Source organism: Dryobates pubescens, chromosome 28 (assembly GCF_014839835.1).
Source record: "Dryobates pubescens isolate bDryPub1 chromosome 28, bDryPub1.pri, whole genome shotgun sequence".
Lineage (NCBI taxonomy): Eukaryota > Metazoa > Chordata > Aves > Piciformes > Picidae > Dryobates > Dryobates pubescens.
Window position 1 is genome coordinate 7,537,649 of NC_071639.1, and position 255,624 is coordinate 7,793,272.

Below are 255,624 nucleotides of genomic sequence, written 5' to 3' on the forward strand. Positions count from 1 at the left end.
TCAAGAGCCAAGCCATTCACCCTAGAAGGTGAATATCATTGGCACACACACAGTCACAGATTAAAAAGAATAGAATAGAATAAACCAGGTTGGAAGAGACCTTCAAGATCATCGCATCCAACCTATCACCCAACACCATCTAATCAACTAAACCATGGCACCAAGCACCCCATCCAGTCTCCTCCTAAACACCTCCAGGGATGGTGACTCCACCACCTCCCTGGGCAGCACATTCCAATGGCCAATCACTCTCCCTCTGAAGAATTTCTTACTAACATCCAGCCTAAACCTCCCCTGGAGCAGCTTGAGACTGTGTCCTCTTGTTCTGGTGCTGGCTGCCTGGGAGAAGAGACCAACCCCCATCTGTCTCCAGCCTCCCTTCAGGTAGTTGTAGACAGCAATAAGGTCTCCCCTGAGCCTTCTCTTCTCCAGCCTAAGCAACTCCATCTCCCTCAGCCTCTCCTCATATGGCTTGTGCTCCAAACCCCTCCTCATTCTTGTTGCCCTGCTGGACCCGTTTCAGCAAGTCTGGGGGGCCCAGAACTGGACACAGGACTCAAGCTGTGGCCTAACCAGTACTGAGTACAGGGAGGGAAAGCAAACAAGCAAATAACTCTGCCATCTCTAGTGTGAGTGGCAGTAATTTCTCCCCACCTGATTTGCTCATTATCTTTTCTGACACCCACACAACATGGGAAGCTGAGCACGATGAGTGCTGCCTCTTGCTGAGTTAGGCAGCAGGTGAGTCCTTTGGAACATGTTGACTCACTGCTCATCTTCCATTTGATCTCTTTTGACACTTTGGTGAGGTTTATTTTATGGAAATCATCCAAAATAATACCTACTGGGTGAAAGTCTGAGTCTGTAAACATTGAAAGTCAGGTAGAGAAGTTGCACTTTCCCAACAGAGGGCTTGTAGGAAGATAAGTGATGCTGGCTCAGATGGGATCATCTACAGCTTTTTGTTTGTTTGGTCTTTCTCCCTCCCAAATCTTCCTTAAGTAGCCTTTGAAAAGGCTGTGGCAGATTGATACCACACTGGTAACCATTGCAGAGTGTAAACAGATGTAATGAGCTCCTTCATCTCCAAGCTGTTCCCAAGAGCTGAGCTACATAACAATTAAGATCACAAATTGAACACTCTAATTTGAACACTGTTGATGAGGTGTTTAGTAACATGGTTTAGTGGTGAGCTGGCAGTGCTGGGTTAATGGTTGGACTTGATGATTTCAAAGTTCTTTTCCAACCAAAATGGTTTTATGATTCTAAGAAGGCTAGTATGACAGGACTCAGGTGTGTAGCTCCAGAAGCAGCTCTACTCCTTATTAACTAAATTATTATTATTTAGATAATAATTAACCTCAATAAACTGCACATTTCCAAGTTGGTAAAACTCAGACAAGAGTGATGTGCCATTACTGACACAGGAAGGCAAATATTGCATTAGGAAATGAAGCAGGGTGAACATCATGAAGCAGGGTGAACATCATGCACCTAACCTGAAAGTCATAACTCACTCCTGACTTCTAATGAAGCTTTATAGTTGTGCTACAAGAGGGTTTCCCCAACAAGGGAGCAAGAATCTGAGCTGTTTATCATTTAATAATACATACCACCACTGCCAGAGATAGCTTCTTCAAAATCTAGCATTGTAATATGTGTTTTGACAGATGTAATCTTGGGGTAAACAACACTGAGCGTAATGTGATCAGCAGTTATAACTTCCACTTGATGTGAATGCAATAACTCTAACTCAAATCTAGAGCAGAAAATGAGTAACTGAAATTTCAGCCGGTCAGCCCTGGAGATGAAGTTAAACACAGAGCTCCCATCTGCATTGTGGAAACATTGAGTCCAACCTATCACCCAACACTATCTAATCAAATAGACCATGGCACCAAGTGCCTCATCCAGTCTCTTCCTAAACACCTCCAGTGGTGGTGACTCCACTACCTCCCTGGGCAGCACATTCCAATGGCCAATCATTCTCTCTATGAAGAACTTCTTCCTAACATCCAGCCTAAACCTCCCCTGGCACAGCTTGAGACTGTGTCCTCTTGTTCTGGTGCTGGTTGCCTGGGAGAAGAGAGCAATAAGGTGTCCCCTGAGCCTCTTCTCCAAACTAAGCAACCCCAGCTCCCTCAGCCTCTCTTCACAGGGCTGTGCTCCAGACCCCTCCCCATCTTTGTTGCCCTTCTCTGGACACTTTCCAGCAAGTCAACATCTTACCTAAACTGAAGGGCCCAGAACTGGACACAGGACTCAAGGTGTGGCCTAAACAGTGCTGAGTACAGGGGGAGAAAAGCAAACAACTCTGCCATCTCTAGTGTGAGTGACAGTAATTTCTCCCCACCTGATGAAGTTAAGCACAGAGCTCCCATCTGCATTGTGGAAACTCTCTGTGCCTCTTCAGACCGGCTCAGCTGCGTCCCAAGAAATACCACTTCCAATACAGTCAAACTAAGCACCTCACATCCATTTAACTGGAAGTTAAAATGCTGCTTTTGTTAGCAGAATAGCAAAGAATTTCCCCCAAGCCTCTGGGGTTTTTGTTTTAGTTTTATGGCTTTTTAATACTGCATTGTTTAGCAGAGGAAGAGCTGAGTAACACATCTGTTGTTATAGCCAAACAGCACTTATGGAAATCAGGGACAACAGGCAGCTGGTAGGTTGTTGACAGTGTGGTCTAATGAAGGAGAATTTTCCTCATCCTTTAGTTTATTTCAACTCACCCCCCCCCTTGCCTTAAATACACCAGCTAGAATCATAGAACCAATAAGGTTGGAAAAGACCTCAAAGATCATCAAGTCCAACTAAGGTGGCTTCTTCATCATGTCTGAGGAAAGAATTGTAATTTTATAGGCAATACCTTCAAATTTACCTGCAGGCTGAATTTTTTTGTTCCTTAGTTTAATGGCCATCTCCCCTGTTAGTTTCAGGCTACATTTTTTTGTTAGTTAGTTTAATGGCCACCTCTCCTATTAGTTTCAGGCTACATTTTCTTGTTACTTAGCCTGAAACTAACAGGGGAGATGGCCATTAAACTAATCTCCCCACTTTGAGTCTCAAGTCTCTCAGGCACTCAGGAAAACTCACAGCTATGGGCAGTTACTGTTGTTTTACTCACTTGTATGAAGCCTTTTTTGTTGGGTTTAGGTTTGTTTTGTTTTTTCCCCAAACCAGTCTTTCACATCTCAGACACTCCTGACAGTCCCTCAAGAGTTGTTTCTTACCCTTCCCACAATTACTCCAATTTGCCAGAGCCAATTCTTTGGAAGTCAAAGATCAGACTCTTGATGCAGCCACAACAAGAGCACGCAGTCTCAAGCTGCACCAGGGGAAGGTTCAGACTGGATGTTAGGAAGAAACCCTTCACAGAGAGAGTGATTGCCCATTGGAATGTGCTGCCCAGGGAGGTGGTGGAGTCACCATCATTGGAGGTGTTTAGGAGACTTGATAGGGTGCTAGGTGCCATGGTTTAGTTGATTAGGTGGTGTTGGATGACAGGTTGGGCGCAATGATCTTGAAGGTCTCCTCCAACCTGGTCTATTCTAGAGAAACTAGCCCTGGCTGAACTCTGCTTAATCACACAATGCAGCACACATCAGAGGATGCTAAAAGTATTTCAGAGATTGTCTTATTACTATTTTACCAAGGTGAATTCTTCTCACAGAGAAGCACCTCTTCCTGTCCCCCCCTCCAGTCTTTCTCAGAATCTGAAGCTGAACAGTAAATTTTTGCTCTTTGGAAGAAATAGTTGCTATTGTGGAGTGAAATTAAATAAACCTCAGAACTGAAGGGTGGAAAAGAAGGTAAAAGACAACCATGAAGAATGCATGCAATCTTTCTAGGAGTCTTATGTGCTTTGTTATGCATGGAATATAGGATTGCAGGTAGCAGCTCAACCTTCAACTTCAGAGGTCAGCAACAGACAGCTGATCAATTGCCCTGAATATGCACTGCAGAAAAGTGACACTAATGGTTATGATAAACTGTTATCTAAGGAGGCTCTCAAAAGCTCTAACTCAGGACCAAAGCCCTTACATAACCCTGCAATGTTCCCTAGACACACAGGGTAAAGTAATCTTTATTTAATAAAGTCAAGCAGACAGCTCCACTAGCACCTCGTTCCTGGGCATCAATCATTGAGCTGTTCAGCAAGGTACAAGCATTGTTAATTAAAAGAAAAAGAGCACAAGCATTTAGCAGGAATTACTTTGAACTTTCAGGTAACAGATGTGATGTTCTAGCTACTGCCACCATTCCCAGAGCACACATCACAGCCCTCTTGCTCACAGCAGCATTCTTGTAGCTACAACATTGTCCTTGTATATTGCATTCAGCCCTTTCCCACACGAGGCCTCATCATGCTGTATTTTAGGGACCCCTGTTCCTCATGATTTGGGATCTGCTGGGGTAGAGTATATGGAAACCACAGACAGAGAGGATAGCTGCATCCCAGCCCTGACACCAGCGCCCAGCTGAGGCGTGGGTCCCAGCCCTGACACAAACAAAAGGTTTCCAAGTCAGATGCAGCTACCTTCCAACACTTCTTCCCTTCCATCTCTGCTTCCATAGCATGCATTTTAATTCTCACTTCTCTCTTCCTGTTGTTATCTCTGTCCCTTCACAACCAGTTCTGTGCTCTTTAAAGCATCCATGCCGAGCATGCATTTGTGCAGTGGGCTACTGCATACCCCTGCATGGCTGAAGAGAAAGAGGGGAGATGCATGTGTGCATACCCTCTTGTATAAAGGATAATTTCCTTGCCTTACCCCATAGAAACCAAGATAAAAGTCAGATGCTAGACCCTGCATCACATATATAAATACTGAGACAGTTTTAGGCTGTGCCTTTAAGGAAAGGACAGCTACAGAACACCACAAATACAAGAGGCCATATTCTCAAGAGCTGCTGTCCACATCTGAGACTTTCTTACATATTTAACATTTAAAATCACTTAGGAAAAGCATTTTTGTTGACTCATCTCTAAATATCAATTGGCAGAAAGGCTTTAGCTACTTATTTCACTAAGAAACGACTCTGCACCTAAGTATTTCAGTTTTCCATTGCATTGCTGTTGAAACCAGTCTTGTCTGTAGAGCACTAAGGCACCCATTCATGAACTTCTCAAAGAATAAATCCTCTGTTTGACTAATTGCAAATGAAAAGTGGAAACCCTGACATGCTATTGCAGTCAGAGTTTTCACTGCAGGCCACAGTGTTCTAAATAACCTAAACATCAGGAAAAAAACACCCTAGAAGTCCACAGAGCAATGCAATCCCCATGGAGAAATGAAACTTCAGATTCAGCACAAGCATTTTTCCCCTTACAACCCAGCACCTCTTGCTGGAATTTGTAATCCCCCACTGTAACCCCACAGCAACTGTTGTGACAGAATGAATAGTGCTTTCAAGCCATGTAATTTGGGCATCACAACAAAAATATCCACCAACAATAAAAAGAAATCAGATGAAAGGCCACCCTTTGAGCCCACAGTGAAGTACTTTCCCATCATAACAGCTGTGTGGTGATTAGGACTAAACACAGACAAACCCAGATTAAACCCTCACTTACCTGCCTTCAATCCACAGGTAACTTGAAAACATTTCAAGGCTGAACAGCTGATGGACAGAGGCTTACAGAATGCTTTCCTTACCTCAGAACACTGTCCTCAAACTACATTTTATCCAACCAGAGCTCAGGTTGCAGCCAGAAGAGAATCAAATCAAGGACATAAGGGCAATGGGCAGCAGCTGTGCCCCAGATTAATGGAAGACAAGCTAGGCAAGGTTCAGAGGCACAAGCTTATCCCATGGTGATTGTTGATTCCTCAAAGGCACATCATGTCTGTCCAAAACCAGCTTTTCTCTTCTGAGAGGTGTGCTGGGAACTTGGAAGTTGAAATCCTAGTTCTTGGTGGTGTTCACTACTGATCTTGGATGGCTTGCAAGTGTCTGGGTGTGAATGAAGACAGTCCATAAGCCAGTGAGTGTGACTGGTAGCAGTTAAGTTATTCCTTTTCCATCAAATCTCACACAGGCTGCTCTTACATTGCTTTACTACAAGATTTCAGGCCCTAGAGGATTGCTTTGTATGAATTAAAGAAGTGACTTTCTTTGGCTTAAGAGACCCTTAGAGCCCCAGACAACATCCACTTGTCTGATGCCAGCTGAATACACAACATGTTAGGGATGAAGAGTGAGGAATCTCTGCTGCTGGAGACACCTCTGCTAATTAATTTCCCTTCTCCTTATCTGCAGCAGAAGCAAAAAAGAAGTGGAATTGATCTCTAAAGTAGTGTACCCAAAGAACAACCTTTCAGGAGAAACTACTTTAATTAAATCAAGATGAGCAGCAGCATTTCCTCAGGACAAACTGCACAGCCAAGGCAAGGACCTGAGAGTTCACAGTAATTAAGAGCAGAGATGAGCAGCTCTGGTGGGAAGAGACTGAGCAAGGCTTGAGCCATGCTGTCACCCACCAAGTGATGTCAGAGACCAGCAGTTTAGTTTGGACAGAGAAGGCTGATCTGTACTTGAGAGGAAGGTTTGGGAGTCATTAGCATTCACCTGGCAGAGGTATATGAAGAAGTTTACCCATGGATAAGATGCAAAAGAGAGAAAGCAATCAAGGAATTAGATGCTTTGAGACTTACAGAAGAGTTGGAGGGGACAGAGTTAAGGGCATTGAGAAGATAAATTGTAATACAGAGAAGAGACAAACCAAAATGACAGATTTCTGGATCTCAGGGGAGCATGCAATTACCAAAGACACTTCCTGGATGATGTCTAGGTGATTGTCAGTTAAATGGGGAGAGAAGTTGCAGGGTCAGAGATGTGTTCACAAAGATCTTCCCAAGGGCTGGGTAGGAGCCATCCTGAAGCTTCTGCAACGTCTGTTAGCTGGGCAGAAGGCAAGGGGATTGGTGACTGCCCAGCCAGTGTTTGCACAGTGCTCTTCCAGAAAAGGTCAACATTTGCAGCTGTTTTCAAACAGCTTTCAGTAGGAGTTGTTCCATGTGTACAGATGCCCAAAGGCATCATCAGGGGATGGAGATGGGAGCCCATTTTAAGTAAAACATCAGGTGACAGCCCAAGAGAGGAATGCATTTCAAGAACAATCTGTCTGTGCATATTTGCAGCAGCTCTCTTTTCTGCTTAAAAGCAAGATCTCCCAGGCTGCTCCTCTTTTTAAATACCATGCACAGAACACCACATACTCATTGGAGAGACAGGAATCAGGGTGGAAAAGTCAGTTAAGAGCAATTCAGCACTTCTGGCGTTAGTGTGGAATACACAACAGCAAGGTTAAATTTGGACCATTTGGAAAAGGACAAATCCATGTCCAGGAATAACAAGACTGAGTGATTTTGTAAGTCTTAAAGTTCTCCTAAACAAAATACTTTCAAATGACCATCAGAAAGTACCTCATTTGGTTAAAGAATCTGTGGCAAATTCCAGGCACTCCTCCTGGAACACCTTTCCCAACTGCCATCAGCCTGTGCAAAGGACAGTCAGAAGACAGCCAGTGCCAGCTCTGTGAAATACAGCAAAACAAACGAGGGTGAGTTATTTCTGCTCTGCTCAGACTACCTCTTAGGCTGTCAGAGAGATGGCATCTCCCCAGAATACAAACAAACCTCCAACATAACAACATTCCCTTCTACATGTCTGTATGTTTTTAAAACTCAGTTTGGGGTGGGTAGTGGGGGTAAAAAAGCAACAAACAACACAACCCAAAGCAAGGCAAGAATACCTTGTCTGACCACAAGAATAAAGTCCCTTTCCCTCCTGTTGTTCTTGCCTGAGGACTTTTTTCTGCTCTCTTGAATATCTGGGAAGGCTTGCTGGTTGTTTTTGGCAGTGTTTTGTTTTAGATCTGCACACATCCAACACAAGCACTGCAAGGTGCAGCTCCTAAGGAGGAGCTGACTATAAACACAGCTCCTTTCTGTTTCCACTGTGATTTCAGAGGGAGGTTATAGGTAGTATGGAAATGGGATGGACACACACACATACCCCCAGGCAAAGCACTGCTGGGTGGGCAGGCAAGCAACACATGAAAGCTATTAAAAGTTGTTTGGAACAGGAGGGAAGTCCTGGTTTTCTAGTATTAGTAGGAGTCAACAGAAGTGACACTGCAGTGTGGAGGTGATCTGTTGTTTATAAGACCAAGGGAAATCACAGATGGCTGCCTGCAGCATGGGGCAGATGCAGCTCTGGCAGGGGATTTTGCAGTGTTTGGATAGCAGGTGGGGTGCTGCTCCCTTCTCCCACCCTTCTCTAGCCTTTTCACAGCAAGAGACCCTCTGTCTCTCTCTGCCTATAGGCAGCACTTTTTTCTCTTGCCCATGGCCACATCTTTACCATTCACGACTGCAGCCTTCTCCCTCACCAGTAAAGAGGGTTGTAGGAGTCTGGTCTGGTCCTCACCACCTTCTTGCTTGGAACACTTACTGTGTGAGCAAGGTACAGGATGAAATGTCACATGACTCAAAGTCTCTTGGGCTGCCAGAGCGGTTTTTGGTCACTTTTGTGTCTGCGTTTGCTTTAAGTCTTAGATGCTGACGTGGAAAAGGTTCCTTGGTGCCATGTGTGGGGGGAAAAAAAGCATGGCAAACTGACAAGGAAAAAGCACAGGTGAAAATGGGAATTCTGGGGTATTTTTTAATGAACATGCATCCTCTCCCTGATATTTCATGACTCACACAGAGCAAAATCCATCAGTATTCTCTTGTCATACTAAAATACCTGTGCTGTAGCTGGCAGTGATGTTTTCCCTTCCACAGCAGTGGAGACAAGCTGTTGCTAGTGCAGCTGCTGCAATTATTTTCTTTAGCTCAGCAGCTTACAACAATAATTCCAATTAAAGTAACCCTGTGGAAGGTGCCAGACTGCTGGTGGTGCCCTATGGCTAGCCACAAAATTTGAGCTGGATTAGTTGTAGCAGCACAAGATTTCTCATGCTGTTTGAGCATACATCCTTCCCTCCCACACCCAGAGGAAATAAAGAAGAGCTCAGCTGTGTGTCTCTCTCTCTCTCCATCCTCTCTCATGAATTGATGTCTGAGGTAGAAATGAAGATCTAGGTTTGGGAGTTGAGTATTCACTTTCCTTCTTCCAGCCTGTGATGACAAATGCCAGTTCAGCCACAGCTGGTGTTTGCACCAGACATGGCTTGATGAAGTCCTTTGCACCAGACATGGCTCAATGAAGTCCTTTGTACAAGGAGAAACAAAAGGTGTGAGCTATCTCTGTTATACCTTGGATAAACCCTGCCTGGTTTGAATTTCTTTAATGGAATCAGGCCTTTCCTTGATGCAACAACCAGCTGCAGACAGGCAGAAAGGCTGGAGAGGAAAAGAAGAGCTGCAGGAGAGAAGGCTCAGGATGAGCAAGCCAGTCTTTATGTATGTGAATGGACTGTCAGTAAACAACTTATCATAGAATCATAGAATCAATAAGGTGTCGTCACCATCCCTGGATGTGTTCAAGAGGGGTTTGGACACGGCACTTGGTGCCATGGTCTAGTACTGATGAGGTGTTGGGTGACAGGTTGGACTTGATGATCTCTGAGGTCTTTTCCAACCTTACTGATTCTATGATTCTATGAAATTCTGCTGAATGGAGGCTGAAGTGTGGAAGATCTGAGCTGCACCAGCTTTACATGAATGAAGTTGTCTGTTTGGTGGGTACTCTCTCTTAAATTATAGAGTGGGCTCACAGTGGCAGTATGGGGACCTAATGACTTGTGAAATCTGCTCTGGTGCTTGCATACGTGTGACCTCTTTAGCATCTGCAACTCTGTTTAATGCCAAGAACTGCATCAGCTAACTCAAGCCAAGGCTCACACAGAGGCTCATAATGAGACCTCTCAGATTATTGTCATGATTAGTCCATTCCCTTCCGCCCTCTCACTGAGGAATTCCATTTAGGCAAGCAGTCATTTTGAGACCATGCAAACTCTGATTGGTGGTTTGCTGTAGGCCTGGCAAAAAGCCAGGCTCCAGTGATGCTGGCTACTCCAGACAGCAGGCAGTTAAACACACATAACCTCACAGAACGCTGCTCCCTAGGCTCGCAGGTGTTTGGCACGAGTGACAATCCAGGCCTCCCAACCCTGACAGCCACTGCTCTGCATGCAGGGTTTCTAGCTCTGCACTCAAATCACTCAGCACACAGAATGGAACCATAGAATGCACGGGGTTCCAAGGAGCCTCTGGAAGTCATACAGAATTAACCAGGTTGGAAAAGACCTCAGAGATCACCAAGTCCAACCTATTGCCTAATACCTAACACCTCCTGACAACTAAACCACAGCTCCAAGTGCCACATCCAATCCCTTTTTGAACATCAAATCATCTAGGCCAACCCCCTTGCAGTAAGCAGGGACAGCCCCAACTAGATCATGTTGCTCAGAGCCCCAGCAAGCCTGACGTTGAATGGCTCCAGGGATGGGACCTCCACTACCTCCCTGGGCAACCTGTTCCATCACTCTCATAGTCAAGAACTTCTTCCTAATGTCCAATCTAAACCTACCCTTCTCTAGTTTGAAACCATTGCCCCTTGTCCTGTGGCTGCTTGCCTTTGTAAATAGTCCCTCCACAGCTTTCTTGTAGTCCCCCTCAGGTACTAGAAGGCAGCTATAAGGTCTCCCTGCAGCCTTTTCTCCTTCAGGCTGAATAACCCCAACTCTTTCAGCCCATCTTCATAGAGGTGCTCCAGCCCTCTGACCATTTTTGTGGCTCTTCTCTGGACCCTCTCCATCAGGTTCATGTTGTTCTTGCATTGAGGGCCCCAGAGACAGACACAGCACTCAGGTGAGGTCTCATCTCCCTCTGCTTTGGCAAGCCTTGAATGCCTAAAGTCCATGGTAAACACAATACTTTGCCCTTGACACCATGTGTATAATTCACATGGGGAGGAGGGGAAGATTTGGCAATTGTGTTAAAACTGGAAGAGTCCACTGCTATCAAGACTTGGGGAATGAAATGCAAGAGCTAGTATAAATAATGTATTTGGCAGAAAGGAATTAATAATGCATTATGATGATCAGGGTAGCAGTAGGCAACTGCCTGAGGGCACTGTATATAATAAGGAGTCACCAAAATGTCAGCTGCAGCTCAAGGTTATGAATTAGAATCCTAGTAGAATGAAATTTATAGATGCTACCCAGTCAGCTTCAGCCAGTCTCAATTTACAAATGTTTGTGTGGTTTATAGGGTTGACACTATCTGTGTTTTTAAGGAGCTTCTGCAGCATTAGGTTGTCCATAAAGGGGCGAATCCTGCCCTCCTGAATGCCAGAGGAAAGCCCTGCATTGTGCTGACTGGAAAATGGAACTTCCAGGAGAAGAAAAAAGATGCCCCAAACTACTAGCAAGTGTAAGCTTTTACAGCAGAAAGGACTCCAAAGTGCTGGCTTTTCACTTTCAGCCTCCAGATTTACTCTTTTCCCTCTGCTGGATTGCTGCACTGTAGCAGTGGCAGCAAGGGCTGCTCCTCACTGAGGGGAATGCCAGAGAGAGGCAGCACAGGGGTTCCTCCCTGCACCCAGCAGAACCACCTCATAGGACCCATGGTGTTTGCCAGGGCTGTGGAGGCAGCTCCATGCCATCCACCCAGTGATGTGGCCTGAAGAAATGTGGTGGGCATTTCACTGACCCTGAAATACCAACTGCAATGCAACTCACAGTGTCTGAGGGTTACAACTGGCTTTTTGTGGCCATTATATGAGGTTTTGTCTCCTGTTGGTGTCTCACAGCCAGTCTGCCACTAATCACCAATTAGTGATCCCATCCCTATGGAATTAATACCCTCCACATAGGAGGAATTTTCATGAACAAGCCCCACAGGGCATGACCCTGCATTTCAGACTGGAGGAGGAGGGCATGACCAATGCCCTTACCCCAAAGCCACCACCACTGCTGCATTGTTAGTGGCTGGTACCCACTTCACCATTGCTGTGGGAACCAGCCTAGGGCTGCACAAACACAGGCACTCCTTTGCCAATGCTTTTGGTCTTAAAATTGTGGGGCAGGCCTCACAAAACAGCTTGTATAACTCTCAAAAGCATTGCTTCCTTGTTTGTGTGCCACAGCACATCCCTCTTGGGCATTCAGCTTTGCATTTGTAATGTTTTGGAGAACCAGTTCTAAATAAACAAAACCAAAGGGAGACTTGGAAGTTTAAGCTGATTGAGTGTCCTTGTGTTGAAACATGTTTGATATAAGCACACCAAGATTCATTAATGTCTGTTTATGCTCTATTTTTAGAGCAATTCCATGCAATTACCATTCATGTGACTCAAGCACCCAGGCTGAGTTCTAGACAAGCAATAAAAAGAGACTTAAGTAATAACAGAGAGACTCTGGAGTAGATTTGGAGGAAAATACAAATCAAGTGTTAGAATGATAAAGCCATGAACACAAACTCAGTTTCTGGAGCTCTTGATAGCTTAGGAAGCGCTCACACTGGAGAATCAGCCCTAGATCAGCACACACAGCAGCACTGCTGGCTTTGTGAAGTCTGGGGCTCCACACAGCTGCGGCGCAGGGAGCGGCTGGAAATGAGCTCACCAGCCTCCATTCCCTTTTCTACTCTCAGCAATGAAGCACATGAGAAACACTGATGCTGTTTCCTGTGGAGACATCAAGCACAGAGGGATGCACAGGTGCGTATGCTGGAAAACACTCTCAGAGGTGAATGCATGTTCCAAAAACCCCTGGTCTCACACACAGCATCTTCCCTTCCTTCCCTTTAAATGAGCCAAGGTCTGTCTTTCTTTCACCAATTCTGCTCTTCCTGACACTCTTTTTTCCCCCTGATGTCTAATTTTTGTCTCCAGTCATTGTGTTCCTGTGATTCAGGACTTTGCTGGAAGGTGCTGCAGGGCAAAGCAGAGCAGCTGGGAGGGAGGACTGGGCAAAGCAGCTGCAGAGGCTCAGTAACCTCTGCTGAACAAATGCTGCACCACCACACACATGCCTTGCCCCACATTAATTCCAGATTGATTTATCACTTCTGGAAGGCAGTAGGGGAGGCCTTTTGTGTCCACATGAGGGCAATGACTATCAGGATACCTGAGCTAGTCACAGGGGAATGGTAGATAAAGACAGAGGGTGTCCAGAAGACCCCTTATCATAGAATCATAGAATCAATAACGTTGGAAAACACCTCAGAGACCATCAAGTCCAAGCTATCACCCAACACCTCATGACTAGCTAAACCATGGCTTCAAGTGCCACGTTCAATCCCTTTTTGAACACCTCCAGGGACAGTGACTCCACCACCTCCCTGGGCAGCACATTCCAATGGTAAATAACTCTCTATGTGACAAACTTCCTCCTCACCTCCACCCTAAATCTCCCCCTGCAGAGCTTGAGACTGTGTCCTCTTGTTCTGTTGGTAGTTGCCTGGGAAAAGAGACCAACCTCCACCTGTCTACAACCTCCCTTCAGGTAGTTGTAGAGAGCCTTCTGGAGCAGCACCTGGGGGCCAGACAAGACAGCTGAGAGTGCCTAATGGTACTTATGCTTGCACACCTTGAAAGGAGTTGTAGGTTAACCACCACACAGGGGAAACAAGTCCTCAGCACAGCAAAAACTTATGCCCTGGAGTCAGGATCCACACTTCAGAAAAATCATTATAGGATCATACAATCAATAAGACTGGAAAAGATCTCGAAGATCATCAAGTCCAACATATCACCCAACACCTCATCAGTACTAAACCATGGCACCAAGTGCCATGCCCATCCCCTTTTTGAACACCTCCAGGGATGCTGACTCCACCACCTCCCAGGCAGCACATTCCAATGGCTAACGACTCTATCTGGGATGAACTTTCTCCTCACCTCCAGCCTAAACTTCCCCTGGTGCAGCTTGAGACTGTGTCCTCTTGTTCTGGTGCTGGTGGCCTGGAAGAAGCGACCAATCCCCACCTGGCTACAACCTCCCTTCAGGTAGTTGTAGAGAGCAAGAAGGTCTCCCCTGAGCCTCCTCTTCTCCAGGCTAAGCAACCCCAGCTCCCTCAGCCTCTCCTCTCAGGGCTCTGCTCGAGACCTCTCCCCAGCCTCATTGCCCTTCTCTGGACACGTTCAAGAGTCTCGATATCTTTCTTAATTTGAGGGGCCCAGAACTGGACACAGGACTCAAGGAGTGGCCTAACCAGCGCTAAGGCAACAGAAAGGCAACAAGCAAGGAAACCACCAGCCCTGCTTTCATAAAGCATTTATTTTTTTTCTTTTTATTTGAAAACATTATACAGGCATTACATTGCCACAGCCAGTCCATATAGGTGCATGCAACTATCAAAATGGAGAAAGGTTTGTTCAGCTTTTCAATGCAGGACTTGGGAGGGGGGGTGGGGGTGGTTGGGATTTCGTTTGCTCGGTTTTTGGTTCGGGTTGGTATTTCCGTCTGCGGTGTCGAGATTAGTGTGCTTTACCATGGCATTTCACAATAAAATCCTACCCATGGGGTAAAATTTGTATTTGTAGCTAGCTGAGGAACAACCCTAAATGTTTGGCTTTGTTTTTCTTAAAAAAAAAAAAACAACAACAAAACAACAAACAAAAAGAAAAGGAAAAGAAAGGAAAGAAAACGATACTACACGCTTGTCAAAATGTTAATAGCACGAGTTAGCAATCTCTACACTATACATTGAAACTTCTTCTTCATGACACAGTGGTGCAAAACTCTCCCTTGCTTGGTCTATTGTTGGGTGCTCTGAAAGTTTACAGTTGGAACAAAAGAAAGACAAGGTTCTGTCTCCCAGTGAAGGTATTTTTATCCAGTAGCAGAAAAAATTACACCAGTCTTGCTGAGAGCCAGCAGGAAAACAAGAGCCGCGGTTTGTTCAGGCAAGGAGCTACACAGAGCTAGAGACGTCCTACACAACACGAAGAGTAGCTGCCAGTTAGATAGCTGAACATTTGCTGGTGCGTAGTGAGGTCTGCAGAAAACAAGCAGGTAGAAGCAATGTTTTCTTTTACTAGACCTCAGCTTTTGAGTCAACACAGTTGCTTGTAAAGCTATACTACTGCTCTCCTCTGAGGTCCACCCAGCGCTAGCACACTGGTGCTAATCCAACGCGAGACACGGACAGTGAAGCAGCCCCACTTTGCACATCGAACTCCTCCTGTGTGAGCAGCACAGGGGATGGTGGCTGGGCACAGGGTGCACATTCATAACTTATTTCAGAACAACAGAGCCTTTTAAAACAGCCTGTCAAGATTGCTTCAGATAGCACCTCTCAGCACTCCTGGATCACAAACCCTTGCAAGTAGAAACTCCCAGCCCAGTGACCTGGGCTCCTGCCCAGCTGTTTCTGAGAAAACTCTAACAAACATCTACAAGTTAGTGTCAGAAAAAATGAGCAGGGGGGGAAGAGGCAAAGGACTACAAACATTTGGCTTAAAAAATAAATACTAACAAGGAAATGAACCAAAACAGTTATGCAAAAGGAAGGGATTGTAAACATGAAACAAACACACGCACGCAATCCTCAAGGTTCTCAGACCAACACGGGGACTAATGTTCAGAGAAAGGTATTTAATTGGTATAAAAGGTAGCAAAAAAGACTGAGATGACAGGTGCCTGCCAGTGTGCCCCCAGGTACCTGAGGGAGCTGTGGTGGTTCTGATCAGAGCCTCTGCACCTGGGCAGCGTGGGAAACTCACCTCAAGCTGAAGCCCAGGGCTTGACCCGAGGATGTTTGGTGGTCCCTGTGCATGACAGCTTCACCTGACTATGTGCTGCCCCCCTGGACTTCCAGCCACAGACCTTACCCTGAAGTATCAGGTAATCTTTCTTTCAGGTTTTAATTGTATTTTTGTTGTTAATCCTGTAGGATTTAGACTTCCCTTGAAATCTCCAGAATGTGGACTCTCTTCCTCTGTGGGAATTACTTTTAAAAAGAAATCCTTTTCAGTTTAAGAGCAAAAGCTTGGAAAAGCAAGTGCTGAAAAAGACTAAACAAACAGAAGGCAGTGGGGGGGGGAAAACAAATCTTACATTTGTTAAGACTGTAAACCCAAGCCATCCTAAGCAGAGCTTTCGGGCTGGTTTTGGGCATGGTTTGGCTGTACTGCAGACCCTTCTCTCAGCTGCAGCAGGATTGTGGCAGACAGCCTAAGCACAGTGGGACAGAAATTGCCTCTCCTCCTCCTCCACAGCAAGAATAAGATACAACATACTTCTGCTGCTCAATAGCATTTTGGCATTTGCCACTTCATGTGTATTATGCATACATACTAACTCCAGCCTGCTTCAGGGAAGTCCTTTCTATATTCAAGCAGAACAGGACTCTGAAAGATGAATGTCACCTCAGCAGAAATTCATCCTGCTTGGTTGAACTCTGTGGCCTTTCTAATCTCAAGAGTACAGATTGATTTTCTTCCCCCCCCTCTTTTAAATAGAAGTAGGAAAGTTGATTCTTTTTTTTTCAAACATGAAGCCCTACATTTTTGCTGGAGACAGGTTTCTTCAGCAGAGTAACAAATCAAATTCATCTTCTATGCCCACAAGCAAAATATTCCTCAGGCCCTGCTGTAAACTCCATTTTCAAACCCAATGAATGTGTATGCACTTCTACAGCACTTCTGTGTTATTTCTTCAACTTCTTCCTTCTGAAGATCCTGAAGCATTTAAAAGTAACTTGGTCCCATAGCACCCCTGTGAGGTAGGTAAAATAACATTATTCCCACATATACAGATTGGGAAACTCAGCCACACAGAGGGGAAGTCATGCCCTAGGATCATGCAGAGATGTGGCAGATCTGTGAATCAAACCAGGCTCTCCTGAATCCCTCTCCTATCTCCTAAGCATAAGATCATTTCTTCTTCCTTAATTTGAAATTAAAGGCAGATGATGGGTGCTGAAATAATGATGTCCTTTTATTTGCCCTCAGAAGACCAAACATACAGGGAGAGATGATTTTTCATGGTGGTGACTAAGACTTTCCCTCCATCCTTACAAGGCTCCTGAAGCAGAAGTACAGCTATGGAGCACACACTTACTATTTCCCCATGTCCCCATGAATGTAGGAAAACTCTTGAGTTTCTTCTGCTAGTTTTGCAGTCAATGAAAACCAATAATTGGCTGCACCCTGGGGGGATGAGTGCCTTTGTGCTGCTGCAGCAACACCAGCAGATGGTCCGGTCTTTCTGCTCATGGATTCCTCACTTCATCTTCCTGATGGTTTTTCTTTACCATTTGAGGGTTTTGGGTGAAAAAGCCTGACACATTTCTAAATAGCTATTGTTAGAATAATGAACCACAGGAGACTAAGCAAACTGGAACAGCAGAAGGCGCCCTCCATGCACTGCGAGTGTCTAAAATAAGCGCCCTGATCCACACGATGTGTCACCTTACCAAGGAGAGGTACAATAGATAGGAAACTAGAAAATGAGGTGGGTTTCTTTTTTTTCTTTCTTTTTTTCCTCCCTCTTTTTTTTTTTTTTTTTTTTTTTTTTTTACAGATTAAAATTGAAAAAGTAAGAAACCTGTGTTAAGTCACAACTACAGAGGAGCTAACTCCCTGTCACCTGACGCAGAACCTCGGCCGCTAGGAAATCTGTCATGGATCATAGAGAGGTCAATGCTGGAGTACTTCACTCTTGCAAATATAGAAAGGCTAAAATGCTCACCTTATACCTATTCCTAGAATAGAGATGGATATTGTAAGTTGGCCCTTCTCTGGATTCATGGAACAGATTACCTAGGAAGGGCAACTAGACACAGCACAGGTGATTTCGTGGTCTTTCCCTCACCGAATCCAAGGCGCTAGCAAAAATGTGTCAGGGTGCTGCTGCCAAGAGTAACCCATCTCTTTTGTACAAACAAATCTTAGGGAGGCATAAACAGCGACTGTACAAGTGTATCTGCTGCATAAAGGTGTCTTCTCCACAACTGCTGTGGCCTAGGCACACTGTCACTCAGTGGATGCAAAAACACCCTTCTATGAATTTCCTTGTGTAACTTCAGCTTCTACACTGAGTTTCCTTGTGTAACTTCAGCTTCTACATTGAATTTCCTTGTGCAACTTCAGCTTCTACATTGAATCTCTTTCACAGGTAGTGTGACATTGATTCATGTGCAGCAGTGTGTGTTGCAAACACGCTGCCCATATCATAAACGAGGGACTGGCATCTCCTTGCAATGAACACCCTGGAACAATTCATTTGTATTTCTATCAGCTTTCCTTGTTTGCTACCTTGCAGCTCACCAGTGTAACTGCACCTGGTAAATACCTTTCTCTATGTACAATACAGAGATAATGGATAGACGAGCTCCACCGAATCATCAGCAGTTGATCGACAGCCCTGGGCTTAAGCAACTCTAACATGAGGCTCCTCTTCTGTCTCCTGCCCCAGGCTGGTATATGTTACTGAAGGCTCCAGCTGGCCAGTGGCTGGCAGGTCTACAACAGGTCCTGAAGGGTTTCGAAACTGCTTGTACACTCGAGGATCCTGGGCTACGTAGGTGGATGTGGAGGAGTAGAGCACCAGCCCAACGAGGATAGTGAAGAATGACAGCAAGTAAAGTCCTGAAAACTGAGCAGAAAGAAGAGTAGTTAGACACAGCACCAGTGATCCTGAGCTCATGAAGACCCACAGACAGGGGCAGGCACCGATGCTTGTTTTGATGTGCCTTGCACACAACAAATGATCTGTCACTGAGATCTCCAATTTTTATGGGAATGTTGCTTTGAAAGTTGATTTACTCCCATTAATTCCCCTATCTTCCATAGCCAACAGCTAACTGGTGCCTTCCAGTGGCCCAGGCATAGTAAGTGTTGATCAGGTGGCACTTGGGAAAGCTGGGTTCTCGTCAGAGATCCCAAGCTGCTTCTGAGTGACAGTTTCTCCAGCTCCAGTGCAGGGTAGTACCATCTACAGTTGTCTGACAGGTAGCAAACCAATCTGGAGTTAATTACTGCTAAACCACATGGCTGTGAAGCAAAACATGCTGTTGGTAATATAAAAATACCACCAAAGAAAGTTATCAGTACACATTTAAAACATATACACTAGAAAGCACATCTATTTTAATAAAGGCACTTCAAAAGCCCACCTGCAGCTTCTCTTGCTTGTAAACAGAAAACAGCTGCTAGAAGATTTAATATGCACTTGGACAGGATGAACTTCAGCTGGGGAATATGCTCTGGGTTGTCCTCAAGAGGTTTGAAAGTACATATGGAGGGCAGTTAACTGAAAGCTCAGGCACATACATTTTGGCACATGGCTCTGCTAGATCAAAGGTCAGCCTGAATTCTCTGGCACGTCCAGGTTCGATGTGCCTGGACTAAGCATCCAACAGAAAGAGCCTCTTTGGCAATATGTCAGCTCTTGCAGATAAAGAAAAACCCTTTAAGCCCATATGTCTCATCTCCCAGTCCTAGCCTACAAGTTATTTCTTCTTGCATGCAGGCTGGGGAAGTACACAGCACTACTCAGTGTGACACTAAAAAGCTCCTGCATTTTGCCCCTGGCAGGGGTCTGTACTGAAAGACCAATAACTTGCTGCAACCTGTTGCCATTAGTAGTTTGAAAACTAAAACCATAACCCTATGTTACACAAAGGTGTCTGCAACTCTCTTTTTAAATCCAGACTGATTGCCATGCTTTGATGGATGCCAAATCTGTTTCATGTGGAGCAGAACAGGATAAAGCAGAATAGAATAGAATAGAATAGAATAGAATAGAATAGAATAGAATAGAATAGAAGTAGAATAGAATAGAGTAGAATAGAATAGGAGTAGAGTAGAATAGAATAGAATAGAGTAGAGTAGAATAGAGTAGAATAGAATAGAAAGAATAAAATAGAATAGAATAGGAGTAGAGTAGAATAGAATAGAATAGAATAGAATAGAATAGAATAGAATAGAATAGAATAGAATAGAATAGAATAGAATAGAATTAACCAGGTTGGAAAAGACCTTTGAGATCATCCAGCCCAAGCTATCATCCAACACCATCTAATCAACTAAACCATGGCACCAAGCACCCCATCCAGTCTCCTCCTAAACACCTCCAGTGATGGTGACTCCACCACCTCTCTGGGCAGCACATCCCAATGGCCAGTCTCTCTTTCTGTGAAGAATTTCTTCCTAACATCCAGCCTAAACCTTCCCTGGTGCAGCTTGAGACTGTGTCCTCTTGTTCTGGTGCTGGTTGTCTGGGAGAAGAGACCAACCCCCACCTGGCTACAACCTCCCTTCAGGTAGTTGTAGACAGCATCTAAGAAGCAGCTTTTTGGCCATTCTGCTTTTGATAGCTAAAGAGATAATCCTCATGGTGAAAGCAAATGTTACTGAAGCTATCTTTGTAGCAATGTTAATCTGCTGTCACTTAAAAGACCCTCCAGAACCTGAGGATGTATTTGGCTTTTTTACAAACCCCAGAGTGTCTCTGAAAGCTTTGAGCATCTAACCCTCGGGGCTGTGTGGTTTTGTTTCCCACAGCCAGTGTGGATGGTGAAGAGGGAAAGCACCATAACAGGGAAAGCTGAAAGTGTGTCAGAAGGATTACGGGGTAGAAATAATTCTGCTTTTCATCAGCTGTTAATTGCCTTTCCCCAGGAATGTCACCAGGTCTTCACATGCCACCTGGCAAAATGATTTGGTGCAGTCATGCAGCTGTCCCATCACCCACAAAGACAGGGAGCTGTCTGCTGAAGGGTTCTCCGATGTGACCCAGATCTGAAAGGACTGTTAAGGCTTAGATCTCCCCCATGTGGCAATCAAACCCAACTCAATCGTTTCAAAGCATTTTCCAATTGATATTTTTCCTTATTTTCAGGTCAGTTTTGCTCTCAGCACTTTCCCCCCCTTTCTCTTTGCATGAGAATTTGGGTACCACTTGGCAGCAGTGGATCTGACTAAGCCGAAGCAGAACTCGGGAGCCAAGTGCAGCTAGTTTTCCAAGCCAGAAACTAGTTCCCTAGTTTCCCACTGTCCCTCCTTCCCACCTTATGCCTGAATTTCTCACCCTGGACAGCCAGCTGGCTTGCTCCACTGTATAACTGGAGTGCCAGGCAGATTTGTGGTTGTCTTGTGTCCTGCTGTGAGGAATCTGTGGGGCTTCCAGCAGCTAAATGTGCCCTTTTTCTTGCTATAGGAGCTGCTCAGCCAAACCAAATTTACTTTAATTTTAGTTCATGGCTCCAGCTCTACCATATCCTTCTTCTCCTGGTCACACCTCTCATTTCTCTCTCAGAGGCTTCCTGCCAGTGGGCTCATTCACTCAATAATATTCTCTCCATGACATTGTGGTCCCCAGTGGCAGCTCTCCAGCTTGGGAGAAAGAGTTTGGATGAAGCTGGGGGAAATCTAAACAAAGGCCTGTGACTCATTTGTCTTTGGTATCTATGCACAGCTAGTGCAGAGAGACCTGGATTCTGACAGTTCTATAGCAATTCTATCTTCACCTTCCTTAGAAACAAGTTAAGGTTCAGGCTGAATTGTTTTCTGCAGCACTGAAGCAGAAGGGTTATTAGTAAGGTTAATACAGGAATATATACTATAGGTACAGGAGAAATGTCTTTCTGTTGTCAATACCCTGGCAGGTTGACCCAAACCCCCTTGAAATCAAAGGGTATTTTCCCTGCATTCAAATGGCAGTGAATCCAGCACTGCAATGGGAGGATGAAGACTTAGTTCATCATACACAAAATGAGTTGGTTTCTGTACTGTGTTCCTCAGCCTCTAGCTGAAATCTTTGTATTTAATTAGAGACAGGATTTCCAGGCACACCTTATTGATACACCCACACAGAGGGTTTGGATTTGTTTTTTTTCTTATTCTTGACCTGCAAACCTCATCTGCTGATATTCACCATTAACAGTCAGGAAAAGAGACACATTCAAAAGCAGCAGAAAGAGCTGTGCCTAAGAAATGAGGTGAGAGAAGATAATTTTTCATTGCTACCCTCTACACACCTGCAGTACCAAAGTGCAGGCTCTCAAGAAGTGTCTAATTCTTCTCTTTGGCTAAAAAGCTACTTGAGAATGATGCTGTGCTTAAATTTTCTGACTTACCACTCATTTCCACATATCTCCTCCAAGAAAAGATACTTCAACAATATCTACATTTGTATGCCTCTCCAAACCCCACTTCCCTCCATGACAAACAAGACAACTCTAAGCTGTTCACAGAAGTTGTTTGGCCCAGATTAGGTGTTTCACACCCTAGAGTAAGCAACCAAAAACCTACTCCTGCTTCTAGATCATTACATAACTTTACTATAGGTTTTGTATCTACACATACAGGTACACACATATATAAGCTTGCTTATCATGCACTTCACTGAGGGACCAGATGACTCTATGATGAAATCGATCAACTGACATTTTGGAGTCCTGGGACTGATTTTCAGCCTTTGAATTTCGTCTGTGAATCACAAATGACTTTAGATGACCCTCAGTTTCTCACCCATTTCAAAGAGGCAGGAACACTTGGCTACTGGATAAAGATGAGTTTACAGGGAGGAGGGGAAGGGAAAGGGAAATGGCTGGAGAGCGACCAGGCAGAAAGGGACCTGGGGGAACTGGTCGATAGTAGGCTGAACAGGAGCCTGCAGTGTGCCCAGACGGCCAAGAAGGCCAATGGCATCCTGGCCTGCATCAAGAATAGTGTGGCCAGCAGGAGCAGGGAGGTCATTGTGCCCCTGTACACTGCACTGGTTAGGCCACACCTTGAGTGCTGTGTCCAGTTCTGGGCCCCTCAGAAAGATGTTGACTTGCTGGAATGTGTCAAGAGAAGGGCAACAAAGCTGGGGAGGGGTTTGGAGCACAGCCCTGTGAGGAGAGGCTGAGGGAGCTGGGGTTGCTTAGCCTGGAGAAGAGGAGGCTCAGGGCAGACCTTATTGCTGTCTACAACTACCTGAAGGGAGGTTGTAGCCAGGTGGGGTTGGTCTCTTCTCCCAGGCAACCAGTGACAGAACAAGAGGACACAGTCTCAAACTGCACCAGGGGAGGTTTAGGATGGATGTTAGGAAGAAATTCTTCACTGAGAGTGATTGGCCATTGGAATGGGTTGCTCAGGGAGGTGGTGGAGTCACCATCACTGGAGGTGTTTAGGAAGAGACTGGATGGGGTGCTTGGTGCCATGGTTTAGTTGATTAGATGGTGTTGGGTGATAGGTTGGACTTGATGATCTCAAAAGTCTTTTCCATTGTGGTTTATTTTATTCTATTCTAACCACCTGAGGAGAAGGCAGAGATCAGCTTTCTAGAGAAAAACTCATGTTTCATCACTGACATGAAAAATACCACTTACTGAGTAGCCAACTCCAAAAGTCAAATCAGCCCTATAGAGCTCTCCGTGGCTCTTCTGCACAAACACCTGGGTGTCTATAAATGATTTCCAAACCCAAACTACACAATATGGAACATATAATAACATTAATTGACATAAATAAACAATGGGGAAAAATATTAAAATCTTCTCTGGACATTATTTAGTACCTGGTGAGAACAGCTAGCACTGAACTCATTTTCACTGTATCAAAAGGGCATGTTAGGTGCCTGTCAATCTGAAGATAAACATACAAAGGTGAACTCAGACTGTAACAAGATAACATGTGTAACAGGATTTGCTCAGTCTATCAAAACCTGCACTGATCCTGAGTGAGTGGATTTCTGGTGTTTATCTGAGAGCCATTCCTTAGGGAGCCAGTACTTGAATGCATGAGTCCAGCCAGGCTTAGCAAGAGAGCTAATGGCATCTGATGGCTTAGCTGCATAAGCAGGGGTCTTGCTCCTTGCTCCACTATGTGCTGCTGCAGAACCTCACCAGAAAACCCTTGCCTGGAGAGAGCTGTTCCTCAGTACATACATCATGACTTTAGAAGGGGAAGCAGGAAGGGCAGGCATAGAAGAATCACTGTTATCACAGCTAGGAAACCCTGCACTGCCTGCCTGACTGCTGCAGAGGGAATTCACAGACCACTCATTCTATCACAGATGTCCACATCCACATTACCAGTGACACTAGGGCAAAACAATAGCCAAAGTGACAAAATGAGACCTGCAGAAAAGCATACACAAACAAACTCCATGATTTGCTAATTTTGGTGGTGGTTTTTTTCCCCCCAACTCAGATATCATCATAATGATTGTGACCATTATTGCAATGGTTATGAAAATGCAAATTCTCTTTCACTTGGTCCATTGAACTGGAAACAGTCTGCAGCAGCAGGCTATTGGAGCTGTGGTGCTCCAGTTCCATTTGTGTTTCACAACAGCTGAATCTCTTGGTAGGTAATATGAAGTGCAGCTCCCAGCCTATGGCAACCTGACTGTGCTTTTCAAATCTTTAAAAGGAATTCCTTATTGTCATGAAAATGTAGAATTGCCATGTTTGGACTACTCAGTGATGAAGAATGAAATGGACTAACTACCTTTCCCCATTCCCCTCCACAACTGACAACACTGAATGAAGAAATCAGATCTATTAATTGAAATTTACACCTTAGAGGGAAATAATCTCCTCTGAATTGTACTGATGAAGAGGGACAAAAGCACAGGCACCAGGTGGAATTCATTCAGGTCTGTATTTCTGTTGACACCCTCCATGCTCTCCAGGCAGCCAGCCCCCACCAGCATCTTATTGCAGCCAGTGGGTCTGTGCAGTCTGCTGAGCCTGTCTGTTTTCCAGACTAATTCAGTTTGTGGCACACACTGCACAGCCCATCAGAGCTAAGGCCAACAGGGTCCCTGCACCAACGTCTGTCTTTCCCCCCTGGGTAATTTCACACACCAGTACCTGAGTAGGCTAAGCAAGGGGAGCTAAACCCAAATTCCTCTCATTATCTTTTATACAGCAGACAGACATTTCCACTCAGTTTGATGAATTGATTGAGAGACTGAGAGTTTTTTTCACACTGCTTTCTATTCTCACTTCCACTACAGCAAATGAAGTTTGCTGCCACCAAGCTGAGGAGTTGTGCTGTGGGATGCACATGCTCCCCAGGCAGCAGCAGTGCTGGGAAGGGAGAGGGCTCTGAGAGCTACGAATTCACACAGTGCTTTCATTTGCATAGCTCAGCATTACAGACACATTGCTTTATTAATAGGAACAGGAGCCAGCATCCTAGTCGTAGCTCACAGTGCTCTTTGGAGACTCCCTTGGCTCAGCTCCATGAGGATCTGGCCAAATTTGTCTTAGGCTGGGGCTGTGACTCATTCAAACTATTGCTGACTATTTCTGTCCCAGCCTGCAAGGAAGATGCCCTTTTGGGATTCAGGGTCTGTCCTGCTCTTTATCGGGTGAATGATCTGCTGGTTCAGCCTCAGTGACTGCTGACTACCTTCAGGGGTGACAGATAAAGACCCAGCCTTTGTGGAATCACTGATCCCAGCTGGCAGAACAGTTCCTAGAGTACACAGACATCTTTCCAAACAAACTGCAAAACTAAGCTCTAGGCAGATGATGACACATCTTGGTCATCAACAGAAACTGGGGCAGCCACCACCAGCAAAGCACAGTATTTTGTGCAAGCCAAAGGGCACCAAACACCAGAAGGGCTGCTGTGAGTTGTCCAGACTACATTCAGTTAAATCTTGTCCACATGAACCTTTACATGTCCTAACAGATCTCCCAGATCTTTCATCTAGAGATCCCTAACTGGTCCCAAACCACCAAGACATAGTTCAGCATTGCTTCTCAGCTGTCCAGCTGCAAGAAGCTTGAATGCCTGAGCCCAAGTGCTGGTTCTCTTGCTGAGAAGGTACCAAAGGGTTCTGGACAGCTTCAGTAATGCTGATAATTTCTAGGCAATGACTCCAACAGGATTCCATTGTCTTCACACTTTAAAGACCTCCAGCTATTTCCAAGGTAAACTCTGAAGTTGTATTTCTAGGTGATGACTTAAGGTTTTGTCTTGCCCTCTGAACTCCGCTGGGATGCAAAGTGAGATTGGTAGCGCTCCCTCTCCCACATCTTTTTTCCTTTCCTGTCCCTTGGCAGTCACACAAGTTTTTCACTGAATGAAAGAGGCTTGAGCTGCAGGGTGTGCCTCAACACATCATTGATGTTCATGCCAGCCACAACACAAAGCAAGAAGCATCTGGCTTGCTTCAACGACAGTGAAGACCGGACCCCAGCCTCACTGCCATCTGGTGAAATCAAAGATGCCAAAGGAAATTCTGCCCCTGTCATTTCATGCATGAGAGACAGGCCCCATGCCCCTGCCTGCTTGCACCCTCAGTGTGCTCTAACTCACATGAAATGCTGCCTGTTACTATGGCTCATATTGAATCACAGATGTGGCACAGAAACTGGGATGTGAAGTAACCCTGTGGCATGCTTTCTGTGTTTCTCAGCTGATTCTCAGAGATCCTGATCTAGTGCTTTCATGCTGGACTATGAGAAAAATATAGTGGTCCATGGCTTCTGCCATACAGCAGCATCCTCTTCCTCGGTGCCTGCATGGTATTTACTGATGGGCTCAGTTTAATTGGTAAGCCAGCAGTGAGTGGGAAAGTCCCAGGCTCTGAGATGCTGAGGATGTCTACAGAGAAGGAAAATGAGAAGGGAGCTAGCAGAAAACTGTCACCCACAAATTCTGTCAACATTTGGGAAACTTCTTGGGTTTCCTGGAATTCATAGGTGGAATAAAACAAACTTACAGAGAAATCTGAGAGCATTTGAGGAAATGTCCCTGAGGTTGAGGTGGGCAGCTGTAAGGCAAATACTGGTTTTGCACAAAGCTGTGTGATTTCATGCCTCTCAAGTGGTATCATCAGGAAAAAAATCCTAACAGGCTATCCTTTCTGAATACATGCCTGTTAAAGCAAAATATTGGTGTGAAATGGCTTATCTTCCTTTCCTGGGTGCCAGGAGAGATGGGAATGCTGCCTTCTCTTCTGTTTCCCTTTGTTGCCTCTGCCATCAGATGTGCAGAAAAAAAGAGCTTGTGCTCAGTACCCCTGCAGTAGCAGCAGTCTGTCTAATTAAAAAGTGCAAGGTAGAATGAATCCTGCAATCTGTTTCAATCTTATCTACACAGGAAAGAGACTTTTATGTGAAGTTAAACCACATTACAATGCTCTAAGTTCCTGTGAGTATCCTCACTGTGGGATTAAAGGGGCTTCATTTGTGGTTACCTTCTATCAATCACTTGGCAAGACAGTGGCAAAGCAATTATCCTTTAAAATGTTCTAAGTATAAACAGGAGGGGCACAACAGAAATGTTTATGCAAACAAACCAGATTTTCCCTCCCCACTTTTAGCTGTCAGTATTCCTTGCTGGCTTGCTCTATCAGCTGCCAGTTGCCACATGTCTTTCTGGTTTTGTGTGATACATTTAATAGAACAGCACCTGCCTGCTGCACTTGATTCTCTGCTACTGTGCATGAGGCTAATTGAGCTCAGAGTGTTCAAAACCAAGGTTACAATAATTGATTCATCTTGGATCCTTTGTTGATATTTTTCTGCTGAATCTAATAATATATTCCAGCAGGAATGCTCTCCCAGAATGGTATTCTCTTGTCTCAGCCATACAAGCAGGGAGCACTCCTACCCTGAGAGGCAAGGAATAGGCAGCTGCAGTTACTGTAAGGACTATGTGAGCTGTTTGAAGGCAGTGTCATATAGCTGTTTGACACCAGGGTTCTCCAGGCACATTTCAGTGCAGGCAACATGAGGCCAAACTTCAGGAGCCCCAAGAGCTCTCAACTGAGTCACCTCACAAGATGGGGACATGAGGGAATGATAATGGAGAAGAGGTCCCAAGTGATCACATATTCCATCTGGCAAATACACACTGTCCTCTTGCAAGCAGCATTATTTTGTCACTCCCCCTAATCTGAAGTCTGTTCAGGAACCTCCTTGCTACAGCAGCCAAAAGGTCCCCCTGATTTCTCCTCTAAGTTTATGCATTCTCAGTTTCTACCCAAATGTTTTTATGTCTTTAGCTCAAATAATTCTCCTTCCATCCCTCTGAATTTATAGATTAGTTTATATATGTACCAGTCCCTCCCAGTCCATCAGAAATCAAAGCTATGCTACACAACCAACATTTATATAGGATCATAGGATCATAGTATCAGTCAGGGTTGGAAGGGACCACAAGGATCATCTAGTTCCAACCCCCCTGCCATGGGCAGGGACACCCCACACTAGACCAGGCTGGCCAGAGCCTCGTCCAGCCTGGTCTTAAACACCTCCAGGGACGGCGCCCCAACCACCTCCCTGGATAGCCCATTCCAGGGCCTCACCACTCTCATGGTGAAGAACTGCATGTTCAGTACCTTATTAGCAGACACACACTTACACTCTCAAGGCTTTGGAGCAGAGAAGAGAAGAGAAAAAGCTTTGTTTGGTCTTTGTGAGCTGACAAAAAAGCTCTGTAGCTACAGCTAGCAAAGTGCTGTGCTGAGATACTAGGTTGTCCTGTCCTATGACATTAGCAGTTCTCCATTAATAGTAGAAATACCTGGACTAACCCATCTGGAAAGAGCTTTGTCACAACCCTGCTCAAATTCCTCCCATCTGTTGCCTCAGACATTACCTCACACTTTGTGCTGCAGAGCCTTTCTCAATGTCAGCCAGTTCTTGTTACCTGATTATTTCAATCCTTCTTCCTGCTGAGGGTGCCAAAGCTATTACTACAGTCACTACACAAGATCAGTCTTCGGGCTAACTCTTGCAGACCTCCGTCAGCGAGCTCCTTCTAGCAAGCTGTTTTTCTCTCTCAGCTCTTTGCCTCGTCCTTCATCCTCATTAACCACTTTCTTACCTAGCTTCCAATCTTTACAGTGCTTATCCTGTTTCTTAGTTTAACTGATAATATTCTACACTGTACTATGCAAAAGCCTTACAGATTAGGTCTACCATTTGACTTGTGTCTACCAAAAGATCTGTTAAATTGTCACAGACATCAGATTTAGATTGGCAGATTTACCTTTGCTGAACCAGGCTGCATTTTATCCATGTTTCAATTTATCTTCATGTCCCTAATTAGTCTTCCCTGCTGTCTACTTCTGATTTTAGTTTATTGTCTTCCTATTTAACTCTTGTCCTTAATATGACCAATTTCACTTTGGTGCCAAACAAAAGTTTCTTTCATGTTGGCCTCTGTTGTCTTTGCATAGTGAAACTATTTCTTCTCTTCCTATACAAGAATACCTCCTGGCTGTTTGTTTCATTTACTTCATTGCTAAGCTTGATTTCTCTTTTACAGCAATTAGACTTTACTCCTTTTCCACCTGCACAGTGTCAGTTTCCTTTTGTGATTATTCTTTATTCTATTTCCTTATTGATTTCTAACAACCTTTGTTTAAAGGATGCTTTGTTCTGTTGAATCTGGAACTCTTCTCTACAAGTTCCCCTCTTGTACTTATGGTCTCTTCTCCCAGGCAACCAGCACCAAAACAAGAGGACACAGTCTCAAGCTGTGCCAGGGGAGGTTTAGGCTGGATGTTAGGAAGAAGTTCTTCACAGAAGGAGAGACTGGCCATTGGAGGTGGTGGAGTCACCATCACTGGATGAGGCACTCAGTGCTATGGTTTAGTTGATTAGATAGTGTTGGATGATAGGTTGGACTTGATCTCAAAGGTCTCTTCCAACCTGGTTAATTCTATTCTATTCTATTCTATTCTATTCTATTCTATTCTATTCTATTCTATTCTATTCTATTCTATTCTATTCTATTCTATTCCATTCCATTCCATTCCATTCCATTTCCATTCCATTTCCATTTTATTCTTATGTGTGTATTTAAAAAGAGTGTAAATGTGTCAAAGAGAAAAGCTCTTTTTGAAACTGCAAACCAATCTTCCTACTTTTTAACTCTTAAGCTGTTCAAGAAGATGTGACACTGAGATGGAAAAAGATATGATTCCAAAGTTGCACACATAAAAGGGGTGGAGGAATGGAAGAAGAAAAGCAATACGACCATCTAATCATTGACACACAAAACACCCCCCCCAAACCCCTCAAAAGTGTACTAGAAGAGCCAGGTGTGGAGTAGCAAGGCACAGAACAGTGCTGCTGTCAGTAAACCCTGTTCACCAGGCATTCACTAAGAGTATTAAGAGATCTAAATGACACAATTAACAATCTAAGCCCATGCACAGGTAGGCAAATCAACTCCTGGCTCTTCACTTGCTGTAAGTATGAGGTAGATCCTGGCTAGGCAAGGAAACTTTTGTTCTGTAATTAAAGAAAAGAAAATTCTTTGACTGAGTTGTGAAATAGGAAGTGAGGCTCCCTCAAAACCACAAATCCTGCATTTGCCTCTCTAGTGAAACACCTAAAGCTGTTGTTTCCAAACCAAGGTACCCTTGCTGGGAACTGGCAACTGCTGGCTGCTGCTGCTGCAAGGATTACCTCCATGGCAGACGCTTGGAAGCTTTAAAAGCTCCTTCTTGGTGCTCTTGGAGGCCTAACGCAGAAGTGGCTTCCAGAATCCATGAGCTGTGTAACTCATGTTTTCTTGTGTCTCACATCTCCCAGTCCTAGAAGAGCTGGCTGAAAATGCTGGAAAATGTGGGCTGCTGCATTAAATGTAAAATAAGACTGGATGAGGCACTTGGTGCCATGGTTTAGTTGATTAGATGGTGTTGGGTGATAGGTTGGACTGGATGATCTCAAAGGTCTTTTCCAGCCTGGTTAATTCTGTATTCTGGTGTCTCAAAGGTCTTTTCCAGCCTGGTTAATTCTGTATTCTGGTGTCTCAAAGGTCTTTTCCAACCTGGTTAATTCTGTATTCTGGTGTCTCAAAGGTCTTTTCCAACCTGGTTAATTCTGTATTCTGGTGTCTCAAAGGTCTTTTCCAACCTGGTTAATTCTGTATTCTGGTGTCTCAAAGGTCTTTTCCAACCTGGTTAATTCTGTATTCTGGTGTCTCTTAGATAAGCAGGCAACAGAGCAGCCAGGGCCTGAGAAATCCCAGCCTGTGTTTCCTTAGGATCTGTTCACCTAACATTTCTGTTTTGATAATTAGGTATTTCCAGCCAAAATGTCTTTTTCTAGAACACTGCTAAGCACTCCTGTTTGGGAGGACTTCTCTAAGCTAAGGCACACACACACAAAACAATAAAGAAAAAAATATCCCAAGGTAAAAGCTCTGAAAACAACCCACAACATGTGACATTTCTGATGGGCTAGTGTCTGCAAAAGTATCATTGAAATGGGAGCTTTCATCACAACTTCTGCAGTATGAATGCCAGATCTTTTACACTCCTTTTGATGGCTCCAAGGCAGTGAGTATCCATGTTGCACTATTCATGCTCTGCAGCTAATGAATCTTTTGCAAGATAACGCTGTGAAAGAGAGAGAGATCCTTTTAACAATGCAGGATTTCACAAAGCTGCCATATCTGTGCTGTGTTGTTAAAAAAATCTACTGTCAGGCTGTGCAGCATCTTGGTGGGAGGCATTTCATTTTCCAGCTTCCACTCTTTTTTTTGTCAGAGCTTTCTTATTGTAGAGCATCCTGCACCCTCAGACAAAGGGTGAGCAGATGTGGCCCTTTCTGTCAAAAGAATACACACCCAGGTGTAGATCAAAGACACACCTAACTCCTTTCCATCTCAAGGCAGCTCCTCAAATATAGATGCTGTGGCCGTTTGACGCTGTGCCTTTAAGGAAGGGGCATACTGGCTAAATGTTTGTAAAATATTTTGGTTTTCTAAACGAATTTCATTGGTAGGATTGTGGGAGGAGAGATTGGACCCAGGGGAGTTGGGAACTTTCTCTCAGTCTTCCTTCCTTCACTGTCCCTCTCGGCTGGATCTGCTTCTGGGCTTCTTGCCAAAAGATAAGATACTAACTCCCTGTGCAAGGCCTTTATTCCTTTCCTGCCCTGTTAACTGTCCTCGTCTCTTCTTCTACCTCTTTTGGGGGAGAAGGGAGGTAGGGGGTTGAAGGGGGCACAGGGGGAAGCCCCCTCTGTGGGGGGTCTGGTTTCTGGTTGAGTTCATTTGCTGTATATTCCTGTATATATTGTAAAATACCTGTGTTTGTTGTGTTACATAGAATCTGTTTTCTTGTACAATATACTCTCATTTCTCCGACTGGGTTTAGCCGTGGTCTCTTTCTCAGTGGGGGAGGGAAAGCGGAGCCTTTCCTTTCAAACCACCACACTTTTTTTATTGGCTCACCAACGTGGGGCCGGGCAATTAAGTAATTAAGTTGGTTTATTGCTTGTCTCAGCCGGAGAAACGAAATGAAGGTGCTCTGGGTTTTAGAACGTTTATTCTTCTCGGTCTGTGGCATGTTGGTCTACCGGTACTGCATCGGGTTGATGTTAGACCAGATAGGTAAATATTTAATGCGTAAAATCTATTTGTGGTTTATGCATAGGATCCAGCTGTTGTATAAACACTGTTTGGGTTTTTTTCGGCTCACTAATTACGGCAACAGAACGTCTTCCACTTTGCCGATCGAGATAAGGGAGTTTAACACTTCAGGAGGTCAAAGAGTAACTTTAAGTGCTGGCTGGGATCTTAAGGTGATTTATTTGACGGGTGTAATCCTGCTGTTGCTGATAATTATTGTGTGTCTGCTGTGGGCTCTATATATAGAGAAAAAGGTTTCTCGACCATGCTTTGTGATTAAGCAAAAATCTAGGAAGCGTAGGCGTTCCTCTAAATCTGCCCCAGAGTCCTCGAGTGACGAGGAAGGGGCTGCGTCAGTTAGAAAAATAGCAAAACCTATTGGCAAAGCTGCCTTAAATGCTCCACTCTATGACTTTGGCAAGCAGCCAGGGGCGGCTCCCATTCCCAAGATGGCGACCGGTAGTGAGGCAAGGTCATTTCCGTCCGCCATGACAGGACCGGAAGGGGCCCCCACGGCGGCTGATTTAGATCAGGACCTGTCAGCTTCTATCAGGATGGCTGTAAATTCAAACACAGCTCCAGTTAAACAAGTAGCAGTCTTAAAGACCAGAGGTGGAAAGGCCAAAGCTGATCCAGGAGCTAGTGGAGCTAATGGAGGAGAAGAGCAGGAGACTGATCCTGGTGAGGGAACCTCTGCTAGGAAAGTGCCTGCTGAAGATGAGGAGAAGATTTGTCTTAGAGATATAGCTGAGTTATTGAGATCATCACAGGATGGAGATGCAACTAAGACAGCAGCTGGCAGTGGCGCTTTTCAGCTTAAAGAGGTCCTTAGGAGAGTGACAGCAGGATTATGGGGACAAAAGGTTCAGGAAAATGTGATAGATGGAGAGCAAGATGACATCACCGAATGCTCGTCACCGAGGGAGGAGATTCGCAATGTCCGCAAAGATTACCTCAGAGCAGATAAGGAACCCATCCTATCTTGGCTTGCTAGGTGTTATGATACAGGTGCTCCAGCTCTAATAGTTGGAGACAAGTCAGCAGCCCAGCTAGGAACTCTCTCAAAGGATAATGGAATAGATAGACATCTAGCCAGGATTCTCGGTAAGGTTAATCTGTGGATACGCCTTTTAATGGCGGTTTCCCTGAGATACCCTTCCCGAGATGATCTTCCATGGAATCCTAAGCCCTGGACTACCATAGATGAGGGAATTAAGCGTCTGAGAGAGTTTGCCATTAGAGAGATACTCTATGGTGACCATGATACTCTGAATCCTGATGACATTCCTGTGGCAGCTGGTCTTGCTAAAAAGCTCATCAAACTTGCTCCTTCCAATTATGCAAACATTCTGGCAAGTAGAATTGTGGCAAGAAATTATGGTGGAGATCCTCCCACGGTTGGCCAATTCACTGATCAACTAAGACAATTGGATGATAGCATGACACGTGTTTCTTTGGTTTCAGCCATTAAAGCTCTGTCTAGTGAGATAAAGGATTGCATGAGAGAGCTGAAGGATGAAATCAAAGATTCCATATGCCAATTGGCACAAAGAGATGATTCCAATTCTTCCTCCAGGTGGGTGCAGGTTTCAGCTGTGAGGAATAGACATCCTCCAAGGAGGTCATTCCAAAACAGGCCAAACCAAAACAGACCACCAAGGCAATCACGTAGGACTATTTGGATAACTCTGCGTGATCAGTTTGGTGAGAACATGAACAGGTGGGATGGCCAACCAACTTCTAATCTTTTCAGGAGACTGAGGGAACTGCAAAGTGGCAGAACCCAGGGTAGCAATACCAGGAGGGTAGCTGTTACTTCCACAGTTCCCCAGGACAACAATGACAGCTCCAACAGTGACTCCAGTTCTAACACTGCACAGTGTGCTCGTTGCACCTGTGGAAATGTTCCCCATAATTAGGGGTGCCCTGCCTCCCGCCAGGGGGAGGAGAGGGATAATGGAGATAACAGAATCTATTGGGATGTGTACATCCAGTGGCCTGGCACTTCACACTTTCAGAAGTACAGGGCCTTGGTTGACACAGGAGCTCAGTGCACCATATTGCCATCAAATTATCAGGGATCGGAGTCCATAACTATTCTGGGAGTCACTGGTGGATCTCAAGAGTTAAGTAAGGTAGAGGTTAATATAAGTCTAACTGGTAAGCAGTGGAAGAAGCATACAGTTGTGACCGGACCTGATGCACCCTGTATTTTGGGAATTGATTTTCTGAGAGAAGGGCGTTTCAAGGACCCTAAAGGTTACAAATGGGCTTTTGGAGTAGCTTCTGTAGAAATTGATGGACAAAAGCTGAAGCTGTCTGCTAGACCTGAACTTTCTGATGAATCTGCAGTTGTGGGACAACACAAGATTCAGGACATTAAGTTGCCGGTTGCTTCTCAGACTGTGCATCACAGACAATACAGAACCAACCGTGACTCTTTGTTGCCCATTCAGAATCTGATTCGTCAGTTGGAGAGTCAGAAAGTCATCAGCAAAACTCATTCACCTTTCAACAGTCCAGTGTGGCCTGTGCGAAAGCCGAATGGAGACTGGCGTCTGACAGTGGACTACCGAGCCCTGAATGAAGTAACTCCGCCTATGAGTGCAGCAGTACCAGACATGATGGAACTCCAGTATGAGCTGGAATCCAAAGAGGCCAAATGGTATGCTACCATAGACATTGCTAATGCATTCTTCTCTATTCCCATAGCAGAGGAATGCAGGCCTCAGTTTGCTTTCACCTGGAGAGGAATCCAGTACACTTTCAACAGACTGCCAATGGGCTGGATCCACAGCTCCAGCATCTGTCATGCAGTAATCCACGATGCTCTGGAGGAAGGTGGTGCTCCAGAACACATCCAGTTCATCGATGATATCATCGTCTGGGGTAAAACTGCTGAGGAAGTCTTCGAGAAAGGCAACAAAATCATGGACATTCTTCTGAATGCAGGTTTTGCCATCAAGAGAGACAAGGTAAAAGGTCCTACCACAGAGATCCAGTTTCTGGGAGTGCAGTGGCAGGATGGACGCCGACACATTCCAGTGGATGTGGTAAACAGAGTCTCTACCATGGCAAATCCCACGAACAAGCAAGAAACTCTACGTTTCTTGGGGATAGTGGGATTTTGGAGACTACACATTCCTGGATACAGTCAGATTGTGAAACCTCTGTATGATGTGACTCGAAAGAGGAACAGTTTCCACTGGGGACCTGAACAGCAAGCAGCCTTTGACCAGATAAAGCAAGAAGTGGTACAAGCAGTGGGTCTGGGACCTGTGCGAGATGGTCCAGACATTAAGAACATTTTGTACACGGCTGCAGGTGACAATGGTCCAACCTGGTGCTTGTGGCAAAAAGCTCCAGGTGAGACACGTGGACGACCTCTTGGTTTCTGGAGTCGAGGTTACAGAGGTTCAGAGGCTAATTACACTCCAACAGAGAAAGAGATTCTAGCTGCCTATGAAGGAGTGAAAGCAGCTTCTGAAGTAATTGGAACTGAGTCACAACTTCTCTTAGCTCCCAGATTGCCAGTTTTGAATTGGATGTTCAAAGGCAGGGGTTCCACACCACATCATGCTACAGATTCCACCTGGTCCAAGTGGATGGCTCTGATAACACAGAGAGCTCGAATGGGAAATCTTGAAAGACCTGGTCTGGTGGAGGTGATCTCAAGTTGGCCTGAAGGTACCAACTGTGCTAAACCTCCAGAGGAGAGAGTAACTCGTGCTGAGGAAGCTCCTCCTTACAATGACCTTTCAGAGGATGAGAAGAAATATGCTTTGTTCACAGATGGTTCCTGTCGTCTCGTCGGGAGCAAGCGAAGGTGGAAGTCTGCCGTGTGGAGTCCAACACGCCGAGTTGCAGAGGCGAAGGATGGAGAAGGAGAATCCAGTCAGTTTGCAGAGGTAAAAGCTGTCCAGCTAGCTCTCGACGTGGCTGAACGTGAGAGATGGCCAAAGCTTTATCTCTACACCGACTCATGGATGGTAGCCAATGCTCTATGGGGTTGGCTAAAGAACTGGAAGAAGAATGGCTGGCAGAGGAAAGGAAAACCCATCTGGGCAGCCGACCTGTGGCAAGACATTGCTGATCGAATCGAGAGAATTCCAGTGAAAGTGAGACACATTGATGCTCACATTCCCAAGAGCAAAGCTACTGAGGAACAGCAGCACAACCATCAGGCAGATCTAGCTGCAAGAGTTTCTCAAGTAGACAAGGACTCTGAACTTGATCTCGACTGGAAACACCGAGGTGAGATATTCTTAGCTCGGTGGGCTCACGATTCGTCAGGACATCAAGGCAGAGATGCAACATACCAGTGGGCTCGTGACAGATCCATAGACATTTCCATGGATGCTATCACACAAGTCATCCATGACTGTGACATTTGTGCTGCTATTAAGCAGGCAAAGAGAATTAAGCCCTTGTGGTATGGTGACAGATGGTCCAAATACAGGTATGGTGAAGCCTGGCAGATTGACTACATCACTCTACCACGTTCTCGTTCTGGTAAGCAATACGTGCTTACTATGGTAGAGGCAAGCACTGGATGGCTGGAAACTTACGCAGTCCCACATGCAACTGCACGCAACACCATTCTCGGTCTGGAGAGACAGATCCTGTGGAGACACGGAACTCCAGAGAGGATTGAGTCAGACAACGGAACTCACTTCAAGAACAACCTTGTAAAGAGCTGGGCAAAAGAGCACGGTATTGAGTGGATTTTCCACATTCCTTACTATGCACCAGCTGCAGGGAAGATTGAACGCTACAACGGTTTGTTGAAGACCACTCTCAAAGCCATGGGAGGTGGATCTTTGAAAAACTGGGAGAAACATTTAGCACAAGCAACCTGGCTGGTGAATAGTAGAGGTTCAGTGAACCGAGCTGGACCGGCACATTCTGATCTGCTACAGAAAGTAGAAGGTGATAGAGTTCCTGTTGTTAGGGAAAAGAATCTGTTAGGTAAAACTGTTTGGGTATTTTCGCCCTCAGGAGAGGCTAAACCTGTCCGAGGGGTGGTTTCAGCAGAAGGTCCGGGTCACACTTATTGGGTAATGCAGGAGAATGGTCAAATTCAGTGTATTCCACAAAGAAATTTAACTTTAGCTGAAAGAGCTTAATTTCAGACTGTTGTACAGCTACAACGCGCCCAAAGGAAGAATCCCTGAGGAATCTACCGTGCACGAACCCTGAGAGCCCTGAGAGCCCTGAGTCAACTGAGAGTCCCTGTGTTCCTGTTTGCCTTTTCTTCACTTCGTCTGCGGAGAGACAAGCTGGTTTCCATTTTCTTATTTCCTGACTTTTTAGGACTTCTGAATCATCTACATCTAAGTATAGCCGGAACGGACTATGAACTTTACTCACAAACTGTAAATATTGTTTCCGATTGGATGGACAGTGCCAATGACCAATGAAATTGTTTAGAAGGGGTGGATTGTGGCCGTTTGACGCTGTGCCTTTAAGGAAGGGGCATACTGGCTAAATGTTTGTAAAATATTTTGGTTTTCTAAACGAATTTCATTGGTAGGATTGTGGGAGGAGAGATTGGACCCAGGGGAGTTGGGAACTTTCTCTCAGTCTTCCTTCCTTCACTGTCCCTCTCGGCTGGATCTGCTTCTGGGCTTCTTGCCAAAAGATAAGATACTAACTCCCTGTGCAAGGCCTTTATTCCTTTCCTGCCCTGTTAACTGTCCTCGTCTCTTCTTCTACCTCTTTTGGGGGAGAAGGGAGGTAGGGGGTTGAAGGGGGCACAGGGGGAAGCCCCCTCTGTGGGGGGTCTGGTTTCTGGTTGAGTTCATTTGCTGTATATTCCTGTATATATTGTAAAATACCTGTGTTTGTTGTGTTACATAGAATCTGTTTTCTTGTACAATATACTCTCATTTCTCCGACTGGGTTTAGCCGTGGTCTCTTTCTCAGTGGGGGAGGGAAAGCGGAGCCTTTCCTTTCAAACCACCACAGATGCCTAACTATTTTCTAATTGATTATTATTTGGAGGAGGAAATTCAAACAAATAAGATGGAGAGAGATGTGAAAAAGAAGCTTCTAAAATGCAGACAGTGCAGCTTTTCCTACCACTGTGTCCAGTCCTGGGGCCCTCACTTTAGGAAAGATGTTGACTTGTTGGAACATGTCCAGAGAAGGGCAACAAAGCTGGGGAGGGGTCTGGAGCACAGCCCTAGAAGGAGAGGCTGAGGGAGCTGGGGTTGCTTAGCCTGGAGGAGGCTCAGGGGAGACCTTATTGCTCTCGACAGCTCCCTGAAGGGAGGTTGTAGCCAGGTGGGGGTTGGTCTCTTCTCCCAGCACCAGAACAAGAAGCCATAGTCTCAAGCTGCACCAGGGGAGGTTTAGGCTGGATGTTAGGAAGAAGTTTTTCAAAGAAAGAGAGATTGGCCATTGGAATGTGCTGCCCAGGGAGGTGGTGGAGTCACCATCACTGGAGGTGTTTAGGAAGAGACCTGATGGGGTGCTTGGTGCCATGGTTTAGTTGATAGTAGATAGTGTTGGATGATAGGTTGGACTCAATGATCTCAAAGGTCTCTTCCAACCTGGTTTATCCTATCCTATCCTATCCTATCCTATCCTATCCTATCCTATCCTATCCTATCCTATCCTATCCTATCCATGGGAGCAGAGTTGCTGGGAGGGAGTCCCACTGTAAGAAATTTAGTACTCTGGAAAAGGAAACATGCACCTAGGTTTCTGCACATTACCAAAGGCATAAACCCCCCCACCCTGGTAATATGATTTATCCTCATTATTATCAGAGGCTTAGAAGCCTTCACCAGGGTAAAGCCCCTGTGAGATTAAAATCCATTCAAAGTTTATGGGTCAAGCAGCTTGCATACTCAGTTTCATAAGGAAAATATCCTAATGCATATGACTGAGGAAGTAATAATGTAAAAAATAGTTGCTTAGCCTGCACTGCCTGCTCTACTAGAAATAATGATGCACCACTGACAACATCACTGTCAGAGCTGAAAATCTGTAGGTGTCAGTCCCCTAACAAGTGCAAGCAAATTATCTTACCGACTTCAGCTTATATTTGCACATAAGTTGAAAATAAAACCAAACCAAACCAACCCCAACCAAAACCAAACCACCCCATAGTGAGAAAATAATTTGAAGTGTTTTCTCAGCTTGGTCAGATGACTGGGAAAGGTCTCTCAGGTGTTTCTGGAAGGCTTGCCAGATGAAAATCAAGCTGATAAACAATCAATCTTCCTCCGTACCAATTCTGTGTCCTGTTCCCAAACCACAGACACCACATCCATTCTTCACTAGCAAAACCCAGGACTCTCTGAAACACTTAGAGTCACAGTAAGGCCTTCTCTTTAGCTACATAGTCATAAACTGTGAATTTTGACCAGGCTGGGTGAGGCTCTGGCCAGCCTGGTCTAGTGTGGGGTGTCTCTGACCATGGCAGGGGGGTTGGAACTAGATGATCCTTGTGGTCCCTTCCAACCCTGACTGATACTATGATACTATGAATTGTTAAAAGATTACTGCTCCTTGAGTGGCAGACTTCACTAATTTAGGAAAATAAACTGAAGCCTACTGAAGCCAGTAAAAAGCTCACACTGGCTTCAGTGATTTGAATCAGGATGGTGAAGTACATGATTTTAATGGAGGTTCCTATTCTTCTCCTTTGTTTCCTGTAAGGACCAAATTCATTTGCCTTTAGAATAGAATAGAATAGAATAGAATAGAATAGAATAGAATAGAATAGAATAGAATAGAATAGAATAGAATAGAATAGAATAGAATAGAATAGACCAGGTTGGAAGAGACCTTCAAGATCATTGAGTCCAACCTATTAGCCAACCCACCTAATCCCTTTCTTAGGATCTGTGCTGGCAAAAATGAAAGTGGAACCTATTGCCCCCATCTTGTAGCTTCTTTTCTGTGTTATGTTAAAACCTAATCTCCTTCATGGCATCTTTCATAGAATAGAATAGAATAGAATAGAATAGAATAGAATAGAATAGACCAGACCAGGTTGGAAGAGACCTTCAAGATCATTGCATCCAACCCATCATCCAACACCACCTAATCAACTAAACCATGCAGCCAAGCACCCTATCAAGTCTCCTCCTAAACACTTCCACTGATGGTGACTCCACCACCTCCCTGGGCAGCACATTCCAATGGCCAATCACTCTCTGTGTGTAGAACGTCTTCCTAACATCCAGTCTGAACCTCCCCTGATGCAGCTTCAGACTGTCTCCTCTTGTTCTGGTGCTGGTTGCCTGGGAGAAGAGACCAACCTCCACCCACTACAACCTCCCTTCAGGGAGTTGCAGAGAGCAATAAGGTCTCCCCTGAGCCTCCTCTTCTCCAGGCTAAGCAACCCCAGCTCCCTCAGCCTCCCTTCTTAGGGGTGTGTTTCAAACCCCTCACCAACTTTGTTGCCCTTCTCTGGACACATTCCAGCAAGTCAACCTCCTTCCTAAACTGAGAGGCCCAGAAGTGGACACAGGACTCAAGGTGTGGCCTAACCAGTGCAGTGTACAGGGGCAGAATGACCTCCCTGCTCCTGCTGGCCACACTGTTCCTGATACAGGCAGCTCATGTTCAGCCTACCTTGATGTAATGAGAAAGCTGTCACCTGCTCCCTTCCAATGGAGGGACTCTGCTGTTAGAAATAGTATGGAAAAGTCATTTTTAGAAGTATCAGCAAGTGAGGTTTTTGCTAGCAACATTTCAGATTTCTGATGCTGAAAGGTTTTGATTATCCTGTTCAAGAGGGCATTGGACGTGGCACTTGGTGCCATGGTTTAGTAGTCATGAGGTCTTGAGTGACAGCTTGCACTTGCTGATCTCTGAGGTCTTTTCCAACCTTATTCATTCTATGATTCTATGATCTGTGTAGCCAAATCCTTTGTCACAGGTCCTCTCCATGACTCTAGATCACAATATACGACTTCCTTGATTCATTGTGAAATAGATGCATCTTCTTCATTTGCAAATTGCCACTATATCCTGAAAATCTGAATTTTAATAGCTCCATCTTGGATAAAATAATGAATGAATTTGCCAAGGCAGAATATAATTGATTGTGCTTGGCTTGCTAGTTAATGATATAATAGAGTGTGACACTCGACCTGCTGGTGCAGAACACAATCAGTATGCATGCTCTAGCTAGTGGAAAACATAACATAAACTGCTTAGATTATTTAGTGAGAACCCAATTTACTTCAAACAGCTAAACCCCAACACACAGCTTGCAAATGAGAAGTATGAACTTAAATAATTGCCAGAAACATAAAGCTAAGGCTGAGACCAAAATGTTAAAAAAAGAACAGCTCCCAAGCAAAGCATTTTATGGTGCAACAGTTAACCCTTAACCTACAACAGAGCTTTTATTACAGGAAGGATCTGGATGTGCTGGAAGGTGTCCAGAGAAGGGGCATGAGGATGATTAGATGGCTGGAGCTTCTCTGCTGTGGAGACAGACTGAGAGAGTTGGGGCTATTCAGGGTGGGGAAGACCTTATTGTGGCCTTCCAGTATCTGAAGGGGGCCTACAAGAAAGCTGGGGAGAGACTTTTTAGGATGTCAGGGAGTGATAGGACTGGGGGGATTGAACAAAACTAGAAATGGGTAGATTCAGATTGGATGTTTGGAAGAAGTTCTTCCCCATGAGGGTGGTGAGAGACTGGCACAGGTTGCCCAGGGTGGTGTAGAAGCCTCATCCCTGGAGGTGTTGAAGACCAGGCTGGATGTGGCTCTGAGCAATCTGGTCTAGTGTGACGTGTCCCTGCCATGGAACTGGATGATCCTTGAGGTCCCTTCCACCCTAACAATTCTAAGATTCTATTTGGGGAATGTAGATAATCTTAAGAATGATGAACTACAATCTAGTCTTCTACCTCAAATGGAAAGTCACAAACCATTACCTTTTAAAACAGTAACACCTTGAAGAATTAACTTGAATTGCAAGTATAGCACCAGAGTTGTGTCCAGTTAACATGCTGCATTTCTAGCTGGGAACTGTTCAATGCTCTACAAAGATCACTGCACATGGAGTAAGAATACAAGTGCAGCTGTTTACAATCTCCCTGTCCTGCATGCTGTGATGTTGCAAGTTTGTGTCACCAGATAATAAAGTAAAAGAGAATGATATGCTAAAGAATCAAAACAATTAAAATGCAATCTCCCCCTCAGTTTGGTTTCAGAGGCTCAAAAGCTCAGTTAAATTCATTTCCTGTATTTTCCATGAATTTTCATAGATTTACTGCAATAGGTGCAATAAACCTGTCAGGTGGTACATGTGGCAGCATAAAGAAAAAATCCTAACTGTTTCTTGAGAGCCTCATAAAACCATACTCTGCAAGAGGCACTAAAACTCTCAGTTGATCCTAATTCAGCATCAAACTCTCTGCTTCCTAGTGTAGTGGGTCTGTGCTCAGTGGTCAGTGCAGCAATAAGCAGACGGTCCTGCACATCTGAAGGACATGCAAAGCTGTGTTAGGGGCACACCAGCTTTTTGGAAGCTAGAAAACAAGCAAGTGTGAACAGTCTCAGGAGGGGAATTAATTCAGATCATTTAATGTTAACATATTAGACTTCATCTTTGAGTTCATATCACATATTTCACAGGTCTACTTCTTCATATAAAATGATACCTGATAGCAAATCAGAAAGAAAAAGGGGAAGTGTTTTGACTAAGGATAAAAACATGGTAACTAAAGAAGTAACCAGATAACTAAGAGGGCTTTTAAATGCAGGTGATCTCAGAATAGAGCCTCTCTTTTCAAATTTCCTATGCCTCATAAGTTTGAAGGGTATGAAAGGAGACACTGACAGCTCAGAAGCTGATACTACATTTCAGGTAAAGGCTCCTCCACCAGTTCTGACAAAAGTCTTCTCCTTATCAGCACTTCAGCTGGGAAGAACAAAGGAGAGGCATTTATAAGTTATATGGATTATGGGATGACTACGAACCACAAAGGAAAGGCAGCAATGAAAACTTTGAAGTAGATTTTTGGAAGAGTCCTTTCCTTCATGCTGCCAGCCCAGGTCTGGTCAGAGCTGTTGGAAGTTACCTCTGGCAAGTAAACATTAAATTAGTGCTAAAAATGTTGAACAAGTACTTAAAACTTGTAACAACAAGACTAAGTGAGCTGTCTTTAAAAACTGGAAATCATACAACAAAATTGGTTTTGGTGTGGGAAGCCTGAAGCATAAAACCGTCTGCAGCTTACTGTGTAGCCCTAACAAAGCTTGGAGGCATCTTTTGTTTCATGGTTCTGTGTTGAAATGTCTTCAGGCATACTGCAATTACCCAGATACATCTCTCATTTCTACATACCTTGTAGTGGAAGAGGAATAATCCACAGAAGAGGCTGTACAGGTCAGCTGTGAGTAGGGAGAGGTTGACGGCAGTAGCACTGGTTTTCTTTATGACCACTGGCATAAAGCTGTAGAGGCCAAACATACAGGCACTAAACCCAACGTACAGCAAGCCTGTGGAAGAGAAACAAGAAGCAAAGTGACCTTTCATAGCCTGCACAAATGACTGATGATGGTAATAAGGTGGCTGTGGTTTTAGACAAGAATGAATAATGCTTTTTCAAAGGAACATGGATCCAAATCATTAAGAAACACATAAATATATGGAGAGGCACTGAGAACATAACTCTAAACTATAATAAAACCAATGAAAACCATATCAGCAGCAGACACTAGGTCCTTTCTCTCTGGTATCCATGATAGCAGAGCTGTTTTAAATTGGTGGCTTATACCACTAGTGAATACCTCATAATTTGGACACGTTAAATCTAGTCTCTTCAGGAGCTGAATGTCTCCAAGGCCCATCTGAGCTCACCTGAGTTGTACAGAGCACGCAATATTGTCTCAGAAGTGACCCAAAAAAATGAGTCAAAAGTATTTGCAGAGGAGTTAATGAGGCAATGGTTTTATTCACAAGGACAGCACTCAAGTGGCAGAGGTCCTAGTCCTGTATTGCCATCAAAGCTGACAAATCACTTCACAGTTCTGCACCTCTGTTCCTTGTCTGCATTCCTTAATAAACCTTTCCAGAGCTGAGACTCCTTGCTACATGTTTACAGAGTGTCTCACACAAATTAGATTGTTAGACACTAATACAATAAAAATACATTACAGTAAAAATATAATTTCATTTAAGAAAAACCTAAATAAGTTACTGGGAAAGAATTCATTGCTCCAGTTATTACTTGATAAGTCCCAAGGCAAATTAATCAATATGAAGTTAAAACCCCAGCAAACACTTTGCTCATCTGCTTTCAAGCAAAATGATACTTCTTAAGCTGCATTATGCTGCAGAATTCCCATCTGATTCATGCATGAGCCTAAACTCAGACTCATGACAGCTCTTCAGAGCATGTTGCTCTTGCCTAGAAGTTACAGCAAATCTGATTGCCCAAGTCCTGAAAGGGATCAGAAGTGGGGTTGGGAAGAAAAAGCCCATATGATTTGTATCTGCTTGCAGATCCACTTAGCTAAAAGCTCTGTAGAAAAGCTGTCTAAAAGGACAAAATCAGCTGTGATAGTTTTGAGTCTCTTGGTCTGTGAGCTGAAGTGGACGTTCACCAGAAACAAATAGAGCAGTCACAAAACATTGTTATTATTATGGTATGATAATGGGTTTGTATTCAGAATATGGATAACCATGGGAAGCACTGCTTTTACTAACAGGTAGCAAAGTTTTAAGCTGTGCTGTATATGTTTTAAGCTGTATATGGGTAACACCAGGATCAGTCTTAGGCAGTGCTTGAAAGAGCTGCTCTATGCAAACTCTGTACTCTGCTGTAGCAGGCAAATGATTGCATAGTTTTGATCAATGAGAAACTGCTTGCACACCTGAGCATTCAGTCAGCTTCCTTTCCAGGCTTAAACCAAGAACAGGTCAGTTGTAAAAGTCATTCTGGGCCTGAAGTCAGCATTCTCAAAGCACAACATGCAAATCACTACCTGGTCCACCAAGCCCCTGCTAGTCAGTCTGAATTTCAGGTACAGATCCAGGTGATCTGCTGGGCTATGCTCTCAACTAACAGTACAATTTTATGCTATTGCCTTGGTGTTTATGTTCCTTGACAGCCAACAGCATGCACTTCACTGCCTTCTCTTCCAAAGGGCATTTCAGTTCCAGTGGAAAACTGCTTAAATGTTTGTATTCCTATCAGAGGTGAATATAAAGAAGCATTTCATTTACATCTTAGAAATACTTGTAATTCCCACCAGCTGGATGGCATTTGGTGGTGACAGTAAGCAAACTGGAAATAACATTGTATGATTTTCAAATACTGCTTCTTAGAGGGACAGTTTTCAGGCTAAAACTATGTTTTGAGTCAAAGGCTTGCAGCCTCAGCTTCCTTGGGTACCCCTGCAGAGCAAATGGCATCCTTGGGAATCACCACCATGGCTGCAGTCCCAGCTGCTGGGACCTGTGTCTAACCAGGCACTGAGTCACTGGCACCAACTGCCTGTAGCAGGCACTGGAAGGAAGCAACCTGGTAAGTTAGGAGGTGATTTTGCAGTGATCTGCTGATCAGCTGGTCTGTGTTAAACCCTGAGAAGCTCATCATTTGTAACTGTCTGCTTTCAGATGTGCTGCCATTGTCCTGAACTGAAGGCTTAAGGTGCACAAAGTAACAAAGTACACTTCCTTGGAAATTCAAGCTGGCTTTTCTCTTAAATCAAACTGATGCTAGTTTCTTTGTCATTATTTCGTCTATCACTCTACAAAATGTGTCGTGGTCTCATATGAAACCACTCATTCAGAACACTATAATCATTCTCCTTTCAGTCAAGTTGTCAGCAAGTATTAATACTCAAACCTTCAAGGATTCAAGCAGAACAACGTGGACTTAGTACTAAGTGTGAAGAGGATGAGATGGATCAGAGCAGTTTCCAGAATTAAAACCAGGAGGGCCAGAGCCTGTTTTAAACATGCCAGACATAACAGATTGCCTTTAGATCTTTATCTTAAAGGAAAAATATATTCTATTTTACATCAGCTCAATAGGTAGCTCAACTATTCTTAATAGCACAATTGTGGCAGGTGGCAATAGGCCACTGCATTTTATTAGGTTGCCTGCTGTGGCTTTATCACCACCATTCAGAAGGCTGCTGATTGAACTCTGCCGGACTGCAGGTTTGAGTCTGTTGAAGTGGAGAACTTCAGGACAAGGCTGTGAACACCCTGACTCAGATTTGTCACTCACTGCTTGACAACTTTCTATCACTGCCAATGCAAGGGAAAGCACACCCAGTTCAGTGGAAACCAGGGAAAAAGACAGAACTGCACATAAGTGTCACCACTTGATCTGTGCACAGCTACTCTGCATTGAAGTTATTGCTCCAACAAGACAAGTACACAGCTATGATGCTCTTGCTAAGATGATCTCCTGCTTATGAACTGTAAGGACTCTTCAGAATCAGTGACTAACTTTCAGTAACATTTTAATGGCACCACAGACCAAGCAGGACTTCTATTTTAGTATCACTTTCTCACTGGTATTGAGTTACAAGAGAACTCCCCTGGAAGTATGTATGACATTTACACAGCTAGAACATTAATTCACTACGACCACTGCTAGTTCCACCAGTACCAGATTCATTATGTCCCTGAGCTCCTTATCATGAAGTATAAACAAACACTGATGCAATTATGCTAATTATCTCAGATTAAAGAAGGCCAACACACTTAAAGCAGGCAGTTGAGTGTGCTTCTCCATGGATACTTTAAATTGATTTGTCATTTAACTTTATGGCTCAACCACCAAACCTCCCAGACTCCTAGGTGCAGTGTTTTGTGAAAGCTGCACTGGTTTTACTAATGCTTGTGCTTAGGAGAGGGGATTGTGAACTCAGTTTAAGGAAAACCACAGTGTGTTCCACAACTTCTATCCCCTGTCCTCAAGGTTTCCCCTTTTCAGCTGCCTTTTCACACTCTTGAGCTGTCATTTTGATGTTCATGCTGAAAGTAGTTAACAAGCTAGCCTCAGTGATTTCCCAAAGCTTGAATCCCCTGCCATGTATATCAGCTCTATACTATTTGCATTCTTTAATTTCTTCTGTTGTCAGAAATGGTAAAAAAAAGGGATTAAAGGGACTCTCCTAAAGGGATTCTCCTAAAAGCTGATTTGTTTTTAATGCAAATAATTTGTTGGACTTAATTAGAAGGGAGTCTTAGTCCATAAACTCAGCTTCCACACTGAAATGGGAAAATGCAATCCACTGCATAGCAGAACTCTGTTATTGTGCACAATGCTACCTAAAATTGTCTAAAAGACACACCTGCTACATACTACCAACACCACTTAGGAAGCAATTCACTATTTGCACAGAGAAATGCTCCCATTGGAAATGAGTTTTATGAGGCTATAATATGCACTGCAAGTACTTTTTAACTTCTTTTTTTGTTAGGTTCCATTTTGTTTCTTTGGCATTCACTGAAAAGGTTTGGCTCTTAGTGACTTCCTCATTTATTTGTCCCAGTGTTGCACTGAACCTTAGAACTGGAACCCCACTACTGTTTTACTTCATGGCTGTCTGAATAATTATCTCATGGCATTCATGCAGTTCAGCTAATGGTTCAAGGAAGGCATAATATGGCAGTGGGAGGACAGATCATTGAAGAAAGGTGATGAAGCATGTGCTTCATCCTTTGGCAGCAGCTGGTGGAAGAGTCACAAACATTGGCTCCTGTGAAACTTTGTGCCTGCCTCTCCAAATACTGGTAGTCTCCATGCCTCCTTCAGCAAGCATCTTCAATGAGGTAAAGTGTTTTCTTACCTATTTGCCAGTCCCAGGGAACTTTCAGCAGCTCTTTGTGTTCCATGATTGCACTATAAGGGAAGAAAAGGCAAAATTTGATGGAAGAGAACAGAAGTGAAATTATTTCCACTCATTCAGCTCAAATGCTGGACAGAACAACACAAATAATCTTATAACATAAAATCTCTGTAGGAACCAAATGTAATCAGACTTTGTTAATCCACTCTGGTATTATCCCTGTGCCTGTGTATTTGAAAGATCTTCAGGGTAGTAATCAGATGATACAGCATCCAATTTCCACCTGCTTATTTTCAGCTCTCTCTATACCTGCCCAAAGTACCCATCCCCCTATATATGTTCAATCCTCTTGTACTCTGCTGAATTAATACTCTGAAAGCTTTGAACTTGAATGATTAATAATGTATCTGAGTTATTCACCCTTCAGAGTGGCTCTGCAGTGTGAGATAAATAGATATCTCAGGCTGGCTTTGGGCTGAGTACTGTGATTTGTTACACACGAGACAGATCAAATAGTCACAGCAATGAGAGTCAGAAAACAAAGCAAGGGATAGGCCAAGCCACAAAAAGTCTACTTTCAACATCTTCAACATCAAAATGCCAGATGCAGAAAATTCTGAGGTAGCAACAAGTCAGCTCTTCCCAATCCAGTCAAATGGGCTCTTGGAAATCAGGTATCTCATGAGCTAGGTCTTCACCCAGATAACTGTTTTGTTTGAGCTGTGATTTGCATGTAACTCCTATTGTGCAGAGCTCTGCATGCTAGTCTGGACACTATTTTAAAGAAGTATAAACCATGGAATTACACAGATTGAAAAAAGAAAGTACCTACTATGAAAGGTGGGATGTGGATAACCGAGTCTAATAGTGAACCCGCGGGAACTCAGTGCCTTCCAGATTAATCTGGTCTACAGAGCTGCATCCTGGAAATTCTAATTTGCTTGCTGCTGATGTGTGGCAAATCTAATACTGTGTATGGAATAATAAGATTATTTTGTCTGCAAAATAACTAAATTATAAGTCTCTTTGCATGCATGAGGCATCTGACTCTTTTATCAGCAAGTCCTGAAGAATATCATGAAAACCAACTGCAATGTCTCTTGTTCTGGCATACAGATTTTGATGTAACTTAAATGTAGGAACATTGCTTTCATACTGCTGCCTATCCAGGACAAAGGAAGTTTAACCCAGCATGCTATAGCCTGTGATTAATTATCAGCTGTGAAATAAAGAGGGGTAAGAACAACTTTGGCAGAAGCTGTCAGTTAGTCACGCCACATTCACTGAAGAATTGGAACTGTGGTGATCTTTGAAAGGTTGTGGTGATTGGAGGAGGTCCCTGATGACTGAAAAAAAGAGAAATGCAACACCCAGCTTCAAAAAGATCAAAAACTACAGCCTGGCCAGCCTTACACCAACCTTCACAAAGCTTATGGAGCAGATCTTCCCAGAAACTGTTTGCAAAAATGAAGAATTGCATAGCTGGCAGCACAGACTTCTCAAGAGCAAACCACACCCCACCAAACTGACTGCCTTCTATGATGAGACGACTGGCTCAGTAAATGAAGAATAGGGAACAGATGAGAGGATGAGGAGAGCATACCTTGACTTTAGCAAAGCTTCCAACTTGACTTCCTGAAAAAGCCTTAGAGAGTCAATGGGTGTGAACTGAATGAGTGGACTAGCCAAGAGACACCTCATTAAGTTTAAGCAAAGCAAATATGAACTCCTGCACCTAGAGTGGAATAACCCTATATAAGAGTACAGGCAGCTGACTGGATAGGAAGCTGCTTTTTAGAACCAAACCTTGGAATCCTGTCTCTGAGACATTCTTTTAGAATCACAGAATCAACCAGGTTGGAAAAGACCTCAGAGATCATCAAGTCCAACCTACTACCTAATACCTAACATCTCCTGACAACTAAACCATGGCTCCAAGTGCCACATCCAATCCTTTTTCAAACACCTCTTGTCTAGTCTCAGACATCATCTCTCAACAGCCAAGTAGAAAGCTTCACCTAAGAATACCTTTCATCTCCTCAGTAGGAAAGCACAGGTACATGGAAGACAGATTAGTTCCATGATTATTACACTGAGGGTTTGTGGTGGTTTGAAAGGACAGGCTCTGCTTTCCCTCCCCCACTGAGAAAGAGACCACGGCTAAACCCAGTTGGAGAAATGAGATTATATTTTACAAGGAAACAGATTCTATGTAACACAACAAATACAGGTATTTTACAATATATACAGGAATATACAGCAAATGAACTCAACCAGAAACCAGACCCCCCACAGAGGGGGCTTCCCCCTGTGCCCTCTTCACCCCCTACCTCCCTTCTCCCCCAAAGAGGTAGAAGAAGAGATGAGGATGGTTAGCAGGACAAGGGAAGAAGCGGACAGGCCTGTTACAGGGAGGGAATTAGTTCTTATCTCTTGGCAAGAAGCCCAGAAGCAGATCCAGCCGAAAGGGACAGCGAAGGAAGGAAGACTGAGAGAAAGTTCCCAGCTCCCCCGGGTCCAATCTGACCTCCCACAATCCTACCAATGAAATTCGTTTAGAATACCAAAATATTTTACAAACATTTAGCCAGTGTGCCCCTTCCTTAAAGGCACAGCGTCAAACAGCCACAGGGTTAAATCCAAACCCTGTAGAATTATCTCTTAAGATACTCAGTGACATAGAACCAAGGTATGTGGAAGAGTGAGAGTTCAGTCTCACACCCAAGACCCAGCAATGAATAGAATAGAATAGAATAGAATAGAATAGAATAGAATAGAATAGAATAGAATAGAATAGAATAGACCAAACCAAACCAGTTTGGAAGAGACCTTCAAGATCATCATGTCCAACCCATCATCCAACACCACCTAATCAACTAAACCATGTAACCAAGCACCCTATTAAGTCTCCTTCTAAACACCTCCAGTGATGGTGACTCCACTACCTCCCCAGGCAGCACATTCCAACGGGCAATCACTCCCTCTGTGAAGAATTTCTTCCTAACATCCGGTCTGAACCTTCCCTGGCACAGCTTAAGATTGTGTCCTCATAGTGGATATGAAAAAACACTGAAGTTTGCACAAGCACTGGCTCACAGTTACCTCAAATGTTTCCCAGACTACTTCAATTTCTAGGACCTAATGGTGGTTCTGAGGTAGCCAGCAGCATTCCAAAGTTTATAATCATAACATACAGTGCTGGCTTCTCTTTCAAACAACTGTACTTAGGTAAATTAAACCTCTGTGAGCACATAACTGTGTGATGTTTGCTCTTCATTACAGGCAAAGCTAAGAAAATGCTGAATTGCTTCATGGAACCAAGTAGCAGAAACATTATTGGCCTCTCCCCAATGGAAAACTTTTGCCACCTTGTTAAAAAGGTACACATATGAGCTAAGTGCTGGATCTCCACACATCACAAAAGCACTAGCAGCAAAAAAAACCCCAAAACCTGCAGAAGCTGGTGAGAACTTTTGGATCAGAGGTTGACTACCAGCACCTTAGGGCTCTCAGCAAAGAAATAGTTTCATATTGTTTCCTTCCAGTTGTCTCCTCTGTATACAAAGATGCCTTGTTCCAGCAACAGCTTCTTCTCTCCAGCAAAACAAATCACAGACCCTGAATTGTGACTAACTGCTTGGGTCAAGAAGGGCTAATGGCACTATAATTAAATTCAGAAATACAAGACATGAACATGACAGTTGTTACACACAGAGCAAGGCAGGGGCACCACTTTGATGCCCTCCTGAACACTGTAGGCAACAAAAACACTTTAGACAAAGATATTAGGCACATTTATGTGCTCTTGATTTCTATATGGTTCTAAAAGGAACTGTTTGTGTGGCAGCCAGTTAATAGAAATAATTTTAAATCATGCATTCAGATCCCTCATAAATATAAGAAGCTTTCTGCCTAAAGAACTAATTAAGTGAGAATTAATGGGTTATTGTTTTGATCAGTCTCTGTTCTCAGAGGCTATGTAGCTCAGATGTGCAGGGAAGCAACCTGGTTTTGACTAATAATCAAAAGCTGTTCTGTGTGACAAGCACCAGTGAAGGATCTGCATAACATGTGGTCATCTTGCATCCTGATATTTATTGAACTCTCACCAGTCCCAGTACTACAGCACTGGGAGATACCTTCCAACTCTTAGGCTTGTAGGTGAGACGCTCATTAGGTCTATGTGGCTGAAGACAGGATGCAGTAGGTCCTGAAGTCCATGTGCCAATCGCCTGAGTACTACGTATTTTGAAGAGAAAAGGCCAGCTTTTTACAGGCTTTTGCATTATTTCCACCACATCATCACATTGCTACACAGAATGAGCCAATCAGTAAAATGCTTTCTGGCTGGGTGAGATTTCTACACCTTTAGAAATCTAGAGTGACTTTTGAAAAGTATGAAGCAGAACCAGAGGGAGGTGTAGATTTTGTTAGTCTTAGATCAGACAAAAATATGAGGGATGCACCAACAAGATGGTAGGATGTGTCTTGTACTCCTCCCTCCCCAAGTGACTGCTCTAGACCTACCACACCAATCCTTGAGTACTGAGGTACAAATCTGTGCTATTATTCAAATTCACCAACATGGAACTGAAAACCTGTGCAAATTCCAGCATTAGAGGACACCTCTACACATGGCTACCTTCAAAGAGTGGGTTAGAATACCTCCACAGAGGCCACAGCTGCACTTATTTGAATGACCTTGGGGCTCAAACCTGCTCACTTACAGCTGGATTCCGCTGAAGAAGGAGCCAAAGAGTCCAATCATGCCCAGGAATTCCACTCGGCTCAGGTTTCGGACGATGTACTCCTCGCAGACATTTGAGATGCCGTATAGCGTTGCTCCTCCCAGTACTAAGAGATCCCCTATCAGCTTATTTTCACCTGGGAATAAACAGAGGGGAGAAAAAAAAATCAGAATGTTTCAAAGCAACCTTTTTTTGTCTAGAACCACTGCAAGTTTTTCCCCTACAGATTTCAGTCCTGAGTCATTAACCTGTTTGGGTTTACGAGCTGAGCACAAATGTTTTCATTCAATACTCCAGCAAAATCTAGCAGAGGAGAGCTTTAACCTCACTGCAGACAAGAGAATTTGAAAGGATCTATTAAAAATTGCTTAAAAAAAAAGAGAAATTAGAAACTAAATGGCTCTTCAATGACTAATCCTTCTTATTTGATTATCACTTTCTCTGTAGATAGAATGTGACTCAGCTACATCGAGCAGTTTGCATCTCGCCTCGAAATCCAGCCAGTCTAAAACATGTCCAGTATTTAGATGTGAAACCAACTGAAAAATTCCTTGTACCTGTGAAATGAGTGAAGAAATCATTACAGCCCCGATCCCAACCTCATTCTCACATGAAGCTGTTTGACAAGAGAGAGAGAAGGGAGGGCAGGGTGTAGACAGGGTGATGAGAACGACAGGTTTTAAAAGAGTTTCCATTAACATAGCAGTTCCTGATGCATGCAACGAACACCAAGATGCATTTTCAGTACCTCCAGGTATATAGAATCACTAAGCCACTGTATTATCAAAGCCTGTCTGAGATCTTTTTTATGTCTTGGAGGTTTTTATTGCTGGGGGTGGGGGGAGTGGGGAGGGCTGCAGGGAGATTTGATCGAGTTCCAGCTCGCAAACTGAGGTCCTGGCTTTGCAAAATGATGTGTCATGTGATTGCCTCTGCACATATGGCTTGTGAAATGATTTCTACAAGAGCTACAGCTTCACAAAGTTGTCAGACACTGCTGCAGAACCATATTCTGAAAGGCTGCACATAATGGCATTTCCCTTGAAAAGGTTCAGGAGAAATGCTGAGGTACTAATTCACGGCTTGTTTCTGCCTACTTTTTGTTTGATGGAAACTTTGTTTTCTTCTGAAATAGTTCAGGACTTCTTTTTTTGAGTTCCTGTCTTCCTTCAAAGTTTTGCTATTGACTTGTAAAGTGCACACTGCAGTCAATCAAAATGGAAGGCAAGCATACAGGCTGGTTCAAAAGGATCTTTCCAACAATTTTCTTTATTGAGTCCTTTTGAGCCTTCAGTTTTCATTCCAAAGTGAAACTTCCAGTGAGAAGATATTCATGAAAACAAGAAAAGCTACAAGAGGACAGATCTGAATCTCTCAATGGATTTCTGTTTTGCATGTACCTCACCTGGCAGCATGTTTATAGTTGACCATTTATCTTTTTAAGCTTTGGCACTTGTTTTCCTTTTAGCCTCCTCTTCATACCCCTTATGCATTTGATGTTCCACAGTGGCTCCAATCATCCCTCACTGAGCTCACTCATTTGGTATTTATTGCAGCTACTCACTGACTCTTTGGGGAAGTACTGCTGAAAAAGCTTTTCACCTTAGTGCCTGGTTGTGCTGAACTGCTGAGACAAAAATATCATCCATTTGCACCTGTGAAACAAAGAGAGCTCAGAGGCTCAGTGGTTTTATACATGGGATGTCCCCAGGCACCACACCACGATGGCTCTCCCCGGAGCACGCTCATGTTCAAGAAGTGTGATCCTCAACCTTTAGAGCTTTCCCAGAAGAGGAAAGCAGGATGTGGTTGGAGCAGAGGTCTGCCCAGACTGGGACACTCCTCTGGCACTGAGCAAGCACAGTGTATCTGAGGAAAGCAAAAACAAATAGGAGGCATAGGAAGTTCCATGGAAACAGGAGGAAAAAAAATTTCACTGTGAGGGAACACTGGAACAGGCTGCCCAGGGGTGTGTGGAGGTTCCCCTCTGGAGATATTATAGACCTGCCTGGAGGTGTTCCTGTATGATCTGGTATAGGTGATCCTGCTCTGGCAGGAGGGTTAGAGTGGATGAGCTTTGGAGGTCCCTTCCAGCCCTAACGTTCTCTGGTTCTATGTGATTCTGTGAAATAGGGAAGCATAGAGGGATTTTTATTAGGCAGTTCTCAATAGATCTGAGATGGATGTTGCATTAGACCATCAAACCTCATGGATATTTGAGGGATTCTTCATGAATTTATGTAAAGTCTCCATCTTTTTGGCCTGTACTTCATGTTTCTAGTTTTTAAGCCTGATACCTCAAAATTCCACTATTTTCTGAATGTGAGAAGTATTTAAAGTCACTCTGCATTGACCCTCCTCATGCCACTAAAGCCTTCATGTACCTTAATTTTATTCTGTCTCTTTCTTGCACTTTCTAAGAGATGAAATGTCCCTGACTGCCTATGATCTCTTCATCCTGAAGCCATTTTATGCTCTTGAACAAGATTATTTCCTGGTTGTTCCTTTTGGAGATGCAGTGACTAAAGTGACTTGAGTAAATCACACTCAAGAGTTTAGTGCACCAAAACTTTGTAGTGCTGGCATAAAAATGTTTTATGCTATGGTTTTGGTTTCCTTCCTAATAATTTCTAGCATCCTGGCTGTCAAACACCTTTTCTTTGCTTCCTCAAGAGGATGACTTTGGAACTTCCCCCCAAAACTGACATCTTAATAGACATATATTCAAGGATGTAAAAGTCTCAAGCTGCACCAGGGGAAGTTTAGGCTGGAGGTGAGGAGAAAGTTCTTCCCAGAGAGAGTTGTTAGCCATTGGAATGTGCTGCCCAGGGAGGTGGTGGAGTCACCATCCCTGGAGGCGTTCAAGAGAGGATTGGATGTGGCACTTGGTGCCATGGTTTAGTCACGGGGTCTGTGGTGACAGGTTGGACTTGATGATCTTTGAGGTCTCTTCCAACCTTGGTGATTCTGTGATCCACATGTATCTAATGGCCTTATAGCTAAGGAAAAACATATGAACTGACTGATCTGTTTTCTTCTGTTAACATCATTAGCAACCTGATTTTGCCACTTCAAAATACATCCCCTTCAGTCTCTCTGCGTAGCAATAAGCATGGACAGTTTTTCCGTGCATAGATCTGAATGAAAAGGCAACAGTGCATCTTAATAGATTTTTCTGGACAGTCTTACCTAACAGCTATGCTTGTGCTTTGGTAATGAATATGCAAATAAAATCTAATTACTGCAGTTGGACAGCAAAATGTTGGTGTTCTTCAGTCTGTTTGCCATCCTCTGAGGCTCATTGCTCCACGCACTCCTGCTGATCCACAACTCACCCTCCCTAGCATGTTACTTTCCAGATTAGTGGGACACAGGATGTTGAAATCCCAGGGATGGAATCCCAGTCCCTCTGAAATCAGCCATCCCCTCTACAGTTTTGGCTGGCTGATTTTGTAGTACAGAATGTATTCTTTCACTTTTACCTGGGGCAAGGTTACTTCTGGAGGACACCAGTGAACTAAAAAAGTCTCCTTTTAGGACAAAGGACAAGGATAAAAGGGGGCAGGGAGATATGGTGAGTACTGACACAAGCTCTCTTGTTTTATTTAGTAGCATCCTGGCAAATGCAGTTCTTACAGCACTTGCATTTGTATGCAGAGAGCTGAGTCAAGAATTTTAAATCCCAGTGTATTATGCTCAGCTCGCAATTCACTGCTTTTAATTAAGAATGAAAACTGTGCCTAATTGACAATCTTTGAAAAGAATTTCCAGCCTTCCCACATCATTTGGTTTGGCACTAGAGTAATCAATGTGACAGAGGAAGCTGATCGATGGAACCTAACTCTGTCTCGTCTGCATTAATAGCTACGTACACATCACTCATATGATGCTGCATGTGAAAAAGAACATTTTACACACAAGGAAGTTCTTATCAACAGTGACACAGGCAAAATCCAAACCTTTACTCTGAGAGTGTGTGCAAAGCCCAGCTGGGACAGCTAGGTTTGATTTCTTTCAGTGTGTACCCAGCAATCCCGCTTCCATATGAAAAGGAGCAAAGTTGAGAAGTCAGAGAACATAGTGGATGTGAGAGGTGCTTATGACTCCAAGATGCAGCCAATATGGAAAGGAGGTCTCTGCTGACAAATAACTAAGCCAAAACAGAATGAAACTACAGGTATTTAGCTTGTCCCCAGAAGCCTGCACAATGGGTGACCCTCACTGCAGAAACAGAGTCCATTTGCAGCACTGCTGGCTTCTAGCTCTTGACACATTTTTGCTCTCTGTGACAAAGAGCAAACACTGAATGGTGCAGTGCTTTGACCCATAAAGGAACAGAGTTTCTTGTCAGTTTGCCCATTTTGATTTTGATTGGAGAAGAGGAGGCTGAGGGGAGACCTCATTGCTCTCTACACCTACCTGAAGGGAGGTTGGAGTGACTGGGGGTTCAGCCTCTTCTCCTTGAGGGCAAGTGACAGGACTAGAGGAAATGATTACAAGCTGTACCAGGTGAGGTTTAGGCTGGATATTATTTCTTCACTGAAAGTTATCAAACATTGGAATGGGCTGCCCAGGGCAGTGGTGGAGTCACCCTCCCTGGGGTCTTCAAGCAGTGTGTGGATCTGGCACTTAGGAACATGGTTTAGCATTGACCTTTCAGTGCTGGGTCAAGAGCTGTGCTGGATGATCTTTTAGATCTCTTCCAACCAGATGTATTCTGTGATTCCACTCCAACCTGACATGTTCTGGTCAATAGGTTCTCTGAACAGAACTTGGTCATACAATCCATCCATCTTTACTCACCTGCTCCTTGCTGTCTCCCAACAAGGACATCTGCTCCTGCCATGCAGCCCATGCCCAGAATGCAGACCACGATCCCAATGAAATGTACTGCCTTGTATCGTACCAGTAAGAAGAACCAGGAGAGAAGGATCACCACTGGGATGACAAAACAGTCTAGGAGCTGTCAACAGAAAGAATGAAAATGAGCAAATAACCTGCTAACACTTTGCCCTAAAATACTAGGGTAGAGTCCAGATAGTGAGTAATAGCACTTTGTGCCAGACAGAAAGTGTATTCAAGTGGTTATGCCATCCATCAGAGAGAGGAGAGGACTGTTCTGTTCATGACTATTCCAGGAATTCAGGAGAGTTGTTGCTCTGTGGTAACATCCCAAAGCACCACTTTGCTCTTGGATTCAGATGCACATTTCAAATCCATGGGAACGAAACCTGGGCCAAAAGAGCCACAGCACTCCATCTGGTCCTCACCTCTGGTCATTAATGGACAAGGACTGAGGGCAGTTTTCCTGCAGTCCTGACATATGCTTTAATTCAGTCACTTCAGGTTCAATTAGCAGTGATGTTCACATAAGCAAAAACTGACCAGATTTATTAAGTCTGGTCATATAAATCAAGAAGCTCCTGAATGCAGAATACTTATGAAAGATCTGCTGCCTGTGGGCACTGTTAACTCATCAAAAATAATCCCATATGTCTCCAAAGGGGAAAAAAAAACAAACACCAACAAACAAACCCCAAACTGCAGTGCAAGATATTCAGTCTTCTTGCCAATAGATCCTGGGTAAGAAGGATTAGGAGACAAAATCATAAATTGTTTGGGTTTGTTGTTGTGGTTTTTTTTTATTCAGAGAAACCTAGAGAACTCTTGATGAAAAAAGGAATACATCAAATGTTTGTGAGAGGACCTCCACATTTTCAAACTGAAATGCATTTTAGGCACTAGTGGCATGTCACCAGAGATCCTGGTTAAAAAAAACCCCACAAAACCAACAAAAAAGCACAAAGAAACTTGACTTGAATGCCACTTCCTAAAAAGACAATTATCTGTTGCACTGGGAAGGGTTCCAGTGCATGAAGATGTCACCCTTCAGCCACCAACTACTGTGTCTCAGGAGAGACACATTCACATTTACAGTACTGCGTGTCTCAGGACACTGTGTCAGTGGATGTTTTTAACCCCTGCTGCATGGAATGTTGTGACCCAGGAGCGCTGAAGAGGGCTGCTTTGTTTAGTACACGACAGGAACACTGCATTGTGAATTTCAGACACATCAGGCTGCTGGTGTGAGTTCAATTGCCAGTTTCAAAGGCTGTTTGTACCTGCAGCGTGTGTACTTCAACATGCAAATTCCCATGAAGAGCCCTTCAGAGGAAGATTTGAAAAATTCCTCCCACTCCATAAATATTTAAACATACCTATGCTTTCAAGCATGTGAAGTTGTGTCTTCTAAGCAGGAACATGAAAGGAGGCACGCGTGGAACCTGCTACAAACAAACACTGCTGACTGCAGCTGAAGAATGCCCCTTTGGGGCTGGCAGACCAAGGTCTAGTGCACAAATTGCTGTTTGGAAAACAGCAGCATGAATAGATATGAGCACTAAACATAGGTCATGTCCACTGGCTTCATATAGTTCTTGAACTGTGCTTAGTGTGTACCTATAATTAAGCTTTGAGGTAGACAGAAATAGATTAGGTAGAATAGAATAGGATAGGATTGAATAGACTAGAATAGACTAGAGTAGACTAGGATAGGATAGGATAGGATAGGATAGGATAGGATAGGATAGGATAGGATAGGATAGGATAGGATGGGATAGGATGGGATAGGATGGGATAGGATGGGATAGGATGGAATAGGATAGAAAGAATAGGATAGGATAGGATGGAATAGAATAGGATAGGATAGGATGGACTAGGATAGGATAGGATAGGATAGGATAGGATAGGATAGGATAGGATAGGATAGGATAGAATAGAATAGAATAGATTAGACCAGGTTGGAAAAGACCTTTGACATCATCATGTCCAACCTATCACCCAACACCATCTAATCAACTAAACCAGGTAACTACAATATAAGCAATGAGAGTATGTTGCTCAACTCTGTTTCCAAGTATTGCTTTACATTTCATTTCTCCAGGACTAAAATCACTCTGCTTTTCATTTCCCCCCCCCCCCACATAAACCTGTCTTGCAGAAGAAAAAAAATGCACATATATTCTATAGACAAAAGATGTGGGAGTGCAGATCACCTAATCTGCAGCAGAGCTTTCTTGGTTGGGTTTTTTTTTTTGCCCCTTTTTCCCCTCCTTTCTTCTGCTTGTTGTTTGCTATTTTAGCTATTAAGAAAATTCATTATACCTAATTGTCATTTTTCTAATTACAAAGCTTTTACAATAGCAAAGATAAATGATGCTTAGCTTGAATTTCATTTACAGTACATAAAGCTCAGTTGCCTACCAGTAATTCCCTAAAAATCACCTTCAATATTTTGCCTCTTTTTAATTGCTTATTTAAAAGGTACTGCCTACACCATGTCATTATATGAAATTAATGAGCAACCAAATTTCAATCAACGTTCCTGCTAACAACTGAAGTTATCAGATCTCACCAAGCTAAAAGCAAACACATTTCCTACTTTGCCATGGTAAGATAATAAAACAGATACGAGTGCGTGGTGCAGGCAATGCTCTGTGGTGCTGCCGTGGGTTTCTTTAGTCCTGGCTCTGAATGGGGCTACTTTAGAAGGCAGGATACAGACCCACATAATCTATTGATCCACCATACTACAGGAACTCCTTCCTGTTGTATAAAAATGTTGGCTTGTTGTAGAGATTAAAGATTATTACATGACTCTAAAAGAGCATTGAATCAATAAAGTTGAAAAAGACCTCAGAGATCATCAAGTCCAACCTATCACCCAGCACCTCATGACTGACTAAACCATGGCACCAAGTGCCACATCCAGTCCCTTTTTGAACATCTCCAGGGACGGTGACTGCACCACCACCCTGGGCAGCACATTCCAATGGCCAATCACTCTTTCTATGAAGAACTTCTTCCTAACATCCAGCCTAAACCTCTCCTGACACAGCCTGAGACTGTGTCCTCTTGTTCTGGTGCTGGTTACATGGGAGAAGAGACCAACCCCCTCCTGGCTACAACCTCCCTTCAGGTAGTTGTAGACAGCAATAAGGGCTCCCCTGAGCCTCCTCTTCTCCAGGCTAAAGAACCCCAGCTCCCTCAGCCTCTCCTCACAGGGCTGTGCTTGAGACCTCTCCCCAGCCTCGTTGCCCTTCTCTGGACATGTTCAAGTGTCTCAATATCCTTCTTAAATTGAGGGGCCCAGAACTGGACATAGTAGCTACCACACTGAATCCAAGTCTGTTGATGATACACCACACTGAAATGTGATTTCCTCTGATGATTATCTGTTAACTTCTGTTGACTTTACTATACTTGTGGATCACAGGCACTCTCTTGCTGACAGTAAACACACAGTTTCTCACACATTCAGCATTCTACAGCAAGAATGCACTGTTAGCCATTGGAAAGGAGAGCTGGCAAGCTTCAGAAGAAAGGTCTGCAATGGAGAGGGCGAATTGCTGATCTGCAGCGACATCAAAAAGAAAAAAGCTGGTCAGCAAATTCCCGATGGGAACAGCTGAGCTGAATCTCCCTCTTTAAACATTCATTGGATTTCTTTTCTCTGAGGTTATAACCCTCTTTCCCCCACCCCCCACATTAGGGGTTTCTCATTAGTGCTTCTACCCTCCAGCAAATCATACAGAGGATCAGCTGCACCCTACCCTCAGCCTACTCTCCAGAGCAGAGGGATCAGTCGAATCAGTGTCACATCTGCCCAGTGTTGTATGGTCATGTACAGGTGATGGTGACTGAATCTCAGCATGCAGCCTGGTAAGTTTAGCAGAGCTGCAAATGCTGTATCCTCTAAGAGACACACCTTCAGACATTTGCTTTGCTTTTTTTTCAAAGGAAGAAAGGGCTTGCTTCCCATTTCAGGGCTCTTTCTATTCCAGTTTTCACACTACCTTCACAACACCATGCACACTTGATTCCACTGTACAAAAGCAGCCAAGATGTGAACCCTCGCAGAGCTGGTTGCTGACTGCCAGGGGCACTGCGCTGCCATTATGTTAGCCTGTGAACAGAACATTCTGCAGGAGATGTGTGGATGCTGGCAGCATTTCTGACAGGGTTATTTCAAGTGACTTAACTAAAAAAGCAGCATTGATTTTACCTTTCATGTTTCTCTTTGCCATCTCATCACAACTCAATCACTTCCTTGCATTGTTTTTGTTTAATCACAGAATTCCTTTAAAAACTAATAATAACTTTATCCATCTAGAATTTAGGGCACTTCAGGTAGGGAAAGTGGTGAAAGAAATCAGTCAGTAATGTCCTTTGTTTAAAAAATAATATAAATATGTTTAATTTCCATGGCATGGAAGAAACAAAAGACTGCTCCCAGTTTGGAAGGTGGTGGTCACATCTAAGACATAGTTTCTCTTCTCTCAACTTCTACACACAGAAGCGCTTCACTACCAACACAAGAAGTCACATCTTGGGGACAGCTCTTCAACTTCTCCACTTGATACATTCCAGCTGTGTTTATGAAAGGTCTGCTCAAACACAAAGGTTACAAGGAAATGGCCTTTCCTTCAATTGCCTTCCTCCTCTAGTTTTACATACTGCTGTCAGAAAAAGACATTCTAAACCAGCAAACAGCTCTGCCAGTAGTCCTGTGTTTCTGCAGGAAACAAATACCTTTTCTCTTTAAGTAAGGTGATTGGCTATGGGCTTTGAAGACCATTTTTCTCAAGGTTTCTTATTAGAAGCTTCTCCATGTCACATGTGTGAAACAGGCACAAAATGCCAAACTCTCTGCTGTTGTAAAGGGCACAGCTCCACTGACTTTAATGGATTCTGCGTGTTGAAGTTAGTAAAAAGTTTGGCTCAGGGTGAATTTTGCCTCTAGAGGCAGGAGCTCTGCGGACGGAGAGCCCAGTTGACTGAAATCATACACAGAGACTGAGGATACTGTAGGGATGAGTTTGTGAACCACAGGTGTGTAACAGTTAGAAAACAGAACAGCAGCTTGAAGGGCAATAATAAGTCAGATGCAAGCAAGAGCCCACAGGCTCTCAGAGTATAAATGTGTAGTACACAATGCTTGTGCACAACGCTGGCCTGCAAACCTTGTTGCATTGCAGTATTCCCTCGCTGCCCTGAAGCAAAACAGGAAAGCATGGGAGGAAGGGAAAAAGTTTGAATTTAGGTCTGATTTGGAGATGTTTCATGTTAGCTGGCACTAGGCAAACCAGATCAACAACTTCAATATTGCACATCCCCTGCTCCTTGCCTCCCAAATTCGCTCCCAAGTTATCTCAAACCTTCTGCCTCAATGCACATTGAGTCCATTGGGACCAAGAACGAAGCAAAGCCTATTGGCATCCAGCACTCCTATTATTATAGGCACTTACTGCTGACTCCTCTCCTTTTCTAGTGGCAGTTGTTGAGGTATGAAAACTGCCGGAGGTAATTGGAAGCATGATGTACTGCTGAGCCTTACAGCGACCTAAGAGCAGCTGAGAACATCAGCAACATAGTTTTACTGTCTGCCTCTTGGTGCCTATAAATCCCAGCTTTTACTACCTTTGTTTTCATTATGTCAATCAAAGGCTTGATTGCCCAAGGAATACATTACCAGATAAAGAACTATTAGGGAGCACAGCTCTCTCTTTGATGCTGCCCTGTTTCTTGTGACACTGTTTGCATGTTCTACAGCACCACTATGCAAGATGCTGCAGAAATAGTCCAGATGTCTAGGTGATGACATAACACAGAAAGGATAACATTACCTCTAGACAGTGCAACATGACAGTGTAATATGCAGGTGGATAGAACAGTGTATTGCAGAAATGTGAGCTAATTAATGTGGGGTCAATGGGAGAGAAGGGAGATGGCAGTCTCTCCTGTAACCTCATAAGATGTGTTTGAGGCCCCATCCCTGGAGACATTCAAGGTCAAACTTGATGGGGCACTCAGCAACCCAATCTAGTTGAAGGTGTCCCTTCTTACTGCAGGTGAGTTGGACTAGAAGACCTTTGAGGGTGCCCTCCACCCCAATGTATTCTGTGTGATTCTGTGTGTGGCAGCTTGGCACTCACATGGCAGCAAAGCTTACCAATGTTAGTACCAGAACAGGCTTAGTAGAAGACCTGAGGACTTGACAGAGTGCATGTGTGTAGTACACTATAAATGCAGTACAGGCAAGCTGAGGTAAAAATGTAGTTTCAAAGAAATGTCTAAATCTAAATCACTACAAGAACTTCAGAACCTTTTAATTCCCTCTGAGGAAAACAATTTTCTCTGCTGTGTAAGAGGTGTCTCCAAGAGTAGCTAAAACGCTCTTCTTGAACATTTATTAAACCATCCATAGGGTTATACTGGGGTTGTTTTAAAAATCATTAAGATAAATATGGAAAGCATTGCCATGAGCAGTCCTGAAAGTTAAGGGTAAAGTTTGTTCTCCTGTTCCACCCTTCTTCTCAGGCTAAAAAGAGATCGTGACTCATTTGAGCCAATTCCCTGCTGAGACATAGGCAATGCCCTTGAACTCTTCCCAGCTACTTCCTCCTCATGCTGTTGCTTTTGATCTCTTACATTAAAGGTCCTGCTCATGGCAGAAAAGCAGGAGGGTTTGCATCTTCTGGAACCAGTATTTCATAGATCCATCCAGCCAGAGCCCTGGCATGTGCTTGTTGGTGGCTGTGGGAGACAACCTTGATCATCTTGCTCAATCCACTGCTCTTACTTGCAATGAGGCATTTGAGAACATTTAGCATAAATGTCACATTCAGATTTCTTGAATTCTTACCTGTACACTCGTCAGAGTGGTGTATTGATAAGCTTTGACTACCAAGTAATTGGCTTCTATATCTATTATCCCCAGGATCATGTACTTCCACCATCTCCTTTTCAAAATTGCCAGCAAGTTTTCTTCTCCTGTGGTAATAAACAAGAAGAATTATGTAAGAGTTTAGAATAGAATAGAATAGAATAGAATAGAATAGAATAGAATAGAATAGAATAGAATAGAATAGAATAGAATAGAATTAACCAGGTTGGAAGAGACCTTTGAAATCATTGAGTCCAACCTATCATCCAACACCATCTAATCAACTAAACCATGGCACCAAGTGCCTCATCCAGGCAGGGAAGTCATTGTGCCCCTGTACTCTGCAGTGGTTAGGCCACACCTTGAGTACTGTGTCCAGTTCTGGGCTCCTCAGTTTAAGAAGGACATTGAGACTCCTGAACGTGTCCAAAGAAGGGCAACAAGGCTGGGGAGAGGCCTTGAGCACAGCCCTGTGAGAAGAGGCTGAGGGAGCTGGGGTGGTTTAGCCTGGAGAAGAGGAGGCTCAGGGGAGACCTTATTGCTCTCTACAACTACCTGAAGGGAGGTTGTAGCTAGGAGGGGGTTGGTCTCTTCTCCCAGGTAACCAGCAGCAGAACAAGAGGACACAGTCTCAAGCTGTGCCAGGGGAAGTTTAGGCTCAAGGTGAGGAGAAAGCTCTTCCCACAGAGAGTTGTTAGCCATTGGAATGTGCTGCCCAGGGAGGTGATGGAGTCACCATCCCTGGAGGTGTTCAAGAGGGGATTGGACGTGGCACTTGGTGCCATGATTTAGTCACGAACCCTGTGGTGACAGGTTGGACTTGATCTTTGAGGTCTTTTCCAACCTTGGTGATTGTGTGATTCTGTGATACTGACTGTGACTGAACACAGTAACACTGGAGGTCTTTAAAGAGTCTGGAGCCTAAAGAGGGCTCTCTGTGGGGTTGATCTGTACTGCCAAAGTTCAAATGGAATGCCTTAAAGTTTAAAAATTGTGACCATGATTCTGAGAGCTGCTCATGTTACTGCAGCCTTTCTACATCTGCCATCATTAAAATGAGTGGTGGAGAATACAGAAAAGGAGCATTTTTGTCAATTCCCACCCAAACTTGCTCAGGCTTCCCAGTTCTCCCTTGTTTTCCCTTCATCACAAGTGTGTTCACTCTCTGGTTCAGACATGGTGATACAGATGTGCATCAGAAATGTCAGGCTCTCTGTAGCACAGGAATACCTCAGATCTTATAAGTTGCAATCACAGGGAAGGAAGGAAAAAAAAAGATAATTACTTCAAAAAGCTGATTTAGAAATCTCAGATGTTAAATCTTGGCTGTGCTGAGTGGCTTGAATGGGTATTTACCTGAACAAAGCATCTCAATCATTTGGCGTCTGTTCATTAACATACGCTCAACACATCCACACTGCCGGAGGGATATTATTAGGCAACAACATATTTATTTGTTACAGTGATCATGACAGACTGCCAAACTGTAAATGCTAAAAAGCCTGCCTGCCTTCTTCCCTCCCTTCCTACTTTTCTCCCTTTCTCTCTCCCCTTTCTTCCTCTCCTCCCTTTCTTCCTCTTTCTCCTTTTTCTCCCTCTTTTTTCCTCCCTTCCTCCTTTCCTCCCTCTCTTTCTTCCTCCCTTCCTCCTTTTCTCTCTTTCTTCCTCCCTTCCTCCTTTTTCTCTCTTTCTTCCTCCCTTCCTCCTTTTTCCCTCTTTCTTCCTCCCTTCCTCCTTTTTCCCCTTTCTTCCTCCCTTTCTCCCTTTTCTCCCTTTCTTCCTTTCTCCCTCTCTTTCTTCCTCCCTTCCTCCTTGTCTCTCTCTTTCTTCCTCCCTTCCTCCTTTTTCTCCCTTTCTTCCTCCTTTTCTCCCTCTCTTTCTTCCTCCCTTCCTCCTTTTTCTCCCTCTCTTTCTTCCTCCGTTCCTCCTTTTCTTTCTTCCTCCCTTCCTCCTTTTCTCCCTCTCTTTCTTCCTCCCTGCCTCCTTTTCTCCCTCTCTTTCTTCCTCCCTTCCTCCTTTTCTCCCTTTCTTCCTTCCTCCCTTCCTCCTTTTTCTCCCTCTCTTTCTTCCTCCCTTCCTCCTTTTCTTTCTTCCTCCCTTCCTCCTTTTTCTCCCTTTCTTCCTCCCTTCCTCCTTTTCTCCCTCTCTTTCTTCCTCCCTGCCTCCTTTTCTCCCTCTCTTTCTTCCTCCCTTCCTCCTTTTCTCCCTTTCTTCCTTCCTCCCTCCCTTTTCCTCTTTCTTTCTCTTTCCCTGGATGCCAACTCAAAGTAATCTAATTCTTCAGGTCTTTTGAATCGAACAGAAGGACCAAATGTAGATGCCCACACCTAGCCTAGTAGTATAGCACTTTAAAAGCTTTTTGTTTTCACCTACCATGTTCCAGATGAATTGCTTAGGATAAGATAACCTGTGTTTTGAAAATCTCTCTCTCTCTCACTAAATGTGAAGGGAAGAGATCATGTCAGACCATATGTCTTTGTCATTGTCTCAATCGGTCTGTGACTAAGGCTTGCAGCCAGTCATCTAAACAAATAGTAAACCATAAAGTGTGCAGGTTAGCTTAAAGGCAGCCTTTGCAGCTAGCCAAAGTACATACTGGTATCGGTGAACATGCATTTATGTGAGTGCACAAAGGAACACCATCTTCAGACACATCTTTTACAGAATCACAGAATCACAAGGGTTGGAAGGGACCTCTGGGTCCAAACCCCCTCCCAAAGCAGGATCACCTAGGGCAGGTCACACAGGACCATGTCTAGATGTGCCTTGAAAGTCTTCAGATCAGGAGACTCCACAACCTCTCTGGGCAGCCTGTTCCAGGGCTCTGCCACCCTCACAGCAAAGAAGTTTCTTTTCATGTTGAGGAGAAGTGTACTTTGCACACGATGCCTTCTGCTGATTAATAATGAAATCACTTTGGCTCACCATCAGCTAGGATTGAGACACTGAAACTTCAACTAGGCATTAGAAACATAGGAAGCTGCACTGCTCTCTTCCTGGTAACTGTTAAATTACAGAATCACAGAATCACCAAGGTTGGAAGAGACCTCAAAGATCATCAAGTCCAAATTGTGCCAGTTCCCACCAGAACCAAGGGCACTTGGGCTCCTCAGCACTCTGACCTGCCCCACAGGTTCAGGACCAGAAGCTCACAGGGTGGGGCACTGAGGAGATAACCTTTCAAAAACCCAAGCCCTAACTTTCTGTTGGCACTGGAGCTGCTGAAAGTGTTAAGCCTTCATTTTCAGTCTAATCCAAATGCAATGTAGATTTAAAAAGCAGATTGCACACAAGAATGTTTTAAGATTCAGAAGTCTAACATCCTGGCAACGCAGAGAAAAATAAACCCCCTCTGTTTGCCTTTTCTAGGAGGATAGGTTTAGGTTTTACATTTCTTTTACTAATTTTGCAGTGAGAAACACACTTGACAGTTTTACATACAGAGGAGTTCTCAGCGTTCAGAACAAAGCTACAGCTTTGGCTCTGCTGGCTCAAATTAAAAATCAACAAATAAGCTGCTTTGTGGAAGAGATGATTTTTACATCACATAATAAGAATTTACCCCTGAGGGGGTTGCAAAATTAAAAATAAATTAGAGAGAAAATTAAAAGAGGCTTTAGCTGTGCAGTGTCTACCAAAAATACAGATTCATGTGTGCCTTTCACATTCACCCACGCAGCCACAGAGGTACAATAAAATAAAACCCCAACAGCCATTGAGAGCAAATTCCCAATTATTTGTGTATGGGTTTGGGACACAGGTAGAACAGAATAACAGCACTGCTAGACCAGAAAATAAGCATACTGCTGCTCTTTCATCTGCTGCAGTCTCTCTCTTTCAATTCAGATGACAACTTGCTATTTAGATCAAGATCATCAAAGGAGCTGTGCTGTCTTTCTACTTTACACAGCTCAGCAGAAGAAATCTAAACGTGTGCATGGAGGAAGTCTGCATCAAGAGGGAGGGCTGCTGGTCCTGCTGGTCCTTCCCTGCTTCCAACAGGAGTGCCAGAGTCGAGTGTTAAGTGGTGAAGAAGCAAAAGTCTCACAGAGGATGGAGAGTGTACTAGAATGTACTTATTATCACTTTCTTTGAAAGAGAATCTCAGTTGCCAAGCACAGGTACAAGATAATTGTTGCTTTTCCATTTTCACCCACTGCAGCGAGTCTTGCAGACAGCACTTCACCACTACCAGCTTTGCTTCATCACAGACATTTAGCCCTGCCACAGGACCAATGAAGGAGGCAAATGGGGCAATACTGTGTAACAAAGATGATCTCTGTATTACTATGCCAAGAGGTTCACATGCTGAACAATAAAACCTTGCTGGTTCAGGGGACTTGAAGTCTGTTGTAGAAGGCTTTCAGCTCTCCATGAAGCTCATAAGAGCTATACTCCTTCTGTGTGACCTTAAATCCTCTAATGGTTTCTTATTTCCTCATATTTATTTGTATTACTGACAACTACTTTATGGTAATACTGTTGCCTACAGGCAAAACACCACCACTGCTTAATTATTTATGCAGTAGAGAAAATGTCCTCTTACAGGAATGGTCCTCCACTGCTTCACAAAACACCTGAAAACACTCTGTTCATCTTATGGATGACTGCTTATAGGCTGCACTGCTTTTGTCCTGTAATGTATTTCCAGTAAGCCTTTTAGGAGAGTGGATAACCTTAGCTCCTTTTGCCTCCTCTGAACATCTGATCTTACCCAACCACATCTTATCTGGAGCTCCCTTTTGCTTCCTCTCCTGTGGTGGGAAAGCTCTGTAACCCACAGACACGCTGCTGGTCTAACAGCCCTGAGCTGCTCCAAGTGGCTCCAGTGCTCTCCAGCTGCTGGCTACATGATCCTGCTGCTGGCTACATGATCCTGCTGCTTGCTCTGTGCCAGCACCAGTGCTTGTGGGGCTGCATGATGAGCCAGAGCAAAGAACTGCCTGGAAACAAAGATTTTAGGGTTTCAGATCAATATTCAAACTATGTCCTGAGCAGTCTGTGACCAAATCAATATTAGTTTTGTGGAAGCTGCGAACCAGTAACAGTGGATCCAGGCAAGGGACAACTATCTCCTTCTCTGACACAGGCTGAATTGTGCATGTGTCCTATCCCTCAGAGGGACACAGCAGCCATTGAACAAACCCAGAAGCTACCGGTACCACCCTTGTTGGACAGGCAGTGTACAATGAGGATTCAGGTCCTTTTGCCCTGTGTTGAAGCAAACCTGGACATGAGCTGGGAGTGAGCTACATCATGGCAATGTATTTTCACCTTCTTAGAAAGTAAATCTCATTTACCAGTCACAGTCAACACAGGATTTTTTTGGTTTGAAGTGGTTCTATTTATTCCCATTGTCAGTTTCTCTAGTGTTGGGGTTGAATCTGGCTCACTCTCCCACTGAACTACTTCAACACAGGCAGCTGGACTATAGATGACTATCATAGGTCCCTTCCAACTGAAATAGTCCTCTCCTCTTCCCTTCCAAAAAATTCTGTTCCTTTACTCTATAAGCTCCACAGTCAGGCCCTTTTAAAATTGTTTATCCTATTTTATCTATTGTGAAGCTACTTACAGCACTGCAAAGAAAGGGTTTTAGGAGAAGAAAAAATAACAATCTCATTTTCAGATTTACCAGAGCATTAGTGAAATTCAAAGAAGCTGCCTATAGCCCTGTATGTCATTTATAAATGTGTAACTTGCATGAATAATTTATCCTTCTGGATAATCTTGGGCATGCTAATCATATTCACAAGACTTACTTAAAGTCAAATAGTGTTACAAGAACTGAAGTTCATTGTTTAAGGCAGAAGAATCACTTAGCTTTTTGGTTTTTTTACCCTTTCATCAATTCATCACAAAAAGTTGGTCCAGCCACCTACCCACCCTGTGACATTTATTTCCTGAACAGGCAGATATGAATAATGAACTAACTGATTATTATTTGTGCTTCCCATAAAGTTTAGTCCCCAAAGCATGAGATTTGCCTGATACAGTAAAACAAAGGGAGTGCAAATTGTTAGTGCTTTTAATCACCCAAGTGAAGCTGAATTTCTAGTCTTGTCTTCATAAGGCAACAAGTTAATGAGGAAGCCAAGGAGTGTGTATCTTTCCCTGTTCCTCATCAATAATGTTTGAACACACTGATCTAATTTAAATCTAATCTGATACAGAATGTCAAGATATCATTTCCTACAGGTTTATTGTGAATAGGTAACTGAGCAGAAGAGAGAACCTAACATCACTGCCACTAAGTATAGGCTTGGAGGTAAACTCACTGCTAATTACACACTGCACTGGACTCTGCGTCTTCTTAGGCATCAGCTCATTCAATATGAAACATAAATCCCTAAGTGATGAGGTGATGCTGGCTCTGGGGTTCATCAAACTAGTACCTGGCATGAAACATGAGCAAGACCTATATACAACATGTGGTAAGCATGAAGGAGAACTTGCTTTTTATAGGCTATGAAACCTAAAGCCATCTATCAAGAAAGAAATCTGCCTAATGATGACTGCTGAGAGAATAGTACTGTCAAGAGGATAAAGGCTGTTGGTGAATAACTGAACATGGGAGTGTTGCCTTTTCTGGTATGAACAATAAGAGCACACATCCACTCCTACACTGTGACAATTCCTAGTTTGGCAACAACTGAAGTCACATTTAAAAGGACATTTTAAAGTAGAATAAGATGGCAAGTCAATGCTAAAAGAGCACTGCTGGCAGAATGAAAACTTCACCTGGAGTCAACAGTGTTAACTGAAAATATGTAAAATCCTAATACCCAGCACTATTTCATGTCATTGCCCCAGGCCAAGGGGAAGCTGAAGAGTCCAGAATACATTAGGGCTGGCTGGATCAAGATAAATAGGGCTTTACAGATGCTCCATGATCTCTAGAGGTATTTCAGTATTCTTCTGTGTTAAAAGGCTGCAAACACGCTCTCAGTGCTCTTGGAGTATCTATTTGCAGTAGCAGCTGTGGGAAAAGCTTGCAGAGTTATTCTCCTTCTGGGACTTCCCTCACACCACTGCTGGTGAACAGAAATAAAGTTTGCTAAACTTCCAAATTAAATATTAACTATTACCCCTGGAGAAATATAGGAGCTTTGGGAATGTGTTGCCATCATGGGTTAGGGTAAAAGCCTCACATCAGAGCAACTACAAACTACTCAAGAAATACCACTAATTACCCAAGAAGCAGAAAATGTAGGAGCTAACACTTGGTTAAAGCAGCTGTGGGGCCAGCTCAGGACACTTCTTGTCTCCAAGGTGACCAGCAGCAGAGGCTCAAGAGAAACATGCAAGACACACCAGTCCATTCTAGCTCCTTCATTGTTCACCACAGCATGAACACCTTGCTTTATGCCTGGCAGTAATTCCAAAAGGCCTGAGCAAACCCATTCAAGAACAGAGAAAATGCAGCACCTATGAGCACACAGAAATAGGTGAACCACCATGGCTTCAAATAACAGCCAGAGCTGGTGCATTCAGCAATTTGTCTATTTCATGAGGCTTTCAAGAGTTAAAACACACCAGAAACTTCCATCTTGCATCTATAATGACCAAAAGTACTTAAACCCCCCTCTCTTTATGCCCTTTGCAGCATGACTACTGATGTGTGTTACTAAAAGCATATGATATCACTGGCATAAGGCATTACACTGTGTCAAGCAGACATTTAAAGGCAGTTCTGCTGAAGAAATTGGCTATTTGTTGTCACATAACCCTGAAAGAGTTACCCACAGTGGCCATTAAGATGAGGTGGTGGAGTCACCATCACTGGAGGTGTTTAGGAAGAGACTGGATGGGGTGATTGGTGCCATGGTTTAGTTGATGAGATGGTGTTGGAGAATAGGTTGGGCTGGATGATCTCAAAGGTCTTTTCCAACCTGATCTGATCTATTCTATTCTATTCTATTCTATTCTATTCTATTCTATTCTATTCTATTCTATTCTATTCCATTCCATGCCATGCCATGCCATGCCATGCCATGCCATGCCATGCCACGCCATGTCATTCCAAACAACCTCAGAGACAAGAAGAGCAATGGAGAGTAGCCATCCACCCTGAGCAGGCACTAAACTTCTTTCCTCCTGAGCTGGCAGAAACAGGTTAGAACAACTTTTCAATGGAGTCATGTCTGTAGCATTTCTAACAAGAAATTTATTATCTTTTTTTCACTATTCAGAGTCTGTAACAAGACAACTCCTAGGTTTGTGAAGCACCTCGAGCACATGTACAGGCAGAGTAGCACATCTTCAGGTATTTTGTGCCACCTTTCACACACACAGTTGTCAGAATTAGCACATTAAGTGCAGTCGCACCCAGAAAGGTGGAGAGGTGTGCAAGCTGATGCAGTACAGCTCAGACATTGTCTTGCTTGAGACAGAACATTAAATGCAATTAAATGCTCAGTGAGTACCAGCTTAGCATCAGAAAATTGGTCAAAGCGGGTTGCAAGCCTAGTGTGTGCTCCAGCAAGGGTTTGCTCTGCAAGTCATCTGCTCTTCCCTCCTGCAGGTGCCAAATGCTGGAGCTGCCTGGCTGCATGCCCTGTGAAACACCTCTCCTGGTGGCTCCCCTCCCCATCCCTTCCCTGGTTTTATTAATTAAACCTAAAAAAAAAAAAGGCCCTTTTATCACAAGCATGTTTAACCCCTGTTCCTTAGACAAGACACCTCACAAGCGCTCATGCCAGCATCCCTTGGGCTCACTTGTCACCCACCTCCATGACTGCCTAGCTCTCTAACATCAGGCAGAGACTGAGAAAGGGAACGAGTTCCTTCTCAAATATTGCAATGCCTGCTTTATAGTTTTACTTTTAATGTACCTCCTTGACCATCATCCTAAGCATCAAGGTGCCATCCAAATGAACTGTCATCTTTTATGTATGAGGTGCTCTTATAGTTTAACTGTTCTTTAGAGGGACACTGTCATCCTCAACCACAGGAGTTGTATTTAAGGAAGAAAAAGATTGTAATGAGTCTGTTAGCTTCCCTTAATAATATCTTTCGAAGCTGGCAAAGATATTGCTCTAAAAACCTTTTTGTACTTCCAATTCTCATCTACTCTATCATTCCTAAGAGCATTAGCCAAAGCTGGAGCAGTTCATCATCTCTGTTACATTCATTTACACGCTATTGGGCTTGACACTGGATAATAAGGGTTTTATCCAGCAATACTTCACTTTTTGATCTTGTAAATTTACCACAGACTTTATTCTTTAAAGATATTATCCTTTTTTTTTGGCCACCATTTGCCTTTTCTTTTTCTTGTAGCTTGCAGCAGCACTTGGTTTTGAATGTAAAATAGTTACAGAAGCAGGGATCTTTAAGTTACTAGACTTCCTGCTGCACTTGCCTTGACCAAATCCTCCCTCTCTGATAATGAAAGGACCTTCTGTTTCCTTGAGAGGTGGTGTGAAAGCTATTGTCCACAGGCACCATTTACTCTTTTCCCAGGCAACCAGCACCAGAACAAGAGGACACACTCTCAAGCTGCACCAGGGGCAGTTTAGGCTCAAGGTGAAGAGAAAGTTCTTCACTGAGAGAGTTGTTAGCCATTGGAATGTGCTGCCCAGGGAGGTGGTGGAGTCCCCACCCCTGGAGGTGTTCAAGAGGAGATTGGATGTGGCACTTGGTGCCATGCTTTAGTCATGAGGTCTGTGCTGACAGGTTGGACTTGATGATCTTTGAGGTCTCTTCCAACCTTGGTGATTCTGTGAAAATTAAAGTGCTGCCTTGTACTGAACAAATATATACAGAAACACTGAGCCTGGGCAGGGGTATTAATTATATTTACTGCTACTAGTCTGCAATGCCATTTGTGCAACCAAGAAGTGAGTTCTGGCCTTCTACAGTGCACTGTAGCAATTTATCAGATTTTAAAGGCCATAGCAGTGTTGCTAATGTCTGCTCCCCATCTTGCAAGGATGTGAGCTCTGGCACACAGCTGCATTGGGAAGGCGTGAAGCAGGGCTGCCAGGAGTGTGTGCTGGGCAGGAAGGCAAGCAGTAGTGTGACTGGGATTCAAGCAGAAGGCTTGGCCATGAAGACACATGTATCAAATGTATGGCTAACAAGAAGCCACATATTTTCAATCAGCAGCAGCACTGTTTTGCACATGAATGGCTGGAAGATAAAGTTTGAAAGAGTCCAGAGAGCAGAGCCACAAAAATGATTAGGGGAGTGGAACATCTTCCTTATGAGGAGAGACTGAGGGAGCTGGGGCTCTTCAGCTTGGAGAGGAGACTGAGAGGTGACCTCATTCATATTTATCAGTATGTAAAGGGTGAGTGCCAAGAGGATAGAGTCAGGCTTTTCTCAATGATGCCCAATGACAACATGAGGAAGAATTTTTTCACAGTGAGGGCAAAGAAGCACTGGAACAGGCTGCCCAGGGCAGTTGTGGAGTCTCCTTCTCTGGAGACATTCAAAACCCACCTGGATGTGTTCCTGTGTGATCTGATATAGGTGGTCCTGCTCTGGCAGGGGGTTGGACTGGATGAGCTTTCAAGGTCCCTGCCAGCCTCTAACATTCTGAGATATTTTGGAATGCAGCTAAGGATTTCTCAACTAACTTCCCTATGCCCTTAACAGGACTAAGAGGAATACCAAGATTAATGGCAGCTAAAACCCACACTACTTATAACTCATCAAAGCAGAACTGAGTTTTTCTTCAAAGGCCTCCATATGCTGAAATATTCAACACAGAGGATGTTGCCCATTACAGTAAATGTACATGATGTTTTTTAGCATGCTATGTACAGGACTTGTGAGAATATGGGTTAACAGCAAGTGGTGATAATCTACCATTTGTTACTGCATTCAGAGAAATCTTGCTCCTATTTACCTGAGATGCTCTGATGTATGTTGTGCTGAACCTGGGTAGTAGCTTCCAAAGTAATGTTATTGGTGCCTGGCAAACTAACTCAGGGCAAAAGCAGAAATTCTTTCTTTTGTGTGTGTGTTTCCCTGAAATGGCTGCATGTGTGTCATGGATCAGAAGGCATAGGGCACATATGTTGTTGTATGTGGATAAATGTGGAAGGAGTGAGCATACCCTTAACATAGGACTGAGGGTCCCTCACCTTAGTGTTCTTAACCTGACACTTGCACCACAGAGAGAGGAGAGGAAGTAGGCTTTCAAGGTGGAAAGATGTTGAGTTGCTGGAATGTGTCCAGAGAAGGGCAACAAAGCTGGGGAGGGGTTTGGAGCACAGCCCTGTGAGGAGAGGCTGAGGGAGCTGGGGTTGCTTACCCTGGAGAAGAGGAGGCTCAGGGAAGACCTTATTGCTCTCTACAACTACATGAAGGGAGGCTGTAGCCAGGTGGGGGTTTGTCTCTACTCTCAGGCAACCAGCACCAGAACAAGTGGACACAGTCTCAAGCTGCACCAGGGGAGGTTTAGGCTGGATGTTAGGAAGAAATTCTTCCCAGAAAGAGAGATTGGCCATTGGAATGTGCTGCCCAGGGAGGTGGTGGAGTCACCATCACTGGAGGTGTTTAGGAAGAGACTGGATAAGGCACTTAGTGCCATGGTTTAGTTGATAAGATGGTGTTGGGTGACAGATTGGACTGGATGATCTCAAAGGTCTTTTCCAACCTGGTTAATTCTGTATTCTGTAAGGGGCCTTCATTCTCTGTCTCTGAAGTAAACAGGAAAATGATCTCACCTTGGTTACGTGCTAGCTAGTAAAACTGAATGGGGAAGAAAACGATCTTGTCTTCATGCTTGCCTTTTCTTTTACAACCAAGTATTAAAATTACATCTACATTACTTCACATTTGGAACTGTCATGTTATAGAAAAAAAAAAAGGCAAGCAAATTGTTTCTGTTAGGTCAAGCTCCCCATCCCCCATCCCATAAAATCATCAACCCAAGTATCCCTTGTCTGTGTTGGTTCTCACAGAAGGCAAACTGCATGTTACATTCCCAGAGTCCATGAATTTCTGCAGCTTCTAAATAGCTGGCTCCCCCGACCTGCTGTTTGCCAGGGTTTGGTTCTCTTCCAGCACTGAAAGGCAGAGGGTAGGAGATGTCCTGCTGCTACTCTCCTTTCATTTAGAAAATGGAGAGGCTGTCTGGCTGCCAACCTGTCAGTGCAAATAAGACCCCTCTGTAGGCCTTATCAGATGAACCTCAATGTGGAAACTTTTTACATATGAATTGCTTTGCAAGGAATCCTTGACTCTTTTCAGAATAAATAAGGAGAAGGGAAAAAATGAAGGAAATGAAAAAGTAAAGAACCTGCCCTGGAAGGTCACTTCAAAGGAAAAGATGTCCACATGGCTTCTTTCTCCTGTTGTCTTTCGCCACAGTTGGCTCCCCAGCATCTACACGCTGTTCCCCTAACTGCAGTGGGCTTAGTCACCACAACCCTCATCAATGTACGATTAATTACTCCTGTTAATCAAAGCTGAAAGGCTGAAGGAACCAGAGTGCCCAGCAGATCAGAAATGGAATATTGTGCTCTCATCAGTGCCAGAAGTCCACCAACAGCCTAGGTGAGCAAAGACAAGAACAGCTCACAGCTGCCAGATTTTCAGCAGCCTGGGCAGAATGGCCAGCCGAAGGGAATGCCAGCCTGTCGGAGAAGCAGTGCTTACCCTGGAAAGTCACCAGCACTGTAAATGGTACCCAGGACTGCTGGTTATGTTAAATCAATATTGTTAGCTACATTATTAAATATTAATCTGAAAGATAAAAAACTGAGGGTTCTCCTGGCTCTGCTTGAGACAGCTGGTGTAATAATACAGAAATCATTCCATTTCCATTCCTCTCTAGTTATTAAAACAGATGATAATATTTCCAACTAGTCTTATTTTTTTTTGCAAGCTTGTATCTCTAGGCAGGCTCCCTGGCAACTCCTCATGTTACATATGTTCAGTGTCCCACTGCTGGCACTGATGAAGAGACATTGCACAGAAAGGTCACACAGCTTGCACTGGAGCTCTAGGGTCTCACCGGCTCTTGCTGGTTGCAAAGGGGGAACAGCTTGGGCTAGAAGAGGAAAAGGGCAGACTGAAATGCTTAAAACAAAGTTTTTTGTCTTAAAATCATGTCTTAAATTTTGTCTTAATGTTGTCTTAAAATCTGCCTCTGAAGAGCATTGTCCTCAGCTACTAAATACAGCTGTTGAGACAGCCACCAAATGATTCGTTGTTGCCGAGGGTTCAGAGCTGAAGGAATGCAATGCAAAGATGGACAACAGTGACATGTGTGTCAGAAGCAAACCATGTAGGACCAAGCTCATTTCCTATTGCAGGGAAAGGGCTGTAACGAGCAACAAAAAGCCTCCAGGTGCCACATTTTCAGATCTCAGAGAGGCCCCTGGCAGTGTCACTGTGCCACCTCTGGCTTCTTCCAGAACCTGCTTTGGGTAGGACTGTGGGCAGGGGGCCAGGGAAGCCAGGGGAGAAGGGGAAGGGGCTACAGCCATGCTACACTCCCATCCAGGGCAGTGCACCCAGCTTCTCTCCATGTTTCCTGGCTTCTTCATTTGTTTGATGAGTACAGGCCTCCAAATAGATATTCTGGGTACACAGCCCAGCCAAACTACCCACAGTAGTTAGAGCACCTTGAAGCAAGGTCAAGCCACTAGATAATGAAACTCAGCACTCACAGGTACAGACCCTATCATTATAATTCTGACTGTGCTACTCAGCCTTTGTCAGAATACAGCCATTCTGATTAAGAGTTAAGTGAACCAAATTATTGAGAACTGACAGGTAATTAAATACCTTGAAAGGGACTGGAGTACCGACCCTGAGCATCTGTGCAAAGAGAACAGTTAATGCTGTTGAGCTCTATGATATGGTTTGTCTCTTGCAGGAGAAGTCAGCTTGGGGGTCAAAATTAGTAAAAGGAAATGTAAACATTTTCTCTGCATGAATAGAAAGGGGATTTGAAAAGGAAAGAAGAGGTAACAATTTAATTTCAAGGGGGAAAAAATGAGGATAGGAGAAACCTCAGGAATAATGAACAGGAAAGAGCACAGGCCTCAAGTGAAGCTACACTTGTGATTGCATGATATTCTGACCTGGGGACAGGTATGTATGAAGGAACATAAATGACACCTGGGATTAAGACATACAGCAATGCCAGCTCAGCATATGCATCCTATTTCTTCAAGTACTCCAGAATACTGCTGCAGCCTAAACTCCTGATCAAAGCTAAGTAAATGCTTAAGTGGCTTGCGAATTGAGGCAAGATGATAAAATATGATCCAAGAGTACAGACTCACAATTTCATTTCAGCTGGAAAAGACCTTTGAGATCATCAAGTCCAACCATTATCTAATTCTACCAAGTCTGGTGCTAAACCATGTCCCTCAATACCACAGCTCTGGATCTTCTAAACACCTCCAAGGATGGGGATTCAATTACCTCCCTGGGGACCCCACTTCACTGTTTAATAACTCTTTCAATGACAAGTTTCTTCTAATATCCAACCTCAACTGAAGCACAAGGAAACTTTGAGTCTTGGCAGTTCTCTGACAGCTCAGCAGTAGCACAGCCTCTGGTTTTGAGAGCAGACCTCCCCACAGTTGATTGCTTGGCTAAGCACAGCATTGCTGCTGAGCAGTGAGACCCCAGAGCACCATGTTGGGAAAGCACCAGCCTGAAGGGATTATTTTTTTTAATTCAAGAGGATTACAGTGCAGGTACCATTGAAGAGGAACTCAGCACCAGTCTTATTGCTACAATTTACTATATATATTTTTTTCCCCCCAGTTTGTCTTGGTCCTACCTGTAGCTGTAACTGGTTAAGATACATTTACAAATGCTGCTCCAGACTTTCAGACAGCCCTTTAAGAACTAAAGGTTATTCCAACCTAATACAATGCTCTTTCTCTATAGAAAATTATGACCTCTCTGCTCACCTGACAACAGTGACACCATAAGTCACTGTAATTGAAGTCCAGGAGAAAACCTGACATAGAAATTGGCTTTTTTTTTTCACTTGGTGCTTTCTATGGAGACAAACAGCAGAATCAGAGACTGGTTTTGCAGCTAAGGACTACTGTAATTTCTTCACAGGTTCTGTTGTTCTGTTGAGTAATGTGTTTTCTCAACCTGTATTAAATTGTTCAACAGATTGACTTTTACCGGCGTCTGCCAGCTAACTGCTCCCCAGACCAAACTTCCCCTAGCAGAGCATCTCTGTGCTCTGCGAGCATTTAATCAGTTCCCCAGGTAACATTGACAGGATATCAATTCTGGTCCTCAAGACATGGCAAGTGTCTGAAATTAGAGAAACCTTATAAATATCCTGAATTAAATGCAAGTGCTGCAATCCAGATAAATATTGTCCAGTTTTTCCCTCCACCATCTTGTCATTCCCAACCTGGAAAGCTAAGAAAAGTGATAGCCAAGTCAGTCTCCTGTGAGACTGCAGTCTTTAATTGGGAGTGGGACTGATTTCCTTCATAGCTGTTCTCTGAGGAGAGAAAGCCTCAATTCAACTCTTGCTTTTCCCTCAGCGAGCCACAAAGAGAAGGGAGCCAGGCTAAACAACAATAGCTTCAATCAGCCACACACGCATGAAACAAAGGGAATTTTTTCACTGCACAGCCAGAAGAGGAGGGGTCTGATTGGCATTCAGGCTTTGCAGCATCTCTCTGTGGGAGAGAGGTCTTCTGCAGTCATTACTCTCCTATGGTGCTTGTTATTGACAGCACTTTCGACTGACTCTGGCAGAGAATAAAAGTATCCCTCTCAGTAATATCATTCACTTCTCCTGCTCACTGTTCCCCCTGTCTGTGCCTCATCCAGAGCACATGTGCAGCTGACACGGAGTGAACACAGTGACCTCTTCTGAATATGCATAAATGCTAAGCACTGCCTTTTTTCTCCCACTCTGCTGCCATGCCTGACTGAAGCAATAGCTTGGCCAGCATTTTGCTTATGAAAGAATGCACTAGTTTGCAACTGTTAGCCCACAGATGGTCAACTTCTGAGCCTGGCAGCCAGACTTTGTATTCAGGCTCATAAGCAATTTAGATAGCATACAGTTAACACATGAGACACTGATGTTCAAATAACGTGCACCTGCTTTTGGTTTCTTACGACAGTTGGGAGATACGTCAGTGTGCTCAGAATGGAGCAGAGATGATTTAAGTGGAGAGAAAATTAATGTTAGCAAATGATTTTTTTCAGAACTCAGCTCTCTAGTGATAGGCAGTCAAGAGTTTGCATGACTGAAGTACACTAGATGTAAGCACAGATTAAAGAACAGGCTTCGTTCCCACTGGAGCTACGGAGATGCAGAGCTGCTGAACTTCTGTAGGTTATACACATGAAAAAAGGGGATTCACCAGCTCCATTCCTTTCAAATCACAACTGCAGTAAGAGTAAACATAATTATCTTTTGCTCAGACTTGTTGAGCACAGTGCTCTTCAGTTGCCTTCTACTTTCCAGGCCTTAGGATGGAATGGAATGGAATGGAATGGAATGGAATGGAATGGAATGGAATGGAATGGAATGGAATGGAATGGAATGGAATAGACCAGACCAGGTTGAAAGTGACCTTTGAGATCATCCAGTCCAACCTATCATCCAACACCATCTAATCAACTAAACCATGGCTCCAAACACCTCATCCAGCTCACCAAAAATCTGTGCTGATCAATTTCTTATCTCCATTTCCTCACACAAGCCCTTATAAATACTCCTTCTCCTCCCCTTATCCAACTGCCTGCTTCATTTGCTTTCTCTTACTGGGCAGCCACCTATTTTAATTTCATGGCTCTGTTATTAGCAGAGCGTACTGACCAGAGACGATTTCTGATTCTTCACCCCTGCTGTGGGCTGTGATATTTGGTTCTGTTAAACCACCACTCATTACAAAAGCTCCAAGGTTTTGATTGAACACTAATGACAAACAAGCTGTAATGGAAACAGATTATTTATTTATTTATTTATTTTTATTGTTGCAGCTTCTGCAGAGGAAAATTTTGTTCTTATCCTGACTGCTTACAGGAGGATTTATGCTTAGGACCTCAGGACAGGTATGAGCTAACTGCTATAAAACAACACTTACCCTAATTCAGCTACAGCGGTTTGTATTGGCTGAGAATTGAGTGTTTGATGGTGTTTACAGGAGACCTGTTGCAAGCAATCAGCATCATAGGCCCAAGAAGAGTGAAGTTGTTGCAGCTCTGTTTGTTAGTGGCACTGGTGATTACAGTCACCCTGAAGCATTATTCCAGCAAGAAGAGACATTAGCACTGTCCATTTTCTTTGTCTTCCTCCCAGCAATTGCTAGCAGAAGAGCAGATAAGCCTCAGAAGAACCATCCTCATATTCTGCAGTATAGTTTCTTCTGCTGTTTTAATCACATTCATGTTTATTTTGTTAGGAAGAAGTTCTTCATAGAAAGAGTGATTGGAAAGGGCTGCCCAGGGAGGTGGTAGAGTCACCATCACTGGAGGTGTTTAGGAAGAGACTGGATGGGGTGCTTGGTGCCATGGTTTAGTTCATTAGATGGCGTTGGATGATAAGTTGGACTTTATGATCTTGAAGGTCTCTTCCAAGATGGTTAATTCTATTTAATTCTATTCTATTCCATTCCATTCTATTCTATTCCATTCCATTCCATTCCATTCCATTCCATTCCATCCCATCCCATCCCACTCCTATTCTATTCTACTCAAACAGCTCAGAATGATTCTGTATTAAAGACAAAAACATAATTCAAATTTCAGGAAAATGTTTAAGGGTACTTGGGATTGAAGAAAACATTGTTTAAAGTGTTTTGGCTGTTCATTAGATCAAGCATTTTAAACACAATTAAACTATTTCTTAAGACAAAAGCCTCCCATATTTGAGAAGCAAGATCTTCATTTTGAAAAACAAGCAAAGGGTACTTTGGAACTCTTAAAGAATTGCAGTGTGAAATATCTGAGGAAAATGATAACTTCCTAAAACCATTTCACTGCTGCTAACCAAGATTTTCTTCGTACAACACTGCACGCACAAACTCATCCCTTAGCTCTGATTACAGCATTTGATATTTCCCTCAACATACAGCTTCTGGCATCAATTAATTTTGGTTCTGGGATCAATTAATTTTGATTCTGAGACCAACTAATTTTGACTCTGAGACAGACTAATTTTGATTCTGGGATCAATTAATTTTGATTCTGGGATCAATTAAGTTTGACTCTTGCATCAGTTCATTGGAACCTTCATTAAAACCTGAACCCAAGCAGGCGGCCAAACTTAAAAACATGGCTTACACATGTTCTAAAAGTTGAATCCTACCCTCAGCTAGAAGGCATCCAAAATGTAATAATCTTAGAATTCATGGGGATTTTGTTTGGTTTTGTATTATTACTATTACTTTAAGGCCAGCTGCATATGGTATTTGAGAAGTTAAGGCTGACAAAACTGGCACTATGAACCACAGAAATCTAAATCTTCTTTTCCCCCAGGCTATAAGTAAGAGTTACTACATAAATGAATTACACCTTGAAGTTTGTAAGAGAAACAAATGAGGATGGTCCTCCAGTATCTGAAGGGGGCCTACAAGAAGGCTGGGGAGGGGAACTTCTCAGGATATCAGGTAGTGATAGGACTAGGGGGAATGGAATGAAGCTGGAGGTGGGGAGATTCAGGCTGGACGTGAGGAGGAAGTTCTTCACCATGAGAGTGGTGAAGCCCTGGAATGGGTTGTCCAGGGAGGTGGTTGAGGCCCCATCCCTGGAGGCTGGATGAGGCTCTGGCCAGCCTGATCTAGTGTGGGGTGTCCCTGCCCATGGCAGGGGGGTTGGAACTAGATGATCCTTGTGGTCCCTTCCAACCCTGACTGATTCTATGATACTATGACTTTTGGGAGCATTGGGAAGGGTCACTATGGGATCAAAAACCTTCCTGTACACCAAGAGCTTTTTCAGGGGAAACAAACTATATTCCAACCCATATAACTTTTAACTGAGATGAAGCCAACATCTAGAATTTGTTCTTCAGTTCATATTTTAATTAAAGAACTCAATGAAATATAAAGAAGTGAAAACCAATGGGTGTGGATGCAAGTAAAATTTGAAATGCAATTCAACAGTAGAAAGCGAAGCAGATCTGTAAAACTCCCCTTCTGCACTGCTACAAAAGCAATTTTGATCTCCACCAGAAGGAAATGGACTGCTATTTAAGGCAACATCTGCTTATATCTTCAAGTGCAATTTTTCATTTGAGTTGTCTCTAGTCACAGCTGATTGCATGCAAGCACACAAAATTAAACAGGTGAACAGAAGTAACTCAGACTCCAAAAATCAGCGTGTGCAAATGATTCTCCTAATTAGGGTTAACTGCAAGGGGGGGGGGGAAGTGCTGGCTGAAGATGACTTTTAAGTCAAAGGTCACCACTATTTGTTGCCCAGTGGAAAAAATAATGATTAGAGGGTAGCTGGGATCATGTCTCATAGAACAAGAGGAAACAGCCTCAGCTTGCACCAGGGGAAGTTTAGGCTGGACACTAGGAAAAAATTCCTTCCCCAGGAAAGAAACTCCTGGGCTGCCCAGGCAAGTGGTGGAGTCCCTATCCCTGGAATGGAATGGAATGGAATGGAATGAACCAGGTTGGAAAAGACCTTTGAGATCATCCAGTCCAACCTATCATCCAACACCATCTAATCAACTAAACCATGGCACCAAGCACCCCATCCAGTCTCTTCCTAAACACCTCCAGTGATGGTGACTCCACCACCTCCCTGGGCAGCCTGTTCCAATGACAAATCACTCTTTCTAGGAAGAACTTCCTAACATCCAGCCTAAACCTCTCCTGGCACAGCTTGAGACTGTGTCCTCTTGTTCTGGTGCTGGTTGCCTGGGAGAAGAGACCAACCCCCTCCTGGCTACAACCTCCCTTCAGGTAGTTGTAGAGAGCAAGAAGGTCTCCCCTGAGCCTCCTCTTCTCCAGGCTAAGCAACCCCAGCTCCCTCAGCCTCTCCTCATAAGGCTTGTGTTCCAAACCCCTCACCAGCTGGAGGGACTGAAAAGCTGTGTAGATATGGTGCTGAGGGACATGATTTTGCACCAGACTTGGTGCAGTTAGGTAATGGCTGGACTTGATCATCCTAAAGGTCTTTTCAAGCCAAATAATTTCTATGAATCTATGATTCTGAACACGACTAACCCAAAACTCTGAGTAATCTCTGTGGACAGACCAGGTGCAAAACACTTGCCTTGATAGATGATCAATTTAGCTTTTAATAAGAATGTTAAAAGAAAATAAACAAACAAATTTGAGGGCTTTTTTTTTTTTCTTATCTAAAAGGGAGGTTTTTTTCTTTGCTGAAAAAGTGATTAATGGGTCTATCAGCAGAAGATGAAAGCTGCAGATTGGCAAAGGACAGGTGAAACCAGACCTGGTCACAGGCCTGGGACTGACTTCCTTGCCTCCACACTGCAGGATCCTGCTCACAGATATATTAAACATAAGATAAAGCTTCTTCCTGATAAGAGCAATGTTAGCTGATCCCAGACTTCAAGTGGGCAGAAAAGTGCAACAGAAAAGACAGAGTGATAATGAAACTGATACGGAACAGCTGATCCTGCAAGGACCCTCTCTCCTCTACTACTTTTTAATCTCTCAGAGTAGCTTCACCACATAAGAAGCTCATGGAAAGAGCTCACTGTCTTCCTCAACCACAGTTTGTTGCCTTTTGTATTGGAGCACACGAGGAAATGCCTACAAGCGCCTACAACCAATTAGAGCATTGGTTATATTGGGAGGCCTGAGGAGTTATGAGATATCTTAGTATGAGATCAATTTATGGATGCTTAAGTTGTAATGAACCAGCAATTGTAGAGAAAAATAAACAATTTAAAAACACTTCAGCTTTTGGAGCATGCTTTGAAATGAGGGAATTCCTATCATGTTTTCCAAGCAGCAGAGCATAGGTTCATCTCTTCACAAATGCTAAAAACTGCTTTAAAATAAAATGAATCCATGTCAGAGCCACAAAGCAGGACTGAATTAAACTTGGAAACTGCAGGGAACTTAACCCTCCATTCAGCACAAAACCAACACTCCATAAAAGCTAGCAAACTCTGGGTAATAGAGATGAAGGCCAAAATTTGACCTTTAGACAAGCTGTTAAACAGAATCTCATTAAATTCATGAGCACAGAAAGCACTGAATGAGCTTGAACAGTAGACAGCATGGCAGAGTAGGAAATGGTACTAACCACAAGCAGCCAGCAAAAGCACTGATGTCAAAAGCTCCACCTCCCCTTACAAATCTGGCTGTGTTTAGATGGTCTTGATGTGCTCAGATCAGCAGCAGCACCACAGACAGGGGGAGGTTTAAGCTGGATGTTAGGAAGAAGTTCTTCATAGAAAGAGAGATTGGTCCTGGGAATGTGCTGCCCAGGGAGATGGTGGAGTCTCCATCACTGGAGGTGTTTAGGAAGAGACTGGATGGGGTGCTTGGTGCCATGGTTTAGTTGATTAGATGGTGTTGGATGATAGGTTGGACTGGATGATCTCAAAGTTCTTTTCCAACCTGGTTAATTCTATTCTATTCTATTCTATTCTATTCTATTCTATTCATGTTTTGAGTTTGACTTTCTAATTTTATTGATGCAAGTAGCAAATCATGACTGAGAAGATGATGTTCTTGAAAAACATATACCAGTAGATTCAAATGCCCAAACTGAATTAAAAAAGCCTGGGAAGTGCTGGAAGGCCCTCAAAACCAGGAGATAGCAGGCAGAAGGAGTCCTATGAAAGCATTTATGTAACTGAGCAATAACCTTGAAGTCAGAAATCTAAAAGACAGTGATTCTGTTCTTTGATATTAATATTTACCACAATCTTGTGCAAAATAATGCAATGATGCTGCTATTAAACATAACAGCAATTGGATTCTCACACAGATCTGTGGCTTTTCTGGGAGATTCAGAAGCAGTCCTGAGGGGGCTGTGTTGGAAATGGCTAAGTAAATAGCCAGAGATGAAAGCCAGCTGCTTGTTTCTTCAGACAGTTCCAGATACCTAACTTTCCTTGGAAAAAAAATATTGAGAGAGTAATTATTGTTGAATTTTCCACTGGACTAGTTGGAACTAGGCTGTTAATGGCAAATATGGCTTTAGCACAAATGGATTAAACAAAGGCAGTATCTTACTTGGCTGTTTTGTTTCCACCCCTCAGCCAAAGCAACCTCAGGGTGGGCTACCCTGCAGGTACAGGCAGCCACCAGCCAGCTCTCTGGGAACAGGGGATCCTCCTTTCTCCAGCCCTTCCTGGGGAGGGGCAGCTCCCCAGGGGCAGCCACTATTGCCTGGAATGCAGTGTGGAGTTCTGTCCTGGCTGGTGTAACAGGCAGGGTTCATTTTCTGTCTCTTACTTTTTGCTTTACATCATGCCTTCAATTTCCTTTCAAATCAGTAGTGACTTCTCTTCCCTCCCTAAAGTATTTAGATTACTAATGTGGGAAGAATGCCCAAGACTGATACAGAGTCATTGCAGGCTGCCTAATTACATTTAATTTTGTTCTGTTTGGACAACAAGTATTGACCATTTTGCTTGTGGTTCACTCCTGGCTTCTTTCACTCCTTTCAAATGTCTGCTCACTAGCACTGTGAATTTTCTGCTGGCTGTTACCACTACAGTCAAATATCCCACTCTGGCTTTGTGAACACCATGTTCTCACCAGAGTTAAACAACAGAATGGATGTTGGACCAGCTAACTTGTACTAAAGGTTCAGAAGCAGCACCTGAACTACTTGATGAACTAGTAGTGAAGGCCAGCTGGGCAGGATGCTAGAGAAGTAGAGTGATGTACAATGGGAACAGACACCCAGAGTCCTTTCCCCAGGCCACAGAGGAAACCAAGAAACACATTACAAAGTGGACTGTGCTTTCCTTAACTGTGAGATAGTTCTCCTTTCTATTCACTAAGATACTATAAATGACAAGTTGCATCTTCTCATTCCCAAAATATTGTCCTGATCATAGACTAATATTAATTCTATAAAACAGCATAGAACACAAGGCAACAGGGATCTGATTTGAATAATCTCCTATGGAGAACACCATAACACCGTAGCACACAGTAGCATACTTTTGATTTGCAGAAACAGTCCCCAAACTCTTTGAATCCACTTCTTTTTGATGCTATTTATTGCCTAATTTATACCTGCATTAGCACAGAAGTTAGCAGAGTTAAATGAGAAAAAGTTGAGAGAAGAACAGGAGTTTTATGACCTTGTTTTCCATGAAGGAACCCTCTAAGGAAAGCATGGAATTAACTACCAACAGGAGAGGAAAGCTGTAGGATCCCTTACTTTTGTTCACAGAGAGAGACTCACTGGAGAGACTAAAATGCTTGGGTTTATACAGTGCCCATAAGCATTATTACTTATTAACATTTACATGATTACAAGCTGTGCTTACAGCAATAAAAGAAGGCTAAGCTTGGGTAGTATTAATAGTCCATCTAATTACATTGCTATAAAAGGTTTATGGGTGGTATAAATTTCAGTATTATTACTACCATGCCATGGCACTGGCATTGTCTAAAGGAAAGCATTACAAAGCCCAACTCCATGTGTTCTATTTTCACTCTAATACATAAACAATGACTGAAGACAACAGGGTATAAGGAATGTTCCCACCTGGCCGTAGGGCCAACCTAAGTCATGTCTAATCCTTTAGCTACAGCAGGAAAGCATTCTCACTCTGGGTTCTTTTTAAAGATGGAACAGACTAAAAGTTTCTGGGGTTTTTCCTCATTCCTACAGACATTTAAAATTCCAGCAGTGTTCTTTCAGCTGCACCCAACCTTGTCAGACATCAAGAACAATCTGAGGTATTTAAGTGGGAAATTAAAAACTCTCTAATCTCCTCCATTGTGGATTTGTTCTTGCTAATAAAGAGATATGACCCTGCTGTTATCTAGACTTGGAGGCAGCAGAAGATCCATTTAGGCAGGATGCACAGCAGCTTAATGATATTACTTTGTGGAATATTGCACAGGTTCTAGGTCATATTATAGATAAAAATCAGAAGCCTCAGAATGCTGCTATTTGGTTTTAGCAAAGCAAGATTCTTGAGATTATGGATGTGAGCCTCCAAGTTTAAATGTGGTGTAAGAAAGAGGGATCTGAATTTGTTCAACACTGTTCTGCCACTTTCCACATCAAAACAAAACTGTGGAAAAGGGATAGTTGCTCTTTCATTCAGTAGGGGAAACAATCTCCCAACATGCTAGCCACAGGTGCTAGTGGGGCATTTGAACCATGTGGAGGGTGTAAAATGGGAACACAGGGGTGCCTCTTGATAAGGTGGCTTTTCTTCCACGTTACCACAACAACTGAGCTTTCTAACGTGATGGATTTAACAAGGCGACTGGGAACAGCAGGGAAGGAGGGGCGGCTCACTTACTGGAGCCAGAAGACAAAAGGCAGACTGCCAAGGCCAGACAGAAAAATATTGATGGTGATCATCCAGAACCAGGAAATCAAGATTCATCTGTTACTGGAAGGAACACACTGCCACATATTGTTCCTGAGTGGGAGGGTGAGATGGTAAAGTCGCTGCAGCTCGTTTTAGAAACAAACAACTGGGGCCATTGCTGGGGCATCAGGTCACTGAAGACTGAAAGGGATCTTTTAAATTGGATTGCAAATGCATGTCGTTCAGTGCATAGCTGCATCCACATTACCCTGTGCTAGACTAAGGCTGCAGGACCTGTAAGGCCTTCTGATAGCAGATTCCAGCTGGAGTGCTGGGTGATGCAAAGTAGTCGTGCAGGAAAACATGATTACTTCAATATGTTCCTATGGGTTTTGTTTTGCAGGCTGACCACTAAAAGTGGCAAATAGCATGTTGTCCTCCTTCTTTACAGGTTGGACTTGATCTTTGAGCTCTCTTCCAATCTTACTGATTCTATGATTCATATTCTATGCCTGATGCCAGCAGGAGAGAGCAGACAGCCACCATATCAGTATGTAAGGAGGCTGTGTGCTTGGTAGGACTCTTCTGCACTCAGGGAAGGCTGGACAGCTTGTCACACTTTTAAAAGCTGGGATCAGTGGGCAAACCACTATCCACTGGGCATAATACTAGCAGCACTGTTCATGATCATATTTTCTCTGGTTTGTGCCTACTTTCTCTTGCTCTGGCCAAGAAAAGCACAGGAAGACGTACAGCCTCTCCTTAAAAGCAGCTAACTTCTGAATCTATTGATCAGGTAGAAACATTCAAAAATATCACTGAATGAGATGTTTCATTCAACATTTGAGAGCTTTGAGAATCACATTATGCTGAACATACTAACTTGAGATTAAAAATAACAAGAGCTTGAAATTCCACATTGGAACACTTCTTTTTTTCTCCCCAACCACGTAAGAAACACTTCTTATAAAACTCAGAGCATCTATTCTCGGTTGGCAAAACTAAAAGTGGGCTTTAAAGTAAAAGAAAACAACAAACCAGACACATATTAACATGAATCTCTTTAAATTACAAAAGTGCTCTCTAAATGTTGGCAGCACTATTCTGTACAAAGCACAATCTTTGGCAGTTTGCTTCACTGCCTCTGCTGATTTTCTCTCCTGGCCACAGCAGACAAATGAGAAGATTATACTTTAAACAACTTGTTCAGCGTTGCACACTGAATCAAAGCTAGAAATAGAATGCTGACACTTGAAATGTGTTGTGTAATATGTTTGAGCATATGGGGTCTAAAATAAAATAGCTTTTAAAGGCACTCAGCTACCACAATAATGGACAGATGGACAGAGAGATAATCTGCTTGTGTTTGATGTGATTTACTGCTTTTCAGGAACCTGTGCTCTACAGCATTGGAACTGCAGATTTCCTATGACTGTGCTTGACTGAACTCAAACCACGAGGGGCACACCTTTCAAACACAACTTCAGTGGTTTGATTTCCATGGCAGCAGCTATGAAAAGGTTACCCTGCTCAGAATAACTGCACCAATTTCATTGCTGATGAAATGTTTCATCGCCAAATCCCTCCACCTTCCTATTTATATTTACAAGAACTCAAGAAGATAGAGATGCAAATTGTGGCCTGGTACCAGAGCACACATCTCAAAAGCTGATCAGAATCTTCTGTGTTAATAAAATGCCTGACTCCAAAATAGTCTGTTTTCTCAAAAACTCATCTATATGAAGAATTCTCATTACAGCTCAAACATAAATCAAATCCTTGTGAAATTTCATTCAGCTTCTGTCTATATTTTACATATGGATGTAATCCATTGCTGAGATAGTGAAAATGCAGCTCTGTAACAGAGAGCAAGAAATCTTGCTCTGTAAAGGAGATTCTTTTCATTTTTCTCTTGCTCTAAACTACACACTGTGATTCCTTCAGACAAAGGCCCTGAGAAATTACCTCAGTATTTGGCCTAATCATATCATTTCTTCTGATAACAGTGTGCCTTGTATAACTTGCTATTGCTGCTCTGATGTTCACTTCATTTCTCCTCCTAAAAACAGTAAACAAGTTGCACCCATATGAAACCATATTCCTGACATGTTAACGTCGAGTAGGTGGAAAAGAAGCTGATGACTGGCTTGGAATCAAATGCACAATTTGAGAATAGCTTCAAAGATGTGATCAGCTGGGAAGCATTTTCCATCTATAAGCAATTATTTGGAATGAATTACAAAAATGCTCATAGGATAAGGCAGAGAAGCAGGGAGTGGAGCCTGACACTATGGAAAGGACTCAGTGAAAGAGGGAACCAGAGCATCAGAGATGAGAAGAGAAACAAAGCTTTGGATGGCACTGGTAGCAGGGACAAGCAATACAGAAGTAATTTTGGTATGACAGGGGAACATGGAATCAGCAGGGAATTCCTCTGATCACAGATGCAGCACAAGGCTCTCCAAATTAAGCAGAGGATGAGAACTGCTGATCTCCAGGCATGCTGACTCACTCAGCTTTCTGCAAGCCTACATCAGTGTTTTGGTCTCAGGTCCCACTGCTCATTACAGCTTTGTTTTCTTGATTTACATGTTTGGGTCTGTCTGTCCAGGGAAGCCCTTCCCAGATTTCTTTGTGTGTGATCTCCAGATTTGCTTAGAAGGCTACATGAAGCTCTTATTGTATTTATGTTCTGAACTTAAAACAATAAATCCCTTTCCACTGCACTTTGCTTTTTGCCTGGTCCACTCAAAGTCAGTGATGTTAATAGGCAATAAAAAATATTTGCAGTGAAGAAATTAGTTTACTAAATTCTTTGAAAGGGAATGGTTTATTCCTGAATGCTACTTTGCAGCTAAACTGTTGACATGAGATGTGATTTTTCAATTGAAAAATCACTGCCAGTAACTTCCTCAAAACTCCTAAGTAGAGATCTAACTTTTGCCTTCTACTACTACTCAGTTCAAAACTAATAAGCTAAATCTTCGTCTGTGAGACTGCAAAAGGCAATGATAAACATCAGTGCTATTGATCTCATCAACCTGCTGCTTCTTAATTCTACAGCTTTTTAGACCTACCAATAATCTCTCTCTCAATACTCAGATTTTCCTGCAGAGGTCTGCTGCCTTTTTGGTGCTAGGAAATCTATAATCAATATTCTGTCAAGTCCGTGAAATACTATTCAGAACACAAAACCACAGAAGATTAAATCCATAAAACATATTAAACAGAACTCAAGGAAGTACAAAATAAAAGCAACAGTGGGAAATATTAACACTGTGATAGATGTTTTTTTAAAAGAAACATACTCAAGCAGATTATTTATCAGTATTATCTGAAATCTATCTCCTTAACAGAAGATAGACTGTCCCCTCACCGATGCAGGATTAGTGCAAATCACAGACATAAACACAAGCCTCATCAAATGCATGAGAAAAAAATGCCTCTGCAATGAATATGACAGAGAGCTGGCAATGAATTTCCATTTTTATTCCACTGTTCATAATATTAAGAAATAAGGAGATGACATTTCATCACATTAATGACAAAATATGAAATGTATTAATGAAGACTTAAAAGATTTAGACTTTTGTGAAAACTAAGAAGGAAAGCTGACAGAACCTGACAATTGGCACTGAGCAGCTTCCAATTAGGAATAAGCCACCCCTGTACTAGGAAGAAACATCCAGTTTGAACTTGAAGGATGCCATTAGGGTCCAGCCTGAATCTCCCCACCTCCAGCTTCATTCCATTCCCCCTAGTCCTATCACTACCTGATATCCTGAGAAGTCCCTCCCCAGCCTTCTTGTAGCCCCCTTCAGATACTGGAAGGCCACAATGAGGTCACCTCAGAGCCTTCTTTTCTCCAGACTGAACAGCCCAACTCTTTCAGTTTGTCCTCACAGGAGAAGTGCTCCAGCCCTCTGATCATCCTCGTGGCCATAAGCCAGTTAGTTGGCGTATGCTTATTAGACTGTTTAACTTGGCCTTTCAGGTGCACACACTTGCAAGCATCTACTTCAATGCTTTATATGTATATCAGCAAAGAAATAATTATTGATATGAAGCTGTCTGTGCTTCTGTCCCTTTAATGGCATCAAAGCTTTGTAAACTGGTGTAAAACTTATGAGTGGATAAGAGATGTTCCTGGTTATACCATGGCTTACTCTTATCCTACCTCTGTCTAAGTAAGCATGAAGCCTAGCTCAGGAATACCTGAGGTTCACTGGGACCTTGAGATGAGAAGCAATGAAAAAAAATGAGACTAATATTAAATTCTACTGATAATACTTAGGGATTTTGGAGATGTGTGCATGTATATAATTATATCTGTGTGCATGGGAAAACTCTTGGATTCACTCCATGAGGGCAAACCACTCCAGGTCCTTTAAAACTGAACCACATCTCTTATACCCAAACACAGAAAGGAAGGGCACTAGCTAGTTGCTCCTCTTGTAGACCAAGCAGCTGAGATCTTAATGGGACACTAAATTAGATGTTCAAGCAGAAGATTACAAATAGCAGTGAAAAGCCATAGATTGGAATTTGTGGTCATGAACATGCAACTCCTTCACATATCATCAGTGATGCAAACCACTGTAGACCCATTTTATTACAGCAGTGACAGTCCACCTCTACTCTGGGGTATTAAAACCTTCTAGAGAATTAAACAAAATAAAACCAAGTATCAGACTGCAGACAGATAAGCAGAGTATGGACAAATGATATAGTGTAAATATTCTAGTAGCTGCACAGAAGAAAATCCATGAATATTTAACTGAGAAGAGGTTAAGATGCATAATTTTCCTCATTTACTATATATATTTCTGTAACAGTTACAAAAATAGCCCTCTGAATTGACTGTCACTGTCAGATAACTGAGAACTAAAGGATAACTGCTCCTTTGAGACATGCATATGGTCTCTTCCTCCCCTGAGTATTGGGAGCACTCACTACTTCTGTCAGCAAAGCTCCCACCTTCCCTCAAAGATTCCTCCTCCCATCAGGGAAATGTGTGCAATAGATGGAGGAGTCTGCTAGACAGCATATATCATCCTTTTCCCTTTCTCTTTAATGCTAAATCGGGAAAGATATGCAGGGAGAGGTTCTAACAGAGTTGGTCGCTAGTGACCCTAAGCAGCTCTATGCAGCAGTGACCTGGGTCTAAAGCATCCTCTGGGATGCAAAAGTTGCAGCCAAAGGGAGATCTAAGCCAAGAGGAGAGTCCTCAAGTCTCTGAATTCTGAGCATCTTCCAGAAGTGACTTGGTGCTCCCACCTGTGCTCAGCAGCTTATGAGCAGAAAAGAGAGCATACACATACCTGTAGCTTTTATATTAACCAGGTCTTTTCCAACCTGGTCTATTCTATTCCATTCCATTCCATTCCATTCCATTCCATCCCATCCCATCCCATCCCATCCTATCCTAACTTCTAAATCTGTAAACAGTTTTCCAGATGAAGCTGAACTTATCCATCATCCAGAAATGCAATAGGAGTTCAAAGTAACCATATAAAAATGGCTAACAGCTCAGATGAATATAAAGGGGAGAAAAAAAGATGTTTACAAAATGGAAGATAAACTTACAGGATATTTGTTGGATGTATTTTTTTTTTCTCCCATAGATTTAGGAGTAATTATATGGATTACCCTGGTAATAATGGAGATGAAGGAAGTGAAAATTACTCCTTGTGCTGTGGCTTGGTATTAAGTGGAAGCCAGAAGAGTAAGTTGAAAATAGAGATTTTTCTCACTAGTGCAACTTTTTATTTCCTTGGCCCATGTTGTCCCATAGTCTTATTTTAGGAAAGGCAATTTACTTAAGATTAAGTTTTGTAGTTGTGGCTTTGAGTTACTTGAATGTCTTGGTGCAGCCCCAGCCAGGAACTAAGCACTGCATAGCCACGCATTCACTTCTCCCCACCCCTAATGGGATGGGAAGGAGAATCAGAAAAATAAGAAAAGTCAACTTTATGAGATAAGAGCAGTTTTATAATTGACATATAACAACAACAGTCATAATAATAAAAGGAAGATACCAAAGAGAGAGAGAAATAAAACCCAAGAAAGAGAAGTGATGCACAACACAGTTGCTCATCACCTGCTGACTGGTGCCCAGCCAGTTCCTGAGCAGCGATCTGCTCGTCCTAGCCAATTCCCCCTAGGTTATATACTGAACATGGCATGCTATGCTGTGGAATATCCCTTTGGCTAGTTCAGGTCACCTGTCCTGGCCATGCTTCCTCCCAGCTTCCAGTGCACCTGCTTGCTGGCAGAGGATGGGGTGCTGCAAAGTCCTTGACTTAGGATAAACGTTACTTAGCAACAACTAAAACATCAGAGCATTATCAACATTATTCTCAAATGAAATCCAAAACACAGCACAGTACTGGCTACTAGGAAAAAAATTAACTCTATCCCAGCTGAAACCAGTACCATCTGTTAACAGAAGCTGAAGAAATCAGGAACAGAAAATGGAGAGGTGAGCTGTTTCCCATGGAGGAGCTCTTCCAAAACTTCAGAAAGGGTGTGAGCTTCATAGGGGCTCTGCTGCAAGTCTTGTGTACAGTTTACAACTGGGCTCTGCAAAAGGGACTGCTGCTGAGTCTTTGATTGGATGAAAAAAGAATTAACTCTATCCCAGCTGAAACCAGTACCATCTGTTAACAGAAGCTGAAGAAATCGGGAAAAGAAAATGGAGAGGTGAGCCATTTCCCATGGAGGAGAAACACACTGCACTTCCCAACCTTCAGAAAGGATGTGAGCTTCATAGGGGCTCTGCTGCAAGCCTTGTGTACAGTTTACAATTGGGCTGTGCAAAATGGGCTGCTGCTGAGTCTTTGATTTGATGAAGACTTAGGAAGGCAATCCCATTCACTGCAGGGACCGCTTTGTTCCTTCATTATGATTCTTTTTTAATGAGGAAGACAATCGCAAGGATAAACTCTCTTCCTCTGCATTTTTACACTAATTACATACAAAGCACCATTCTGGCAGAGTGAGACTTATCTCCTCCAGGCAACACAGTTATCATCTTGTAACCACATTTCAAATCTCCCGGATGAACGCTGGAGCTACGTGTGGTGAATGTGGATCCTGCTCCCCTGCCCTAGCTGCCTGGATTGGTGGATGTTTAAATATTCAATAAATCACAGGCAAATACTGATACTGCATGAAGTGGCAGAGACAACCTTTGCATTCTGCTTACAGCTGTAGGATCAAGGGTACTCTATTTTATCAGAGCCATTCACTTTCCTCATTGTGGTGGGAAGGGATGGTTGATTTTGTGAACAGCCCTTGAGATGTTTATGTACAAAGAAGGGTCAGATCCCACATACTACCAGCACAAAGCAGAGCTATTCCTTAATTCTACAGAAAATCAGCTGCTTGTGATTCAGCTCACACCCTTAAGAGACAACTTATTATTTGACATACTGTAAGGCAATCAGAGCTAGATAGAGAGCTGCTTTACCCTCAAATAAAATTACTGAGAACCACACTCACACCCTGTGCAACACTGATACTCTGACCCAAATTTCAAAGCTTGGTCTGTGCTCACTGCCATGGTGTCTGAGCACCTCCAGTACTCTTCCATGCAATGCCTGGCTTTCCACACGTTCAAAAGGTTTGATTCTTTCACCTCCAGCATTTGTGCCCTTCTCTGAATCCGTGGTACAAATGCAAATACATGTCACCACAGCTGCAGAGATGGGGATGCAAATCAAGCAGCACGGTGCCTGAGTGTTCCAACTGCACTTCCTCAGAGCTTCCTTGAGCCTGCCCACTCATCCTTCTCGTGATGAGGTTTATCTTCTCAAACAGGTACTCAGAGAGTTGTGTTCAGACTCGCACTGTTTGAAAGGCTGGCATGGTTCCTGGAAATATGTGCAAGGAGGGAGCTTCAGCAACAACATCGAAATCCTGATCCACACAGAAACGCAAATTTACCCTGAGTCTCAGATTTAGGTGTTGGCATCGCTAAGAAAAGCATCCCACTATAAAATACCACACTGGGATCTTGGGTTGGTTTTGGTTTTGCTAAATTCCAACTCGCTACCTGCGATGCTGCAGCTGTCAGCTGAAGGACTGCTTCGCCTCCCCCTTTATTGCCTCCCTGCTTTCTATTTATGGACTGCCTGGCATGGAATGGCCACATCTGGCTAAATGTTCCTAAACTCTATGTACATTTACCTTCAGGGTAAAACTGTCTTATTCTCAAGTAGAATATTCAGTATAGACATTGCCTCACCCCAGTGATGCAGTGTCTTGATGCAAACATGTCCTATCACCCAGGACTTCAGCCAGCCTAAAGCTTGGCAGCCCTTTTATGCTCACTGCACTTAGTGCCTGTAAGGTTTGCTCTCATAAAATATGCACCAGTCTTTGAACCATGGTGCAAATCTGAATGTTGTTTCTAGAAGAAATTGGTTGAGGGCATAAACCTAGCAGCCAGAAACTGGACTGGATCTGAACTTCCTGAACTGAGAGCGACCTGAGCATGTGTGCCTTAAGCTGTCCTGTTTGAACTCTTCAGGGACTTCATTGAAAGCAGCATTACCCCTAGTTTACAGGCAACCTTAGTACAACATTCACTTCTCTGTAAAGAGAAGAATCACAGTATAACTAAGGTTGGAAGAGACCTCGAGGATCATCAAGTCCAACCTGTCTCCACAGACCTCATGACTAGACCATGGCACCAACTGCCACGTCCAATCTCCTCTTGAACACCTCCAGGGACGGTGACTCCACCACATCCCCAGGCAGCCTCAGCCTCATTTCCTCATTTAGGTCAAGAGGATGGTAAGAGATCTCCCTCTTTTTTAATTGTTGTTTTTGCCCTCTTGTCTGCACCATCAGGCACAGGAAACATGAGCTGTTCCTGTCCTTTCACTCAATGCCCTCTGGCAGCTTCTTTTGTCTTTGATGGCACAAAGGACACTGCTTTGAGCAGCAAAGCTATTTTGAAAGCAACCTAGTAAAACCAAAGGCATCTCTGAACAGAAAGAGCAGCATGAGGAATCATGAGATACTACTACAAAGAATGCTAGAGTATGGATGCTTGATTAGGCCTGGCCTTTGTTGCTCTGGGGTCATCATGAGTGTATTAGTGTTTGCATCATTAAACCATGACACACAATGTTCATGCTTAACTGCTGCCACCTGCACCCTAAAGGAGCAGTGCTTTCCAATTTTCAGTCTGCATGTGCTGTGGGATGCACATGATTTACTGCAATGATATGGAGCAAAAGAACAGACTCTGCTGCTTTGGCCAGGATTAACAGAAGGGCACATATATTGTAACAGGCTATGTGCTCTGAGTTCAGACTGCAGGTGCCTAACCTAACAACCAGGAGCACAGAACTGAGAAGTAAAAACACTGCAAAGAAAGGGCTGAGGTTTCTTTTGTGCCTTTACCTGCCAACACATTTTCACTATGTTTGGAGCCAGGATTCCTCTCTTGAAGTGTGCCTCTGAACCTTGCCAAAGAGCTGGCAAAGCAAAATGCGCCTGATGAAAACGAGAATGAGAACTGCCTAAGCCTTGAGATGCTCGGTCCCTTGTGTGTGTGGACAGGAGCAGCAGGGCCAAAGCAGAAAGCATCTGTCTGCTGGCTAGTGTAAGAAGGCTAGCTGACAATGAAAAATCCTGGGGACTGCAAAAAAAAAACCACCCAACCTCTCTACTAGGAGCAGCAACACAAAACAAAGCAAAGGACAGAGAAGTCGGGAGCATTGGCTTTGACCCTGACTTTGCATCACCAAGGTGGTCTCTCACTTTTCACCCTGTCTTTCTACCTGCTCTGTGGAATAAATCATCCTCTGTTGGAACTGCATTTATTTCTGTATTGTGGCTAAGAATGCAAAGAGACTTCATTAGACTGAGAAGCTAAATTCTTTGGGTTTGGGGAAACTACCAGAAAGAATAGAATGCCAAGGGTCCTGTACAGAAACTTACACACAGAGGAAAAGTTTAACACCTCACTGTACTGTAACCATCTATGGAGTAAAATAATAAAGGTTCATGCAGCAGAGAGGGGAAAAGCATTCAGCATTTTGCAGCAGGACATTTTTAAATCTCAGTGGAAAGTAGAGGGGAAATTCAAACACAATGAGTATGTAAATGGAACCGAACAGCAAGCTGGCTCTAGCCCTACTAGTCCTTTAACTGGCTTGCTGTGGTGCCCATGATTTCATAGACAAACCCCGAGCATGTAGCACGTTGTAATTCTTGCTCCTGTGAGCAGGCTCTCCAAAACAGCAAATGGCATGTTAGAAAAGCTCCCTGCCATTTGAAGTGCCTGCAAATAGCCAGCATTCTAGCTTCATTTCTCCAAAAGTACAGAATTCCCTTTGAATATGAAAAGGGCTCTTCAAAGCCCAGACAAAAGGCTTGTTTGGCTGACCATTTTCATAATAAACATATCCCACACAGTTTGGCATCCCTAATTAGAAGCCCAGTGTAATTAGGAGAAAGTGCACTGCAGACTGCAAAGCGCAGCACAGCAGGGAGACTCTGCAGCGCTGCTATGAGAATACCAAAGACCCAAAGCCCATTATTTTTCACTGCTCCCAAGCCATGCTCACTGCCATGTTTCATTCTTACAACCCAAGGTTAGCCTGGTCCAGTGCGGTGGGAGGGCCAGGAGGAGCTGGGCCAGCTTGATGTGCCTTTCAACCGTGCCTCAAGGGGACCATCACAGCTCTTTGTGACGTCTGCCATGGGTTTGCAGGCCAGTATGTGAGTTGGGGCACTGCCTTGAGGGACTGAGGACCACTTTTGCCACAGGCAGAGAGGACCATAAAGCTGCTTGGCTGCAGCTTGCGCAGGTTTTGTTTGACAGCGGAGGGTTAACCGAGCTCTTTGTTCTACAGCAGAGGCATGAGCATGCTTCAGAAACCAAACAATGATGAAACATCTCTTCTAATCAAAATCACTCCCTGCCATCCCCCCTGAACAGGCAGTCTCATATTTCTGAAGGTTTCTCACTTGAAAATGCTGATGGGATCGATGCCTTTCCAGAAGACATTTCATCTCAATGGCACAAGGCATATTGCCTGAAGTATATTATGTCTAGTACAGTTTGAACAGCTTAAATCATGTCCTCTCCTGGTTTCCCAGGCATGGTCTTATGGGCAGACAAAAAAACCCCCACCATTTAAAAACATCTTAAAAAAAGCTGTTCATATGAAAGAAATCCTGGCATATCTACCTCAGCTAAGGGTACAACTCTAGCTTTGTGTTAGTATCATAGAATTGTTAGGGTTGGAAGGGATGCTGGTGAGAGGCCTCGAGCACAAGCCCTATGAGGAGAGGCTGAGTGAGCTGGGGTTGTTTAGCCTGGAGAAGAGGAGGCTCAGGGGAGACCTTCTTGTTTTCTGCAACTACCTGAAGGGAGGTTGTAGCTAGGAGGGGGTTGGTGTCTTCTCCCAGGCAACCAGCACCAGAACAAGAGCACACAGTCTCAAGCTGTGCCAGGGGAAGTTTAGGCTGGAGGTGAGGAGAAAGTTCTTCACAGAGAGAGTTGTTAGTCATTGGAATGTGCTGCCCAGGGAGGTGGTGGAGTCACCATCCCTGGAGATGTTCAAGAGGGGATTGGATGTGGCACTTGGTGCCACGGTTTAGTAGTCATGAGGTGTTGGGTGACAGGTTGGGCTTGATGATCTCTGAGGTCCTTTCCAACCCTATTGATTCTATGATTCTATGATCCAGTTCCAACCCCCCTGCTATGGGTAGGGACTCCTGACACAAGATCAGGTTGCTCAGAGCCTGGCCTTCAAAACCTCCAGGGATGAGGCTTCTACCACCTCCCCGGGCAATCTGTCCCAGTGTCTCACCACTGGAACACATAACATTGACAGTGGAATGAAACTGAGAAGGGAAAAAAAAACCAGAGAGAGATCCTTTTTATCATTTGATAAATAACTGACAAGCACTGCAGTAAAACCAAGCAACTCACATAGAGTGCTCTATTTTCTTTAAAGCAGCCTGGTTCAGTCAGTTTGGAGGAAGTAGGAAGGATGTTGTGGTGGGGGAGATTCATATATCTAAATGGAGATATACATTCGAATAGCAGATAAATCAAGAATTTCCCTATGACTGAGATGCTAATGTCATAAATCAATGCCAGATAGAAAATGCATGAAAAATGATATTCCAGTGACAGGACTGCAGTCCTTGATAGTCTCACAGGGCTCTAGCTGACTGAAGGGCACAGATCACATCTGATTATATGTCAAATCTAAGACGGTACAGTTACTCTAGGGAAAATCATATTGCCATTGACATATGCTATAACCTTATCACTTGGCCTGGAAGCAGAATTCAAGCAGACATACACAGATTCATAAAACCTCTTCTGAACTGGCAAATTACTGCCAGACCTCACTAAGGGTGGCATGAAAATACTCTCTCACTTGTTGCACTAAAATTAAAGGAGCAGCTTGCAATGAGAAGCCCAGCTCACAGAATCTGGCCCTTAAGGCTTTATGGGTCCCTTCTGTTCCAAAGGCATCTCTCCTGCTCCCTCATTTCTTGCTTTCCAGAATAACAACAAAATAGCAGTTTCATGGGTTTTGTTGTTTGGGTTTTTTTCCTTCTTTTAATGATGTCTAGTAGATGTGTTGTTTTCATTTGAAGCATATGTGAGGTGGCTTTTAGAAGCAATTTATTTTTGGTGGCAAGCTGCTGATGCTTGCACCCATGTTGACTGCTAGTAATTAACACCTTCTGGCCCACAATTTCCCACTTACTGCTTTTTAAGGTGTTAAAAGTAATCTCCACCAGCTCCATGTCCCATAGCTCCATTTCACTGATAGGAGGCACTACTTCCCAATAGCCAAGGCTTTTCTTCTCCTCAGTTAATAACAACACACCACCCAAAGGAGTGTCCTAGCAAGAGTTTGGCAAGCAGAATCCTCTGCTGATGAGGGGGTTGAGCTGAGATAATGTGTGCTAAAACCTTCTTCTCAACTCAGAGGACAAATAGGGGGGTTGGCTGTGAAAACAATGGGCATGAGAGGAAGTTACCTCATGACAAAGAACTGAGGAGGTGCTTATTACCTATTAAATCTTTGGCATATCAGCCAGATAAAATGTGACATTCACTGCCTTATAATGCTACAGTAGTGACAATTCCATAGCACTGTTCCCACACAAAGAAAACTCCTGGAGACTTACATTCAGACCTTAGTAGTGATGCATTAATGGGCACTGGACTGGAAGCTGTGGAGGGTTAAGTGCCTACTGACATCTCTGTGTGCCTGAGCATCTGCATTCCTAACTGTGGGGAGCCTCTGCACTCAACCTCATTGGGGAAATAATACATCCAGCTTAGATGTATGCCTGGTTGGGTTTTTTTGTTGTATATAACTTTATATATAGCATACATATAAAAAATAAAATAGGTTTTCAATATTCAGAATAAAGCCCAAAATTTTCTAGAGGGCAGATTAATCATGTCACAGAAACTTCCTAGATCCCAGTTTGGCCAAATCCTTTCCTTTTTCATGACCACTACCTGAGCAATAGCCATGTTTTAAGGCTTATATGAAAACCTCACTTCTGACACTCTTCATTTCTGGTCTTGAGAAAAATAATGACAAAAAGCTTTGCTCACACAGATGCCACTGCTTGAAAGTGTCGAGCACACTTTTACTGCCTTCAAACTGGTTTGGGTTTTGTGGTGGGATTTTTTTTGGTTGGGTTGGGTTTCCTCATTGTGTTTGTTCTTTTTGTTTTCACAAGGGAATAAAGCTTAAAAATACTCAGAGATTCCAGCACCTGCAGCACTTACAATTACAGAATTGTTAGGGTTGGAAGGGAACTCAAGGACCATCTAGTTCCAACTTTTACATCTCCTGCACTGTGGAATGGAATGGAATGGAATGGAATGGAATGGAATGGAATGGAATGGAATGGAATGGAATGGAATGGAATGGAATGGAATGGAATGGAATGGAATGGAATGGAATGGAATGGAATAGACCAGACCAGGTTGGAAGAGACCTTCGAGATCATCGTGTCCAACCCATCATCCAACACTATCTAATCAACTAAACCATGGCACCAAGCACCCCATCGAGTCTCTTTCTAAACACCTCCAGTGATGGCAACTCCACCACCTCCCTGGGCAGCACATTCCAATGGCCAATCTCTCTTTCTATGGAGAACTTCTTCCTAACCTCCAGCCTAAACCTCCCCTAGTGCAGTTTGAGACTGTGTCCTCTTGTTCTGGTGCTGGTTGCCTGAGAGAAGAGACCAACCCCTGCCTGGCTACAACCTCCCTTCAGGTAGTTGTAGAGAGCAATAAGGTCTCCCCTGAGCCTCTTCTCCAGGCTAAGCCACCCCAGCTCTCTCAGCCTCTCCTCACAAGGCTGTGCTCCAAACCCCTCCCCAGCTTTGTTGCCCTCCTCTGGACACACTCCAGCAATTCAACATCTTTCCTAAACTGAGGAGCCCAGAACTGGACCATGTGAAATAACTGTAAGCTCCTAGTCCTAACTTTTTGCAGCCACTAAAAGGGTGTGATAAAATTATATTGGAAAAAAAAAACATCTTGATCCACAATATAAAAATATAGTGGAAGCTGTTGGTGCCCATGGACTAACCCTAGCTGCTGGAAGCTGGGCATCAAATGCAGAAGTTAAAAGAGCTCAGAAATTAGGAGCTTTAATCACCTGCTAATGATGATTTTCAAAGAGCAGTGCAAATTCTACCTTTTCAGTATCTGTCAGGGAATTTGCATGGAGCGAGAAGAGGAACAGCTAGGGAAGGCTAAGTCAAAGGGGCTCCACAGCAAATAAAAACTGGGAAGAAGCCTCTAAAGAAAGAAATCCTTCTGTCTCAGAAAAGTACAGCTTTCAGTCCTACAGCAAATGAAGGGTGCATTTGCCACCTCAGGTGACATCTTCTAAGCCAGTCCCTTTCTGCAAACATCCCACTGACGGACAAAGCAACCGAAGGAAAAGACAAAGGGACACAATTATTTTTGACTACCAGCCAGCTTCTCATGGTTTGATTTCTGAAGAAGAAAGAGGCTCAGTTAAAGAATCTTAAATCTTGCACACAGAGAGTAGAACTGCAGGTGAAGAAAACAAAACAACCACAAAAAGAAGCCTTTTGATGTTCCCAGCGCTCAGAGCAGAACCGTTCCATATAAAATTAATAGCATTATTTTTGTGATTTCCATCTGTTAATGAAGCCAAATGATTAGAGCAGCTAGAAAAACTCTCTTAGTGGAACAAACACAGATAATGAACGTGAATAAATACACAAGCAAAAAGACAATGTCAAGCTCAATCGCTTGGCAATATTAAATGCCAAGTAAATGAGTTGGCCACTTAGAGCTATACCATCCAGCAGCAATGTTATGCTGAGTTCCTGGATTGTTCATTTCATTGCTTCTCTAACCAATCTTGTCCTTTTTTTTCTTCCTTTTTTTTTCTTTGACAGCTCCTTTCCCTAACTATTCCAATTTTTTCCCCTCTGCATTATGCTCTGGTTGTTGGTATGGTCTGTATTCAAGCCCAGAACTCCTCACTGCTCCAGGAAATATTTTGCCCACATCCCTAACACTTTCTCAAGAGCTTCCCAAAAAATGGTGTGAGATTGAACACATCCAAGTGCCAGGCTCTGCACATTGGCCACAGCAACCCCAGGCAGTGCTACAGGCTGGGTTCTGAGTGGCTGGAGAGTGGCCAGGCAGAGAGGGACCCTGGGGGTACTGGTTGATGGTAAGCTGAACATGAGCCTGCAGTATGCCCAGGTGGCCAAGAGGGCCAATGGCATCCTGGCTTGCATCAGGAACAGTGTGGCCAGCAGGAGCAGGAAGGTCATTCTCCCCCTGTACTCAGCACTGGTTAGGCCACACCTTGAGTCCTGTGTCCAGTTCTGGGCCCCTCAGATTAGGAAAGATATTGCTTGCTGGAAGGTGTCCAGAGAAGGGCAACAAAGTTGTTGAAGTGTTTGGAACACAAGCCCTATGAAGAGAGGCTGAGGGAGCTAGGGTTGCTTAGCCTGGAGAAGAGGAGGCTCAGGGGAGACCTCATTGCTCTCTACAACTACCTGAAGGGTGGTTGTAGCCAGGTGGGGGCTGCTCTCTTCTCCCAGGCAACCAGCACTAGAACAAGAGGACACAGTGCTCTTGTTGTGCCGGGGAAGTTCAGACTGGATGTTAGGAAGAAATTGTTCATAGAGAGAGAAATTGCCCATTGGGATCTGCTGCCCAGGGAGGTGGTGGAGTTGCCATCACTGGAGGTGTTTAGGAGGAGACTGGATGGGGTGCTTGGTTGCATGGTTTAGTTGATTAGGTGGTGGTGGATGATGGGTTGGACACAATGATCTTGAAGGTCTCTTCCAACCTGGTCTATTCTATTCTATTCTATTCTATTCTACTCTAACAGTGGTGGTGGAGTCACTGTTGCTGGAGGTGTTTCAGAGGAGGCTGGATGAGGCACTTGGTGCCATGGTTTAGTTGATTAGGTGGTGTTGGGTGACAGGTTGGACTCGATGATCTCAAAGGTCTTTTCCAACCTGATTCATTCTATTCTAACAGATAGCTTTGACAAACTCTCTTTACTCCACCACTGTATTTTTAAACAGAGTCAGATATTTTTAGATCCATATACACACACATATATACACACACATATATATATACACATGTATATATATGTCCACAAAGAAAGTACAGTGTCAATACCTCTTATTATATGTGCCTGATAGCATTTTTGAAATGTCAATGTACACCAGGTGTCAAACTTTGTTCTAAATAAACCCCTGTGATGCCCAGCAGTGTCTTGGCTCATATATCCTTTCACAAGTCAGGATCATCCAAAAAAAAAAAAAGAAAAGGCAAAATAGATTTAAAAGTCATAAGGACTTGGCGTCCACAGTACCTAAATCAGGCCTGGAAAAGGACATTTCTAGGACGGAATTTGTGAACATCTAGGCAATCCTACACTCAGAAGAATTATTTTTAAACATAGTTCTCCACAAAGATGCTTATAATACATGGTTTAAAGCTTTTTCAGAGCAAAGCATGTGGTGGTGGTGTTTCCTCCTACACAAACTCAGATACCAAGATAGAGAAGCACTGCCTGAGCAATCTCTCCTTATATAAGAGCTGGTATTTCCTGCACAGCTCAGCCTTCATTGCTGCTGAAAAATGCCAGTGGAGGCCACAGTTTATAAAACTTCAGTTCTGACACTTTTAAGTGCTTTTTGCTGGAGCACAGTGGCATAGTTTTGATGTTCTCTTCTCCCAGGCAACCAGCACCAGAACAGGAGGACACAGTCTCAAGCTGTGCCAGGGGAAGTTTAGAGTAGAATAGAATAGAATAAAATAGAATAGACCAGGATGGAAGAGACCTTCGAGATCATCATGTCCAACCTATCATCCAACACCACCTAATCAACTAAACCATGCAACCAAGCACCCTATCAAGTCTCCTTCTAAACACCTCCAGGGATGGTGACTCCACCACCTCCCCGGGCAGCACATTCCAATGGGCAATTTCTCTCTCTGAAAGTTCTTCACTGAGAGAATTGTTAGCCATTGGAATGTGCTGCCCGGGGAGGTGGTGGAGTCACCATCTCTGGAGGTGTTCAAGAGGGGACTGGACGTGGCACTTGGTGCCATGGTTTAGTCATGGGGTCTGTGGTGACAGGTTGGACTTGATGATCTTTGAGGTCTCTTCCAACCTTGGTGATTCTGTGTGATTCTGTAATTCTGTTTACTTTTAGCTGGGTAGGAACACTTCACAGTATTGTACAACAGGACCATACTATGAGTGAAGAACTTAAGCTCCTGGGTTGTTCCCAAATCATTAAAAGATGCCCCATCAAAGAACAAGTGAAAAATATTTGTTCCTGTAAGAAAATGTGAACCTCTACTATGCTGATAAAACCCCCACAGCCTGATACATGCATTGTGTAGTTCTTTTCCTCCACAGAATCCTTCTCTCCTTATGCCAGGAGAGAGTCAGGAAAGCACATGATAATTTTGCTCTCTTATTTTGCTAAATCCACATGTTCTGTGAAAGTGAATAAATAAAACAATTACAACAACAAAAAAAAAGAGTGGGTGGGGAATGTACTTAAAACACATTCACCTCCCACACTTTGCCTAGACATGACATCTCAAAGAAAGGAGGGATGGGCAGGAAAGGTACAACCCACCCTGTATTTTATACAGGCTGTCAAAAAGATGCTCATTTGATGCACAGTACCCAAGGTGTACTCTAACACTTTGCTCACTTTGGAGGTCAGGTTGGTTACACAGGCTCTGTTGCAAAGCTGTGGCAGGGTCACAGAGCTGCTCTGCACACACAGCATCCCAAATGCCTTCCCTTCATCTCCTGCTTCCCAATAGCAATGAATTGGCTGCAGTTTTTCTCTAACAGTAGGTGAACTATTGAATCGCCATGATTAGCAACTGGAACTCACAAGCTCTTTGCTTGCATCTGAGCTCTCCTTAGCCTACATAAGACATAAAGTATACCACAATTTCCCAGCAATGCATGCAGTCAAGTCCAGAATGAACCCTAACTGCATGGATGTGGTGCTAGAAAGACAGGTGTAAGGGGAGCATTCCTACAAAGACAATTAGGAAGCCAAAAGCACTGATAAGTCTTTTTGCTCTTAGGTAGCACTGCCATTCTCAGCATCCACTGATTCATTCTTTGCTAATGAAGATTTGATGGTTTCTTGTTCACTTTTTTTTCCCCCAGTTCATCCAGTATGTGTTATTAGGTAATGTAAATATGTAAGGGATGTTAATGGGGCGTGACTAAATGACACTGCTTCTTGCTGTTCTGCAAAAGCCTTTATCCTTGCTGCTTTCTAGAACACGGTTTCAGCAAGGCACTTACCTTGTCTGACAGCTAGTGTTGTTGTGTAGACCAAGAATAGAAGGATATAATTGAGGAAGCTCTGAAAAACAGGTGTGTTGGCATGGAAATCTTCCGACAAATACTTGCTTGTGAGACCAATGCCACAGATAAGGAGGGAGAGTACCTGGCCAAGTGCCACGGACAGCAAGAGATCCCTGAAAGACATGAAAAACAAAACAAAACAAAACAAAAAAACAGACATAAAACACTCAGCCTCTTCACCAAAGAGGAAATGCACATCCTCCTCCAGGAATCATGCTCAACAATGCTGAGACATAGCAAGAAATGCAATGCTTCAGTCAGCAAGGGATCTGCTGGCTGTAGCTGACAAAGTTTCCATTATTTCTGTTCTTACCACAGGCTTAAACATTGCCCAAACACACTACCTTTTATTCACAGATTAAACAACAGCAGATGGCACATCTCTACCACTTAATTTCTCATTTCACACTTCACAAAGACAAATGATAGTTTAGAATGAACCAAAACACAGCGCTGCTTCCTTTGAGCATCCTCCCCCACAGAAGCCCCAGGAGTATCACTCAGAGCAGGAACCACAGCTCTTCTAGGACTTAGTAGCCACAGAGGGGGGAAAAAAAGAGCAAAGAATTTATCTTGTTTCACTATCACCATGAAAGCAGTGCATAAATTCCTTCACCTCATTTCATTTCCATTTCATTATATAAGCTATTATTTCCATCTACTGTGCAAATACAGGTATCTCTGCTTTCATCTTTGCCACCACTTACTTCCTCTTCTGGTTGACAGGAGCAGAGGTGGTTCCACTTTTCCCCTTCGTGTCTCCTTGTGGTTCATAAAAATGTATTTTGTCTTCTTGCTTTAATCTATTTTCTTCACTTTGTTCTCTAGTTTCCTCTGCATTCCACTGCACAACGTTCCTCATTCTCTCTGCCCACGGGTCTCTGATAGTTCCCCTTTTTGTGCATGTTCTCTGTCTTCCAACAGTTTTCTCCTCTTGAGTCAAGAAACTGCTCTATCTGAAAGCCCTTTTTTCCCTTCCAACTATCTTTAAAACTTTTACTCCTCCTGCAGAATTTATTATCTAACTACATAACTCAATTCAGCCCAAAAAAATCCTCCTTTTCCAGTTTTTGTCACAGGATCTCCTGTCCTCACAGCATAGGAGATCCCTTAGGAAATCTCCTAGGTTCTCCATGCATCAGTGCTTCCATGCTGGCCAGGCCTGCTCCATAGCTACACTTTACCATGCAGATGTATGAAACACAGAAGTGTTGGCCTGGAAGAAGAGCAAGCACAACGACTGCAAGGGAGGAGAAAAGACGTGCAAAGGGGACATACACTCCATGCTCTGCTGGCTCATGCTATTTCTGTCACCAGCCTCCCAAACACAGAGGCTGTAGGTCCCTGGGGGAACCCACAAAGGAGAAGGGAAGGTGAGAGAGAAGCACGCTCTGCAATGTTTCTGTATGGGCTGGCAGGAGGAAAGGAGATTAGGCAATCCTATGGGAATAGAGGAAGGAGGGCAGCACTCTGCTCAGCTGCAAAAATATTTCCTGTGTGGTGTTCTCAGCTAGATGGTTAAAAAAAAAATTTCTTCAAGGCTGCTTTGCTTTCCTTGACAGATTTCCCTGACCTCAGCTGTGTATATTTGGTAGTGATGAGCATCTGTGCTCCTGCAACAACTTCCCTGGTAAACTTGAGTGTCAAATTTGTTTCCCTGTTTCTCATAAACAATCCTCCTACTAAGGTGTCTCAGTGTCAGTCATGGCATGATTCAACCAGACACAGGAAAGCACAGGAGGCTGGGTAGCTGCATTCAGATAACATACCTCACTGACAAACAGCCTGACACAGAGAGTAAGAGACACAACTTTATTGTGCTAAACCCTCTGTTTTGATGGGAGACTGCTGGATAAGTAGTAAGCAAGATTCCACATCTGCTGCCTCCACTTTCACATTATTCACTCTACAGTGAAACATAACCATGGGAAACAAACAGACTCCACAGAGACAACATCTAAAACTACAATGTGAATGCTGCCAGAAGTATGGATCCTCAGTTCCTGCCTTTACCTGCTCTGCTGTTGAGCAGTGAATGCAACTTAAATCCACATACTGATCTTGTAAACTTGTTTATAGTTCTTCATTTAGTTGGGTAGTGTTTCACACACACAAAGGCCCCAAAGATCATCCAGTCTAACTCTTGACCCAGCACCAAAGGGTCAACACTAAACCATGTCCCAAAGCACCTGGTCCACACTTAAACACCTCCAGGTAAGGTGACTTCACCACTGCCCTGAGCAGACCATTTCGACAGACTTCTCCTGCAATGAAGTTTCATGAAGAGTTGTCCTCTTGCCTACTGCAGTTTTTATTTCATTGGTAAATGAAATGTTTGCAAATCTGTATCTCTAAAGGCCTGGTTTACATGGGATGCAGGTGGTTATTACTCTTCTCTGTATCTCTGTACCTTAGGTTTAGAGAAAGCTAAATATATCTTGACACAAGAAAGGATTCTCCTAATAATATACTCTTTGTTCCATATGGCAGCTAGCTGTTAGACATCAATAATCAATATATTTTTTTCAGACTGCTGGGAAGTTTGAGAAGTTCTTATGAAGGGCATAATTTTTTATCTCATCTCCCTATATTCAGGTGTGTCACCAGGTCTAACCAGGCATTACTGACCTCTGTATTAAAAATCCAACCAACAAGAAACAAAACCCACAAGACAGTTTTTCAAGGTTGTATATGGTAAGTATAGGCTTAGGTTGGATGTTAGGAAGAAGTTCTTCATAGAAAGAGTGATTGGCCATTGGAACGTGCTGCCCAGGGAGGTGGTGGAGTCACCATCACTGGAGGTGTTTAGGAAGAGACTGGATGGGGTGCTTGGTGCCATGGCTTAGTTGATTAAATGGTGTTGGATGATAGGTTGGACTCGATGATCACAAAGGTCTTTTCCAACCTGGCTTATTCTATTCCATTCCATTCCATTCCATTCCCCTCTCTGAAGCCCATTTGGATTCTGTCATTGCCATTTTCCAATTTATAAAAGCAGGCATCTTTTTTTCCATAGCTGATTCTGTGGCAAATCATTCAATCACAACTACAAGTGGCAATTTTCCTAGAGAATTCAAGTTTACAACCTTTTATTTATATCTGGATAGATACACACACACACACACACATATGTAGCCTGTCCTCAGCTTCTATATTTCAGATCATATTTTACCTCTCATAAACACACAGACAAAAAGGCAATTCAAGGCCATTCAGATTTTATAGCCTTCCTCCTAAGACATAACTTAGAACAGTTTTCTATGTCTCCTGTCAATTACAAAAAATATGTCCACTATTGTATTAATGAAGTCCTCAATGAAGAGCAAGGGCAATAAATAGATCATTAAGAACAGACACGGGTAGGAATCAAGACCATTAATCTGAACAGCTCCAAGTCCATAGATAAAGGTTGAACGTGGATCAGAGTATAATCTCTGAAGCTTGAAATAACCTTTAAGCAACCATTTTCTTTCAGAAAATAACAGAATGCATAAAATGCTGGAAAGTCCTTTGCTGAAGATCAGTGCAAGCAGTACTGTCAGTGCCACTGGCTTCCAACACCCTGCCTGCATAAGTGATGCTGAATACGTACTGCTCGTCTCCGATTTTTTATGCACACATTTGGCATTATTTAATTATGCAAGAAAACTCATTCTGAATTCAAGCTGTTGCATCCCTCCTCCAGTCAGAGCTTAGTTAAAACATTTCACAGATGATATATGACAGAGAAAAATACATCCCTTCTTTTCCCCTTATCTCGTCATTGCAAAGAGTGGCATAAGTTAGATGTTTAAGCAGGACTAATTCAAACGCCCATGAAGCGCTCAGACTTCAAGCAGGGATGATCCATTTTCCACAGTGCAGCTACTCCTCAGACTGTTCTTGCCCACATTAACTCTACTGCCATACCTAAAGATATGGCCACTACAGGCAGGAATGCCATGTAGCAGCATAGAAGATTTGGTGTGCTTCTCTCCTTGGTGCAGGCTGCAACTGACTCTAACCACTTCATAGAATCATAGAATCAGTAAGGTTGGAAGGGACCTCAAAGATCATCAAGTCCAACCTGTCACCACAGACCTCATGACTAAACCATGGCACCAAGTGCCACATCCAATCCCCTCTTGAACACCTCCAGGGATGGAGACTCCACCACCTCCCTGGGCAGCACATTCCAACAGCCAACAACTCTCTCTGTGAAGAACTTTCTCCTCACCTTGAGCCTAAACCTCCCCTGGTGCAGCTTGGGACTGTGTCCTCTTGTTCTGGTGCTGGTTGCCTGGGAGAAGACACCAACCCCTACCTGGCTACAACCTCCCTTCAGGTGGTTGTAGAGAGCAATAAGGTCTCCCCTGAGCCTCCTCTTTTCCAGGCTAAATAACCCCAGCTCCCTCAGCCTCTCCTCCTAGGGCCAATAGAAAACAAGTGAAATGAATAAAGAATAGAAACCAAAGAACAAGATCAATAAAATGCTGGGTTTTGCCTGGGGCAAGTAGAAGAGAACAACTCTCTCCAAGCAGAAAAGTAGAAACAAATCTTAAATTATTTCTTTTAATTAGTGGCAATGTCTGCAGCAACAAAGAATAATACAATGTTTGGATAACTCTAATAAGCAGTGTAAGAGGACTGAATGGCACAGAAATTGCCTGTTAGCATTATCCATATTTCATTTTTCCTGACAACCATGATCTCATAATGCAAGAGTCTTAGCTCCTGAGCCTTTACTATCTGGATAAAGTAATAATATACCCACTCTTTTTAAAGCAGCAGCAGCAAGGAAACCTTGAAAAGAAGCTTTCAATGGCTGTGGGAAACCTGCTACTTCCTTTAGAGGGGAGAAAAACAACTCACTCACTGCTGTCATCTCCAGCACTGAATTAGTATCTTTTCCAAATATCACAATATTGCTGAACTATGCAACATGGCTCCTACCTGCAACACTTTCCCTGTTGGTTTTCATACCTTCCACCACTCAAAAGACCACTCAAAGGATGATTTCTTCCCCAAGCCTTTACTCTGTCATGCTGTCTTCATTAGCACCTTCATCCACTCTGGAAGCAACATTCATTCATACCTTAATAAAAAAGCTACAGGGTTTGAGGGCCACCAAAAAGGTTCTCACTCCAAAAGGCTTATAAAAGTTAAGAGTTTCCACCATTCAGGGTCCAATTTCTCTTTACTTGACTGTTATTCATTTTCTCCACTTGTATTCTATTTAAATCACAGAATCACCAAGGTTGGAAGAGACCTCAAAGATCATCAAGTCCAACCTGTCACCACAGACCTCACGACTAAACCATGGCACCAAGTGCCACGTCCAATCCCCTCTTGAATCAAAACAATTCTTCAAGACTCCCATTTTCCATCACTAAGTTCAATGGCATCTTCTTAAGCCAAGTGAAAAAAAGGGAAGATCTTCAGCTTTCTCCTATATTTTGATGTCATGAATGGATAAAACTCAGACAATCATCTAATCACTTAGGTTCAAAAAGACCTTTAGGATCAAGAAGTCAAACTAGCGCTGCCAAATTCACCATTAAACCCTGCCCCTAGGCACCACATCTATACATCTTTTAAATACCACCTGGGATGGTGACTTAACCACTTCCCTGGGCAGCCTGTTCCAGGGCTTGATAACACTTTCAATGAAGAAATGCTTCCTAATGTCCAAATTAAATGTCCCCTGGTGCAGCTTGAAGCCATTTCCCTTCATCCTATTTATAATCATTCACTTATACAGAGCAAGTAGATGTTCTTCTCCTCTAAATCATCAATTTAAGGCTTGAAACCACTGATTTTTTTTAAATTGAATTACAATCCTGCATTGGAACCAATCAAATACATTTTCCTGCAGCTGCATTTGCTAGTTAATCTGTCCAGTGCTCCCTGTTGAGCCAGACAGCTATTTCCAAGTAAGAATCAGTTCAGAGCTACCTCTGAACCTCCAGCTCTCACACTGCTAGATATCTATCACAGTTTTTTCATGATATCCTAACAGAAAGTAAACAATATTGCCTTATTGTCTCTTTAGAAGTGGAGCCAGGAGACAAAGCCTCATCTTTGCTTTGGGAGCCATCTAATTCTGTTTAAATGCTTGGGCTGCTAGCTGCTGTGCATCATTTTTACACTCAGCACTAAACAGCTATTCTCAGGTTCTCCTGCAATGATTTTCATGAAGATAAAACATTTGGCTTTGAACATTAGTTCATTGCCATGTCTTCCACACAACATTAAAACACCATTGACACCACAAAATCAATGCAGTCCAACATTCAGGAAGGGCCACACAATCACAGCTGCTCTCTACACTAGAGAACCAGTGACATGTTAAGGGTGGCCAAGTGATTTAAACATTCAGGCCTGTTTTATTCTGACACTAAATCCTGTTTTAAAGCAATCCCCATATCAGTTTTCTTTTAATTTAATTGCTTTCCCTCTTCTCTTTTGACCTTTATTTGGCCTCTCTCCACTGATAGGTCCCAGCTGCATCACTTGAAGAGTACCTCAGAGGGTAAAGCACAGAGTCTATTGCTACTCTCAGTCTCTAGCACTGTGTGGCATGCTGAGGGATTAACACACCAGCTCCAGCAGACAAGGGATTAGCTGAGAGGAGCACATCTGTAAAAGCTTCTCCAAAACACTGTCAGAGCAGGCCTGCAGGCAGGACCACACTTTCCCTGCGATGGCAATGACTGCTACACAGAGTTCCTGCTCCAAATGTTCCAAGAGTGAATTTAAATAAAGAAAAAACCCAGATACACTCCTTTTAGAGACTGATTACTGCCATGGCATAGCAAAATTGATGATGTCTGTCACAGCACTGTGATTTTGCCAAGCTTCTTCACTTGTGTGCATTTTAGTGTGGTTTCTATAAAATCACAAGGGGAAAACAAAACAAGGTCTTAAAAACTTTGCTTTGATTCAAAGTGAGACGGAGTTATGCCCCTATCACAATCCAGCCGAATCTATTTAAATGCATGAAGGTGAACTTCCATAAACAAAAGACTTAAGAATGGATTAAGAGTGAGATGTAATTTCCCAGGCTAGAACACCATATAAAATATGACAGCTGCTGGTAATATTCCATTTTAGCCTATGAGAGCTAGGCAGCCATTGGGCTGCTGATCAACATTATTTCACAATATCCCATGGAGAACAGAACAGAATAAGCCAGGTTGGAAGACACCTTCGAGATCATCATGTCCAACCCATCATCCAACACCATCTAATCAACTAAACTGTGGCACCAAGCACCCCATCAAGTCTCTTCCTAAGCACCTCCAGGAATGGCAACTCCACCACCTCCCTGGGCAGCACATTCTAATGTCCAATTACTCTTTCTATGAACTTCTTCCTAACATCCAGCCTAAACCTCCCCTGGTGCAGCTTGAGACTGCGTCCTCTTGTTCTGGTGCTGGTTGCCTGGGAGAAGAGACCAGCCCCCACCTGTCCACAACCTCCCTTAACTCAAGACTAAAGCCCCCAAATAAATGTCTTTTCATGAGAGATGTATTGGTTCTTACACTGTTCCAAATGCACCACTTGGAGCTTCCAGCTGTTGGAAGAAACTGGGATGTGGAATGACTGACGGCTCTCCGTCTCTGGGAGGAAATGAAGTTCTCTGTCAAATTTCATTAGTTCATCTCACTCCCCATGGCTCTTATGCCTAAGGCTTAGGACATTATAAATACAGTGATGAATATCTTCAGATAATATGAGAATCAGTTTTAAAAGTTTCAGTCCAGTTAAGATGATCATTAGCTGCCAGTTTTCTCAGAGGACCTGAGAGCCTACAGTAAGAGACTTGGACGATTCCCAGCGCCAAGAAAAATATCTTACCGGTGCCCTAAGAAGTACAACATCACTTCTTATTGCTCTCTTGCCACTACTGTACAGTGCTAATACAGTTTAAACTGATGGGGGTTTATGGACTAAGTCTTACAGCTATTGAGAGACAGTTGATAAAGGAGGAGGTGAAAAAGCATTACAAATCCTGCTATACCCCTGCCACTGATAAGCCAATCTTGATTGAATGCTCTGATGGAAAACAAGTTTAAATGACTCAAGATTCCCCAAGTGATAGATGCTACTGTAACTTAATTCAGAGTCGTCAGAAACAAGAAGTATGGGCTTGGAAAACCTGGTAGAGTTGCTAGAAAATGGTATGTCTGAGTCAGTATGATGGCATGATGGATGATTTCAGATTATTCCTGATGCAACAGTGGTTTCTGAAGTTCTGTTCCCTTATAAATGTGTAACTCTAAGAATCTGCACTTCTGAGCACTGGCTGTGAATCAACAATGAAGCACCTAAAGCAATGAGAGTCTCAAGCTGTGCCAGGGGAGGTTTAGGCTGGAAGTTAGGAAGAAATTCTTCACAGAAAAATTGGCCATTGGAATGTGCTGCCCAGGGAGGTGGTGGAGTCACCATCACTGGAGGTGTTTAAGAGGAGCTTGGATGAGGCACTTGGTGCCATGGTTTAGTTGATTAGATGGTGTTGGGTGACAGGTTTGACTCGACGCTCTCAAAGGTCTCTTCCAACCTGGTTAATTCTATTCCCTTCCATTCTATTCTATTCTATTCCCTTCCCTTCGATTCCTTTTTCTTTTTTGCCACTTTTCTGGAAATTATCTTTGATATTTTCAATGACATCGAAACACAGAACTGAAAAATCTCTGCTTCAGTGGATCACCTTGTGTGCAATTCCCATACATCTGAATCTCCTTTACTGCAAGTTCCAGCCACTGCCTACATGCTTAAAACACAGAAAAGAAGCTTTAAGAAAAACACCCTTAAATTGGCACAAGTATATTGGCCCTTTAATTGCATCCCTGCTACAGAAAAGCAAAGGACACTCACATTAACATTTCACTGAAGATGGCACTAAGCCACTGTTCACTTCCCCAGTCTCCAGCTACTTCAAAGGAGAGATGCGCATGTGCCTGTGGCTCATTCTGACTTCTACTCAGCAAGGCTCTGACCTTCTTTCACAGTTCCCCACATGGGGGTTAGTATTGTCGCTGCCTTGTTCTGCAGCCCCTCTAGCAGGAGTAATGCCAAAAGTTGCTTGCTCATGGACAATACAACAAACAGAAGGATATTAAAATTTTATGCCTTTCCCCACCCTTTTTTTTTGCACTAGTTCTTTAGGGTACAGAGGCCAGGATTTTCCTCTTTTGGGCGAGTGTCTGTCTCCACTCTCTTCTTGCCTGTGAAGCCTGCATACTTACTTTCCTGCTGGCACAACTTCATTAAGGAGGAACACAAAATAACCCCATCATGTCTACCTAGAACATAGTGGTTAATGCACCACAGGAGGTAGAATATATGTGAGATCAAGTCTGAAGAACAAGACCACTGAAGCCACTCAGGCAAAGAACTCAAGGGCTCAGCTGTTTCACAGAGCTGGGTACCACCTTCTGGGATTTATGCTCCAGCTCCTGAGGAACTGTGGAGGCATAGTTGGAATTCCTGATTTATGTAGGTAATTATCACCCAGCTGCAGCAATGAGGGGTTCCAGTAGGCTACACCCTTCCTGGCCTAGGTGGACTCATTTTGAGTGCCCTGCTTACAGGACTTGAAGTTGTTGAGTTTTCTTATATGTCTACTAGCGGTCTTTTCTAAACAGAAAGTTTCTCTAAGGCATTTGCCATCATACTGCAGGAAAGGAAGGATGCCCAGAAGTGGTGCAGTGATAACCCACAGCTGCTTTCACAGGCCTTTCTACTTCTGCAGTACCACATGGCTGCAGGAAAGGAAGCACTTGGTGAAAAGGGCCACTGCAAAGCCAGCCTCCTCAAAGGGACGTGGAGTGCAAATACTTCTTTCCTTCCCTGCTTTTGTTGTTTGCTCACTAAACAGCAGTGGTGGTCATTACTCAGAAAGAACTACACAGGAGGTCCAAAGTTCTCCATCTGTGTTTAAATTTCTATTCCATATAATTAAAAAAAAAAAGGGGGAGGAGGAAATTCATATATATATGTATATGTACATATATTCTGAGTGGAAATTACAACTGGAGATAAAGGGAATTTATATCTATATATGTATATGCATTCTGAGTGGAAATTACAACTGGAGATAATTCACCTCCTGCTAAATGAAAACTCTGCAGCATCAAGTTCTTCATTTTTAGGTACAAACGTGGTGGTTCTGGTTTACTGCTCTACCCTTTAGGCTCCAAGGTAAATCTTTTCCTTCCTCTCTGCCTTTCAGTCTGCTGGTGAAACAGCACGACTGCCTGTCAACGCTGTAAATTCACTGCAGACCTGATACACAACGATGGAACAGGCTCTGCTGAAAAAATCCCAAACACAAGGCCACTGATGTCATTTTTGGATGGTTTGAGTTTAAAATTGCAAGGTATTTGAAATAAAAAAGCAAATGTGAGTGATCTAGCTGGGAAGATGTCAGCTATGGACTTCTAGAGGGTCAGGACTGAGAAATTCCTGGCCTACAGGATCTTGCTGTGGGACCAAAGCCATCGATGACCTAAATGATGAGAATGATGACTCAGTCATAGTAAAATAAAAGCTGTAAAGAAAGGGGAGCTGTAAAGTGTTCTCCCAGGAAATAAACCAGGTCTGACATTTTGAGAGAGCATTGATCTGCTATGGTCCTTGCCTTCCAGGTTCCTTTACTGCTAATGCTTCGTGCATTTTGGATATACAAGAAAAGAAAAGAAAACTCAATTGTGGATAACAGATATTCTTAGTGGGATTTGGGCATATTTCTGTCTTCCCAGCACAGAACCAGTGACAAATGTAACCAGCACATGTGGCTGATATGCCATCTTTCTTCCATACACAAGGTAATAGCAGACCAAAATGCATCCCTGAACCAGAAAATCATGGAGCCAAACTGACAGCCAGCTGCAGTAAATGAGATCGGTCTCAGGAGGTTTTCCCAGTTTATGCTGGAAAGTTAATCATCGCCACACTACTCCCCTGGTGGTGGTGGGCACGGAGGAGGCATAGCTCTATTCTTCCCCCTATCCTTCAGAAGTCCCAACCTCCCCATCCCCAGCACCGGTCAATGGCACTCCACTGGTGGCACTTGTACCGGTTCATCCTCATGCGCACAGATCAGAGAGCAGCCTGCACAAGCTGAAACTGCCCTCTGAAAAAGCTTCCTCCTTGTCTCCTGCGAAGACAGCCACTGAGGATGCTATTCCAGTAAAGGCATCTCTCCAAAATGGAATAAAAAGCCTGTTGAGGCACAAGGCAGCTTCCTCTCAGATCAAGTACTTTTCTTCAGCAGAGGACCTTTTGCCCCCCCAGCCTGACACAATTTTGGTCACAACCTTCAGCTGGCAAGTTTATTTTAATTCTCCTCCCAGCACAGTTTAGATCTTTGCTTGGAGTGAAGAGAGCAGGGGGTCAGTTTGACAGCTGAAATGAAAAGTGTGAGGAAAAAACAGGGATTAAATAATTTTCTCTGCATGCATGACATTTGAGACACTCTGTTCTAAAGACTTACACAGCTACTGCTACAGAAAAATACATGCCTAAACCCACTGGTAGAATTAAAAAAGAAGAGGAAGAATTTCTGTGTTATTCAATAGCATTTGCTCTCCAGAAATCGATCCTCTGAAAGGCATCTGAGGCTACAGTCACAGCTCAGGGATGAAATCCCAGCCTTAGCTCTCCGTTTCTTTGCCTTTTGAAGTTAGCCATTAAATAGGATTTCGCTCTAACAATATGCATTTCATTTTCCATTGAGTCCCACCCCCCCTTCCTAGTAACAAATAAGAGAAACAGAGAAAAGGCAGAAATCCTTTCACAAGCCATGAGTGAATCAAATATCATAAGCATGAGCTGGGTTAAGAGATTATATTCATGCAGGACATACTGCGAGATGATTGCAGGTACCTTAGAGGTTGCTTTTGAGCAACGCATGCTGATTAACTTATGTGTGGAAGGAACGATCTGACAAGGACCATACGGGGCTGTGAAGCACAGAAATACTTCATAGATGTGAAACAATAAATCAGCTTTTAATTTCCTTCCTTAGTTTGCTTATGGAGCAAACTAAAAGTTAACTCAGCTGTAATTGTTGTTGTTGTTATGTTCTTGTTTCTAAAGCCCAGTTTGAACACACAGATCCATGTTAATAGCAGAGTTAAGCAGGTGCAGCTGCTAAGAGAGGTTCCACTGCCAGTGACCTGAGGCCAAGACAGGAGTCACTAGGACTTGGGAGTGTGTTTGACTTGGGAGGGTCCCAGAACACTGGACCAGGCTGCCCAGAGAGGTGGTGGAGTCTTTTTCTCTGGAGACTTTCAAAACCTGCCTGGATGTGATCCTGTGCAACCTGATCTAGGTGATCTTTAGCAAGGGGTTGGACTAGGTGACCTCTGGAGGTCCCTTCTGACCTCTATTACTCTATGATTCCACAATCCCTAAGACCATTGCACTCATCCATCACTTCCCCACACGGAAATTTGACCACAGATCAGAACATCACAGTGGCCTGCCCAGGCAGGGACGTCCAGAACAAGACTGAAAAGTTGGTTTAGACTTGTGAAATACAATGAATACGATTTACCAAACAGCACATCATTCTGCCTTTTCAGATTCTGTTCTTTATAAAGAAGTTCTTCCCCATGAGGGTGGGGAGGCACTGGAACAGGTTGCCCAGGGAGGTGGTAGAAGCCTCATCCCTGGAGGTTTCAAAGGCCAGGGTGGATGTGGCGCTGAGCAATCTGATCTAGTGTGAGGTGTCCCTGCCCATGGCAGGGGAGCTGGAACTAGATGATCCTTGAGGTCCCTTTCAACCCTAACAATTCTATGACATATTTTCTTGGGAAGACAACTAGAATGGACACAATAAAAGACTGTTTGCAGCTGCAAAAACATCTTCACCCACAAAACTCACATTTGGCATGACAGTGGCCCTTCAGATGATGTTCAGCTTCACAGGAAAGTTATGAGGATTATTTTGTTTGGTTGTTTGTTTTCATTTTGTCTATTTTCCTATTGCTCCCTAAATCTGATCACTAGACCTCAGGCCTGGCCAGACATCAGAGGGCTTCACAAGGGAAAAGGCTGAAGAAAACAGCAGATGAAAACATTTTGGCATCAATGAGCATTCAAAGCATGTCACCCAGCTTACTGTATGCATCCTGCTATGCTAAGATAGGTAGTATATGGCTCTTCAAACACAACAGCAGTCTGAGAAACACATACTCTTTTTTGCCAGTTTTCAGTTTACACTGCTGGAAACTATCACACTTCACCTGTGTGCACTGCACAGCTATGTGAGGCAGAGAATATCATCAGGATCATAATAAGGTGTACACATAAATATCTTCATGCTCAACTAATAGGATTATGTATATGCAGGCATACTTGAGAGCTATCATGGGACTAGATGAGAGAGATTAATCTTGTAATGAATTGTGTGCTTGAATTTAATTTATATGCTTTTATTATTTAGTACCTGTGTCAACCACTTAATTTGCCTGCAAATCATTTTCTTATATGATATTAATGAAATGTGCTATACTGAAATTCATCAAACCATGGAAATTAGGTATTAGGAAGACTCATTATATCATCAGCTTATCCTCTCCTAGTTTAAAACAGTTGAAGAGTTGTGGCTTCAGAAATCACTTCTTCAAGAAGTGTCTTTTAGTTCAGGAAGGAGCACTCGTGGCAAAATGTACAATGGTTTATATCACAGGCAGAGACCAGAATTAAAAACTCAATTTGCACTGGTGAACAAATTACTTAGGGGAGTCTAAACTTCATTTCTTTCCTCAAACAAGAAATGGAGAAGGAGGCAATAATAACAGTAACGCTCATTTCTGCACAACCATTACACAAAGGTCAATGTTTTTACAATCCTGTCCATGAGACATTCTGAGCAAATGAAGAACATGAGGTTTACACAATAATAAATACACAAATTCATCTGCACAACCCGCTCAGAACAATTAATGCCCAAACACGGAGATGGGACTGCTTGGGGTGCTGAGGGGCTGCTGACTTAGTGCAGGAAGAGATCAAATCAATGGGAAACATCAAAGTAATCGCTTGGTAATCTTTGCTTAATTGCTTGCTTAATCTTTGGGATAGTCTAATGAATGCTTAGGGCACTCCTGGCCTGCCCAGCTGGGAGAGTGCACAGCTGTATTTCAGAAGGAGTGTTTGGAAGTGTGACTGGCAATGTGGTGAGAAAGGAAACAAACTGCTAAAATGAGAATAAGCTGCCTGCAAGGTCCTTGGTGCTCATCTCTTGGTGGGATAAACTACCTTTACTTTCTCCCCTGCAGCCCCCTCCCATCAACCCTGCAGCTTCTGACTGATGAGAAGCTCAACACGAGCCAGCAGTGTGCACTTGCAGCCCAGAAAGCCAATCACATCCTGGCCTGCATCCAGAGAAGCATAGCTAGCAGGTTGAGGGAAGTGATTTCCCCCCTCTACTCCACTCTGGTGAGACCCCACCGGGAGTACTGCATCCAGTTCTGGAGTCTCTATTACAGGAAAGATCTGGAGGTGCTGGAGTGTGTCCAGAGGAGGGCCATGAGGATGAGCAGAGGGCTGGAGCACCTTTCCTTTGAGGATAGACTGAGGGAGTTGGGGCTATTCAGCCTGGAGAAGAGAAGGCTCTGAGGAGACTTATTGTGGCCTCCTAGTATCTGAAGGGGGCTACAAGAAAGCTGGGGAGGGACTTTACAGGATGTCAGGGAGTGATAGGACAAGGGGAATGGAAAAAAAAATAGAAATGAGTAGATTCAGATTGGATGTGAGGAAGAAGTTCTTCACCATGAGGGTGATGAGACACTGGGACAGGTTGCCCAGGGAGGTGGTAGAAGCCTCATCCCTGGAGGTTTTTAAGGCCAGGCTGGATGTGGCTGTGAGCAACCTGCTGTAGTGTGAGGTGTCCCTGCCCATGGGAGGGGGGTTGAAACTAGATGATACTTCAGGTTCCTTCCAACCCTAACAACTCTATGATTCTATTCTGTCTGCTTATTTTTACATGACCAGACAGAAGCAGCACTCCAGGAGTCCAGTCTTGCTTGTGGGAACTGAATTTGGCTGGGCTCAAAGAGTGGTGGTGAAGGGGGTTAAGTCCAGTTGGTGGCTGGCCACAATGGGTGTTCCCCAGGGCTCAGCATTAAGGGCAGCTCTCTTTAAGATCTTTGTGTTAGAAGAAACTTCTTCACTGAAAGGATTCTCCAACCCTGGAACAAGCTCCCCAGAGAGGTGGTTTAGCACCAGACTTGGTAGAGTGAGATAGTACTTTGACTCAAGAATCTTAGAGATCTTTTCCAACCAAAATTATTCTATGATTCAAGGAAATTATGGACCTTGCTCCAAAGGTCTTATCCACACAGTGGTTATCAGGAAAGGCAAACAAAGGTCTACAGATATGGGATTTTTTTTCCCCTAAAGTCTGTTCCCAGCTCTACTGTGCATATCTTCATCTCTCTTTGCCTCAATTTACTTTCCTGTTTAGGCTGGATGTTAGGAAGAAGTTCTTCACAGAAAGAGAGATTGGCCCTTGGAATGTGCTGCCCAGGGAGGTGGTGGAGTCACCATCACTGCAGGTGTTTAGGAAGAGACTGGATAGGGTGCTTGGTGCCATGGTTTAGTTGATTAGATGGTGTTGGATGATAGGTTGGACTTGATGATCTCAAAGGTCTTTTCCAACCTGGTTAATTCTGTTCTATTCTACTGTTGTGTCTGTTCAGGCCCAAAAAAATCTCAGATAAAGGATCCTTATACATTAAATCAGAACCTACCAGAAAGCCTTCATTTATGTAGGAAAGAGAATAGGAACTGGGAGGCAACACAAAAATAGTTTCCATGAGAAAATCTACTGGGAAGTGCCCACCAGTGTTGGTGGTTGCACCCCTCCTAACTCCTTGTGGCTAAGATCCTCTAGTCCCTCAAAGAAGAGCATCTCTTCATAACTGTGGTTTATTTTTCACAACTGTCTTGGAAGACCTAAAGTCTTAAACTTTCCTCATTTCTATTTTCAGTGAACCTTTTTGTTGTGTGACAGCTTTTGGCTCTTTGGAATAAAAAACATGCTTTCATTGCCTGGCTATATTGATTTTCAGTTTCCTGAAGCTTTGTGCCTTCCTTCTTCTAAGGTTTCGCTGACACAGCTTAGGCTGAGTCTCACAATCCCATTGCCCCCTGCTCCTGACTGAAGAACTGTTCTGAAGAAACCAGATGAAACTCATCAGGCCTTTAAAAAGTATGCCTGTTCAGCCCAAGCTTCCTATTTTGTCCATTCTTTTCATGTCTCCCATCTAAATCTTGGTATTTTGGGCAAAGAATTGAATGCAGCTCAGAATGTGTGTTTTAAAAGCAAGCTTTTCCCTTGGTGAACTTGTCCTGCAGACGATTAGACAATTCCAATGGTGACCTACACACATGAGGCTTTACAGGAAATCTTTTCCAGATACACAGGTAACTGGGGTCAGAATGCAACCCTCAGGAGAAAACTGCATTGACAAGATTAAATGATAGCATGTCCATTCCCACTAGAGGTGAACCCGGTGCTATGTCTCTGTTTCTTTCTTCAATCAATTGCAAAAGGACACAGAGAAAACCAGCTTCTTCAAAGTGAAATCTGAGGCAGGCTTGAAAGCCTCAGCAGCTGAGTATTTTTCTTGCCATTGAGAATTCCCTGGAGACAATCACAGAATCACCAAGGTTGGAAGAGACAATGGCAATGCAGATTGCCAGGATAAGCACTTTGTTGTTTCACTATCAAGCAAATATCGGGAGTAATTTCACATCCAAAGCACACAGGGTTCACAATTTGAGAAGAAATTCTCAGAGGAGAAACTTCTTCACACATCAGCTAAATCCACATGTAGAATAGAATAGGGTAGAATAGAATAGAATGGAATGGAATAGACCAGGTTGGAAGAGACCTTCAAGATCATCGTGTCCAACCTATTATCCAACACCACCTTATCAACTAGACCATGCAACCAAGCACCCTATCAAGTCTCCTCCTAAACACCACATGTAGTATCACAAAACTGCATTTCCACATTTTAGTATCTCAATAGGTTTTAACTGACTACCCACTCAACCCCAAACTTCACTGGAGTTTCCCTGTTACCCATCTGTCCTGATCTTTCAGGACAATCTTTCATGGATTCCTATTTTCCAGAACACAGTTGGCACAGGGATGAACACTTTGCTATGCTGATCAGATGAGGACTGTGCTGCTACAGCTCAGACTTTGAAGTTTTTCAAGAGAGGGAAGAATAATACTTCTAAATCATTCCCCACAGCAGGTAAAGAATGTCATAACTCTGAGAAAGCTTATTAGAGTTACATGAATCTAATTGATCTGTCTTGGTAATAAAAGACTCATTTTCTTCTGGCTAACCACAGGTTTTGCACCTGAACTTGCAATAAGTCTGTACTTTAAGAAATCTATTATAAATGGAAAATATCAACTTAGCACAAAGAACCAGCATAATTCATTTAAAAAATATATATATATATTGTTTGAGAGAAGGACTTGAAAGAAAAATAATTGCTGGAAAGTCCTTGTGAAGCTCTTCGTGCCATAAAATGAAATCTTGGTTTCCCTCAAATCAGCAAGAGAGAAATCAATGCTGACTATTGAACCACAGGTTTTTAGCTCCTTATTATGGCCCACACTGCCTATTGGATTTCATTGTAACAACAACTGGATTCAAATTAAAATCATTCTCCCTACTTCACTGAAATAACAATTGTATTGTTCTTCAGTGATCCAAGAGAGCAAACCTTATCTGCGCTATTAAAAAGGCTGGCACTTTATTAAAGGGGGGGGAAAAAGAAGAAGGAAGGGTGCTGATATTGGTTTACCTTCCCTGTAAGAATAACAGCTTAAACTTTGCCCTTTGAGAAAGTGTGCAGTGAAAACAAGAGCATGGTTCACATACTTTTACTGAGAAAGTCACAGAATTGCAGAAATGTTGATTCAAAGGGATCTCTGAAGGTCATCTAGCCCAACTTATCATCACCAGCAGATCAAATCAGCCTTGGTTTTGCTTATCCTATACTTGAATGGATGGATAATCCATAGCTTCTCTGGATAACCTGTTCCTGCATGACACTACCCTCCTCATGAAAAAGTGTTCTGTGATGTCTTATCCAAACCTGCCAAGGCATAACCTGCCCTACTGCTGCTTTTCCTGTTGAAGCTTGAGTGACTCAAATACAGTCCTTGATGCCACGGGACACCACTTGCCATGCCCTCCTATATAGGGCAATGGGAATTAAGAACCACTCAGACTGTTAGCAGAAAGTGCTTAGTGGCCTTTTCCATAAAAGCCTTCTCATGATTCAGCAAGATGCATTTAGCATGAATAATGCACAGGTCTATCAGACCATATTTCTACAACAGTTAGGTCTAAGCACTACACTCCCCACTGAATGCAAGTCAAGGCTGTACTGAGTAAGAAGCAGAACTGTGCTCCACCTTTGTTCTGAAGTAGCTCAAAAGATCAACAGCTACTTACTTTCCTCCAGATACCTTGAAATAGTATACATTTCTTCAAGTGGGAGGCAGAATGCCACAGAGGCATCACTTTTTGAAACACAAGTATGCATCGTTCCTAGTTCAAAACACAAGTTCTAGCCCATTGGCCTCACTCACGCAAATAAACCCTCTTGATGTAAATATGGCCTCATACATGCCTTGTTCTCCACTTTCATCACTCTCAGTTCAGCTTGCTGGCATGCACTTAAGGAAAGAAATAGTATGCCAAGATGCAGAAACCCATAATCTTTAATAAAGAGGATGTTGTTGAGCTTCTATGGGAAGTTTAGCTGATGGAAAGAGAAAAGGAAAAAAAGCTTCTTTATTCTCTCTCTCTCTTCTAAGAACTGTGCCTGCTATGTGGCTACACAAGGCTAGCAGCAAATGGTGGAAAAGTAGCAGGGAAATGAACCACAGGGCACCCATGCAAGTCTTATAATGCTATCATTTAGAATGCAATTAGAATTGTTTCTAATCCCAATTTCAGCACTTCCTCTCTTAACCCCCTTAGCTTGCCGAGAGGTTAGACATACACACAAAGAACAGTCTCAAGTTGTGCCAGGGGAGGTTTAGGATGGAGGTCAGGAAGAAATTCTACACAGAGAGAGTGATTGCCCATTGGAATGGGCTGCCCAGGGTGGTGGTGGAGTCACCATCATTGGAGGTGTTTAGGAGGAGACTTGATGGGGTGCTTGGTGCCATGGTTTAGTTGATTAGGTGGTGTTGGGTGATAGGTTGGACTTGATGATCTCAAAGGTCGTTTCCAACCTGGTCTGGTCTATTCTATTCTATTCTAATCAGTGCTACTCTTCCTCAGCCATTACTTCCTCCCACATTTTGTTCTTCACTTGTAATAAGCATCCTTTTACAGTCAGCCCTGAGCTGAACAAAGATGAGATATGCTCACAGGGCAACTGTAACAAATGTTAAATCTTTATTTACCCCAGGAAAAGGTATTGACAATGAAGGCAACAAACATTAGGAAAGGGTATAGAAATGGATGTGATGAAACGGGGACTGGGCTCAATCGTCCGTGCCTCGTCACTTTCAGTAAAAATCTCCAGAGCCAGGGAAGGATGAAGCCTGGATGGGCACATCCCTGTCTTGTTGGGTTATATCTGCTCCAACTCCTTTTTCAGTTCAGGAACTTTATCCTCCACTTCAAGGGCATCATTGAGAAAGGGGCCATGATCCATGTTTTCTAAGGATAAGCAATGCATTCCTGCCCTTCTTTATGTCCTTGATAGTGAGACTATCTCTAAAAGCAAATGTGAAGTGACTTATCAGACAGTGGAAAAGACAACTGCTTAACCATGGCCTAGATGAATTATCAGCAGCAGAAACTCACCTGCATGTACTAAGTCTATAACCCAGGGTGATTTGAATGATGCCTAGGCTTCCTGATTTCATTTAGCTTTTCAAATCACAGAATCAATAAGGTTGGAAAAGACCTCAAAGATCATCAAGTCCAACCCATCATCCAACACCATCTAATCAACTAAACCATGCATCCCATACAGTCTCTTCCTAAACACCTCCAGGGATGGTGACTCCACCACCTCCCTGGGCAGCACATTCCAATGGGCAATCTCTCTTTCCATGAAGAACTTCTTCCTAACAGCCAGCCTAAACCTCCCCTGGTGCAGCTTGAGACTGTGTCCTCTTGTTCTGGTGCTGCTTGCCTGGGAGAAGAGACCAATCCCAACCCCTACCTGGCTACAACCTCCCTTCAGGTAGTTGTAGAGAGCAATAAGGTCTGCCCTGAGCCACCTCTTCTCCAGGCTAAGCAACCCCAGCTCCCTCAGCCTCTCCTCACAGGGCTGTGCTCCAACCCCCCTACCCCCCAAGCTTTGTTGCCCTTCTCTGGACACATTCCAGCAAGTCAACATCTTTCCTAAACTGAGGGGCCCAGAATAGGACACAGTACTCAAGATGTGGCCTAACCAGTGCTGAGTACAGAGGCAGAATGACCTCCCTGCTCCTGATACAGGCCAGGATGCCGCTGGCCTTCTTGGCCACACTTGCATACAGTATTCCCCCACGCTGCGTTCTCCCTGGTCGATGCTAAGCTCTGACCTCTCCCTCCTCAGACAATTCTCAGCACTCTTCCTGTCTTGCCTCACCAAAGCCAGTTTTCCCATGTTGTGATCTGCTCATCAAAGCACAGCTCTCTGGTCTAAAAAGGAAATCTTGCCACTTAGTAAAAAGGATGCTAATTACATTAAATGAATGTTAACTTCTTGCTAATGAACGCATTGCTTCTCTCCTAAACATTTCTGGGGAAAGCAGCAAGCAAGGAGACAAAAAAAAAATAATCAGAAATGCCACTCATTTATCAGAAGTATTAATTACAAGTCATTAGAAAAAGTGACTCATTTTGTAAGTGCACAAGATTCCTAAAAAGAAATACAAAGGTTTCAGCCAGAGCTGAATAGATTCGTCTGTACCAAGCAGATAACACTGTGTAAAATGCAGCACCATTCACAAAGGGGAAAGTTGAGACTGGGTTTTCATTTTTCTTCCCTTCAAAATCAAAACCCTTTTTGATTTTGAAGGGAAAAACCAAAAATCCAGGCCCAACTTTCACATTTCCAGTGACAGCAGCCTCCAACCACCATAAACTGCAGCAGCGTCTGATTACTTACATGGTTCAAATGACATCTCCAAAGATCTAGTCTGCACTTACCTTGATTCACCTGCTCTTGGATATTGCCCATCCTTGCTAAACCAAAGTTTTCCCCACTATTTCTTTCCTGCTCCTTAAATCTCTACTTGCAGACAGCCTCTAGGTAGGTTATCTCCTCTTCTCCCTATGGCTTCCCCTTTCCAGTATTAGGTACAAGAGTGAAAGAAGAAAAAGTCTTCCTTTTTCTCCCTCTTTGAACGCTATTGCAAACTCCCACAGAATTTTAGTAACATCTCCTACGTTCAGACTAATAATTTGTGCAGACCTAATCCATCTAATTTCTCCCTTCAAGATTTTCCAGTCTTTCTTTTGGGTCTTTTCTGAGTCACTTGCACTGTACCAAAAAAATCTTGGCTGATCTGTGGCCCAGCTCCCAGCAGGCAGATGTGACTTTAGGATTCACAGCCAGGGCTGCTATTCAGCCTTTTCCAAGATACCTTTTTCACCAATATATCCACATGCCCCAGGAAGCTCCAGGTCTCCCATCTCCTACAGCATTCAACCAGGTCCACATAACTTCTTGGTTTGTAAGTATAACCATTTTTGATCCACTGGAACACAAAATATTTTCAGCAACAGAGTTGGAAACAGATGTAGTTACTAATCACTTCACCTCATTAAAATCTATTCACATCAACCACCTCCAAGTGGAACCCTGGCAGCTATTGAACAGCACTGGGGAGCACTACAAACCCAAACAGGAGATAAAAATGCCCAGCTACACACAGTGGAAACCACAGAGGATTTCAGCCTGAGAGGCTGCAATGTGGGTTGGGATGCTCCTGCCTGCCTCCATCCCTGTGTCTTCTGCAGCAACAGAGGAGGTGCTGGTGTAACTCCTGTGAAGATGGCACCAAGGTAGCCTTTACTTCTGCATACCAATGAATCTTTAATGGATCATCTTCCTTTATTGAATCTTTTATGCCAGTGTGTATGGCATAAACAGAAAGCAGGAGGAGAGCTGTCAGGCTACTTTAATCTTTGCTGCATGTGAGTTATCTTCATACCTACCAAACCACAGCACTTTATGTTCTAATGCTGTTGTACTGCAGTTTCTATGCACAAGAGAGGGGGAAAAAAGCAAATGAGGAGACTGTGGGGGGGAAACTGCACTTAGAAAACAAATTTGGCAAACACTTATTTTATTATAATACACTGTTGCAGCATAATTTTGCCTTGAATGTGACACCAGATAAAACACCACTGCCTGCTATTGCAAAGGGGAAGTAGGAGATCCTTTCATTGGCTCTGCGATTCCTTAGGGCTTTATTCACTGTGTGAAGAAGCTGCTTTAAAATGGGATCACTCTTTTCCTCAGAGGTCCTGGTGGGAACAGTAAATCTCTTTTACAGAAGTGCAAGATGAATTCCCAGAAGTGTTAAAGACAGCTGAGAAAATTCAAGCAGGGTACAGTAGCATATCTATTTTTAAGTTCTTAAAATACTCCGACAGCAAAACACTATACAGCAATTCCTTGTACATTCATGTACAGGCACTTAGAAATGGAAAAGGACTGTGGAAAAGAGTGAATAATGTGAAATGCAAAAAGGACAGAAATGTACAAATCTGCAGAATCTCTTCTACCATGGATGGTTAGTTTAATCCCACCATTTATCTCAACAGAAGTGTTTTGCATTTTAACTGAAGAACGTGCTTCCAAACCATGTTATATTTAAATGTATGAGAGCCAGATTCAGTCAGGTTACTGACAGCATGTGACTTCCATTTGGAAATATTTATTCTATCATGACTGCTCAGAGAGAATGGAAAAGCATCCTCTCACATAGAGAAAGATATCTACATTTGATCCTCAATAAATTTGAAGGAATAGGGTTTCTCATCATGGTCTGTTGCCTTTATCTGGGAGGTTGGTTTCCCTACACACAGTTTTTATTTGCTCAGCAGTTTAGGATGAAAGAAACATGTTAAACTATCCCTAGAGAAAGATGCACACGGTCCCTGAAAGGCTTTTCCTGTCATCTGCTCTGCCCCAGAGGAGGAATGAAGCCTGCAGGATGAAGATTTGCCGTTGAGTCTTACTGCATACAGCAACTCTCTTTGGATAATTTACCAGTATCAGACTGCCTGCTTTGAAATAGGTTCCAAAAACCACATGCACTTGATGAGTGATCACAAAAGAGTTTAGCAACAAACTTGGCTGTCAGTGCTCCCACCTTCCTGTAACTATCACCTATGTGTTGCACAGGATCACCGCTTTGAGAAGATCACATGAACACTGCTGGGCTTCTGTCAGCTAAAACACCACCACTGGTTCCTTACTTGTCTCCACCTTTTCATCCCTCGCTTTACCTGCCTTCTCCACTACCAGATACTGTCAACCTGGCTGCTTTGAAGTTCTGTCCTCAAAGCCCTAGAGATATGCATGTACTATCAATAAAATTCAACTCTTTTTCTGACAATTGCTTATTAATTGTGCCAATGTAGTTTCTCTGCTGCTACTGTTGTTGGGGAGGGAGTCCCAATCCTTGCAATCTCCAAGTTTGTTTGGTCAAATGTCCATGGCTTGATACCAGCTATAACAGATGTGTGTATTCATATATGAATGTCTATGCTATATGCAAATCCAATTTATCTTCCCCTGTTTTCCACTCCAAATACCATTATTAAAAAGACCAGGTGTTCAAAAAGAGACTGGATGAGGCACTTGGTGCCATGGTTTAGTTGATTAGATGGTATTGGGTGAGAGGTTGGACTTGGTGATCTTGATGGTCTTTTCCAACCTGGTTAATTCTATTCTATTCTACCATGAATCTCTCTTCAGACTGGGTCCTAGAAAAACGAAACGAAGGGGAAACGAAAGGAAGAGAAGGGAAGGGGAAACGAAAGGAAGAGAAGGGAAGGGGAAACGAAAGGAAGAGAAGGGAAGGGGAAACGAAAGGAAGAGAAGGGAAGGGGAAACGAAAGGAAGAGAAGGGAAGGGGAAACGAAAGGAAGAGAAGGGAAGGGAAAAAAAAAGAGAAGGGAAGGGAAAAAAAAGAGAAGGGAAGGGAAAAAAAAGAGAAGGGAAGGGAAAAAAAAGAGAAGGGAAGGGAAAAAAAAGAGAAGGGAAGGGAAAAAAAGAGAAGGGAAGGGAAAAAAAAGAGAAGGGAAGGGAAAAAAAAGAGAAGGGAAGGGAAAAAAAGAGAAGGGAAGGGAAAAAAAAGAGAAGGGAAGGGAAAAAAAAGAGAAGGGAAGGGAAAAAAAAGAGAAGGGAAGGGAAAAAAAAGAGAAGGGAAGGGAAAAAAAAGAGAAGGGAAGGGAAAAAAAAGAGAAGGGAAGGGAAAAAAAAGAGAAGGGAAGGGAAAAAAAAGAGAAGGGAAGGGAAAAAAAAGAGAAGGGAAGGGAAAAAAAAAGAGAAGGGAAGGGAAAAAAAAGAGAAGGGAAGGGAAAAAAAAGAGAAGGGAAGGAAAAAAAAGATGAGGGAAGGGAAAAAAAAAAGAAGGGAAGGGCAAAAAAACAGAAGGGAAGGGAAAAAAAAGAGAAGGGAAGGGAAAAAAAAGAGAAGGGAAGGGAAAAAAAAGAGAAGGGAAGGGAAAAAAAAGAGAAGGGAAGGGAAAAAAAAGAGAAGGGAAGGGAAAAAAAAGAGAAGGGAAGGGAAAAAAAAGAGAAGGGAAGGGAAAAAAAAGAGAAGGGAAGGGAAAAAAAAGAGAAGGGAAGGGAAAAAAAAGAGAAGGGAAGGGAAAAAAAAGAGAAGGGAAGGGAAAAAAAAGAGAAGGGAAGGGAAAAAAAAGAGAAGGGAAGGGAAAAAAAAGAGAAGGGAAGGGAAAAAAAAGAGAAGGGAAGGGAAAAAAAAGAGAAGGGAAGGGAAAAAAAAGAGAAGGGAAGGGAAAAAAAAGAGAAGGGAAGGGAAAAAAAAGAGAAGGGAAGGGAAAAAAAAGAGAAGGGAAGGGAAAAAAAAGAGAAGGGAAGGGAAAAAAAAGAGAAGGGAAGGGAAAAAAAAGAGAAGGGAAGGGAAAAAAAGAGAAGGGAAAAAAAAGAGAAGGGAAAAAAAAGAGAAGGGAAAAAAAAGAGAAGGGAAAAAAAGAGAAGGGAAAAAAAGAGAAGGGAAAAAAAGAGAAGGGAAAAAAAGAGAAGGGAAAAAAAGAGAAGGGAAAAAAAGAGAAGGGAAAAAAAGAGAAGGGAAAAAAAGAGAAGGGAAAAAAAAGAGAAGGGAAAAAAAAGGGAAAAAAGGGAAAAAAAGAGAAGGGAAAAAAAGAGAAGGGAAAAAAAGAGAAGGGAAAAAAAGAGAAGGGAAAAAAAGAGAAGGGAAAAAAAGAGAAGGTAAAAAAAGAGAAGGGAAAAAAAGATAAGGGAAAAAAAGAGAAGGGAAAAAAAGAGAAGGGAAAAAAAGAGAGAAGAGAAAAAAAGAGAAGGAAAAAAAAAGAGAAGAAAAAAAAAGAGAGAAAAAAAAACAGAAGGGGGAAAAAACACCCATCCAACAAAATCTAGAAGAAAAATAAAACCAATGTTAAAATACCCCCAAATAAACCAAACTATGGATTGAAAGAATCCACTTTAAAATTAGAACCACTTGTGAAAGAAAAAAATCAAAACCAGAAATAATTAATGTGATTGCCATATATGTCATGGGTAGCTCCCACACTGAAGAAATATTGCTTCTCTCTAGGGCACCCTCAGGGCAGTTCAGGGATGGATTTTGATGGACATTAAGGGATGCACTCATGTTGGTGGCTAGAAAAGCTTCAAGCTTTTTTTTTTATAGCCTCTAAACTATAGCACTAGAGGCCAGGTTGTTTGGTTTCCTGTGTAAGGGGTCCTCTCTATTAGGCATACTAGAACACTACAGGGCAGGTTGCCTGCTTTCCTATGTAAAGGGTCCTCTCCATTAAGCACATTATTTCAGCTTCAACCAACTTGAAAATTATGTTTTCTTACTTTTGTTGACAGAGTAGTTGGCCTTGAGAGGTATCATTTCTAGAGTGAGCACAGGGAAGATGAACATAATGAAGCCTCTTTCTCACACCACAAAGGTGTGTGTGCTCTGAAGGACTCAGGGGTGGCTCTGGACCAAGCAAGTGCACATGGCCTGTGGTAGACATTTTATTTGAAAGAAATAAAAACCCATGTCAAAGTCTGTGGTTGTTGTGAAGGACAATCTTTGGGCCTCTGGTGTCATTCAGTCCTGTTTAAAATGGAAAGGCTTGAACAAAATCAGAGGGTTTTTTCCTTCTGTAAGAAGGGAGCTCAGCTTCCCTAGTGATGTGTTCTATTAGCAAGTGTTGAAACTCTGCATTAAGCTCTGCTGTCACAGTGGGGCAGCCATTGCTCATTAGCTCTGCCCTGAGCACTAACAGAGCAGGAGCAATTCCCTCAGCAGGGCAGCCAGGGCAGCTGAGAGCCCTTTGGGTCAGAAAGCATAGGGTAACACTGTATGCAGTAAGTGTGCTGTAGGACCTCCAGGTCAGGTCTAAGGAATGATATTTGTATGTCTAATGAGCAGGATGAGTCAAAACTTAATGCTCTTATTCAAACTACTCCAGTCCTAGCTCTCTTCCCACTCAGGTCATGAGAAACTGGCCACCCACCTCCTCCTTTGTTTTCAAAGCTCTCCAGGCAACCTGAGTTGTGCATTCAGGTAATCCCTAAGTTAGCAGCTGCCCACCTGCATTTTGTAAAGTTAAAGGTTAGGGCATGCTTCTGTGATGTGACAGATAGGAGTGTGATCCCTCAGCAGCTTTGCTGCACCTTCTCCCTGGACACAGGCTCCTACTATGCCATGAGGAGGTTGGGGCATGTTGCAGCATTTGAAAGCACACACAGGGAAAACAAGAAAGAGTTTACAGAGTGGTAGGAGGTTAGAACATCTCTTTGGGTACATTAAAATTTCAGTCATATGTGGGGTCATGGGATTTTCAAGCCACATTCGAGATTCCTTTTAATGTGATCACTCTAACCCTTTCTCTCCACAGGTGGCAGTGGCTGCACTGAACTGTTCTTAGCAAAAAGGTTTTTTTTCCCCTCCTCCTTTCTAAATATATATCTCCATCTGACACATATTCCAGGAAATGGAACTACCTTTTCATATCCAGCCTGCAAAACAATGTGTTTTCTCCTTTCTCCTGTTAATAAAACTTAGGAGGGGGGAAAAAAGGACCAGAACAATGATATGGAAGAATAACATAGCAGGAGATCTTACATTTTGTCTTGCATTTTTGGTACCTCACACAATAAATCCTAATTGTACCTATAATTAGCTATGCAAAAAAACAAGTACCTTTCCAGCTGCAGAATCTTTAAGAGGCAAGAACTAAGATTTAAGTTTAGAAGTCTGGTATTCTGGCTGTGCACAGTAGCCTCTTTTAAGTGACTTTTTAATAATCATTTTCAAGTCTCTGCCTTTTATGCTGTTTGTGAGTGGCTCACTTGCTTTAGAAGCAGCTGAACACCAACCTTATTCTTTTATCTAGCCCTTTACCTATCTAAATCAAGAATTCTACATCCATTCTGCTGCTTTTGGTGATCTTTGAGGTCTCTTCCAACCTTGGGGATTCTGTGATTCTTTTGGCTGATTCATAACTGATAATTAAGGAGCAAGATAGGGTAGAAGTATACCCCTGGGTATCAGGATCATCCCACAAGTGGCAGTGTAAGATATTAAATTTTAACCACCCAGGAAGTGCTGCAGATGTCCAGAGACAGTGTTTGAGTTTCCTGTGCTATTAAGTAGACAAATCTACCAGACACTGAGAAAGTCAGGAAGATTGGAAGGCTTGCATCACATCCTTTCTGGGGATATGACCCAGATGACTAGGTCAGCACTGTGGGAAGAGGCTTTTCAAGTGTGCCCAAATGAGCCCTTCAGAAATTGCTGCAGATATCCTCTGCTTGTACCTTCTTGGAGAAGCCCATTTCTTTTTCTTTGAGGAAGTCTCAAGCTGTGTGGGTGAGGTTGAAGGCATCCTTTACTGTCAACATTCAAGTTTCAAATTCTGACCAAATATTTCAGCTAAAGCATTAATGATGGGAAGTAAACAGCTTCACAGGACACAATGCTTTGGTGGCTCTCCTTAAGAGTTTCACACCAGTCTCCCCACATTGCCCACAACACTGATCTTGCAATTTCAGCACAAGACAATGCCATGGATGCTCTGCTCTAGGCACAGTGTCCTGGCTCACAGCCCATGGACCAGTGTTTTCATCCCTGAACTATTTTCAGTTGTATTAAGAAAGGTAGCTGGGCTTTGGTCCACTTTGGGCACAGAAAACTAAAGACAGTGGGAGGCATGACAGTGCTGACCCAAGAGTTCCAGAAGCACCAGGCACATATTTCTGTGGGCTACTGCTACATGTCAGGGCTGCCCAGGAAAGGAAGGGGTTCTGGTTGCAGCCCTGAAGGTAAGCAGGCTTGTGTGTGGAGCAACAGGAGTGTCCCTCTCATGGTGGGTCTCTGGGCAACTCTAGGAAAAGGGAATTGAGTAGGAAAACTTCATTTTGGCCAACTCACGGTGACAGAGAGCCCCAAGTGGTTTTGCTGAAGAAAGGGAGGAGGTAGGTGGGCATGAGGGATCTGGAGTGAGTGTCCTGACATCTGTTGTTTGTGGAAGAGCAGACATTGGTCTCAGTCCATAAGCTGTGCTCATTTTCAGGGCACAACAGCTGAGCAACTCTAAAATGCAGCACTGCACCAGGAGCCATGGAAAGCAGGCACTTTTCACTGCCCATTTATTTTCTGACTAACTGAGAATACAGCAGCCACAGGAAAGCACAGCCCCTAAGTCATCTCAGACCAAAATTTTATCACATTTGTTCTCACATAAACCTTTGGCTCCTCTCCACTGCTTCAGTTTCTCCTGAAAGTGGCTGTTTTCCAGAAAGTCCTCCCTACTTCCAGTTTAGGATTACAGCAGGTTTTATTGCCTTTTAAACACATCTACCATTACATTTCTGAAGTCCAAACTCTCCGAGATCCTGAGTTCCAGGGCCAGTACACATTGGCACTATTCAGAAAGAGCTTTTAAAAGCAGGCCTCTGTGTTTATTTCCATGGCTGCATTATCCAGATGTGCAATGAAAAGGGTCCCACTTTCTTCCCCCACCTGGCAGTCTCTTCCTGCATCTACAGCAGCTCTGGCGCTCCCAACTCGACAGCCTCGACTGCTCCCTGAGGTTGGTTGGAGTTTCTCACTGCATCCCCTAAAGAAACTCTTGCAGTAGTACAGAAGATGGCACTTGTCAACACCAAGATAAAACATCCTGATGATGAGCCAGATTGTACACAGGCACTCAGGCTAGCCAGAAGAAAAAAGCAAACACACCCCAAACACCCCTGAGAGATTCTTCTTCAGGATGTCAAAGCCAAAGCAAGCTACAGCAGTCAACACTGCAGAAATGTCTGCTGGGGGAAGCTGGCTTGAAGGCAGGCATGGGAGATGGCCCATTCCTCTAACAAAAGGAAAACAAATACAAATTAAGCTTAAGAGAAGCATAATTTTCATAGTGTGGGAGAACATTATATATTCCTTGTAACTTAGACAACAAAGCTTCTTTTTTTTCTCCCCAAAACCCCAATAGGATTTGGCCAAATACACTTGAATGTGGGTCATCAAACAGATTGTTTGCAGCACATAGACTAAAAACAGTCTAATCACACAGAATCACCAAGGTTGGAAGAGACCTCAAAGATCATCAAGTCCAACCTGTCACCACAGACCTCATGCCTAAACCATGGCACCAAGTGCCATGTCCAATCCCTTCTTGAACACCTCCAGGGATGGTGACGCCCTGGGCTACAGGTTCCCTGCCCTTTTACATTGTTTTCATATGGCTGTGACTCCATTGATGAAGACAGACATTCTTCAAGCTTTCACAGAATTTAGGAGACAACCAGATCATTTGTGGACTGAGTTACACAGAGCCTAAATGTCATTACTTATCTAACAGCAGTGGAGAAGCATCAAATTATGCTAACAGACAATTTGGTTCTCCATATGAAGTTATCTCCTCACTGCAATCTAGCATCTGCCTAGCTTTCAGTAGGCTTTGATTTGGACTTTCCTTGCATTGTGTAAGTGGACAGCACTGTTCAAAGTCTGCAGTCTCTTTACAGTTCAAATCCTAATTTTCCAGACACAGCAGATCAATTTCACAGGAGTCACAGACGTGCTCTCTCTCACACACTTTTTGCTTTTCTCAGGGACTACTCAAGCAGACTTTTCATCTGCACTAATATCTGCAATGCCTTTACACAGGGAAGAAGAGGAATAGGAAAAAAAGATTTAAAAAGCCAAGAAAGAAGATGTAACAAAGCAAATGCAGAAGTGATTAAGCAATGCATGTTTGGGAAGACAGTGGGAGGTATTGTGCATTTTCACTACCTAAATGAGAGGTCTTTTCCCAACTCTCTCAGACTGCTCTGCCACATGGCTTCTCCTGTTAGGGAATGTGCCCATACCCCAGTGGGCACCTTTCACTTCTCCCCCTGGGCTTTACCCTGCTGGTGCAGTGCATGCTCTGGCTGTATCTTATATCTCATTGCCAGATCTGCTTAGGGATAGAATAAAAGCCACAACTGGATTGCTTTCTTCCTGAAATGATGGATAGGTTATTGTGTAATTAAGAAAAGCACATCAATGATGAGAAGTTAATCTTACTCTAGAATACAGAACATGTCTGTGTTAGCCACAAGAACTGGAAAGGAGGTGCTGAATGCATGAAGTAATCAGTGCTTACACTCAGAAGCAGCAGGGAAAACTCTTGCACATAACAAAGTTAGTATTCAGCACCACTTAATTTTCTCATTCTAGCTAACTGCAGTCAAAAGCAATGTATGGGCAGCTGCAGATGCTCCAAGTATAGGCTCTAAAAACAGTGTGTATGAGAGCTATGGACAGCTATGAGTTCTTCTTGCAGAGCTGTGGCTACTTTTGTGCCTAGAGAAATTAAAGGATTTTATTTGTGATCTCAAGTAGAGCTTTATAAAAACCCCAAACCAACACAAAAAGAAACAACCCCCCCCAAGCTTTAATTCCCAAGTAGTGTTCTCCAAAACTTGTTTCTATCAGATATTCATTTCAACTGTGCAGCTAGCATCACCAACTAGCTTTCTAATTTCATAATACTCATAGCATTGCTATTGCAAACCCCAATCTGAGGACAGCTGAAGATATCAAAGACCTCTAAAGAAATCCATCATTTAGCATAAAATGCCTTTTCTTTCCTCCCCCCCCAACCACCATGTAAAGAAACAGAATAAACATCCTGGCCCTTATCAGGAATAGAGTGGCCAACAGGAGCCTGGAAGTCATTCTCCCCCTGTACTCAGCATTAGTTAGGTCACACCTTGGGTACTGTGTCCAGTTCTGGGCTCCTCAATTTAAGAAGGACATTGAAACACTTGAACATGTCCAGGGAAGGGCAACAAGGCTGGGGAGAGGCCTCAAGCACAAGCCCTGTGAGGAGAGGCTGAGGGAGCTGGGGTTGTTAAGCCTGCAGAAGAGGAGGCTCAAGGGAGACCTTATTGCTCTCTACAGCTACCTGAAGGGAGGTTGTAGCTAGGAGGGTGTTGGTCTCTTCTCCCAGGCAACCAGCACCAGAACAAGAGAACACAGTCTCAAACTGCACCAGTGAAGGTTTAGGCTGGAGGTGAGGAGAAAGTTCTTCCCAGAAAGAGAGATTGACCATTGGAATGTGCTGCCCAGGGAGGTGATGGAGTCGCCATCCCTGGAGGCGTTCAAGAGGGGACTGGACATGGCACTTGGTGCCATGGTCTAGTAGTCATGAGGTCTTGGGTGACAGGTTGGACTTGATCTTTGAGGTCTTTTCCAACCTTATCGATTGTATGAAACTGGATCTGATCCTCTCTGCTTCCATGCTTTTGAGTAGATCTTACCCAGCTTGTAGGAAGAGACACTTGCCCAAAGTACCACATTCCCCTTTCATCTAGAGGAAACTCTCCTATGGATCATCCAGACCAGATGAATGAGATGTACACAGACAGAAGAAACAAATGTGGGTAATCTTCTTTAGAGCATTCTCTGTCTTGAGACAATAGATTCTTAACTAGATATTGCAGCCAGAGGAAATAGCTGGTTTAAAGCAATATGCAGCTTAGGCTCCATTCTTTTTCTCCTGTCAGCAAGGAAGGCAGGCCATGTACATCAGGAAGGATAAAAAACAGGTTTGTAGGCACAGTGTGAGAGGGACAGATGTTTAACAGCTTGGTAGATAAAGCAATGTTTTGGAAGTTAAGAGATGTTTGGTCGAGTCTCATCATGGAGAGTACAGAATTGCCAGAGTCCTTCACCAGCTAGCTCCCACCCACCAAGGAGGACAGAAGGGAGATACCATCTGTGGCACTCTGCTGAATCCAAACTTCAGTTTTATTTTAGAAATTAAATGTACTATCTAGTGGATTATTCCTGCAGAATTAATGAACCATTTTGTGACAACTAAAACTGAAGTTTGGACAAACTTCTTATTTCCTTCCTCCAGCTCTGATTTGCATGCTGAAGGACCTTACATCTCCAGAGCCAGAATCAATGGGATTTGAAGGTTTCATCCAATACCTACAAGCTGTGCATGTGTGCTAATACACCAGGAAGGTAAAAGACTAAGGATGTGGTTGATTATCCATGCTGATAAGAGGGAACTTTGACTCTCTGTTCTGTAGGGCAAAATCCAAGAGTTTCCAGTATTTCCATAAGAGGCTTTGCCTGACCCATTGTCATTAATGAGAGATCATTTGGAAACAGAAGCTTTCTAAGGTTAATCCTGCTCAAACCACCACAATGGAAGGATTATCATTGACTTCACTAAGAGCAGAATTAAGTCTTCTGTTGGTAGAAACACATTTATTCTTTTTCTTTCCAATGTCTATATTTATCTTGAACATAAGGATACATATTTTTCTGTATCTGAAACTTCCCAACAGAAAAAAGCAAACATAAGTTTGCTTAATATTAACAAGACATGATCTGTACTTAGCTTGCTGTGAAAACACTGCAACACAGCATACATACACAGGGGTGTGTGAATGTGTAGTTCACATTTTGCTGCTGAACATGAGCACACAAGGTCCCTAAACAACTGAGCACACTGTGATACCCTCCCCCCCATCAGTGTCACTTTGTCAGAACTAAAACAACAAGGGGAAACAGACTTCCACTGGTACCTAACAGTGATTCCTCCCTTATCACCACCCTTTTTGGCCTTCCCCAAGTTGAAAATGCTGACAGAGGATTGCTCAGTTTCTCCTCCTTTGCCACTTCACATGCTGATTCTGTTCCTTGTATGGGAGAAAAAGAGTGGAGCACTGCACTAGGTTTTAAATCCAGACTCAGACCAGATGATGTGAAGTGCCTATTGGGCATTTCAGTTGATGAAGGGATGGAGAGAAGCATGTCCTGCTGCTATGACCAAGATGCTAAGTGCCTGGACACTTCACCCTGTCATCAACAACACCTACAACTCCTCCAGCTCATCAGCAGCCCCACTGGCAGGAGCACTGACAACACCCCCTCTCCTCTACAAATGCCTGAACTAGATTTATTCTGTTTTTTCCTCTCCAGTGCCAGAATCCTGCATTTAACTCACTGAGTACTCATAAGCAAAAAACCACAGTGACATTGTGTGGTGCTCTGAACTACCCTGAAACTTGTGGTCCCCTGCTTCACTCTGGAAAGCAGTGAAGGAGGAGAAGAAACAGGCTCCCAGCCCCAGAGCTTCCTGTAAGCCAGTCTGTGGTCCTTCCTCAGTGTCACCTACCTCAGCTGGAGGGTCACTGGACATCTGCAATTCTTCCTGCTGTGCACTAGATGCCACTGCACAGACTGTTTTTAGCAGCCAGGCAGGCAGCCACACTCTACCTGTCAGAGGTCCCCAGTACCACTGGGCTGGAGTTTGAGCACACAGCCTAGCCAAGCTCCCCTCAGTTAGGACAGCATGTTCTATGTTCTGCTGCATCCAGTTCTGGAGCCCCTACTACAGGAAGGATCTGGGCATGCTGGAGCACGTATCTCCTTGTCCTACACTTGACAGTCACTGGTGGAGCACTAGCTAAAGGTTGTGTGACATCTTATTCATAACCTGTGATGTATCTGACTGGAAACAGCTGTTTCCAGCTGTGAGCAACAAGGCACCACTGGCCCTTTGAGGGCTGATGCCATTACCTCCATCTGCTGCAGCAAGAGCTTGAGCCCTGGCTGAAAGGGCAGCTTTAAAAACACTAAGCCCTGCCTTCTCCTTCCCACCTCCCAGAACAACCTAAGTTCTTGGTTTGGGGACACATCAGAAGACATCTGTGCATCAACTCAGTGCCAAGAACCACAGAGCAGATCCCAGCATCTGCACACCTGCACAGGGTTTTGTGTTAGCTCTGCCAAGGGAGCTCACTCACAAATTCCCTTTCTACAGCAGATTTCACTGGCTGCCAGTAGCCAAGCAAATAAAATTAAGGAGACTGACAGAAGCAAGTTCCATCCTTAGGGTAAGCTGTATGACAGAGGAAATAACCCCAGAGTCCAAACTGAGGTCTTCCTTGAGGTCTAAATCAATTAGCCACAAGGTCTGTCAGAGTTAAAGCTATGTTACAAGAGACTCAGCCATGATGAATACTTGTGCCAGTCCTTTCTTTCCTAAACAGGGAATTTAAGAGGTACTTCTCCAGTAATTTGCGGTTGTGATTTCTATCTGCTAGCTGTGAAGTCTTTGTGTTTGGGGTCTTTCTGGGGAGGGGAGGTGTGTGTGTGAGTTGTTTTGGTTTTGTTGGGCAAATTTTAAAGTTTACCTCTCTCTTGGGTAGCCACCAGGTAGGTCTCCACTGCACAGAAAAAGCCATTCTCAGAGGTTCTAAAGGCTGCACAGTGTCACAGCTGTCCATGCTAGTCCAGACCTAGATAGCTCCAGGAGCCAAGGCAGTGCTGCCCACAGGTGAACAAGCCTCCCTCTCAACTGGACTTGGTCTGGCATCTGCTTCTCATGTTGTTCACAGCACTTTTTTGACCTGGTACTGTCACTCCCTCTCTTCTGCCTGCTGCACTATTCTCACCTCTGCTTTCTCCTAAAAGTCAGCTTGTAGCTTCTGTCTGTGGGGACCCCCTAAGCAACCCCCTTCCATGCCGAGCCCACTGGAGCCAGCAGTCATGTGCTTGAGCTAAGAACTCAGCCCAGCAACAAGGAGAGCCATGGAAGGTGGGCTGCACTGGATCATCGCTTTCAGCCCATGCTGGTCTGGGCTGTGCAACAACTTCCATTAGTGGCATGTCACAGCATCACAGAACAGAGAAGGTTGGAAGGAACCTCTGGAGCTCATCAGGTGGAACCTCTTTGCTAAAGCAGGTTTGCCTGTACCAGGTTACACAGGAGCACATGCAAGCAGGACTGCATCCAATGTCTCCAGAGCAGGACACCACAAATTCCCCAGGCACCATTGCAGTGCTGTCCCCCTCAGTAGTTTTTCTTCATGTTCAGATGGAACTTCCTCTGTTTGTGCCTTTTGTCCTGTCACTGGGCACCCCTGAAAAGAGTCTGGCCCCATCATGAATCCCACCCTTCAGATATTGATAAGCATTGAGAAGATTCCCTGGCTGTCTTCTCCAGCTAAACACACAGGGATCACTCAGCCTTTGCTCACATCCTTGACACATCCAATGTTGTCCAATGTTGTCACAACAAAGTTTTACATTTGAACTCTGGAGTAACTACCATGTAATTGGTTATTTTCCACTGCTGATTATGAAAGCTTTTAAGTGCATGTTTGTTTGGTTATTTTGGTGTGCACCAGCACCTTGTGCATAGCTGGTGTCAAAGAATTTCTGTTGCAGGTTCATCAGCTATCACTTGCTGCCAGCTGAGTAAGTCTGGAAATGAGACTTGTATAAACTCTCCCATGCAAGCAAACCTACACACCAAAGCCTCACTCCATTAAAGCTGCTTCTTGCTTGGTAGGTAAAACTGTGTGCACACCCATCTGACAGAGACCACAAAGAGCCCTTGCTGCTGAACAAGGGACTGTGGAAAAATCCTGAGCAGCCTGCAGGAATGCATGGGGTATTTCTTAAATCCACAGAAGAAAGAAGGCAAAGGAAAATAGGATTGCCTGCAGGCAAATATTCTTCAGTAAAACTGAATGAGAGAAGCAGGGTAGCTACTAGAACTATGCAGGTTTTCCTTATTTCACAGTATTTCTAACACCAACCATCCAAATTGTAGGTTACACCATCCGAAACAAGGGTGATGAGTTCAGTGGGTCACTGCTTTGAGCCCTCTTGCAAAAATCATTAATCCCAGCCATATATTAAAAACCAAAAAGTAAAGTCCAGACCTCAGACTATTACATTTGCATTTTAAAGCTAAAAATTCCTTGGCTTAACAATCACTTTCCCAAGGTTTACTGAAAAGCAGAATGCCAACATCTTCATTTTTTTGTTTTAAATGAAAGTTAAGATCTCCTTTGAATCCTAGCATTCCAGGAGCTTAAAACCCTCAACAAGCCTCTAGACAAAATATCAAGCACTAGCAGACCTTGGACCACAAAGCTTTTCCCATTTTCTATTTCCAGCAGAGTCGACTGTTCATCAGCATCAGGCCTCAGGTTCTTCACAGTAACACCACACAAAGCTTAAGTGACCTTCCTTCAGCATTTGCAAGGCACTTGCTTGACAAGAAAAGAGGAGGTGGAAGCAGGCAGAAGTGTAATTGTGATGGAGCTCACCTGGATAAGCTTCTGGAATCTGCTGACAGGGAGGAAATTTACCTGCCAGCTCCAGGCCATGCTACACATCACTGCTGCTTCCCAACAGAACCTCAAGCAAACCCATCCAATTCCATTAGTCTGCAAACTAACCAAAAGAAGAGAGGGACTATTATCTAAAGGATTCACAGCTAAGAGGATTTTCTTCCCTCAGACAGTCTTAAGGTGTTTATTTAAATAAGTATGTATGTATTCCACTGGTAGGTTGAGAAAAGGCATCAGTCTGACAGCACAAATGGTGTCTTCTTTCTTGCTTTCCCCTGTGAGAGCTCAGCAATTACCTTTGCTTCCTTGACACACCAAATAAAGGGCATGATCAATTAGAGACAGGCTCCATTACAAAGAGTGAGTGAGACATGATTTCAGACACTACACTGGTCCCTTTTGTCCTCTGTTAATTTGAGAGGTTTACAATTTCCTTACCCCTGTGAAAAAGAGCTGCACAAACTGAAGGAAGAAATGGCTGACTGTACAAAGTAGTGAAAGCAATAATAATGGAAGTATGAAAAGCATGAGAGTCATGATGTGGAGGGAGCACAACTTACAAAGTGATTACCATAAATGCCTCTCTCAAAACTTGTAAAGTTATAAACTGCAGAGCATGGTCTGCCTACACACACGGGTATGGGGTGATTGCTTTCCTGCCTGGTATTAAACTCTATGTTTATGTCACTGGACAAGTTGTAAAGGTGCCTGTTGCAGCAAGTCTCTAAAATAAGTACATTTATTACATTGACTCAAGAGATGAGGTAAGCAGCAGCACACAAACTGCTCTGATTTAGGATGCTCCAAAAATATACAGCTAACATCTGCTGGTAACTCAGACAAACCCTGGCAGAGGTTGAGAGATGAGATGTAAGAGACTTGGTACTGTCTGTCACAGCAGATGTCCCACTTACACATCCTGCTCACTTCTTCTGTCTCTCTCTCCTGGGTTTTGTTTAACTAAAAAGGAAATACGTTTTCCTTCCAAAATCTGGACTGAACCAAACTTACATACACCAGATGTCTCTTCCAACCTTGGTGATACTGTGATAGAATCACCAAGGTTGGAAGAGACCTCAAAGATCATCGAGTCCAACCTGCCACCCAACACCTCATGACTAAACCATGGCACCAAGTGCCACATCCAATCCCCTCTTGAGCCCCTGCAGGGACAATGATTCCACCACCTCCCTGGGCAGCACATTCCAATGGCTAACAACTCTCTCTGTAAAGAACTTTCTCCTCATCTCAAGTCTAAACTTCCCCTGGTGCAGTTTGGGACTGTGTCCTCTTGTTCTGGTGCTGGTTGCCTGGAAGAGACCAACCCCCACCTGGCTACAACCAGCCTTCAGGTAGTTGTAGACAGCAATAAGGTCTCCCATGTACTCATATCATGTGTGGGCTCAATTAAAGGGAAGAAAAAAAGATAAGAATTGTAAGAATATTATTACAAATAAGTGTAATAAAACATTGCTACTTCTGTCCTGCAACTGGGCACCACTAAAAAAAGACTGGCCCCAAATCCCATTGACTTCTTTCCCCCAAACCCATTTTATTTAGCTTGAATAAGGGTTTGCTGTTGGTTACCCCCACTGTTGAGGGCACCAAACCGGCTCCCATAGCCCAGGAGCAGCAAAAGCAGACCTGAAGTGTCCTGACCGTAACAGACTGTCCTCAGGGAAATGCATATGAGCAAAGCTTTAAAAACAATACAAAAATGCTGTAACAGCCTGCTGAAAACAAGCACTTCCAGACCAAAAAAAAACCCCACCACAAACCAACTCTCGTCTTACACTCCCAGAGCTCAAAATCGATTGAATCGAAAATTTCCAGCAGCAGCAGATCAGTGATGCTCTGAATGTCCCAGACATGACTCAGGGCACTTTTTGTAATACAATCAGCTCTCACAGAAGTTCTGCTCTCTCTTTTACTGCATGGCAATGATTTTAGTCAACATTTCTTGTCTGCAATTGCTGGCAACAGCAGATCAGCCCCCCCCCCCCCCCGTTTGTATAAGCCTTCAGTTACTGGCTGTGATGCATTTTAGGCATGGACTAGGAGCCCAGGCAAAGCTGAAGAAGAACCATTTCAACCACAAAGCAAGCACCACTATACACTGCAAGCACTTCTGTGGTATTTCAGACCTGGGGGCCCTCACTACAAGGCAGACATTGTGGTGTTGGTATATGTCTAGAGAAGAGCAAAGCAGCTGATGAAGGGCTTGGAGAACAGGGCTGGTGAGAAGCGGCTAAGGGAACTGAGGGTGTTTGGAGAAAAGGCTGACAAGAGACCACTTCACAAACTCCATGAAAGGAGGTTGGAGTGAGGTGGGGGTTGGTCTCTTCTCCTTAGTAACAAATGATAGGATGAGAAGATATCACCTCAGGTTACACCAGGGGAGGTTTAGATTGAAGAAGTTTCATAGCATATTCACCAAAAGGGTTTTCAGCCACTGGAACAGGGTCCCCAGAGAGGTGGTTGAATCCCCATCCCTGGAGGTATTTAGAAGATGCAGAGATGTGGTGCTGAGTGGCATGATTTGGTCAGACTCAATGACCTTAAAGGTCTCTTCCAACCAAGACTATTCTATGATTGTAACAGCTCAGTTAGGAGCAGAAAAGCCATTATCAATCAATCCAAAGAAATACCAGCAGGAGCTTTGATTGCTCCCTCAGGCAGGTATCTGGCTCATTGCACTTTGGCTTCCTGACATTTTGTAGTCCAGCAAGTCCATGGAGGTTCCCATGCATGATGCATAGGGATGTGCAAGTTTGGAATCACCTCCTAATATTGGTATTTGTATTCTGCAACATAAATACCAGCTGTAGCATGAGTGAGACTCGTAAGTGCTCTCATCTGAGACACCTACATTGGCCACATCACAGGGCAACACATTTCTTCTTTGCAAACAGATTTCTGAGAGGCTGTAGCCAGGAGGGGGTTGGTCTCTTCTCCCAGGCAATCAGCACCAGAACAAGAGGACACAGTCTCCAGCTGTGCCAGGGGAAGTTTAAGCTGGAGATGAGGAGAAAGTTCTTCGCAGAGAGTCATTAGCCATTGGAATGTGCTGCCCAGGGAGGTGGAGTCACCATCCCTGAAGGTGTTCAAGAGGGGATTGGATGTGGCACTTGGTGCTATGGTTTAGTAGTCATGAGGTCTTGGGTGACAGATTGGACTTTATGATCTTTGAGGTCTTTTCTAACCTTAATGATTCTATGACAATCCCAGCTGTGTCAAAGCCTTTCAGCGTCCTGCAATAACAGCTTCGCTAATTCCAGCACTCACTGTAATTTTATTCAGTAACTGATCTATTTAGAGCCCAAACTTACTTGATCTGTTCTTTTTCCGTATCTTTACAGGTGCCTCTTGCTTTTTCTCCTGTTGCTAATAAAGTGAACCTACCCAAGGAACAATCCTTCTAGCCTGCTGACCCCGAAGAGAGTTTTTGCATAATCATTTCACTTGAAAGTAAAGAGAGACTGATAACCTAAAAAGCAACACTGCCGTATCAAAAACCTGACACCTGATGACACCAGTGAAATCTAAAGCTGAGTGCTTTAAAATTCCCAGATGTTATCTGTCAGTGCTCTCCTGAGCTCAGGTCAATGCAGACAGGTATCTCTGCCTCTTTTACCCGAGTCACAACTGAACCAGAAGCCACCTGTTTAAATGCTCTATCACTACTCAGATAGGATATTCAGAACCTGTGGCTGTGATGCTGTGTAAAGAAGAAATCCTTATCTGTATATAGGCTTCAGTTCACAATATCCTATAGGAAAAGTGTGTTTTACAGGACTACTGACTTCAGACTGCAGTTGAACAACATTAGAAAGATACCAACATTAAATTCATGACCAAATGTTTCACACAGAGCATTACATTTCCACTTAATGGGAGTTTGAGCAGTTATTTCTCTATTATTATATTGCTGAAACTAACATTCAGTAGCCTGTTGTATGGTCCAAAAGAGAATCCAAATTGCCATTGGTGCTAATGATAAATATCCTTGGAGAGTAAATATCTCCTGAATGCTGTGCCAGTTCTAATCTGACTGACTGTGTTTCAGCCAGTGTAATGAAATCTCTTCTGGTGGTGTTTGAATAAAAAGGATTAAATAAGACTTCTCTTACTTTTCTGTGTCAAAGGGAATGATTTTCAGGCTGTGTAATTTCAACTCATTACAAACTGGAAGCATTCTAAGCAGTGCTGGGCTTCAGCATCAACATATCTAGCATCAAAACTCCAGCACATTTACCCTGGTGCAACTGCACAAGCAGGGGAGCAGCAGGGGCTGGGAAACCAGGGCAGGTTTGCTGAGGTACTGCTTTCACTTAAGGGCAGAGCAATCTGCAATCAGCACAATAAAAAGCCAGAAAGCTCCAAGTAAACCCCAGCATTTTCACTTTTGAAATACACATGGCAAGTCTTTCATGCTTCTTCTAAGTTCCATCTGATGAATTTGAAAGTAGTTTAGACATCCATGCTGCCTATCACACGTATCCAGCAGTGAGCATTTGTTATTTAAAGGGAGGCCATTTTCCCATTTACTCCTCCTTCCTGTTCCCTTCCAAACAGCATAAGAGCTCAACAGCCTGAGGATGTTAAGTCTTGCATTTCCCAAAAGGGGGCACAGCTTGGCAAGCATGTGCACAAGCTTCCAATACCCAGGGTGTTTCTGCTTTGGAGAGATGGAGATGCCCCCTTCTTACATCTTCATCCTTTACCATGAAAGCAAGTCCCAACCTTCTTAGCCAGTTGCTCCACACATCTCTTTTTTGCTGCTCATTCCTGTAAATTCTAGGCTTTACCTTCCCTGCTCCTATCTGCTCCCATTTAGTCTCTTTCCAAACATGCTTACTGTGGCCTTAAGGCCTTCATAATTCCAACATCTTCCCTATGTTATTCCTAAAAAGATAATTTCTTTGCAGACATCTAACTTGCCTTTTGCTTTGCTCACATTACCTCCTTTTTCTTCACCACTCACACTCCTTGTTTTAAAAATTCTCTCCTTAAAACATTCAATATCTTTTCTGAACATTCCTATTTCCACCAAAGCTTGTTTTTGTCCCTGCCAGCCAGAAGGATGCTGTCTTATGCTCGTTCTACACATTTACTCCGCTGCAGTCAGCATCTATGGTGCTGCACGAGCAGCTTTGAGCCATCCTCTGTTTTGTCCTAGAATTGCCCAAACTCTCCATCTCCTAATGACAGCAAAGCCTAGAGGAGAGGCAGATCCATCAATCCTGCTGTAGCTTCTCATGCATATACACCCTTCAGAAAAAAGGCACCAACCCCCCACTAACTGCATCTCCTCCTCCACCATGGTAGCAGTGTTGGTTGATCCACAGTGCATATCAAAGAGAGTTTAGTGATCTGGTTGAGGACATGGTGCAAGCATCACATCCAGAGTTGCAGCTGAGCAGGCACTCTTCAGAGCACAAGGAAAAACAGACAATGGGAGTTTCTCCAATCAGCTGCATCCTCCCCCACCAAAAAAAAAAAATCAGAGCAGGGGATTGATGCCTAAGTCACCAGCCTTGTTTTCTATGTCATTTCTGATATTGTATAACACTGTTTGCACCTGAGGCCAGTGTTGTGAAGCAGAGCTGGTGAAGTCAGCTGACAATCCATCAGCCATGACACAGACACAAAAAACTGGACATTGAGACTATGGGAAATCATTTGTTGGCTTACAAAGGCCTTTCCTTACAACAACAGGGGAAAAAAAAAAACCAACCCACAGGAAAAAGCTATTCTACATCTGAATTTGCAAAGATTTACCAGTTTTAGATTTAGATTTAGTTTATCACATAGAAAGCCTGTGACTCCCCACTTCCATTTGTAAACAGCCCAAGTGTTTTTCATGACAACATGACACATATTTCCTCCCAATTTGCACTCCGGGTACAACGATTTAAAGATGCCTTTGAACAGAGTGACAACCTCCTACTCTTTCTGTTAAATATTTGGGTTTATATGACTCAACTTAATGCATCATTTTCCCCCCCACATTGATATTTACATTTTCCCCCATCACTGACTTCACCACAATCCTTTATTTCGGGGGTTTGTCCCAACGTAGCGTTGTCTGGGATCCAAATCTTGCAAGAATACACAAAGCCTTTAGTCACACTGCTCATTCTTTTTCCTTTCCAAAGAGGCACCCATTAATAGTTCTCCATTCACAGAAGGGTTTATGCACTTGTGCCATCACCAAGAAAGAGAAAGCTTTTTATTTGATTAAATGTGTTGATTTTTCCATCACACAGCTGGAGTTAAACTGGCACAACCAACACACACCACTGCTGTGTGGGCTTGGAAAGTTGGGAAAGCTGGCTTAAGAAACAAAACAACCCATCTTTTTACTCTAATTTAAATTGGGCTCTTTCCACTGACTGGATTGTACTGGGCTTGACTGGATTGTACAAGCCATGTCATTGTCAGGGCTGATGGGGCTCTGAGCAAACTGACCTAGGTGGGGATGCCCCTGCTCACTGCAGGGGGGTTGGACTACATGATCTTTAGAGGTGCCTTCCAACCCAGTGCATTCTGTGTTTCCATTACTCTGCAACTCCCCAGAGGCTGGAGAGGAGTGAAGAAAGGTGGTGTCTGCCAGGGCTGACATGTACAGTGGGAAACCTGAAGAGGAAGACAGGCAGTGATGTTGTACTGAGTGTACTTCCCTGGTCAACAGATGGGTTGTAGTCCTGCTTCATATTCTTCACTTCCCCAAACTAACATTTGTGTAGCAGAAATTAAGAGAATCCACAAGGCACTGAAGAAGTCACCCATTGTTCCTCATGTTATTAAATTAGAAAAAGGAAAGAAAAAGAGCTTCGTAGCCAATTCAGGATGCTTCAGCCAGGCTATAAAGCAAAGGTTCCCATGAGCTATTCCTTTGTCTGGCAGATGAGTCACTCTGTGCAGGATTCTCCTTCTCAGCATGGAGCATGAAACCCAGATTCCCTTTAATTCTTCTTGGTTAAATCCCAAGCCAGCCCTTGCTTCGTGACAGAGCCATAAGTAGTACAAATCTCTGCAGAAAGCAAGTGATAATTATCTGGCAGCTTGGTTACTCATGTAGATGGCAAGTTGCAACCCACTCCTCAAATGTCCCCCTGCCATTCTTCATAAGCATGAGCTCCTGCAACAAAAGATGGCTTAAGTTCCATCAGAGCACTGGGGGGTTAAAAGTGGTATGCCATGAGAGATTGCCTCCAAGCTTTATGGGGTACATGGAAATACACTAACACCGAGACTCTAAGTCTCTGGACTTCTGACAGACTCTTCCCATTCAGTCCCCACAGCAGTGCACCAAGAAGCCACCACAGCCATGTCACCTGACAGACTGAAAAATTACTTTTGCCAAACCAGTCATCCCCATGGTCATGGTGAGATGACCTTTTTCCTCCATCTTAGACCACACAATCTTGGCTTCCAAAAGTTCGGACACGTTTTATTTGCCAGGCAGCCGAGCAAGCCTCCAGCAGCAAGGACTGTTTGATCAGAAAGGGTACCACAATTAATCAGAACAAAAGTGTAGCAGGCCAGCTGACAGCAAGGCAGAAAGAAAGAGCAATGTCCCAGCCATGAAATAGCACACCACAAATTTTATGTATGGATTCATTTGTTAAAGGCCCCTTTGCCCACTGACATTTAGACCTTTTTCTCTAGCTTAATTTCTTATAACATGAGATTATGTCTTCCCATTTCAAGGTCAAGTGGAACGTGGGCTCTATATATATATATTCTTTGTGCTGTGTTCAACTTGTGACACTCCTCTGCTCTGGATACAATTACACCAGTTCAGATTATCCCCTTCTCTAATATGCTGAAGTACATTAAACACTTTGGTAGCAGTGCAGATAAACTCACATAGGATAATAAAATTTAATCACATCCACACTGTACCTTACTGTCATGAACTTAATTTTGCAATCACAATGCTAAGGAATAAATTGCAACCTTTTGTTAAAGCCAACCACTTAGGTGGTTAGACAAAAACCTCTCAAGGCAATTAAGAAGGAACAGAATTATCAGCTTCAAAAAAAAATTGCTTCCAAACACAATTGCCTACAGCATCACCTCTCCCCTGCTTGTCAAAGATGTGAAAGGGAGGAGCTGAGTGAACAACTTGACATCTACATGATTAACTAAGGAATGGGGGGTATGGAGCAAACCTAGAAGTGGGTAGATTCAGATTGGATGCGAGGAAGAAGTTCTTCCCCATGAGGGTGGTGAGAGACTGGCACAGGTTGCCCAGGGAGGTGGTGGAAGCCTGATCCCTGGAGGTTTTGAAGGCCAGGCTGGATGTGGCTCTGGGCAACCTGCTCTAGTGCGAGATGTCCCTACCCATGGCAGGGGGGTTGGAACTGGATGATCCTTGGGGTCCCTTCCAACCCTGGCAATTCCATGAATCACAAACCAAGTAGAAAAGGATTTTTCAGGGAACAGGTATTTACTCAGCTTTGCATATAATGGCTTCCCTGAATCTCAAGTCTCTGATGTGGGATTTGATTAACTGAGGATTACTTGCCGTGACTGGCAAAGTAAGAACAAACAAATCTCCAGCCTTACACTACGGCTGATGAAAATGCAGCTATATTTTATTCAGTGTTTGTGTTGACCTACTGTTGCTCTGAGCTGGTGGAGTGAAAGCAGCACATAGCACTTGGAATTTAGAACAACCTGCTCAGTGGGTATAATCTAAGCATTTCCACTCCAAATGTTCTGGTTGGTTTTAAATTTCCCGTGGATTCTAGCTTTGTGCTATTACTTATATGCTTTTACCTGGAATGGTCAGAGGATGTGTTTGAAAGATGCAAAGTATTGCTAAAACATCAATTTCAAGCTCAGTTTGTCTTCCTAAGGAAGGCAGTGCATTTTCCCCCTAAATTTACTTTATTGTAGTCACCTGACAATCACATCACAGCTCTTCAGGGTTGTTTACCACTTAGATGTTTATGTAGCTTGTGTTGCCCATTTTAGCCAATAATATGTTAGAGAAATGACTTTTCCAAGTCTGGAGCATTTTCTTGCTAGCCCATCTGATTGGCATAACTCACCTAAACTTCTCACTTTCTGACAGCCCAGGCTTTATTTAAATACAAATGTTAGCAAAGCCTTGGAGTTCCATACAAAAAGAATAGATGCCAGATTATTTTCTTGCAAATCTGTTCTACCTAAAGCTTTCTTTGCTCCAGACAGTAGCAAAGCCCTGTTAAGTGAAGGAGGTGCATCTCAGTGTATAAAGTGAGAGCAGAGTCTGCAATTTCCCTAATTGCTTATAGAAACTTTTATAGGATAGAATTAACCAGGTTGGAAAAGAACTTTGAGATCAGAGAGTCCAACCTATCACCCAACACCATCTAATCAATTGAACCACAGCACCAAGCACCCCATCCAGTCTCTTCCTAAACACCTCCAGGGATGGTGACTCCATCAACTCCCTGGGCAGCACATTGCAATGGCAAATCCCTCTTTCTGGGAAGAACGTCTTCCCAACAGCCAGCCTAAGCCTCCCCTGGCACAGCTTGAAACTATGATCTCTTGTTCTGGTGCTGGTTGCTTGGGAGAAGAGATCAACCCTCACCTGGCTACAACCTCCCTTCAGGTAGTTGTTGAGGCTCCCCTGAGCCTCCTCTTCCCCAAGCTATGCAACCCCAGCTCCCCTCAGCCTCTCCTCATAGGGCTGTGCTCCAAACCTCTCACCAGTTTTGTTGCCCTTCTCCGGAGACATTCTGGTCTATAAGAAGTGCAAAGGTAAAAGCTGCTTCCAGCTGCAGGGAAAAACATCACTGCTAGCTTCTGCTACAGCCCAGGGAAGCTCCTGCTGTAACTAAACAATCCTAACACCCCTCACAAGGAACCTACTAACACCTCTTCAAACTAGTGATAAAATTCAGATGAAAACCCACTTTCTGGTCCTAGAGTCTTATTGTTCAGATTGAGCATAACTTCAAATTAGTTGCCTTCTATAAAGGTTTTTGTCAGTGTTTGCAAATCTCCCCCACTGAGACAGTTGAGTAACTTCTAGTGGGATATCTGGAACACACAGGTCATCACAACCAGCAAAACCTAGCGCATGTTTCTGTTTGACAGACATACTTGCCTTGCTAAATGCATACTATCACATTCTATTTAACAGAATCTCTGAATAAAATTGATGTACAGCTAAAAAAAAAAGGGCATGTCCAAGATGCTATCATTCTCATTCAGGAACTTGGATAAATAACAAAGTCAGGCTTCTAATGGCCACAAGTAACTGAATCACAGAATTGTCAGGGTTGGAAGGGCCTTCAAGCATCTTCCTGTTCCAACCCTTCTGCCATGGGCAGGGACACCTCACACTAAATCAGGTTGCTCAGAGGCACATCCAGCCTGGCCTTAAAACCTCCAAGGATGGGGCTTCTATCACCACCCTGGGCAACCTGTTCCAGTATCTCACCACTCTCATGGGGAAGAACGTCTTCCTAACATCCAAACTCAATCTACCTACTTCTAGTTTTAAGTCCTATCACTACCCCACAACCTGAAAAGTCCCTCAGCAGCTTTCCTGTAGGCCCTCTTCAGATCCTGGAAGGTCAAAATAAGGTTGCCTTGGAGCCTTCTCCTCTCCATGAGCCTTCTCTTCACTGCCATGTGAAATGTTCACATTTCCTAAGTAAATATTTTCTGAACAGATAATGCAGGCATTCAAACAGGGAGGAGACCCCTATGGTGTGTCTGCTTTTGTACAAGCCTCCTGTTTGCAGACAGTGAGGATTATCAGTTTAACTTCTGTTATGATCAGGAAGTTAACTCTTGACTCGATTTACTGAGCCACTAAACAAACACAAAGAAACATCTGCAGCTGCAACACATTGCAAATCTGCTCCACAAGAAGTGATTCACTGCAAAAAAATCTGTGTGACCAACATGCCAGCCCATCACCAGCTCTGTGATACTGCTCCTCTTGCCTTCCACACCTAGCCAACCCCACCACACTGCAACCTTTGGAAATAAGCATTAGGCATTCTTGGACAAGAAGATGGTGACTTACAGTTTCAGCAGCTGAAGAGCACTGGTGGAATGTGCTTTCAACACACTGGGATGCCAAGGTAGCAATAAATAACCCCCCTCTTGGGACAAAGTAACTGCATATTGCATTGTCTGTGATTCTCTAAGACCCTACTATCCATCTCTGAGGTTGTCTATGGAAGAAGCAGAGAGACTAAGGTGTTTAACACCTGATGCACAGGGGTTTTCAATCCCACATGACAGACGATTCAAGCTATGTGGTTTGGGGCCATGACTTTGATTAAGACCATGCTGTGATGGTCTCTGGTGTCTTCAGGTAACACCTGCATGTTCCTTGAAGAGGTTGACACAATCCAGAAATCCATAATCAAGTTTTTCCCTGTTGGCACCATAGATTATAACAGCAGCAGTAGGAGGACATTCTACTAACATGCAGTCACACCAAGTATTGGGTCTGTAGAGCCTGAAAGCTCTATCAGACTATCATAGAATCAACAAGGGTGGAAAAGACCTCAGAGAGCATCAAGTCCAACCTGTCACCCAAGACCTCATGACTACTAGACCATGGCACCAAGTGCCACATGCAATCCCCTCTTGAACACCTCCAGGGACAGTGACTCCACCACCTCCCTGAGCAGCACATTCCAATGGCTAACAACTCTCTCTGTGAAGAACTTCCTCCTCACCTCCAGCCTAAACATCCCCTGGTGCAGCTTGAGACTGTGTCCTCTTGTTCTGGTGCTGGTTGCCTGGGAGAAGAGACCAACCCCCTCCTGGCTACAACCTCCCTTCAGGTAGTTGACTATGGTTAACACTACCAAACCTTTGGCTCTGTAGAAAGTAAGGCTGGTAGAACACAGCAGAGATGTTTGCTTCAAGCTACTCCAGCATCTGGAAAGGCTACAGCAGCCTCACTCCCAAGCTGTAAGGAAAATACAGCCCTGCCATTTTTTAAAGTGAGAACATCTGGAAACGTCCAACACAATTAGCTTTTTCCTGGTGATGAAGCACAAGGTTAAGCACCACAGCTTAACAGCTGATGTGAGCAATTTGCACACACCATAAGGACTGAGGATCCACATGCAAGAAACAATAAGACAGAGAAGGGCTTCTTGAATGCCTCCCTGAAACTAGTAAGATATAAAAGGCACATTTCGGAAGCAATTCTTTCTAATCAGGCCAAGCTAAGCAATGACAGGAACCAAGCTGAAGGGAAAAAGAATCCAGAAGTACTAATTTGTTTCTGATAATTGGAGAACATTAATTGCCTCTGATTTTGTTCAAGTAAAACCTGACACTTCCCTTGAAGCAGAGGGAACCTCTGCAAGCAGAGATTCACAAATCTGAGGAAGTCCTGTCCAATTCCAGGGTAACTACAGCCATGAACACCCTTCCTCATAACCTGACCACAACTTCTGGTCTTTGAGGGCAGCACTGGGAATCCAAATCTGTTAAGGTTCACTGAAACTGGTGCTCAGAGGGGAGGCTGCTGAGGATCCATGTCCCTATGCCCAGGCAGAAGCCAGGCTGGGCATGTATCCCCACCAGGGCACAGGTGCCCATGTTCACTGGTTAGATATCTATGTGTGCAGTAACATACATCAGCTCAAGTGGCAAATACATCACTGACAAAGACAAGCAGCACTTACAACCTGCCCAGACACTAGCACTAATCACACTTGTTTACATACCACCAGCTCCTTCTATATCCTTCCCCTGTAATCTTCCCATGCCGGTTCCTTCCCCAGCCTCTCCATTGCACCACCCTTGGTAATCTCCCACAGTAAGTTTTGTGCAACCCTCAAGTGCTCTTCCCTCAAAATAAGCCCACACCCCCTGGCAGAGACCCCCAGGTCCCAGGGATCTCAGGACAGGCTTTCCCACTGATTTGGGTGGTGGGTGTCACCCCAGCAGCCAGCACACAAGCAATGTGGTGACATCCATCCAAAGTCACTGAAGCAGAGGACAAAGAGCAAGAAAGAAGGTATGGAGAAACCACCTAGATGGGAAGGTATGAGAGAAGCCAGCAGAAGCACAACAGCTTTGTCAGGAGCAAGATGCGTGACAGTCGCTGTGCAGCAACTCCTCTCCCCCCCAAAACAGGCCTGATAAATCCATGCTTGTGGACACAGGAGGAGGGAACACCACCAAACAGCTTGTTACAACAAATTGTCAGTGCATGAGCCCTTGGTTCAAAAGGACTAAACCTATTACATGAAAACAGAGACACAACTCCAACCAAAACATGCCACCAGGTTGCACAATCCCTTGCTCTAAGAACAGTAAACAGAAGGGCTGTGAGCTTCCCTTCCATAAACCTAATTGCTGCACATTAACGACTCCAACTGACAGATGCTAGAGACTCCAGCCAGCCTGGACCAGAGGCTGGCTCCAGGTGCATACTCACACTCCCCTTTGAAATGGGGAAACTGGTCCCTGTTAAGATCAGCCTCCCCCTGTACAAGCCAGGCCAGCTCCACACTGGGGGCAAATAGACAAATTCTAAGCATTCCTTGAACTTTAAGAGCAAATATCCTTCAGCCACGTTTGGCCATGGGGATGTTTTAATAGCTGCTGGTTGACAGTTCACAAGTTGAGCAGGTAAGTAGATGAGGTAGCAACTCTTTCTGATTTTGCAGGTCAGGGGTGGGGTTGCAGACTATGCACACTGCACATACAGACAATAAATTTACCTCTGAAGTAGCATTAACAACCTCACATTAAAAACATTCCTCATGAATCAACTAGCAGTAGTAAACCTACAGGGAAGAGCTGCTCACCTGCTCTTTTGTGCCTCTGAAGGAGCACAAAGAGGTCCAAGAAATTATTCCAGTGTGTGCTTAAATCCTTCTGAAGTGAAAAGAGTAAGTGCAGGCTTAAAGTTAAGTGAGTACTTATGCAGCCTTCCCAGACAAGAGACTGTAACTGGAGCCATAACCTTTAAGTGTATGGCCTATATTCATCCATTTCTTACAAGTTGACAAGCGTGTTTTTGTCACCTGTACACTTGGGTAGAGTCAAGATTAATTGATGAAAGTAATCCCATCCCATAGTAAAGTTTACTTCCAGCCTTCTCTAAGTGACAATTACAGTTTTGGTGCTACACAGGTTGGATATGCATGTGGTCCACTTGGGCTTGCACTCCCTGACTCAGTTTTACAAGCAGGGCTCTAAGACCCATCCACCAAGACCATCAGAAATGGGAACTTGTGCTGTCAGAAGACCTACAGGTCCCTCATTCCCAATATTGGCTGCATCCACATACCACAACAGCTTGTGCCCTACCATCCCTCCTTTCAGGAGATTGTCAACATCTGCAATAATCTCAGCAATCTATCCTTTTTCCAACTAGTTTTTGATCACTGCTGTCTCAACACCAGCACATATCACTGCTGGCTTCTGTTCTAGAAAGCTGATTTCTATTCTCTTCCACCCCAGCCTCTTCAGCAGCAGTGATCTTGCTCAAAAGCATGGGTGCCCTGCAAGACCTGCATGTATGGGTGCATAAAGAATCACAGAACCATTTCAGTTGGAAAAGACCTTCAAGATCATGTACATACACACACATATATAAGCCTAAAGAAAATCATAATGAGAACCAAAAGGTATCATTCAAACAGAGCAACACTGTTCTTGTATCTGGTTTTTGCACAGAGAGCCGACTAATTTCTATTTGTGGAATCAAGGCAACTGGCTGCTTAGCACAGGAACTTGGTGTAATAAGCAGCAAGACAACAGCACAAGTAGTCCTTGAACATGGGCTGCTGCTGAAGACGATGGAGAGGTGTTTTTAGGTCCACCCAGCGACCACCGAGACACATTGCAGCGCTATGCAGGCTGGAGCCAGCAGGAGCAAAGCCACACTTTTCCAGTGGAGGAGGGCTTTCAGGCCAGCAACACTTTCCCAGGCTGCCATACTGACCACTGGTGGGATCACAAGAACAAATAGTTGCCCTGAGGATCTGACCTAATCTTTGCTTCTCTAGCTGAAGCTATACAAAAATCAAACAAAGGAAACAAAAGAAAGATGGAAATAGCATGTGCCCTGCCACTGTTAATCTTACTCAGGGGCTACTACCAAAATTAACTGAAAGGCATCATCAGATCCAGCCATTAACCTCTGCATCTTTTGGCAAAAGCTTTTAACTGTTCCTAAAATGGGGCCAGAGTAAAGTCACTGGTGAAAAATCCTCCCCCTCAGCAACCCCAGCTCACCTCCAAGCAGGTCCTTGGAGCAGTCCCAAGAGCAGGACTAGTCTGGGGTTGCTCTTTTCTTATGCTGCAGTCATGCATGAATGGGAGCCAGATACAAAGGCAGCATTGTATCGGCTTTGTTGGGGAGGTTGTAGCCTCTCTTCCCTCCTCCAAGTCACCCTCTCAAGGCAGGCAGCTCCCTGCAGCTGCACAGGAACGCTGTGTTACTGATGGGGTGTTCTAAAAGCTCCAAAAATAATTCCTGTGAGGAATGAGACATTGTGCTTGAATCCCGACAGAGCAGCAGACAGGCTGAAGCTGGATGGGGGACAAATAGATCAGAGGCAGAGCAGTCACGACAACACTGTGCTACTGAAAAATCAGAGGACCTAGACAAGGTAAAATAGCTGCAGTCTGGGGAAGAAGGAGACATTTTTCTCCCCCCTCTCCTACAGAGCTGAAAAAGAGAAGAATAAAGCAAAAAAGTTTTACTCAGAAATCTGAGTTATACTTGCACATGAAGCACACCAGACAGGCCTGAACTTTCTTTTGAGCACAAACCCTAGAATGAGGAGAGGCTGAGGGAGCTGGGGTTGTTTAGCCTGCAGAAGAGGAGGCTCAGGGGAGACCTTCTTGCTCTCTGCAACTCCCTGAAGGGAGGTTGTAGCCAGGAGGGGGTTGGTCTCTTCTCCCAAGCAACCAGCACCAGAACAAGAGGACACAGTCTCAAGCTGCACCAGGGGAGGTTTAGGCTGAAGGTGAGGAGGAAGTTCTTTACAGAGAGTAATTGGCCATTGGAATGTGCTGCCCAGGGAGGTGGTGGAGTCACCATCCCTGGAGATGTTCAAGAGGGGATTGGATATGCACTTGAAGCCATGGTTTAGTTAGTCATGAGGTGTTGGGTGACAGGTTGGACTTGATCTCTGAGGTCTTTTCCAACCTTATTGATTCTGATGAAGTTCTCAGGGCCTGTTGCAAAACAGGTTAGAGGATGGAGAACGCTGCTGTTAAATGAAAAGGCAATCAGCCCATCACTGGCCAACACAAGGCATCTCCTACAAGCATCCCATGTGGCATCCACTCAGAATTTAGCCATGACTTTCAAAAAGGTTTGGAAAAAAATATGCTGTGCACTTGAGGAGGTAACTGTGGAGCTGCAGACCACGCTAGCTGCTGGGGCTAGACCCCCTCATTGCTGTTTCAAAAGGTTGGTCACAGATTCAGTGCTGTTGACAGCGACTTCCCTTGGAATGCATGCTCTGGAGTCCATCCTCCCATCATATTTCACAGCAGAGAAATTAAATTAAAAGTGATCAAATGATAGCTGAGAATTAGAGCCTATTTTAAGAAGCTGTTCTTTCACTTGGAGCTAAAATGAAGCATTGCCAAGGGCTGGCAGAAGAATAGCAAAGGAGGAACAGGATTTAAAAAGGGAAGCATTGTTACAGGGACGAACAGCACGTTTTGCACCTTCATGTTAAAGATACAGACCTGACAAAAATCATGCACTGAGCTGCTGGAAAGGTGTTTGGGGCGGGTGTATGGGAGTACAAATAGGCACTGGGGCTGTTAACAGGGGAGAAGCCTTCTCCTCTGGGCAAGGGGAGCTAGAGAAATGCTTTGTGCATTGCTGCCAACCCATCAGGGCAGGGAGAGAAACAACCCCGAATGGCAGCTCTCATGGAAGTGTCAGGGGCAACACGTCTTCACACTTCACTCCTCCTCTTAACTCTTGCTGACGTGAGCCATATGCTGAGTCTCCATCTGTGCTTCACACACACACCATCCCCATTGCCCCCATGCTGGGTGGGAGGTGAACAAAAGCCAGAGCTGGTCCAGAAGGCTGGAAACCTCTCTCAGGATGAAAAGTAAGCAGCAAAAGCAGCTTGCTTTATTTCCCGGCTTTTGGGAGGGTTGTAAGAGTTAAACACTGTGTTCAAACAAATACAGGATTTCCCACTAATGCTTTAGGAAAATTCATTAACACCTTGAACAGCAGCTCTGCTTGTGTGCTGTTTTCTTTGGGTGACAAAGCCCAGCAGCATTAAAGTAGGATTCAGCTTTGCTTTCTTCTGGCTATTGGTATATTCAAACCTGAAAATCCAGGTGCCATTTAGGTCAGGTAATAAGATTGGTTTGAAATCATGACAACAAGCTTTTTAGGAGGCATTGTCACTGAATTTTCTACTAGGGTGTGCAGGTGGCACCGTCCAGCTGCCCCTGGGCAGAGGGGATACCCAGCAAGCAGGCTGGAAGAATTCCTCAGCAGCCAGTAGGGATGGAAGGCAGAGAACAGAGCTGGAAGCTGCTGCTCACAATCCAGCACAGTGGTACTGTAGCCAACATCCCATCACACCCTGAGATAAAGAAAAGCCATTTAGCTGACATCTGCTTTGTGCTCCATTGAGCCAGACTCTGCCTTTACCCACACCCGCCCAGTTGGCACCTATGTCACTGCACAAAAGGGTACAGATGGGCACCCACGCTGCAGCAGCCTTGCCTGGGGTTTCAAAAGGAACTGGACCTGGCACTCCCACCACAGGTCCTGCTTCATTCCAACTGTCAATGAATTCTGCTGTGTGCTCAACTGGCACGTCCTGTGAAGCTGGGACAGGGGGCAGGTTAGAGGCTGTTTGCTTTCCTAAATGAATTAAGCAGCTCCGAAGAAGCTAAGTCTGCAATTGTGAGAACCAGGTTGGTGTTAAACTGCAGCCCAGACAAGGGGGGGGTGAGAGGAAAGCAGCCTTTCCCACATCTTCCAGCACTGCTCAACACCAACCAGATGCACAGTCCCAGCTAGGGCAAACACTGCTCCTGCCAACCAGGTGGCAACTCGCCTCCAGCCCCAGCGATGCTTTTTGCCACTCTTACAGCTGTCCTGGAGCAACTGGGCTGCTGTCACCTCCTCAGTCACCACCAGACATTGAACAGCTGCCATTTTTGCTCATTGCTGGGTTAAAGCAGGAATTTGGAGAAGGAGGACAGATTGAATTACTACCTCCCTGAACTAGACTGCCTTCACATAACATTGTTAAAGCCTCACGTGAAATAATACAGGATGAATTGTGAACCTCTTCATTGGTTTCTGGGTAGACAGCTTTAAATGCTAATCGTAGCTAATTAAATTACTTAACTTCATTTGCTTCTGCCAATGGGCCATGTGATAGGATGACTTTGGAAGACAGTGTTCTTGGAGGCTGTGGCTCTTCTATTTTACACTGGGGCAATGTTAATCACCAGAAAATGCAATTACCACGTTATTACTAAATCCATATGCATGAAATAAAATGAACTCCAGCCACAGGAAGACATGAAGTATCCAACTTCTTGAATAATGACAAGAACTGCTTTTTAATCTCCTCTGAACACTCAGCTCTTGGTTAGTAGGTAAGGCTCACAACACAAGAAGAGTGTGTTTATGGCCAAACTAATATTGAATATGTTTATTATGAGGCTACCACTTATCTCCCTGTGCCAGAGAAGCATCCAGTTGAACATTTGCTGTTGCTGTCTCAATTTCAAAAGGCCCATGCCAGGAACAGACACCAACAAGGAACTTCTCTCCACAGGAAGACTTCTCGTGCTTCACCTCATCACAAAGCAATTTTCACATCTCCACTCTGTCTGGAGAAGCTGAGGCAGAGATGTGAATTTTTTTTCTCCCTAGCTATTGATAGAAAGGATATCAAACTCGAGACAGTAACTCATGAGATCCTGAGCCTTGTTCTTACTCTCTCCTGCACACACTGAATCTCTCTGCTGGTTCTACACCATATTACAACCTTCATAGCGCTGGCCAGCTGCACCCATCAGTTGCTTTCATCTCTTTTATACTAATGAGCCTGTCTCCACTCTGTGTTTATGTTGGTATGAAAAGGCTTCTGGATGACAATGCTGTGGAAGTCAGGAATGGGAGTCCTGTGCAGATCACCGCTCAAAAAGCTGAAGCTTGAAAACATCATCTGACTGGCCACTGAAATCTACCACTCAATTTCCATCCCTGGCAAAAGCCTGCTAAAGAAAACTCCTTCCCACAGCAGCCCAGCATGTTGGCTACACCAGTCACAACAGAACAAGAGATTATTTGCAGGGAGAGGTTCAGTATCTCTCTTTGCTGAGACTATGCAGACTGCCTGCTCTAATCACTTATTTTTACCACCTCTCCTTTTTCTCAAATGGGGCACTTTCCACATAGTGGTTGGTTGTTCAATTCTCCTCTCAGATCCTCCAACCAACCCTGAGCCTGGTGTCAGCTAGCCTGGCAATTCCTCTCCGATTCAGTCTATCCTGTATCTTTGCAGCCCTCTTACCTGTGCCATAACCTCACACATTCACCATAGCCTCACCACTGCTAACCACCCATGATATGAAACATCAAGGCCTTGAGCTCTGCAAACAGAGCTCAGCACCCAAGCCTTCCTGTGCTAGCAGCAGGACTCCTGACATTCTGACTCCATCAGCTTAAGAAAGGAACTTGGAATCCTTGGGCTCCTTTCTCCTAATGGTGCAGCTCCCCTAGCCAAAGCCAGCAGCTAATAACCATTGCACATTACACAGCAGCCAGGAAAGAGCACACTGCATCCAGATGAGTGCAGGGAACAGAAGGAGAACTGCTTCAAGAAGCAGAAAACTTGTGCTGAAAGCAAGATACAGGGACTTCAGTGGCACTGCCACCAACACCTGCCACAGCCCAGGACTCTGACCAGTCATTTCACAGCAGTGGGGCTGTGTCATAATCTGCAAGTGATGGGCTAAGCAGGGACATTTCTATCCAAAGAACATAGACATACTACTCCCATAGAGAACATGTGAACACACATCTCTAGCTTTCTCTTTAGGCCATTTTAGGAGGGCATGCAGTTTGCATGATACACTACTTGCCATGGAGAGAAGCAGGCAGAACACCGGAGTGTTACACCTTCAGGATATCTTACTAGCCCCCCCCCCCCAAAAAAAGAATTGTAACAACTCTAATATGTCACCATGAGGCACTTTTAATCAAGAAAAAAAAAAAAAACTGACTAAAGTGTTCAGCCTGCATTAAAACCTGCTCTTTTGCCTTTAAACATGCAATCAATCCACACCAACACAATTACCTGGCCTGAATTAAAACACTCGGCGATTCGCGGCGCAAATGCAGACAGCTCTGGAACTACAATTACCCCTTTAATATTCAGAACCAGAGCAAAATGCTTCTGAGTGCTTAATAAATCTTCTGACAGACAATGTAACATTCAGTAACACATTATATTGGTTTTGCTCCTGGTTTGAGAAGTACCAATTTGTCTCTTCAAAAAACAAAAAGGCAAGACTGACAACATCTCTTAATGGAGTCAGCAGCTTTGTCAAAATGCTGCATACTGCTTCTTAACATGGGGTGGGGAAACCCTGCCTCAAAAAGAAACAGTCCTGCCAGACAGACTTTGAAGGTACAGTCCGCACTGAAGAGCCCAAGGAGAAATCTCAAGGTCCTTGTGATCAGTTGAGAAGTGAGTAAAGACCTCAAGAGCTGCTGCTGCTGCTCCAGGGATGCTGTCCTGAGCAGGCTAATGTGACTTGACTTGTTAGCCAGTGCTATTACCCCATGAAGCAGCAGGAAAGAGTCCCATGCATTAAGGTAAGATGGAGATAGATGCTAACTGTTTAGGAAGCTGTACACAGCTTTTGTCTCCATCCTTTCTTCTTGTTATGAACTATGAAAAGAAATAGTCACTGTTGCAACCAGTTCAAATTAGGGTAAAAAGAAGGCATTCTTGATTTCACCATGTAATGAACTAAATGCTCTTTCTCAGCCAGCTAGAAATGAAAACATGATCATGTAGACTGCTAATATGCATTAATAAAGAGATTAGTTGTATTAAAATCACTAAGCTGAGTATAAACATTACCTTCAATTACACACCAGGGACTGTACATTACTGTCACAGGAAGTCAAGCAGTTTACAGACTGCGGATTAGAGAACCAAAACACTATTGTGAACAGTTACAGTCATCAGCCAGGGCACAATGGTCTTAGATGACAAATGGAGTTTTAACTGAGAGCATTTGAGTAACTTCATTTTCAAATCTGTAAAATTAAAATGGTAACACTTGGCTACAGCAGCAATGGAAAGATGTCTGCATTTGTACAGCTAGAGCCTGCTTCTGAGGAATAACAACCCCAGATGAGATGTCAAAGTGAATTTGTCACATTTTAAGGTCTTCTTTAGAGGGAGATCTTACCAGGCAGGACTTTGCTCACCACAGAATACACCCCTATCATCATGTTATGTTTGAGTGCACACAAGTCCTCAAGTGGTGGCAAACAGGTAAACCAAAAGGGAAGACAGCAGAGCACACCTGTATCTCATATTTGTACCACACCATTTCTGAGTAAATGCCAAAGCTTCATTAACAGCTGCCAGTTCTAGCAAGTGAGAGAGAGGGAAGAAAGTCTTGGCTGCAGATGAAAGCAAATCAGCTCCACTCATGGGTCTCAGGGAGCTGGGGAATATCTGTTTCATGCTGAAGGGATCAAACAGGACACAAGGCTGCCTTTGCATAGCAGCAATGCTGCAACAGTATTTGCATCAGGGTAATGCAGCTGAAGTTACAGGGGAGAAAATAGCCTCAGTATAAGGATGTAATTCAAACCAGTAAGTTGTAAGCAGATTTACCAAATGCAAGACAGCAAGGATGAGAGGAAAACAAACTCCAGAACAGTGAGAGATCTGTCTCTGTAGGTGTACAAAGTCTCTACATTTCCAACAGTAACAGTATGATCAACACATCCTCCCTTGGATGTGCAACAGCCCATTAAGGGCACAAAGCTGGTGAAGGGTTTCAAACAAGCCCTATGAGGGGAGGCTGAGGGAGCTGGGGCTGTTTAGCCTGGAGAAGAGGAGGCTCAGGGGAGACCTTATTGCTGTCTGTGACTACCTGAAGGGAGGTTGTAGCCAGGTGGGGGTTGGTCTCTTCTCCCAGGCAACCAGCACCAGAACAAGAGGACACAGCCTCAAGCTGTGCCAGGGGAGGTTTAGGCTGAAAGTGAGGAGGAAGTTAATTACAGAGAGTAATTGGCCATGGGAATGTGCTGTTCAGGGAGGTGGTGGAGTCACCATCACTGGAGGTGTTTAGGAGGAGACTGGATGGGGTGCTTGGTGCCATGGTTTGGTTGATTAGATGGTGTTAGGTGATAGGTTGAACTTGATCTCAAAAGATCTTTTCCAACCTGGTTCATTCCTTACTATTTAGTACACACCACACAGAGGCAAAGTTTCACAGGACAATCTTTCCACACAGATTCATAACCTCAAATACAGGCATGCTTCATGTGGTCTGTATCTCTCTATTCTTTCACCCTATCAAAGCTAGTCATTAGTATGGAACACATTTCCATGCACCTGTTTAAAACCACTACAGCAAATTTCCCTCTGAACACCTGCGTGCTCCCATTCAGAAGTGCTCAGGATTCGTCTGCAAGTCGCATTCCTCTTACAGGTTGCCTGAGGGTTCTTGTTTTATATACTAATACCAGTATTAATAACTGTCATAATTTCTATGAATAAGGAAAAAAAAAAACCACCAACCCTGAAAGTCATAACCAGGTTTCAGGCAAGGTAGCTGCTGTTCTGCTTCAAAGACATTACAGGCTTATCACTGCTGCTATAATTGCCTTCAGTTCTTTTTGTTGTGCTCTCCACTGTAATAGCTCTATGCCTCATCGACCTTCCCTTATTTTCATAAGCTGTACCAGCCATTTCCCTTTATTTGCTCCTCTATTGCTACATTAAAACAATTCAAGAAGACTAACAAGTGGAGCACAGGCTGCCTTTGCAGAAGTCATGCTATTTTGACCTCATCTTATCACGATTTTACAGCTGCTTGATAGCAGCATTTTATTTATTTTTGCCTTCAGTTTAATCAGTTTGCTGGGGACTGAGATAGGGCATACTGGTTTGTGACACCCTGGATCACCCTGGATCACCCTGGATGTAAAGAATACATAGAATAGGTTGGAAGAGACCTTCAAGATCATCGCGTCCAACCCATCAACCAATCCAACACCACCCAAACAACTAACCCACGGCACCAAGCACCCCATCAAGTCTTCTCCTGAAAAACCTCCAATGATGGTGACTCCACCACCTCCCCAGGCAGCCCATTCCAATGGGCAATCACTCTCTCTGTATAGAACTTTTTCCTAACATCTAGCCTGAACCTCCCCTGGAACACAAGCATCAGGGTGCTCCAGTGTTGTTTTAGTCAGAAATGACACAATTTTACTAGTCAGCAAGAAAACTGAGGTGTATTTTGTCAAATCTGGTGTAAAGGAAACATCAGGTGTTCAAGAGGGGGTTGGACATGGCACTTAGTGCCATGATCTAGTAGGCATGAGGTCTTGGGTGACAGGTTGGACTTGGTGATCTCTGAGGTCTTTTCCAACCTTGTGGATTCTATGATTAGGGGATAATCAATTGTTATATGAGCTTGGGGAGCTTTTCATAAGTGATAGCATCAGTGGAGTGGTACTGAATTGCAGAAGCCCACAATCTGGCTCCAGTGCACGGGCCAAGTGTAAGGTATCCATCAGCTGACAAAGCTGTCACACAGGACTTCTGCATTCATTACAGACTGGCAGACCAGACAGTCATCCAGACATTGAGAAGAGCGTGGCAAAAATAGTTCTGAAAGTGCTAATCACACATATTGAGCAGCTTCTCTTAAACAGCTAAGGACTCTCTTATTCCAAAAATCCCAAGAACCTGAAGCAAGAGACAGACATTATTCTTTCAGGGCATGTTCACAAATGGAAGCTTTACAGACTGCACAAAAAGGTGTATTAACAGTTAATTTCTCACTTGCACTATGTTCATAGCATTTAAAGATGGTCAAATGTATTCTTCCTTCAGTGGTTCTTTTGTAAGACTCCAGAGGATGATGATTCTGGGATGCTGACCTTCTGAGAGATGTGTCATAGAAGGATTGTTAAGACTCTCCTTCATTAAATGTGTGTAATGTGTGACTGATTTCTAGCACTGATGTGCACAGCCAGATGAGCAGCAGCTCAGTAAAAACAAATGATGAACAAATGCAAATTTGCATGGTCAGGTGTCTAATATGTAAATGTAGCTTAACTGGACTTCATTTGCTAACAGTATGCAGTCATTAATGATACAATCAGAGGAAAAAAAACAGGCATACTAACTAATTAGGTAATGGTGTGTAAAATAATTAGCTGCTTCAGAGGATTTTAAATGAATTAAGTCAAATTCCTTTAAAACCTACCCAAAAAGCCACCCCAAACCAACACCACAAAACTGGATCTGTGTGTACCTGGTCACAGCTCTTTTTTTCCATTCAAGGAATGAAGTGACATGCATTTATACCATTCAAAAGTGTCCTAAGTAGCTTCCTCAGCAACCTCTCAAGCTAACTGACAAGACTCATTCTGAGAAGTGATTTCTCTCTCAAGACCCTTTTTTGACTTGCCACTCTGGACCTGTGGTTAAGGTGCAAGTATAAACTGGAGCAAGAGTAGCTATGAAGGACCTGGTGACAAAATGCTCAACTGTGCTGATCTGAGCCCACAGCTTACACCTCAAGTTTCATGTGTCTGTATCAACATCAGGGCTAAAGGCAGGCACCTAAAACAGGCTTATTTCATAGCATCTGGCTGCAAGAGACCTAAATCCTCTCACACATGAATGACAAGGCAAGGCACAGAGCAAAGCAGGGTCAGTCACCGATTCAATTCACCAAGAGAAGCACTAGAGAGAATAGTGAAGAGGTGACTGGAGCATTATACCCTTTCCCTGTGGCTCTTCTAACCAGTCTAATGGAAGACAACAGTACAAATAAGCTCAGGACAGGCTTTTTTCTCACATAGGTGCTTGGGAATCTAATGCAGCTTTACTTTTGCATAGAGTATCTGCACTGCAGACTGACAAAAATTCACACCACCAAGCAGGGAACCAAAGTGAACCTTGTGATGCATGTTCTCATCTGAGTACCAGAAATTATACAAGCACTTCATGATTTCTCTGCACACATGCACACAAATGATCAGAGCCTCTTCCCTACCAGAAGGGAAGAAACCAATTGCCTAATGTTTATGTGACACCTTTATTTTTGGGTAGTAGTGTCTGAATATGTACTCTTTCAAAGGAAGAAAAAAAAGTTTAAAAACAATATTTAAAACCAAATAAAAATACAAAAATCAAGATCTCAGTCCTACACCTTGAAGTTGCCCTCTAAGGCTTATGCTCCTGCCTCAGACGGCATGAGATTTAACACATCCAAGCACTGGGTTCTACACATTGGCCACAACAACACCATGCAGTGCTACAGGACTGGGGTCAGAGCGGCTGGAGAGGGGCCAGGCAGAAAGGGACCTGGAGACTGGTTGATAGTAGGCTGAACATGAACCAGCAGTGTGCCCAGATGGCCAAGAAGACCAATGGCATCCTGGCCTGCCTCAGGAACAGTGTGGCCAGCAGGAGCAGGGAGGTCATTCTCCCCCAGTACTCAGCATTGGTTAGGTCACACCTTGACTCCCATGTCCTGTTCTGGGCCCCTCAGCTTAGGAAAGATGTTGACTTGCTGGAACATGTCCAGAGAAGGACAACAAAGCTGGGGAGGGGTCTGGAGCACAGCCCTGTGAGGAGAGGCTGAGTGAGCTAGGGTTGCTTAGCCTGGAGAAGAAAGAGGAGGCTCAGGGGAGACCTTATTGCTCTCTTCTCCCAGGCAACCAGCACCAGAACAAGAGGACACAGTCTCAAGCTGTGCCAGAGGAGGTTTAGGCTGGATGTTAGGAAGAAATTCTTCCCAGAGAGTGATTTGCTGTTGGAATGTGCTGCCCAGGGAGGTGGTGGAGTCAACATCACTGGAGGTGTTTAGGAAGAGACTGGCTGGGGTGCTTGGTGCCATGGTTTAGTTGATTAGATGGTGTTGGGCGATGGGTTGGACTCAATCTCAAAGGTCTCTTCCAACCTGGCTAATTCTATTCAGAAGACTGCACTTCAAAAGCTTTTTTCACCACAGCTTATAGGAAAATTACCACGAAAGTCACTGTGTTTAAGAGACAAGTGAAGCCATTTATTCTCATGACTTGTTTTTACTGCAAATGTTCTTGTTCTGTGCAGAGAGAACACATGGCTCATTTTTGTAGAGCTCAAGCTAATTTCTTACATATGTTACAGACCTGCTCTAAGGCAGGAACCCTTTCAGGTGATGTAGGCTATATGGGAAAGATGACAAAAGCCTTATGATACTGCAGACTGTTTCAAATATTAGTTTTTAAAGCACTGGCATACTCCAGGCACCCTTTTATTGTGTGCTGGGAAAGTACAAGTATTTATCAAAGCACAGCAGGAGCCAGTTCTAAAGCTGGGTACCTGACATTTAATCCCACCAATAAAATGCTGCTGGTGCAGAGATTTTAGGGCAGCCATGTTAGCCCATAAAGAGCCCTCTTCATCCTCTGCTCTCTGCGATTACTGCAGCCCTGTCAGGAACAAGCAGCACAGACCCTGTCCTGCACGGGAAGCAGTGCAAATAGTAAGGGCTAAATGTAGCTGAGAATATCCAGTTGAAAAGCAATCTTCTACATTAGAGAAACTATAAGGAATAGACTTCATTGCTACAGATCAGCAAAGATTATCACACCTATTTAAGCACAACTCTTCATCACCTGTAATTCAAGTCTCTAGCAAAGCAGTTGTTTAATAGCACCTTCTAGCAGAAACAAAAGGGAAAGAGAAGGCAGAAAGCAGCACAAAAGAGGTCTGGCTCTTCTGCAGATGCAGAAGATGAGGAAGCTTCTGGCTCTGCTTCCAGAGGCTTCTCCCACTGAGCGCTTCCACCACAGCTTCTCCCACTTTTCTGCAGTGTACATTTGGCTGCAGAGCTAAGCTTCAGAAAGCTAAGACAGCCTCCAGAGACTAAAATGAAAGCACTGACTACAGAAAATAAAGGAAAGAAAGAAAAAAATGCATCAGACAAGAGCTTGGGTCAATCTTTCACAGCCCCAGCCTCTAAATGTAAGATGGACAGAATTTGTCTATGGCAGTCTAGAGAAACCAAGTGTAAAATGAGCATCTTTGTGAAACTGCAGTTTGGGTATTTTTGCACCACTGAAAGCAGCCAGAGTTTCAAGGACACAATGAAGTGAAAGCACTCAACTTATTAAGTATCATTGCTCTTTGTAAGACCCAGAAATCTGCTTTTGACCTGTACATGAGCATAAGCAGCTTCTGCAGCTCGCTGAAGGCATGCAAAGCCTGGGTTTGTTGGGTGACACTGTGGTGAATCTGTTTTTGTCAGACAAGACACTAACTCAGATCCAAAACAACACCTTCAAGAATCTTCAGAACATTTAGAAAAAAAATTTTAGAAGCATGTGAAAGCTTTTTAGTCACACCTTCAAACATTATCAGAATCAATTGTCACTTCCTAATGGGGTCACCTTGAGATTTTAACATGAGAGCTCAAGGAACTCAGGAAAAACTAAACTATCAGAAAGCACCAGAAGAATAGAATAGAATTAACCAGGTTGGAAGAGACCTTTGAGATTGAGTCCAACCTATCACCCAACACCATCTAATCAACCAAACCATGGCACCAAGCACCCCATCCAGTCTCTTCTTAAACACCTCCAGGGATGGTGACTCCACCACCTCCCTGGGCAGCATATTCCAAGGGCAAATCTCTCCTTCTGGGAAGAACTTCTTCCCAACAGCCAGCCTAAACCTCCGCTGGTGCAGCTTGAGGCTGTGTTCTCTTGTTCTGGTGCTGGTTGCCTGGGAGAAGAGACCAACACCATCCTGGCTACAACCTCCCTTCAGGTAGTTGTAGAGAGCAATAAGGTCTTCCCTGAGCCTCCTCTTCTCCAGGCTATGGAACCCCAGCTCCCTCAGCCTCTCCTCCCCAGCTTTGTTGCCCTTCTCTGGGCACAGTCCAGCAACTCAACATCAGAGGGCATCATTTTGCATAGCAAACAAGGTTATGGTACCCAAAAAATTTTAAAAAGTTAGAAAACATGTCAATAGTGAAAATTTGGTAGGCAAAGAGATCTACTTTATCAGCAAACCAGTGTCTGCTGACTTTTGTCTCTCCTTTTAACAGAATCTAACGAAAATCCATCACCCTATGCGCCTATGAGGTACACCCCATCCACAAGGCCCTCTAACAACATCTTTCATCTTGCCTATCATCCCCAAGCAAGTTTGAATTCTTGGCTCAGTAAGGTGTAATTGGATTGAGTCATGCAAGATAGGGATAAACAGATGGAGCAGAAGACCTGTGCAAACAGTCAGTATTTCTCCCAGTGTTGAGGAAATTAGTCAACAAGGTTGGAAAGGACCTCAAAAGATCATCAAGTCTCTCATGGTCTCTGAAATCTCATTTTGAAAGCACCTGATTTCTTGTTTAGCCAGAGGTAGAGGCATTGAGATCTTGGGATTTGGTTTAGTTCTGAAGTCTGCAGACAGGTGAAAAAAGTCTGCTGGCAGACAGCAATAGAGGCATGAAAGTATCACTCAGTTTTCAAGGGAAAAAAATGAATCACAGCTTCAACAATTGTAAATTAAAGACAGACTTGGGAATAGAAGGGGGAATAAGGTAACCCAAGAAGGAAGGCAGGCAAGCAAGTATTTTAAAGCTTATAGAGAACACATCTCCAAGTATCCTCACATCACATGAAAATTCCTGTTTCAATGTCCATGCATTACTTTCATGAAGATTTGACCTGACTTTTAGCTACCTTGCTCAGCAGCAATCCAAACAGCATCCCTGGGCAGGTCTTCCATCAAAGCACCACACTGAAATCTTTGCTTTAAATCCAGTTGGCAACATGGGTGGCAAGAACAGTAGCAAGGCTCTGTATGTATCACTAATTTGATTCCTGAGGAGCCACCCATCCATCACACACCTGTTTGGCTGAACCCACCAGATAAACAAGCTGCATTAATCCATTTCTTTGACACCTCACACTGATCAGCTCGGCACAGGCTTGGACACAGCACCAGCTGCCTTTGCCAGCTTCCATCACACTTGGCATTTTATGGATGCTTCTCTGAAAGCCATCAGTTAAAATAAAAAGATAAATGGGGAAGGAGTCTCAATACAGCAATTGGGACCCCAAAAAAGAGAAAGGATTCCAGTAAGATGTATCTGTGGCTTCCAAAAAGATGTAGCTTCTCAAAAAAAAAAAAGTTAGTGGCCAGCCAATGGGAGTTAGGAGTTAATAAGGTCATGCAGTAACTGCCACCAGCAGAGTACAGAAGGAAAAATTGGCACTGCCTTAGAATGCAGTGCATGAAAACATTGCTTTGTAATACATGAGGTCCTGAGAAGGCAAAGGGAGAAACTTATGGCCTGAAGGAGGCCAAAACTAGAACTGCTCTGCTTCTTAGAACAAGACAAATCTCATGATGAGGATGAGCAGCATCATTTGCTTCAGTACTGTTCTTAACCTCACAACCAATTCTGCATGAGGCTCACTAGTAGAAAGAACACATTGCAATGATGTCATTCAAGCCTTTTGCATGCTTACCTATTCCTAGCTCAGTCCACAGGAAACACTTATAAAGATGTTGGATACCAATCCTACACAACCCTGACAGTGAACACTGACTGATCCTGAGTGCTTCACCATGGAAACTTGATGCAAGAAAGATTTTCATCAGACTTTTTCATTCTTTTAAGATAGTAACAGAAATTTACACATAATAGGGGAAAAGAAAAGTGTTTGAGAAAGTCTTGACATGGTCAGAACCTTGACTTTTACTTTTTAAAATCACAGAATCAACCAGACTGGAAAAGACCTCAGAAATCATCAAGTCTAACCTATTACCCAATACCTAACACCTCCTGACAACTGTAGCATGGCTTCGAGTGCCACATGCAATCCTTTTTTGAACACCTCCAGGGATGGTGACTCCACCACCTCCCTGGGCAGCACATTCCAATGGCCAATTACTCTCCCTGGAAACCACTTTCCCCGTTTCACAGACAAAGAAAAATTTATATGCAAGTAGTGAAGATCACACTTTCAAGTTGTTGTTGGAGTTTGTCCATCACGAGCCATCAGTTTTAGCAGATTAACTTCTGCTTCCATCATGGCTTTCCTGCACATTCCAGCAGCTTGCTTGATCTGGCCAGCCATGTGACAGAAGCTGCAATCTACACACATTTTTACATAAAGAAATTTCTGAGTGTTTACCAGTTTCAAGTTTGAGGGATGTAAATGTCCTCTGAGTGAGCATAAAGCAGCCTCACCACCTCTGTCCACCCAGATAAAAGCGTGAGTTCAAAATTATTCTTCCTCCTGTGCCTTGAGAAAGGGAAGGTTTTCTGTTCCAGCAGCTTTATCACTAACCTTTGTCTCTTTCAATTCCAGCAGAATAAGTGGAATAAAATGCAAGCCAGACTTTTCCCCTGTTACTTTCAGTAGGTATGATGTTTACAAAGCAATTTCCATTACTCCTCCTTGTGTACTGGTAATTGCAAAGAGAAATCTGTTTCAGATTGAAAATTTCCATGGCTGGTTGCTGCTCGGAGTTGTTCCACACCACATCCTACTTGGGTGAGGGAAACCAGCAAGCCTTTCAAATAGCTCCAGGCGAATAAAGCTGTATCCTAGATGGTTGGGTTTGCCTAATGTAGGATTGCTGCATGCTGAAGGATACTGAAGGAGGACACAATACCCATGCAGCACTTCTCATTTGAAGAAAATTATTAGGCAGAGGTTTTTTTATACACCCATAAGCTGCCTCAAAAGTTGTTAAAATGCTAGAAGTGCTCCTTTTGCATTATCCTAGCATGTTTTACTCTTTTTTTCATGGGCATCAATGTTCTTTCAAAATGTTCTATTGATTGGAATTCCAAGCAGTCATCAAGGAAACTAATTTTATTAATGCAATGTGGGAATCCATAGCTCTCATTTTCATTTCAGCCCTTGGTTTAGTGACAGGACAGGCACCTGTCTGGAGGAAGTGGAAGAAAATAAGTCTTTGGTAAAAGTGACAAAATTCCAGTCACCTACAAAAAGAGGTGATTTCCATGGCCTACAGAGAGAGGTGATTTCTATGGCAGAGAAATTACAAACTAATGAAAAAAAGGTAGGGGAAAAAAAAGTTAGTGCTATGCAAGAACAGCAAAATGTAGGGAAAACGTTTTAGATCTGTACCTTAAGACTAAAACTCTGCAATAACTTAACTGCCACAGCAATGATGTGCACCAAACTGATTTATCACTCCAGGCAAGGGAGAACAAGTACTGCTCTTTAAGCACTCACAGCTGAATGCCAAAGGCCTCTATTTAAATAGTGCTTAGTGGGCTTCCCTATTCCTCTAGGCTATTTACCTAGGGTTCTTCAGCATACAGAGCATCCCTTTTCACTACCCAGACCTGCTGATAAAGGGGAAAGGACAAGCAGCACATTTAGAGAAGCAGAGCCACCACACTCCACACCAGCACTGTGGCTTCTATGAAAGCCTACCAGATCTGACTCAGCCTTGAGGACAAGCTTCAGACAGTACAAACCTTCCTTCACTAGACAAGGCATCCTCAGAAAGGTGTCTTGCCCACCTCTGGTCTTTTATTAGTTGCCTTTCACTAAGCACACTGCAGATCACAGAATCAACAAGGCTGGAAAAGACCTCAAAGATCATCAAGTTCAACCTGTCACCCAAGACCTCATGACTACCAGACCATGGCACCAAGTGCCACATCCAAGCCCCTCTAAACACCTCCACCACCTCCCTGGGCAGCCCATTCCAATGGCTAACAACTTTGAAGAACTTCCTCCTCACCTTGAGCCTAAACTTCCCCTAGCACAGCCTGATACTGTGTCCTGCTGCAAGCACAAATACATCCAATACATTTGGATGAGGGATGCTACAGAGTCCTAGGTGTCCCTTGCTATAGCATATTGCTTGAGATACTGCCACAGACAACCCTAAAATTCAGAGCATTATTTAAACTCAGTCCCAAACTTCCCCAAGTAATTCTATGGCTCATCTAAGGAATAAACAAAGTCCAGTTCAGCAGGGATCAAAAGTGCTCAGAATTGGAGCTTTCCTTGCAAACAGAAGTGTCCACTGAGGCACTAAGCAGTGGGAGGTGGAAAATCATCCCCTTTGACAGTGAAGGCAGGACTCACACAGATCTAAAGCTGACAGTCACACCAGTATGAAACCAAAATAACCACACAGAGCAATCCTGCCCATCTGGGCTTGGGCCAAACTGAAATAAACCTTCCTGCCCCCCAAAACTCCAAGGCAGTGAGGGAGCACAACTGTGAACTTGGCTGGCTGTCCTTAAAAAATAAGCAGCAGCTTCTAGGCATCCAGCAACATGCAGACAGCAGTGTGGACAGCAGCCAAACCAGCCCAAGAGCCAGGAGCCCCTGCCTGGGCAGAGGGTAGAGTGTAAGGGACCACTTCCAGCCTACCTTTCCACCACTGACTCATCTTGGAAGCGAGCACAAAGGGCATGCAGGATACAGATAGCACAACTGGAAAGGTTCACCTAACAGGTTTTGAAGAGTTCCATTTCAGACACCACCTCCAGCATTTAAAAAGTTAATTAAACCAAGAAACAAAACACACCAAACCAACCAACCTACCTCAAAACTTTCAGGACAACACTAAAGACTTAAAATTCTCAAGGAGGATTTAACTTTATGACCTCTGCAAACAAATTCTAACACTTATTACCTACCAAAATGATTCCTTCATCTCTATTTGCATAGCCTTTTAAAGGGATAAATCCTTTCCTGACAGGCCTTCAACACACAACAGAAAAGACAGTCAGACTCATGTAGTAGCTGTTACTCTTTCCCAACAAGTCTGGATCCTGTTTCTTAAGGGGAAAAATACCCAACCACACCAAGAAAGGGATCTGAGGGGGGAACAACAGGGAAACCCAAAACACACTAAAATGCTTCTGATGCTTTTGTCAGTTGTTAGAAACCCACAGGGATAGCACAAGATCCAATTAGCCGCTCTAAGATGCCAGCTTTATGTCCCTGGCTTCTGAGAACATTTGGCCAAGTTTTTAGGGATTTTCCTGCAGGAGGCAAATCTTTCCCATGAATATTGGGCTGTTTATACCCCCACTGAGCCTGAGCCTGCCAAACTAATACAGCAAAGCACTGCAAGGTTAAATACACTCTGCTTGGCTGAGCTGCACTGCTATTAGTCAGATAACACAGAGGAAAACTAAGTGGAATAAAATGAGACTGTATAGCAACACACCAACAGCAGTCAGCAGATGGATTGGCTTCACAAGGCAGGACTGGTGCACAACAGTGACAAAGATGAAGCCTCTTGTTCTCCAGCCTTGAAAATACTTCAAGATGACATGACAGGAACCGTAATGGTAACTTTTATGTATGTGTAGCCAGGTGGGGGTAGGTCAGCACCAGAACAAGAGGACACAGTCTCAAGTTGTGCCAGGGGAAGTTTAGGCTCGAGGTGAGGAGAAATTTCATCACAGAGTTGTTAGCCATTGGAATGTGCTGCCCAGGGAGGTGGTGGAGTCACCGTCCCTGGAGATGTTCAAGAGGGGATTGGACGTGGCACTTGGTGCCATGGTCTAGTAGTCATGAGGTCTTGGGTGACAAGTTGGACAGATCTTTGAGGTCTTTTCCAACCTTATTGATTCTATACACACACACAGGGGAAGTGTCAAAGGGCTCTGTAGATGACCTCAACACACTTCCAAAGGCTGCATTCCATTCCTGCACCAAAATAAAAAGGCAAAGTAATATGGGAGCAATATAAAGAAAAAAGAGAAAAAGAAGAAAGTTCCTCATTCCCTTCAGCCCTCAAGTACAGGTTTTCCCTGGCCTTTACTTCAAAATTATGGATTTGGCATCAAAACCTATCTGTCTGCATCAGGCCCACAAAGATACAGGTCAAGGCAAACAAACAGGTTTTGGTTCACTACAGCTGGCTGAAAACCCTCAGACTGGTCATTCACAACACTTGACTCATGGTGCATCTTGGAATGAAAGATTCATAGAATTGTTTCTGTTGGAAAAGTCCTCTAAGATTATTAAATCCTATAGTCACCTTAAGACCACCGTGGCCATTAAACCATGCCCCAAAATTCCACATCCACACAAATACAGGAAGATATTCAGAGGTGCTGACTTCAGGCTCCTAAACCTGATTTTCCAATGTTCCCTTTTACAAGTGGAAGAGGAGTTCATAGAGAGCTGATACAGAGGGGAAAAAAACTAACTCAAGATGCAATTTCACCTTCTACTCCATCCAGCCCAGGTGGAAGCTGCAATCAAAAGGGGCAACTCCACTCCTACTTCTCTTCCTCCTGCTTCACCCTGGACCTGGCACTCGCACAGCTGTGAAACAACTCAGTCCCACCAGCTCATTCAGCTGAACATTACACACCAAGAAAAACAGCAGGAGTTTCCTCTCAGCCAGTTGCTTGCTCCAAAACACACAACTGTATTGTCTTTTACCTAATAAAACACTTTTCTGCTCAGCATTTATTGAGAAAGTGTCAGCAGAAGTCCAATTCATAGAATCATAGAATTGTTAGGGTTGGAAGGGACCTCAAGGATCATCTAGTTCCAACCCCCCTGCCATGGGCAGGGACACCTCACACCAGATCAGGTTGCTCAGAGCCACATCCAGCCTGGCCTTAAAAACCTCTTGCTACTTTTGTTTTGGAAGGGGAGACTTCCAACCCAATTTTTTTCCCACAGTTTTGGTGACTCAGCATTTTCTGACAGGAGAAACTCTTGATGGAAAATTCCTGACCTTTTATTCCCCCCACCCCTCCCCAGTTGTGCAGCCAGACAGTTAATTGCTCCATGAATACTTTATCTGAAGCACAGCACCCCTTTCTTCACTCACAGGCTGAGAGGTTTGCTAATTTATTACTTGGGCAAAATCCTTATTGCCTTATGAGTATGGATTAAGTGGTGTTTCATCAAGCTTAGTTACCAAGGATATTGTTGTCTCTGCTGTCAGAACTGAAGAGCAGTCGAAGAGCTCTCTCAAACCCACCCAAAACAAACCCAGCCAAACAAGTGAAGCGCAGCAGTGATCCATGGATAAGGAGGGGGTTCCTCTGAGATCAGGATCACCTCTTCACTGCTCCTTTGCCCCAGTATGAACAAATTTAATTTTAATCAAGTGCTGGTGTCATGAGGCAGCAGAACTTAGTCAAGCAATGAAGTGGAGCAAATTAGTTGTATTAACAACTAATGGACACAGCGTTTCAAGTAGCCCTCTACAAACTAAAGCCAACAGGGCACTGAGGCAGAAACAACAACACTGGTGTCTGACCTGGCATATTTAAACAAAGGAGAGGGCTACTTCACTGATCCCCATACACTGTTATTACTGCAGCACAAAAGCAAAGCAAGGAAGAAACTGCATGAGGTAGAAACCCAGCCCCTTCGTGCGTACAAAGCCTTGCAAACTTCTGCTAAGGTCACACAATCAATACAGTTTTGAAAGCCAAGTACTGGCAGTTTTGTGCTCTTTGGGCTCTGACTGAGTGATACCATAATCTAAGGCAGTTTTTCCATCACAGGATCTTTTGTACTTAAAGGCTGTCTGTGCAAAAATACTGTCCTGTATTAAAATAAAATCCTAGATACTTGTCTTAAACATGGCTTTGGTTTCTCTCATAAATCACAGCATGTGCTGAGGTGTTCTGCAACACTAGTGTGTAAAACAGAGGAACAGGTTCAGCAGGTCAAGCTGAGAGCTAATCCAGATATTAGCAGCTGAAGCGTCTCATACATCTCCCATAGCACCTGGGTGGAACTTCCAGGCACTTCTGTAAAATGTACATTTCAGGAAGTTCCCCTATGGGAATCATCTCTTACCACCAGGGGATACATGGTATGCATCATCACCTTTTAAAGTATCTCTTCAAACTGGAGAAGAGAAGGCTTTGGGGAGACCTTATAACAGGCTTCCAGTACCTGAAGGAGGGGGCTACAAGAAAGCTGGAGATGGGACTTTGTAGAAGGGCTTGTTGTGATAGGATGAGAGGGAATGGACTGAAGCTTGAGGGGAGATTCAGACTGGATAGGAAGAAGAAATTCTTTATACAAGCAGATCCATTTACATCCACTTGGTTACACGCAGCTTACATCTCTTTGTCAGCTCTGAATCCAGCAAAGTAACTTACCTACCTTCTGCATTTAAATTGTGTTTGGCCTTCAGTTTTGCAGTGCAGGTAGCCACTGGTTCCTTCCAGAAACTTACAGATCTCATTTCTTCTTAGACTGCAACAGCTTCAGGAGAGCAGGTTGACTTCAGGTACTTCAGTCAATGACTACCTTCTGTAGAAGAGCACTAAAATACCACCATTGGTCTAAAATAACACCACTTTCACATCAGGACTAACAAAAAAGCCCACTGTTGACAAGTGACAGAAAAAAGTTATTAGTGTGAGTTCACAGCATTACTTAAGTTGCTGTTATTTAGGAGAGCCCTCCAGACTAGAAGTTAAGACTTTAAACATGCTCTGAATTTGAGAGCTGCTAGTCACTGAAGTATGAGCACTCACAGGCAGTGTTTGGGATCAGAAGGATTTCATCCATTGACAACACACCAGGCCCTACTGACAATGAGATCTGGCAGCCAGCAAGCTATGGTTATGACCTGGGGCTTTGTAGCATGTTGGCAAGCAGAGAGTGCTCTAAAAGAAGAGCTCTACAAGTTTTGCTCATATTTTACTTGACCACTGAAGAGGTATTGCTACATTGCCAGGCACAAGAAGTATGGGCAGATACCACAGCAGGTGTCAAATTCCTTCCACATCACCCGAGAAGCAGCACAAGAAGAGAGAAATAACAGAATCACAGAACTGCCAGGGTTGGAAGGGACTTCAAAGACCATCCAAGTTCCAACCCCCCTGCCATGTGCAGGGACACCTCACACTAGATCAGCTATGAACACTAGCTTTATCACACAATTTCATGGTATCCTGGCTATTGTCATGGCTGTTGAAAGTCTAACTGTATTAGTTAATGGTGATAACTATAAAAATCTTCAGACCTGTTCCTGAGATAAAGCCTGATAACTCACACAGACTGTGCAGCCAGAGATGATAACAGGTAGGAAAAAAAGTATAGTTTCTAAGGTAAGCAAAAGAAATTGCCTAGCAATGTCTAGAGACATTGCCAGACTCATGGATAGCATTTCATTAGCCACCCACCTTTGCTAAAACAAATCATAACTCCAAGTTGCCAATAAAATTGAGGAAGATACTAGATTTCCCACAAGCTTTTGCTGTGATGCCTCTGCTTCTGAACCTGTGTGGTTGTAGGCAAAACATGCTCCAATATGATGCTTCTGAACTCTGCCTTGGATTTATGGGTTTTTTTCAGCTCTAGACTGGAATTTCACAGGCTACCATCTGGTATAAGGAATGTTTGGGGTTATATCTTAGTAGTTATATTTTCTCTGACATGTCAAGCTACTTCTCTTACTTCACAAACTGATTTGCTTCCAGTTCACATTATAGCATGCATGCACACACCAAAATAAACTCATGACTGAAATCAGAAAGGTTGAGGTGTTTACTCCTTGCAAAGCAGCATATAGAATAAAAACTTCCCTCCCCTGAAGAGCAGGAGTGGCAATTCAGTTTTATTTCCTTTCTCCTCAGGGAGTTAATTTTCTATTTTCTTGAGACCTAATACACACCTACAAAAGGCTTCCCATTACCCTTGTAATTAATCTACTGCTTTGAATAGAATTGAATTAACCAGGTTGGAAGAGACCTTTGAGATTGAGTCCAACCTATCACCCAAAGCCATCTAATCAACTAAACCATGGCACCAAGCACCCCATCCAGTCTCTGCCCAGGGAGGTGGTGAGTCACCATCCCTGGAGGTGTTCAAAAGGGGATTGAACGTGGCACTTGGTGCCATGGTCTAGTAGTCATGAGGTCTTGGGTGACAGGTTGGACTTGATGATCTCTGAGGTCTTTTCTAACCTTGTTGATTCTATTCTATGATTTCACTGACCCCACACCAGACCCCCAGGATGGGGATGATGTAAAGCTCTGCAGTGCAGAAACCCCAGAGGCAATGTTAGTTTGAGTTAAACCAGCATCTTTTAGACATGTAAGCAAGCACCAATTTAAACACCTTTGGGGGCTTCAAAAAAAACCAACCTCTGCATTTCTCTGATGTTGAATTTCATCAAAATTATTTTCTTAGCACCCTAAAAGCTCAAATTATTGGTAGGGGAGGTGGTTCCCTGGGAAATAGCATGTGAAAGGGCAATTCTATGACACCTCACCCAATATGACCTTGAGAATCAGAAGCCAGAGAACACTTTAAGACTGCCCTGCTCAATATTTTTTAAAAGTTGGGGTTTTTTTTCCCCCTAGTATGGCATGTATGGAAAAATTGGCACCTGGACAAGCATCAAAGTCTCCCAAACTGGGGATTAGAGCGAGTTCATCCCATCACGTTAAGAACCAGCCTTTGTTCTCAGTATGACATCTTGCATTAATAGGAGATCATTTTCTCACAATCACCACCATTCATCTGGAGTGCAGCAGGGTCTGCATGGAACAACTCCTCATTGAATTGCAGAAAACAGGGAAATAACTGCCGAGTTTTCCCAGTTACGCTATTGATATTTAAGTGCCCTGCTCTGTGGGGACGTAACAGCTTAACTCCAAAGAGGCTGTGACCTATTTCCATGATTACTGCTGCACTAATGAACAAATGGTTTCTGAAGGGACATCACTGCACTAAAAATCTGGGAGGAAGATGGATGCTCTCAAGAGAACAGGCTGGGGTAGATTAAACATGTTAACTCCTGGAATTAGTTGCTCCAATTCTGTGCTGAACAGCAAAATAAAATGTTTCTGTGCACATGCACAAACAGATACTTTCATATTGATTCTGTGGTTTAGCTCCAAATCCTCTTAACTTCGAGGCTATATTCACAGTGTCTGAGGTTTGGACAAGATGGAAGGGTGAAGATCTGAAGACACACACATTATCCACATGCCCAGCTCTACTGAGGCTGTAGAAAGTGATAAAAAGTCTAAAAGTGCAAACGAATGTAAACCATTTCTTTTTCATGGGCAATGTCTTCAGCAGCTTGTCTGTTTCCCTAAGGAAAGCTTAAATCATAGATAAAAATCTCATTTTCACTGAAAATCTGCCTTTTCACCTTATTTGGCACCAGAGGTGGTAGGACTAAATGGTCAGCAAGATCACAAAATTCATTCACAGGAGGAGAGCAAACAGCATTTGAGCTCATTTAGGCTCAGAGACCTTTGTTTTACACAAAACCACCATCCAGGTTGCTTTATTCATGAGAGCACAGCTAAGTGATGCAGTTGCTCATCCCTAAGAAATCATATTCAGCCTCTCGTTGCTGTGAGTTGCATTTAAACAGTTCTAACTGGGAATCCAGCTCAGTCATCTCTGTCAAAAGCCAGTGTATCTTCTGAGGACATACATATGTAAAAACCCCCATTACAAGAAAAGTTTTCAAGTTCAACTGGAGGGAAGAGAGGCCTCTGTGCTTCCAACCACTGACTGACTGGGCTAAACCTAACACAGAAGCACAACAGGCAACGTTGTCTGCTGCGTGAGAGATCTCAAAACAGACAGTTTTACTTCGGTAACAGACCAGCACTGCTAATAAAGCTCCTAATGCTCACTTACCAGGTGAGCAGCAAGTACAGAAGTGTCACCAAGTCCAGCCATGCCCTCCTAAGGAAGGGCAGCTCCACACAACACATGATTTTTGACAAGCTGATGACATCAGTTTTTCCTTTCCCCTGTAACCGGTGCATAGAATTCCAAAGTAATTTACATCCACAAGAGATTAAGGGAATAGAAACTACTTTAAAGTTTGACAAAGACGACTTTCCCCTCTGACTTCAGCCCTGCAGAAGGTAAGCATCTCATCCACAATCTGCATCTGGGCTTGCTCTAGCTCATGGATAAGACAGACAATTCCAGAGGGGTCTTACTTGCCTTGCACAACTGTATCCACTACTGCTGAGGAACATCCTGGTTCCTTCACTGACCTCATCTGTTTTGACCAGCTAATCTTACCTGGCACTTTGAAAGTCCTTCCTGGGAAAAGTGATGCTAAAACTGGTATATTGCCCAAAAAGCTGTGGTTCTGTTGAATGGGAGAAGTCAGTTTGTGAAAAGATAAACAAGCTCCCCTCACTTAGGCTTTTCTTGCCAAGGAATTAAATCAACAAACCTCTAACAAAGAGCTTTATCAAGCAAAACAAGTCTGAAAGAGCATTAACCATTTGGAGACTATTCCCTTCAGTCATATGTTCCAACCACCAGCCTGCAGCCCTTGTGGCTATTTCCTGCACCCCAAACAAAGAAGCCTTGCTCAAAAAGCAGCCACAACCTCTTTGAAGAGTGGCCTGCAACAATTCACACCCTGTGGATTAATACACTTACCATAGGTTATTCTGTGCTGCTGACCTAAACGCTCCTTGGGTCACATACTGGCTAAGAAGAAGGAAGGTTTGGGAGCAAGCCCTTAGCGACTTGATGGTAATGGATTATTAATAGAAAAATGACGAATTATCAACTTGTGAGTGGAGATTTGCAGATGGAAAGGCCTGGAACAGGTTGTCCAAATAGGCTGTGGATTCTCCACTCTTGAAGAGGTTTTTGATCTTAACTGCACAGGGGCACGAGCAATCTTCTACTGCTTTGAAGTTAGTCTGAGTTTGAGCAGGAGACTCCACTAAACACTGCCAGAGGTCCCTTTCAATATAATGTTTCTGTGATCCTATAAGGTCTTCCAAACCCAAGTTCCATCTTCTGGTATACACCCTTGCAATTTGAGTTTGTCACTGGTGGATGAAGCAGATGATGTTAAAAGACTTAACCAACTACTTATTTATGTGCCTTCACCTCCATGCCCATTTCAGGTCTTCTTTCATTGCTGCAGGGGAGGCTTATAAGAGATTGTATCCTGGATGAGAATCAGAAGCATGAAATTCTGAGTTTAACTGACAAATTCATAGAGGGGTAACAGAATCTCTTGCTTTGAGCTTTCCCCTCCAGGACAGCGAGCTGACCTCAGTAAATATCCATCTGTATCAATACTGAATTACAAATCATGGCACAAAAGAGACTTTGTATGTGTGGATTTATTGACAGCTGCCTCAAGTAATTATACCAAATGTAGGGACATTCAATAATGCCATCACTACATACTGCCTCATCTCCTGAAAAAATAATTCCCCAGTTCCAGGAGGCCTACTTTTGACCCTTAAATAACATAGAAACAGCACAAAGATTGTAAGTGCCCTTAGATTCATTACGTGCAAGGAATTACAAGACTTCAACTGAAGATGATTGCTTTGGTCATTCTCAAACTAGGTTTTATTAAATCCTTGAACAACAACAAATAAAAGTTGTCTTACCAAGCTACAGCCAACCCCAGGATGCATAAATACAAGTCCTGGCCCATGAGTGGTATGTTAGATAAATTACACCCAGTACTGTTAAAGATACTGAGCAATGTCTCAGTTGTTAGCATTCCATCTTATCCTTGCCTACTCAGACTTGGTACCACAAAGTACCCTCCAGGCTAGACTGAGCAGGACCCTTTTTTGTGCTCTAGTTTGTAATATCCCTAATCTCTACTGCAGTTTTCTGTGGAACATTATTATCTGAAGCTTCTATTATTCTTTCTGATAAAGGGTAAGTCAAAAGGAGCTGAGCAGTTCAAGCTTCCCCTCCATTTTTTTAAGTAGCCAAAAAAACAACCCATCAGCAGCAGTTGTTCTTGACTCCAAAATCTGCAGTCCAGAAAGAGCAAAGCTTTCCTGCTAAATGTCAGACAAGGGAAAGACAACTACACAATTTAAGAAGGACATTGAGACACTTGAACATGTCCAGAGAAGGAGAGTGAGGCTGGTGAGAGGTCTTGAGCACAAGCCCTGTGCAGAAAGGCTGAGGGAGCTGGGGTTGATAAACCTGGAGAAGAGGAGGCTCAGGGGAGACCTTACTGCTGTCTACAACTACTTGAAGGGAGGTTGTAGCCAGGCAGGGGTTGGTCTCTTCTCCCAGGCGATCAGCACCAGAACAAGAGGACACAGTCTCAAGCTGCACCAGGGAGGGGTTTAGGCTCAAGATGAGGAGCAAGTTCTTCACAGAGAGAGTTGTTAGCCATTGGAATGGGCTGCCCAGGGAGGTGGCAGATTCACCATCCCTGGAGGTGTTCAAGATGCGATTGGATGTGGCACTTGAAGCTATGGCTTAGCAGTCAGGAGGTGTTGGGTGATAGGTTGGATCTGATGATCTGAGGTCTTTTCCAACCTTATCGATTCTATGATTTTTAAGACCACATATTTTAGGACACTCTAAATTCAGTGGCAACAGAAATACTTTTAAGGACCAAGCCATTACATCCTTTTTTTCTCCAGGTGTTCTCTGCGGCACATTCCAGGCATGGGCTCAGACATAAGCATCTATGTTCATGCTAGCAGCTTCCCAACACTGTGTGCTTCCTCTCCCATCAGACTTCTCTAAAAATCAAGTGTTTCTCAGCTCAAAGAGATGATGAAATACCCTTCCACAGGTAGTTAAAACACAGTTTTGGCCGATTTCACATTACCCTGGCTTAAGAGAACTTTTCCACAGTTATTGATACTTACTCCCATGCTGCCTGAACTTGCAATTGGTTGTTCTTTCTAGAAATCATCTGCTGCAGACAGGGAAACAAAGAACTTCAAGCCATAAATCATTTGACAACAGCAATGCCCCTGTCTCATGAAATGGTAATCCCTTAAGCATTTTTCTGACCCAGTTTTCTTATTTCTGTTGTAAATTACCAGGCTGCAGGCAACCTTTGTGACCCTGGACTCAGAATCAAGGGATAATGCCTCAGCGTTCCCAAGTGGCTGGTGGCTCTGAGCGTCCATTCTGAGATACAGGAACAGAGACAGACTTTAATGAATCACAAACTGATGCCCCACCTAAAAACCACTGCTCTTTTGTGAAATCCCAGATCACAGCCATCTTAGCCCCTTAGCATATTTGCATGCCAAATGTTCCTCAGGGTACCAAACAGAAAACTATCTTGATTCCATTCCTGTCTCATCACACTCCACTTTGCACTTGAGCACTGAACTACAGCAAAGCAGCACAGCTAATGGGACCACTGCAGCCAAAAAGTGAGCGGCATGCTGCTTCCTTTGACTAAAACCCTGCTCTCATAATAGAAGACTCTTTGCTCCGAATCTATCCATAGAGTTTGAGGAAGGTTACAACTACTTTCAGTGCAGCACACAAACGTAATTACCAATGTGTTCAAAGTCCTACAATTGCAAAAGTCCTCAGGAGAGAGAAGTTCTCCCCTTCCACACCAAATTTAACAGCCTAGAGCAACTAAGGGTAAAACAATGTTGCAAGAAGAAAATAATTCCCACCTTTCTTGAGTTCTTATTACAGCACTGATGGCTGCACCATTCATTCCTGCCTGGAAGGCAGCTCTGACAGAGAAGAAAGAGCCTTTCCCTCCCTCCTTTCTCGGCATAGTCCCACGAGACACTGATTTCAGTAAGAGCTATCAGTACTTGGTGGGAATGGGCTTTTGTTAATAAATAGTGGAGAAATCCAATCCTAACTCGAGTAACTTTGCTGCCAATTAAGTGAAGGAATCGGTGAATTGATTCGATATATCCAGAAGAGCTGCATTTAAAGTGTCAGTCTGCTGGGACCTCCTGCCTACTCCAAAACTCCACCTTTGATCCTAATCTGCTGCCTTAGTTGCTTCTCATATTTCTTCTTCTCACCATTTTTTAAGATAAATTCTACAGTGAAAAAAAAAAAAAACAACAAACCACAACACAATAATCTATTTCACACCTCCCATTTCATCTGCTGTTCCCAGCAATTTCACAGCTGTCCCTTTTGCTGCTTTTGCTCTCACTGACATCTCCAGCAATTCCTTCCAAATCAAGGCTATGACTTAATCTCCATCCCCCTTGGATGGTTTATGACTTCCAGCAGTTTACATGCAACACAACGTCTTGATTCACACCATCTACTCTCCTCTTGCTATTTCAGTGCCAGGGTCCTGTCCAATGATTCTTGGTACATTTCTCTATAATAGACATCACAACCCTCTCCTTTGCTTCCCCCATTTCTTTCTTTACCCCCATTAAGTCTGGCACAAATGGCATCCCTTTTTAGGGATGCTTTGGAGCTGTCACAGAAATTCAGCAAGTAATAATGGCTAGGATTATTTGCCCTTCTTTCATTTCACTATACAAACATTTATCTTCATCTAAAAATCAGAGGGATACTTTCTAAGCCTCTGTCCTGTACCTTGCTCATTAGATGAGCAGGATGTGAGGTTTAACCCTCAGTGGCAGCAAAATTCTGAAGCTGCCTGTAGAAAAGGAGAAATTCTTGCAAATCCAGCGTGGTAAATAAGTCACTTAGCTCTCTTTGTATGAATGGATTCATTATGTGCAGATGTTTGGTGCACTTCAAGTTCTTACAGAAGAACAAGTCACATCATTATTGTGCTATTTAACCAGAAATGAAGCATGGACTAATGCTATCTGCACCTCTCGCAAAATAAGCAAGAACATACTTGGAGAGACTAGATGAGACCTGTCATGAATACCTATTCATCACAAAATAGGAAGCTGAACTTTTCATGAGACCACTGCCTATAGTATCCTTTAATCTGCTTTGGCAATTTTACTACAGCATCCAGAAAACTCACTTTAAAGTACACAGTGATAGATCCTCTCCAAAATGAAGAGAAAGGAGCAAACACTTTCATTATAGCATACAAGAAAGCTGAGCATCCATGGCAATTTTCTAATTCCATTTATGCTTTGGATTAAAGAAAAAGTGACTCATGTGTGTACTTACACTGGCAACTACAGGGGGGGAAGCTGATTGTAAACTGTATCTCAATACTTGTGAGTTGTATGACAAAGAGTTCCTTATTTTCAAATCTCAATGCAGCAGAGCACAAAAATCCTCTTTCAGATACTACAGGCATCCACATCAGTTAGACAAAACAGTAACTCAGAAGCATCCCCACAAGTTACCAGCACACCACCACCACCACAAGCATAAGTTTTCCAATTTCTTCAACAGGTCTACACAGGAAAAAATATTTGGGGCCAAGTCACCAAGTCTATGTACACTGCACATAGCAAGCTAGCCCTACCTACTTTCTGGCCACCCTGGCATTGTGAAAGATTTGCAGTGGATCTTCACTCTAGCTAGAGATTACCTTCTGATTGCATGCAACAGGTACACTGTCTACACCCAAATACTCCAGCTGACCTGTGCTGAACCTCAGAAAGTACCAAAACCTGATTCTGTTGAAGGCAGCAGATGCAGTAACACTGTTTAAGGTCTTTTCCAGTAACACTGTTTGTCCAGAGAAGGGCAACAAAGCTGGGGAGGAGTTTCAAACGCAAGCTCTATGAGGAGAGGCTTGAGGGAGCTGGGGTTGCTTAGCCTGGAGGAGAGGAGACTCCGGGGAGGCCTTATTGCTCTCTACAACTACCTGAAGGGAGGTTGTAGCCAGGTGGGGGGTTGTTCTCTTCTCCCAGGCAACCAGCACCAGAACAAGAGGACACAGTCTCAAGCTGCACCAGGGGAGGTTTAGGCTGGATGTTAGGAAGAAATTCTTCATAGAGAGATTGGCCATTGGAATGTGCTGCCCAGGGAGGTGGTGGAGTCACCATCCTGGAGGTATTTAAGAAGAGACTGGAGGGGCGCTTGGTGCCATAGTTTAGCTGACTAAATAGTGTTGGATGTAGGTTGGACTCAATCTCAAAGGTATTTTCCAACCTGGTTAATTCTATTCTAAAATGAGGAAGATGTTTAAAACACTTTTGGATCCCTTCCTGCTAGTGCTTTCTATCACCAGCTAAAAAGAAACCAAACCAACCCCACCCTCAAGCCTTCAACTGCTAAATCAAAGTATCCAATGTAAACAAATTTCTACTACATAGTATTTTGTTTCCATAGCACAAGTCACAGCTGAAAAAGATAATAATTACAGCTCTAGTGCAGCTGTATTAATTACAGCTGCATTAATTAGAACAAATTTCTGTAATTTAACTAGGTTGGCACTTAAAAGTGCTTGTTCAATTACCTTACATTTCAGACCTATGTCCACCTCTCCTTGCCAAGCTGGTGAAGGTTTAATTTAGTGCTGCAAGGCTTACATGGATGTCCATTTAAAGGAGGGGATGTTTCATAAATGCTATGTCTTCAGCTGTCTTTGTGTCACCAGGAGAGCTAATAAAACTGGCCTGCGGGCAGAGCTCAGCCTGTTAGAGCTACTGCTTGCTACAACACTCAGACCCAAGGATTTTGCCTCTTGTTTTGGACCTGCCCTGACAAGTGTCAGTCTGCAGCAATTTCTATCACCAGAAGCCCTTTTCAACACCAATCCTAAAACCCCCCAGTTTACCTGTACATCCTACATAAAACACAACAGGAGAGAAAGAAAACTTCTGGGGCAAGACTTCTCAAATCCTGGGGATGTTGCTGAGGTTTTTTGTTATTGAGGAAACCCCAACATGGCAACAGTGAAGACTTTTCCTGTGCAAGGAGGAAGAAAAGGAAAAAAAATGGGCAGGAGGCCAACCTCAGGATTTACCTCTTTAAATGCACTCAGTGCCTTCAGGAGACTATGTTCCAGTGCACTCATGCCTCAACTGAAGTTCTTGCCAGCCCAGACTCCTTCACTCTAAGTTTAACAGTATTTATGTATTTAAAGATCTGTGAGTCTCTCACATAAAAGGAAGAAAAACTGAAGTAGTATCAGTAGGATTAAGCTTTTGCCAAGGATATTGCTATTCCACCATCACTGGAGGTGTTTAAGAGGAGACTGGATGAGGCACTTGGTGCCACGGTTTAGTTGATTAGATGGTGTTGGGTGATACGTTGGACTCGATCTCGAAGGTCTTTTCCAACCTGGTTAATTCTATTCTATTCCACTGAAAGGAAAAGACAGGCACTCCAGATCATACTGCATTTGTATCATGTTACTGTTGGGATGCTACAGTCCCATAACCAAACAGACTGTGACAGAAAGGGAAGGGGTGGAGGAGCAAGACTAAGAAGTTGGGGGAAATGCAAGGATGCTGTGCAGAAGAGCACATCTTCACTTACAGTTGGGATTTTTTTTTACCAGATGTCATGCTATTAGTCAACATAACACCTCAGGACATGGTGATGTTAGGTTGAAGGTTGGATTCAATCTTAATCTTTTCCAAACAAAACAGTTCCATGATTCTATGTCTCCAGCTCCGAGTCAGCAAGCAGCTAATAGGCTCCTCCTAGCTGCTTGAGACTTAGGTACATACTTGAAATATTTATGGTCTAGTAATGCTCTGTATTAATACAGGAATGCAGTTATGGTCATAAATACCATTAACACTTTGAATATCTGAAGCAGGCACAAATCACAACATATAGAAGCATCCTGGCTTCTTAAAATCAAGAGTTTTTTTACATAGGTTTGTATTCTCAGATGAATTTAACTAGACTACAGTGACCCAAAAGACAGAAAATTGTAGACACACTCGTTTTTTAAAGGTACATATAGTCATAACCACCTCAGATTTTGCAGCTTGTGATGACTAAATATCACTGTCTAGAGGAACACACAGTAACAGATTGTGCATCTGTATATCTGTGCCAGCCTGATCTAGTATGGGGTGTCCTTGCCCATGGCAGAGGGGTTGGAACTAGGTGATCCTTGTGGTCCCTTCCAACCCTGACTGATACTATGTGCTAGTGTGATACCCAACTTCAACTAACAGGTCTCTGCTGAAAATAGGTCTATACAGCAAGAGAAAGCTAAGTGAAAACACAATCTCAGGCTTGACTGCAGAGGTAGTGAAGAGGAAGCTGTGGAAATCAAATGATAACACAGAAAATCATTTTACCTCCAAGTAAATAAATCCTCAGACCAGGAAAAACTCACTAATAAATATTGTTAGCGTTATCACTAGAGAGAACCTTTGCTTAAATTAATGACAAAGGTAGAAAATGATGCTGTGCTCAAGACATACACTGGCCTGAAAGGAAATACTGGTTTAGTGAAGCTGGAGACAGATTTCCTGCATGTGGCATCCAAGCCACTTGCACATTGATTATTCTCCTAGACAAAAATCCGAAAGTGCATTCCTTGCATGTCACCCATATCACACCCCAGGACATTTCCAGCTGCACATGGGATTCAGATGATCATTTCCATACATCTCAGTAGGAATTAAGAACCCTACTCCCTTACGGTAATGTATTTTGTCCTAAGTGGTTTTAATCAGTGGACAACTTAATAACAGACATCTGCCTACTGTAGCCCTGATTGCCATCATTAGCTACAACATTTAATATTCCACAGATGATATGCTGTCTGAGCCACCCAGAGCAGCTGTCCACCACTGACATGGCAATGAAGCAGCAGATATGGATGTACCACCTGCTGCTCTGCTCCACCTTAAATACAGGTAAAACTGTCACAATGAGTCTCTGATTCTACGATTACCTCCTGAAGAGTGACCCACAGATAACATTGATCTATGCTGTCTTAGAGCTTAACATTGCTTTAAATTTGAGTTGTCTTACATGTAAGGGAAGATAAGAATAAAAAGTCTCTATCCCAATATATACCAAAATATGTCATGAGTTCATACTATTCTTACCCAGCTAAGTTAGATGAAACCACAGTATCCTGCTACCAAAACCCAGCTGCAGCACCTTCTGAATTAGCAACACAAATCATTTGCTTTTTCCCCCCATGTTGTAAATCACAGTCAGCTACCCAAGAAGCCTTAAGGTCATGCAGTCTTGTCCAAAACCACTGAAAGCTTCAGCTAAATATAACACACTCTCCCCCTAACAAAACCTAAATGTGGCACACTTGTTCCTTAAAGAGGCAATCAGGGCAAAAATTCTATCGGCAAGAATCAGTTCAGAGCTAACACAGCCTGTGCAGAAAAGCAGAATGATTAATGCTTGTCAATCATAACTTAATTGGAGGCCCATAGGTCCAGGAGTAAAAATTTCCCATGTTACCTGTTTGTGATGCACAGTTGGCTAGGTGATTTATCTTCCAAGATCAAAACAATACCCAGACTTTTGATTTTGCTGTAATGATTAAGCCTTCATCATTCAATGTCCTGAACTAGTTTGAGCCTGCAGCTAATCCTGCCCTTTTCCACATGTGTTAGTTTAATGGGCACCTTCCCTTTCCTTATTCTTACCTTCTTTTGCTGCTTTCCCTGGATTTCATGAAGGTCTTGACCCTGAGGGCTGGGACATCAAGTTTTGACATCAAACCCTCAGCTCCATAACACTTTGTCTCCTGCTATCTTTCTCTTTCCCAAATGATTAGCAGTCACTGCTAGGTGTTGTAGTTTGAGCTGGGTGCCCCCCTGGTGCATTCACTTCCTGTGTCCAGAAGTCCAGCCCAGAGGGATGGACACAGGAAATTGTGTATTCCCTACCATAATTCTTTGCACCACTATAAGATCCAGTGCGGAGTCTGGCACTTCCTCTTTCCTTCCCTCTCCGAGACTTGGTAACTGGGGGAGAGATCTCCCGGCCATGGGCCTGATTAGGCCCAAGGCCACAGGGGGATGGGCAGTCTCAGGCCTGGCCAGCTGAGACTAGCCCAGCAGAGGGAGGGGGAAGAAGGAGCCCTGAGGGTCTCGGGTGTACCCTCGGGTGGGAATGGGATGCCTCTGGGTTTGCTTTGGGATATTCCTTTGTCACTGCGCTTTGGGTTTTTCTGTAATGTTCACTGCTTTCTATTTAAACTTTCATCACTTTTGCAATCCGTTTGTCTGAGTCGTTATTTCTGCCTGTGGTGGGGAGGGGACCTGCCCCAACCCATTACACTAGGAAACTAAAGCTTCTGTCTGAACAGTGAAAAGAATGAAGGGGGCTTCAAAAATCATGTGCTGGAAAGTGGGAGCAACCTTAATGTTAAATTCCACCTGCACTCCTTCATGGAAAACATTCAAATGGTACTGTGGTGGAAATGGCTTTTCCTCATCATAAAGAAAGCAATCTTTGCAAAACAAACACTACAAACTCAAAGCAAGGAAAGAATTAACATCTGTATTTTCCATTTTAACCTTATAGAATCAACAAGGTTGGAAAAGACCTCCGAGATCACCAAGTCCAACCTGTCACCCAACACCTCATGACTACTAAACCATGCCACATCCAATCCCTTTTTGAACACCTCCAGGGACAGTGACTCCAGCACCTCCCCAGGCAGCACATTCCACTGGCCAACAACTCTCTCTGTGTACAATTTCTTCCTCACCTCCAGCCTAAACCTCCCCTGGTGCAGCTTGAGACTGTGTCCTCTTGTTCTGGTGCTGGTTGCTTGGGAGAAGAGACCAACCCCTACCTGGCTACAACCTCCCTTCAGTTAGTTGTAGAGAGCAATAAGGTCTCCCCTGAGCCTCCTCATCTCCAGGCTAAACAACCCCAGCTTGCTTAGCCTTTCCTCTTAGGGTTTATGCTCAAGACCTCTCCCCAGCCTCGTTGCCCTTTTCTGGACACATTTAAGAGTCTCAATGTCCTCCTTAAACTGAGGGGCCCAGAACTGGCCACAGTTATATTGCTTCTGTTTGTCAGGACATCTCAGGGCTTGAACTCAAGTCTGCCATGCTGAATGATGCCTCACTGCAGAGACTCAAATAGAGCATTGCACAGTACAAGCAAAAGGGGTGGTTTCACCCACTGGCACCATCAATGCATGCTGCATTTCCAAAACATCTCTAACTCACATACATAGGCCTAAAGGAATTAAATCCCAAAGCAGAGAGTGAGAATTGCTGCTCATCAGCAGCCTTCCAGTGCAGAAGCTGATTTCAACAAACCCTGCCTGCAAGCAGCTGATCAAAAATTGCTCCTAGCCACAGGAAAGCAAATGCAGGGGAAAGATCAGGTTGGCTCTGGTTGGGAAAGGCCAGGTCCTGAGGGCAAGGAGGGAATTCTTAAGGAGACTGGAGAAAGCAATAATATGCATCTCAGGTAACTGGTGACCTGCATAACAATCATAGCACTTGGATTCTTGCTGCAAAAAAAACCCCAACCCTATTTCTGATCAAGAGGAACTCAATCACAACCCAAAACCACTCAGGGCTTCCGTCTCATATCTGTATCTTGGGGACTAGCTATGGGCACATTTTCATGTGATTATCCGTGTCACTGATAGCTGCTTATTAACACAGAAAAAGAACTGACTATAAGCACATTTAGTCCCTGCCCTACAGGAGGGAGAAGAATCCTTCTCTTGGCACTGCCAGCTCACTCCCTCAGACACCCAACAGCCACAGCACACAGTTATGGGTCAGTACAATGGAACATGCAAAACCTATATTGCTGCCACTGGAAAAACACCAGAGAAATTTAATCTTGGTCAGTCCAAACAACAAAGAACCAGAGACAATCAACTAACAAAATTTCCTATCAGCACCTGTGTGGTTAGTGCCTTGCATCCCAGACATTTACTACAGGGCAGAACAAGAGAAAAAATAACAGCTTGGCTTTTTCTTTTGTCTTAACCTCTGTAAATAGCACCAGCTAAATGAAAATAGAGGAAAATTATTTAAAGGGTGGTATTATTCTTTTTTGTTTTCAGGATAAACACCAGTGATTCATTAAAGAATATGTGCAGACAACCAGAGAAAAAAAAACATTCCTACAAGGGGAGTAAGTGAACAGGAGCCAAGGTCTAGTAATTACATGGGACAAGAAGCCCTTTCACCTTTCCATTTCAGAGCCCATTTTATGGCTTGGGCATTAGTCAGGATACTGCTAAAAGGAAAGAGAAGTGGTTCTAACTACTGCTTAAACAACCCATGTTACCTACATAATAACTCAAGCCCTTATTTTCTCTGCTTGTTTTCCTGTCGACTACAACTCTCTCATCAGGGTGTTTGCACAGAGCTTTATAGAGAAAAAAAATAATCAAGGCCCTACGTATTGCACAGTCTTTCAAACAATACTAAGAGATCATTTGATTTGTAACAGCAGTAGAAAACTTTAGCACTTGACAATTTGCTTCACAATTTAGTGGAACAGCTGAGCTGCAGTAATTACTTTGATTTCAGAACAATTATACTATTCCAATCTCCCTGTTATTAATTTCTATCCCAAACTCTGTTCTCTCCTTACAAGAGTAAGGAAAGCCTCTACAAATCATTTATTTGTTGTTCCAGAATTATACCACACAGAATCACTAAGGTTGGAAGACACCTCAAAGATCATCAAGTCCAACCTGTCACCATGGACCTCATGACTAAACCATAGCACCAAGCACCACGGCCAATCCCCTCTTGAGCACCTCCAGGGATGGTGCAGACTGTTTATTCTGGAATAACTATTTCAGGATGGTTTTGATTGAAGACAGCGCCTTCTGCTGCAACAGTGACTGGAACTCCCCAGGAAAGATTTGTTTTGGTTTTGCATACATCATCTAGTTTTGCAGCAATGAAGTGAACCATAGCTTCAGCTGAAGGAACAAACAGGGTATTGAAGCTTTCCAACCTCAGAAGTGCTTCTCTGCAGCAGAAATGACATGAACTCCTCCTTCCCAAGTGACTGGTCAACAGTCTCCTTAGAAGGGCATTTAAGGAGGGCCTTTTCTGCTGGTTGAAGTTATCTCAGACTGTATAACCTTTTAATTCATGCCTCAAATTCTCAACATTAGATCACCCAAGATGAGCCAGCCCATGTTGCTCTCCCTAGCAGCTAGCCAAAGCAATTCACTGCACATGAGGTACTCACAAAAAACGTTTAAGTTTTACTACTTAATTTACCTTTAGCATTCACTATGGCATAGGCACCAACCTTTGAAACATCCCATCTCTATGTAATGACCTCAGTGCCATGCAGGAAGGCCAGAAGGACACTGAGCAGAGGACTTTCTGAAAGCACCCAACAATGCAAGGAACTCCTCAGAGACCCTGGCAGCCACTTTCTTGGTTTAAGTCTTACTGGAAGGCTTCAGTGCTCCACAGACTGTTGTTGATGGTCACCATGAGCATCAGCAGAGAACAGCCTCATTTTACAATGTTACATGCTTCAAACCAAGAAAACCAATCAGCCCTATATAGTGGAGCATCATAACTAATGAGGCCAAATAAATCATATATATCCAGAGATACAATATTGAAAAGCTATAAAATAATTGATATCAGCACAGAAAATGCTTCCTTTGGTGGTTCAGACCTAGCTTTCTACCTCATTTCAGTAGGTGACATCAATTTTATTGTCCAGGCTGCTGTTTCACACTAACTTGATGTTTGACAACTTCATTGTTGAAAACTGTAGACATGAAAAAAGAACAGTACTGCTGTTATTGCAAGTTATTACCACTGAAGGCACAATGCCTCAATACATTCATTTGCATAGATGAAAAATTGACTTTGCATGTCCCACCTTTTGCAGGTTTGCTAAACATAGCCAAGACCAAAACAGGGACCGAGTTGTGAGGCACAGCTATAGAGAAGATCATCACAGAATTGTTAGGGTTGGAAGGGACCTCAAAGATCATCCAGTTCCAACCCCCCTGCCATGGACAAGGACCCTCACACTAGATCAGGTTGCTCCACATCCAGCCTGGCCTTACAAACCTCCAGGGATGAGGCTTCCACCACCTCCCTGGGCAACCTGTGCCAGTGTCTCACCACCCTCATGGGGAAGAGCTTCATCCTAACATCCAATCTGAATTTACCCATTCCAAGGATCCATTCTCTGTGATAGAAGTACAAGAGCAGCTCAAGATAAAATACAAACTTGGTTTGTTTTATTATTTAGCTAGAGCCAAAATGTGCTAATTTACAATCTTCTCAAGCTTTATGACACACACAAATGAACATATCCTCACTTACCATGTCAAAACTCAGCAGAGATGTCAGTGAAACACCAGAAAGCTACAAACTTTGGCAAGTTATCCTTTATTCCCCTCCCTCATAGACACCAATCCTTTTAAGCAAAGGGAAATAACACAGTTAAAGATTGTTTCTCTGCAAAAACATGAGTGTTGAATACAGAGTGGAATTTCCAAAGGCCAGAAAAGGCATCGAGGTGCCCGACTCTCACTGAAAGCCAACAGCAACTGAGTGCCACTTTGTCATTTGTGCTTTAGTGTAATGAAAAGCAATTACAGGTCATCATGGAACACTCTCAGCCTTCACACTGACTCCAACAGGAGCAGGAGAACAGCCAGAACAGGCTTTTAAGTGGTTAACTGCCATGCCAAATACAGCATCAAAACCGAACAGCAGAAGTATTGTGTTCAATGCAAACTAATTATTTCCATGGGAAAATCATTGTGACTCCAAGCAGCAACAATGGTCACCTGATCATGAGGAACTCTGCCCTCCCCAAACCACAGGGCACATGACAGTAAACTAAGTTTTAGCTACTTCAATGGGCAAGTGACTTCCACTTGCTAGAAACCACGCTACACCAGAGGGTCTGCAGCAAGTACCACTGTGAGAGTACCAAAGCCTTATGTTCACAGGAAAAAGCATATTACTGAACTTGGTTTTCAATACCCACTGTCCCTCCCTGTGAGCAAGCAAAAGGGGGGCAACATCAGACCTTAGCGACTCGCTTTTCTTTCTTCTGACACGCTATGAGCGACCCACAATGCCTAAGTTCTTGCACTAACACAGAGGCAGCAGTGCCAGCTCTCTACTCCAGTCAATAGGCAGGCAGGCTACTCTAAAGTCCCTACACCAACCAATTTGAGATGCATGAGCTCCTGGCAGCAAAATAATTATTTCCTCAGAGGTTCCTATTGTCTCTAGCACGCCATGAATTCTGTTCAAGTTCAATGTCAATTTATCACTCTACATTACAGGCGGCAGCTGACATCATGGGTGCAATTGTTCAAGAAAAGGGAAATTATTTCTGCCCTCATACATTTAGATTCCCTCCCACCCCCCACCCCCAAAGCAGCACAGCAAAGGGAAAAAGGCTTTGAGCAATCTGAAATCACAGAATGCCTCTTTCTATAAAAGCGTTGCACTTGTCCAGCAAATCTCTCTGTCTACCACCACTGAATAATATCAGGTGCTAGACAGAGCTGAAAGGGAACAGAGAGAAGTACACCTTGCAAAAAGGCAATATTTTTAGAGTACAATGTGGAGTTTTGCCCTCTAATATGCAGCACTTTGTGGGCTTGATAGAGTGGGGTGCTGAGCGTGCTGGCCCCTCTCTAGCCACACACAGCAGTGTGTGCTACTTATTCAGCACAAAATAAAGTGCTCTGCTGAGGGGAGGGCCAGGACCTGACAGGCTGGACCCACCAGCCTCCATGTCATGATCCTGACACGCTGCATGATTCATCATAGAATCAATAAGGCTGGAAAAGACCTCAGAGATCATCAAGTCCAACCTGTCACCCAAGACCTCATGACTACTAGACCATGGCACCAAGTGCCACATCCAATCCCCTCTCGAACACCTCCAGGGACAGTGACTCCACCACCTCTCTGGGCAGCACATTCCAGTGGCTAACAACTCTCTCTGTGAAGAACTTTCTCCTCACCTCAAACCTAAACTCCCACTGTTGCAGCTTGAGACTGTGTCCTTGCAAGTGTGTATTTTAGGAGTTTGTTGTTGTTTTGTTTGCTTTGTGTTTTGTGGTTTTTCCCTTGCTAGTTTTTGGTTTGGTTTTCAAGTAAGCGGTGTAGCAAGTTTGCTTAAACCTAATGAGATTCCTTCAGAAAAGAAAAGAATAATCAAAGGATTGTTCAAACAGTGTGGGATACTGTTGGTAAACCTCTCTTAAACTGACAATCTTCCAACTCAGATAAAAAGCAACACAAAAAAAGGCACCATTTCAACGGGGGGGGGGGGGAACCACAACCAACAAACAAAGAAGCAAACAAAAAACACAAGAACAAAAAACCCCCATATCAAACAAACAAAACCATCAAAAAACCCACAACTGTAAGAGCCAAGACTCATTTCAAATAACAATTATGAAAGCTAGCATTACTATGCCTTCCCCCCCCCACCTTCTTTCTCCAAAGAAATTAAACAAGCTCTAAGTAAGACAGCTGAAATGAGTAACAGCCAGGTGTTCCTTCATAGAGTCCAAATACTCTGCACCTGCCCTTGAAATGCTGCAACCTGCCTGGCAATAGGGAAATCTCCCAAAATGGTGTTAAGCACACCCTGGCAATGCACATGTTGCAAAGGGAACAAACACACAAAGCAGGCAGCTAGCAGCCACTGATGTATTACAATCCAATCTGCTCTCCTTCTAACACAATTAAATTACATGTTGGGATGTTGGTTAAAAGGGAATTACAGAATACAGAATTAACCAGGTTGGAAAAGACCTTCAAGATCATTGACTCCAACCCAACACCCTCTAATCAACCAAACCATGGCATTAAGTGCCTCATCCAGTCTCCTTTTAAACACTTCCAGTGATGGTGACTCCAACTGGGCAGCCCACTCCAATGGCCAGTCTCTCTTTCTGTTGCACAACTAGTTAAGGTATTAGGCTATTGAGAAGTATGAACCAAAACATGCACACAACTCACTCAGAAAACCTCCCAGGGATACCTAGGATAGAAATGTATCTATACTCACCAAAAAAAGGTAGGGGTGAGGTTCCTAGGGTCCATTCTAAGGGGGAGAAGTTCTGAGCTGCAAAGGCTGCTTCTGCAGAGCAAGGCAGAGACCCCCTTCTCTCTAGCAGAACTCCATTTATACACCTGTGGGTTTGGCTGTGCCCAATTGCTCAAGTAGTTGGAGGGGTGGGGTCTCCAACCAACCCTAGATACACAGCTGTTAAAGATCAGCTGATCACAAGCCTCCCCTTGAGGTCTGTCCTGAGCTGAGGGGAGAGGGGAAGGGGATGGCTGCAACTGCCCCAATAGAAGATAGAGGAAGGTTAGAAGTCCCAGAACTGGGTTTTAGCAACCACTAAATGGGAAAACATCTATTTAATTCAGAGTGCTGGACCCTGCAGTCAGCACAACTCTACCAGAAAGCAAGCAGCTACAGCCCAGCTGGTGGTAGCTAATTCTTCTCACTGGTGCCCCGAGGCAATGAGAACCTACTGAAATAAATGGGGGGAAATGAAGATAAGACAATATTTTCTTATTTTTTTACTGCAAAAGTGGTCAAACACTGAAACAGGTTGTGCAGAAAGGCTTTGGATGCCTGACAGCATAACAGGCTCACACGCCTACCGTGTCCAGTCTCCATCTCCTCCTCCCTGCTGCTGGATCTCTGTTCTTTCCCCCTCCCCCCCACATCTCCAATTTCTCATTTTCATACAGTCTTCCCAACAGATTATCACCTGTGAGCAGCACAGTCTGTGTCCTGCCCTCATCCACCCCAAAAACCCCACCAATATTCCTTCTTGGTCTTCAAGATCATGTCCTCTCTACACCTGAAATGGGAAAACACTCCCTCTACACAGCCAAAATTCACAGCAGGTCCTAACAGAGGTTGCAGAAGGCAGGCAGCTCCTCTGTCCTCTATTCAGAGGCACAAATCCAGCTCTAAGACAGCCCAGGCTTACCTGGGCTGTAACCACTGGGTGAATGGAGCAGGGAGAGTATAAACACAACCCCAAAAGGCTGTGCAGAGAATGTGTTAGCTGCAGTTTCTCAATGCCACCTACTTACGCCCAGGTCCTGAGTGTGAGAGGTTGACAGACAGCACAGGCTGCACCTCTGCCCTTGTGGTTCAGGTTTTACATTCACATTCTGGAGGGAAAACTGGGTTGAAAACAGGTTTGATATTTTAAACAAAGCCACAATATGAGGGAATGAAAGTGGAAAATACATTGCCCCGGGGAGGAGAGGCTCACCCTGGGGCAGCAAGGCACATCAGAAGGCAGCACATCAAAGAGGACCAGTGCCAGGACAACATCACAGGCAGAGGTGTCAGCCCTCACCAACACCACACCTCCAAGTCACTCCAGTGCACCTGCAGCATCTCCCCATCACACAGCCCCAGCTTGCTGGAAGCTGCCTGCTAAAAATAACCTTTGTTTTCTCATTTTTTTCCTCTTCATAATGTGTGCTAGTTACAGCAGACAGCTCGAGATGAAGGAGCAGAGCTGTGTTCAAACAGCGCAGGTATTCACTGGAGCAGTGTGCTGGGGAGCTGAAGGACAACAGCCTTCTTAAGGTTTGGGATTCTCATGCAAATGTGGTGGCAAAATGGAAGCTTTATCTGCATTTCTGGAAGTAAGTGGATAGTCCCTCATTATGACAGGATTGCTACATACTCCTCAAATCCAGACATGTAGGATTTTGCTTTGCCATAGAATATAGAATCCAGCAGTTGGGCTTCTTTTCACTAGTTACAGACTATATTAGAAATACAGCAATACAATGAAATATAGACAAAATTTGAATACACAGATGCTGCTGCTGCAGCACTTATTCTTGAAGCAGGTTGCATGAAGATGCTGGGGAATATCACATTCTCCACCAAATCAAGGCTGTTGCTGCATCCATTTGGTTTAGTCATAGCCAGGCCTAAAATTTGCAAAGAGACAACTGCATAACAAGATAAGTCTATGCCACAGAGAAGTTAATTTGCAGTTATGTGCAATGTTATGGAAGAATTCTGCCTTGCAGATGAAAATGGAACGACAACGAACATCAGCACTCTGAGACTGCAAGTCAGCAAAGATTTATGAAAGAGAAGCCAAGTTAAATCTCCAGGTTGAGTGCTAGCTGCCTTCTGATGAATAAACTGTGCCTCTGCTCCATAGAGGGGAACAGAAAAAGAAGGAAAAAAGGATATTTTTTACTTTAAAAAGTTTATTTGAAAACTTGAGGTCTGGTTTCAAGGAGCACTGATCTGAAAGCCAGGGCAGTGCAAAGGGCAGTCTGTAAAATGACAGCTCCACTGCAGAGAAAAGGAGCTAAAATCAGATCTCCATTAAATAGTGAGTTTCTTCTCTCCTTCTCTCTCTATATGTATGCATAAATATATATACATAAATATATACATACATTTACACACACATGCTGCTTTTCTCCAGCTTTTTTTTTCACCCAGATGAGACTAAAATATAGATCTCCATTAAATACTGAGTTTCTTCTCTCCCTCTCTCTCTATATATATGCATAAATATATATGCATAAATATATATGCATAAATATATACACATACATATATACACATACATATATACACATACATATATACACACATGCTGCTTTTCTCCAGCCTTTTTTTTCACCCAAATGAGACTAAAATACAAGAAGAAGAAAACCAAAATAAATATATAGGATACCAGATGACTTCCCCCAGCTGTAAGATAAATAAATATGCACTCCTGCACAATCTCTTGCTGCTGCTTCTCACCATGGCCTCTGACAGAGAGCTGACATGCATTTGAAATACATGTGGATGAAACATTTTGGTAGCAAAAGGAAAGGTCACACCAAGGGAACCACCATAGGGGCACATACTTAATGCACCATTTTCACCTCTGGGTTAAAACAGCGTGAGAGGATCACAAGCAACTTGAATCAATGAAAATCAACCTTGTATTGTGGTTTGTGCAGCAACCCTTCAGTGTGTATTTAGGGGGGTGGGTGGGTGGAAATCCCATTATTTTTATCAGATATTCCCTAAACCGTGGGTTAAGACAATTCTGAGATGAAAGAAACTCAAGTGGCACTTGGTGCCATGGTTTAGTCATGAGGTCTGTGCTGACAGGTTGGACCTGATGATCTTTGAGGTCTCCTCCAACCTTGGTGATTCTGTGATTCATATGATATTGTCAGGTGTGGGTTTAAAAATGTATAGGGAAAAGCTCCAGCTGCATGGATGCAGCCAGCAAGGGACTCTGGAAGTGCAAGCACTTCTCTAATGTGGTTTGTGTGACAGCTGGCTACGCCTTTGCTAATATTTACCTCAGAGGTAAAATAAAAATACAAAAATCTCCCCATTACTTATGGTCCTTAAAGAAACCATAAATCTGGGACTTCAGTAGTCTGTTGGCTTGGAGTCCTGACTAAAATACTGCTTCAGTAAATCACTTTGAGGTGCATCCTGTTGCCCCAGGCTGCGTTCAGCACTATTAAGTTGTTTTCATTTCCCTCCCTATGGCTGGAGGGAAAATGGTGTAAATTATGTCCGTGTGTGAGCACTCTCCTACAGAGAACTTCAGTGAAGTTCTACAAAGAGATCCTCCTCAGGAAGACAATCCACCAAATCCATAGCTAACAAACAATAAAATGTTGAGTAACCCCACTTCATACCAATGATTATAATTAGTTTCCCTTCATATGGCAGAGTAACACAGGCTGGGTGGCAGCTCCAGCTGCTGCTGCTGGCTTCTGAATGCTCCCAGATGGACAGGGGCTCAGAGGAGACCATGTTGCTGTCTACAACTGCCTGAAGGGAGGTTGTAGCCAGGTGGGGGTTGGTCTCTGTTTTTATTTGAAAACATAAAACAAATAGAAGAAAACAAAACAATACAACCCCCACACCAATATCAGAGTTTCCTCCGTGGCAGGATCTTTTCCCAGTTTCCAACTACTGCCATTGGCTGACCTTATGGAGACAGAGGACTTTCCACCCTGACTGTAGGAGTCCCAGCTCTGCTAGGCACTGTTTTGCAGTGTGCTGTCTTCCTTGCTCCCTTGTGGTCCAAGAGTCTGCTCTTCACAATGGCATAAATCAAACAAATTGTTTTCTTCTGGTTGAAAACTCTACACTGATATGATGCCAAATCTTCATTCTCAGTCAGTGAAATTCAATGTTTTCAAGCACAGACATAAAGGGGAACAAACAGCCCTGTGCTCTTTATTGTGCAGGTCTTGGAGAAGGTGAGGGAGCTGAGGATGTTTAGCCTGGAGAAGAGGAGGCTCAGGGGAAACCTTATTACCGTTTACAACTGCCTGAAGGGAGGTTGTAGCCAGGAGGGGGTTGGACTCTTCTCCCAGGCAACCAGCACCAGAACAAGAGGACACAGTCTCAAGCTGCATCAGGGGAAATTTAGGCTGGATGTTAGGAAGAAATTCTTCACAGAAAGAGAGATTGGCCATTGGGAATGTGCTGCCCAGGGAGGTTGTGGAGTCACCATCACTGGAGGTGTTTAAAAAGAGAGTGGATGGGGTGCTTGTTGCCATGGATTAGTTGATTAGATGGTGTTGGGTGATGGGTTGGACTCAATCTCAAAGGTCTTTTCCAACCTGGTTAATTATAGATATTATTATATTTATAGTCCAGATCAATGGAAAAGAAAAGGGAAGAAAAAAAGAAAGAAAGAAATCATTCTTCTCACCTGTGGTGATATAAACTATATGCTTCAAATGCAGACCATGCAGGTTTGGAGTATCTCTGGGTGCATTTTAAACGCACTGCAGTTCCAGGAATCCTGCATCATGGAGATGCAAAAGAAAGGCTGATTGTTCATTGTTTTGTTTAGAAATGATTCTTCTTGAAACAGCTTGGGTTTGGTAAAGCAAGAGACGTGTGGGAGTATGAGAGTAACAAGATTATGAGAGATTCATTAATTGAAAGGAGAAGTGTGGAAACAAGCATGCAGATGCAAGGTGGTCAAGAAGTATGCTGGAAAGGACCAGAGAACCAGAGTCAGGCACAAAGGTAGGAAAAGCGCATGTGGAAAGCAGGTCAAGATCAGAAGCTCACAAGATAGGCAAAAGGTATCACATTTGATAGAAATATTGGAGACTGAGCATGATACCCCACATGGCCTTCACTTAACCCTTGAGCCATGAGGAAACCCCCCAGAAGGTTCTCCTCATTGAGCACTGGGCAAGCTTGTCTCAGCAGGTGGGTGTCTCTCTGACAAGTTAAGAACCTAAATGACTGATCCAGTCTTATCTATTAGCACTCTAGCAAAGGGACATCCAGCACTTGCAACAAACCCTGGTTGGACCCTGGGTGCAGGATTGCTGCTTCTTATGCTGCAGTCACTGCTGGAAGAACAAATCCCTCTGCACCTGATCCAAATCTCACTGAAGCTAAGGAAAAGACTTCTACTGATCTCTGGAGTGTTATCATCATAAGAAACAACATCTGGAAAGCATGGGAAACAGGACCATCAGGAAACTCAGAACCTGCCCCAGGCTCCCACCTGGGCAATGCAACCTGTGGCCCTTCCTGGCTACCTGCCCCACAGCACTGGCTGTGCCACCTCTGCAAGTCTCTTCAGGCACTCCTGAAGCTGTAAGAGCTTCAACCTCTTACCTTGCACAAAAAAATAAGATATAAAAGGCTTTCTAAAATCACCTTGCCTTGAAAGAAAACTGCAAGCCATTTTATAACTAGCTGCTAACAGAGGAAGCCAGTGCTGCTGTACAGTCAGGCAAACAGGGGTTTATGAAAAGGCCACCTGTTGGGAAATGGTATCAACGAGAATAAATCACCATCCCCCCATTGGTGCAAGCTGATTATCCCAGTGCCTCAGGGTTTGCAGCAGCCTGAAGACCTGCATTAGCTACAGACCAAGCAACCACGTCGCCCAATAGCTTTAATACTGAACTGGCAGCACTCAGCATTACTTTGGCCATAGCAAACACAGCTTTGGCAAGCTCACAGGACAAAGAAGGATACTTGACAGGCAAAGAAATACCAAGTTCACAAAGGATTCTAGCAGTACTGTATTTTTTAATGATAAGCTTCTGCAATGTGAGAAACTCAGTTTAGGAAGGAGGTTGACTTGCTGGAGCATGTCCAGAGAAGGGCAACAAAGTTGGTGAGGGGTTTGGAACACAGCCCTGTGAGGAGAGGCTGAGGGAGTTGGGGTTGCTTAGCCTGGAGAAGTGGAGGCTCAGGTGAGACCTTCTTGCGCTCTACAACTACCTGAAGGGAGGTTGTAGTCAGGTTGGGGTTGGTCTCTTCTCCCAGGCAACCAGCACCAGAACAAGAGGACACAGTCTCAAGCTGCGCCTGGGGAGGTTTAGGCTGGCGGTTAGGAAGAAATTGTACACAGAGAGAGTGATTGCCCATTGGAACGTGCTGCCTGGGGAGGTGGTGGTGTCACCATCATTTAGGAGGAGACTTGATAGGGTGCTTGGTTTCATGGTTTAGTTGATTAGGTGGGTTGGATGATAGGTTGGATGTGATGATCTTGAAGGTCTCTTCCAACCTGGTTCTATTCTATTCTATTCTATTCTATTCATGCACACATGGTATTTGCATAAACACAAAGTCTAGCTTCTTTGCTGCAAACTACAAAATTAAACCTAGGAAGAAAGAGCCAGGGGAAGACACAAGTGTGTCTTCAGATTACAGCTGGTTATCTATGAGATTTTTAATAACATCAAAACCACCGCAGCTCACTTCTGCCACTAAGAATTCCACAAAGATATGCTTTTTGGGTGTATAATATTTCTTCAGAGTTATTATTTGCCTTTTATTCCACTGTCAGCAAGTGTATCACTGCTTCAGCCTCCCTCTGACTTCTTTTCACTCTAGAAGGGAGCACTTCCTGCCTTGCCCTAGAAAATATGAAACCTTTGGAACAAAAAAGCTCATTTTTTTTTTTTTCACTTCATCAGATGCTGCTGCTGTTCAAACTCATCTCAAGAAATACTGCCTGTGTTCATGGGCTGCACACTCTCTCATTTTCCCATGCCAAGAAATCAGCTATAAATGCCAGAGACAGAATTTCTTCCTGCTTCTGTCCAGTTCACGTGAAAGTCATCTGGAAACTACCACTGTGGTTGCTGTGGAAAATCACGTAGGAAGCAGTGAAAAAAAGGGGTGATGCCAACTTCAGTAAAAAGAATCTCTGTTCTCTTATGTAGGCCTTTGGGGTTTAAAAAAAAAAAAAAAGAAAATAAAAAAGAAGAGAAGAAAAAGAAGAAGAAATAAAAGCAGCTGTAGCAAAGTCATTTTAAATTGCAAGTATAAATCAGATTCACAATCCAATATAACCCAGAGCCCACTTATGTCTAACATCAAAGACTCTGGCCACTGGGTTATTTTACTGCTTTTCACTAGGGATGCTGCCCACAAGGGTTTCACTGATACTCGCCCACTGGTTTGCCCTTTCTGTACCAGTACATCCCTGCTCACATCACAGCATCAAACTCCAGCTCCCACTACAGGTCCTGGGCACTGACACTCTCCTGAGCAGAACTGGAGATACATTTACCTGCAGGAACCGGACCTCATACACCAGCACTGGAGCCTGGCAGCATGTGACTCCCTAACTTTGGCCCATCTGTTGATTCACAACAATCAAAAGAGAAAAACAGAAGACATGAAAAGCAGGGAGGGAGGAAGTTCAAAGCCACACCTGGTTTCCACTTGGGCGGACAAGCCTGGAGAAAGCACTTCAGAACACGTGCCCGTGGAGTACAGATGGAAGCAGCAGCCAGTTTCATCTTGCCAAACCCCCTTGGGGGAACGCTGATCCCCAAAATGATGTCCTGGATTATTTAGGCTTGCTTTTTGATCTTTAGAGTACCCAAAGCTTTGATGCAGGCCCAGAGGTACAGGTGTGTGTAGTTCACTAGTCGTTCCCTTCAGAGAAAAGTCTAACATACAACAACTTCCTTTTCAGCAACCTTTACATCATATGCTCCGTGTTCAACAAACAAGAGCCAGCAAGTGGGCTGAGTTACAGTCCTCCTCCTGAAAATCACAGCTTTCCACTTAGGATACTTAGATAACATGAGGAGAATGACCTCCCTGTTCCTGCTGGCCACACTGTTCCTGATACAGGCCAGGATGCCATTGGCCTTCTTGGCCACCTGGGCACACTGCAGGCTCATGTTCAGCCTACTGCCAACCAGTACCCCCAGGTCCCTTTCTGCCTGGCCGCTCTCCAGCCACTCTGACCCCAGCCTGTAGCGCTGCATGGGGTTGTTGTGGCCAATGTGCAGAACCCACCCCTGAAACACATGCCAGATTTTGCACAGTCTGGGTGTTTTTTCTTTACTGATCAGCGTTTGCAGCCACTCCAGTGTCAGCGAGCAGGAGACTTCACCTCCCCTCTACTGCCCGACAGAATGAATTTGATTAACTTCCTTATCGATTGCACATTTTATCTTCTTCAGAGATTGTGCATAGTCTTTTTTTTTTTCCTTTTCTTTTCTTGTAGGGACATCAGACCATTAGAAAATCTTTTGCTAAATACTTTTGGTGAGATAAACCCTCATTAGAATTAGTTATGTTATTGCAGCTAAAGACAAGGGAGGTCCTTCCTTTCCCAGATTTATAGTTTTATAATGGAGTGTGTCAATTAAGATCTAACCAAGATTTTCCTGGCAGTAGCCAAGGGTAATAACTGAAAAGTCAATGAGGGAGAGATAGATGGCTTTATTTTTCTGGAAGCTGAATTAATTTCATCTAGCAATTTTGCAGAGTAACCATCTTCTTCTGGGCCCCTCAGTTTAGGAAAGATGTTGAGTTGCTGGAATGTGTCCAGGGAAGGGCAACAAAGCTGGGGAGGGGTTTGGAGCACAAGTCCTATGAGGGGAGGCTGAGGGAGCTGGGGTTGCTTAGCCTGGAGAAGAGGAGGCTCAGGGCAGACCTTATTGCAAGACCTTAAGCAAGTTTTGATGGTGAAAAGCAAAAGGAGGAGGAAGAGAACGCTTTCCTCATGCTCTATTAGGTAGCTGCATGGCAGAGTCACGTTACTGAAGCAGGAGATACATCTGTGTTTCATTAGAGGAACACTTAAGTCTGGCACATTGCCATAGAGAGAGAAGCTGTATGATAGGATATCTGTATGAGAGTTGTGGAGGTTTTCAGAAGTGTAACACTCTGCCAAATTAGAGCAAGTTTTCACAAAGCAGGTAGATGACTCCATCCACCTCAGCCTCCATACCTCCTCAGTGTTTAGGTTCCACTGACAGCTGTGCTGATATGAAGAATCATCAAATTAGAAAAGCACTCACTGTTGCTTCTCCATAACACAGAGGCTCACCTAAAATTACCCCAAACTGACAGAAATTAAAGCTGAAGGAACACATTACACACTAGCAACAAGGATTAGTTAGGTCTGACAGCCCTCCACAACTATTCGCGCAGCAGCACAGGCTGCAGAATGCCCTGGTGTTATCCAGGTGAGGATCTTCCCAATGCTGGCTCGAAGTATGAGGCAAAATATGAGATTATTTTTGCAACTGATGAGAGTGGTGAGACTGTATTAGCTGTACAACAGCCCAACATTATCACACAGCATGGCACCATGAAATACAGCAGAAGTCCAGGGGCTGGCAGAAGGAAATTGATGGGTATTTAAAACACCACTTAGTTGATTTACTTATAGCACGAAGGACTGTCATTTAAAAATCTCTTGTGGAGATGTCTCTCCTCCAAATAAATGTCTGTACAGAGGAGATTATGTACTAAAAGGCTTTTAAATATTGCCATTTACAGCCACACATTAAAATCAATTAAATGATTTTATGCAACACCCATCTTCTCTCTCATTTAGAATCGTAGAATCAGTCAGGGTTGGAAGGGACCACAAGGATCATCTAGTTCCAACCCCCCTGCCATGGGCAGGGACCTCACACTAGAGCAGGCTGGACAGAGCCTCATCCAGCGTGGTCTTAAACACCTCCAGGGACGGGGCCTCAACCACCTCCCTGGACAACCCATTCCAGGGCTTCGCCACTCTCATGGTGAAGAACCTCTTCTTCACGTGCAATCTGAATCTCCCCACCTCCAGCTTCATTCCATTCCCCCTAGTCCTATCACTACTTGATATCCTAAGAAGTCCCTCCCCAGCCTTCTTGGAGGCCCCCTTCAAGGCCACAATCAGGTCACCTCGGAGCCTTCTTTTCTTCAGACTGAACAGCCCCAACTCTTTCAGTCTGTCCTCATTTCCTATGCTCTGGCCAGCACATTCCACTCTTTCATGCTAAAGCAAACAGGGAGTTTTTCACTGATACAAATAGCACTGAAGTGACCATATTCCAGCCATTACAACATGACATCAGAATTTTTTCCTAGGCACCAGACATTCTCAGACACATGGCACTTTCACTTAACTTTAGTGCTCTCTTGCATGACAGTTTTACCTTGTGCATGTGGTGGGGAGAAGGTAGGCTGAGTCTCATCAGGTAGTGTTTGTCAAAGATTTTTGTTTCCCCTCAAAGGGAGCAACCTATTAACTTTAATTTAGGGGTGGAATCCCTCCCACCTAACTTAAGCCATCAAACACTACCTAAGGGAAAAGCACATTCAGAAGACAAGGAGCGCTTTTAAGACAAGACGAGACATGCTTCAGGAGGGCTCATCTTCCTCCACTGAACACTAAGAGAATGTGTATTGCCAAGGGCCCAGCCTAGAGATCATAGAATCAGAGAATGTTAGGGGTTGGAAGGGACCTCTAGAGATCATCCAGCCCAACCCCTCTGCTAATGCTGGCTCACACAGGGCAGGTCTCACAGAAATGCATCCAGGCAGGTTTTGGAAGTTTCCAGAGAAGGAGACTCCACAACCTCTCTAGGCAGCTTGTTCCACTGCTCTGTCACCCTCACAGTAAACAAGTTTCTCCTCATGTTGAGGTGGAACTTCCTGGGCTCCAGCTTGTACCCATTGCTCCTTGTCCTGTTACTGGGCCCCGCCAAAAAGAGACCAACCGAAAAGACGGCCAAGAGCAGACAAAACAAACCTCCACCTACATTATGATTGAATGTGCTGCCCAGGGAGGTGGTGGAGTCACCATCCCTGGAGCTGTTCAAGAGGAGATTGGGCCTGGCACTTGGAGCCATGGTTTAGCAGTCATGAGGTGTTGGGTGACAGGTTGGACTTGATGATCTTTGAGGTCTTTTCCAACCTTCTTGCTTCTATGATTCTATGATGATTAATAAACCATTCTTTATACATGGGTACACTATCAGATTTAACTCTCTGTCCACAAAACCTGGCAACCCTGATGATCACTGAAATCTAGGAGCAAAAACTGGAGAGCAGCATAAGTCTCTTGGGAGTTTTAACCCCATATTGCAAATGGTAGAGTGCTCCTTAAGCTCTCGCAGGGAGAATACAGAAAGCTGCAAAAATGGGATCTGTGACTTCCCCACAGGGAAAATTTGGGAGTTTCCCAAATTTTACAAAGGCACAGATTTATTAAACACATACCCAAACAAAGCAAAGCAAAGCAAAATAAAGTAAAATTTAGCAATGGCAATTTAACAGTGACAATCACTGACTTTTTAGCACTCTCCAGCTGGCAGAAATAATTCAGGCTCCTGGTCATGACAAGTCTGCTTCGGGTAGCAGAAGAAGAAAGGGTGGCCAGCTGATGGCTGCATCATGGCAGGCATCTTGAGAAAGACAAAAAGTGAGCTTGTTATCCCTCCTCTTCCTCCCTCCTCTCTTCCAGATGCCTACTCTAAGCAGCAGCTATATCCATACAAGAAAAAAACAGCAACAGGTAAAACCTCTCAAGCCTGCATCCATCAGCATCAGGAGGCTGAAGGTCAAAGCAGCATCATGCTTGCAGGCACTACAACAGCAAAGGAGAAAGGGAAAAAATGGAATGGAATGGAATGGAATGGAATGGAATGGAATGGAATGGAATGGAATGGAATGGAATGGAATGGAATGGAATTAACCAGGTTGGAAGAGACCTTTGAGACCATCGAGTCCAACCTATCACCCAACACTATCTAATGAACTAAACCATGGCACCCCATCCAGTCTCCCCCTAAACACTTCCAGTGAAGGTGACTCCACCACCTCTCTGGACAGCACATTCCAATGGCCAATCTCTCTTTCTATAAAGAACTTCTTCCTAACATCCAGCTTAAACCTCCCCTGGTGCAGCTTGAGACTGTGTCCTCTTGTTCTGGTGCTGGTTGCCTGGGAGAAGAGAGCAGCCCCCACCTGGCTACAACCTCGCTTAAGGTAGTTGTAGAGAGCAAGAAGGTCTCCCCTGAGCCTCCTCTTCTCCAGGCTAAAGGAAGGGGGGAAAAAAAAGGAAGGAAAAAAATAAGGTGCAAGCACTGCATCATTTTTCTGCTTAGGCCAAGAAAAAGCAGCAGCCAGAGAATTCTCAGAGGAGAACAAAAAATTAAATTCATTTTAAATCCAACTAATTTCCCAGTTCCACTTGCAAATCTCAGGGAAAAAAAAAAGAAAAATCATTATGTGCTCCCAGTTTGTGTGGCAATTTGAAAGACATGCCATTCCCCATTCATAGCCCAGCAGTTGGATTATCTGCTTTGGAAGGAAAATTCCACTCATTCACAGCCTCGGAGCGTGACTGAGGCTTCCATAAGAAACAATAATTAGAGTGGGGAGAGCACTGCATCAAGCCACTGCTGCTCCAGGAACTCAATGGAATGTCACAAGGTTATTCTAGATGTCATATTTTTGTCTCAGAGTAGGAGGCAGAGAAACATGCACCTCAGTTTGTTTATTGGGTGACTGCCAGGAGGTAGCCAATGAATTACATCTGTGTCTGGGGTAGGGGGGGGGAACCCACCTTTTTATTTGTTTGTTTGGATGTTTGCTCTCTCTAAAAAGTGCTGTTTCACCTCCTTATGTAGCAGGTCTCAGCCAGCCTTCTGCTTCCAAAAGTGCACATTTCCATGGAAAAGCCAAAATGCTGAGTTCATGCTACGCTATTTTAACACGAGAGATTTAAAACCACAGAGCAGGTCCCAAGAGGCAGCTTCCCAGCAGCTTGGATTAAGTGACAGAGGGGGCTCGGGTGGCAGAATCTGGCGGCAGCCAGCCTGTTGAGGAGGCCTGGATGCACTTGCACAAAGGCATCATCATTCTTTCAGGCTTGGGTTTTATCAATGAACTGAGCAGATTCCAGGCGCTGTTCCTCGGTTGCCTAGCGGAGGGACACTCATTGAGCCTTTAATCACAGTTTAGGTGCCACAAAGGAGGGGACCAAAAGACTGCGCCACACAAAGCAGCCCAGCAGCACATCAAAGAAGCAGTGCTGGATCTCCCACCCCACAGCCAGCCACCAAGGATGGTGTTCCTCTTCTACTCATCATGGGAAACGCCCGCAGGGGGAGACTAGCCTCAGTCTGGGATGCTGCTCTGATCCTCATCAGCGCTCAGAGGGGAAGGGGGGGGGCACTTTGCAGAGGGACCTACCAGAGCCCACTGCTCAGGGGCTTATGCCTGTCTGTGACAAACATATATATATCTCCAAGGAAAACCATTAGAAAATGACACATCAGAGTGATACTACAAGCCCCAGGTGTAAATGAAAAAGCCTCAGTCCTCAGCCCATTCCAATGGCAAATCACTCTATGGAGAACTTCTTCCTAACATCCAGCCTAAACCTTCCCTGGTGCAGCTTGAGACTGTGTCCTCTTGTTCTGGTTGCCTGGGAAGAGACCAACACCCACCTGGCTACAGCCTCCCTTCAGGTAGTTGTAGACAGCAATAAGGTCTCCTCTGAGCCTCCTCTTCTCCAGGCTCAAAGGTCTCTTCCAACCTGGTTAATTCTATTCTATTCTATTCTATTCTATTCTATTCTATTCTATTCTATTCTATTCTATTCTATTCTATTCCATTCTATTCCATTCTATTCCATTCTGTTCTAAGATTCACAGAAGAACACCTATGTTTCTAACACATGCTCCACACTGCCCCTTCTTTTCCATATGCAAATCATTTCAGATAGAAATCTCAGGTTCGTTAACTGCAGTTAACAGTAGCTTGTCAACTGCTGTCTCTTCATCCAAGGAACACTTTGCTGTGAATTTCTGTACTCTAAAATTTGAATCTCCATTTTCTCACTCATCTGGGATCATGAATATATTAGGCTATCACATCGTGGCCAGACCACAGCATTTGTAGATGGCTGTTCTGCCTCTGATAGGAGAGAAATGTGTGTTCCATCACTCAGGCTGTAAAGATATCAATGCCTCAGAGACACAGAACTGAGATATGGAACAGAAGTTTCCGCAAGTTAAGGAGGATGTGGACGTGCTGCAAAGTGTGTGAGCTGCAAAGCAGGCAGAGAAATGTACTTGCAGACACATTGGGATCTTTAGGCTGGACAAAAAAACCTTCTGCCCAGGTTTCTTATTACTGTTTCCAGGTCAACTTCAAGCCATAAAAGCAGTAGAAGTACTGTGTTCATAATATAGACTACTGACTCTCCATTTCACTTCTGCTGAGAAGGTACAATCCATTTAACTATGGTGGAGGCCATTCTTATTTTGACAAGCCATTCCATTGGTAAGGAAACTGAAGGCAGGCAATGAAGCTGTCAGCAGAATGGCTTTTCCCATTTTGGGGGGCTGAAGCATGTGCATTTATGGGGTCAGTTAAAGCAGTGAAGTATTTCAGAAGCAATCCTAGAATCCCTACCCAGCTGAGCTCAATACTAATTTATAAAGGCATAACGCTCAAAGGATAATTGTGTATCATCAGGCCATGCAAGTAAATGAGGAGGCAGCTTATTTACAGAGATTACTCTGTTGGCAAGAAAGAAAGCATTACCAAAATGAAACTAATAGAGAACTCAATGCCAATAGTATACATAATTCAACAGCACCCCAATTACACTGCCCTTTTATGCTTCCCTGAGTTGCAGAAAGAGATGGAAGAGGTGCTTCCGTATCTGTGCCATGGCCTTTATAGCCTCTTGCTCTCCTTCACCGTGGCTGCTCTTCCCTCTCTCCAGCCTGTATTTACAATACAATTGGAAGCATTTACAAATCTCTCTCCTGTTTTGTCATTAAACAGTCCAAGTCTCCTGAGTAGGACTAGTGTTTGCATCCAAGGGGGAAAACCCAGAAGCAAACCAGGGGAATACCTTGCCTGAGAGGCAGGGACTGCATGTCAGAATGTAGGTAAAAATAAAGAGGCTCTGTTCTACGTTCATACCTTACGCTGTCATTATCCCCCTACAGCATTCATCTTGGAAGCTAACAATAACCCAACAAGGGTATGTGTGAAATCAGTTAAATCTGCTCTTCCACTAGAGGGGATGCTGTGGCTCATGTCATTTTGAGGCTGGAAGATCCATAGCCCTGACAGCACAATAACAGAACAGCAACTCCAAGTCCTGCATGTGGTGATGGTGAAGCTGTTGCCTCCAGTGGTTACTGCTGCACAGAGCAACCTCAACCACAGCAATCAAATCTTAATCTAAGTTTGTATTTATTTTTAATCAGGCATGTTGCTTTTATAAGACATGCTAAACAGATTAAAGCCATGGGAAAACAGACCCAGCTCACTTCTTGTTCTTAAAGCCCTTTCAAACACACACAAAGTAGAGCCCACAGGAGTCAGGGAAGAGGAGACGAGCCAGTGACTCCTCTCAGCAGGCACCAAAAAGCAGCTTTGAGACTGAAATAGAACCACCCTGAACTACTTTCCACCAAGAAACCCAAGCATCTGACCCTTGCCTAAGAATATCTACTTCTGTGGGAAGGACAAGAAGAGGCAGCCAAGCTGGGGAGAAGAAAAAAAGGAGAAGCTGCAGGTGAGAGAGTGAAGGGAACAGCAGCCACTGAGAGAACAGAGGGGGAAAGAGGCAACTGACTAATGCTTCACAACAACAAAGCACAAAAAGGACAGCAATAAAACAGAGCAGTTTCTCAGCACTAGCCCCAAGACCAGTGGAACAGGCAGGATGCTGCAGGGCTCCAGCAAAAGCTGCCCTGTGTGAGCAGGGCAGGACCGTGGCCAACAGCAGCAGCTCCCACCACACACCACTGTGACTCCTGCCAGCTGTCTGGTGGCCCAGACGTGGTGAGGACTCAGGGCTTTTGGCAAGAAAAACTCAGGTATGTACCACTCAACACATGAAACAGAGAACTTCCTCACCACCCCACTGGCTGCACAGTTCATCATCCCTGGTGCAGCTCAGCTTCAGAGGGTAGGAGACTGTGGGAGGAAGTGGCTGCCAGCGTGCTGACACCACACAAGAGTGTGGCTTCACCTCACAATTCCAAACCATTTCCCCCATCATACATTTTTCTAAAAACAGAGCAGACACCTCCACAGAGAAGAAGAACAGGTATTACCCTGAAAATGTCACCTGTCTCAGCCTTTCACAAGCCTCTGATGACCAAGTGCAATGCACACCTGGGAAAGGAATTCCCACAAGTCCATGAAAAGGATGAACTGGAGCAAGGATGCTCCAATTCTTACCCTTCCACGCAGGAAAGCTCATCCTGAGGGATACAAACCAAATAAACAAGACCTCATTCTGCAGCCCTTGATCTCATACCCTTTCAGCCTGAAACTCTTTGATAAGGAGAAGAGACAATGGCTGCCTTGAAAGCCATACACTGTTGGAGGGGGCCATTGTGATTACTTTTCCTCTAGCTGCTCCAGCTTGACCAGTTCTGGAAGATCACACTGATTTGCAGTACATGATATGGAACAGGGCTAGCTCTTCAGCCACAGTTAAATTACCATCAGCACCAGGATGCTTCTCAAGTACTGACATGTCAAAACCAAAGCAAGCCAATACAATATCCCCACAGTCCTTTGAGTTGTGTATTCCGTTGTCTGGGTCTAACCTAATCACCCCAAGCCAGGATATATAGCAGGCATTCAGTGTGAACAGCTATTAATGCTACTGGCAAAGATGTGTTTTATCACAAGGTTTGGCTCTGATCTAGCATACCAAAGAATGCCAGCACCCTACCCAGTGTCTCCAGCAGAAGTAATTACAAGTTTCCACACACAGATGCTGTGTATCCCGATGTGTATGTGTCAAGGTGACATTCATTAAGAGACTGTGCTGAATCGTACCCATGTCTTTGTTTGAGGCTAAGAGAGAATATTGTGCATTTGATAACTTATGCCTTTAAACTTGTTTCCCTTCATGGGTTTTGGTATTGTTTCTTTTTTTCTCTCCTTTTTTCTGAGAAGCAGTATTAAAGGTTAACAAAGACTTAAATGCCTCCAAGGAAGGAAAAAACCAAAACAAAACAACTCCTGCAACTTCTAGATAGATTTCCCAGCCATTCTAATAACATACAGAGGAAATTAAGGCTGTCTTTCAAATGAATGGGGCTTTAACCTACAGAAGACTTTGGTGTCCCTGCCCGTGACAGATAGGTTGGAACTGGATGATCTTTAAGGTCCCTTCCAACCCAAACCATTCTATGGCTCTATGTATTCACCACTGTTCGTGTTTCTGGAATAATGACATAACAACCACCTTCTATTTCCCTCCCATCACACACGCAAACAGACAGATACAGAGAACAGTCATCTTGTAGCTGCTTTTCATTTCCATCATGCTTACATAAATTAGCACAAACAGCACAGTAATTCCCAGTTGCTCTTTTTTTCAGGCACAAAGGAAAACCAAAGCCACACACATTAAGTGGTGTAAACTCTCCCAGAACGTAACAGAAATCCACACAGACCTCTCAAAGCCTGTGCTTGTTTACCTCTCCCAGGCATGCAGGATCTGCTGCGCACATGAAGATAGAAGCACAGAGCTGGAAGCCACCACATCCCCGTCTGTTTGCTACTTGCTCTTCACAGAAGTTCCCCACATCTCAGCAAGCCCACAAAGGTGAAAGCCAGTACAACAGCATAGCCCAAGTTATTCTGGCTTCTTTTTTTCACAAGCAGGAAAATAAAAAGCCCTCTCCATCCCATATTTTGGGGTAAAAATCAAATAGGAAGGCGCCCAAGGAGCAGCTTTAACTACTGTTCTGGGCAATTTACAGGGATTTGTAGTCGACACCAGCCCTTAAAAGCGACGATTAATTGCTATGGCAACCAGGGCATCACACCAGAGGCACTGGGCTGGGATACAGGGACTGCAGTGTGCCCTCTTACCCACACACGCAGCTCAAAAGGGTCACAGGCTTCTCGAGGGGCTGCATTGTCTGGGTGCAATTAATCCTGGATAATAGACCCTCTTCACTGGGGATGGGGGATTCTGCCCGAGCTCACCCTTCCTGGACAGGAAGCTTGCAACTGTGGTGCTGTCCGGGCTTTGGAGGGAGGCTGATGTGAGGAGACAAGGGAAGCTTTGGGCACTGTGGGTATGACATATTTGGGGATCCATGTGGTAATTAATCTTAAGAACCATTTTTTTCCTGCACTGCTGTTGCATTTTCGTTACTCATAGCACAGGTTTTTCATAGAAAGCTGATGCCCTACCTCTTTCATCACTGGCCATTAAAATGGCCAGTCCCTCTTTTCTCCATGTCTTCTGTTCCTCCCTGTCCCTGCTCACAGGCTCCTTCCTTTCCTCAGTCCAGACACCAGTTTGATCAAAAGTTAGCTAAAGATCCAGCAACAACAGCCACCTTTTTCAGCCAGGTTAATTCTCTGCTATTTTAGTGAGCTGACTATGAGATGTGACAGGAACCAGATCTGGCTTAGCAAAAGGAGAAGGAATCGTTTGGCCAGGTGCAAGGGAGAGACAGAAGTGAGACCTTCTTTTGACAGTTTGTGAAAGTCTGTGACTTAAGAACAAACTCATTCCCCAGCCTTAACTCACGTTTATCTCACCCAGTTCTGTGAAATGGCAATGGCTGGGAGGGTGAATCTTCACATCTGCTAACTCACTACTCTCTCCTAACAACTTCTAGGTATGAAGTCAGGAGAGGGTGATTAGAAAGCGGATTCCTCACACCCACCACCAGCTTTTTCTTGCTGTTTTTGAGTCTCCTATTAAACCAAATCAATCTCTGTGGTTACATAGTGCCATATATTCACATCATAACTATTGCAAATAATAGCAAGATGCAAACCTCAGAAATTCTTGCAGGCTCATCTCTGGCACATCTTTAGCTCCTTGGCACATGTTGGCAGTTTCTGATACAGCATGGTAAGCTTCAGCCAGGATCAGCTCTTCACCAAAGCTCTCTCTTTATACTGCCACATCTCCAATGGCGTGTGTCTTAGGAGGCAGGAGAGAAGGGCAGCTCACTAAAACATCAAACCCCTGCAATGGCAATATCTTCTGTATTTAGATAAAGCAATTTGTGGCATCATCTTCAGTGTCAAGAAAGCACCATCAGTCCCAGACTTCTTGCTTTCCAGACACTTGCTCTCACCCATGTACCAGCCTTTTCACTGTGCTAGTCCATGTGTTTGCAGCCATGTGATAAACTACACTAGAGAGAAGGTCCATCTGCAAATAGACAACAGAAATCTTTCCCATTGTTTTGTTCCCCATCTGGATGAAGCCACCAACCTTGTTCTGCATGACAGCATTCAAACGGCTCCACCAGCACAACAAAGGGGAACAAGGCTGGGGACAGGGACAAGAATAAGAACAAGCAGCTAGAAGTGGAGCAAGGAGCTACCAGCCAGCTACCAGAGTGCCCCTCCACAATTCCATCCTCATCTGACACCAGTTTCAGTGCTGTGCCACTTCATATGCTCTTGGAAAACCTCCTCTTATATGCTGACAGTAGGTACCTGGGATGTCAGATGTCTTTGAAAAGATGCCAGCCTCTCCTCTCCCAGAGCCCACCTGTGCTGCACACATCAGTCAGTTTGCTTCCTGGCAAGCAGCTGCCCATAAAGTTTCAGAGAAGCACTACAGTAACTGCAGACCAGATGCTTCTGAGTACAACAGTGTATTTTATGGCACTCTACAGCATTTTACAAGCATTAACTAATCAACAACTCTTACATGTAGTTAAGCTTAATTATCTCCATTTTGCAGGTGCTCAACCTGACCCAAGGAGGTTGAGAGACTTGCCCGAGGCTGAAAAACCAATTGGTGTCTAATCCTGGACTGTAAATCAGGAGCTGCTGTATATAACTTCTCAAGTCCTTTAAATCACCATTTTTCCCCTCAACAGGAGAAGCAATACAACTTCTCCTGGAAATGAAACAGGGTGAAGCCCCTCTACCTGGCCCTAAGGCACCACAGCAGATTCATGGAGCTGCATTTGTTCACCAGTTCTCCTGTAACTTTCAGTCAAGCAAGAATCACAGAATCACCAAGGTTGGAAGAGACCTCAAAGATCATCAAGTCCTACCTGCCACCACAGACCTCATGACTAAACCATGGCACCAAGTGCCATGCCCAGTTCCCTCTTGAACACCTCCAGGGATGGAGACTCCACCACCTCGACATCATCCTCTGGCTTTGGTTCCGAACCTCAGGGCTGAATCAGGCAGGGAGTATTCACAGGGCATGTCCCCATCTTTCCAACTCTGCTGCCTGCTTCTGCATCATTCTTACATATGATGGGTTTGGAGGTGGGTTTTTTCCCCCTCAAGTTTCCCTTTGTCACCTGACTGCTTTTTTTGTGCTCCCTGGTTTTGGTTTGAGCTTCTAATGCTCAGCAGCTGTGGTTGTGCACAAGTGGCACCTACAGTTAAGTACAGACCAAAATAATGAGCAGGACACTGAGTGGATACAGCAACTTTTCCTGGAAAACAATGGAGAAAGGCTGGCTGGGAAAGTGTCAGCTTTAAAGAGCTTCACCTTACAGACCACTGGGTGAAACATTATCTCTGTGCACTTGCAACTGCTGGAGATTTCTCCACAGGACCATTTGGTGAGCTGCTTTGGATCGGATTTAAAGGCTGGGCTGAGGTCAGCTAAGTCTCTGCAGTTCTCTTCCCAAAAGTTACAGAATATTTCTGGTCCATACAAAAGAAGGAAGATGGTTTCTCCCAGCACCACTGGTGTTGCAATGGGTGCAGAAATGATGGTGTTAGGACTGCCTGAAGACTGATGTCATCAGCATTGTCTACCAGTCTTCAGCTGGCAGTGTGGGCAGAGGTGACCAAAGAGCTTTCTTGCCCCATTCTTACTCTGGCCCCTGCCTCCTTCACTTCCCACTGTAAGCCTTCAGTGAGTCTTGTCTGATGCTCATGTTGTGGAAGCAAGCAAAGGAGCCCCACATCAGCTGGTCTTTGCTACTGCTCCTCAGTCAAATACTGCTGCTTCTGAACAATGAAGGCATGCATGGCTGCTGCTCAAAAGGGAACATGCAAATATAATCTGATTGGCAGCCAGCTTCATTGGAACTTTCATTTGTACCTTTGTTCCCTCCACTGCTTTGGGCCTGCAACCCAGAGCAGCAGCCAAAAAGCATCTCAAGGATTAGGTCTGCTCTCAGAGCCTTCATCTTGCAAACACCTAACTTGCTCACTAGTCCCAATGACTAGATCATGGTTTTGACAGGTTTCATGCTTGATGTATGGCACTTTGCTCACCCAGAGCCCACATACATGGGGGGAAAAAATGACCATTAAAGGACAAAGAAGAAAGACAAATTTAAAACTCTTGGAGTGTGTGCTTCAAAGTAAGTTGCAGCAAAATACTCTCAAGTGTAACAGCACTTGGGGTGTTAGTAAGACCATTCATAAATGAGAAAAGAAATTGGTATTGATCCTGTGGGCTCATGTCTCAATACATCTATAGGCTGTAAAAGTGTAGGAATAAATCTAATAAATTAATCTGGCTGAGCAATAATATGTTCCATTAACATGGTAATACCTACCAAATCAATATGTATGAACAATCTCAGACACCAAAGTTAACAGAAATTCTTCTACGAGTTAGAAAGTGATAGAATTTATTTCTCTATAACGAGACATTAAATGCAGGGAACTTGTACTCCATCCTGAAAGACCTCACATGCTCACACACACAGACACAGTCACCTAATAACTGTGAATGATCAGGGAATTATTTGGTGCTTAAATCTCAAGTAAGCTCTTTAGAGCAAAAGAGACTGCGAGTCACAGAGATTTGGCTTGGTTCATACAGATGCGACAGAACTCTCTCACTTCTGGCAACTCCTCAGCCACCCCACGGCACTGCCTCTCACCCTCACCACTTCGCCTCACTCCTTGAGTGCATTTCTGCTACTTAGTGGTTGTTCTGATGTCACCTTTTGTGTTTAAATGAGAGAAAACCTGGAATGGAGGTTGTAGCCAGGTGGGGGTTGGTCTCTTCTCCCAGGCAACCAGCACCAGAACAAGAGGACACAGTCTCAAGCTGCACCAGGGGAAGTTTAAGCTCGAGGTGAGGAGAAAGTTCTTCACTGAGAGAGTTGTTAGCCATTGGAATGTGGGTGGTGGTGGAGTCCCCATCCCTGGAGGTGTTCAAGAGGGGATTGGACGTGGCACTTGGTGCCGTGGTTTAGTCATGAGGTCTGTGGTGACAGGTTGGACTTGATGATCTTTGAGGTCTCTTCCAACCTTGGTGATTCTGTGATTCTGAGTGATTCTGTGAATGTTCCTTTTCAATGCCAGTACGCAGTTCCTTCATACCTGTATAGCAACCATCACAACCTTGTCCCTGTGCTCCTAGATGAAGTCCTACAAATGTCCTGATCTCCTGAACCTCCTCAAATATAGGATTCCCCCATCACTAACTAGACCCAAAAAAAGCATAAGGATACTGTCAAAAAATAAATGCTGGTTAGTACTAAATGAAAGCAAAGCAGCTTTGGTGGAAGAACACAAAGAAGAGGCAAGAGAGAGAAATCTCCAAGGCTGCTGTGGTAGTTTTAGGCTATGCCTTTAAAATTTTTCACAGATCTTGGACAGTAAGTAGTAAAATGTAAATAAATCACTATTGGGTGTAAAAAGGGACATAATGATAGTTCCAAACAATCTCATTGGAGAGATATCTACCATAAGAATTAGTTTGATAAATAATTTCTCTCTCTCTTCTCACTTCCTTGGGCTGGGAGATACTAACTTTGTGCTTCTGTTGGCTTCTGCTTGACCTTGGCTGCATTGTTTTGGCTAAGTTCTAACTTTAAGTTCTAAGTTTAATGATGGGGGGTAATTTTCAACCCACCACAGCTGCACACTGGCGTTGTCTGCTCTGGAATAAGCCAGTCTGCACTTCTGCAAGTATCACAGGATCACAGGATGTTAGAGGTTGGAGGGGACCTCTGGAGATCTTTGAGTCCAACCCCCCTGCCAGGGCAGGGCTACATAATCTAGCACAGGTCGCACAGGAACACATCCAGACAGGGCTTGAATGTCCCCAGAGAAGGAGACTCCACAACCTCTCTAGGGAGCCTGTTCCAGTGCTCTGTGATCCTTACAGTAAAGATGATCCCCAAAGTCAAGAAAAACAGTCATGTCTCTACTAAGCATCCCCCTCAGAACATCAGGCACCCAACAGCAGGATAAGGTATCCAAAATGTGACTGGAAGTTACCTATGCATATCATAGAATGGTTTGGGTTGGAAGGGACTTTAGCTATTATCTAGTTCCAGCCATGGGCAGGGACACCTTCCTCTAGAGCAGGTTGCTCAAAGGTGGATGGCACAGGAAAAGAAGGCACTTCAGCTTGTTCACATGAATTTGGGTGCTGGATTTTTACCCACCAAGTCAGATGAAGCTTGGCAATTTTTTCTGCCTGGCAGTACTTAATCCTCATACCCAGCCTGATGAAAATTATATCTACAATATTGAAGTTTTATTTCCTTCAGGTATCAAATCCCATACCCATTAAAATATTTTCCAGCTCACTGCTCAAGTCTTCCCCACCTTGTTGTTATTTGCTGTCCTTCCTCACTTTCAATCTAACCAGGACAGTCCCTACAGAACTCAATATACTGGCAGCAGGGAGTTAAAAAGCCATAATCAAAAGCATTTCATGTCTGCAGTAGCAGCAGAGAGAGAAAAGGAAAGGAGCAACAGAAAAGCAGCACTTATTCAGTTTCATTATGGTGCTCAGCTTCCAGGAAGAGATTTCAGAAGGTAAATGGCTCAAAATCAGGCTGCAGAAAGCACTGAAAACACAAAGCTATTCAAACTCCATAAAATATTTGAAAGTAGAATAATCACAAGGTAATTTTATTAAGTATTTTCAAGTATTTTTTTTTAATCATCATAGCAAGAGAAAAGCAAAGATCCACACAGAAGAATACAGCAGCCTAGGGCAGCCACAGTCACCTGGCTAGACAAACATCCAAATCTTGGTTAAAAACAGATAGCACAGAACAAGGTACAGCTCATGCCACACTCCTGTCAGACTCTCACTTCAGGCCTCTGGAAGAGTTAGATATTTGCCTTTTCTCTTCAAATAAAGGCAGAGAGAAGTCCCCAGCTTCTACCTCATGGCCACCACTCTCCTTCAGCCCATCTCCCTCAAGGTCCTTCTTCCACTGCAAGGGTATGAGCTAGCAGCCCCAAGTCTAAGTAAGGATCAGTATTTTAGTTATTAGGCTGGAGAGATTAAGGAGTGGAGCTGCAGCTCTTCAGTGAGGTTGATGGAAGGTGTATCAGAGCAAGAACAAACTGGCATCTCCCTCTCATGCTGCAGGTGGGTTCCTCTCCATGTTATCAAATAAGGGGGAAATTTAGTCCCCTCTTAATTCATTTCCCATTTGATGGGCTCCACAGAAACCAGAGTGAGTCAGGTCACATCAAAACACTTGCCAGGTGAGGAAAGCAAGGAGAAGGAATGTGGCATAGAAGACAGCACCATTTTAAAACCAGTGTGGCCCAATAACAGCCAGAGGAGCAGGCTTCTGGGTGCACATGCAATGATTTCTTTGACAAATAAACACCAGAGAGGGCTAGGTAAACTAATGGCCATCATTATAAATGCTTCACATCTTTTATTTGTTCTGTCATCAGCTAATACTGGCTCACAGGTTGCAATTAACACTAGGGCTGGGGAGGTAATAATTATGGTCTTGCTACTGGACAGAAATTACCTCATTTATCTGCATTAGGGACACAGCAATCTGTTTCAAGCACAGCGTGCTTTTGTAACTGAACATCTTGAATCCTGAAATGCCCTGGGGGATGAGCAAAAAAAGCATCTTTTAGTTTCAAACTTTTAATGTCCAAAACTTTCCCCAGGTTTCATCAGGACAAAACCATGACCTTTTGAGGTTCTTCATCTCAAGGGAACCTCCCACTCTTGTGCTGTTCACAGCAGCCATCAGGGATGCAGCAAAGCGGAGTTAAATCTGGTTTCCTACATAGGTAGTCCCACCAGCAGATTACCACGAAGTCTCATTCACTCTATTAAAAAAAGAATCTAGTCTGGATATAAGAAATCTTGCTGAACATGCAGCCTTCAGAAAATTCAATCCCTCTTGCCCATGTTTTGCGTCATCTACATTTTCTGACAAGACAAAAGAGAAGATTCATGATCTGGCTCCTGCGCTCATAGGAGCCAACACAGGTTAGACTTCTGAAGGTGGACCACAGCCCCCCACATCCCTACAAGGAAAAAACAGTGTAAGGAATCAACTGACCATCAAGGGGAAGCTGAAACTGAAGGTCAAACTGACTGCAGTGGCTACAAACAGAAGGCTGGCCTAGACGGTGTCACTATTTTTACTGGCACCTACATGGTGTCACTTGTGAACAGGCCTTTCTGGGGAGATCAAGGGTCACATCTACCCCATCTGGAAATATTATTTGGGATGTGCTAGCACGTCCCAAAATGCAGGCAGGCTCCCTGCAGAAGTATTGCTGCACAAGTGCTCTGACCAAGCAGGACCGGGCTGTGGGGATGCTATCTCCTCAGAACTCTTGCTCTTTAGTTCAGCTGTAGTGAGGAGAATGGGATGCAAGGGAGTCAAACCCACTGCCTCAATCAGCTGGTGTCTCTCAGAACAATGACAGAGAGTGAATATGCATTAAAGGAATGCTTTCTTAAATGATGAGAAAAACCAAGTCAGAGAAAGCTGAAAAACAAGCTTCAAAACTGCCATGTTTTCAATAAAAACCACAGGGAGATGGCTGACAAGACATAAATAAGCAGAGACAGGTAGATTAAGTGGTTCACAACATGAATTTCACAACCACCAATACTTACACACTTTACAGTCATAGCAATTTATGAGTCCCCATCCAGCTGTTCTTGCAACAGGTGATTTCAGCTGAGTTTTCTGATGGTTTGGGGGTGCTTTTTTATAGTGGAGGTTTTTTTAAGTCGATCTTCTTCTGCGAGTTCTTCTTCCTAAGATTTCCTGGTAATTAGCCCTAATCTGTATTCAAGTGCTGATCTGTAAGGCTATCTGCTGACTTAAAGGAAGGGAACACCTCACTAATAGCCCCAGTGTTTCCCTCTGCCTGCAGAAACAACAGCGATAAGGACAGAGACTCCAGCCATCTCCAAAGAGACTGAGCCACAAAGAACCCCTCTGATCGTTGCTGGCATCTGGCCTTCCCCTCATTAGCACATTAAAGCTGCTCTGTCCATCCCATAAGAGCCACTCTGTCCATTCCTCCAGCTTTCTCTAAGGAGCCATTTACAGTGCTGCTCCTTTGAAACCCCCTTAGTTCAAGAGGCAGTAACCCCTTCCCAAAGCCCACGGCACAGCCAGTGTCAAAAATTCCCACTTAGAGACAGGCACCCAGTAAGTACCGGCCATCTGAACGTCATAGGTAGACAGAAGACACCCGGATATTTCTCCTCCTCAAACTGCCCCTCCTAGGGAAAGTCTTTCCCCAGGCAGTGTGTGGGATGCTGGGTTTAGATTACCCTGTACTTACCGTAGCAAATCACTCCAAACAATTCCTCTTTCTGAAAAGGACCAACAAGGGTTTGTATCTCCTAAGGTGCAAATCCTCAGGAGCGAAAACAAAACAAGGAAGAGAAAGATTTCCAGCACTGACTCCGAAACCTGTTAGGAAATCATGCTCTGACGCTTTGAAACCATACCTGGACAAACTCCCAGCCCCTACTCCAGCAGCGATGGGGATGCTTTATGTACTTTAACTCACCTCCACTTCCAAATCAAAGCATTCCTAGCGTCCTAAGGCATATCAATAAGTGTGCACTGAAAGAAGTTGTTTGGAGGAGAACGGGAAGAGCATCCTTTTGTCCCATTTTACGAGTATTTCTCTTATGCACCCCCTTTATTGGGAATGCAGCTAATTTGCAGAGGCCACTTGCTTTTCAAATACCAATTACAAGCAAACTCACGTGAAAAGAAAACAGAGGACAATTCTTCATCAGTTCCTTTCTATATCCTCTACCAGGCTGCTTTCCTACAGGCAGATATGACCTTCACACTTCCCCAACCGAAAAAGAATACTACTAGCAGGTACAAGAAAGACAGTTGCTTTATCTAGACTCTGAACTATTTTTCTTTGACTCAGAATGGCATAAATATTTCTATCTAAAAGGTGAGCTACAGCTACCTGAATTGGCCTCAGACTCATTCTTCTACAGTCACTATTCTTCTGGCTGGACTTTGAGAAGGTATTTGCACTTTTTAAGAGCAAAAATCCCAAAGGAATCCAACCCCTTTGTTTCGAAGAAGAAAGCCAAGCAACTGAAGGTTATGAGTACTCAACTATTCTTTCTTTTGGATTCCAAAAAATGATATGTTTGATCCTTGACTTGCTTTTCATACAGGAAAAAAATGCCATAAATTATTTGGCTGGTTTGCCTCTCTGATCAGTCAGCTGAAAGACATTATTGCTTTGGGGCAATGAAATATGTGGCCTCAATTTCATTATTATTCAGTTTCAAGCTCTTTTTAGTACCTAAACTTCCTCTGTCTGATTTACTATGTGGATGTGTTACTAGGTAAAAAAAAAAAGTGGGTTATAGCTTTTGATACTTGCAGTGTCATTTAAACACCTCTCATCTCTGAAGAGTTAGCAGCCTTGACACACGGCTCAAGTTCAAAGTTAGTCAGCTAGTGGGCCAAATTCTTTCTTAACTCCACTACCAGGGATGAGTTGGGCCTGTAACATACTCAACAAGGCAAAAGTTTTACCCAGGCTATACCAAGACAGCCAGGCTTTCTGACAAGCAGAATCCAAATTGCTGTTCTTCGTGGAATTTTGCTCAATAAATCACTGCCTTGTTTAATGAAATTACACTTGTTAGCAATATTATTTTTAAATCCTTTTCCTCAGAAAGACCATTAATTAATTATGGTAATTAGGCCCTACACTGGCTTTATGCACAAGGCTACAATTAATCTGATAAAGTGAGTAAATGAGCAAAGTGGAAAGAGCCTCAGCATTGCTTCAGCAAAAGCTTTTGCAATTCACTTATGCAGAGAACATAACTACAAAGCTCTGTAAAAGATTGCAAGGGTCTTAATGAGTCTGAAATTACTCCATTTTTTGGATATCAAGTTGAGTATGCCTCTAAGATTCTGACATGATTTTTAGGAAACCTGTGAAAAATCCCAAGTGTCATTTAGCAAGAGAGAACAAGAGAAGAGAAGAGAAGAGAAGAGAAGAGAAGAGAAGAGAAGAGAAGAGAAGAGAAGAGAAGAGAAGAGAAGAGAAGAGAAGAGAAGAGAAGAGAAGAGAAGAGAAGAGAAGAGAGAAGAGAAGAGAAGAGAAGAGAAGAGAAGAGAAGAGAAGAGAAGAGAAGAGAAGAGAAGAGAAGAGAAGAGAAGAGAAGAGAAGAGAAGAGAAGAGAAGAGAAGAGAAGAGAAGAGAAGAGAAGAGAAGAGAAGAGAAGTAACCAGGTTGGAAAAGGCCTTTGAGATCATCACATGAACTTCAAAAAGCAAGGTAAATCACAGCTGGATTGTGCAGCAAGTATTCCTTAAGAAATTACTAAAAGATAGAAGTGGGCAAACCCAGAACAATGAATATGCCACCCAGCTTTCTGTAAAAAGGAAGTCCTCAACCAGGAAAGCAATACAATAGCAGGACCTTAAGCATCACTTTGGAGAGCTGAGTTCATTGACACAGTTATGGCATTCTTTGCTTCCTGGAGTAATCTCATTTACTTGGGTAAAACCACTTTGCCAACTAGTACCTGAAGATATTAACTCATTTTCCTTGCAGAAACTTCCTTTTCCTTCCTTGTGCTAGTGCCTAGAACTGCAGAGATAACGTCCATGTACAAACAGGAACCTTGTTTATTTGCTTTCATTTAGATAAATAACTTGCAAGAATCCTGCAAGGATATCACTGGGCAATCTGCTCCTCCAGTGTTTCAGCAATGTTTACTCTCTGCCTAGTTCTTCTAAGAGGTCTTCCAGCCTTCCCAACATGAGATCCACCTGCAAATTATTTCAAAAAGCTTCAGGAACCACAGACAGCCTTTGGCAGATGATTCTCTGCCCTTGATGCTTCAGGTCACCCATAGAGTACAAGGAAGAGAGTCAAGCCACCCCTCTGTGCTGAGATACAGCCAGACAGAGCGGGTTCAGTCCTATCAGCAGGTATCTCTGAAATATGCAGGTGGCTGGGCTGAGGCATGGAGAACCACAGAACTCCAAAGAACTCCAACTGCATGATTTTCTCCTTTTTTCCCTGCTTTTCGCTATAGGTGGGAGGCAACACGGAGCAGGTGAGTCACAGCTTATTAAGTGGTCCTCTACAAGCAGACAGAGTTGGTGGAGTCCAATTTTGACTTTGCAGAGGCTGTGGGGAAGCAAGCAAGTATCCAACATCATTCTTTCTCTCCCCTACAGTATAGCAAGGCAGGGTCAGCCAGGGATACCTGTTCAGCAAATGTCACAAGGAAGGTACCAGGCAGGGCCCTGCAGCTGGGATCCATGGACCATGAGTGTGAGTCACAGGTCCAGGAATGTATTTGCTGTATGTATTCACCACAGCATCTCCCCTTAATGCAACAGCAATTCAAAGCCATCCACTTCAGACTTCAAAAACAACAGGAAACCTGTTCCTGTTGCCACAGGTCCCGTTCACAATGGCTGGCAGCTCAGAATTTATACCCAAACTGTTCCAGTCAGCCCCACAATTTCACTGAGCAGCTCCAGTCCTCCTTGATTCTGACCCTTCAGTTTCGTGTTTCACTTTGGTTTTGTTATGACAAACTTTTTCACAGAGTGCAGTATTTGCTGTGATCACTGAAATAGACTTCTACAGTCAACCAGCCCTGATTTTAGTTTGTTCTCTCTAACACCCTGGAGGGGGTGTTAGAGTGTTTCTCTATTACCTCGGGATCTATTGAGTGGCTAGGGAGGAGGTGTTGGAAGGTGATGATAAAATAAGTTTCCATAGCTTGTAAAGCAATTTTAAAAGAAGCCTTCAAAGGCAATTCAGGAATTACCAAGTGCCTGGTGACCAAACTACTACACATAAAGCAAGACAGAAATAGTGCTCAGTCCCTGACAGTGTCTATCACCATTCTCCTGATGTCTTGTTTGCTCCTTTACCGTACCAGACTCTGCCCCCCATCCAGGGACAGACTTTTCAGTAGGGCCTGCAGTGACAGGGCAAGGGGTAATGGTTTTAAACTAAAAGAGAGTCGATTCAGACTAGATACAAGAAAGACATTTTTCTTATTATGAGAGTGGTGAGAGGTTGCCCAGAGGTGGTAGATGATGCTCCCCCTGAAAACAATGAAGGTCAGGTTGGACAGGGCTCTCAGTAACCTGATCTAGTTAAAGATGTCTCTGCTCATTGCAGGGAAGGGAGACAAGATGACCTTTAAAAGTCCCTTCTGACCCAAACTATTATACGATTCCACCAGCTACAAGCAGGTTTCTGTCAATCCCAGCTGTTGTCAACCTTTTTATTTCATTCACCTGCCTGAGAAGCTACCAAATTTGTCTAGCAGAAAACAGAAGCACTTAAGTGCAGCTCAATGAGTCAGTTTCATGAATGGGTCTCAAGCAAATAGTGCACTGCCCCCTTTCCCATAGAAAAACACTACTGAAAGAAGCCAATGTTTGGTTTGTTCTGCACTCCCACCTCTCTAGGGACACAGCATGTATATTTCTTCCTTTCCCTTACACATTTGCATGCTATTGTTTCCACAGAAGATGAAAACATAAACACTGTGTCAGGATTCATTTCACTGTATCAACATCAATAGGGCATGAAAGCCATGATGTTACATAGGCTGAGTCTTCTGTTCCCATGTAAAGTGGAAGGAAACCTAGCTCAGACAAAATTTCCCTTGCTACAGGCTTTGGGATGGGCTCAGGATTCTCTTACACAAAGAAAAGTCTGCCTTAAAACACCTCAGACACAAGTCTTCTCCTTCTCCATAAATCACAGGAATTGGGAAAAAAAAATACCCTCATTTCTTTTTTGAGGAGAAAAGAGTATGTTCACCAAAATGTATGTGGGCTCCTGTTCATTAGGATGCTCCTCCTGAGTGATGGAAGATCTCATTTCTAGAGCTTGTGAATCAGAACAGGGATTTGAATTTTGGTCATTAGACTCAATTTCTATCTCTTCCCTTTCAGAAAAAAAAGAACCCTAGCTATGACAACTGTGGTCAATTCTTTGGGTCCCCAGAGGTCACCCTTGAGGAGGACAATCTTCTTCTGATCTCTATCTCATCCTCTCCATCATACATCTCCTGCTGCCCCTGAGAAAACTTGGTTACTCTACTGTCTTATTTCAGGACTGACACACAGCTCAGGATGACCAAGCAGGAGGAGAGCTGGATTTTGCAAGCACATGACACTTAAGATGACAGAAATGGTGGAGCTGGGGAACTGAGAGTCTCAAGCACACATGTGCAAGAAAATGTGTAATTGAGTTTGAGCTGAAGCAACTCTTGTTCCAACTTCTCACTGGAATAACAAAGGCTAAGTATTTCCTCCCTTACTGAAGCTTTTGAGGACATTCCTAGAACTCTAACAGTTAATTAACTGCATTTAACAGCAGTGATCTGTAAGCAGTTCAATACCTTCAGGTATCTGTAGCAATGATAATTTCCTAGTGGTTAAAAGCTTGGGTCAAAGACCTTCCTCTTCAAAACCTGTAACTAGTGCGTCCATAGAGAAGAGCTGCTTCTCTCAGCAGCTCATCCGTGTTACAGGTATCTGAAACTAACGCGGGGACAATAAAGCTGACACTGTAGGCACCATCCCATTGCTGCTCACAACGCTGCAACCGCTCTGTGTAGAACGCAGAAGTCATTAGGCAGAAGTGATGGCTTCAGCTGCCTTCTCATACCGGAGTTCAGAGCCTCCGTCTGGAGAAGTACAACCAGTGAGGCTCTGCACAAATTGTTTTCTTGTAAAAACCTCAGCTCTGGTCAAACGCAGCGCAGAAGAAACAAGTGGCAAAGAGGAAAGCGTGAAGGACTTCAGTAAGATGGTTCCAGTGTTTTCCTGTGCTTTCGGTGCACGGATTTACCGCGAGTAGGCTGCGGTTCTGTCTTTGCACTGACAATCCTGAGCCACACGCACGGGCGGCCCGACCAGCTCGGCAGCATCCCGCTGCTGTCGCTGGAGGAGCCCCGGCCAGTCGAGCTGATGGGAAACGGGGCAAAAATCCCACACGGGGCCACTGGGCACTGGGGAGCGTCAGCCTGCAGCCGGCCGCTGACATGGACCCCCGCCGCAGGGCCGCCCCGTCCCCGCCGCTCCCCTCACCCGGATACTGCGCTCCAACTTCCCCGGCGGCACCGCGGCCACCGGCCGAGCTGCGGCAGCGGGGACGCCGCTTCCCTCCTCCCCGCCGCCCCTTCGCGGCTCCGCGACGGGCTAGGAAACCTGGAGAAGCCGGAAGGCACTGGGAGCCCGCTGTGGGTGTGTGCCTGCGGGCAGGACAGGCGTGACCGGCACAGGAGCTGGTCCCGGTGCTGGCCCCTGCGGGGAGGGAGCCGCACCTCACACAGCCGCCTCGGAGGCAACAATGGGCCCGGAGAGGCTTGCCGCCGCCGCCCCCTGTCCTCGGCTGCTGCGGGGAAAGGCTCTGCGAGCCCAGCCGAGCCGAACCGATCGGAGCCGAGTTGAGCAAACCTCCCTGCCGAAACCTTTGTGTCTCCCGCCCTGCTCCACCCCGCCGAGAGGGTCGGGCTGCGGGATGCCCCGACGGCCACCCCCGGGACCTGCGAGCCCCAGGGTGAGCGGCGGCAGGGCGGGGAGCCGCGGTATGCTCTGCCGTGCCGCTGGAGACCCATTCCATCCCCTGTCCTCACCTGTTCAGCACTTTCCTGATCCTCTGGCGCACGCTGGAGGAGGGAGCGGAGATGCCGCTCCTGCCGCCGCCGCTGCCGCCCTCCGCCGGCAGGTTTTCGATGGTGGCCACGACATGGCTGGGCTGCGGCGGGTGGTGCGGCGGCGGCGGTGGCTGCGGTGGCGGCGGGTGGCGGTGGTGGTGGTGGCGCTCGGGCGAGAGCATCGCGGCGGGGCTGCGCCTCAGCGGAGAGCGGGGAGCATCCCGGCGGGAGGGCGGCGGGCGCTGCTGCCGCCGGCGCTGGCTCCCTCGGCTTCCGGGCAGCGCCAGACCCTCGCCCGCTCCTCCCTCACTGGGCTGCCATGCAGCGAGGGGCGGGCTGCCGCCGCCAGCGACTTGCCGCTCACGGTCGACGAAGTGGCAGCAGTTGGGCGACCCTCCTCCTCCTCCTCCTCCCACACCCCCCGCGCCTAGCCGGTGCCTCCCCCCGGCGGAACCGCCGCCGTCACCGCTTCCTCGATCCCCCTTTGTTCCCCGCTCGCCGCCGCCCAGCGCACGGTTGCCGCTGCAGCCCAACACGGCTCGTTCTGGCGGCGGCAACGAAACCCCCTCGGAGGAGCCGTGTGCGGCAGCGGCCGCCCCTGCGCGACGCGTTGCCGCCGGCAGAGCGCGGCGGAAGCCACCAGGGGGCGCGAGTGGCAGCGCTCCCGCCCGCGGGGCCTGTGCAGCCGAGGGACCCGCGGCAGCTCCGGCAGGGGATGGGACGGGAGCTCCCTTGGAGGTCCCTCCCCGGCGTGTTGAGTCCTGCCCTGCAATGCGGGGTCCTTCTCCCAGGGTCTGGTGCCGCCGTCCGGTCCGTGCTCGCTGAGCTCCGCGCTAGTTCGCAGAGGGACGAGGTGGGAGCCCGTCAGCTGAGCACTTCGTTTACCCCCAAACTTCATCCCATTAACCACTCATCGTTTTTCTTGTGGGGTGCTTAGTTGCCTTTTTGTGGCGTTTGGTTTGTTTGATTGGTTGGTTGGGGGTTTTGGCAGGAAATCGGCAGCTGGCTCTTGCCTACAGCCCGGCAACACCACGCCTCCTCCCTCCGTGTGCGCACCTGGGAGCTGCTGCCCATTTGTCCCCTGAACCTCTGCTTGCCTGCAGTGATTTGGGAAAGGTACAAATAAAAAGTGCCTCTGAACAGCATCCTTCACTCTCATACTGCCCAAAAGGCATGTCAGGGGCTGTGGGAGGGATGGCACTCGCTGCAAAGTTCAGAGCTCCATGCATCTTTCATAAGGACAGTGCACTTCAAGTTCATGCCTGAGCCAGGCTTGCTCCAAACTTGTGATACTCTCTCTGAAAACAAAGAAGACTGACGTGGGTTTGATATTTCTTACCCTAAAAAGAAAAATATTACATTTTTACCCTTCACTCAAAGGGTTCTCAAACCCTGGAACAGGCTCCGCAGGGAGGTGGTTGAATCCCCCATCCCTGGAGGTTTTTAAGAGGCAGAGATGTGGTGCTGAGGCAGATGGTTTGACACCAGACTTGGTAGAGTTAGAGAATGGTTGGAGTCGAGGATCTTAAAGGTCTTTTCCAACCCAAATGTTTCTGTGATTTTATAGCTTAGGTTCAGAGGAAGTAAAATGTATCCATCCTTATGGATGTACATATACATACCTTTGAAACTGATCACATCTTTCTCAAACCTATTACCTGATCATTTTGCAAAGAGCTGTAAGTGAAGCAAACTTGAAATTTCACCTTCTGCATTCTGTTTTGTCCCCCCCACTGCTTTGTTCTTGACAAAGCTTCTTTCCCTTGATTCCTGTTGGTGTGAAGCTTACACAAAGCCGTGAAGATGACAGAAACATTAGTAAAAAGCAGGTTACAAGGCTGTGGAATATCCCCCTGGGAAATCAGATAGATGGAATGCTTGAAATTACTTTTGGGTTCTTTTTTTCTTCTTTAATGACTAGATTTCAGGCCAGTAATGTCCGTTCATAAGAACGATTTCCTTTGGCCAATATTAAGTTTTAGTACATTGGTTTACTCTGAGTACCTCAGCAGCCCGTAACAGATCTTCAGATGGGATCCAGTGGAGCATGTTGCTCTACCAGAGGAATGCTTTTGAAGATGGGGCTCGCTCTCTTGAAATCCTCTAAAGTTCATTCTCCATTCTGGGCAGAAAGCCAGCTGTTTTCAGCGCGAGCTGAACCTCACTCGAATCGGATTATGCTACTAAAAGATTCTACTCTGTCCTATTCCCCCCATGGCAACCACATGTTTCCATAAGTGGAGAGAAGATGAGTTTCATTTTCCCTGGCAGCTCTTGGAAGTGGAAGGGACAGATCCCCCAAAGCCAGGCAGTGCCAGTGGCTGCTGCGTGCCATCACAATGTAGGTACAGCTGCAGCACCCCCAGCTCACACACTCATCTCTGTCCCATAGACCTCTAGCACCTGTCTCTTAACATTTCCATGCCCTTTGTTAAAAATGCTCTTTCTCCAAGCTGTGGCTGGGTGACAACTGCAAATATTCTGGAAATACTCTCTGTGCCAGGATGAGAGGATTTAGATAAGAGATGTGTTTGCTTCTGGGTGCTCAGTGGCCATTTCAAACTAATCTGACAGCTGAGTGGATCAGAACAACAGTGTTTGTGCAACTTTATTCCTCCTGATTAAACCAAATGAATGCATACCTGAAGTCCAGTGTGGGATTTGCTGATAAACAGAGGGCTGTGGGAAGCTCCTGTTCTCAGGACAGCCTCCTTATTTGGCATCTCCCTTTTTCACCAGTGCTGAAGGAAGCTGTAGGTCCCTGCAGAGAGCCCTGCTGCCATTGTGATGAATGGATTTCTTGCACAAGCAGGTCTATAGTAAATACAGAGCCAAACTTACGCTGTGGCCAATAAGATTGTTTCCAATTACTTTTCACTTTGTCTCACCATCACACTGCACATGAGGAATTATGCCATCCTGTGGCTTCATACACTTAATGTTGCAGCTTAGCCATGCTGTGGTTTTTTTTTTCTCCATGATTAGACAGAATTACTGGGAAGAAAAATTATCCTGGATGTATTCTGTTTAGTACTATCAGCAGTTGTCTGCATCAGACAATCAGGAGTGACTGATTGAGAACAGCATTTTTTAGCATCTCAATAATTACTCAAGGTGCCATTCCTGTGGCTTAGTATCCCTCACAGTCTGAGCACTCCTGGCTGGGTTTCAAACACAGTGCTAAGCATGTGCATCTCCCATTGTAGCTGGTTCTCAGTGTGTTGACATGCAACTATGGCACCTTTGGCATCTTCACTCATGGAACACTCAACTGGATCAGTTTTACCAAAAGACAGGAATCTGTGAAACTGTGAAAATGTAACTTTGTTGTGGAACATTTCATCCCCCTGGTTACCAGGTGAACATGATAGTGGCTAGTCTGATGACTCCTCCTTGTGCTGAAGAGGTATTTTGCCTTCCAGCATCATGTCTGGTTTTAAATGTAGCTTCTCCAAAATTGTCACATGAGTTTAAACCCAGGTTCTTGAAGGTGCTAAAGTGACTCAACCTTTTTGGTCACCAATGTCCTCCATGAATAAAACAAAGACAAAGACACCTCTCCATGGCCACCTGAGTCTGCAGGGAACCAATTCCTGTCGATAAACACACACAAACTGCTGCAACAGTAGCTACACCAACTGGCTAATGCTCTGGCCAGAGGGGGAGGGCTCGAGTCTAAATCCCAATGCCTGAATCCCAAACTTTGAGCTAAGGAAGGAAGTCCTCTCCTGGGGGTCTGACCTTGTAGATATGCACTGACCACACTCAAGACCTGGAAGGACTTGAGGCAGGACCAGAGGCTAACCAGAGGGCCAAGTGACACATGATAGCAGGGGAGATAGTAGGGGAGTAGCACCAACAAATGAGAAGCACTGTCAGAATAACTGTTCTGTATTTACTTTTGGTTTCTAGCAAAATAATAATTTAATGTATTAATATTTAATATATTATGTATTAATGTATATTAATATATACTATATTAATATATATTAATGTATAATATAATATATTTGATGTAACATTTTCTTTATCTGAAACCTTTTTATCTGATACAAACATTGCTTGATTATTACTAATAAAATACTACATTTGTGTTTGCTTTTATACCTGGAATGAAATAGTTGTAGCTAGAAGGAATGAGAAGACCTTTTGTAGCACTTTCAACTGCAAGACCAGAGAAGTCAATGTTAGCTCAGAGCTGAGATTCATCCCTCTTGTTCCTGCATGGCCTTCCAGAGAGGAAATACCTCTGGTGAGTTTGAGTTGAGCACTGCCCTGAAGCTGTAGTAGCCTGGATACCTGTCCACACAGTGCTGCACAGGGCAGTGGTGACAGTCTGTTATGGGGCTTTTGGGGGAGAAACAGTCACAGAGAAAAGGTGTTGGTTTACACAAAAGACTTTTACCCAAAAAGCTTTCCAAGCCTCTTCAAAGGTAAGATTTCATTACTAGAGCCAACTACCCCAGCCACCTCCCAACACCTGAGAGAGACTCAGACAAGTTTCCAATGCATGAAGCTGCCTATGAGAAAAAAAGAAGCAGGAACAGAGCACAGAAGCACAACCTTCTTGTTGATTCTCAGCCTCCATGCACCAGTGTCCAGTTTTGACCATCTTTGCCATCTGCCAGATTGTTACAGACAATCAGGGCCTCACAAGTGAACTTGTTAGGAGATGAGAAGTCAGCGGTTCTGAATGTGAGCAGAGCGTGTTCGTTCACACATGGTGGTGGGGAGAACAGCTCTGGAAAGGCAACAGAGCTGTGGGGAACCTCAGCACACAGCCCACCTACTCTTCCTGGACAGCAACTCTGCATCTAACAAAAGAAGAAGAACAGGAGATCATGGAGGCATGCAGACAGAGCTGCTGCTGATTCTTCACTCCCTTGTGGCACAGGCAAGGTGAGACACACACCTGCATCACACAGGAGTGAGGAAGGGTGTGGGTAACAGTCCCTATTTTTTCACAGCCACCATAACAATATTTTATATTTCTCATTAGTTGCAGGAGGGAATATACCATTGAACTGTCATAATTTTCACTCTTGTAGGGGAATATTTACACACAGGAGCACAAAAATAGGGGAGAATTACACTTCAATACCATTGGAGCCTGAGACCAAGCAGCTGAGTCCATATAAAAAAGACAGATTATACAATGCAAGGAAGGTAAAATTACATAGAATTTATTCATTTCCATCACCTTGGTTGAGCAATGAAGGCACAATAAAAAGTACCATAAATAACCTGTGAATGCCTAAGCTTCCAATAGTACAAGGTTCACAGGCAGTTCAGAAACAGAACATCTGGGACAGCTCAGTTTCTCTGGAGGAGGATGGGGAGAGCTCCTGTCTCACATGCCTCTTCTTCAAAATTTCATTGCTGCAGCTATCATTTCAGCAGTTTGCAGTAGCCATGCATTCAGTGGGAGCTCTTAGACAGCTGCAGACATTTACCTCTTTGTCCTTCCTCTAATCTGCATAAAAATAAATGAATCCTGCAGAGGTTAATTAAGAAGTGTATTAATTTTCCTTCTTTGCTTGTAGCATAGGTCACTCACAGACTCAAAATCTCAGATTGGTAGGAAGGCTGAATCTAAGGGGGGGGGGGGGGGGGGGGGGGGGGAAGGCAACAACAGCTCATCAGCTCAGAAAGCTGCAGGGAGGCAGATTGTTATTTCCCTTGCTGATATTCAGTACCAAAAAAGCAAGCGGGAAGGAGTCCCTCATCTGCTAGCGAAAGAGAAATGAACTTATAACACTCTTGTGATGCTATTTGTGCACAGCCCAAAAGCATTTTCTGTCTACTTCTCCTTTTCAATAAACCACAATATAATTACTTTTATTTGGTTTATTGCATGCTCCCTCTCCTTCCTCATTACATAATTGAATGTCAGCCTATAGCATGCCCTGATTTAAGTGTCTCTGCCTGACCAGAAATAACAAGTTTTCTAACTAATCCTGTTCCTCTGTGAAACAACAATAACCCTTCCCAACCTGTTCCTCTTCAGCCATCAGAAAACATGATACACAGATGTGAAAAATCAAAGCAATTCCTCTTGAGACTAAAGAAACAAGTGTTGAGCAGTTCTTATCAGGAGGAATATGGCAATCTAATGTTGCATTGTATCTTTGCTTATCTGTACTTTTTACCCCCCCAAAAAAATCAGACTTGCAGACTTGGCTCACTCACACATCATCCCTAACCCTCATGCCACCTTCAGCTCCCATGTGAAAGGGGCACTGCTCCTCTGGCTGATGCCTTGGAAAGGCCAGGCTGCAAAGGAGGGTTTTTCTCTGCCTGGAGGGCTGCCATGGTTTAACCCCAGCTGACAACTGAGCCCCACACAGCCTCCAACTCAGACCCCAGCTCCTGCAGGATGGGGTAGAGAATCAGAAAAGTGAGAAAATTTGAGGGTTGAGATAAGAATGGTTTAATAATTGAAGCAATAATAAATAATAGTAGTAATAATAATAATAGTTGTAATGAGAAGGAAAATAACAAAAAGAGAGAGAACTAAACCCCAGAAAAAGGCAAGTGATGCAAATGAAAAACAATTGCTTAGTAGTAACCAACTGGTGCCCAGCCTGCTCCTGAGCAGCAGCCCCCACAGCCACAGGATCACAGGATGTTAGGGGTTGGAAGAGACCTCTGGAGATCATCAAGTCCATCCCCCCTGCCAGAGCAGGACCTTCTGTATAGTTTGTATATTGACCCATACATTACAGAACATCCCTTTGGCCAGCTGGGGGCAGCTGTCCCAGCTGTGTCCCTCACAGCTTCTTGTGTACCCCCAACCTGCCTGCTGGTGGGGCAGAATAAGAAGATAAGTCATAGAATCATAGATTCAATAAGGTTGGAAGAGACCTCAAAGACCATCAAGTCCAACCTGTCACCCAAGACCTCATGACTACTAAACCATGGCACCAAGTGCCACGTCCAACCCTCTCCCTGACTTAGTGCAAAAACGCTGCCCAGCACCAACTAAACCATTGGTGTTGCCAACATTATTCTCATCCTAAATCCAAAACACAGCACTGTACCAGCTACTAGGAAGAAGATTAACTCTATCCCAGCTGAAACCAGGGTAGGGATTGAAGGAGCAGGTTGGAGGCATGCTTTGACTCACAAATTGGGAAATATTTTGGGGACCAACACAGTAGACACAGCCATTCTGTTTGTCTAGGAGCATGTTTCCCTACCTCAGGACTGAACCTTACCCATGTTCCTTGTGCATGCAGAGCTATCCACATCTAGACCCTTTATTGTGAATCAGGAGTGCTAGTCCAAGGATAACTAGGGACTCACTCTCTAAAATGAGGTGGTTAACTAGTCCATTTGGAAGCCACATTATCAACAATCTGACAAAGGCAGGACTGGGTTTACAAGAGTGATGTTGCCCTTAATCTAAGAGCCATTGCACTGCTCCAGTTTCATCACACTATCTCCATGCAGAGATAACTCAGTGAAATGTAGAGGTCTGTGATGTATAAGAGGTTGTATAAGGTGATCCTGAAGTCCTCCTGGACATGGACTCTCTGACTAAGTGACATCCAAGCAAACCCTCAAAGTGAGAGGACAAAGCCATGCTGCCAGACTCCACAGCAAAGTGATGCAGAAGTTTTACTGAACAGGAATTACATTTGGAAGAAGGACTTCGGCATCTAAACAAATCTACTTTGGGAGGAGAGCAAGAGTGCATTTTTTCAGGGAGGAAAGCCATTAGAAGGTCTGTGGAGAAATTCAAGGGGCTTTGCAAACAGCAAATGTGCTAAACTCTAGAGGAAAACAACCATACATATTGTATGCCTTAGTGTTGCTATAATCCATTTCATTGACAGGCTTTTGTCCCAGTTAAAAACACTTTTAGAGGCCTCTGAGTCTCTAATTACTGCTCTCAGAGCTTCCAGAGGAAACAAAATGTCAGGGCTGAAACCTAAATCAAACCTGTTGGAGATGTGAGATAAACCCAAAACACTGCAATGCCTGCCCCAACCAAGGGTGAGATTGGCGTGGTCCACACTGCTCCCTCAGGGCTGTGGGGAGAGGCGTCCAGGTGTGGACAGGCTGCAGGAGGCAGGAGCAGAGGGGCCATGCTTTCACACAGTAGTCATGGTGGTGTTGGCAGGTTCAGCTTTTCCCTCTTCATTTCATCTGCACAGTCCGGGTGTTTGGAATGGTACTGCTGTGGCTACATCTGCATCTTTGCTGGAACTGCCTGCCCTTCCTGCTCTGTTCAGACTTCTCATGGATTCACTCTCTGGCCTTCTGTACATCTAGTGCCACCTGCCTTGGCTCTTGCAGTACAGAGCTCTCTCCTCAGAGCTGATCCATACATCTGTGGCAACACAGCAACATTTTAATTAATTCTGCAGAGGAAGGAAGACAACTGACCTTTTGCACTGCCTTTCCTTCTGCTGTTCTGGTACAGGGTTTGGATTGAAGACAGAGAAGTCTTTTGGAAGCAAAAATGGCTTTCTGTCATTTCTAACTCCCTGAGGCTGCCTGGGACTGCCAGGATCTTGGTTACACCTCAAGGCTGCCCTAAAGTCTGGGATGTACAGGAACAAACATGCACTTCTAGTATGATGATGCTCTATAGCCACAAAATCAGAGCATCTCTAGGGTACAAAAACTGCCTGGTGCTTTATTAATTATGCCAGGCACTGGCACAGACTGCTCAGGATAGAAAGCCTCCTTCCCTGGAGGTTTTCAAGACCCAGCTGGGAAAAGCCCATGGCTCACCCTGCCATGAGTAGAAGGCTGGGCTGGAGACTTCTTGAGCTCCCTTCCAGGGAGAGTTATCCTACAGTCCCACAAATCATGAGTTTAGTTGTGCTGTTTTGTTTCAAGAGTATGTGCATCTGTAACTGTGGGATCAGAAAGCTCTAGAAGGGGAAACAGCTGAGAAAAGTAAACTTTTCACTGTTCTTCATTTTGTTAGGACAAAGTTACAGAAAGATACAGAGAAAAAAAGATGAAGATCTACAAAGTGACTCATTCCCACATGGAACTGTACAAGAATGAAACTAAAATCGCTGTAAATAAAGACTAATAAAGTGCTTGACCCATCCAAATGCTTCATTACTCAAATGTATTGATAGAAGTAGTAGTATAGAAGTAGATAGAAGTAGTAGGGATTCTACACTCTTGCCATATTCCTTGCTGAACTGGAGAGATGAGGCATCATTGCCTCAAGTCAAGGTTCAATCAATTCCATCATTAGAGGTAACAGCTAATAAAATCAGAGAAAAATCAGAATGCTTCCTTCAGGAATGCTTCCTTCAGAATGCTGCTTCAGAATGCATCCTTCAGGGGATGTTTAATGTTGTTTTCTGGTGGTTCTTTACATCTGGTATATTTTTGAGGAGTGTCTCAAGCTTTTCAAAATGAAGACTGATCTCCAGATACCAACAAGTTCTCATCAAAGTGTAAAGTGCCTTTCCATGTTGTCTTCTCCTTTTTTTTCCCCATGCATTACTCTGCTTTGCAGGCTTGTCCTCAAGATGCAGCAGGAATTCTGTGAGTGAGAAGAGGGATTGTCTCTGAGCCAAGCCCAAAGCTTAGTGTTCTGAAGGAATTAGAAATAAACACAAAAGGCATAGCTTGCTGGGGCAAGAAAGTCACTTTGTTAGTCTCCCCTGAGCCTCTTCTTAGCCTGGAGAAGAGGAGGCTCAGGGGAGACCTTATTGCTGTCTACAACTACCTGAAGGGAGGTTGGAGACAGGTGGGGGTTGGTCTCTTCTTCCAGGCAACCAGCACCAGAACAAGAGGACACAGTCTCAAACTGCACCAGGGGAGGTTTAGGCTGGATGTTAGGAAGTTCTCCAGAGAGAGAGAGATTGGCCATTGGAATGTGCTGCCCAGGGAGGTGGTGGAGTCACCATCTCTGGAGGTGTTTAAGAAGAGACTGGATGGGGTGCTTGGTGCCATGGTTTAGTTGATTAGATGGTGTTGGGTGATAGGTTGGACTTGATCTCAAAGGTCTTTTCCAAACTGGTTAATTCTATTCTATTCTATTCTATTCTATTCTATTCTATTCTATTCTATTCTATTCTATTCTATTCTATTCTATTCTATTCTATTCTATTGCTTGTCTTCCCTTCCTTCCCTCCCCTCTTAAAACAAACTGCTGAAGATTGTATGCATGCAGTTTCTCACTCTGAGTGTGAGACTTAATTAAACTTTTCACCAGGCTCTGATTTCCTAGAAAACCAAACTCCAGGCTCTGATTTCCCAGCAAACAAAACCAAAACAAACAAATTAAACAAACAAACAAAGAAACAAACCCCAAAACACAAAAACACACCAAAAAAACCCTACTCCAAACTCTACCAAAGTTAAACCCTATTAAAAAAAACAAAATCAAGTTTTTATGTCTGAGATCATGTGAGACAATGGAACAGGTTGCCCAGGGAGGTGGTGGAAGCCTCATCCCTGGAGGTTTTTAAGGCCAGGCTGGATGCAGCTCTGAGCAACCTGATCTAGTGTGAGGTGTCCCTGCCCATGGTAGGGGGGTTGGAACTGGATGATCCTTGAGGTCCCTAACAATTCTGTGATTCTATGTCAGATTTCACTTCAGCACACAAATGCTTTCATACAACTACTTCTGTTCTTCTGATCTCTGAAACTCAGATTGGGCTGATTTTATTTGGTCCACTTATTCCTGTCTGGTTTCTGACTCTGCTTCTTTCTCTGGAGTCTGCCGAACGTCTAAGGAGCAAATCATGGCAAACAGCTCCTGTCTCGTCTAGCTCTGTGCTACACCGACGCTATGAGCAACAGCAAAAGAAACAAGATGGGAGTTTGAGCAAGCACAATGCAAGATGTTTGCTAAAACAGGCATGAAAGGAAAAAGACAGGGCTAGGAAATACCAGTATTGCACTTGTATCACGTCTCTCCTAGCATGTGCAATAATTCTTTTTCCTAATCATACAACTGACTGTTGCATAGACTGCCTGCTGTCTTGTACCTCACAAACAAGTACATTTTGTTAGTGTTAGACTCCTGAGTTACTGTCCACAGCCATTACAACAGTAATGTTGATACTTCTCTCCTGCCTCTTCGAGCAAGCATTTTTGTTGAGTCCAATTTGCTTTTCTTATCCTTCCTGGCAGTGTGCAGTTTAGGATAAAATGGTTTTGTCTATCACAGCAAAGTCACTCATAACTGCTGCCAGCTTCAGTTTTGGGTGGTGGGCATTTAAAGTTTTACCAAGCTTTTGTCTTGATTAGTTAAAAAAGGAAAGAATGGAATGGAGTGGAGTGGAGTGGAATGGAATGAATGGAATGGAATGGAGTAGAGTAGAATAGAATAGAATAGAATAGAATAGAATAGAATAGAATAGAATAGAATAGAATAGAATGGAATGGAATAGAATAGAATGGAATGGAAAGGAATGGAATGGAATAGAATAGAATGGAATAGAATAGAATAGAATAGAATAGAATAGAATAGAATAGAATAGAATAGAATAGAATAGAATGGAATGGAATGGAATGGAATGGAATGGAATGGAATAGAATAGAATAGAATAGAATAGAATAGAATAGAATAGAATAGAATAGAATAGAATAGAATAGAATAGACCAGGTTGGGAAAGACCTTTGAGATCATCGAGTCCAATGATTCTATGATCATCCAACACTGTCTAATCAACTAAACCATGGTACCAAACACCCCATCCAGGTTCCCAGTGACTGTTTTCCATTACCAAGAAATAATCTGCAAATATATTTAGAGCTCTCTCACAGTGCCCAGCTGCAATGGTTCATCAAAAAAGGTGAGCTGACTTCTGGTGTAGAGCTGGCAGAAGGCTAACAGCTAGCTACAGGGATGGACATCACCCCGTATAGCAAGAGGGTTACTAAGACCTAAATCCATTCCTTCACACCCCCCTGGGCATAAGCAATAACGAGCTTAAATTTAGAGAGCAGTCTCTTGCACTAGTCTGGAGAGCTATAGCACAGGCTTGAATGGAAAGGCTTTTGACAATAGCTAGGGATATACAGCTGGAGAGTGGCTCAGCCCAGCTGAGCTCCAGAAGTTTGGTCAGGTAAATTCAACCCCAGATCTGGGTATCCTACACTAGTAAGCTCAACTTCATTGTCATCCTTTGCTTTCAAAGGAGGCAGGGGCTGTTAAAGATTGAGCCTTGCTTTTGTGGCTCTATCTTTGATGGCTGTACCAGCCCAAGATGCTGATGGCCTCCCTCCAGGTGGGGGTTGGTCTCTTCTCCCAGGCAAACAGCACCAGAACAAGAGGACACCGTCTCAATCTGTGCATGGGGAGGTTTATGTTGGATGTTAGGAAGAAGTTCTCCATAGAAAGAGTGATTGCCCATTGGAATGTCCTGCCCAGGGAGGTGGTGGAGTCACCATCACTGGAGGTGTTTAAAAAGAGACTAGATGGGGCACTTGGTGCCATGGTTTAGTTGATTCGATGGTGTTGGATGATAGGTTGGACTCGATGATCTCAAAAGTCTTTTCCAACCTGGTCTATTCTATTCTATTCTATTCTATTCCTCCTCCCCACCACTTTAGCTCTTCCTGCCTCTCAAACAAATTGTCACCTGAGGTGCATGGAAACAGTCATTCCCATGACACTGGGAATGTGATGAGGGAAGCCACAGAGTTTCCCTAGGGGTGTGTTTGACATATTTAAGCCAGACCAATACCATGCTGGGTTTCTGGTGAAGAGAAGCTGGACAGGCAGCAGCCCCTTAGCAGCGCTGATAGTGCTATTGTGGGAGACTCCATGTCATGAAACCATGGCTGAGGAAAGGACAGCCAAAGAGCTGGGTGCCATCAGTCTGCAAAAGAACAGGGAGAGCACATCGTGATCCCCTGTCACTTGTGGGTTTCATTTGGTTGACACAGGGTGGCACTAAACACTTGACTGCTAAGGTCAATTAAGCGACCTCATTTGCAGGAATGGAGCTCTTATTAGTACCACACTCAGGGTGAGAAGCCAAATTTCTGCAGCTGCTTTCCCAACAGGTCAGGAAAATTGTCTGCTTGAAGAACAGCACCCAGCAGAAAGGGGCTTTGTGCCTGCTCCAGGACAATCCTACCTGCTGCCTCATGTTTGAGTGGGGAGATTGTCCCTGCTTCCTCACCTGTAAAAAGATAATTACACTGCCCAATTTTCTAAAGAGCCTTTGCATCTCCAGATAAAACATACTCCAGAGAGGCACTGCATGAATTATTCAGGCTAAATTAAATTAATGAAGACTGTGGAAATTCAGTTGCTTTTCTTTCTTTTTCTTTTAGTGTTATTATTTCTTTTTCTCTTTGCTCCTTTTTTTTGTTGTTGTTGTTGTTTGTTTTTTTGTTTTATTCTGTGCTGGGTTCAGATCCTGCAGTGGCCCTTTGAGGTGTGGGAACGTGCTGAAAGCAGAGCACTGCCAGCTCTGCTGCAAATATTTCCTCCATTGTCTGAAAAAGATATTAATTAAATTATTGACGAGCCTATTTGTGAGGGAGCTGCTGGAGCGCGCCCAGCTCAGCAGCGCTCCCTCTCACCATGGGCTGCCACTGGGAGCGGGGAAGGGAAAGTCAATGAAATCACTGGGAGGCAGCAGGATGGATTTATGAGGAATTGCAGGCTGGTTTCTAAGGTAAAAATGATCACTTGCTTAACGATGTCAGATTATAAAGACAGGTCATTGAGACTCTTGAACGTGTCCAGAGAAGGGCAGCAAGGCTGGGGAGAGGCCTTGAGCACAAGCCCTACGAGGAGAGGCTGAGGGAGATGGGGTTGCTTAGCCTGGAGAAGAGGAGGCTCATGGGGAGACCTTATTGCTGTCTAAAACTACCTGAAGGGAGGTTGTAGCCAGGAGGGGGTTGGTCTCTTCTCCCAGGCAATCAGCACCAGAACAAGAGGACACAGTCTCAAGCTGCACCAGGGGAAGTTTAGGCTGAAGGTGAGGAGAAAGTTCTTCACAGAGAGAGTTGTTAGCCATTGGAATATGCTGTCCAGGGAGAATAGAATAGAATAGAATAGAATAGAATAGAATAGAATAGAATAGAATAGACCAGGTTGGAAGAGACCTTCAAGATCATCACGTCCAACCCATCAACCAATCCAACCCACCTAAACAACTAACCCATGGCACCAAGCACCCCATCAAGTCTCCTCCTGAAAACCTCCAATGAGGTGGTGGGGTCCCCATCCCTGAAGGCATTCAAAAAAAGGATTGGATGTGGCACTTGGTGCCATGGTTTAGTTAGTCATGAGGTGTTGGGTGACAGGTTGGACTTGATGATCTTTGAGGTCTTTTCCAACCTTATTGATTCTTTGATTCTTGCACCATCCAGGAAAGGCCTGACCAGAACATGTACAATGTCACTCCTGGGCAACCTGAATCCTTTGCAACCGTGCTTTTGGGTTATGTGTGATAATGACCCTGCTCTGGGCCTCTCTCAGCAGTCCTCTTCCCTTCCTCTGGCCCCAGAGTGCCAGGGGATGCCTCCTGGATGAGATTCTGCAATTCTCACCCCAGAGTCTGGCATGCAGGGCTGCCAGCACTGTAACACATGAAGGTCTCCTTCTGGTAGCCTGCAACAGCAGCTTAACTGAAATAGAAAAAGAATGATTTATTTTGTCAAAAAAGCTGTGCAGCTCTTAGAATGGATTTCAGGGAGGTGCCTCACACATTGTGTTTGTAGTCATAATTAACTTTCCTTGCTGGAGCTTAGGCAGACCTGGCATTTTCCCCCCATATGGAGAACTGGAAGCTGTCTCTCATGCTTGCAGCCAGGTTCCCCTGATTAATTTATGAGGTTTTTAACATATCTTTAGCCTGTCAGCTTTGCCTGTCTCACATAATTCCCTGCCCTTTCCTGGAATCTCTGAGGTGTTAGGGGCTTCTTTGAAAGCAGACTGAAGGAGTCTTCTGGTCTGGCTGTGTAGAGCCAGATATTATTATCCTCACCCCTTTGAAGCTGCACACCTGAGCCTGGCTTAGCCGGGTCATTATTTCACTTCTCCTGGCTCAGATCTGTAACAAACCCTTTATTACTTGCTTCCAGTTAACTCTGTCAATCCAGGGGAGCAGCAAGAGGAAGTGTGGGGAAGGCCAGGAGGAGCTATACAGCTTTAATCAAAGGGTCTGGCCAGTGTTTTCCCAGTTTGTCCCACTGTTAACCACAGGCTTCCTTCCACGTGATCCTGAAACAGGGGATTCATGCCTGCAGCCTGTAACAACCACCCTGCCACCACTGGCTTTTCTGTTTTCTTTAGTTAACAAAGGGATAATTCCTGGCTGGCATTCAGTGGAGCAGAAAAGGTGGGAGGAGAGCAGGCTCAACCATGCCATCCCCTTCCTGCTGCTTGGGCAAGGCTGAGCTGAGCCTCAGTGCCAGCCCCTAGACCTTGCCCAGGGCTGTGGGACAGCTGGCACATGGCTCATGTCCTCGGGAAGGGCAGGGGATTCATAATTCATTGGGAAGTATCTACAAAGCAGCAGGTTTGTTTTGGCAGAGACAGATCTCAGACCCAGACACACACTGAGCTCTGGAAGGGGCTGAGGGAGGGAGGGAGAGAGATGAGGGCAGCAGCTGCTCGAGGTGGGGGTTTGGCAGCTGCTACGAGCATCCACTGCTTCTGTGCAGCCACTGCTTCTGTGCATCCACCTGCATGAAGATGGAGTGAGTGCAGCCTACCTAACACCTGAAGGTTCAGGTTCAGGGACATCTAGCTGTTTTCAGTGCCTCCTCCTTTTCCTCTTCTGAGTGCAGAAAAGCTTTGGGTTAAAAGCAACCACAGTCTGGATTAACTTTACTGAATGACTGGAAAGAGGCAAACTGCCAAGGGAAGGAGTGTCCTGCAGAGCCCAGCTCAGGTACAAGTGTTGCCTTTCCAAGGCAGAGGGATAGGGAGATGTGACCCAGCAAGGTAGGGGGGTCGTGAGCTGTGCCATGAAGAGGAGCTGTGCCTTGTCCTGCAAGAGCTTTCATGCCATCTTCCCACAGCAGGTGACTTCTGTGTCTGAGGCCAGGCTATGGCTTGTCTCAGTGTTTGGTGCTAGATACAAGGGCACATGGTCTGTGGTGTGGCTCTCCAGCTGCTGAACAGAGAGAGTTGTTAGCCTTTGGGATGTGCTGCCCAGGGAGGTGATGGAGTCCCCATCCCTGGAGGTGTTCAAGAGGGGATTGGATGTGGCACTTGGTGCCATGGTTTAGTCATGAGGTCTGTGGTGACAGGTTGATGATCTTTGAGGTCTCTTCCAACCTTGGTGATTCTGTGATTAGATAATAGGTTGGACTTGATGATCTCTGAGGTCTTTTCCAACCTGGTGGATTCTATGATTCTATGATAATGATGACTGATTTTGATCTTCAACCCCCCCCACAAGTCACCTTGCTAATTCTCCTTCTTCCCAAGTACAGAAATGCTGACATTTCTATCTTTTCCCTAAAATACAATTGCATACCTTATGATCAGGAGAGCTGAAGCCAGACCTCCATACTCTTTTTTTATTATTATGTCAGAATTACATTTGGTAGAAGCAAGACTGTGACAGGACTCGGATCTTTACAAATACTGCCTAAACTTCATGGCTTTCTCTCTTTTCCTATTTCTATTTCCTCTCTTCCTTTCATCACTTTCAGTTCCTTCTGACTCTTTATTTTTTTCTCTCTCAAAACCTTTGGTGCTTCTACTGGTTAATTTAAGCTTCTGAAATAAATATGAAAAAAGCTTTTCTTTTCTTTTTTTTTTCCCCCCTCCCAAAGGAAAACTAAAATGCTGACATGCAGAAATAAATAGTCTTCTAAGAATGCCACTACTTTCATATTCAGCAATAAAAGGCTAGCAAGGGGCAAAAAGAAGTTAACTTTTAAAATGTTATTAATGGAAGTATGGTTTTGAAAAGTCCTACTGAAAATAATGTATTTAAAAGATAGATAGATAAGATAGATAGATAGATAGATGGATAGATAGATAGATAGATAGATACATACATACATACATAGGTACATAGATTAGATAGATAGATAGATACATAGATACATAGATAGATAGATGCAGAGATAGATAGATACAGAGATTAGATAGATAGATAGATAGATAGATAGATAGATAGATAGATAGATAGATAGATAGATAGATAGATAGATGGAGGCTGAGGGAGCTGGGGTTGCTTAGCCTGGAGAAAAGGAGGCTCAGAGGAGACCTTCTTGCTCTCTACAACTACCTGAAGGGAGGTTGTAGACAGGCTGAGGTTGGCCTCTTCTCCCAGGCAACCAGCACCAGAACAAGAGGACACAGTCTCAAGCTGCACAAAGGGAGGTTTAGGCTGGATGTTAGGAAGAGGTTCTTCACAGAAAAAGTGATTGGCCATTGGAATGTGCTGCCCAGGGAGGTGGTGGAGTCACCATCACTGGAGGTGTTTAAGAAGAGACTGGATGGGGTGCTTGGTGCCATGGTTTAGTTGATTAGATGGTGTTGGATGATAGGTTGGACTTGATGATCTCAAAGGTCTTTTCCAACCTGGTTAATTGTATTCCAATTGTGAGGTGAAATGTGGGAAAACAGAGACAGAGGGCAATGATGAGTGAAATGTTAGAACTTCAGCTTTATGTTTGCAGTATCTTGGCTTTCCTAAGCATTACTCTGAGGGTGCAATTCATGAGACTTAACAACAGCCATGAAGGGCTGTCCCAGGTGCTGGTCCAAGCTTTGTGGCAAGTTTTGTGCCGTGGCTTTCAGACTTGCCTAGGTCTTTTGCATACCTGAAACATGAGTTCCCCCTGCTCAGGTGCTCCCTCATTCTTGATATTGCAAAAACATCAGTGGCAGCTGCACAAAATTACCCATACCAAAGGACTTTAAAGACCAAGAAGCTTGCAGGCTTCTCTCTCTCACCTTCTTTTCCATATCAGCAAATTATTCCAATAGTGCCATGAGGTGCAGAAGGAGATGGATGTGTTATCACATAGATAAGTGTAGTGAAAGGTGTTCCCAGGGACTGCACACAGCCAAGAATGCATCCCAGCCCCAGCCCAGTGCCTCTTTGAAGAAGAGGAAGGTCACACTGTCCTGTGAGCTATGCCAGGCTGTTAAGCACTACACAAAATCCCAGAGAAACAGGCCAACACAGTAAGAAAATGCAGCCCTGATGTCTTGTTTAACTGCTAAGGGGTGAGACAAGATGCTGCTGCAAGCTGCAAGTGAAAATCACAGCATTACAGAATGTTAGGGGCTGGAAGGGACCTCGAGAGTAGTTGCCAGTAGTTGCCTCCCAGGAGACAAAAGGAGTACTTCTTCTGTTCAGACACTGTGTGAACTCTTTTAATAGTTTTGTTTCCATTGTTTTTGTCTTCTTCCAGTGCCTGCAAAACAGGGTGGCAAAGAAAGGCTCCAGCTTCCTTACAAGAAGGCATTGTGCTGACAACACATTGCATTTCTCTTCAGGCTCCACCGGGGTGCTTTGGGGAATGGCCAGCCCTCTCCACATTGATCTTGCTCTCTTTTCTTTTCACGTGGTTTTGGAATGATCAGTGTCCCTTGGGTGTCTGGTACTACTCAGTCACTCTTTGTTTTTTTCCACTTCAGAATGTCCAATCCTCTTTTTTCATTATTATTATTATTATTATTATTATTATTATTATTATTATTATTATTATTATTATTATTATTATCTTCTTATTTTATTTGCACTTGCCTCTTGAGAAGGTATTATCAAAACCCAAAGGATTTGTGGAGCATGACATCCTTCACTGAAAATTGTTGAGAGGTGAACATGTCACAAGCAAAATAATTACTTTCTGGAGTCCAATTGGCTCAATTCTGTCTGATGACTTTTCTCAAGCTACATTTCAATACAACTCTGATCAGATCAGCCATTTTCCACAGCTAGTATTTTTGGCCTGTGTGATATTTTAAGCTTATCATTACCATGGGACTTGAATTCATTTGGAGCTCATTAATAATCAGTATAATTCCTTTTCATTAGAAATTTCTTATTGGAGTAACTGCTTGTGATGTAAAATACTGTTCTCACCATCTTTGTAGGGATACAGCTGGTGGTGATGAGCTAATACATAAATTTATACTAAACTAATATTCCTCAAAAATAATAAAAAGCCTTAATTTATTCCATGCATAGTTAATGGCAGATCAGAAGGATGAAAGGTGCAGATGGAAACAGGATCATTTTCTTGGCTATCAGAATTCCTCTTCTCTTTGGTGGGGTACACCAGGGGGATTTTATGTTGCATATATATATATGCCTCTTTCCCTGCACTCTGTGTTTTTCTGCCATGTACAACAGAATTGAAAATGAGAAGCACGGGAATAGCTGGTGAAGACAGAGTCCTTGCCAATGTTAACACAATTGCTGGTAGCTCACCCTGTTTGAAGAGATTTTAGACATCAAACCCACGTGAAAGCCTGCGAAAGAGAGGGTGAAGACAAGAAGAGCACTTTCTTCTTGGAGCACAGACTGCAATCTTCTCTGGTTTTCTCTAAACTTTCACTGAGCAAACCTATCTATATCTTGGCCGTCTTCACAGTCACAGCTCTTGGAGAAACAATTGCACACATGCTGACAAAGCCCAGCACCAGCATTCATGCCGCTCCCCAGGGGTGTTGGAGTCTCACAGTGAACAATGATGGGCTGCAGGAGGGGAGGAGACTGTAAGCAGCTTTGAAAGAATGTGAAACAATTCCCTGGGTTTGTGTCTCTGCCATATATGCAGCTATTCCACTCAGTGATGACAGGAAACAAACACAGTAGCTCTGGCTGAATTTGCTGAGAGTGAGCTTTAAGAAAGAGCCTCTTCTGCAGCCACTCTTCTGCTGAGAACTTTTGGATTCTCTTCAGGAGGATGAGGAGGAAAAGAAGAGTGAGCTGAGGCTGGGTGTGGAAGCAGATCCCTATGTTGGAAGCAGAGGGCAGACAGGGACAAAGACATGTTCTATGAGTCTGTTTGGATGCCCAGCTTGATCCTATTTCAAGGGTGGCAAGCATCTCTGGGCAACAGTTTCTTTCAAATGTGTGTGATTAGTGGTAGCATTTCTGATGCCACAAATCCAGCCCTTTCCTCATGAAACTCATGGCTGTCTTTAACAGTGTTTGATGACTCCACTTTCAGATTACTTCTCATTTCATCCTTGACTGGGATAGGAGGCTGACATTAAGCCATTCACATTGCCTTTAGATGATGGTATAATCCACGGGAGAATAACTTCATCTGCACCACTGGCTTTACCCAAGTGGCAATGGCTCTGTGTCCAGCAAAGGACTGCTCCTCATCTGCCCAAATTCATGTGGAAAATTATCTGCAAGCTGGTTATCTAAACCTTTCTTTGGTCCATGGCAACAAGTCTTGTCTTTCTAAGGTGGGCATTTCTGCAGAGTTTACTTCTTAAAAGCTCCTGTCCTGGAAATGCCAGTTTCTGTCTGTGTACCGAGGTGGAAACCCAGCTGACACCTTGGGTTGGGGCAGCTGCCCTGTGGGAAATGCTGCCAGAAGTCAGTCCCACATCCAGCAACAGTGCCTTGGGACCTCCCTTTGGTCTGCAGCATGAGGAGACAAAGCTCCTGATAAAGCAAACAGTTTCCTTAAACTCTTTCACAGCTCAGATACACTGTGAGGAAAGAGACCTTCATCCTGCTAATGAGCAAATGTGTTCAGAGCAAATGCACTCCTTGAAGGGCCTTAATGCTTTCATCACCACTGGTTAATGAGCCTGAACTTGCACCTTGTACTAGATACTAATCAGATTCCTCTTTCTGTTCTGTCTAAAGCAGCACAATTCAGTCTGCCAGCTGCCAGTGCTGCTATTTAAAAATAACTGCACATGGGTGTTCTTATTCAATATTTCTGTCATAGGAGTTGGTGAAGGTCTGGTTCTGGGCAAGTCTGGGGCCTATTTTAATATTCATTGCATTCTTCATTTCTTTTAAGGTTATTATTAACTTATTCCATTTACAAAAGCAAATAATAAGTCTT

The 255,624-nt window shown here is 44.0% G+C and overlaps 1 protein-coding gene across 1 annotated transcript; it reads right to left on the reverse strand.

The window, feature by feature from the left end:
- Positions 1-17,468: 17,468 nt before the first annotated feature.
- Positions 17,469-235,084, reverse strand: SLC35F1 (solute carrier family 35 member F1). Its single transcript, XM_054174074.1, has 8 exons — positions 234,646-235,084; positions 107,826-108,001; positions 64,530-64,657; positions 57,629-57,788; positions 52,805-52,961; positions 48,078-48,130; positions 43,609-43,763; positions 17,469-18,559 (listed from the first exon to the last, which is right to left on the reverse strand). The coding sequence occupies exons 1-8, from the start codon at positions 234,846-234,848 to the stop codon at positions 18,335-18,337; spliced, it is 1,257 nt and encodes a 418-aa protein (XP_054030049.1). The 5' UTR covers positions 234,849-235,084; the 3' UTR covers positions 17,469-18,334.
- Positions 235,085-255,624: the final 20,540 nt, after the last annotated feature.

What these genes read in the sequence shown, in the direction of transcription:
- SLC35F1 (XM_054174074.1), bottom strand. Translation starts at nt 234,848, where the DNA reads ATGCTCTCGCCCGAGCGCCACCACCACCACCGCCACCCGCCGCCACCG. An exon ending in TCCCTGGGACTGGCAAATAG is followed by an intron (nt 43,764 to 48,077) that starts GTAAGAAAACAC and finishes TCTCTTCCACAG; the next exon opens with GCTTGCTGTACGTTGGGTTT. An exon ending in TATTCCTCTTCCACTACAAG is followed by an intron (nt 18,560 to 43,608) that starts GTATGTAGAAAT and finishes CTTTCTGCTCAG; the next exon opens with TTTTCAGGACTTTACTTGCT.